Source organism: Oryx dammah, unplaced genomic scaffold, assembly GCF_014754425.2.
Source record: "Oryx dammah isolate SB20612 unplaced genomic scaffold, SCBI_Odam_1.1 HiC_scaffold_29, whole genome shotgun sequence".
NCBI classification, from domain to species: domain Eukaryota; kingdom Metazoa; phylum Chordata; class Mammalia; order Artiodactyla; family Bovidae; genus Oryx; species Oryx dammah.
In genome coordinates this window covers 36,375,337-36,606,304 of record NW_024070213.1, presented here as the reverse complement: position 1 = coordinate 36,606,304, position 230,968 = coordinate 36,375,337, and the positions used below count along the sequence as shown (strand labels likewise).

General features: G+C 40.3%; 2 protein-coding genes and 1 non-coding gene across 12 annotated transcripts; 2 read left to right on the top strand and 1 right to left on the bottom strand.

The window, feature by feature from the left end:
• Window positions 1-298: 298 nt before the first annotated feature.
• Window positions 299-202,035, bottom strand: PPFIBP1 (PPFIA binding protein 1). 10 transcript variants are annotated; one of them, XM_040234603.1, is made up of 32 exons: window positions 201,813-202,001; window positions 195,970-196,033; window positions 133,383-133,479; window positions 72,079-72,173; window positions 67,108-67,313; window positions 52,560-52,646; window positions 50,335-50,448; window positions 48,377-48,508; window positions 43,748-43,840; window positions 42,567-42,659; window positions 41,065-41,179; window positions 39,297-39,329; window positions 37,589-37,650; window positions 34,210-34,294; window positions 30,921-31,075; window positions 23,378-23,493; window positions 22,758-22,805; window positions 19,729-19,789; window positions 19,372-19,401; window positions 16,672-16,843; window positions 16,167-16,199; window positions 13,896-14,046; window positions 13,506-13,634; window positions 11,310-11,460; window positions 10,270-10,381; window positions 10,046-10,134; window positions 6,411-6,533; window positions 5,209-5,334; window positions 4,427-4,615; window positions 3,054-3,233; window positions 2,280-2,345; window positions 879-2,153 (listed from the first exon to the last, which is right to left on the bottom strand). In XM_040234603.1, the coding sequence occupies exons 4-32, from the start codon at window positions 72,140-72,142 to the stop codon at window positions 2,067-2,069; spliced, it is 3,102 nt and encodes a 1,033-aa protein (XP_040090537.1). In that variant the 5' UTR covers window positions 72,143-72,173; window positions 133,383-133,479; window positions 195,970-196,033; window positions 201,813-202,001; the 3' UTR covers window positions 879-2,066. The 10 variants fall into 10 exon arrangements, with proteins under 10 accessions (XP_040090536.1, XP_040090546.1, XP_040090540.1 ...); XM_040234602.1 differs by lacking the exon at window positions 195,970-196,033 and having other exon boundaries at window positions 299-2,153; window positions 201,813-202,035; XM_040234606.1 differs by lacking the exons at window positions 16,167-16,199; window positions 195,970-196,033 and having other exon boundaries at window positions 307-2,153; window positions 201,813-202,035.
• On the top strand, window positions 110,093-114,391 carry CUNH12orf71 (chromosome unknown C12orf71 homolog). Its single transcript, XM_040233907.1, has 4 exons — window positions 110,093-110,147; window positions 111,387-111,488; window positions 112,858-113,522; window positions 114,073-114,391. Exons 1-4 carry the CDS (start codon window positions 110,093-110,095, stop codon window positions 114,370-114,372), a joined length of 1,122 nt encoding a protein of 373 aa, XP_040089841.1. The 3' UTR covers window positions 114,373-114,391.
• Window positions 146,389-146,460, top strand: TRNAS-GGA. Its single transcript has one exon. It is a non-coding gene; the product is annotated as a tRNA-Ser (tRNA).
• Window positions 202,036-230,968: the final 28,933 nt, after the last annotated feature.

The following is a 230,968-nucleotide window of genomic DNA, read 5'->3' as shown; positions in this document are numbered from 1 at the left end:
AGGCTCCTTTGTCCATGGGATTCTCCAGGCAACAGTACTGGAGTGGGGTGCTGTGCCCTCCTCCAGGGGATCTTCCCGACTCAGGGACTGAACCCATCTCTCTTACCTCTCCTGCCTTGCAGGTGGTTCTTTACTGCTGAGCCACCGGGCAAGCCCCGATACAGGTTATAGACCCCCTCAAACAAATTTCTGAGAGTTTGTGAGCTGTAAAGAATTAGTGTTACTATTGTTTGGATCCAAAATAAAGGCGATTTGGTCATTCCCAGAAAAGGAAAACAAAGTAACACACAATAAAAACATGAGGCATTTATCCATTGACTTTATTTCTTTCCATATGGTAATACCAGCAGTGTAAATATCTTGTAAAAAGAATATATACCATCAAAAAAATTTAACCTTATCACATATCATCAGTAAGGTTACACTGTCCTGAATAAGGAATATTTGGCATCTGTAACAGTCTCCTGGTATTTTTAACCAGGATTGAATAACAAATGGTTTTTCAAATGGTGACATACATTCACATTAAAATAGAACACAAATACAGAAAGAGTTCAATACAGTTACCAAATAGTGCATGATAGGGAGCAAAAATATTATCGGCATTAAGTTGTTTTAATTATGAATAAATAGTAATTTAGTATCACAGGGTTCCTTGATAAGAAACTTGGAAACTTGCTAACTTGAAAGGTCATGCCACTGACATTCAAATATAGTTTATTAGGTAAGTCTTCAGACATATATTGAACTGCCCACCCTGCATTAATTTTTGAAAACCTGCCTTTACCATCACTGACTATCATAAGTAATGAGACAGTAGTGAACAAAAAATCAGATATTTTTCTGATACCTCTAGAAAATAATAAACACAATAACAGTTTTTATTGCAGCTTTTAATTTTCTTGATAAAGAATATTTGGGCCCTGTGCTACAGAAAAACATGAACTGCATTTTATCATCACACTATAGCCATTATGAAACTAATTTTGCAGTCTTTGAGTTACTGAAATCTGAGACAAAATGTTCACACAAGTATTCAGCTTTTTAAAAAAAATCCATTTGCTGATAGTCTGAGAAATGTGCAATTAATAACATTAGGCAGACTGTTAGTATTTTGATGCAATGATATGTTTAGCAAAGAGGAAGATAAGCTTAATACTGTAAAGGGTTTTGTTTTGGTTTCTTCAGGAATTATTTCTACAAATTTTGGGGGAGTTTCTTGAATGTACTCAAGTTAATAGCACTTAAAATGTCCCTCAGGTTCTTCCTTATGAGTTAAGAGGATCCAAGACTAAGGCTGAAATTCTAAAAAGCTGTTCAATAATTTTGTGAGGTGTCATCAAAGAAGGGGTATTTCACATATGTTAATTTAGTCTGAATGATCAGCATCATTAGAATTCAGTCTGGGGGAAAGAAAAATCATTGGACCTCTCCAAGAAACAGCTGGTATACAAAAATTTTGATCATTGTATTTTTTTAACGTGATCTTTTTACCATCTTCCTTATGTTACAAAATAAAAGTTCTATTTTCTATGTACTAAGTATATACATATATTTTAGAAAAATATATAAAAATAGGACAATAAGAGGCAAGTGGAGGTGTGGCTGGCATATAGTGGGCACACTGAATGCCTAAGAAATTCTACAATTTGATTTCGAAAGCACGTAACATCCTGCTTCAAGGGCCGCAGTGCTATCACATCGACGTGACAAAAATCATTCACATACTGGTCACTGCTTCCCAAATCCTCCATGCTGTGAATGTGGATGGAAAGACTATGGTAAAATACTCATATTAAATGCAACACTTTAAATATAATATATCACAGATTTTTTTTTTTACATTAAATAGAGGAGAAACAATTATACTCTCATTCACCAGTGTCTCAATTGTCATGGCAACTTTAGAATCAGCACCTAGTCCCTGCTTTCCATCTCCACTTCCACATGAGAAGTGGGAATGATAAACAATACACAGTCTGTGGCTTGCTGCAGATACTGTGAGTGTCTGAGGAATAAAGTGGAACAAAGATGAAGGGCTCCCGGCTCTCATCCAGGTGCTATGGTCAGACGTTCGAGTCTTCATCGGTGATGCTGGCACTGGGGGAACGGGCAGCAAAATCTTTAAACATGTCATCTTCCTTTAACATGTGCTGGAAGACAAGGAGGTGGGAGTCACACACACCAGGCACCTTGAGCTCTCCACTACACAGGCAGTCCCCTTTGGGGTGACTGTCAAGCTTATTTTTAGAACATTTGAAATTCATTTTACGACTTACAGTTAGGTTGTTGATGCCCTCAGAGAATGCACCGATCTGTCTCACTGTCCCTTCTGAGTCTTCCATCTGCAAGGAACACACCACGACATGACAGACTCATTTGCACAATTTCAAGAAAAATGCAGCAAAATGAACACGAGTCTAAGAAGAAACAACGCATGTGGCACTGAATGGGGTGGGAGCAACAGAATACTTCCGAAGCCATCTCCTCCTACGACTGCAACTGGACATTAAAAACGAGAAGAAAAACACTTTGCTGGCACATTGAGCCCAAAGCTCTGATGTTGACAGTGGCACCAAAGAATATTCATTTGAAAGCAATACTCAGATGCATGACCTGATACTGAAAAGGCTAAGGAGTAAGAGGTGTTCATTCCTTACTTGTTTTAGTATGTAGATTTCCTTAATACTGAGATAGGCATAACACAGGTAAATAGTACAAGCTTTGAAGCCAGCCTGGCATCCCAGCAATTCTACCAGCTCTTCTGTCTTAAGTTACTTAACCATTCTGTGCTTCAGTTTCCTTATCTCTCAAATGGGAATAACAATGCTCCCTATGTTTTAGGATACCCTGAACATTAATACATGTAATGTGCTTAGGATAGTACTTGGGATGTAGCTAACAATCTGTAAGTGCTTGCTATTATCTTACTATTATCTTTATTATTAGGTATTTGAGGAAAACATCTTTAGTTAGTAGACAGCACACAAAGTTTTCATTTAGTATTCTAATAGTGAAAGAACTTTGAAACAGGCCTATGGTGGTACGTTTACCTGCTCTAATCGGTCCAGGTCATCCTCATCATACAGGCGTACATCCAAACCAGGCTTAAATCCTTTCTTAGATGTCCCTCCTGATGCCTGTCCCAACTCCATCGGACAAACATATTCCTCCCCATCTTCCTGTTTCTTCTTTCTCAGGTTCCCAAAATTGCTGAAGGTAAGCTTCTTTGGCTTTAAAAGAAAAACAAGAACAACCAGGGACTTGATAAAATTCACACAACAAAGGACCAGTAACACATATAATTTAAGTATTCACACCACCAAGAAATGCAATTTGATGACTGAGTGGGTATAAGAAAAACAAAGATATCTCAAGCATATGATTAACACCCGAATATGATAAATGATCCTCATTATGAATCTCAGAAAATTAAGCTTGTTCTCCCTATTCACATCACTAGCTGGGTAGTCACTGTGAAAAGCCAAGAGCCTTAATTGTGACTGACCTTAATGCAATGAGATTTCTCAGGGCTGAACCCAATTTTGCAAGGTCAAAAAGAAGAAAGAGCCATTACTCTATTTTCTTTTTGAGTGAGGCTATGATTATCCATACCAGTAACTGCTGAAAGAAGCCCTTATTTTCAGGGAGAAATCTTTGAGAGAAGAAAAAATCCATCTCTTCACTGGATAGTACCTGAGACTGTATTTCAAGGAGATGCTGATGTTGAGAATTTATATAGAACAGACTCTTTCAGAGGTTTCAAATCTGACACATTTTTTTAAGGGAGAAAGGGAGCTAAAGAGAAAGTATTGAGTGGGTACAGGGAGTGTTTTTTTCTTTTCTTTTCTTTTAAAAGGGGTTTGTGGAGGAGCCATGTTTATGGAGGAACTGATAAACCCAATCTTCATATTAATTTAATTGATATAACAGACTCAGAAGAGTTCATAGAAGAGTGATTTAAAAAATAAAAAGTGATCTGAACTTGGTATGATCCATGAATCCAGGTAAATCTGAAGATTTCTACTCTGCTGGTCTACCTTGAATCACTGCTTGAGTATCCTTTCCTAACTTGCAAGTCTGGTTATTTACAAGAAAAAAAAAAAATCTTCCTCTTATGGTTGATTTATCCATAGGATAACAGCAATCAATATTGGGCCCAAGACATGGACTTTTTGCATTGGCAAAAAAATCAGTGGTAGATGCCAACATCATATTCTTTATTCCTGTTCACTCTAATAAAATAAACGATTTGAACAAAGATCCCTCCAGAAGGAATCCTTAAAAAATGTATTTTCCTAACGAATCATTTAGCTTCAGCCCATTCACAAAACTTAGGAAACCTAAGAAAATGGGATAGCCAGGAAACAGCCAAGACTGAGTCTTTGCTATAGGCAATTATAAAATGGTAGGAGCTTGAACCAACCTTCACTTTGGCGGTCGCGGTTAGAAGCACATAATCTGGTAACTCCATGGCGTCCCGCTTCTGGTGCTGGGCCTCTGCACCGATCAGAAGGTTGAAGTGAGTGGCCAGGTGTCTTCGCAACAGGGTCTTACTTGGTGGGATGTTCAGTAACTGAGCCATTGTTTCTACGTTAAAACGAGGTTCTAGAACCTACAGGAAAAATTAAGATTGTTGAAGGCACCATGCATCACACATGCCAGGATCGTGCTTTATAGTCTGCAAAGCTCTTTCCTTTAGTTATCTCCAATGGCTCTCTTGACAGCCTGGTGAGGATAGACAAACTGTGGACTTTGATCTTCAATTTAAGGATCTTTTCTTTGTTTTGCCTAAGCTAGTGAGAAGCAGGGCTGGTCCTGACACCCAAGCATTACAAGGTTGGGGCTTCTACCTCTGAAGTGGCACTTTTGCGAACCAACTCCTTATGCAACATCAAGGTGCAGCAATGCAGTATCCCTCCAGGGGTTTTAAAACATGATCGTACGCAAGCCGATGGCCAGATGTTATCCAACATTAGTGAAGACAGTGAAAGAGAAATCAGTTTAAATTCAATCTAGATTATATGATGATATTAATTTTAAAATATGGGGAAGAATACTCTGAAAGTAAAGATTCACTAGAAATGGTGCAGAAAGGTTCAGCTACATGACTTCAGGATTATGACAAGCAACTGATAATCTCCTATTCATTAGACTAATGGAAACAAAATGATAAGGAGCCAATTTTAAATGAAAGCAGAGTTTTACCATGAGCCCACCATGGACACCACTGCCTCTGAGGTTGGGGGCATACTCCGCCAGGTCCACAGAGCGCAGCCACTCCATCACTCGGTGATTGGTCCACTGCTGAACTTCTGATGGGGTGATGCTGTTCTATGGGACAAACAACCACCCAGAGCTTTAGTCACTGACTACGGGGTTCCCAATATTAAACTGCCTGCCAATTCTAAAGAGCCTGCCTCAGGGGAGGAAGTCCCTTTAAGAAAATAGTTTGAACATTTTTTAAAAATTTTCCATCTTATTTCATTTCTGCAACAGCTGATATCTAGCTGTCCTTTTTATAAGAGTGAGAACTTTCTCTGTCGTATCTGATAAATGTTGTCTAGGTTCCATTGCCAACAGTGTGTTTTCCAAAATGCCAATTTAGTTTGTAAAGATGGAACTCCTGGTTTCAAGTATGTATGCCATGTTATGATAGGATATGGTAGTATTGATGGTCAGACAAATGGAAATGGTGGGGAATATAATGTGAAATAAACTCAGTATTTTAATAAAGTAAAAAAAAAAACAGTAAAGAACCTGCCTCATGGAGAGGAGTTTAGCATAAAGGTAAAAAGGTTGTTTGCTAACTTGAACTCTCTTTTAATGAATGCATGTCCCAGAGTTTTAAGTTTTTTACATACTAGTAAAGCAGTGTTCCAGGAAAGGAAGTCTTTACAGTGATACTTAACTTTGTGGCTTAAGGAGGCAGAAGTATAAAATGTACCCAAGAAAGAAGGAAGTACAACTAAAACACAGTTCAGTTACACAGGTAGACCCATTGTGGGGGAAAAGAAGGAATGCGTGTGTGCTCAGCTGTGTCCAACTCTGCGACCCCATGAACTGTAGCCCACCAGGCCCCTCTGTCCATGGAATTCTCTAGGCAAGAATACTGGAGTGGGTTGCCATTTCCTCCTCTAGAGGATCTTCCCAACCCAGGGATTGAACCTGGGTCTCCTGCACTGCAAGAAGATTCTTTACTGACTGAGCCACCAGAGGAGCCCAAAGGAAGGGATACAGAAACACAAAGCCTAAGAAGTAAATGAGGCTGGATCTGAGGCTCTGAGGGAGCCAGAAGTTTCCCTTCTATATAGGTGCTGAGAAGAAAAAAATGGGTCTTAGTTTCTCCACCCAGACTTGTCACACACATGGAAAGGACGCGCTGCGGAAACCTCCGCCTCAGGTGCTACCTCGTCAGAGGGTCGCCTCCGTAGACAGTTTGGCTCAAAGTTATTGATCCTTAGGACCTGGATGGCCCTTTTGATACTGAGATGGTGGAGCACACTCACAACCTTCAAAGACAGTAAGTCATCCTGCAAAACAAAATAAAGAAACTGAGATGGCAGGAGCACCTTCTCAGGAAGATCTCAGAAAACTCATGTAAAAGTAGAAGGGCCCCTCAATAGGCCTCGAGGGCTCATCAGGTTTTTCAAAGTTTTTATTTGGTAACAGAACCCTTTTTCCTGTTCTGAACAAAATTTTCTCCAGGACACCAATATACCAATAGAAGAGAACCAAAATTCACATTGTTTCAACTGAAGCTGACTTCTACCTGTTTATCTCTCTTCTACTGAGGTAAGATGTTAGGCCCAAACAGCTCTGAAACATGCAGTGTGAAAAGCAGTGAAAAGTGACCCGCTTTGACGTGATGTGATAAAGCAGATAACTGAGTCCAAGTGATCTTCACTGATGACTGAGAGCTGGTTCTCTGAGCTGAGGCATATCACAGTTTGCAGGGAAACCAGAAGACTGTTCCTGTTATACCATCCCCCAGCCTCAAGAAATCTCTGGTTCTAGATTACCGTGCTTTATCCAGCAGACAATGTGAACAGTTTGGGAAAAGCTATCTTAATCAATGCAAAGCTTTTGGCAAGAGGTAGAGAGAGAAGAGAAATGAAGACGTTATAAGTACCAACATATATCACCAAGCAATTCCTTTAAGGAATAACTTTCACCAATCTGTGACTATAGGGAACTTCTCAAACACACCAAAACAAAGTATTTTACAAGAAGGTGATGGGGGAGGCAGTGTCAAGGTAAGTACCAGTCTACTTCCAAACATACCCAGAAAATATATAAGGAAAATATCCACTTTAGCATGCCTTACAGAAAACACATTTCTTTTCTTTTTTTTTTTTTTAAAAAAAACTTTTATTTTGTATTGGGGTATAGCTGATAACAATGTTGTGATAGTTTCAGATAGACAGCAAAGGGACTCAGCCATACATATGCATGTACCCATTCTCCCCCGAACTCCTCTCCTATCCCAGCCACAATAACATTGAGCAGAATTCCATGTGCTATATGGTAGGTCTTTGTTGGTTATCCATTTTAAATGTAGAAGTGTGTACATGTCCAACCCAAACTCCCTAACTGTCCCTTCCCCTCATCCTTCCCCCTGGCAACCATAACTTTAAGAACACATTTCCTATATGGGAAAAATTAACCTATTACAGAGATATTTTAAAAATAAAATAAGACAGCTTAAATCCAAGCAAAAATAATTTCCTGAGCTTTTTTTCTAGATTAAGTTCATTTTTTTAATATAACTTTTATTTTATATTGGAGTATAGTTGATTTATATCTTAGTGTTATTAGACTGACTTCTTAAAAGCAGTGCTTGATGGTAAGTTAGAAAGGGCATTTATAATATTTTAATCTAAGATTGAGACACCTATTCAAAACATTTCCACATGGGCTATTCTCAACCAACTGAAGTCTGTCAGATTGAAGAGAAAAATCGAAATGCATAATGTTTACAATGTAAATAAAATGTTAATTATTTTAGTTTAAGGGATTTTAAAAGTAGGGAACATTTTCTTTTAAATAAAACACATGTTTTTGAGGGGAGGATTTTTTTTAAAAATCCTTTATTTTTAAGTGATTTTAGATTTACAGAGAAGTTACCAAAGATAGTACAGAGTCCCATATACCCTTTGCTCAGCTTGCTCTAATGTTAATTCTATATGTCATGCTCTATATAACCATGATAGTCAGCAAAACTAAGAAATTAACACAGACAATAATGAAATTCAATTAAACCCAGGCTTTACTCAGACTTCTCCGGTTTTTCTACTAGTCCCTTTTTCTGATCCAGGATTCAATACAGGACACTACATACAGATGTTTTTATGACTTAGGATTTCTGGGGTCAAATCTTCTAAGGTAATTTTTTCTTTCATAGACATGAAAATTATGTTTGCCTTTTGTGATTTTCAGTCTGAATTTGCTAACATTCTCAGGTGAGCAAATAGGCAGGCCAACAGCCACAAATGCACTTTGACTTTCTACTACTTTCTAACAGTGGCAACATGGTTAAGTTACCTGATTTCTCAGTTTTTTTGTTTCCTCATCTAAAAGCTGGGGATAACAGAGTGCTACCTCAAGTACTGCTGAGACCTGAGCATTAATTATGAGTAAAGAGTTTAAAAGACTGCCTGGCACACGGTAAGTGTGCAACATGCCACCCACTGGTGTTATTTTACCTGTATCTTACATGATGTACCCACCATGGTTCAAACTTTTGTTTCAGTGATGGAGAAGAAAATGAGCTGGACCCCAGCTTTCTTTGCTATTGAAAAATTCCTAAATAAACCAGCTCTTTGAAACTTTCCACTTATTTTAAAAAGACACTTGTCTGAATTGAGAGAATATCATTGATATATATACACTGCAATGTGTAAAATAGAAAGCTAGCAGGAAGCTGCTATATAATACAGGGAGCTCAGCTCAATGCTCTGTGATGACCTAGAGGGGCAGGATGGGGGTGGGAGAGGGAGGTTCAAGACAGAGGGGATACCTGTATACTTACAGCTGATTCACAGTGTTATACAGTAGAAATTTTACAACATTGTAAAGCAATTATATTCCAATAAAAAAATAAAGCTATTATATAAAAATAAAGGAAAGATAATAGGGGTATATGATTCTTATACAAATTAAGAGAAAAATATACTACAAGACTTTCATATTTAATTTTAAAATTTTGTTCAAATGTAATTAGAGCAATTTTTAACAGCTTTCACCAAATAAACAGCAAGGTCCAAGTCAATAAAATTAATTTAACAGTTTCCATTGTCTTAAAAAAAAAGATACTTGTGATAGTTGGATCCGTATCCTAGACCACAAAAAATCCATTTAAAAAAAAGTATCTTAGGCAGGACACTCCTAGTACCATGGAGTCTAGAACAAGTTCTGCAACCCATCTCTCCCTGCTGTTGTAAAGTAGGGAAAAGTTTTTCTATCCACTGAACAGAAGGCTAGAAATACACAAGAGTAAGGAAGGAAGCCGAGTGAAGCCCTACCTTTCCCTGTCTCCTCTTCACTCCAGCAGAACTGGGCTGAAGTGAGAAGGGCTAGGGGGTTTCAGGAAATAGTTCTCAAAAGGGGAAGGGAAAAGACAGTTCCAACGGAACCATCAGAAGGGCAGCCTTTCCAGTGGTCACTACTAATAGAAATGTACCACTTAGAAACTGCCAGGGCTGCAAAACTCTACTTTCAGTTTTAAATCTTTTTATGGGATGTTATTCTACATCATAAAATGCACCCATTCAGAACTGTACACATCAATGTCTACATTGTTGAATATATATAAAGTTTTATGTAGCTTAAGTCGGGGTTTCAAAATTTCCCAAGCCTATTACAAATGCCAAATCCCACAACATCAACTTAGAAAACTCTGCCTGTCCCTCTCCTCAAATTAAAGCAATACTTTCAAAATCTGGTCAAACCATTGTGAAAACACTGTATTTTGCTTACTCGATTTCTGTGTTTTTCAGAGAAAAGCAACTTTAGCCTCCCCAAACCCCAGGAGTGAGTCACTTACAACAGTCATGTAATGAAGCATTCGACCATCTACCCGCCCTTCATCAAACTGGGTCTTGTACTGGGGGAGGCCAATATCATCCAACCATCCTATGGACAGAAATGAGTTCTGTTAAGGAGCCACAGATTCTTGGGATGAAAAAGAAAACAGCTATGTATGTGCGTGTATGTGTGGGTGTGTGTATAATTTTATACACACTCATTCATGAATTGAAAACCTCTTACTAGTGACCCAGTTGAAATCCAGCTTTCCATGATTGGTTTCTTCTTCAGATCCCAGGGCTTGCAGTGCCAGTTGGAGTTTCTTTCGATGAAGGGAATGCTTGATTCCAAGCTCCTGAAATAGCAACAGAAACACTGGCATTACAGCTCTGTCAACATAGGCTGGCGGCCATTGGCAAAGGATGCCAATACCTCCAAAATCAAGCTAGTATTGAAGACTCAATAATTACATTAAATCAGAATACTAACCCCAGCTATAAAATGTTGCTGAATAAAAGGCTCCTGGAAAGCCAAGAACACTGCAGTTGATTTAGTGGTATGTTAGATATTCCCACTAGGTTCCTTCCTTTGCAAGATTGGAACTGTAGGATGCATAACACCAATTCTACTCTTGTTTCGTGCGTGTGTGCTAAGCTGCTTCGGTTGTGTCTGACTCTTTGCGATCCTGTGGACTATAGCCCAGCAGGGTCCTCTGTCCATGGGATTCTCCAGGCAAGAACACTGGAGTGGGTTGCCATGCCCTCCTCCAGGGCATCTTCCCAATCCAGGGATCGAACCCACATCTCTTATATCTAACATGCATTAGCAGATGGGTTCTTTACCACTAATGCCACCTGGGAAGCCCACTCTTATTTTGCACCAGATGTTAAATAATTGGAAAGAAATGTTAAATAACTGGACATAAAATGTAGGGCTTTTCTCCCTTGTGCAAAGTGCAATTGATTTGCACATATTACATTGAGAAGATGGATCAATGATAAAGCTACAGAATGGTTTTGAGAATATGAACTGAAACTTTATGATTATGGCTTTATAATTATTCTTTCATTAAAATGCTCAGTGGCTTAAGTGTTTCAAAGGAATAATTAAGACCAGGTCCTCCCTTTTTAAGTTCATGAGATAAAATAAGCACAAAGCAGGGAACTCAAGCTTTTTGCAGAGTACTTACTAGCCCTACTCACTTCCCTTTCTGGAAAATAAAACAAGCCTATGTTCACATTTTCTCTCTGTCTCAACTGCATAAACAAAATAGAGGCATTCACCTTCTCTAGGTCTTGTTGAGAAGCCTGCAAAAGTGTCTGGCCAGATGCAATCCAGTGCTTGCCAGAATTCAGGTAGGACCCCAAGCCCTGTTCCACCAGCCAACTGCAAACCTGATCCTTGGTCCACTTGGCAAATGGCATATCCAAGTCACTATGGGAAAATGAACAATCGTATGAAAAAACAATTCAAAGCCAATCCTGTAACTTATCATGAAGGTGGAAACAACTGTATGTTTAATAGATACAGAGATTCCCATCTGACTATGAAAAATCTAATTTTTAGAATGTATTTGGTGAAGGAAATGATACTTCCTCACAAGGGAGATGAACGCTCCCTTGTGTCAAACAAAGCCACAAAAGATTCAACATGATTTAAGAAGACCGTGTTCTATGGAAGAAGACTGAGTTAAACGCACAGATCAAGGTATTATACTAGTATCAACCAATGTTGTTTAGAGGTTGAATCTTCAGAGAACACTAGATCAGATTGAAGGAAACTCAGGTCTAACTTGAATTAACTTTAGTAGAACTACAATTTCTCTCCACATGGTATTCAATGAGAAGAGGGCAATATGCCATTCCTGAGTATGAGATAGTGCAATCAAAGTAAATTTTTGCTTTCTTTTGCTATTTTTAAATTAATTTTTAATCTGGAATCTAGTTGATTTACAATATTGTATTAGCTTCTTATGCTATTTTTACAAATAGCATTCTTGTTTGGAAAAGAACAGTGTGGCAATGAACAAGAAAATTTCTTTTTAGAACAGCACAAAGAACTCCTCTGCTGTGTACAAGAGAACATATGGCAAATGGACTGCTCTGTGTTTGAAGAAGGCCAAAGAGTTTCCTCCTTGACAAAACCAGTGCCCAGTGCTCTGCCTGGGTGGGAGGGACCCTGTGTGAAAGGTTTCAAGCCTATTTTCTTTTTAAAGATTTCGTATCAATGACTTGTGCTATATGTTTGCCAACCACACCCTTTGATGTTTAGCAAGTCTGTGGAGCAGTTCCAAACCAGCCCTAAACTGGGATAAAGGTGTAGGAAAAGTTCTTAGAGTCTTAACATTACATTGTCCTGATAAACTGAATTCCGACAGAATGTATGTCTTTTAAGTGCTTCCACATTATCTATTAACTGGTAACGTTTGGTGGTTTAGTTGCTAAGTCATTCCCGACTCTTGTAACCCCATGGACTGTAGCCTGCCAGGCTGCTCTATCCATGGAATTCCCCAGGTAAGAATATTGGAGTGGGTTGTCATTTCCTTCTCCACGGGATCTTCCTGACCCAGGGATCAAACCCAGGTCTCCTGTGCTGCAGGTGGTCTCCTGCATTGCAGGCAGATTCTTTACCGACTAAGCCACCAGGGAAGCCCTGCTAATGTATACTAAACAGTTATTTTTTTGCCAGATACTTAAAAGCGTATCAACTCATTCAATCATCACAATCATCTTTTTGGGCTAAGTACTAATTCATACTATGGAAAAAAGAGGCAGAGAGCATGAAAGTAATTGGTTAAGGTCACTCAGCTTACAAGAAGTGGTGAAATCAGAAATCAGGTCCAAGCAGTCTATCTCTAGAACCCTTTCTCTTTTTTTTTTTTTCCCCCTTAATTATAGTTTAGTTACAATGCTGTGTTAGTTTCTAGTGTGAAGTTAAGTAATTCATATATATATATATATTTCTTTTTCATTTCCATTACATTATAGGCTTTTGAATATGGTTCCCTGTGCTATACCGTACGACCCTGTTGTTTATCTATCATACATATAATAGTTTGCATCCGCTAATCCTAAACTTCCACTCCATCCCTCCCCCATCTCCTCTTCCCTTTGGCAACCACAAGTCTGTAGAACCTATTCTTAACCACTACACTTTCCCATCTTTCCAGAGCTACGCTTTAGAGTTCCTATAATTATTTTTTATGTAAAATTTAAATCCAAGAGCCATTCTAGTACAGATGTTGCTGACATTTCCGCTCAGGTTACTCGCCTAACTCACAGAACCCTTACCTTCTGCATAGTTTCTCATTAGCCACAGCCAAACGGCCCTGCTCTAAAGATGACAGAGGCTTCCATGGGTGCAGCAGTAAGCAATGGATTCAGCTGTCTAACCCAGGGTCAATAATAACACTGCAGATGCTCACAAGACCTTGATGCTTGGGAGGTGATGCAAATGTCCATTCATGTGGCTGCTCCTACCTGTTAGACTGTCCCAAATCACGAGACCAACCCAATCGGGGCCCCGCAGTGGCCCTTGTCCCTCCTCTTTTGAATTCAGACTCAGACATGTCATCTGGGTTGAATGTAGTGGACTGACTTCTCCTAAGTCTGTAAAGAAGACACAGCACATTAGACCTGAAGATGCCTTTGACTTTAATTTGAACATTTTAAACTGATGTTTATGTATGTATGGTTAGAAAAGACATTTGGATTTAAACTTTGAGACTCAATGAGTTAATGAATCCCAAGTCACAGTCTTCCCTCTGTAAAAGGATCACAAAAGCCCTAAAATGTTGTAACCATTTTTAGCCAGTTTGCCAATCATCCCTTACATTTGAGCCACATATAAGACAAAGCTCTGTTACTTACTTTCCGAAGAGTCTCATAATACCCCGGGATTTTTTTTTGGAATCTGGAGATGGTGGAGACATCTGGAAGGGACTACTTCCCTGTGAATTTTTCGGCCGAGAAGATATACCAGCCAGATCTAGGTGCTCCGGTGTCTCCTTCTCCGTTTCAGCTATTCCAAGAACAGAATACACACTTGATGAATTTTAAAATATGGGTGAACATGCCTAGACGTTAACCGCCTTGGTTTAAGCAACTGTTAACAATTCTTCTGTTGATCTATAAACCAGTGACTTAGAGCACCCTGCAAATATTAAAAATGGAACACAAATCTCCATCCTACTCTACCATCTACTTTGTTGTGTATGAAGTTTATTAACTTGGAAATTATACCTTCTTTGAGATCAAAGGTAAAATAGCATTATCATACTCTTTCCTTAACTGATTTGAATCCATAATGAAATCATTCTCGAAATTACTGCAGCACTTGGTACTGTTGACTACTTCCTACAAAGCCATCATCTCCTTTAGCTTCCTGACATAATAAGCTCCTAGATCTGTCATCTGAAAATTTCTTTGCTGTAGTGCTGTTTTCTCTTCCTCTTTCACTCTAAGATTCTCTCCTGGGTTCCTTCTGCAGGATCTTTTGACAGACTCACTCACTCTCTGCTCAGCACGAAATGATGGCTTTGCTCATTTCATGAACAAAGCAACTGGTATCAGAATCTCTGAGCCTAAAAATCTCTCTCCCCAGCTTCAGTATCTGAATGTCAGTGGATATTCCCAATTTGATGTGCCAAGAGTACCTGGGACTGAACAAATCCATCCAATTTTCCTGAGAGTCTTCTTTTACATTTTCTTATTTCATATTTCATTAATAGCAGGTAATTTTCTCCCTGTTATTCCAGTCTAACCTCTTTGTCATTTTCTTTTCATTCCCTTCTCCCCTTTGGCATTTACATCAAATTGGTTACCAAATTATGGGAATTCTTTATTTAAGAAATTTATTCTTAATTATAACCTGTTATGTTCCAGGAACTAAGAAAAGAATGAACTGGATAGTCATAAATTTTTCTTATTAAAATTATTTTTCTTTTGATATGAAACTAGTGCCTGTTAATTTTGCTTTAAAAGAGTAACACCCAAATCTGTTATCCTCAGACTTCCCAGCATCAACTCTCCTCATTTGTTTAGCTGTTGATCTCACACTAGCAAACACAAGAACGCTGATTCCTCGATGTGAGAACACGCACTTTTAGAGCAAAGTAAAAGTTGTACAAAAATCACAAGGACAGTGTTTCAGCAAGATCTAAAAGTTGCAGAGGTTGACTTGTCTATGAAGCAGAGCTGTGATTACAGGTTACAGTAAGCAGCATTGACTGGCCTCTCAGTATCAACAATACATTTCTCCTAAGAAAGATGCAAACACATTTGAGAACAGTTGTCTAGACAGATCATTCTCATTCATCCTGTGTATATGCTGGACATTTAAGGCTATGAAGAGAGAGAAGTCACTTTTGTTGACCCATATTAATATGTGGATACCTATACAAGGTAATAGGACCTACTGGGAAAATCCAAAGGAATCTATCCATTCAAACCCTACAGCCATTATAGAGGTACTGGGGTCTCTGAAAATGCTGCCCAGCTCTCTCCCATTTTAAAAGCATCCTGTTTTTATTTATTTTGAGGATAACCTCCCTACCACTGTATTCTTTAAAAAGGAAAACTGAACTTTCCCTCTCCTAAAATCGCTTCGGGGGTGATTCCTCAGATATTGCTATAACTAATGTCACCTCCCTCTTCAAAGCAATATGTCAGAAGGATGTTCCTCTAAGAGAAGTTAAGTCTAAAATGATGGTTTTCAGTGTTTTCCACAGACCTGTTCAGCTAAAAACATTTCTTTCTGGAGTCTGGAGAAATGTTACCATCGAGGAGGAGCTGCAAGGCCCTGGGAGTTAGTGTGATGTGATGTACTTTAGGGTGAAGGAGCTGGATTTATGACGCCAGGACAACTCCTGCCCTGCACTCTGCCAGCCACTGGGCACATCTAGGTTCTCACAGAGCTGCTTGCAAGGTGCCATTAGCATGGGTTACAGCAGCATTTAGGCTTAGAAGCGGAGGCTCTACAGAGAGTCCTGGTGAGCGGAAGGTGGAAGGAAACCTCTGGAGTAGAGGACTCCATTATTTGATGCTGCCAGCTCGCTGTCTAGTGATCAAGATGCCAAGAGCAGGGATTAGCTCGGTTGGGAGCACAGCGCTGGCAAAGGCAGGCATGCAGGGGTACGGTACCTAAGGTGGGTGCACTGGCACTTCGTTTACGATCTTCAGAAATCCCAACAACGCACACAATCACACGCAGCCCAATGGAGAAAACACAGGGGAATGACAAAATGAAACACAGATCAAACTCCTACTCGCAAAACGCACACAGTGAGGGGGTGCCACACTGTGCTTCTGATGCTACACAGACTCTGTTAGCAGTGTCAATACGGGGTGAATTTATCCGCTTTCAGGGTAGATGGGAAGCTGTTTGTAATGATGTCAGAGAGAGCCACGGGTTTTGGTTTTTCCTCTAAGTTTACACCCAGAACAGGGAGCAGAGTGAGAGAGTCCACACCAAGCTATCTTTACCTCTGAATTAAGCCTGTGGAAGCATTGTTTGTTAACTTTTCCCCCCAAGTCATTCACCTTCAGTTCTGAGAAAAAGAAATGTGCAGATAGATGAATAAGGAAAGAGACTGATCTTTTCCTGACTCTGGAAGAATTAAGGAAATGGCATTTTGGCCACACATACCCAAGTTTGGCGCGCTTGCTGTCCTCTTGTTACTTTTGATTTTAAAAAAACCACGACCAAAGGAAGATCTGGCTTTCCGAGTGCCAAAGGGATTGTCATCCCCGGAAGCATCATGTCCTGGAGCTTTGGGAGGGAGGGTCCCAAAGGGACTGCTCTCTACCGGAGCTTTATCCTGAGAGAGAAGTAGTGATGACTGTGACACAGCATGAACATGCGTAATTACTGGTACATGGCAGTACCACATACGTTACACACGTGACTTTAGTTAAAAAAGGATTTCTGAACTAACACATTCGCTGTGAATGTCAAATGTCCTGTTAGAAATTTAAAAAGTCAATTCTGATTTTTACTTAAGGAACAACAACAAAAACATGGTCATCACCAATCTTAATCCATGTGTTTCGGGCTTTAAGTATATAGGATAGATATAGACATTCTCAAATTTTATTTTAATTTTATTTGCCTCATTCCCACAAAGACACAGAGATAAAACATTACATCACTGGAGTAGTGGTAGATTTCCTACTTTCCTAACAATCATGACAAAGACCTGGTTATGATATAGTTCACAGTCTTTATAATTACAACAATAAAATCCCAATACAATGTAATTATTCTATAAATAATTAGACATTAGTCCTGACCTTCTATACCAGCAGTATAAGAACTTTTCTACTCCAGTTAAATATTTCCTCTCAAAGAATTAATGATAAAATGAAAGCACAATCAGCAACTATTTAAGATATATAATTTTGAAATGGGATTCTGGGTTATATTCATATCTCACCTTCAAGTTACCAAACATGGATTACCAGTTTTCAATGACTGCGATGCATTCAAATATGATTAACCATTAAAACTACATACACTGAAATTAAATTTATCTTGATTGATTCAGAAGCCACTTCAGATCCTCACAATATTTCAAAATCCTTATCAAGAACTTTAACTGTGACTTTAAATACAGGAATACCTCATTTTATTGCACCTCCCTTTATTGTGCCTTGCCGATATTGTGTTTTTAACAAACTGCAAGTGTGTGGCAGCCCTGCATTAGTGCTATTTTTCCAAAAGCATGTGCTCACTTTGTGTCTCCATGACACATTTTGGTAATTCTCACAATCTTTCAAACTTTTCCATTAATATTATATTTGTTAGGGAAATCTGTGATCAGTGACCTTTGATTACTATTGTAAAAAGGTGACAGCTTGCTGAAGGTTCAGATCATGGTTAGCATTTTCCAGCACCTTTTAATGAAGGTATATACATGGTTTTTGTTCATATCATGCTACTGCAGATGTAATAGATTATGGTAGTATAATGTAAATATAGCTTTTACATACACTGGGAAACCAAAACATTTGTGTGACTCACTTTATTGCAATATTTGCTTTATTGTGGTGGCCTGGGCCTGAACCTATAATATCTCTGAGGTCTGCCTGTAACTTAATTTTGAGCTTTCTGGTTATTTAAATTGGTAATTATACTGTTTTAGTATTATCCAAGGATTCTTTTGTCTGCATGTTCTCATTTCGTGAACATCTCTTGTCCTCTCTCTCTTTTCTGCAGAAATAGACAGGACAAGAGAAAGGCAAGAGAGAAGGGCAAACAGAGAGAAACAAGCTTTTAAGGTAGCTATTTTTCTCTACATTTCTACCATTCATAGTAACTAAACATGTACAGATTCCACAATTCAGTGATTCTATTATCTATGTCTCAATGCTCTATATCAAAATCATTTCACATCACTTACTGAATTAGCAAGACAAAAAGAACAATGACTTGAACTGGGACTGGATCTACTTTCTGTGCTTTGTCAGTTACACCTACTCATGACTCAAGGCAGTAAGAGCCAACAGTTGAGAGACTGCATCTGGAGAGAGTGTGCTTACCAGACTGTGACCTGTGCAAGGCTAATGTTTGAAAAACAAGAAAGAAGAGCCAGAACCCATGTTGACGATGCCTTTAAAATACCAGCATGTCTGCTGTGGATAGACACTGGTTATAAACAGCTGGTGATCTTTCTAAGAAGGAATTTTTGTGAAGTGTAAGGAAATCCAGGTTTGGTTGTTACTGTCATCAAGTAGCATAGCCAAGAGTTCAGAGCTTCGCCTTTATTTTGTTCTTATTGATGTGAAAGTCATATAACATAAAAGTAACTATTTTAATTTTTGGCTGCACCACATGGCTTGTGGGATCTTGGTTCCCCAACCAGGGATCAAACCCATGACTCCTGCATTGGAAGTACGGAGTCTCAGTCACTGGGCCAGCGAAGTCAAAAGTAACGATTTTAAAGTGAGCAATGCAGTGGCATTCAGTGCCTTCATAGTGTTGGAACCAACACCTCTACCTAGTTCTAAAACATCTCCATCATTCTAAAGTAAAACCCCTCATTCACTATGCAGTTTCTCCCCATCCTCTCTCCTCCACTCCTGGCAACTGCCAATTTGTGTTCTATCTCTATGGATTTACTTATTCTGGTATTTTACATAAGTGGGATCATATAATATGTGACCTTTTGTGTTGAGCTTTATTCATTTGGCTTGTTTTGCAGGTTCTGAGAATTTTGCTTTATTAGAGACATTTAAGTAGTCTTATGTTTTATATATTAAGCAATCTTACACATTATGTATTAAGAAGTCTGATGCATGTATTAGACTCTCAAACATTTCTACATTGTAATCTGGACATAAAACTTACTTCAGAAGGCTTTGGAATAGACTCCTTTTCCTGTTCAAAACAATAATAGTAGTTAAATATTGTTATAGGAATTAATCGATTTAGAATTTCTCACATATAATTCAACAAATTAAAATAAATTTACATCTATTTCAGGGCTACAAAATCTCATCTTTACTTACTCTCTGCAATACTTTATTAATGTCTCCACATTTGACTTTATTTTCTACTTTCAATCCTTTATACTCATATTCCTTAATATTTATCATTAACTGCAGTATCTAATACTTTTCCATTATTGAAACCACAAATGGGACAAGATGAAGATCCCTAAATATTTCGCCTCAGGGTAACAGACAGAAAAAACACAGGGCCTACCCCGTCTGATGACTCTTTCTTCAGATTGCCCAGGCTGCTAGACTTCTGCAAACTTGAAATTCTAAAAATAACAACAATAATGATTATGATTAATAGTAAGTGGCTCTGGTGCCACTGCTTCTAAGTAGAATGCCTTAGAAAGAAACTAAAATTGCATGTGAATGGAGTCCTGGTAATAAAAGAAAATCTGGATTCAGACAGTCATTTATGTGCTTAACTAAATTATAATGTTTAGTTCTTTTAAAAGCAGGGGTGGTTAACTGTCCCGCCAATAACTCTAACTGTCCCGAGAAACATTAGAATGGCTGGAAAAACACTTAGGACTATCCTGTGATGTCAATATTCGAAAATAAACCAGAGTTTTCCACAGGCTAGTGGTGCCTCCTTTGCATATACACATTTACACCAGGAACTTTTAAAATGGTTGTGTACTTTTTATATTAATCCTTCTAATGAAAATAAAGGATGAAAAAGTATTACTTTTCAGTTCACAAAGGAATGTTTTCTGAGTCTGGCAAAGCACTTTATTTTACAGTCCTACTGAAGCATAATAGAGGAATCCCTGTTGTGATAAAAATTCGTATAAAACCTTAATGAAAGCACAGTGACAGTGTGAACACCTGGCAAAGTCTTGCTCTTCTCATAAGTTGCATTCAATTATATGCAGCTGTTGTTACTCAGAAACTGAAAGCAGGAATACGTGACCAGTTTAAAAACAAGAGAGAATAAATAACTTTGCTCTAAGAGACCTCTTCAAGAAAATTAGAGATACCAAGGGAACATTTCATGCAAAGATGGGCTCGATAAAGGACAGAAATGGTATGGACCCAACAGAAGCAGAAAATATTAACAAGAGGTGGCAAGAATACACAGAACTGTACAAAAAAGATCTTCACAACCAAGATAATCATGATGGTGTGATCACTCACCTAGAGTCAGACATCCTGCAATGTGAAGTCAAGTGGGCCTTAGGAAGCATCACTATGAACAAAGCTAGTGGAGGTGATGGCATTCCAGTAGAGCTATTTCAAATCCTGAAAGATGATGCTGTGAAAGTGCTGCACTCAATTTGCCAGCAAATTTGGAAAACTCAGCAGTGGCCACAGGACTGGAAAAGGTCAGTTTTCATTCCAGTCCCAAAGAAAGGCAATGCCAAAGAATGCTCAAACTGCTGCACAACTGCACTCATCTCACACGCTAGTAAAGTAATGCTCAAAATTCTTCAAGCCAGGCTTCAGCAATATGTGAACCGTGAACTTCCAGATGTTCAAGCTGGCTTTAGAAAAGGCAGAGGAACCAGAGATCAAATTGCCAACATCTGCTGGATCATGGAAAAAGCAAGAGAGTTCCAGAAAAACATCTATTTCTGCTTTATTGACTATGTCAAAGCCTTTGACTGTGTGGATCACGATAAACTGCAAAAAATTTGAAAGAGATGGGAATACCAGACCACCTGACCTGCCTCTTGAGAAACCTATATGCAAGGCAGGAAGCAACAGTTAGAACAGGACATGGAACAACAGACTGGTTCCAAATAGGAAAAGGAGTATGTCAAGGCTGTATATTGTCACCCTGCTTATTTAACTTCTATACGGAGTACATCATGAGAAACGCTGGGCTGGAAGAAACACAAGCTGTAATCAAGATTGCCGGGAGAAATACCAATAACCTCAGATAGGCAGATGATACTCCCCTTATGGCGGAAAGTGAAGAGGAACTAAAAAGCCTCTTGATGAAAGTGAAAGAGGAGAGTGAAAAAGTTGGCTTAAAGCTCAACATTCAGAAAACGAAGATCATGGCATCCGGTCCCATCACTTCATGGGAAATAGATAGGGAAACAGTGGAAACAGTGTCAGACTTTATTTTTTTGGGCTCCAAAATCACTGCAGATGGTGACTGCAGCCATGAAATTAAAAGATGCTTACTCCTTGGAAGAAAAGTTATGACCAACCTAGATAGTATATTGAAAAGCAGAGACATTACTTTGCCGACTAAGGTCTGTCTAGTCAAGGCTATGGTTTTTCCAGTGGTCATGTATGGATGTGAGGGTTGGACTGTGAAGAAAGCTGAGCGCAGAAAAATTGATGCTTTTGAACTGTGGTGTTGGAGAAGACTCTTGAGAGTCCCTTGGACTACAAGGAGATCCAACCAATCCATTCTAAAGGAGATCAGCCCTGGGTGTTCTTTGGAAGGAATGAAGTTGAAGCTGAAACTCCAGTACTTTGGCCACCTCATGCGAAGAGCTGACTCATTGGACAAGACTCTGATGCTGGGAGGGATTGGGGGCAGGAGGAGAAGGGGACGACAGAGGATGAGATAGCTGGATGGCATCACCAACTCGATGGATGTGAGTTTGAGTGAACTCCAGGTAATGGTGATGGACAGGGAGGCCTGGTGTGCTGCGATTCATGGGGTCGCAAAGAATTGGACACGACTGAGCAAATGAACTGAACTGAATTGAAGATACAGAATAATGGAATATACTAACAAACTTTTAAAAGGCATTTGTCATGTATTTATGTGTAAATAAGTTACTAGAAATCTCAACTACTAAATAAAAAAATGATAATGGAGAAAAAAGATCTCATCTTTGAGTATAGTTCTGATAATATTTTCCTAATTTCATCCAGACTTTAACTTGGATAAATGTAGCCATTAGGTCAGCTTATTAAGCTGAAAGTACAAAATACCATAGCAGCCTTACCAGCTGCTGTGATGCTTTTCTGACAGATATACTCAAAATATAGGTCAGTACAAAAATGAAAATTAAAGCACTGAACTTCACATGAAAATTGATGAAGCAAGGCTCAAGATCAGCAGAAAGCTGGCATGAAATAATGGTAAAAGAGCAAGTATTTATTTGTTTCTTCACAACCCCCACCCCCACCCGCTCCAGTCATTACGGCTGCATTCACTTATGCAGGCCTCAGGGTCACCTGCTTCTAATACTAATCATTGTTAGTGTAACAGACACTTTTTGTGTCCCAAGCAGCAATCATATTTTTCATATTTGATAAAACAGAACTTACACAAGACTATCACACAGTTGAGTTTCAGCAGCAGAACCAATTCCATCACTAAAATATTGTAAAAAAAAAAAAATTTGATGAGTTTCATGAAAAAAAAAAAGACTATATATTCCAAGTGAACAAAACTGTCAATGACAAAAAATTGTGCAAAAACAGTTACTTCTCTCTCTTTTGATATTCTACTTAAATTTATTTAGTCTAATTGGAAGATGAGGCAATTAATTTGGGAACACATTTCCCCCACATTCCATTTGCCCAGGAAGAGACTATTGGATCCTTGTCTTGGCTCCCTGACAACATCTTTCAAACAGCCTCAGGAACATGACTGTTGCTATTCTTGCAGCCCTTTGATGACCACCTGGGACCTAGGATATACAAGCCAAGTTCCCTCTCTAACCTGATCCGCATACTTCCCCGGCCGAACCTCCAGTTACTTCCTGCTTCACACGTCTTATTTTAATAATACAGAACTGCTGTGGGCCTCCCTGGCCTGTGTCTTGCTGTTTCTTGCTTCTCTGGGTAAAAGATTACGTCTATAAATAAATGCAGGCCATTCCTGCTTTTGGTGGATCTACTTTTTTGAGTATTCATATTGCAGTGTTAGGTCATAAATGACATACCTCTCCTCAAATAAAGTCTCTGGCTTAGAAGGCAATTTTGCTTTTTCAGAAGTTTCCAAGCCTTTAGATGCTGGCAATAATGAAGGGATTGAAACTTGCAAGATGCTCGTGTGGAACTGTAATGTAATAATAAAAAACCCCAAATCAATCCATTAAACAAACAGAACATAAGCCACAGAGTAACAAAGAGATAAATAAGACAAGTGGTCTATTGCTAAAATTTCATACACCTGTGTTTAGAACTCTATCCTTATATTGATAAAACGGTTTTAGGACATAAACATCCAGACGTGGTAATCAGAGGAAACATTCAGAAGAAGTTAATGTGCATTTGAAGAAGACACCGAATATTGAGAAGAAGACATTAAAAATACCATTAAGAAAGTTAACATAAATCCTAACCACGTTAAGCCCTGACTGACATCTTGGCCCTGACACACTTGACTAAGCGAACTTGACCTTAGGCAAGTCACTTACCTGTGCATTCATTTTCTCCCCTGTAAAATGATAATGTTTATGCCTACCTTACAGGGTTGCAATAATTGTAGATGAAATTTGGTTAAAGAGTTTTGTAAACAAAGCACTATTTTCACTTTAATTTCTACCATTAGTCTAATATGATAGTTAATTATTCTATATGTGCACAGGTTAACTAACTTCAGTTAACAGAACTGATGAAAAGTGTCATTAAAACAAATTATAATAGATTTTGTGGGTACACTACTTAAAACACAAAGCTTAGTAGTAACAATATTATAGCAAAAACAACAAAAAAGCATAATATATTTTCTTCCCCAAATGCTTTGTATAGTCTAAGGATGGATTTTGTGAAAGGCTCTCTAAACACTGGCTTTCAGTGATTTCTGACAACTAGAGAGCAGTTAGATTGTGAGCCACACCATGAAGAAATAAATGAAGCACTTAAAAAAAAATTCCAGTATAAAATGAAAAAAACTTGCTTCAATGAACTCACTTTTGAAAGTCAACCAATCCAAGACGGCTCTTGGCTTCTGGGAGTAAGTTAGTCAGGTAGGGACCCAGGCCAGGAACACACTTCTGAGTGCCAACCAGTCAACAACAGCCTCACCTTCACAACCACACACTACTAATGCCAGCTCACTCCTGCCACTGAAAGCCCAATGTCCTTGACCCACTAACAAACTCACTTACTTAAATAGGCAATAAATAGGCACTGCTACTGAGTGACAGTCCCATTCTGTAATACTAGAAAAAGTTATAAAATGTGAAGTCTGTTAAGGATTGGGCACAAGATGGAGTCACTCATGCTAAGCCCTATATTAGCAAGCCTGGACATAACTACATTTTCTATGCTCAGCTTTCCAAGACAAGGAAGGACTAGGTCAACCAGTCAGCACTTCCTGTTCAGCACAAGTTACCCGGCTGGGACCCAAGACCTCTATTCTATGTAAAGGAATAACCCTGCGTTACACCAATCAGCACAGGCCAAGTAAGACTTCCCTTTTCTGCTCCACTCTGACTATAACAGTTGATGGGATGCTGCTGGATTCATGAATCATTGAATAAAGCCAACAGATCTTTAAAGTTTACCCAGGTGAATTTTGTTACTTAACAAGTCATATTATTATAAAATAGATTACTTCATTATCACTTTTTTCAGTTTGAATCATTATGATTCATTCCAGGCAATTTATTTAACCGCCATACCCATTTTCTGATGTGCACTCATTTCCTTGGGTTCCTTCCTTGGGAAAAATAGCTATACTAGCAAACTGACCCATTTTCTAGATTTCCTTTCAAAATTTAGGGCTTTCACTCCAACCTCAAATTGCCCTCCTGACTTTTCTTTAAAGATGAGGCTGAACATCTTCAGTCATCCTAAAATCATTCTTGTTCCAAACTTCATTTCAGTTCAGTTCAGTTCAGTCGCTCAGTCGTGTCTGACTCTTTGCGACCCCATGAATTGCAGCACACCAGGCCTCCCTGTCCATCACCAACTCCCGGAGTTCACTCAGACTCACGTCCATCGAGTCAGTGATGCCATCCAGCCATCTCATCCTCGGTCGTCCCCTTCTCCTCCTGCCCCCAATCCCTCCCAGCATCAGAGTCTTTTCCAATGAGTCAACTCTTTGCATGAGGTGGCCAAAGTATTGGAGTTTCAGCTTTAGCATCATTCCTTCCAAAGAACATTCAGGGCTGATCTCCTTTAGAATGGACTGGCTGGATCTCCTTGCAGTCCGAGGGACTCTCAAGAGTCTTCTCCAACACCACACTTCAAAAGCATCAATACTTCAGCGCTCAGCTTTCTTCATAGTCCAACTCTCACATCCATACATGACCACTGGAAAAACCATAGCCTTGACTAGACAGACCTTAGTCGGCAAAGTAATGTCTCTGCTTTTCAATATGCTATCTAGGTTGGTCATAACTTTTCTTCCAAGGAGTAAGTGTCTTTCAATTTCATGGCTGCAGTCACCATCTGCAGTGATTTTGGAGCCCCCCAAAATAAAATCTGACACTGTTTCCACTGTTTCCCCATTTATTTGCCATGAAGTGATGGGACCGGATACCATGATCTTCGTTTTCTGAATGTTGAGCTTTAAGCCAACTTTTTCACTCTCCTCTTTCACTTTCATCAAGAGGCTTTTTAGTTCCTCTTCACTTTCCGCCATAAGGGGAGTGTCATCTGCATATCTGAGGTTATTGATATTTCTCCTGGCAATCTTGCTTCCAGCTTGCGCTTCCAAAGAGTATCTGTCATTAACCTGCAATTCACATAGTGAAGACTTTTTTTGGTAAAGATATGAGGTTATCCGGGTATGTCCCATATGGAATAGCAGCTGCTTTCAACAAATGGAGCACATGCCGTGGCCATCATACAGTATTTTTTCTTTTAGTGTAAATATTTAACAACTAGAGAATTTTTCCCTCTAAAATAATTCTTATTCCTTAACTAATTCCTTAGGTTTTTTTCCCTATCAGTTTTATTGAAAAAAATCTATGACAAACCTAGAACAGTGTATTAAAAAGCAGAGATATCACTTCACCAACAAAGGTCTACATAGTCAAAGCTATGGTTTTTCCAGGAGTCACGTACAGATGTGAGAGCTGGACCAGAAAAATTGCTGAGCACCAAAGAATTGATGTTTTCGAATTGTGGTGCTAGAGAAGTCTCTTGAGAGTCCCTTGGATGGCAAGGAGACCAAACCAGTAAATCCTAAATGAAATCATCCCTGAATATTCACTGGAAGGACTGATGCTGAAGCTGATGCTCCAACAGTTTGGCCACCTGATGTGAAGAGCCAACTCACTGGAAAAGACCCTGCTGCTGGGAGAGATTGAGGATGGGAGGAGAGGGCGGCAGCAGAGGATGAGACAGTTGGATGGCATCATCGACTCAATGGACATGAGTTTGAGCAAACTCTGGGAGATAGTGAAGGACAGGGAAGCCTGGCGTGCTGCAAGTCACAGGATTGAAAAGTTTTGGACATGACTTGGCAACTGAACACAACAACTGACATACAGCCACTGTCAAAGTTTTAGGCGTACAGGATAATGACTTGACTTACATACACTTTATGTGATTGCCATAGGTAAGTTTCATTAAATTAGCATTTATTACCTCATATAGATAGGTGAAGAAAAAGAAGTCCTTATGATGAGGACTTCTAGGATATACTCTCTTATCAACTTTCCAATACACAATACAGTGTTAACTGTAGTCATCACGTTGTACATCACATCCTAGTACTTACTAATAGCCTTTGTACCTTTTGACTACCTTCATGCAATGCCCCTTCTCATTAATACCTTTTTAATGACACATTTCAGCTAAGAGAAATGTTGTTTTCTCACTGAACTCTTTCTCATTCAATAGAAATTTTGTATTTTCATTATGTAATTATGAGCAACATATATAAAAAGATGCTATTTGATTCCTTCTCACAATTTCCTATAATAGAATGTTAGAAGAGAGGTGGCCAAAGAAGGATCTGTTAAATATAAAGGAGCCAAGATTTAATTGAAAAATCAAACTGTTTCTCATTCCTAGTTTCCCTAGATGGACCACTACGTATTAAAATTAAGAAATGGTTTCAAGGCAGAGATCAAGCACAGGTGTTGTCAGGAAAACAGCCTTAAGATGAAGCCACAGGTGTGGCTTTGTTAAGAGGGGAAAATTTGAGGTGGTGCTCTCCTTGAACCTTTCAAACAGGTCAAAAAACTCTAAAGATAAAGGGATATCTCATAGTGGCCTCACAGGGAACCTAAGGTTATGAAGGCTTTTTTGTGAAGATATTTGTGGATATGATTTCATCTAATGCAGTGAATTATACATTGATTCATAAGAAATTCTAAATGTTTAAAATATTCTGTTAATTTAGACTGAAAGGAATATAGCTAGTAGAAAATGAGAAGAAATGAAGGAAGGTCTTGTGACCTAAATGGACACTCAACAGAAAACTGCTGCTGCTGCTAAGTCACTTCAGTCATGCCCAACTCTGTGCGACCCCATAGACGGCAGCCCACCAGGCTCCTCGAGGCATCCATGAGATTTTCCAGGCAAGAGTACTGGAGTGGGGTGCCATTGCCTTCTCCACAACAGAAAACTACTCATCTGCAAATACAGGTTTCTTCTTATTAAAAACAAGGATGGCTCAAAAGGAAGCCAAGAGCCTAGAGGACTAGGCTCCATGGAATTGCTATGGACTAGTGACACACGTGTACCTTGTATTTCTCTATTTTTCAATGGGAGTGCCTACAGCAGATACATTATGTCTATCCCACCACTGTGTGCTGGCTGTGTGGGGGACAGACAGCTTGTCCTTTAAGTTCCAGTTTCCTTAAACAGAATGGAATGGTATTCACAAAGCTGTGCCCAAGAAAATGTACCCAAAGAGCTTCATCTATAACTTGACCTGATCTGTATGACAAGATCCAGGGATGCTGATGCCAAATTGGGAAGAGGCTGAGGGGTCTTTGAAGAGGGGATGAATGTTATTTTCCATGGGAGAGGGATATAAATTGTTGGAGCCAGACAGCCAAATATGGTTGCCCCAATATATCCCATCCTATGTATTTTTATGATATTGGCACTTGTTCATCAAGAGATAGAGTCTGTGTTCCCACTCTTTGAGTCTGGATGGACCTGTGACTATTATAGGAGAAGAGATTCTACATGACTTCTGAGATAAGTCACAAAAGGTGGTAAAATCTGCCCAGTTCTCTCCTTGGGATGCTCATCCTTAAGACCCACCACTACACGACACGAAGCTAAGCAATCACATGCGGTTCTTCCAGTCTGAGTCTCAGCTGAAGTCCTAGTCAATAGTCTGCCTCAACCACCAGACACGTGAATAGAGTAGGCTTCAGATGACTCAAACCCCTAGGTTTCTCACCATTTCAGCTGATGTCCAGGGAAGCAAAGACATGATGTTCCTGCCAAGCCCTGCCCAAACTGTAGACTCATCAGCAAAACCAATGTTGTGGTTCAAGCCACAAAGTTTTGGGGGTGGTGTGCAGCAGATAACAATAATAGATTTTGGTGCCACTTTGAAGTGAAAGTAATATAAGTGAGTTTAAGACTGTTCATTTCCCTCGAGCTGCTTTTTTCAAGTTTAACAAATTGAAGGGGAAATTTTCTTCTTTTTTTTAATTTGAAAGTAGTCACTATTTGTTAACTGATCAGATTACAAAAATAATCATGTTAGACACCCTAGTTCAAAAGACTTGTTGATCTGGTCTACTGTATTGCCAGCATCTCCACCTTCTACAAAATATGTGGCCTTTCTCTTCACTCCACCTTGTGAAGATAATTTGCAGGGCCGTAGGAAGGTGTTTGCTGCTTTAAAGCATTTTCCAATACTACAGGTCCCACGAAGCAGATCCTCTATGCAGATGATACCATATTTACCAAGTGATCAAGCAACCAATGTATAATCTGTCAAGGCAATTTGCTTCTTATTGTTTTGCCATAACTAAGCTAGTGGATAATTCATTTGCTAACTTCCAGTTTGGGTACCTCCACGCAATACATGGCTCCACAATACCTAGCTTGTTAACCGAAGTCCATCACCTTTCTGTGTTACCATCACAAGTGACTAAAATTTATATACTCTCACTTTGCCCCCACTTTATTCACTGCCTACTTATTTTTTAGTAAGTAGATTATAATCTCATATTGAAGACCATCTCTATCTCCAAAGGATTCATATGTCTTTCCCGAATTATATAAGTGATTTTGACATTGTCCAAGTCTTTATTTTTTTCCTTTTTAAACTTTTTATTTTGTATTGGGGTATACCCAACTCATGGGGTCGCAAAGAGTCAGACATGACTGAGCGACTAAACTGAACTGATACCCAATAAACAAACAATGTTGATAGTTTCCACTGAACAGCAAAGGGACTCAACCATACATATACATGTATCCATTCTCCCCCAAACTCCCCTCCCATCCAGGCTGCCACATAACACTGAGCAGAGTTCCATGTGCTATACTGTAGGTTTTTGTTGGTTATCCATTTCAAGTATAGCAGTGTGTACATGTCCATTCCAAACTCCCTAATTATCCTTTCCTTGATCTTTTCCCCTGGCAACCATAAGCTTGTTCTCCAAGTCTGTGAGTCTATTTCTGTTTTGTAAGTAAGATCATTTGTATCATTTCTTTTTGGATTCCACATATAAGAGATGTCATGTGATATTTTTCCTTCTCTGTCTGACTTACTTCACTCAGTATGACACTTTCTAGGTCCATCCACGTTGCTGCAAATGGCCCAAACTTTTATTTATTAAAGAGAGGGGGAAAAAAAGATGTTTCAAATAAAGACCCAGAGGTCATAATGACTGCCAAGACAAAGCAAGTCTGTGATCCAACTGAGAAAAGAATCCATGTCTTTGTGGAAGCAACCTAGATGTCCATCAGCAGATGAATGGATAAGAAAGCTGTGGTACATATTCACAATGGAGTATTACTCAGCCATTAAAAAGAATACATTTCAATCAGTTCTAATGAGGTGGATGAAGCTGGAACCTATTATACAGAGTGAAGTAAGCCAGAAAGAAAAACACTAACATAGTATACTAACGCATATATATGGAATTTAGAAAGATGGTAATGACAACCCTGTATGCAAGATAGCAAAAGAGACACAGATGTATAAAACAGTCTTTTGGACTCTGTGGGAGAGGGAGAGGGTGGGATATTTGGGAGAATGGCATTAAAACATGTATAATATCATATATGAAATGAATCGCCAGTCCAGGTTCGATGCATGATACTGGATGCTTGAGGCTGGTGCACTGGGATGACCCAGAGGGATGGTGCGGGAAGAGAGGTGGGAGGGGGGTTCAGGATGGGGAACACATGTACACCCATGGCAGATTCATGTTGATGTATGGCAAAACCAATACAATATTGTAAAGTAATTAACCTCCAATTAAAATAAATTTATATTAAAAAAAAGACAAGAAAAAAAAGAATCCATGTCTTTGATGTTGTCAATAGCACTTTAACTTTCAGTGACAGAGTCTCTTTAATACGAAGAAACAGTAAGTCTGTAAATACCTCTTCTGGAGCACTTGTGTTAAATGGGTCATGACTGGGAGATCCCCTTACTGGCGTCGGCGACAGGTTTTTCTCCAGATCACTAAAGCCCTGTGCGTCCAGCAGGGTGGAGAACGAGCTGGAAGGAAGCAGGTCTTCAAAGTCGCCATCTTGGCCTAGGTAACAACAAAGCACAGAGTGGACAGCAAAAGCTTTTCACTTTTGGAGGAAGATAAGAATCCCAATGATCCTGAACATAAACAGTTTTCTGATCCTTAAAGATCAGAGAGTCAACTTCTGGCATCTCTAAGAACAACAACATGGGCCCTAGGAACATCTTAAACTGGGAGCACCTAAGGCCCAGGAGCTCTTGGGCCACATGAGTACCCAGCACTGGTATTAATAGAGGTGATCAATTAATCAATACATCTGTGGTTTAACAGATGTGACTATGGACTCACAGCATTGGCATTAAAGCTAATTTAGTCTGACAACCCTTCTATAATTTTGTGGCAGCATTTGGGGCTTTAAATATTTCACTTCAGAAATAACCTGTGGAGGAATTCCAGTAGTACAAAAGTGATTCTAAACAGCAACAGAGTCACACACAACTCCATTTCCATCACCACTATGCTCTTGAAAAAAAAATGTGCAAAGCAAAAAGGGAAAAGAGAAAAGATGATGACTCTTGGTCCCTCTTAAGAGGGTTCTTTATGCCATTCATTTCATTTTAAAGCAGAAAGAATAATGACCTAATGGAAAAAAGCAATCACATAACCAGCAAAGTAGCAACTCTGAGAATTTTTTTTTAATGTGTCTAGAAATGAAAAGGATTAAGTGCTGAACAACAGTGCCAGACATTCTTTTTTAAAAAACAGAATGGTCCTTCCAACTAGTCTTTAAATAACAGAGAATGGCAAATCATTTACTTGTTTAAAGATACTAACTAGACATAGCTTTTTAATTTAGGTTTTATTAGATTTTTACTCTAATTTTATTAGAATTGAGGTATTCTTAGAATTGCCTGAGGATTTTCTAAGTAAATATAAATCCTACTAAGAAAGCACTGTTGATGTCCTTCATTAGAACAGGACATAATTTCCAATGGTTTATAAAAATCCTTCTGTACAGGGTTAAAAACTCTCTCTTTTAACTAGACTATTATATGCATAGATTAAAAAGGCAGAAAGAATTACATGAAAATGCCAGTAGCGATCATGCCAGTGCAATTATGAGTGATTTTTACCCCTTTTCTCTATTTTCTAAAAGTTTTACAATGTAGTATAATTGCAGAAATTAATCTGCTTTTCTTTCATTTTGAAATGTTAAATTATAGTATTGAGGTTCTATAAAATACAAATACTATGACTATGCAAAACTACTATGTAAAATATTTACATAATAATTTTATATAAAAATTAATTAGAGAATCTGTAATATTCCTTAAGAGACTTTTGTGAAGGCATAGAAAATGCTGAGTGATGAGAACTGTCATGATAATTATAGGTTTATTTGCTCATTCAGGTACCTATAAAGTCTTAATACATGCCAGGCCTCATGGACAAAAAGATGAAGATCCGTTTTGTTCAAAGATCCTGGTCCAGTGGATTTTCTTTCTTTGTAAACCCATCAAAATTAAAATTTCAAAATCCCAAGTGTTCCACAAGTACCTTCCCAAAGACTTATTTTCACCACTTACCTGTAAAATAAATAGCCCTACCTATGCAGTGAGAATGAACAAGAGAACTTCAAAGCTCTTAACATTTTTGCTTATTTTGTATGACCCCCAAAGCTTTGTTGTATTTGAGGATGGCCAATTGGCCCATTAGCAGATAAAATAATAATAAATACAACAAAATACAGGCTATTTTTACTTAGATGTTTTACAGACTTTTTTAAAAAAGTATTCAAAGCTGAACACAAACCCCTCAAGCCCTGCAATGTTTCTCTTCTAGGTTTCCCCCTCTTGGTAAGTGGAGCCATCCTCTGCTAGTTGCTTTAGCCAGAAATGTTCTTTTTTCCTGCTGCTTTCTTTTCCTTCACTTTGCCAATCTAACTTATCACACTATTAAGTCAAGGGTAATGGAAAAGACTTTGATGCTGGGAGGGATTGGGGGCAGAAGAAGGGGACGACAGAGGATGAGATGGCTGGATGGCATCACCAACTCGATAGACGTGAGTTTGAGTGAACTCCGGGAGTTGGTAATGGACAGGGAGGCCTGGCGTGCTGCGATTCATGGGGTCGCAAAGAGTCGGACATGACTGAGCGACTGAACTGAACTGAACTGAACACCAAAATTGATGCTTTTGAACTGTGATGCTGGAGAAGACTCTTGAGAGTCCGTTGGACTGCAAGGAGATCCAACCAGTCCATTCTAAAGGGACCAGCCCTGGGTGTTTATTGGAAGGACTGATGCTGAGGCTGAAACTCCAATACTTTGGCCACCTCATGCAAAGAGTTGACTCATTGGAAAAGACTGATGCTGGGAGGGTTTGGGAGCAGGAGGAAAAGGGGACGACCGAGGATGAGATGGCTGGATGGCATTACCAACTTGATGCACATGAGTCTGGGTGAATTCTGAGAGTTGGTAATGGACAGGGAGGCCTGGCGTGCTGTGATTCATGGGGTCGCAAAGAGCTGGACACGACTGAGCAACTGAACTGAACTGAACACCAAAATAGATTTCCAATCAGCACTATCAAATCTTCCCACTGTAATACTGCAAGGTTCTCTTGACTGGTCTCCCTTCCTTCCAACACTGCTGGAATAGTCCCAGTGGCCCATAGTCCACGATGCTCCGTTTGTCATGTCACTGACTTGTTAAGAGCCTTCAGTGGATACTCTGGGCTGGACTGAGAGCTGAACTCCTCACCTTGTATGATCTGGCTGTGTCTCTTCTATTATCTCATCTGTCTCACTCTCCCCTCTGCCCACTACCTTTCAGGCACATGTGTCTCCTTTTTTTTAATTGGAGTATAATTGCTTTACAATGTTATGTTAGTTTGCTGTACAATGAAGTGAATCAGCTCTATGTACACACACTGAGGTCCTTCTCCACCGAGGCTCTCGCACATGCTGTGATTCTTTCTCTGGAATGTCCCCCATACATGGGGATGGCTCTGTCTGAACAACCAAACAACACTGTACTCAGCAGCCTACACTTTTTCTGGCAGAGAAGAGATGCCTAAGAACTTTGCTGAATGAATGGATGAGCCACCTAATTTGAAATAATAGCAATTGAGGCCAAATGTAAAAAGTTTACAGCCACGTAAAATCAACTCAAGTAGAAAAGCTCTTAGAACTACATACCTTTTTTACCTGGAGCCAAAACCACCGTTTCTTGCATTTTCTTGTACCTGTTCAGGCACTGTCGAAGATCTTCTATTTTCCGATCCTATTAATAAAATAATAATTTTTAATATTATGATTTTAAAACAATAAAAGTAATTGCGACACAAAGAATGAACAGATGTGAATTATTTACATTATTCAAAAAATAGTTCTAAACTTTAATAAAACCGCTAATGTCTAGAATATTTTTCCTACATACATCAGAGATATAGAAAAAGTACCTCTAAATTTAGAGATCCTATCCTTCAGCTGCCATCTTTAAAAAACAAAAACAAAACAAGGTAATAAGATACAAAAAAAAGCCGAGGAAAAAATAAACTTTAATTACTCTCCTCTCTCACATAAGTCAGAGGTGGAAAGAAAGATCTATACTTGTTATCTTCATCAGCCACCATCAATCTCCATCTGCTTTTTCCCTTCTCGCAACACTCCATCAAAGTTGCTTCGATTAGTCATCAGGGACCTTTCTCTTCGGGGCTTCTCAGGTGGCACAGTGGTAAAGAATTCTCCTGCCGATGCAGGAGCCGGAGGAGACACAGGTTCAGTGCCTGGGTTGGGAAGATTCCCTGGAGTAGGAAATGGCAACCCACTCTAGTATTCTTTCCCGGGAAATCTCATGGACAGAGGAGCCTGACGGGCTACAGTCTATGGGGTTGCAAAGTGTTGGACACACTGAGCACACGCACACGACCTTCTCTTTACTAAAAACAATGGACACTTTTCATCCTTTTCCAATCTGATCTCCAGGTGGCACTTGATTGACCCCCACTTTCCTTCTTTCACTTTCCTTCTTTCACTTTCCTTCTTTCACTTTCCTCTCCACTCTTTCTTTTCTTCTGTCTTGATTTGTTAATCCTTGAGCAAATGAATATTCTACTTCCATTACCCCCCACTCCATCCCATGCTATCATCCTAACCCAGAATATGAAATCTTAGAGCTTCAAGGTTTTCTCCTTTACTCTCTTCTCTTCTCCCAGGCCCTCAGTGTGGTAGATTATAAACATGGGCTCCCTAGCTCCCTCCAACATGGATTCGGGGCATGACCATATGACCTACTTAGGCTAATGATATATAACAAATGTGGTTCAAAGCAAAGGCTTGAAAAGTAGTTGCACACTGGGGCGTTCCCTCTCTTGCTGCCCTAGGAACTCTGAGGCCACTACGTGAAGAAGCGTAGGTTAGCCTAATGGAGGTAGGGAGATCATTTGGAGAAGACACAACCCAGTCTGTCAATCACCAGACATGTGAATTACACCATCTTAAACTATCCAGCCCCATCCCAGTCACCAGCAAATGGTAGAGGATCAGCAAAGTCAGCCCAGACTAGAACAATCTAGCCAATCTACAGAAGTATGAGAATTAACAAATGTGATTTATTATGGAGCAAAAGCAAACTGATACATCAACTATAGTTTTGTCCCCACCAATCTACATAATTCAACTCTATCATTTCCCCTAAAATTGACAGGGTTCACTGCCCACCAACTTATAATCCTACATTAATCCTAAAATGTAGATTTATTTTCCAACTTTCTATGAGAAATCTCCTTTTAATGTCCCACAAACACATCACAAATTGAGTACATCTTAAATGAAGCTCATTATTCACCCCTAGTGCTTGAGTCTCTGCTTGGATTCCCTTAACTCTTTTATGGATACCCTCATTCAACCCACTGCCCAAACCAGAAAATCTTTCCCAAATCCAAAGATTTAGAAATCTTGCTAACCAGTGAATTTCTCTAAAATCCCGTTTCCTTATCACTTCACTGCTACTGCCTTGTTTACACATCTTCATTTCTCACCTATTTTAACGGCCTCTTAATTGTTGTCTTCATTCCCTTTCTTTTATTCTTGCTTCTATTCTGCCACCAGAATTGGCAATTTAATTATGTCACTGTTCCAGCTCTAAAGCTGAGACCCCAAATTGTTAAATCATCAGCTTCACTATAGCACCCCCTCATACACTCATGTCCTCCACCTGTATCTCACGGCTCCAGAACTTTCCCAGTATGCCGTGGCTGTTTCAAGACTTGGTTTTGACTTGTGTTTTTGCTCATGGATCTTTTGCCCAGAATATTTCATTTTCCTGATGAATGACTCTTTCTCTCACTCAGGATTTGCCCAAATATGTCCTCTGTGAGGGCTTCTTGGAACCACCAAGAAGTCAGGTCACTCTTGGTGCTCTTAGAGAAGTCTGAGCATCTAATAAGTCCTCATACAACATTGGGAGTTTTGCTTGTTATTGTTGCTTTTTGAGAGAGAGAAATGAAAACAAAACAAATTTTAGTGTTGTTGTTGTTGTTTTTAAAATTCAATCTATGTGGACAGCTTGCTAATGACTTTTTTATTTGATGTGGGGAGGACTAGCACAAATAAACCTATATATGGCTGGGTAGAATGAGTTTATCTCCATTGAATAAAGAACAAAAAGAATGAAAGGCAATAAACAGAGTTAGGCAAGAAAGAGAAGGAAGCTTATGATGAGAAAAAGATCAAGACAAAGTTCTTTAGCATTGGCTTGGTTTTTATTTCCTCGAAGTTAACTCTTTCTGTGGGAAAATGTCTCCTTGTTCTACTCTTAAGGGACATGGTGGGGGACAGTTCTGGTGACAGGATCTGAACCTGCCTGCTGGTATGTGGTTGGTCAGGGAAGCCGAAGAGACACGTTACTTTATTAAGGCCCTGTGTCCCTGCTCTGAGCAGAATGCAGAGAGAAGAAGCAATGGCTGGAGGAGGAGCCCTCCTGGAGATGTTGGCATTAGGCCAGTGCATCTCAAACAAAGCCTAGTGCCATCTTGATTACGGTGCCTGTGCCTGTTTCCTGGCATCTCACCACGCAGGAGAGCAGAGACAATCCCAGGTGGGAAAGAGGCCAGCAGTGTGAAGGAAGCAACATGTTCATAGAGATTAAAGGCAACATGATGGTGAAGCTAAAACTGCCATGGCTACCTCCTTCAGAGTTCATATGGTGGCCAGAATTTCCAGGGACCACAGAAAGGATGTACTATGGACTATGTCCTTTCTCTCATTTGTCACCTGAATGTAAAAAAGCTGATCTGATAGCTTGAACACTTTCTAAATTCAGGACGGTGGGCTGGAGGGACGGATTCTCAGTAGAGCTAGAGCTGCTGGCTCTACTTGTGCTATCCACATAGCACAAGTATATCACTGACCCACTGAGAGCAGGTCCACTTGGGCAGGAAGGGAGAATGCTTCCCCTTAATGTCAGTTGTTTAGGGGATGTTCTTTCAAACTAGGGTATCTGCTGAAAATGCATGGAATGATCAAAATGATGATGTAACATATCCAAATAAACAGTTAAATTTCACCTACATACCTTTTCTTCATTTGCTGCCATCAAAGACTCCACAGCCTTTTTCATTTTTTGTACTTCAATATCTGAAATATCACAACATCAAATCAGAAATGTGTTTTTTACACATGTTTAATGTGTGAAAATAACAAGAAACTACTGACTCTTCATGTTGAAATGTTTTAAGGTAAAAATGTTAATCATTTATTCTGCTTTTTTTTTTTTTAAGGCACATTTACCATTTATATTATCTTTTAGGGAAAATCTGAAAAATGAACACTTTCTATTATAGCTCACCTTAATAGTCATCATTCTAGGAAAAAAAAACAACTGCCCTCTCTCAAAGCAAGAACAAAATCCTGATAAGAACGCTGAAGATGAAATTTCAGTGCCATAACAATAAAAACATGGAGTTTTAAAAGAAGAAACTTATAATAAAGCAGGTGAAAGTGATGAATGGAATATATATGACAAAAGCAGAGAAAATGTTCAGTTATAACCAAGACAGAGACACAAATGGTAACAGCCTGATGGAATGTGATATTTACATGAGTGTCATGCTAAGAAGCTAGCTGTAGATTCAATACAGAAGGATAATAAGTACGCTGCTTCATCTATAAACTTCATTTCCAATACTATCTTAAGATATAAGGGCGAAAGTAAGTGATTCTCCTTAAAACTTGATATTCAAATAGAAAAGCATGCTACTTTAATCATAAAAACAAATATTTTAAATATGAAAAGTCAATCCAAAATGAGATCACAAATTAAAAAAATTAGAGAAAAAGTTCAGCTAAAATTGTCTGCTTCCAAGAGAAAAAAATACTACTGAAGGTGAATTTTAACACAATGATACATCATCCAGCAGAGATATAACATTTTCAATTATAGTATACTCTGTAGGAACTGCTTTTATAATTATTTTTTAAATGGCAAATTTCCTGAAGAATTTAACATCTGGAGGAAAGCCCACTAAGGGTTTATCTTTATCCTGCATTATATAATCTAGGCTCTGTTAGTCAGCCTGGGTACAATTTCTTTTGTAACACAAGAAGGTATGTTTATAGAACCCCCTAATGTAGATCTCAGTGAAAAAGTGGGCTACAAAACACTGGAAAGCAAAAGCCAGTTCAAAATGATTGTTAACTGTGGTAAATTTTAAAACCAGTAGGTTTTGACTTTCCTGGTGGCCCAGTGGTAAAGAACCCACCTGTCAATGCAGGGGACACAGGTTTGATCCCTGCTGGCAAGACATGCTGAGGGACAACTAACTCTGTGCATAACTACTGAGCCCATGCCTTCAAGCCCACACACTGCAACAGAGAAAGCCTGCATGTAGTAACAAACACCCAGTGCAGTCAAAAATAAATAAATAAATTTATTATTTTTTTAAAGCAGATTTTCACTGGAGTATAAACATTGTTTTCTCCTGTGACCCTGTATCTCAGGCCACAGAGAAAATGCTTCCTCACCTCCACCAGTCTAGGGCCTCTGCTGAATCCTGCAGAGCAAAGGGGCTGACTCAGGTACAATCTGCAAAATGGTCTTTTACTTCTGCTTCTATCATGTTAGTTATCTTCTATTTTGTAAATTCTGAAGAAATGAGGAGCTTATTGATGAAGCAATATTACATGTTTGGTGAGAGAAATGTTTTAAAAACACATGCAAAGAACAGTCCAAGTAGTACTTTGGGTGAATGTGAAGGCTGATGGAAATACACCAAAAACCTTACTTTTGTCTTTGAGCTTCTTTTTAAAATTTTCATCTGTGCAGGAAAACCCATTGAATTGGAAGTTAGCATATATTACAATGATAATATTTTAAAAGCACTATAGTTTGGTCTCTTTTTTCCTAAAATAAAGAGACTTTAATCTCATAAAGACTGAATAAGAAACATTGTTTTATGACTAAGACCAGCACTATAATACCATAATGCTTTCTGTGAGGTTAGAACCTCATGTAATTAATCAGAAGATGTAAATCTGAGTTACTACCTCTGTTACTTCATCTTTCTGAGACTTGATTTTCTTATATTAAAATTGGGCCTTCAATGAACAAGTGCTTCTTAAACACTGTGATGAAAAACCAGCTAATGTTGCATCAGTTGCTTTTTATATTTCCATTACAGTCTGATCTAGGACCCTTCTGAAAATGATGAGGACACTGCTTATGTCATCTCCATCTCACCATTCAAGTTCAACAGCACTGAAATGATCCATCTCCTGTTCAACAAGATGAGTCCACTGATCACAGTTAGATGTTATGTCAGCATCAGATTCCATGAAGTTTCTAAACACTAGCTCTTAATGCCTGTACTTGTCTGGCAGGGTACTGCTAACAAGTGTTTCACAGACCAGTTCAGTTCACTCCATTCATTCAGTCATGTCTGACTCTTTGCAATCCCGCGGACTGCAGCTCGTCAGGCTTCCCTGTCCATCACCAACTCCCTGAGCTTGCTCAAACTACTACTAAGTCGCTTCAGTCGTGTCCGACTCTGTGCAACCCCATAGACGGCAGCCCACCAGGCTCCCCCGTCCCTGGGATCCTCCAGGCAAGAACACTGGAGTGGGTTGCCATTTCCTTCTCCATTGCTCAAACTAATGCCCATCAAGTCGGTGATGCCATCCAACCATCTCAACCTCTGTCTTATCCTAATCACAGACCAGTGCTAATCCTCAGATCTGATTTTGGGTAGCATTACTCTAACGTAGCTCTATGGCTCACAAGTCCTATGAATCCATTTTTCTCTTAAGACTCTTGAAAGCATAACCTGCCTGTGAATGTCCCCAAAGAAAGTACATTCTATATATGTGAAAACAGAGACGAAAGATCCATTTCCCTCAATGTTGGACGAACTGAATTTTCAGATGGATAGGGAGTTGTGATACCTACAGATAAATAAAGTCAGGGCAATCTAGAGCCAAGAAGACTATGAAGGTAATCTCATTCAAGCCCCTCACTGTACAGACAATTGCAATTTGGACAAGAACTCTCTCATGATGAGAATTTACCATATAATAATTAACCATGTGGGCTTCCCTGGTGGTTCAGACAGTAAAGAATCTGCCTGCAGTGCCGGAGACCTGGGTTTGATCCCTGGGTCAGGATGATCCCCTTGAGAAGAGAATGGCTCCTCACTCCAGTATTCTTGCCTGGAAAATCTCACGGACAAAGGAGACTGGTGGGCTACAGTCCAGGGGGTTGCAAAAGAGTTGCCACAACTGGGCAACTAACACTAAGACCAATGATTAGGCTTAATCTAAAATAAACATCCACAAATGTACAGAGGTGCTCTCCTCTAGCTTCTCGAGAGGAAGTTAACAGGTGCCCAAGCAGAGTGAAGCATCTCAGAGAAGTCCCTGGGATCCTGGGCTCAGCTGGCGTCTGCTGCTCCTCTCTCTTTTGAAGCTAAAGTTATATATCGTCTAACATCAACTTCTTTTATAGATTGTGACGGTTTTAACAAAAGAAGAAAACAAATGTTTAATACATATTCTTACCTCGATCAAGAATTTCAATCCCTTCTCCTTTCATCTGGCAAACCAATTTTTCTTGTAGTCTTCTCACTTCAGATTCCTTCTCTTCCAGTTGTTCTTTCAGAGATGTCAGCTCCTCCTACAAATGATAAGTTCATCCAAAAACAGCAGATTATGACTAAAAGGGAATACTCAGAGAGTCTGTTAACTCGAGTCAATAATTAGTTTTCATGAATGAAACAAAAAACTACAAGAATTTAGACGCAAACTTCAAAAATCAGTGGCAATGATAAGCAGGAAGCAAGACAATTAATAAAAGTCCAATTTATAATAACTGTGGTAAAATTATTTCAAGTTTCTTTGTGACCAAATTAAAAATGAATCTTTTAAAGTGTAATTAGGACTAGGGCAGCCCTAAGGTTTAAATCTTATGTTAAGTAAAACATCTGACCAAGTTAATCAAAGAAGATAATCAAATTAGATGCTTAGTGTCATAAAAGCAAAACAAAATACAAATTTGAAAAAATACATTAGACTTGCTTGACATTTATTCAGCATTTCAAGATGGTACTCATGTTCCCTAGACAAGATAGAACTTAATTAGTAGATAAGGCAGCAGGCAATAAACAACTTGAAGTCATGGGACTAAATAATTCCTTCTCATCACTAAGGTAAAAGAATAGAATCTCCTACAACAATGGGAAAAAAGAGATTCTTTAATCTTTAAAAAAAAAAAACTACACAACTATTTAAGACCTTAAATCCAATGTTCTATTTACTGAAGTTTGTTTCAGCTTCATTTTGGTAAAGAATTATAAACTTTAGCAAACTTAAGTTTTGCTGGTTATATTTAACACAGGAAATAAAGCTATGCAATGCTAATAAGTGTGCCTTTATTTTCAATATAACATTTTATTTTCAGTTGGTAAAGATACCTATTATGTTTAGCATTAAGAGAAGATGTAGCTCTCCAAAGTAGCTAAGAAGTTGGCCTATTATAGTTTTACTTATGGTGGGAATCAACACTAAATATAAGGAATTTTCAGTAGCACTGTCAGGAAGTGCTGTCACGAGCTTACTATGTTTCTTTATAGTTCTACTATGCTTACTAAGCAGTATCATCTACTCACTACCATGGCAGCCTTAACTGCTGTACGCATTTACCTTTGAGAAAGTCTTGAAAGAATAAGACCGTTTATTACTGATACCAAAGAGAAGCCTTTCCCAGGTGAACGTTTGCAATTATTTGACCATGCTTGGATCTCATTCTAAGACAATGAGATTTAATTTATAAACAAATACTTTTATTTTACAAGTTTATTACTTTTCACTATTTCATATGCTTCTGAAAACAATATTAGGGATTGCAATGTCCCTTTATTTAGCTTTACACATATTGAAAAAAAAAAAAACAGGGGACACACACAAAAAAATGAATACACACACCACTAAAAACACCATCACAGCAAAACAACACAAGCCAGAAAGCAACAGGCCATGGACCCATTACCCAAGGTCTACTACACCTTCAGTGATTCCCACTTTTGTTCCATCCGCTGCTTTTCATACTGCATCTGACCCACCTTGATTTTCATGCTAGAAAGTTTGGCCATTAAAGACTGGTAGAGAGACAGGAGTGAAAGAAAACTACAGATAGAAAAAGACAAGCTAAGTAACCAAGAACACAGCACCAGTTTATAAAGGAGGTTAGATAACTGAGAGAAATGACAGGTTATGTTCTATCAAATTAGTTAAACCCTGATTCTTGTTCAAAATTGTTGCTGTTCAGTCACTAAGCTGTGTCCAACTCTTTTGGGACCCCATGGACCTGCAGCCTGCCAGGGTCCTCTGTCCATGGAATTTTCTAGGCAAGAATACTGGAGTGGGATGCCACTCCCTTCTCTGCTGCTGCTATTGCTGCTAAGTCGTTTCAGTCGTGTCAGACTCTGTGCGACCGCAAAGATGGCAGACCACCAGGCTCTGCCGTCCCTGGGATTCTCCAGGCAAGAACACTGGAGTGGGTTGCCATTTCCTTCTCCAACGCATGAAAGTGAAAAGTGAAAGTAAAGTCGCACAGTAAGTGTCCAACTCTTCGTGACCCCATGGACTACAGCCTATCAGGCTCCTCTGTCCATGGGATTTTCCAGGCAAGAGTACTAGAGTGGGTTATCATTGCCTTCTCCACTCCCTTCTGTACTTATTCAAAATGTGAAAGTTGCTCAGTTGTGTCCAACTCTTTGCGACTCCATGGACTATACAGTCCATAGAATTCTCCAGGCCAGAATACTGAAGTGGGTAGCCTTTCCCTTCTCCAGGGGATCTTCCCAACCCAGGGATCGAACCCAGGTCTCCCGCACTGCAGGCAGATTCTTCACCAGCTAAGCCACAAAGGAAGCCCGAGAATACTGGAGTGGGTAGCCTATCCCTTCTCCAGTAGATCTTCCTGACCCAGGAATTGTACCAGGGTCTCCTGCATTGCAGACAGATTCTTTACCAACTGAACCACCAGGGAAGCCCTTATTCAGAACAATAGTGTTTAAATTCTAGATGGTCTCCAGCTTGGGGAAAAACTTTGTTCACTTGTAAAATGCCTTAAAATGTCTTCCTTATCACATTCTAAGTAGAAAATGTATTTTATCTATATTATTGATCATGGATAAGTAGTGGAGCCACTTATATAAAATTTTTCGCCATTGTGAAAACTTACCTTGGTAGATTTCAGCTTTTTCTCATACTGAAGTCTTTCATTTTCCATTTCACTGACTCTTAACCTCAAATCATTGATCTCCTGCATTAGCCCCTGTCCAAAAAGAAACAAGGAAATACATTAGGAAAGCAGTCTATTTTACCTACCAAAATAGCAGTTTGTAAATCCTCAGTCAGTGGCTCTTGGGTTATAGCTGGATGAATGAGATTAGACAAATGGGAATGAATGTGTCTCCTTGAGAATCTTTCCATGGATCCACTGAAAGATCTATTGAATTTTTCCATTGAAAACACTGCCTCTGCCCTAAAATGATGGGACTGATTATGGAAATGAAAAGTGATAATAATTTTTAAGAAAGGTAACTGATTACTTGTTATCATTAAGCAAATATTTCTAGATTAAAAAATCACTATGTCAATTCCATTTTTTTTTAATAATCCAGAGAAATTTTCTTTAGGAAAGTCATTTACTTTTAGGGCCTTTTCAGCAATATATGGATATTTATAAAAATATTTTTCTAATGTCTTAATTTGTCTACAAAAGATACATATTGTTCCTCAACCCAATCTGGGAGAAATGAATGAACTTCAAACACTTTAAACCAAGGATTCTAAATTTGAGGGTAGATGAGAGCCCTGTCATTTACAAATATATTCAGCATCATAATATAATTTTATGTTTGGAAAAATGCAAAAGAAAGCAACCCTAATGTTTTCATAATACAAATACAATCATACACCTTTTTTACTTTTATTTTAGAAAATCTAATTTGTTTGTAAACATTGTCTAAATATTCTTAGCAATAGTGACATATTTTTGTCCATATGCCAGAGAGTAGGAAAAAGAAATTAGAATGCAGAACAATACTAAGTCATCCAGAAGAAGGGCTCAAATAGTCTGTGAAGACGCCTCTTCTCTAACAACAAGGTATGAACCTTCCACCAATGGTTAACGTGTTTTTGTTCTTCTCAAGATATTTATTCCTGAGCCACAGATTCACAGGTAACAGAAAAGAATTACACAAGAATGCTATAAAAAACAAACAGAACAATGCTATTAAAGTGTAATGATCCAACTTCACAGAGGCCAGGTAAAGGATGTTCTAGTCAAATATACTTCTCAGAAAACCTACAGGTTTTTAAATTGTAGTTTCTTGTAAAATGGGGCAAATTATTAACTAGTATTACATAATACTTCTAAATATCATAACTGTTAATATAGTGTTTCAATAAGAAGCTATTTTCTGTTTATGAATGACATAAATAACTGTTTGACATCATTTAATAACATTTTAATTGTGATTAAGTTGTGATTTAGTTTATCTGTAAGTTCAAAATTCAAGTAAAAGGAAAAAGTCAGTTTCTCCTGTTCATTTATTAACAGTTTCTCCTGTTTATTTATTAACCACTCTTGCATAATGCGAGTTCTTAGTAATCTTCTTTAATCAATCTGGTCTTCCACAGATATATTTTCCCACTTATTGTTAAAAGTAAATTCTATTTGGAATGGAATTCTATTCGGATTGTTTCAATTCTGTTGTTGAATTGTTGATTGTTGGAATTCCTCAGTTTTGAATTCTATTTGGATTGTTGTATTTTACCACTTCCTTTAGAAATAATGGCAATTTGTAAAGAAGAAACAAATGAAGAAAACAGAATTATAAATTGAGGTCATTTTTCTATTAAAAAAGAACTACCCAGTTATCCCTTCAGGCAATATTGTAAGTATGAACATAAATTTTTAATCTGAAAGAAGCCCTATCTTTCCATGATAACTCAAGCTAGAAAATCTGGACATAGCTCCAAATATGAAACTTTAAAAAATGTAATACAAATTATTTCCAAGTAATTTATTATCAGAAGTTCAGTACTTTTAAAAGTGAAAATCCTTGTTCTATTTCCCTCTTCCTTCGCAGAAAACTAGGGCTCCACAGAAACTCATTTCTGATATCTGTATTCTTACCAGAAGGGGGCACTGTTGAATGATGCTAACCACCTATCAGCAATTCCTGGGACAGGCAAGCCCTGTCTTCCAAGGTTTCAAGACTTCTCTACCCCTAATCTTTTGGGAGTGCCTATACTTCTACTTCTTCCCCACACTCCACTGTTTTCTTTGAAATTAATCTCCAGATAACCTAAAATCTTAAGACAAAGTGAAAGAATTTTAGATTCATGAAACAGGGAAACATTTCAATTAAGGAAAAGGTAGGAAAATGAGCATATTCAATTTTAATTTTTTTAGTTTTAATCTTAAAGACTACTTCAATTATTTTCATATATAAAAGCAGTTTATAATATCCCATAATCATCTCTAAAATGCATGCTACATCTTACCAATAGTGCTGAATGTTTATTAGAAACACACAAAAAAAGGTTTTACAAAAAAATGCAGACAAACTCAAGAGATAGAAATATTGCTCCGGGATCTTATAAAAAAAAAATCATAAAACAGCTAGCTACTTCAACTTAGTCCTAATGGTTGGTTAACATCTTGTATCCAAATTAACCACAGTTGTATGGGTTAAGACTTTCCCTAAACTGTGTATGTATAGTAAGCCCACCACTTAATGCTCCAAAACTGCTACCTTCTTTCCTGACACCAGAGTTAGCTCTACTGCCACCTTATCTACCTGTTGACTGAATTCTAGCACCATTTTATACAGCAGCTGTGGAGTCAGGGAAGGACAAAAAGGGAAAAGAAGAAATATCCAAACAGATTTTTAAAGAAAGCACAAAAGCAAGAATTTTAAAGAAACTAAGTAGTTTCTAAGTTTTAAAAGCTCCAGTCTCAGTTAAATGAAAAACATACTAACATAGGTGACTGATAAAGAGCTTTAAGATTAAAATGTGAGCTAAGTTGGGATTTCCTTTTGCTACTGAGGAAACAACACATATACCAAGACTTTCCAGTATAGTTATATATTTGACAGAAAATTTAACTTTAAAAATAGCAATGGAGATTGTTGTTGTTCAGCCACTAAGTCATGTCTGACTCTTTGCAACTTAAGAGTATAAACCTTATTAAATTCAGATCTATGAAGGACTTTCATACAGTGGAAAACATGTAATATTGCTCATATAAAGATGGCATGCAGTCAGCATAAAATAAATATTTGAAATGAAAACAGACGGGAAGAGTAAGTAAATGATTTCTCTTCTCTCCTTCTTAGTGCCCATTTTGTAGCTAAGTATGACACTTCTCCATACCCAACCAAGCAAACAAAGTAAAGAAAAATGAAGAGATGGCCCTAGGAGAGAAAAAAATTTCTACAGCTCTTGCTCTTTGTATTTCTTTTCTAATGAGTAGATTTCATATGGATATGCTCTGCACTGCACCTCCCGACAAAAAGCAGTTAACAAACTAGAAGACCTCGAGTAACAATAAACTAAGTTGAACAAACAAGAAAGCATGTTTAGCCACGAAAAGGGGTACTTCAAGTTGTAAAATCTACCCTGAATTTCACAGAAGTATAATGAGCTGTATTTATTAACTGGAATGACTTACATGTGGAACAGACCAAAAGCAAAAGTCCAAATTAAATGACCTCTAAAATCTGTGAAATAATGAAAGCATCTTTGCTATACCTATTTAAAAATCTACTTATTATATAGTAAATAATCAATGTGCCTAAATAAGAACTATCCATTATTTCCACAAAGAAGAGAATCAGTATGATGAATAGATGAATGGACAGACAGATTGTTTCCACAAAGAAGAGAATCAGTATGGATGAATAGATGAATGGACAGACAGATGGATACATGAATGGCAGACAGATAGATGTCCAAATGTCCTAAAGTCAAAAGTATTTTTAAAGGCGAGTGAAAGGATTAATATTTCATATCAAAAGTCTCAAAATAAAAGTTACTATTATCATTTAGTGATTAAAAAGTCAATGTAAGCTTATTCTTAAAAAGAAGTATGGATAATGAGGGCATATAGTAATTAACTGCCTCTCCTTCACAACTCCAAGGAATTTCAACTTGTTCTAGAAATAGATGTGTGTGAGATATATAAGTATGCATATATATAAATTAAAATGAAAGTGTTAGTTGCTCAGTCATGTCTGACTCTGTGACTCCATGGACTATAGTCCGCCAGGCTCCTCTTGTCTATGGAATTCTCCAGGCAAGAATACCGGAGTGGGTAGCCATTCGCTTCAGGGGATCTTGTCGACTGAGCGATGGTCTCCTGCTTTGCAGGATATCTCCCTGTGAATTGTAATCCTCCAGGTTTCTCTGTCCATGGGATGTTCCAGGCAAGAATACTAGAATGAGTAGCCATTCCCTTCTCCAGGGATTTTCCCAAGCTGAAAATCAAATTGAATTGAAAAAAACTGAAAAAATTGAATCTGGGTCTCCTGCACTGCAGGCAGATTTTTAAGCTGTCTGAGTCACCAGGGAAGCCCTGTGTCTATATATATATACGTATGTGTACATATATATGTGGTTAAAAACCTGCCTTCAGTCGTGTCCAACCCTTTGCAGCCCCATGGTCTGTAGCCCACCAGGCTCTCTGTCCATGGAATTCTCCAGGCAAGAATACTGGTGTGGGTGGCCATTTCCTTCTCCAGGGGTGTGTGTGTGTATATGTTTATGTATATAAAGCGAGAGAAAGGGCACCACTTACCTCTGTGTCTCTGAATCTATCTTCATAATCCAATCTGTCCTTCTCTACAGCTGTCAGTTTTAACTTTAAGTTAGATATTTCAGCCATCAGGTCCAACTTCTGAGTTTCTAAGGATGTCCTACTCAGAAGCTCCTATTAGAATTGAAGAGATACATGCAAAATTTGCTTTATTATAAACAGTCACATATGGATGTGTCTTTCTTATGACTGTAAAACAGTATTATTAAGTAGAGGATGTGAAGATTAATTCTAAACAGATATATCTGGAAAAATTATTTGCTTTAGTTAACCTTCATTGAGCCAAACTAGTGTTCAATAAGCAGCACATGTCTGCTTTTTCAGGAGACATGTGTTCTATTGACAAACACATATATAAACTTACATATTCTTAAGCCTGTGGTAACACTGATGATGATATTATGTTTGCTATGTGAAAGGTACTGTTCTTATATGTACTAAGTGGTTCAATCCTCAAAACAACCTTATGAGATAGAAACTCATTAGGATAACCCATGAATTATCCTTCTTCAAGGGTTGAGCCTCTTGATGAAAGCCAAAGAGGAAAGTGAAAAAGCTGGCTTAAAACTCAACATTCAAAAACTAAGATCACGGCATCTGGTCCCATCACTTCATGGCAAATAGATGGGGAAACAATGGAAACAGTGAGAGACTTTATTTTGGGGGGCTCCAAAATCACTGCAGATGGTGACTGCAGCCATGAGATCAAAAGACACTTGCTCCTTGGAAGAAAAGCTATGACCAACCTAGACAGCATATTAAAAAGCAGAAACATTACTTTGCCGACTAAGGTCTGTCTAGTAAAAGCTATGGTTTTTCCAGTGGTCATGTATGGATGTGAGAGTTGGACTGTGAAGAAAGCTGAGCGCTGAAGAATTGATGCTTTTGAACTGTGGTATTGAAGGAAGACTCGAGAGTCCCTTGGACAGCAAGGAGATTCAACCAGTCAATCCTAAAGGAAATCAGTCCTGAATATTCATTGGAAGGACTGATGTAGAAGCTGAAACTCCAATACTTTGGCCACCTGATGCAAAGAACTGACTCATTTGAAAAGACCCTGATGTTGGGAAAGATCGAGGGCAGGAGGAGAAGGGGACAACAGATGATGAGATGGTTGGATGGCATCACCGACTCGATGGACATGAGTTTGAGCAAACTCCGGGAGATAGTGAAGGACAGGGAAGCCTGGCATGCTGCAGTCCATGGGTCACAGAGAGTCGGACACAACCAAGCAACTGAACAGGTGAGGAAGCTAAGGAACAGAGAGGTTAAGAACTTGCAGAAAATTATTATAGCAAAGAAGTGGCAAAGCATGGACTCAACCTAAACAGTCCTACTCCAGTGTGTAGTCTTACCCACTGTATTACAGGTCCTCTGGTAACCAAGCATCATACATGTGTGCGTGCCCACATACGTTATACATTTTTTTCACTAAGAGTCATATAAGGTACTTGTGTGTTAGTCACTCAGTTGTGTCGGACTCTTTGGAACCCTATGGACTGTAGTCCCCCAGGTTCTTCTGTCCATGGGATTTTCCAGGCAAGAATACTGGAGTTAGTAGCCTTTCCCTTCTCCAGGGGAATCTTCCCAAGACAGGGATCGAACCTGGGTCTCCTGCAATGCAGGCAGATTCTTTACCATCTGAACCACCAGGGAAGCCCTTTTTCCTAATCCTAAAATATACACTCATGGTTGGAAATGAGGCAACCATATGAAAGCATAAAGAAAAAAACTGAAATTATAATGTTTTATTCCAGACACTAATTGCAATGAACACTTTCTATTGTGTGTATGTGTTTGGAGACCCACAACTCTAGGTTTTTGCTTCAAATAAGCCAGTCTAAGTGAATCATACAATTCACCACTGTATCAGAGCAAACACAACATATAAATGTAGCATCTCAAGCAGTTCAGCAGGGAAGCCCCACCTCTGAACATACCTGCTGCAGCATTTCTTCTGTGGCATTCAACTTCTCTCTGTGCTCTTCAAGGCAAAACTCCAAATCGCGAATCTTCTCTCCCTGAGCCTCTACCTGGTCTGTCAACACACTCACCTGTATACAGAGCAAAATACTGTCATGGATTAGGAAGAATTTGGGTCCCACTGCCAACTTTATTTGTCTACAGAGAATAAAAACTGGGATGATGTTACCAATCATTTGGTTGTAAAAAAAAGAAAGAAAGAAAGAAAGAAATCTAAGAATTAATAAGAAACCAGCCCCTCACAAGCTTATTCATATCAAGTGTATTGGTTTGAGGATTATTCTTCAATTTTTAAGAAAGTTAGGGCTGCATTGGGGATGTGCAACACTTTATAGGATAAAAACATTGCAACTCTTTATGAGAAAGAGCATGTAAACAAATTATCTTTTTTGGAGGGTCCGGTGAGGATGGGAGACAGTATTAGAGCTTAAGAGAGGAAATGGAGTTAATATTAGGAACAGAAGTCCTCAAGGCCTATTTAGTTTTGTTTTTCCCCCCAAACTGGTCCATGGAGGGCTTCCCTGATAGCTCAGTTGGTAAAGAATCCGCCTGCAATGCAGGAGGCCTGGGTTTGATTCTTGGTTTGCAAAGATACCCTGAAGAAGGGAAAAGCTACCCACTCCAGTATTCTGGCCTGGAGAATTCCATGGACATGGGGTTGCAAAGAGTCGGATATGACTAAGCGACTACTGACTGAAAGTGGTCTGAATCATTTATTTACTGAAGTAAAGTATTATAACATTATATTAGTTTTAGGTATTCAATGCAATAATTTGATACTTGTACACACTACAAAGTGATCATAACAAGTCTAGTCACCATCAGCCACCATACAATTAACTCCCTGCACTCATTTCAGCTATCCACTAGTACCTTTCTTCTCTGGTAACCATCGATCTGTTCTCTGTATCTATGAGTTTTTTGTTTTTTTCATTTGTTTTGTCTTTTAGATTCCACATGTTTTAAGTGAAAACAACTGGTATCTGCCTTTCTCTGTCTTGACATTTCATTTAGCATAATACCCTCAAGGTCCATTCACATTGTCACAAATGGGAAGATTTCCTTTTTTTTATGACGGAGTAGTATTCCACTGTAAATATATATACTATATACCACACTCTCCTTTTTCTTTTTTTTAATTTAAACTTTTTGTTTTGTATTGGGGTATAGCATATTAACAATGCTGTGACAGTTTCAGGTGAACAGCAGAGGGACCCAGCCATACATATATTAATACATTTTTACATTCTTCTGCAAACTCCGTTCTCATTCAGGGCTGCCACACAACACGGACTATTCAATTATGATACTTGACAAAGAATTCAGAAAAGAATCCTGGGAATCCAAATTCTGTGAGATCTCTCATGATCCCACTGTCCACAAACATGTTCAAAAGCCAGGATGTAGCTCAAAGGTCCAAGAGGAGCCACTGGGTTGGTCTTTCATCCTCAGTGTTTATTGCAAATGTCTGAGCTTTCCTCCCAAGGATCACCAGCCTAGTAAATATGCTTGTTTGTTTTTTTTTTCCCCCTACCACGCAGCTTGTGGGATCTTAGTTCCCTGACCAGGGATCAAACCCAGCCACAGCAGTGAAAGCATCAAATCCTAACCACTGGACCAGCAAGGGATTCCCTATGCTTTAGTTCTTTTAGCTCAAAATACCAAAGTAAAACTATTTGTCCAGGATTTAAAAGACTGTGAAGGAGAGGAAAACTCTAATTTAACCTACAAACAGGACCCCACTACCCACTTTGTGTTGTTTGGTCCATGGCATCATTTTTCAAATTGAAAAAATTAAATACATATTCAGATTCAGAAATTCTTATTCATATTTATGAAACAGATATATGAATATATAGACACACATATATAGTTACAAAGTCAGAATTTCTGCTACATACATGTATTTTTAAAAAGATCATTTATCAGAAAATCAGATGACGTTGTGCCCATCACCCAGCTGGCCCTTGAAGAGCAGAGGCTAAGGGCTGCTCACTTTAGACTGGGTATGCATGCTCTTGTTCTGTCACAGTCCTTACCGGTCCCTAACGTGGATAGCTGGCCCCGTACTTATTTCTATTAGCAGTCTGGCTCCTGTAAGCAACTGAATTTGCCATCCCAATTTATAATGGTCTCTGCAAGTTAAGTTATGAGGGGAAAAAAGCATTTTAAAATCACTTGCCTGAAGAACGAGGGATTCTTTATCATTTTCTAAACGAGCCAGTCTTTCTTGATACACATCTCCATTCCCAGGGAGGTGTCCATTTGTCTGAAAAAGGAAGTGATACGTGTAAGCCTGACCCTCTTTAACACTGAACTACTGTGGAAAAATTAAAATTGCATGTTTTTTAATCCAAGGAACCTGAATCAAATTCAGCACAGCTGTTACTATTAATATAAAATATTAGAATGCAACATAGTTCATATAAAAACAGCAGCAACAACAAAGCACTTCTCATCAAGCAGAAAATCATGACCCCAAAGGGACAGTGATTACTGAGAGTTACTGACAGTGAGTACCCACCTGAGACATGCACAGCTTTGTGAGTGTGTGCTTGGGCACAAAATCCCTCTTTCTCCTGAATGCCATGATCAGCGGGAATGTACTGAGAGAGCCTTCCAATCCTCCCCTCTCCTCTCACAGTCCCAAACCCAGGGCTGCAAATGCTGGCCTTTAAATGCGAGACTGCAGGCTTCTTCCCGCTACTCCAGTCTCCAAATCACAAAACAAATGTTTCCTTTCTCCCTGAAGCCTTTCTCTGTTTTTCTTTTCAAGACCTTAAGCACTGAGTCCACAGTGTCCTCCACTGACAGCAAGTTCACTGGCGATTTATCATGTTCTGTTCTGAATTCATCAACAACTTCTGTGTTTGCTTGTTCACCTACTTTTACGCTAAGCTTCCAGGCAGTCTGTAAACTCATGTTATCTTGTAACCTCCACAGCTTTCAGCCCAGAGCTCTGCTTACACTAGTGCTCACTCTTTTTTTCTCCTCCCTTCTGCCCACCCCCACTTTTTTAAAAAAAATCAGATTTGGGTATGTTTACAGATGGTACAAATGCCAAAGGAAACACAGATTGGGGGTGGAAGTGTAGATTTTTTTTTTCTCAGCCATCTTATATGTGCAAATGATTAAGGAAACACATTGAAAAGGCTTACAGAGTGCAGACCACATAAAAACATCATTTTGAAACACAGTAGTATATGTGATGTGTCCCTTGGTATCTCATTTAAATAGTTCATAATCACATAATGTGTAATCCCAATAGAATTTTCTGATTATTCATTCAAATACAACAGAAATACAAACCACTGGAGTCCAAAATGGTTAGATGGGGCCAACCAGAGTTCAACTGAAAAAGCAAATAAACCACCCCAGACTTAGAATCAGAGAAAACACACACTGTATATCCTTACTACCCAGGATGTAGCTGATGTGATAGCTATTTTTTTTCCAGAATCAACTGCTTTTATTATTCTACCTTTCCAATTAATGCATTTTCTAGTATAAATTCTGGAAATACGAAAGCTATGTATTGGGAAGGAAACAAAAACAGAGAATTAATGAAAAAGAAAACTGCAGGGTGTTTCTTCTAAAAATATATACATCCCATAAGGGCACAGGAGAATCTGAAACTAGTTAGTAAGCATGCACTATGTGGGAACAATTTTTAACATCAACTGCTTGACCATATACCTGCACAATAATCACAGCATAATCACACCCAGAATTAAATTACCAGTATTAGAAGGAGTCTAATTAGAAGGAGTGGCTAGGATGACTTCCATCCCTGAGGACTACCAGGAAAATGAAATTAACCTTAACCTCTCAAAGATTGTTTTTGGGGAAAGAAGTAGAATGTGTAATGAATGCATGTTCTCAATCTGAGAAAGTCCTGAGACTCACCCTCCATGACTTTAAATCTCTCATTCTGATCATGAACATTAGCAGGCAACTGCTTTTAAAATTACACAAGCAATGTTTTATAAACAGACACGTTTTCCTGGGTAGGGAAAAAAAAAAGCTTTCTCCTTAGTGAGGACAAAAAGGCAAAATCCTCTTTCTCCTGACTGAAGGAGACTATAGCCAAGATCAGAACTGTTTCTAGAGCAAGTTCTAGAAGTGTTTTTTGAAGCTACTGCCTATGATATGGAAATAAGCTGTCCCCAAACCAGTTCTACAAAATGATCCATTTAAAAAATACTAAAAATTGACCACAATGAGCGTGCTCATGTTTCTCAACACTGTATTGATATTTACAAGCAGTCGTAACACTCATGCGTAGTTTATTTTTAAACACTAAAATAATTTTAGGAATAAAAGACAAATGAGCCACTGCTGGAATAGTTATATACTTTTGAAGTATTCTGCTGGTATATTCAAGTAAATAAAGGTCTGTTCTGTTCATACGTTAGTTTCTGCTAATTTTTGTTACCTTTGCCTCAAAAATGCTAGCAACAGGTACATTCCCTTAGGCAAATACCCTACTGTCTCTATTCTTCCTCCATCTCCTGTGCCCTACCTCCCAGATCACTCCATGCCTCCCCAAACCCGGCATGCTCTCTCAAACACTAATGCTATTCCTTCTGCATGTATCTCTAACTCTTTCCCTCCTTGTTCCACCTCATTCCTTAGGATTCACCTCAACTGGGGCTTGGTCTGGAATGTCTTCCATGAGTTGCCTGTTCACTCATATGCTAGTTAACCACACCCAGATGACCCTTTGTTGCAGCAGGCATCACACTGAATGGACTAGGCTAGACTTGACTACATACACAACTCTCTCTACCAATAGACTCTGAAGCCTTTGTACAGTCCTCTTTCAATCTGATGCACAGTGGGTGCTAACCAACTGCTGAATGAAGGAACACTGATAGATGTTCAATAAACATCAGGCAAATAAAAGATGAATGAATGTTTGGTTTTATCCTGGCCTTCTTCCTTCTGAGCAAGACATTTATTCGCATTTCCTCCACTACCTGGTGTGCACACACCATGATCACTAGCTACTTTCCCCTCAAGCCATATCCTCTCTTCCTACAACATTTAAGAAGTGACTTCATAGCCTTTTTTTTTTTTTCCATCCATGCCGCATGGCTTGATCTGTTTCCTGACCAGGGATTGAAGCTGGGCCCTTGGCAGTCAGAGTGCAGAGCCATAATCATTGGCCCTCCAGAGAATTCCCTCCAGGACCTTTTCAATGGTTAGTAATTGAGGCCCTCCTGCACGAACTCCCTCATGTACTTCCTTCTTCAACACACAGTATTACATATCGCCTCCTACATCTTCCCTGTCTTTCTTCCTGCCAGACTCGGGAGAACTGAGTCTTAACTCCTTAAAAGCTTACCATTCTTCTACTTTGGAACCCTGACTTCCTGTTTCCCCTGTGAACTGACCTACACTTATCGCCTCCATCCTTATCTCATCAATTTCTTTCTCTCAATGAACTTTCCTTCTCCTTTCCAAGATCTAACTTTCCATGGCTCTGTGCCCATCTCTGTACCAGCTCCCACTTCTCTCTGCCTATAGAAATCCACCTTTCACAGCTGCTTCCCACATCCTCTTTCTTATACCATGTCATTCTCTTCTCCTCTGCTGAATTCTCCTCCACATCTTGCCTTGAACTTCATGATTAGCTTTTGCTGAAAAGCTAATATTCTGCCAGGGAGGGCTTACAAGTGATTTTATGCATCAGTCATTTATTCTTCCTAATAGTCTTTCAGTGCTAATAGAAACTTTATAACATTTATTTTGATTCTCCCAAAATGCTTATGAAATTCTAAGCCTATAATTAAAAACATATTTGGTATAAACCCTTGTTGGGTGAATTTAACATCCAATGCATTGAAGACCAGCCAGCCCAAATTATTTTACTCAAAATCTCAGAGATACTATCAAAAGAACTCTTTCTAGTACCACTCATGATGCAACATTTTATTGACCACATTCAATCCAGCTGAGAGTTTAGGTCAAAACTGGAATCAACGTGAAGATTTTAACAATGCAATCTTCAACTAACAGGGGGTGTGGAGGGGCTGGACTGGAATACACCAGAGAGGGCAGGGCACAAGAGGCAGCTGGATTGTAGTAGTGATACTTTAATTAAGGAACTTATGGAGTTTGCCAGATTTTCCTGACATAAGGGTGTGGAGCTGCTATTGCTGCTAAGTCACTTCAGTTGTGTCCGACTCTGTGCGACCCCGTAGACAGCAGCCCACCAGGCTCCCCCATCCCTGGAATTCTCTAGGCAAGAACACTGGAGTGGGTTGCCATTTCCTCCTCCAATGCATCAAAGTGAAAAGTCAAAGCGAAGTCGCTCAGTCGTGTCCAACTCTTCGCAACCCCATGGACTGAAGCCTACCAGGCTCCTCCGTCCATGGGATTTTCCAGGCAAGAGTACTGGGTGTGGAGGGATATGTCTAAAAAGCTTTATTCCTCATAGAATTACAGAATCCTAAGGCTAGACAGAAACCACACCCAAGAACGTGAATTGCTGAACTCACATGGCAGGTGCTACACACACCATCTACTTTACCCTTCACCATCTAAATAGAAGCTCTTCTTTTTATATTAATTACCCTGTTATCATCAAATGTAAATACACAATCAAGTGAAAAGATGTTACAAATGTTAGCATTTTGCATTATATGAGTCTCTTCTTTAAAATGTTTCAATACAGAAAGCTTCAAATATATATAAAGATAAAGACTACAATGACGAGATCCTTTGTACTCATCACCCAGTTTCAGCTTCATGACAGGTGGGAGTCTTCTGTTATTTTTGTAGAAAGTACTATGCTGTGTTTTCCTCTGATTTTCTTAGTTTTATTGGTTTGCATTGGCCTACACCTGTCTCTCTTTTCTCCCCAACCTCCAGTTTTGGTTTGGTGTTCTTTCCCGAGCTCTGTTTTCCTCTAAAAAATCAAAAATCAATATACCAGTAGTGATTTGCTATGATTAAACTTATTTATCTTATAATATAGAACTCCTTTTGAATATAGCATTCCCATATCAGAATGGTAACAGAATTAAAACAGGGAAAGGAAAATCAGTCCAATTTTATAGACAACAAATATTTTAAAAGAGCTAGACTATCGCTGGAAGCTTGATAGGGATTGCATTGAATTTGTAAATTGCTTTGGGTAGTATACTCATTTTCACTATATTGATTCTTCTGATCCATGAGCATGGTATATTTCTCCATCTATTAGTGTCCTCTTTGATTTCTTTCATCAGTGTTTTATAGTTTTCTATATATAGGTCTTTAGTTTCTTTAGGTAGATATATTCCTAAGTATTTTATTCTTTTTGTTGCAATGGTGAATGGAATTGTTTCCTTAATTTCTTTTTCTACTTTCTCATTATTAGTGTATAGGAATGCAAGGGATTTCTGTGTGTTGATTTTCTATCCTGCAACTTTACTATATTCATTAATTAGCTCTAGTAATTTTCTGGTAGAGTCTTTAGGGTTTTCTATGTAGAGGATCATGTCATCTGCAAACAGTGAGAGTTTTACTTCTTCTTTTCCAATTTGGATTCCTTTTATTTCTTTTTCTGCTCTGATTGCTGTGGCTAAAACTTCCAGAACTATGTTGAATAGTAGTGGTGAAAGTGGGCACCCTTGTCTTGTTCCTGACTTTAGGGGAAATGCTTTCAATTTTTCACCATTGAGGATAATGTTTGCGGTGGGTTTGTCATATATAGCTTTTATTATGTTGAGGTTAGGCAAAACACTCTCCAACATAAACCACAGCAGGATCCTTTATGATCCACCTCCCAGAATTCTGGAAATAAAAGCAAAAATAAACAAATGGGACCTAATTAAAATTAAAAGCTTCTGCACAACAAAGGAAAATATAAGCAAAGTGAAAAGACAGCCTTCCGAATGGGAGAAAATAATAGCAAATGAAGCAACTGACAAACAACTAATCTCAAAAATATACAAGCAACTCCTGCAGCTCAATTCCAGAAAAATAAACGACCCAATCAAAAAATGGGCCAAAGAACTAAATAGACATTTCTCCAAAGAAGACATACGGATGGCTAACAAACACATGAAAAGATGCTCAACATCACTCATTATTAGAGAAATGCAAATCAAAACCACAATGAGGTACCACTTCACACCAGTCAGAATGTCTGCGATCCAAAAATCTGCAAACAATAAATGCTGGAGAGGGTGTGGAGAGAAGGGAACCCTCCTACACTGTTGGTGGGAATGAAAACTAGTACAGCCACTATGGAGAACAGTGTGGAGATTCCTTTAAAAATTGCAAATAAAACTACCTTATGACCCAGCAATCCCACTACTGGGCATACACACTGAGGAAACCAGAATTGAAAGAGACACATGTACCCCAATGTTCATCGCAGCATTGTTTATAATAAGGACATGGAAACAACCTAGATGTCCATCAGCAGATGAATGGATAAGAAAGCTGTGGTACATATACACAATGGAGTATTACTCAGCCGTTAAAAAGAATACATTTGAATCAGTTCTGATGAGATGGATGAAACTGGAGCCAATTATACAGAGTGAAGTAAGCCAGAAAGAAAAACACCAATACAGTATACTAACACATATATATGGAATTTAGAAAGATGGCAATGATGACCCTGTATGCAGGACAGCAAAAAAGACACAGATGTGTATAACGGACTTTTGGACTCAGTGGGAGAGGGAGAGGGTGAGATGACTTGGGAGAATGGCATTGAAACATGTATAATATCATGTAAGAATCGAATTGCCAGTCTATGTCCGATGCAGGATATGGCACGCTTGGGGCTGGTACGTGGGGATGACCTAGAGAGATGTTATGGGGAGGGAGGGTGGGAGGGGGGTTCAGGTTTGGGAATGCATGTACACCCGTGGTGGATTCATGTCAATGTATGGCAAAACCAATACAGAATTGTAAAGTAAAATAAAAAATAAATAAATTAAAAATAATAATAAAATAAATAAATAAATAAAAGAGCTAGACTAACACCATCTCTGTCTCACACACACACACACATACACACACTCACACTCTTCTCATTCTCGCTCTCCCCCTACCCAATAAATACTAGAGGAAAGACTGAAGTAAGACTGGAATCTTTCAGCCAGAAATATCACAGTCACACTTCATTTGGGTCCAACACACAAGACAGCATCTCACACTGTTTTGTACAAAGAGTCAAAGAACACAACACCAACAATGCTGGAAATCAATCCACCAGGCAGGAGCAGTGCTCTGCTATCTGGTCCTCACACTCGATGTGGTGTGATTAGCATGGAGAGGCCTGCTCCTGGGCTGTAAACAATCGTCTCAGGGCAACAACACTACCATTCGGGGCCACCGGAGCAGCCCCTCCACCTGGCCGTGCCCCTTTGTACTATGGCACCTCTGACTCTAGGTCTATCTTGCAAACACCCCACTTATATTTTCCTCCTAAGTTTCTACTGAAGTTCAAAAGAACAGCCTCTTCAGGAAGCCCTCTGAAGGTGAAGGTGAAGTCACTCAGTCGTGTCCGACTCTTTGCAACCCCGTGGACTGTAGCCTAGCAGGCTCCTCCATCCATGGGATTCTCCAGGCAAGAATACTGGAGTGGGTTGCCATTTCCTTCTCCAGGGGATCTTCCCAACCCAGGGATCGAACCCAGGTCTCCCGCATTGGAGGCAGACGCTTTAACCTCTGAGCCACCAGGGAAGCCCTCTACTTATTCCAAAATCTCATCATTTGCTAAGAAACCCAAAAAGGGAAATAAATCTCACATGCATTTTATCATACCCCCAAAACTCAATCATGACCCTCTCCTAGAAAGATATCAGTTTATTCAATGTTGTCAGAAAGTACATCAAAGACTGAAACTCAGAATGATCCCAAATGTATGCTGTACTTTCCAAGTCAAGATTACTATGGCTTTGGGGTTTTGTTTTTCTGGGTTTTAATTTTCACAGTGTTTGTTTCCCAGAGACAGAAGGCATCTTCTTAACTAAACAGTCAACTGGAGCAAAAACAAGTGCTCTGGAGCAAGACAAACCACAGTAGTGGGTCAGCTTCTAAGACTCACTGCTCCAAAAATGTAACTGTATCTGAAATGCTGGTGAGAACAGCAGATGCCAAGGGCTCTCATCTGCCAATCTTCTTAGAAGTATCATGAGAGCGCTTCCCTCGGAGCATCTGTGCCACGTTAAACTATTCACGGCCGCAAGCAGTGGTTGCCCTGTTACATGGCCAGGGCACACCTGCATCTCCTCATCTGTGCATCCACGTCCAGCACCAGGTGAAGAGACAGTCTGCTTCAGGGTCTCCTAAAGAGTTCTTTTAGATCCTTGAGAAGGGAAGATGCGCTCTACCCCTCCCTCACCTTATTTGCAGGCATATCACAATGCCCCGGAAGCTTCTGTAGCGGGGAGGGGAGTACACACTGAGACTGCAACATTCTCCCAGTCACAGGTGTGCTCCAAAGTTCCCCGAGTTCCAGATGGACGGAAAACAGAAGTCCCTGAAAGCTAAATAAAGCCAGCTCCCACTCTAGGAGTAAAACATATTCATGCATTCACGCATTGTTCATTGCTCTATTCAGTATTTATAAAAATCCAAGACACAGACATCGAGAACAAATATATGGGTGTCAAGGGGTTAAGCGAAGGGGGGATGAATTGGGAGGCTGGAATTAACATATATACACCACTGATACTATGGATAAAACAGATAACTAATGAGAACCTATGCACAGGGAGCTCTGCTTAATGCACTGTGGTGACCTGAAAAAGTCCAAAAGGGAGATAATATGTGTATGTGTACGGCTGATTCATTCTGTTGTATAGCAGAATCTGACACCACTCTGTAAAGCAACTATACTCCAATGAAAGCTTATTTTTTAAAAACCCAGCTAGGTGACTGGCTGCAGAGCTAGCAGAAGAATCTCTTTTACTTTGGGAAGGAGAACTTGAGATCAAGGAAAAATGCTGTGTCTACTTTTCTTGCCACTTCCTCCAGGGATCCCCTGGAGGAAGGGATGGCAACCCACTCCAGTATTCTTGCCTGGAGAATTCTATGGACGGAAGATCCTGGTGGGCTACAGTCCATGGGGTGGAAAGAGTCAGACACAACTGAGGGACCAACACTGTTCTTTTTTAACTTACTTTTGTAAAAGAATAGAGGAATCTTTCTATTCAACCCCAACAACTACCAGCAGCCTGGGATTCCACTGAAAGCACCTCTCTCAGTGTCCACACACTGGCATCTTTTGATGGAGATGGTCCATGTGCTTTCCTGGGAGTTTTCCAGAAGCATAAGGGAAAAACAGGTTTAACTTCAGCTAGGATGTCTCGGTGAGAGATGAGGCACAGCTCGTATAATTGTGACCACATAGGGGATACAACCTTAAGATGTTATCTTGTTTGCCAAGGCTTGGAAAAACATTCCCTGGAGGCACACAGGAAAAGAGAAAGAAGCTGGGCAGAGAACAGCAGGGATTAGAGGGTGGTGGGGCGGGGATGGAGTGTGCGGCTGGGGGTCAAGGACTTGGGGAGAACAGCTAGAAGACCTGGAGAGAACATGCCCTGTGTCTGAACTCTTTAAATAAATTATAAGTATTGTTATTTTTATGAAACATTTAACCCAAGGGACACTTAGGATTAATATTATCTTTTTCAACATAGAGAAAAGATAGAAATGCATTATAATGATTTAACAGGTCAGAAGTCAGTCAAGAGCACTTCATTTCCCCCACTGATATACTACTGGGTTATCATGCCTGATTTGCAGTTTTTACCATGAATATTTTCATTCACTTTGTTTTCTTTTTAAAATTAATTTATTTGCCTGTGTCGGGTCTTAGTTGCGATATGTAGAATCTTGTGCTGTGTGCATGGATTCTCTAGTTGTGGCACGTGGTTTAGTTGCTCCACAGCACATGGGATCTCAGTTCCCCGACCAGGAATCGAACCTGCGTGCCCTGCATTGCAAGGTGGAGTATTAACCACTGGACCACCAGGCAAGTCCCCCAAACTGTCTTTTTCTGTAATTTCTGCTGACTTTGAGATTGTGTCATAATTAAAGCTGCCAGCCAGCCAGACACTTTGGGATTTCAGGATCCACTCAAGGTCATGAACCTTGCCTCCATCTACTGGAGAAAGTATTGTAAGAATGTTTTAGGGCAGTGGATCAAGTTAGATCTAAAGTAAACAAAAACTACTTGCTAGGCTCAAAAAATTAAGACTTTTTTTCTATTTGCCCTCTTAAACTTTCTCTCTTATTTCTCTGTACATAATTCTCTGTTATTAGTATTTGTGTTAACACACATTTCACAATGAAAATGGAGAATTATACCTTAGTAGTTGAACAAATATGTCATATTCAATTGATTTGTTGCTGCTGTTGTTTTACCACAGGAGACAAACTTTCAAGTCTTAAACTTACTCATTCCTACATATTTAGCTACCCAATTAAAACAAATTCATTTTTGTAGATTTAACTTCACTTCACTCTAACAGTCTTTACTATTTTCCATTTTCTTATCCAGCTTCTGATCATCTAAATCAATTAAGAGGGCATCAGAAATTAGTAGTGAAGGAATAACCTGCACCCTACATGAAATCAGGGCATCTTCCTGGCTTGGGTAAAATAATAATTAAAAATGCAAAGGCCCAGTTGCAGTAATGAGAAGCTTAGCATCAGTCACTCTTAAGTAAATGGACTTTCAGGTTGGCCATCATTAAGCATGAATGAAATATTAATTACGTAACTCATATCATTAATAAGTTTTTCTAAAACACTGTGGAAGCTTCTCCATAGTCAGAGAAATGTCTGCACTTTTCTGTCAAAGAAGTAAACTTAACTGCCCCATAACCAGACTCAACCCTTTCTTTCCTTCATTGCAAAAGGTCCTACTAAATGTTTCCCTCTACTCTCTACAATCCACTCTTCACTATGACTTTTTTGACTAATCCTCTGCCAGGCTCACTGACAAGCACTCAACATACATTAGCTAATAGGATCTTCACAATCCTGTGTGGCAGAAACCACCATTCCCATTTTACAGATGAGGAAACTGAGACAAACAGCTTAAGACACAATCGGGAGAATTCTGTGTTCCTTCAATTCTAAGATGCCACCACATTTTATCAAATTACTAATTTAAAAATTTTTGATACGGTAAAATACACATAAAAATTTACCATTTTTATATGTACAGTTCAGTGCCAATAAGTACATTCGCAGGTCTGTGCAATCATCACCATCATCCACCTACAGAACTCTTTCCATATTTCAAAATTCAAGGTCTGTATCTATTAAATACTAACTCCACATCCCACCCTTTCCCCAGCGAACGGCAACCACTATTCTATTTTCTCTCTCTATGAATTTATTTGACTACTCTAGGTATCTGCATGCATGCTCAGTCATGTCCAACTCTTTGCGACTCCTATGGACTATGGCCTGCCAGGAACCTCTGACATGGAATTTCCCAGGGAAGAATACAGGAGTTTGTTGCCATTCCCTTCTCCAGGGAATCTTCCTAACCCAGGGATCAAACTCAAGTATCCTGTACTGCAGGCAGATTCTTTATCATCTGAGCCACCAGGGAAGCCCAAAACATGTACAGATACCACTTTTAAGATCATAAAACACATCACAGCTTCTGAGATATCAAATGCGAGAAGGCTATACTATCAGCAAATCATTAAATTGCAAGCATAAGACCTTCTACCTGTTGGATTCTTAATACTGCCTCAATTCCCTTTGGTTCTAAAATTAAAGTCTATGATAGGCTAAGCTCTGACTATTCATGTCATACCTATGCCTTTTTGTTTAGTGTATTTTTTACTGAAGCACAGTTGAATTACAATGCAGTGTTAATTGCTACAGTATAGCAAGGTGACTCAGTTATACACATATATACACACAAATTCTTTTTTATATTATTTTCCATTATTTTGATAATCACAGGACTGAATATAGTTCCCTGCGTTTATGGTAGCTGGGACTGTTGTTGGTATTCAGTCACTAAGACATGTCCTACTCTGTGATCCCATGGACTGAAGCACACCAGGCTCCTCTGTCTTCTAGTGGGGATTAGCAGATGTAAACTGATATATACAGAAGGATAAACAACAAGGTCGCACACCTACGCCTTCATTATTCCAAACACTCTCTCCCACTCTTCCCTTCTTGCTTTGGGCTTTGCCCTTTGTCATCAATCTTTTTTTTTTTTTTAATTTCATTATTTATGTGCTTGCAAAAATACACATAATTTGGAAGGACTGGATTCCACATGAGGGGACAGATATAAATCAGGTTGTACAAATATAAATAAGTTTAACCCAAGAAAACTTACCTCTGTGGAGTTACCATTTGGTTAGTTTTTAAATTGTCTTTTTTTTTGGATAAAAACTGAATCTTTGTAAGGTGTGTGAAGTATTTGTCCATTTTGTGGATACTTAACTTTAAAATGTTAGATATTAAGACAAAGAGCAACCAAAACCACAAATTAACAAACCATTATCCATCAAATGAATAAATTTAACACAATAAATAAATGTTAAATCCAGTTCATTCAAATGTATATACCATTTTATCATTCATGGAGTAACATTCATCACAAATATAATTACTGACCACCTGTTACATGCCAAGCATTGTTCTAGGGACCATCAATGCAGTGGTTTTGTTTTGATTTGTTTTAAATATAGTCAAAAGTCTCAGTGATACTTCCATTCCAGTTGGAGAGAGAAAAAAATACATATAAATATGGCAAATACACAGTACATAAGAAAGTGGTGCATTCTTAGTAAAAAAATAAAAATAGGGATATGTACTATGAAGAATATCTATGTGAAATTTTAGATCAGTTGGGCAGAAAAGGCCTCATGGAGAGCACAACTTTTAAGTAAATGTGACAAAGCTAGTTATCCAGATAATCTGAGAAAAGAACTTTCTAGGCAGAGTACACAGCCAGGGCAAAGGCCCTGAGGCCCAGTTTCACCAACATGTTTGAGAATCAGTGAGGAATCCCACGTGCCTGAAGTGGAGCAAAAGGGCAATGAGACCTGAGGTCAGAAGGCAACAAGGAGCAAGTACGAAACTAAAGGCCTTGCAGTCCAGCAAGCACTGTGGTTTCTGTCTCTAAGTCACATGTGACTACCACTGTAGGTTTCTTGAAAGGCATGGATGACATGATTTATGTTTCAGGAACCATCATGTCACTTTCAGTCTTTTCCAAAAACACTTTAACAGACTGAGCACCTATTAATGGAGATATTTTGGACACAAGTGAAACACTTAACCACAGAGCCCTCATGTTATGGCAGCATGGCTGCCTCTAAATGCAGGGTGGGAACGGGTTCCTCTAAGTTCCCTTCCCAAAGTGTGCTGAATGGTCAGGAAAACAAGCAGTAAAGAAGGGGCAAGGAAGGAGGTAGAAACAGCCTGAGAAATATGCCAGGAAATCTCTGGTTTCAGAGCATGAAGCAATTCCCCAAAGAAATCAGCAGACCTGGATACTTAAATCTCTAGAGGATAAACTTGCAGAAAAATTAAAGGTGCAATAATTAGGTATGGAAAGTAATATATCTATTATACAAAGTAAAGCATACAAAATAAAATATCTAAAATACTATTATACAAAGTAAACTATCTCAAAGTAAGATATATAAAGTAAAATATTTATGCTTATCAAGGTTGCAGCGATGCGCTAAAAGATGAACTGTACCACCTGCCCTTGAAATGGGGAGGTACACGGGCTGGAACAGGGTGGGAGCGCTGGTGATGGTGTCACATCACATGAAAATGCTTCAGGTGCAGGATGTACTGATACCATCAAGGTGCCCAAAGCAAACAACTGACATTGCCACCATAGACCAAAAATAGACTGTCATTCTTTCACACAATTTTCATTATCTTTTATATGAAAACCATTAACTTAGAAGCTTATTCATGCATTTTCCTGAAAAACTGAATATCCTTTCAATACTTACAAAATAAACCCTTTTTCTAGCTTCTCTTTTGAATATTTTTGTGACATTCTGTGGATTTTCCGTGTTTAACACATACTAAAACAGCATTTAGCATTGTTTTTAGGGAAAGGGCAGATCTGCCATGCAATCAGTTTTCGAGAAGGATGCCTAGAAAGAGGCTCTTTGTTCAGTGACTAAACACCATTCAGAGCCCAATCCACAGATTAACTCATGTACTGGAATCGAAATGACTGTCACAACCACTAGATGGCACTTGATACCACATACTGCTACCAACCTCCCTTGCTATTAGAAGTATCTATTCGCTCATCATGGTGTACTCCATGGGGTCGCAGAGTCAGACACAACTGAGCAACTGAACAACATTCACTGTACTCCCTATTTTGAATCGCTATTGGTCCTTTTCAAATAAACTTCCCAGTATTACCAGTAAAGCATCTATTAAGTGCAAAACTCTTTCCCTCAGAGGACGATTTGTTTTAAGCCACAGCAGATCATTCAAGCACAGTTCAAATGCTAGTCTACCTTTATGGGCAAAATCGGTGACCAGCTGGCACACAGGAAATGTATACTAACAGCAATTATTAAAAAAACGATCTTTAGAGTCAAAAGGAAATCAGAATCTCTTAATGGATAAAGTCGGGGCAAACTTGTCTCCCTGTAACTGTTTTTTCCTGTTCTGATCAGCTACTTTACGTTCTAAGTTTTGGACTAAGCAACGGAAGATTCACGGTGTGGGGCTGGTAACAAGCGGATATCTACCATTTGACTCTGGAGCCACTCAATGAGTGTTTCCGCTGTAGAGTCCGGGATCTGGCACCTCAAGCCTTCCTTCTCGTCCGCTTCCATCATCTCCAACAACCCGCGCAGGTCTTCCACAAGGTGCAGGGCTCGCAAGCTTCCCATGAACGGGGAGGTGGGGGACTGGCAATCGAAAATCCCATTGGAATATTCCAGGGCCTTAGAACCTAGGTTTAAAAAAAAATCATAGAGAGAGCAATGGGATTTATGCTGGATAATATACCAAAGCTGAAGGTGCAAGCAAGTCTAGTCACAGTGAGGAATGGCCAAACAAGGAGTAGGGAAAAGAGAATTCAATCACATAAATCTCTCCAAGGGATAGTCATTTGGTAAAAAAATAAAAAACATAATTGATGAGAGATTGTTGTTGTTTAGTCATTGTGTCCAACTCTTTGCGACCCTGTGCACTACAGCACACCAAGCTCCTCTTGTCAAGGGATTTTCCAGGCAAGAAAACTGGAGTGGGTTGCCATTTCCTAAATATCCCTAACAGGGAGGCCAGCTGTGTGGCATAGTAAGAGTAGGATGGGTCTTGGTATAAGATGTGCTGATCTCAAGAAACACAGGCTAAGAAGACAGCAGATCAGTTTGTGTGGAGCCATGTATTCCCCAAAATAAAAATTTTAGAAAGCATAAAGTTTTTAAATCCTCCTGGAAAGAAGTTGCATATTGAGGTGGAAATTGCATAGCATAACTTCAAAGGTAAGAGAGCCAGCTCTCAGTTAACTGCCTAGAATTTAATGTCTGAAGTTCAATAACTTACACATGTACATTGTATACATAAAGGGAGCATGTGTAGATAAACACTTTCCCCCAAAATTTTGTTTGCAGCCTAGAATCAAATGCTCTTGCGAATGTTAGCTTCAAACATAGTTTTAAAGCCATTTTTGTTTTCTATTACTTTTATGGAACACTCTACTACTTAAATACATACACTGACTCACAGTGCATTCTGAAAGCACCCATAGACACTTCTACATCTCTTTGATTTTTATTTTCTGGTCTATCAAACATACCATCAAATATACATATTAACTTTACACTTAAATTTCAACAACTATGATATTTAGGCCATTATCTCACAAATCCAGGCTTCCCTTGTAGCTCAGCTGGTAAAGAATCTGCCTGCAATGCGGGAGACCTGGGTTCGATCCCTTGGTTGGGAAGATCTTTTGGAGAAGGGAAAGGCTACCCACCAGTATTCTGGCCTGGAGAATTCTATGGACTGTGTAGTCCACGGGGTCACAAAGAGCTGGACATGACTGAGTGACTTTCACTTCATTTCTCACAAGTCCAAAGGTCTTAAGGCTGGATGAGACCTATGAGCCAATATGTAAGTTCTCTCTCCAGTTGGCCACAGGGCTTGATCAGTTCTAACAATGGGGAAAGGAATTCTCTTTCAGCTGTTTCATTCCATTGATATCTCTGATGGTGGACCACAAGATTTGGATCAAACATCTACCAAACTGTGATAATGGTAACCACTGATATGTATAGTGATGAATGCTAATAGAGCCACATAACCATGTAAATCAGCCTCCTCAGGAAACCCTGCACAGTTGAGATGAGAACTCAGGAAAAAAAAAAGAGGTAAGCAAGTCAGGAGGAGGGAAGAACAGAAAAGCAGCAAAACCCAGACATTATAACTTCCTATATTCCAGCAGCTTTAAGTATTAGGATCATACAATGCAATGATTTAAAAAACATGTGAGCCCATGGCAACCCTCTGTTCTGTTCAGTCTTCAACACAAAACAAAGTAGGAAGAGGGGAGAGGTGTGTATTTAGAAAATTCCCAAATGTTTGCTGTCAGTTCTCTTCTCCCTCTTACCTCAGTTGGAGAAATATTGATGGTAATTTGAAAATATGAATCCAGATCCTACCCACAAAGCTCTGAACTGACTTAGTGTGAGGTGAGAGCTGGGGAATCTTGTTGTCTTAATGACTCTAGTATTGCTCCTGAGGCCCTGGTGGGACTGAGGGATCAAGGACACAATCTAGTGGAATGCGTAACATGTGATCCCTCAGAAATATCACTTCCCTGATGAGAGGTAAGGTTGTATATAATCCCTGGGAAGAACCTAAAATTGGTTCTAGTTGTTATATTTTCTGAAACTGTGACAGAGTAAATCTATTCTCTTTCTCATATAACAGTCCTTAAACTATTTAAAAGCATATATCATAGAAAATGGGGCTTCCCTGATGGCTCAGTGGTTAAGAATCTGCCTGCAATGCAGCAGATGCAAGAGATGAGGGTTCAATCCCTGGGTTGGGAAGATCCCCTGGAGAGGGAAATGGCAACCCACTCCAGTATTCTTGCTTGGAAAATGCCATGGATAAGGACACTGATGGGCTACAGTCCCTGGTGCCCCCCAAGAGTTGGACATGACTGAGTGACTCAAACACAAGGACCCACTGTAGAGCACAGGGAACTATATTCAATATCTTATAAAAACCTATAATGGAAATGAATCCGAAAAAGCAAGTATATGTACATGTAACTGAATTACTTCATTGTATACCTGAAACTAACATACCACTGTAAATCAACTATATTTCAATTTTCAAAAAGGCAGTTAAAACAGAAAATTTTTTTTAAGAATTAAAAAAATAAAAGCATGTATCATTCCCCAAGCAAGAATACACTTTCCTGGATTAAACATAAGCAGTTCTTTAGTTTGTTAAACTCTTTACCTTCATGCTTACATTCTCTAGATAAGTTTTAGTTTGCCAACGACACTGTGAAAATAATATTCTAAGAACTGAATACAGTATTCAAAATGTGGTCTGATCTACAAAGGAGGTCAAATTGAAAGAAAGTCTCCAAGACATAGAAGTATAATAAAGAGACCATGCAGGTCGCTTCCTTGAAGAGAAGAACCTTCCGAAGAAGAAAATACCTTTGGTTTCTCCAAACCACCAAAGTCGAGTGGGGTCCAATTTGTGACCAGAAAAGAGAAGCAGTTGGGGCCAGGACAACTATATCCTGACCCTGGTCACTGGTCAAGGCCAACTGTAACAGGACCCTGACCACCAGGTGCACGCAGGCCAACCCATTCAGACATCTCCTCGTTGTAACTGGTTCATTCCCAAATACATGAAAGTCCTCTTCTTGAGACAAGACACAAAATGTTATAGGAGAGCTTGGCTTGGTGGTGGTTTAGTCACTAAGTCATGTCTGACTCTTGCAACCCCACGGATTGTAGCCTGCCAGGCTCCTCTGTCCATGGGATTTTCCAGGCAAGAAAACTGGAGTGGGTTGTCGTTTCCTGCTCCAGAGGATCTTCCCAACCCAGGGATCGAACCTGGATCTCCTGCATTGTAAGCAGAATCTCTACCTACTGAGCTACTAGGGAAGCCCATGGAAGACAGAGGAGCTTAGGTCGCACTCCTCCTGGGGGATCTGCCAGGGGATGAAGGGGCTCATCCACGAGTCAGTCCCTCACCATGGTGAGGACACAAGGAGATAACAGTCTACTTCTTTTGCTCAGCTTCTGTAACAGAGAATTGCTGAAGATTCTTAAAAAGGATGATCATTTATTTTTTAATTTATTTTTAATTGGAGGATAATTACTTTACAATACTGTGCTGGTTTCTGCCATACACCAACATGAATCATAGGTATACATAGGTCCTCTTTCTCTTGAACCTCCTTCCCACCTCCTACCCACCTAGGTTGTCACAGAGCACCAGATTTGAGCTCACCAGATTTGAGCACCAAATTGAATGAATTAGCCATTCAGCAAATTCCCACTGGCTATCTGTTTTACATATGATAATGTATATGTTTCAGGGCTACTCTCTCAATTCATCCCACCCTCGCCTTCCCTCCTTGTGTTCACAAGTCCGTTCTTTATGTCTGCGTCTCCATTGTCAAGACTGGCATTTCACAAAAAAAGATTCTGGTGGTCTGGAAAAAAGGGTGGACTAGAGCAGGAAAGCAAGTGTGCCAAGGACATCAAGTGGGAGGGTTATTTAGATAGAGCAGGGCAATGGTAGCACAGACACAACAGATTTTAGAGAGGAAAACAGGGACTGGGAGAATTTGGTAGGAGGCAGAACTGACAGAATTTGACTAAGTGGGGGAACATAAGGGTCGTGTCTAGAATGACTTAAACTGCTTTATGAAAGTGTATAGAGGGAGGACTATGAGATTAGCCAAGATAAAGACACCATATGTGAAATAGATCGCCAGTCCAGGTTCGATGCATGAGACAGGGTGCTCAGGGCTGGTCCACTGGGATGACCCTTAGGGATGGGATGGGAAGGGAGGTGGGAGGGGGGCTCAGGATGGGGAACACATGTACACCCATGGCTGATTCATGTCAATGTATGGCAAAAACCACTACAATACTGTAAAGTAATTAGCCTCCAATTAAAATAAATAAATTAAAAAAAAAAAACAACTAGAGGGGCTTCTGAGAAAAGATGGTGAGCTCAATGTTTTAAATGATAACACTGATGCGTCTATAATAAGACATTGCAGGGGGTTATCTGGTTGGCTGGTAGAGATAAGGTCCTGAAGCTTAGCAAAGAATTGGAAAAATAGATGTGAGACTCATTGCTGGGAAAGTGAATGTTAAACGAAAAGATGAGAACATTCTTGAATATTGGGTAGAGCACTAATCCCTCCCTCCAAATGGAGTCCACAGACCACCTGGACCAGAGTCACCTTTACTCTGGCTTGGAAGCCCAGGAAGGTACCAGAATTTTTTGACATTTTAAAACAAAATTTAATAATAATTCTGGCAGAAATTGGGGAAGAAGGGCAAAGACTGAAACCATGGGGAACCTAAAGGCACTGGAGAAAGCCAGTGAAAAATGAAAAGCCAATGAAAATATCAAAGTGGAGAGATAATAAAAGAGTTGCAATAAAAAAAGCCAAGAGAGCCAAGTAAATGCCATGACTGCGTCTTTTAGAGGATGCAGATTACCTGCTATAATCCCATCCATCTGCTCCAGCGCTGCAGCCAACATGTCACTTGCATCACTCATCATCTTGTTGTCAAGGGCAAATTCGAACCTAGATCTGAAAAAACAATGATGTTTATCATTACATCCTTCAAATGATATATGCTTCCTGGCGGGTTTGATACTTCAACATTAAACTATAACTCCAGCTGGCAGTGACATACAGAGAATTTGTGAAGTATCAGAGCTGAATTAAATGAATCATTTAATAAACTATGACCAGTCGTTGTGTGCCTACTCTGCCGCTGGATCTCATGCTATGCCTGATCAGTTAATAAAGTAAGTATGATTCAGTTCTTGCACCCACAGTGTTTAAACTCCAGTAGGACGGTTTCCATGCTGTACTCTGGAGAGCTCTAGGTCTCTGTGAGGGCAACAGAGGTGGCTGTGGAACCCTGCTCAAGGCCATGAGGGATGCTAGATAGATGAGACTTGGTTCTATCTGCACTGGCTTCACCCAATTCTGCTCTGTCAATTTTGCCTTTAGTTTTATTTTTTTCCTCAATAAGGAATTACGATGAGATTTGTCTAAGAAAATGATTCAGAAACATACATAACAAGGACACACACACCTACAGGCATTTTGCACTGTGACAATGGCTATCCTGTATTGAGTGCCTCTGAGTGTATATCCTGTATTGAGTCCCAGACATTAATATAAATTACCCATAATCCTTAGTCACGAGAGAAACCCTATTAAATGCATAAATCCCTCTTCATTTCATAATGATCTTTGCCTATACAGACTGCAAGTAAATATAACAAAAACAAGTTTACAAAGACCAGTTTCTGAACTAGGTCTATCTGATTTCCACTGTAATATTAAATTTTTGTTTCTCTAATCCTATCTGAGAAATAGAGTTAGGCTGAAATTGTGTCACAATCTACTCACTCTTTTACCAGCTAAAAAAATAATTTTAAGTTATTCTTCCAAAAAATTTGGTCATTAACAGGAAAAAAGGCAAATTATATGATTTTTAATATTAATTAATGCATTTCAGGTACCAGTTAATCATCCAAATAAATTCTCCCAACACACTCAAATACAGCTCCTGCTACTTAGCAGTTACTGTGGTGGAACAAACACCTGGGAAATAAAGCATATGCTGCTTAACGGAAAACTTTGCCCTCTGTTTCCAAGCAACCTAGGTCTTACCACCTTATTTTTACAAACATATTTACAGCTCTGATAAACAGCTGCTTAGATCAATTCTCTATTATGCGTTCACTCTCATAAAATGCCATTAATCATTGTGAAATCTTACTCTGATTGGATAGTTTTCATATATTTCATCTAAGAATTTCAAAGGTTAAAGTCTCCGGCTATGTGGATCACAACAAACTGGAAAATTCTTAAAGAAAGGGGACTACCAGACCACCTTACTTGTCTCCTGAGAACCCTGTATGTGGATCAAGCAGCAACAGTTAGAACTGGACATGAAACAACTGACTGGTTTAAAACTGGGAAAGTGGTATGACAAGGTTGTATATTGTCACTCTGCTTATTTAACTTCTATACAGAGTACATCATCTGAAATGCTGCGGTGAATCGATCACAACCTGGAATCAAGATTGGTGGAAGAAATATCAACAGCCTCAGATATGCAGACAATACCACTTTAATGGCAGAAATTAAAGAGGAACTCAAGAGCCTCTTTATGAGGGTGAAAAAGGAAAAGAGGAAAAGTAAAAAGCTGACGTGAAACTCAACATTTAAAAAAAACAAAGATCATGACATCCGGTCCCATCACTTCATGACAAATAGAAGGGCAAAAAGTAGAAACAGTGGGAGATTTTGTTCTTTTAGGTTCCAAACTCACTGTGGACAGTTACTGCAGCCTTGAAATTAAAAGATGCTTGCTCCTTGGAAGAAAAGCTATGACAAACCTAGACAGAGTATTAAAAAGCAGAGACATCACCTTGCTGACAAAGTTTCACAGTCAAAGCTATGATTTTTCCAGTAGTCATGTATGGATGTGAGATTTGGACCATAATGACGGCTGAGCACTGAAGAACCGATGCTTTCGAACTGTGTTCCTGGAGAAGACACTTGAGAGTCCCTTGGACAGCAAGAAGATCAAACCAGTCAATCCTAAAGGAAATCAACTCTGAATATTCACTGGAAGGACTGATATTGAAGCTGAAGCTCCAATACTTTGGCCACCTGATGCAAAGAGTTGACACATTGGAAAAGACTCTGAGGTTAGGAAAGATTGAACGCAAAAGGAGAAGAGGGTGGCAGAGGATGAGACGATTAGCTATCATCACCAACTCAATGGACATGAATTTGTGCAAACTCCAGGAGGTAGTGGAGGATAGGGGAGCCTGGTGTGGTACGATCCATGGGGTTGCAAAGAGTTGGACATGACTTGGTGACTGAACAATAACAAAGAATTTCCCAGAATTTACTCCCTTCAGAAGGTATAAAATATCACTATCATTTTATGTATAAATACTACAGCACAAAAACACCCAAGGCATGCATTTACAGTCACCCAGAAATCAAGGGGCTAATAAGTTAGGTTATAAACCTAGGCGTTCTCAAAAATCTACTAGCACATTTAGCTAGTGCACAGTCCAGAGAGTTAGGGCAGAAATTTAATGATCACACTTCAGCCTTAAATACTCAAGAAACATGAAGGATTAAGCCAAAGAGTGTATGGTCCTTGAATATCACATAATTAAGTAGCCTACATTTCCTTTCATTTTATTTTTATTATATATATATATATTTATTTTATTTTATTTTTACTTTATTTTACTTTACAATACTGTATTGGTTTTGCCATACATTGACATGAATCCACCATGGGTGTATACAAGCTCCCAATCCTGAAGTTGAACTTCAAAGAGCTCTAGATAGATGCTATCTATCTATCTGTATTTGTGTGTGTGTGTTTATAAATAAGAGAGACAGACAGATACATGCCAGGCTCAGCTATAAACATGGGGAATATCAATAAAATAAAACTATGCTCACATTAGAAAAGCTCTCATCACCCCACTAAATCTTTGCAGGTAACTGCAATTTGTGTAGAGCAAGAACACTTTTTCAAGAAAGACAGGTAGTTATCTATTTCTTCTCTGTTCCAGTGAACCTTTCAAATGCTAAGACACGGAGGTATGAGAACCTAGGTGATGCTTTTTAAAATGTTGGAGAAGAACCAATTTTTTTTAAAAATTTCTAGTTTATTAGAGACCAAGTCTTTGTTTAATATAATATGATGTAAACATTAAAGTGCTATAGAAGTTTATAGATGCTTACTCTCAATCTCTACACCTATCACATAGCAGCCTACATGTAATAATAAGGAAAAGACAAGATAGTAAACACAATTAATAAATACGTACATAATATGGCAAAGGTGGTAGGTGCTAAGGGAGGACATTTGAGCAGCTATCCTCAGGGAGTCAAGGAGTCAGGAATTTGGAGAGGTCCCTGATGGCTCAGTGGTAAAGGAACCCACCTGCCAATGCAGGAGACACAAGAGATACAGGTTCTGTCCCTGGGTGGGGAAGATCCCGTGGAGGGGGAAATGGCAGCCCACCCCAGTATTCTTGTCTGGAAAACTCCATGGACAAAGGAGCCTGGCAGGCTACAGTCCACGGAGTCTCAAAGAATCCTACATGACTGAACGACTGAGCACACACACACGCACACAAATTAAATCGAGTTGTCAGGGAGAATGACAGATTCAAAGATCAAAGACTTCTTTAAATTTAGTTAAATATAGGTGTTAGTTCAGTGGTTTCCAAGTATAAAATCACTACAAATTGATTTAAAAACAGGAGAGGTAAAGACATGAATAGACATATAACAAAAGGGAAACACTTTCACCAATATAAAATATGAAGAGATGCTTAATGTTATCAATACTCAAAGAATTTAAGATAGCAATGTGGTATCATTTTATATTCAGTCCGTTGGCAAAACAATGGACACTACTAAGTACTGTACAAGGATGTGAATTCACAGACTCTCTAACAGAATGGTAATGGGAATGCAAAATGGGCTAAAATGAAAACAAAAACAGGTAGAAACTATGGGGCATTTAGCTCTTGAGTAAAGGTAACCATACATAATAAGTGAGGTTCACATTCATACATCTTTTCACTTGTGGGCACTCCCCCATCCACATGATGCAAAGTGATTAGGGCTTATGAAGGAAATCACAATCTTACTGGCTCAATGGATAGAAGAGGGTAAAGTTCTTACATTATGCACAAAGATGTTCAATACCAATTCACATCAGGCTGTGATAAGAATATATAATATAACCCATCCAAACTGTACAAAGACAAAGTAAAAAGCCAGCTGAGTTGATGAGGTAGAATGTTAATAAAATCCTCAATTAATCTAAAAGAAGGAAGTAAAGGTGAAATAATGAACTGATGGGAGAAAAAGAAATCAAATGGCAAGTGATAAACTCAATCATATAATTTACCATTACATTAAATGTAAATGGAATAAACTTTTAATAAAAGCCCAAGATTGTCAGACTAGTTAAATGTAAAGACATATAAAATATAAGAATGAAAAATAAGATATTGTACACACAGTAAATAAGCCTGGGGAAGGAGGATTGGCCATATTAATATGTGAAAAGTGACTTTCAATCAAGTATTACTAGAAAGAGAGATATTTTATAATGGTAAGAGTCAATTTATCACAAATGTTTCTGCAACGAATAACAGAGCTTCAAATAACATGAAGCAAAAACTGACACAACTAAGGGAGAATTACACAAATTCAGTCCATTTATATTTAATAGTCAATATAGTTGGATGGGAGAAGGCAATGGCACCCCACTCCAGTACTCTTGCCTGGAAAATCCCATGGATGGAGGAGCCTGGAAGGCTGCAGTCCATGGGGTCGCTAAGAGTTGGACACAACTGAGCGACTTCACTTTCACTTTTCACTTTCCTGCATTGGAGAAGGCGATGTCAACCCACTCCAGTGTTCTTGCCTGGAGAATCCCAGGGACGGGGAGCCTGGTGGGCTGCCATCTATGGGGCCGCAAAGAGTCGGACACGACTGAAGTGACTTAGCAGCATAGTTGGATGTAAATCTACTGTCCTGCCATTTTTTTTTGTTTATCCCACCTTTCATTTGTTCCTCCTTTTCAACCTTCTTTCAGAATGACAGACAAGGTAGGAAAACAAATCAGGTAATAATACAGACTTTAGCGATACTATCACCCACCTTGACCTAAATCGATTTATAAAACAAAACATCCAAATGCAGAACATATTCTTTTCAACCCACACGTTATACACACTAGGCCAGGCCATGCGTGTATGCAAGGCCACAAAATAAGTCTCAATAAATTCCAAACGGAAAGGATTATACAGAGGAGTAAGAACAGCAACCGAAAGTGGTAAAGTACTAATGTTAAGAACAGAGCTTCCATATTTATTAAAAGTCTGACTTGTCCACGCTTGAGCTATTTTAGTGGCCACCTAACTTCATGAGCATCTGTGTTAATAAGGTTATGTCAATTTTTATGCCTGAGTCAAACTATTTTAAAAAATAGAAAACTTAAATAAAAGGCCTCAAAAAATCTCATGCTATATCAAAATTTCCCTATATTCTCAGAAACATTTCTGAGAGGAAGATTCCCCAGAGCATCTTCACATACTTAATACAATGGACTATTTCTCCACAGTGAAAAAGACTAATAAATATAACATTACCTGGAGCAAAAGAAGTCAGACATAAATGACTATGCACTGTGTGATTCCTTTTATGTAAAATTCCAAATAGTTAATCTATGGTAATAGAAAGTAGAACAATAGTTTCTTGCAGGAAGTGGTGAATGATTCAAGGAAATTCTGGGGACTTTCTGTTCAATATCTTGATGGATATATACAAGCTTATACATTTGTCAAAACTCATCAAACTGTACATTTAAGATGTGTTCATTTCACTGTGTGTAAGCTTCACCTCAAATTTTTAAAATTAGGGTTGAAGATGGCTATTAGAAATAAGAAATGAAACAACAATTTTTTTGAAACAATATTTTTAAATGAACCAAATAAATGAATGAATTTAAGTAGGATATGCAGGCCTTATATGATAATATATCATGAATAAAGAATAATGAATAATCCAATTATATGCACTTGAGGTCTAAAATTAAACTCAGAATATCCAGCTTCCTATGTTTGGACTCTTTCCTTACCTAGAAACCTGTTGTCATCTTTTGGACACACAAAACCACTTAGAAAATAAAAACTTTACCATCTAATAATTCCCACACAATACCAAAATTATTTCTGGATTCTAAATAGCTAATATACTCTTATTTGAATGACTTGTTGACGGAAAAGGCACCAGAAAATACAACTACCAACAACAAAGGAGTGTGGTTTGGGTTCAAGGTCATAGTTCAAACTGAAGAAAGCCTTTACTATGGCTGGATGGCATCACTGACTCGATGGATGTTGAGTCTGAATAAACTCCGGGAATTGGTGATGGACAGGGAGGCCTGGTGTGCTGCGATTCACGGGGTCGCAAAGAGTTGGACACGACTGAGTGACTGAACTGAACTGAACTGATGTAAATAGAGATCAGTTCTGCTTTAAGGACACCTCAGTCTAGTGGTTTCCTATTCTAACGGTTTAATGAAAAGAAGTTCAGAAAGTCTTGGAAGAGCAAGCTCCTGGAGGTAACATTCATATTTTACAGTAATGGTAAAGGACTATCAATGAAGAAATATTTTGGGTGTATTTCAAGCTTGGTGAGGACCCATTCAGAGCAGATTTGAGTAAGGTAAAATATCAGGGAAAGTTCCAGCAATGGGTGTGGTGGCTTAAAGGTTGGCAGAAAACCACAACTTTTACAGGGTTGTTGACTGGTGTTTTTGGTCGGAAGAGGTGCCCAGTCTCTCCATGAAGTATGAAAGAAAGACTGTAAGAAAACTACAGAATCTGTTTCTAAACTTTGGTGAGAATGACATTTGTCCTAACTTTCTCAGCTTTCCTTAAGTAAAATGTTTTAAGTTTGAAAGAGAACTATGAATTCCGTGCCCAGAGACAGATACTAAGGACACGTAAAAGAAGAAATTCCTTCAGTGAATGAGAGAATGTTTACACACATTCAACTAGGCTGGTGGAGCACCATGTTATTATATGTGGCCATTATGAAAACAATATAGTTTCATGTAAATTACCCAAGATCTCTCATCAATTTTTTTTCCCCCAAGATGCTCACGAGGGATGTCAATCAATTACAAGATGATTTCCCATGCAGGCAGCGATACAATCTTAGCAAAGAAATGTCTTAAAAACTGGACTAGGAAGGACAGCTGAGTGTTTCTCAAAGTGTGGGGACCGCCCAGCAGTGGCACAGCATCACCCGTGAGCTAGTTCAGATGTAAATCCTTGGCCAAGAGCCACTGAATCCGAATTCTAGGAGCAAGGTTTGTATGAGCTGCCACATGATTCTGATGCCCACTCTGTCACTGTGCTAGAGCACAAGCAGCCCTCTTTCCTCCTGGAACACCAAGCCCCGCCCAGAGGGGTTGGGAACAGGCTACCAAGGTAAACAAGGGCAGAGCTCCTCTCCCTACCTCCTGCTTCTACTTTTGATCTAACAAATAAGAGGCAACTCAGGTTTTAAGCAGTAAAATCTCTCCCTTTAAACTTCAACTACTAAGTTGTTATGCCTACAACTTTTAAGATTCTTATAGAATCCTCGCTTTCTGGTTCTCTGCTATGTATACATTATCACATATTTCCTCCTCCACACAGTATTATTAGTCCAAATTCTTTCACCCCCAGTCTGCTCTAACATCCCTAGAAAATGAATTCAGAATCAACTGAAAAGGGCAGCACAGTAAGAAGTGGGGGTTGAGGGGCAGGAAAAGTGCTGAAAACAGCAGGGATGTTGGCAGTGGGGTTGATGTCGATGTTATAACACACATGTAAAAAGTCTGGTCAAACTGTAAAAATAAGTATAATATTGATGGCAGAACTGGAAATATGAACATCGTGTATTTGGTGATATTAAGGAATTATTTTAGTGTTTATGGCATATTAGGGATGACCAAATATTCATGGATGAAATGATACGACATCTGGAATTTGCTTTAAAATAACGAAGAAGGACACTTCCTTGGTGGTCCAATGATAAGACTGTACTCCCAATGCAGGGGGTATGGGTTTGATCCCTCGTTGGGGAGCTAAGATCCCATATGCTGCACAGCACAACCAAAAAATTAAGATAAAACTAAAATAAATAAATAAAATAAAAAGAAGGGAAGAAAGGGTAGAGATATAGATGACACAAGATTAGTCATGATTTGAAAATTGTTGAAGATGGGTGATAAGTACATAGGGGTAACACTATACTATTTTATCTACATTTTCATATATTTGAGAATTTCCATAATAAAATATTTAAACTTTTTTACCCATGTCTTCAGACAATAGGATTTTCAAACACTCTTATAATTGGCTTAAATATTTTATTTTTCTAGCATAACCTCAAGCATACCAAGAGCTCATCAAATATTTACAAATCAAATAAGAAAGTACATGTTATGTTAACCACCTGCATAAACACAAACACACACTCAGAAAATGGAATAGCCTCTCACAGAGAGATGTAAGGCAAAGCACAAAAGAGGGCATGTTCATGACTGTGTGTTAGAAAAAGATTACTTTCGTGCTCACTAAAATGAAGAGCCATAAAAAATGGTTAAGTATTCAAAAAAACAAAGCAGCATGGAAAACAGGACAAAATAAGAGGAAATGAATGTTTTGGCTCTTTGCTATCAATATTTAGGAACGATAACAAGAAGGCAGATGATTTCAAAAATTCATTACAATAAGCCAAGATCTTTTACTTCTTGCATAAAATGATGTTGCTGCTATTTGAAAGACTAATGTGTATTAGATATCAGTAAACCGGAAGATCTTGTGATAAACTGAAAGAACGCCCTATTTCTCTCTGCTGCTGCTGCTGCTGTTGTTCTGTCACTCAGTCATGTCTGACTCTTTCCACCCTATGGATTGTAACCCACCAGATTCCTCAGTCCTCCACTATCTTTTGGAGTTTGCTCAAATTTGTGTCCATTGAGTTGATGATGCTATCTAACCATCTCATCACTCTACCATTATATGATGACTGCACAAAATTATGGATTTGCCCAATGTCACTCAAGAAGAGAGATTTAAGTCTAAAACCCAAGTATACTTCTCATTCATTTAACAGGTGCTTATCAAATAGCTATTATGCCCTGACTAGGACCACCAGCTTTGATCAGGATCACCAACCTTGACCCCTCATTCGCTTCTGGTCCACATTATATACCACCTGCAGGACACCCACTCCTGCCTGTCTCTCTGCACAACATACCCTGCTCTGGACACACCCTGCTCTCTTAACTCTGTATTGTCACCTATCTCCTTGCACCACTCCTTCTAAACCGTGGGAATCACACTTTCAAGACAGCTCAGGCATCCTTTCCTCCAAGGCCTTCTTGAGCCCACCAGGAACATCCTACCAGGATGACTTCACAAGAGCCCTAATTTTACAGTATCTGTCTCTGTGACTGCACTGTGAGCTCCCTTGATTACAGAGACTGTATTCCTGATCTCTGCAACCCCAGTGTCTCAAGTGATGGACATCAAATGCTTGCAGCACAAATGCTCATGCCCAGGGGCCCCTCAAAAATGCACATTGTCATGTCATAACTAGTCTTGCTCCTATGCTCCCCGGTTTGGGGAATAGCGTGAGCTTCTTCTGAGCGGCATAGGCCAGAAAACTATCTTCTCACTTTAACTTTTAAGATAAATCTTGATAAATTTGATCACTACTAACACCCTTGTTAACTACAATCTCACAAAATAAATGTTCATGCTTTTTAGGAGGTAGATGAACCAAGTTTACTGTGTTACTGTGGAATGATGTTATTCCTTTACGTCTATAACCTTCATTCCCCATATGATGGACTTTGGGGCCTGAGCAGGTTTCAACTTCTAATTTTTTCGCCCACTCTAATCTCTTCATTTTAAGTCTTATAACCTGGTGACTCATCTCTCTCCTATTTTCCCACCCACCTCTTCCAAACTCGCCTCAGCTGGCTCAGAGGAAAGCAGCTCTGGGGTACATGAGACCCAGGCTCATACTCCTGAGGAGGGTAGGGATGGGTAACAGCTACTCAAAGCTCTGAAAGGGAGGGAATGGACAAAGTGCCTATACGTGAGCAGCCTCTGAAGAAGTGTGTTATAAACCCTCAGATTAAAAGGTAGTGAAAAAGTTTAGTCTTATCAACATTTATTTTAATAAAATAGAAGATACCAAAATGTCTCACAAGAAGTAAAAGTATAATTTTGTGAAACTTTTGATTTCATTTTATATATATACCTGCCTGTAACAAATACAAATGTAACAAATGATGGAAGGCCTATCATGTGCATGGCCTAGTAACAGAATAGTGGGAAAGAGAAGCAAAAAGAAAAATTACTCTGCCTTTAGGGAACTGACATTCCAGTGGGGTGTGTGTGTGTGTGTGTGTGTATGTGGACATATGTGTATATGTACTGCATCATAAGACAGTATACCTTACACTGGGTCAAAATCATTTGAAAATTACTTCTTTCTCTTTGCAAGCAGATTCTTTACCTTCCTAGCCACCAGTGAAGCCTTTCTCTTTCTCTTAAGTGGTGCTTTGTAAAACATGGTCTATGAACTGGTGCTAATTCACCAACTGTTACTGGTCTATTATAAGTACAGAAATTCAGAGTAAGTATTCAGAAATTTTATAGCAACGTGATCTTGCTGTGATATCCAATTTCATGATAATTTTGCTGCCCAATTATTTTCAAATTGAATTAAAAAAAAAAAGAATCAATCCATGATGGACTGGAAATAAGGAAAAAAAACACAACAACCTTCATCTTCACCAGAGATGGCTGGAGAAGCACTGCTATGAAGGACACACTGGGTAGGGGTCTGGGGAGCGGGTGTGCACACAGGACTTTACACAAGAACTGTCACCGCCGGGCACAGACAGAAGGAGTGACGCATTGGCAAGAGGACTGCAACAAGTAGGGAGAATAGTTCAGGTTTGTTCTCGTTCCAAACACGTCAAATGGTTAAAATAACTCAGTGCAGAGTAGAAGTGTTGGCACTGACAATGGTGCTATATGGCTAAATTCAGAAGAAGTGAAACAAAAAACAGATTTCTCTTAAAGTAACATCAATGGCAGTCATACACAGGCATGCCTCTTTAATTTGTTTCACTTTTATTGTGCTTCACAGATAGCAACAGGTTTGCGTTTTTTTTTACCAACTGAAGGTGTGTGGCACCTCTGCAAAGAGCAAGTCTATCAGCACCATTTTTCCAACAGCATTTGCTCATTTCATGACTCTGTGTAACATTCTGGTAATTCTAGCAATATTTCAAATCTTCTTGTGGTGACCTGCAACGTTACAATCAGACTTGCTCTGGGGCACCATGAACTGCATCTGTGTAACATGGAAAACTTAATTGACAAATGTTGTGTGTATTCTGACTGCTCCACCGACTGGCCTTTCCCCCATCTCTCTTTCCTCCTCGAGCCTCCCTATTTCTTAAGACACAACAATGGGAATCAGGCCAGTTAATAACTACAGTGCTCTCTCAATGTTCACAAAAAGAAGAGTCGCATGTCTCTCACTTTAAATCAAAGGCAAGAAATGATTAAGCCTCAGTGAGGAAGGCATGTTGAGAGCCACGATAAGCTGGAAGCAAGGCCTCTTGTGACAAACAGCCACGTTGTGAAAGCAAAGGAAAACTTCCTGAAGGAAATTAAAAGTGCTACTTCAGTATACACACGAATGATAAGAAAGTGAAAGAGCCCCATTGCTGACTGATACGGAGGAAGCTGCAGTGGTCTGGATAGAAGATCAAACCAGCCACAACCTTTCCTTAAGCCAAAGCCTGATCCAGAGCAAGGTCCTAACTCTCTTCAGTTCTATGAAGGCTGAGAGAGGCGAGGAAGCTGCAGAATTTCAGTCTGAAGCTAGCGGAAGTTGAAGGAAAGAAGCCCTCGCTGTAATATACCAGTGCAAGGTGAAGCAGCAAGTGCTGATGTAGAAGCCGCCGCAAGTTTTATCCAGAAGATCCAGCTCTGATCATTAAGGAAAGTGACTACATTACACAACACTAATGAAGATGAAACAGCTTTCTGTTAGAAAAAGATGGCATTTAAGATTTTCATAGAGAAAAGCAGCCGACGCCTGGCTTCAGAGCTTCAGAAGAGAGACTTTCTTTCTAGGAGCTAAAGCAGCTGGTGACTGTAAGTGGAAGCTAATAATCGTTTACCATTCTGAAAATCCTAGGGTCCTTCAGAATTATGCTAAATCAGCTCTGCCTGTGCTTTATCAATAGAACAACAAAGTCTAGAGGACAGCACATTTATTTACAGCATGGTGCACCAAATATTCTAAGCCCATTCTTAAGATCCATTCTGTGCTTTATCAATAGAACAATGAAGTCTAGATGACAGCACATTTATTTACAGCATGTTGCACCAAATATTCTAAGCCCATTCTTGAGATCCATTCTTCAGCCCATTCTCGAGAAAAAGATTCCTTTCAAAATATTACTATTCATTGACAGCACATCTGGTCACCCGAGAATTTTGATGGAGATGTACAATGAGATTAATGTTGCTTCCATAACACAGCATCCATTCTGCAGCCCACGCATTAAGGAGTCATTTTGACTTTCAAGTCTTATTATTTAAGAAACACATTTCATAAGGTTAAAGCTGCCACAGACAGTGATTTCTGGGATGGATCTGGGCAAATTAAATTGAAAACCTCTGGAGATATTCACCATTCTAGATGCCATTAAGAATATTCGTAATTCATGGAAAGAGGTCAAAACATCAACATTCAGAAGAGTTTGGAAGAAGCTGATTCCAATCCTCCTGGATGCCTTTGAGGGATTCAAACTTAGTGCAGGAAGTCACTGCAGATGTGGTGGAAAACAGCAAGAGAACTAGAATCAGAAGTGGAACCTGAAGATATGATTAAATTGCTGCAATCTTATGATAAAACACGAAGAGATAAGGAGCTGCTTCTTATAGATGAGCAAATAAGTGGCTTTTTGAGATAGAATCTGCTCCTGGTGAAGATGCTGTGGATATTGTTGAAGTGATAGCAAAGTATTACATATATTACATAAACAGAGTTGATAAAACAGTGGCAGGGTTTGAGAGGATTGACTTCAATTTCAAAAAGGGTTCTACTGAGGTTAACATGCTATCAAACAGCGTTCCATGGTACAGAGAAACCATTTATGGAAGGAAGAGACAACTGATGAGGCAAACTTCACTGTTGTCTTATTTTAAGAAATTGCCACAGCCACCCCAGCCTTTACCATCCACCACCTGATGAGTCAGCACCCACCAACATCTCACTGAGGCAAGACCCTCCACCAGTACAAACATGATGGTTTGCTGGAAGGCTCAGATGACAGCATTGTTAGCAAAAGTGCTTCTTAATGTATGTACATTGGGTTTTTTTTAGACAAAATGCTCTTGCACACTTAAGACTATAATCTACTACACTACAGTATAGTGTAAACATAATTTTCATATGCACTGGGAGTCAAAAAAATATCCCGTGACTCACTTTATTTCGATATTTGCTCTAATGCAGTGGTTTGGAACTGAACTCACAGTATCTCCAATGTATACCTGTAAGGAACCACTTACATGTCTAATTACAAAACATCACAGCCACAAAGAATGTATCCTGATCATCTCTGTTTTAATAAAGCAATAAAAGCTATTATATTTTTCACTAAAATTTCACAGACTGTCATTTCATACAACATGGCTCAAAAAAAATTTTTTTTAACTTTAAAGTGCAAGAATCTTGCCAGCATACCAGGAAGAGTGGTAAAAATTGTGGGCTAGGGAATAGTTTCATACAGAAACTAGACTGTAATAATTTTAAAAACTAAACTGTTTGTCTAATAGGTAATTTCTATTGCTTGTCTATTTCAACTGAGTGGCAGTTACATTCTTAGCTGTATGATAAATAGAATGTCATCATTTTTTTCCTTTATAGCATACACACCTCTAGCCATAATCAGCAGTACAGATATGTCTCCAGCTGTTGTAGGAAAAAAACTAAAAACCAGAGCCCTGGAATTATACAGTTGAAAGTATAAAATATATTCTTAACACTGTTATCACTGTTAAAAGAGATTATCCCAATACAAAATTAAAAGTTTAAAAAAAAATAAGACATATGGAAACTGTGTACAATTAATGAAGGCTGAGCCAAGTAATTGATTGAAGATTGAAGGCACAAGAAGGGGACGACACAGAGGATGAGACGGTTGAATGGCATCACCAACTCAACGGACATGAGTTTGAGCCAGCTCCAGGAGTTGGTGATGGACCAGGAAGCCTGGTGTGCTGCAGTACATGGGGTCACAAAGAGCTGGACATGACTGAGCAACTGAACTGAACTGAGCCACATAATAAGAGGTAATATAATGCTTTTCAAATTACTAATATTTCAGGTTTGTGTTACTAGCACTAATTGCTGCAAGGGAGATTTGATTAAGGGAGGGATGATGAAAATGAGGAAAGCAACACTCCCAATGCAAGGGGCCCAGGTTTGATCTCTGGTCGGGGAACTAAACTCTACATGCCACAAATAAAAATTCCATGTGCTGCAACTAAGACCTAGGGCAGACAGATAGATAACAAATAAATAAATAAAAGCAAAGCCAAAATTTATTTCCCAGCCCACGGGTTAGCAAACTATAGCCCATAAGCCAAATCTGGCCCTCTGCCTGCTTTTGTAAATAAAGTTTCCCTGAACACAGTCACACTCATTCATTTCTGTAATCCTCTAGGCTGCTTTCATGCTACAACAGCAGATTTGAACAGCTATAAACACAAAGCCTGAAATATTTACCATCCAGCCCTTTTATAGGAAAAGTTAGCAGACCTCTGCCCCAGCTCCTTTCCTATTTGCACATTTTCTCATTGACAGAACAATATTTACTGACAATGTATAATACATCAGAGGGCTTTCCAGGTGGCTCAGTGGTAAAGAATCCGCCTGCCAATGCAGGAGACACAGGAGATAAGGGCTTGATTCCTGGGTCGGGAAGATCCCTTGGAGTAGGAAATGGCAACCCACTATACCATTCTTGCCTTGGAGAATCCCATGGACAGAGCAGTCTGGCGGGTTACAGTCCAGGGGTCACAAAGAGTCAGACACGACTGTGCACTCACCCACACATAATATATCAGGCACTATTCTAAGGGAAGAGGGTATAGAAGTAAAGAAAAAGAAAGAAAAAAAGTAAATAAAAGGTTGGTGCTCTGATGAGGCATACATTCTAATGGCAAGAAACCATTAACAAATAAGTGGTTGAACTCTACAGTAACTCAGATGATGATAAAAAATATGGGTAAAACAAAGCAGGTAAGATCACATTAGCTTACAACATACCAGGAACTGTTTTACATGCTTTTAATGTATGGATACATTAATCTTTCACAACCCTTCTGACATGATATCCATCTCTCTTTTTTGTTTGGCTGTGCTGGGTCTTCTCTGCAATATGAGGGCTTTTTGTGGCTGCAGCATATAGGCTTCTCAAGTTGTGGTATGTGGGCTTAGTTGCACCGTGGCATGTGGGATCTTAGTTCCCCGATCAGGGACTGAACCTCCATCCCCTGCACTGAGACGCAGATTCTTAACCTCTGGACAACCAGAGAGGTCCCTCATCTCTATGTTATAGGTGGTAAAACTGAGGCACAGAAAGGGTACCTGAGTCATACAGCTAGAAAACAGATCTGAAACCAGAGCCCATGATTTTAATTGTACATACTTGCTGGCTCTTTGTGCAGAAAGAGACTGAGAGGAAGCTACCATTTTAATATGATAATCAGGGAAGACCCCACTGACAGAATGATATTGAACCAAGCCCTTAAGAGGTGAAAGAGAAATTCATGTGAATATATAGGAAGAACTTCTAGGTTGCAACAACAGCCAGTGTGAAGGCCCTGAGGAAGGAGAGTTTCATGTATTTGGTATTTGAGGCCCAGGTGGGGAGAAGGGAACCGAGAAGGGGAATTTTGTTGCTGTTGTTTAGTCACTAAGTCATGTCCAACTCTTGTGTGACCCCATGGACGGTAGCCCCCTAGGCTCCTCTGTCCATGGCATTTCCAAGACAAGAATACTGGAGGGGGTTGGCATTTCCTTCTCCAGGGAATCTTCCCAACCCAGGGGTCAAACCTGTGTCTCCTTCATTGGCAGGCAGGTTCTTCACCACTGAGCCATTAGGGAAGCCCAAAGGGCAATTTACATAGAGTGAAAGGCACAGGGCTTAACTACATAGTTTGATGAGTTCTAAGGAGTGTACACACCTAGGTAACACACACTCTAACAAGGTAACAACTTTCCTAACATCTTGTGTTTATTTTGATGGAAAAGCTAATAAAATTTGATGAGTGTTTAGGAAAAATAAAGGACCCAAGTTGGTGGCCTAATCCATAGGGAGATGGATGGCCATTTAGTGAGGTGAACCACTTGCTCCCAAACTGAGCATGACAAGTAGTCCTTCCATCTACTAAAGGAAGGAAGCAAGAACCATAAAATGATCATCCATGGAGAGTCAATCCCACCATCCTTTACACTAAAGCCTAATGAAATAGCCAGATCTTGTATATGAAAGCTGTGCATCATGGCAGATTACCCAAGAAAAACCCACACCTCAGCATCAAGCACTCCCATAAAACTCTTTTGTTTTTAAACCTCTACAACCAGGTACCATATGGACCATTGGTTATCTCGACAGACACTGCACTTGGCTAAAAAAAAAAAAAGATGTCTCTGATAGTTGGGCTCACTTGATTAGGTCCATGAAATGCTGTTTCTGCCAGACGGAGTTTTTTAAAAATTAAGGTCCTGGGACTTACTTGGAGGTCCAGGTGTTAAGACTTCATGCTTCTTCTTGCAGGGGACATGGGTCTGATCCCTGACCAGGGAATTAATATCCTGCATGCTGCACAGTATGGCCAATAAATAAATAAAACACTATTTTAAAAAGAATTAATGTCCTCCTCTTAATAATAAGCTTCCATACCAAGCTTAGCTCAGATCATGTATTCAATAAAAGTGAAAGTGAAGTGAGTGAAAGTCACTCAGTTGTGTCTGACTCTTTGCAACCTCATGGACTATACAGTCCATGGAATTCTCCAGGCCAGAATAGTGGAGTGGGTAGCCTTCCCCTTCTCCAGGGGATCTTCCCAACCCAGGGATTAAACCCAGGTCCTGGCACTACAGGCAGATTCTTTACTAGCTGAGCCACAGGGAAGCCCTGTATTCAATAAAGGTTTGATAAATAGATGAACAACCATTCACTATCAAACATCCATCAACACAAAATTATTCATTAATCACCACCAAATGTGCTATAGAGTATTGTATATTAAAGAACAGTACATTAATGGACTTGTTTGACCAACCACTAACAAGGGTGGGACTGTATGATAAACAGCTCAGAGGCTTGCAGCAGCTCCCTATGGCTTTCAGGACAAGCTTAGGGCTTTTAGGATTTGATAAGCTCTTCTTCACTCTGGCTGCCCTGGTGGCTCACTGTAAGGAATTTGCCTGCAATATGTTTTAGATCATCAGCACAGTTTTTTTTAATTTACTTTTAATTGGAGGATAATTGCTTCACAATATTGTGTTGGTTTCTGCCATACAACATGAATCAGCCATGACTATACATATGTCCCCCCTCTCTTGAACCTCCCTTCTACCCACCCCCTACCCATCTCACCCCTTGAGATTATCACAGTCAACCCAGATTTTTGTTTTCATTTTACTGAAAGTTCTGGCAATCCAACAGCTTTTGGGAGAGAGGGAATGGGGAGACAGAGAAGAAAAGTGGAACAAATAAAATATGTTGAACTGTCTCAACGGGAATCTGAAAGCTTGCTTTCAGTATAGCTATAAGTTGAATGCCTAGAGGAGGGCTACCAAATAAGCAATATAATCAAGATTCTCCATACTTTATCTGGTAGAACTACTGCTTCAAAATGACACAGCTAATCCATCCTTTCATTCATACACACATATATACACTTATTCAAAGGATACTGGTCATTCATCCATCATGTACCAGGAATTGTTCTAGGCACTGAGGAACTTTCATTCCAGTGACCATCCCCAACTGCTACCTCTGCTTTCCAATAAAGTCCATCTCACGCACTTGGTTAGGTGAGTCCACCTGCCAGACACATACATTTTCCTTAGCCAACTACAGCCCTGGTCTTATTTTCAAGACGCAATCCCAAACTAGGGCATTCTACTTAACATAGTGATTGAGCTTAAAAAAAACCAAAGGAATAATATACTTTATAAATATAAAATATACTTTTTTACTATGTATTCAACAAAATATACTATTTTTACATAATATAAAATATATAGTGTTTGTATATTTGATTAAGTATTAAACTATTTTTTTAATATGTAAAAATATACTTTTTACATTTTTGCTATTTAAACCATGTTATTGAATGTCTTAATCTCAGGATACCTTCAAGTCCTGCCTTCTGCCAAATAGTGATAGAGCATTAAAAATGTATTTCTCCTTATGAAATGCCCAGCTGTGTCTTGATTTCATTCTACTGATCTGTTAGAGGAAGCTAGGTTGGCTCCACTTCAAATGCCTGCTATCTAATCTCGGCAGGGCACTTAATGTTACTCAATGATCCTTTATTCATCACTATTTCCTGCCCTATCACATTTCTCATAACGGCTGTCTCTCAAAATTCCTACGAAACTCTCCCCTAATCTATTCCTATTCCTCTCTACCCTTAATCTCAGTAGATTCCCTCATATCCTACCTTGCTGAGAATCCCAGGGCACTCTCCTCTATCTAATTTGTCTATATACTCTCGTTTGCTTGTTTCCTTCTGTCATGGGAAGACTCTCCACCATGTTCTCAATGATAGTCCTACCTTTTCACATTCACTCCCTCATTCCCTCATATCTTCAGTCTTCTGCATTCATCTGCTTCCTTCTGCTCAACCAATAAACATTTCAAAACCCTTCTAGACCTAAAAACAGCACTCAAAAAATAACTCTCGAATTCTTCCCTACCCTTCAGAATCTACAGATCTAGCTCTGATTCTTCACCATTGTCCCAGGCCTTTCTCTACTCGGGGATAAGTCAATAGCTCAAGTTTCTGTAAATAAAAAGAAACCAGCCAGATACAGAACTTCTGGGGTAGAAACCTGTTTTTAAAGCAGGGGTCCCAAACCTCCAGGATCTAATGCCTGATGATCTGAACTGGACCTGATGTAATAATAAAAATTGAAATAAAGTGCACAATAAATGTAATGCACTTTAATCATCTTGAAACCATCCCCCACTTCCCCAAGTCCATGGAAAAATTGTCTTCCACAAAACTTGATCTTGGTGCCAAAGAGGTTGGAGACCACTATAAATGAGAGATGAGATGGCTGATATCTTTACATATATATATATATATTTCTTATTTAGTAGAAATTTTATAATATTCTACTTGGGCCTTTCACACAAAGTCAGAAAAGACTGTTGACCCTGGTCTCCTTCCACGTTGCTAGAGATGACGATGATGCCATGCAGTAACTGCGCTTCGCTGTGCTCTGTCACTCAGTTGTGTCTGATTCTTTGTAAGCCCATGGACTGTAGCCATTTTTAGGGACTGGAATTAAAACTGACCTTTTCCAGTCCTGTGGCCACTGCTGAGTTTTCCAAATTTGCTGGCATATTGAGTGCAGTACTTTCACAGCATCATCTTTTAAGATTTGAAATAGCTCAACTGGAATTCCATCACCTCCACTAGCTTTGTTTGTAGTGATGCTTCCTAAGGCCCACTTGACTTCACATTCCAGGATGTCTGGCTCTAGGTAAGTGATCACACCATCGTGATTATCTGGGTCATGAAGATCTTTTTTGTATAGTTCTTCTGTGTATTATTGCCACCTCTTCTTAGTATCTTCTGCTTCTGTTAGGTCCATACCATTTCTATCCTTTATTGAGCCCATCTTTGCATGAAATGTTCCCTTGGTATCTCTAATTTTCTTGAAGAGATCTCTAGTCTTTCCCATTCTATTGTTTTCCTCTATTTCTTCACACTGACCACTGAGGAAGCCTTTCTTATCTCTCCTTGCTATTCTTTGGAACTCTGCATTCAAATGGGAATATCTTTCCTTTTCTCCTTTGCTTTTCGCTTCTCTTCCACACAACCACACTCATCTCACATGCTAGCAAAGTAATGCTCAAAATTCTCCATGCCAGGCTTCAACAATACGTGAACCATGAACTTCCAGATGTTCAAGCTAGATTTAGAAAAGGCAGAGGAACCAGAGATCTAATTGCCAACATCCATTGGATCATCCAAAAAGCAAGAGAGTTCCAGAAAAACATCTATTTCTGCTTTATTGACTATGCCAAAGCCTTTGACTGCATGGATCACCACAAACTGTGGAAAATTCTGAAAGAGATAGGAACACCAGACCACCTGACCTGCCTCTTGAGAAATCTGTATGCAGGTCAGGAAGCAACAGTTAGAACTGGACATGGAACAACAGACTGGTTCCAAATAGAAAAAGGTGTACGTCAGGGCTGTATACTGTCACCATGCTTATTTAACTTCTATGCAGAGTACATCATGAGAAACACTGGGCTGGATGAAGCACAAGCTGGAGTCAAGATTGCCGGGAGAAATCTCAATAACCTCAGATATACAGATGACACTACCCTTATGGCAGAAAGTGAAGAAGAACTAAAGAGTCTCTTGATGAAAGTGAAAGAAGAGGGTGAAAAAGTTGGCTTAAAGCTCAACATTCAGAAAACTAAGATCATGGCATCCGGTCCCATCACTTCATGGCAAATGGATGGGGAAACAGTGTAAACAATGGCTGACTTTATTTTTCTGGGCTCCAAAATCACTGCAGATTCTGACTGCAGCCATGAAATTAAAAGACACTTACTCCTTAGAAGAAAAGTTATCACCAACATAGACAACATATTGAAAAGTAGAGACAATACTTTGCCGTCTAGTCCAAGCTATGGTTTTTCCAGTAGTCATGTATGGATGTGAGAGTTGGACTACAAAGAAAGCTGAGCACCAAAGAATTGATGCTTTTGAACTATGTTGTGGAAAAGACTCTTGAAAGTCCCTTGGACTGCAAGGAGATCCAACCAGTCCATCCTAAAGGAAATCAGTCCTGAATATTCATTGGAAAGACTGATGCTGAAGCTGAAACTCCAATACTTTGGCCACCTGATGCAAAAGAACTGACTCACTGGAAAACACCCTGATGCTGGGAAAGATTGAAGGCGGGAGAAGAAAGGGACAACAGAGGATGAGATGGTTGAATGGCATCACAAACTCAATGGACATAAGTTTGAGTAAACTCTGGGAGTTGGTGATGGACAGGGAGGCCTGGAGTGCTACAGTAAATGGGGTCACAAAGAGTCAGACACGACTGAGCAACTGAACTGAACTAAACTGGAGTGTAGCCCCCCAGACACCTCCGTCCACAGGGATTCTCCAGGCAAGAATACTGGAACAGGTTGCCATGTCCTCCTCTAGGAGATCTTCCCAACCCAGGGATCGAACCCAGGTCTCCTGCATTGCAGGTGGATTCTTTACCATCTGAGCCACCAGGGAAGACCAAGAATACTGGAGTGGGTACCTATCCCTTCTCCAAGGGATCTGCCTGATCCAGGAATCAAACCAGGGTCTCCTGCATTGCAGGCAGATTCTTTCCCAATTGAGCTACCAGGGAAGCCCTAACCAGCTCTAAATTCCACTTCCTGCAGGGATGGGTAGTTTTATTAGCAGACTGCACAATGTATCACAGTGTATCACAATGATCTGCCAGAAACTTCCGCCATAAATTCCTGGAATACACAGTCAGTCCAAAGAACTGGAGAGCTTTGAGTGTCAAAACCACTCAGCTAAACAAGGCCTATGGGGAAAATAAAGGCTATGCATGAGCAGTGTAGCCAAGGCAAGTGTCAGGTAAAAACACACTACAGATCAACATATTATAGGACTTTGAATTTTCCAAATGTGGAATGGGTTAGACAGTTTACAGGTGGTGGACTTGGGTGAAAATGGTATGTCAGAAGTCCCCTCCTAAAAAGCGCTGCTCTCATATTTGTTTTAATTTATCCAACACTTTTTGACCTCATGACTCATGAAATGACTGAGAGAACTGTTAACTGCAGAAGCAAAACCACCAACACTAATTCAGCTAATTTACAGATTTCCTTTGGTGATTTAAAGAAGATTCCAAAGTAAGTATAGCTTGATTTTTGAGGCTCATCTGTATCAAAGCTCAGCTATAATTGGTGGGATGGGTTGAAGTATCTCTACCCCAAATTCCTATGTTGAAGTTCTAGCCCCCAGCACCTTAGCACCTCATTTGGAGAGAAGGTCTTTATGGAGATAATGAAGGTAAATGGGATCATTCAAGTGGGTCCTATTCCATTCTGACTGGCATCTTCATAAAAAGGGGCAATCTGGACAGAGAGACATGCATAATGGCAGGTAATGTGAAAACACAAGTCTGGAACAGATCCTGTGCTCAGAGGACTCCCACCCTGCCCACATTCTCATTTTGGGACTTTCAGCCTGAAGAACTGTGAAAATGAATTTCTATTGCTGAAGCCACCCAGTGTGTTTGGCTTACTGTATAACAGCAGCCTTAACCAACTATCTCAAGTGGTGAGGCCTAGCATGAGATGCTGGACTGTGGCAGTAGTGACTGACCAACGACCAGGGTAAGCAGACACAGGATTACAAAGGTACAGGGCTTCCTAGGAGGCAGAGTTTAGAATGCAGCTGGCATGAAAAATCCAGCTACAGCTCTGTATATGAGTGAGTTTTCTAAGGCCACGAGGTGCTGGCCATGTTCTGCTCTTTTCTGGACAACATTCAACAACAGTCTTTATGACCCAGTAATGAGCATGATACACAAATTCAATTAGATGCAGCATATTCAGCAATTGCAGTATCATAACAAACATTTATAGAGAAATCGCTTGCTCTCAGATTCAAATTCTATTCCTCCTGAGAGACCCAGCAACAATCTGCAGGGAACATCCATAAGTCTTTTGAAATTACAAAAGTATCAGGTATACATGGTTGTTTTTCTTATACTTTCTTATACTCCTCCCCAAGTAAGATTTAGGCATTCCCATAAATCTGAAAAAAAGACACACAACCACCTCCCCTGAATATTCAACACTGACTTTAAATACAAGAAACAAAACTGCCCCCCAAATCAAAGGCAAAATTATGGTAATAATATGTTCTCAGTGTTTGCTCAGGGAGAAGTCTATGCTAGGATCCTGACAGAGGACATGTGGATACATAACACATACATCCAAACAATCTAGGATTGAGGAATAGTTTTGTATCAACAAAGAAACTGCTTAATAAAATCATCAATTTAAAGGTATAATAAGATGACTCATGCCCAGCAAGAATTAGGTCCCCTCCCATCTCTTCTGCTGCCAGCTCTCAATTACTTGAAGTCACTTTCACAAGAGCCAACACGCCATATGAAGGAATGCTGTGCCTCTCCACCAGGTTGGAGGCCTTCCTCCAAATAGGAAAACCACACTAGTCCGGGGGCATCACAGGTTCACTTACAAACTTAGATCCTAGCAGATAGCTACATTCTAGATTGAAAGTCCCTCCTGAGCTTCAACTATGAGACAAGGCTCCAATTAGGCAGCACAGATAGAACCATGTTGGCTTGAAAAGAAACATACATGTCATCCTGATTATGCAAAGAACAATTTCTACAGCATTGTGGTAAAAAGCCTTTTAATATTGAAAATTATTACCAAGTCACTGGGCTATCAGGGATTTCCAGAAGTTGTCCAATTTTCTGCTTCTAAATAGGACAAAGAGACTTATTTTAATTTGGAGATAAACCAACTAACATCTTCAAGTCAGGGTCACCCTTCTGGCTGTGCAGGTTGTGTTCTGAACAGGGTTCTCTGCCCCAGTGAGTGGAGGCTGAACCCCAGCCTGTTCCAGCCCAGGTGCTACATCCTCCTGGAGGACAGCCATTTCCTAACTGCACAAAAGCTCTTTAAGACCAGTGCCACATTCACCTTCTGCATGGGTACCCTTGGGTATAAGTCTAGAATCACTGCAGTGAAAAGCAGTGGTTTTAAACACATTTAGTTCAGGAAGTGACATAGTCGGTGTGCCTGGAATTTAGAGAATAAAAAGCAGTGGCAGGTAGCACTAGTGGTAAAGAACCTGCCTGCCAATGCAGGAGACTCGGGTTCCATCCCTGGGTTGGGAAGATCGCCTGGAGGAGGGCATGGCAACCCACTCTAGTATTCTTGTCCAGAGAATCCCAGGGACAGAGGAGCCTGGCAGGTTATGGTCCACAGAGTTACAAAGAGTCGGACATGACTGAAGCAACTTAGCATGCACACGTGCAAAATGAGGAGGTGTTGGCCTGGGCCATGACCTGCAAGTCATGTGGGCCATTTTGAGAATTTAAAGATTATCTGACATCCAGAGGGATGATACTAAATGGTCTTAAGCATGGGGGTGACCTGATACGATTTGTGTTTCTAAAACAAATCTCCCTTGCTCCACAGGCAGCCAGAGAGGGTTTGGGAAGGTTCAGGTGAGAACTGGTGGATGGATCAAGTGATGACAGAGAACTGGACAAACTATACTGGGAGACTGAATTGACAGGACTTTGGGAATGATTAGATGGAGGCTGAAAGTATGAGAGAAGGAAAAATGTCCTGGATGATGTACAAAAACCTGGGCAGATGATGGATGTCATATATAAAGAACACTGTGAGGAGTAAGTTTGACAGGTTATGGTCATGAGTTCAGTTTTAGAGATTTCCATAAAGCAGTGGGTGAATATGCTAGTAGTCTTCAAGTAAGATACTTACATGTGTTTAAAATAAAATCTGAGAAATACAGTGTCAACCAGGGTTTTGGAAGTATTCTGGGCTGAATATAAGGTTATAGTTCTCAAATTCTTGTCTATGACCACATTCCTGACCCCACCCCAGGGTATTTTTGGTTTGACCACTTGCTCTGAGGGTAAAGAAGTATCTGAAGAAAAAGGGGGAAAGACAGCCCACTTGTAGGCATTCTAGGTCACGTAACATGCTGACGGCCATCCCCTTCTCGGTCTTGCCTCCACAACTTGTCCCAGTTCTCATCTGTGGATTACTGATAAATCAAGACACCAAATTAATGAAGAACAGTGTCTCAGGGTACGGTTCCCAGCCCAGGCAGCATCAGCAAAACTTGGGAACAGAAATGAAAATTCTCAGGCCCCAGCCCTGACCCACGAAATCAGAAACACTGAAGGTGGACCTGAACAATCTATACTTTAATCAGGCCTCCAGGTGATTCCAAAGCACATTCAAGTTTAAGAACCACTGACAAAATCCAATCAGATTTCCCACAACTGTTTGCTTCCTAAATTCCATAATTCTATTTCGTGCTACAATTTCCTCGGTCCTCCAAAATTACAGTCAACGTCTAAGACTCCTTCTCTAGGTGAGGCCATCTCTCTTTTGGGTCCCATACTATCTCCCTCAAGGTGTCCAGACACCCAGTTTTGCCTCCACTAACCTGAACCCTACCTACATCTTCAGGTCCACTGCTGGTGGCGCTGCCCTCCTGCTCTGAGCTGACTTCATTCCAGCTGGACCACTCAGAATGTTCCTTTGTATTACACACTACGTTAGCACCTTCCTACTGGGATCCTGCCTTTTTTTTTAAACTCAGCATAGTGTCTGATATAAAGAGAAAACCTAATCAAATCTAAATGGTTGTTACAGATCAGTGTTTCTCAAGGTGGAGTCTTATTGGCAAGTGTATGTTGGTTGAGAGGACAGGGTCTCAGCCCTATTTCTAGTCTATTAAACTAGCAACTTCTACACACCGGGGTCTGCAACTTCAGTGCACACTGAAACTCCATCGCCCCTGCTGTAGATGAGATTCAACCTGTTAACTACAGGCTTAGAAGAACTGTTTCTTGAGTACAGAACACTTAATGAATCCCTGAACTAAAATGAAACGAAATGACAAGAGCTTATCTTGTTCCTAACCTGTGGTCCACACCGTAAATGTATTCTTCAAACTATAAAGTTTTAAAACAATAATAATCACACTTTATCCTCAACAAATACTGTGGATTAATTTCTTACCAGGGTCTCTTCCCCAGCCTACACTTATGGAACTGACTTTTCAGTCCTAATGAATTTTATTTTTTAATTGTTGGTCCAGATACCAGGGCTTTAAGACCACTTAGAAAATATCTTTTTCATCTATTTCTCTTAGAAGTATTCATTTGTAAATTGTTAATGTAAGCTTCAACAGAATGTAAACATGGAATTTTAAGTGTAAAAAGAAAATACCAAAATAGCAGTCAAAAAGCAAATGACATTATTTATAACTAGTGGCACATCTTCTCACAGCCAAAAATATTTCCTGGCTTCAGTTATGAAAGTTAAATTTAGTTCCCCACAACCAACGGCCCCACCACTCCCTCCTATCAAGTGGGTGCATGAGCTTCACCCTTGATCTCCCCAACACCCCCAAAATGCCTGCAGACTGACAAATCCATGGTCGAAACAGTTGCTATGGAGCACGTTATATAACAGAAGCAGAAGGAAAAGACATGCGATTTTTAATAGCATTGTAAGAGAAGTAGCTATGAAACAGAAAATGACAAGCTCTTCTCTAGAATTAGCTTGGGTCTTTCTTAAAACAATTTGTGTTCATCTTTATTTTGTCAAACACATGCAAATCCTTTGCTTTCAAACTGTACTAATTCAATTTTTACTATCCCTTTCTTAACTGAGGTAGGAAGTGGAAAACAGACACATACACATCTGAAATCTACAAAAATTAATAGCCTTAGGGGTTCTGATTTATGTTAACTTTTATTTTTTAAAAATTGCCAAATTCCATTTCTGAGATGTGTTTTAAAAGAATTTTAACAGCTGTTATGGACAGAACCTATTTTGGGTCATTCTGGCTAGCAGGAAAATGTTTCTTTTTTTAATTGATACACAATTTAAATAAAGTAAAAGTAATCCTTTTTAGGTACACAACTCGGGTTATTTTAAATGTTCATAATCATTAATTTTTTTAATTTTTATTTTATTGAAATATAGTTGACTTACAATGTTTCAGATATACAGCAAAGGGACTGTTATACATATATATGTTTTCTTTTTCAGATTCTTTTCCATTATAGATTATTACAAGATACTGAATATAGTTTCCTGTGCTAAACAGTAGGTCTTCTATGGTTTATTTATTTTATATATAGTAGTGTGTATCTGTTAATCCCGAACTCTTTAATTTATCCCTCCCCCATCCTCTTTCCCCTTTGGTAATGTAAATTGGTTTTCTATGTTGATGAGTCTATTTCTGTTTTGTAAATAAGCTCCTTTGTATCTTTTTTTTAAGATTCCACATATAAGTGACATCATATGATTATTTGTCTTTCTCTGACTTCACTTCATACGATAATCTTTAGGTCTATTCTGTTGCTGCAAATGGAATTTTCATTCTCTTTTACGGTTAGCTAATATTCCATTGCATATATACCACACCTTCTTTAGCCATCCATCCGTCCGTGGACATTTAGGTTGTTTCCATGCCTTGGCTCCTGTACATAACGCTACTATGAACACTGGGGTGCATGAGTCTTTTTGCAATTCAATGAGTTTTGATAAATGCATGCAGTTGTGTAACTACCACCAAAACAGTATGGAGCTGTGTTGCCTGGTAGAGTTGCCACAGGTAGCTAGTGAGTCCTTGAAACATAGCTTGTGCAAAATCAGAGATGTAAAATATAAGACTTCAAAGATTTTTTTAAAAATGCAAATGCATATATCTTATTAATATATGGTGAAATTATAATATTTTTCATATACTGGGTTAAATATAGTACAGTTTAATTCTACCTTTTCCCCCCTTTTTTAATGTACTTATAAGAAAATTAAAAGTTAAAAGTAACTGGCTATCATTTGTGGCTCAAATCACATTTTTATTGGACAATGCTGATACAGTAATAGATTATTTCTGTTCCCCAAAGAATGCCCTCGGTCTCCTTACAACACATACCATTTCCACTTTCCTGGCTCCTAATAATGACTGATTTCCATCCCTAAAGTTTTGCTTTTAAAAACAATGGGTTGGTCAAAAAGTTTATTCATGTTTTTCCCTAATACCTAGTGGAAAAACCAGAATGAACTTTTTGGCCAATGCCAAATTTCCTTTTTGTGTTTCTCCATAATTATCTCATGATGTTTTTAGAGCTTTTTTTTTTAAAAAAAAAACAAACTACTTTTAACATTAAAAGATTTGAAAAAGTCTTACCTGATAATTTCCTATAATTTTCATTAACCAATATCCTTTTCATTAACCAGTTCCAAAGCCAGTAGGCCACCACAAATGCATTCTGGGTAACAGACCGTCTTCCAGAAGGAGATGTGCACAAGTGGTTCATAACTGAATGGAGACCATTGTGCAGACACACAACAGCATCCATTCACAGATGCTGCCGGAGATCTGAACCAGAGGTGAAGAACCTCCCACAGCATAATTGTATTCAGCCTCAGGAAAGTGGAGAGAAAGCCTTAACTGAGCTAAGAAAAGACGGAACAAAAATGTAAGGCACTGAATCATTTAAAGGTGGGAAGAGGAAGGGAGACAGAAGTGGGGGCTACAGGGAGTATCTACCGGTGGGAACTCTGCAGTGGCTGATGATAATGGCCAAAGAGATGTAGAGAGACATCCAGTCCACAACCCACCCCAGACCCCACTGTTCCCATTCTGCTTTTCTTCTGATTCCCTTCAAATTAAACTGAAGTTAATTAGTATTTATAGCAGGCTTTCACACTTCCTGCTCCTATTCACATTCATGGTTCATTCCTTCTTCAGACACTGTACACCATCTTTCTGATTTTGCAGGATATAAGAACAACATTGTAGGTGAGCTCCTATCCATGTTTTCTCCCACTGAGTTACTTAGAGTGCCAGTCTATCTGCCTCTGAACTCTTCGGGTCCTTCTGGATAATCAACCTTAGGCATATCTCCTTAGACTTCTATCCCTGGCTCCCACCTCTACTCCTTTCCTTTGCAATCTTTTAGAGAATGTGAACAAAGGCCTTTGCATGTTGAACATTTCACTGCTAGTCCTTTAAGGAAACGTGGTAAAATGCTAACTAGGTTCTTTGAGCTGAAGTTTCTTTTTTCCCTCTGAGATAATTAAAAGTACCAGTGGAGAATTCCCTGGTGGTCCAGGGGTGAAGACTCTGCTTTCACTGCCATATTGTTGATGTTGTTCAGTTGCTAAGCACTGTAGCCCATCGGGCTCCTCTGCCCATGGAGTTCTCCAGGCAAGAATACTGGATTGGGTTGCCATTTCCTTCCATCCCCAACCCAGGGATTGAACCCAGGTCTTCTGCTTTGCTGGCAGATTCTTTACCAGTGGACCAGGTTCAATACCTGATTGGAGAACTAAGATCCCACAAGCTGTGTGGTGTGGTCAAAAAAATAAATAAGAGCACCTGCAGAGATTATATCTTCCCACCTTTCCCTCATAGATTTCTTGTGGAAATTTCCACCAAAGGGACTCTACCCGTCCAGAGCAGATGACACTCATTTTACCAGTGCTTAGCCCCAAAAGATCCTTCTGCGTATTTCCACCCCAACTGGAAAATGCACTAGAAATGGAAAAGTCTTCAGGGTGGCTCCCATGTTAGTGACTCCCTGGGAAAGGAAGGTTACCCATGACTACCAGAATCCCAGAGGGGTTCACAGATCTGCCACCATGCTGGCAGATGCAGACACTACCCAGAATGACAGACAGGGACCTGCCTTGTTCTCCTGGAGGCTCCGGTTCACTTGGGGGAAGACATTCAGAAAACCAAGTATGACTATTAAATGCACACATGAATGGGCAATGGGTTTATTTTTGAAATTTTAAAATAAAACTGAAACATTTTGCCCACAGGGGCAATGCCAATGAAAGAGGAAGATGTTTCAGGTTCCTCAATTATGGAATGAAAACAACCATCTGCCATGCATCCCATTATATATAATATCTAATCATTATAAAAACTCTGCAAGGAAGATATTATTATCTCTAGTTTATGGATGAAGCAAAGCTGGGTTAAAAATGACTTAGATGCTGCCAGAAGTAGCCTGGAACTTGGTAGGCTCTCAACTGGAAATGTACACAGTTGTTTATTTTCAAAATATTGAAAAATAGGGGGCATATTTTAACAGAGAGGTAGGAAAGGACTATAGGTTCTCTGTATCTGGTGTTACACAAGGCACTATCAGTCTTGGCCCGAAGTAGGTATGAGCCTTGACGTTAAGGAATAAAACAAGAAAAGTTATACATTTATGTTTGGCAATTGTACAAATGATTTGCACTGAGTTCTCACTCAAGAAATAAAAAAGCTGATGCTATCATATAACAGCCTGGCCACAGGACGTTGGGGAATTCAAGCCACAAATGGGGTTAATAACTGCAATGCCTACAAGAAAGGGATGCTGTAAAGACTGAATGAGACAATCTATACTCAAACTGTTCATACTGTCTGCAATGTTTCAAAATACTTCAACGTGAACAAGTTAGCAAAGCTGATAATTATTTTTAACCTGTACTCTAGGGCAGTTGGCATTTGAAGAACTAATCAAAAGCTCATATAGTTGACTGTAAAGTCAACTATAGTTCTCTTTGATGAAAACTACAGGGTTTTTATTTAGCATTAATGGCTGTCACACATGATTTTTCATCAATCAAATGATCTTCATGATGGACTCTAAGTACTGTACAGACATTCCCACTCTTGCATAAACTGAATTTAAGACTCTATGCAAATCAGTTGTCAAAATCTTTCAAAACAGTGCCCTGGATGGGCTTCCCTGGTGGTTCACTGGTAAAGAATCCACCTGCCAATGAGACACCGGTTCAATCCCTGGTCTGGGAAGATCCCACGTCTCAGAGCAACTAAGCCCATGAATCACAAAAACTGAGCCTCTGCTCTAGAACCCAGGAACCACAACTACTGAACACCCTTGCCACAACTACTGAAGGCCAAGTGCCCTAGAGTCCATGTTCCAAAACAAAGAAAGCCACCCCAGTGAGAAGCCCACGCAATGCAACTAGAGAAAAGCCCACACAGCAATTAAGACCCAGCACAGCCTAAATACGTACATTATTAAAAACAAAACAAAACAGTGTGCTCATCTAAAGATGCCCACTAGTTCTGTTTCTAGACACTTTGAAGGAAATTTTGCCCCTCGATCCTAACGAGAAAGTTAACTAAATCCCAACAGATCAGCTGGAGTATTGTTCCATCTGGCTCTAACAAAACTTTCTTTCAGAGTGTTATCCAAATGAACAAGAGGACAGACCACAGGATGTTCCAGAGTAGCTCTGTCCAAAAGAACTTGCTACGATGTCAGAATTTTTTTTTTTTTTTTGCCCAGCATAATAAGGTAGCCCACAAGCTACTAAGATTCATTTCAGTTCAGCCACTCAGTCCTGTCCGACTCTTTGCGACCCCATGGACTACAGCACATCAGGCTTCCCTGTCCTTCACCAACTACCTGAGCTTGCTCAAACTCATGTCCATGGAGTCGGTGATGCCATCCAATCACTTCATCCTCTGTTCTCCCCTTCTCCTCCTGCCTTCAATCTTTCCCAGCATCAGGGTCTTTTCCAATGAGTTAATTATTTGCATCAGATGGCCAAAGTATTGGAGTTTCAGTTTCAGCATCAGCCCTTCCAATGAATATTCAGGACTGATTTCCTTTAATACTGACTGATTTGATCTCCTCGTCCAAAGGACTTTCAACAGTCTTCTCCAACACCACAGCTGAAAAGCATCAGTTCTTTGGTGCTCACCTTTCCTCATGGTCCAACTCTCACATCCATATATGACTACTGGAAAAACCATAGCCTTGATTAGACGGACCTTTGTTGGCAAAGTATTGTCTCTACTTTTCAATATGCTGTCTAGATTGGTCATAGGTTTTCTTCCAAAGGAGCTAGCATCTTTTAATTTCATGGTTGCAGTGACCATCTGCAGTGATTTTGGAGCCCAAGAAAATAGTCTCACTGTGTCCATTGTTTCCCCATCTATTTGCTAGGAAGTGATGGGACCGGATGCCATGATCTTCATTTTCTGTTGAATGTTGAATTTTAAGCCAGCTTTTTCACTCTCCTCTTTAACTGTCATCAAGAGGGTCTTTAGTTCCTCTTCACTTTTTGCCATAAGGGTGGTGTCATCTGCATATCTGAGGTTACTGATATTTCTCCTGGCAATCTTGATTCTGGCTTGTGCTTCATTCAGCCCAGCATTTCACATGATGTACTCTGCATAGAAGTTAAATAAGCAGGGTGACAATATACAGTCTTGACGTACTCCTTTCCCAATTTTGAACCAGTCTGTTGTTCCATGTTGGTTCTAACTGTTGCTTCTTGACCTGCATACAAATTTCTCAGGAGGCAGGTAGGGTGGTCTGGTATTCCCATCTCTTTAAGAATTTTCCACAGTTTGTTTTGATCCACACAGTCTAAGGCTTTAGTATAGTCAATGAAGCAGAAGTAGATGTTTTTTCCTGGAATTCTCTTGCTTTTTCTATGATCCAACAGGATGTTGGCAATTTGATCTCTGGTTCCTCTGCATTTTCTAAATCCAGCCTGAATATCTGAAACTTCTTGGTTCACATACTGTTGAAGCCTCACTTGGAGAATTTTGAACATTGCTTTGCTAGCATGTGAGCCTGCTATAAGGTAGCAATAAGGAGACCTACAGTTCTCATCACTATTGTTAGTTACAGTTAGTCACTGAGCACTTGAAATGTGATGAGAATGACCAAAGAAGCATTTTTATAAGTTTAATTTTAATGGTCGCATGTGGCTACCCTGTTGCACAGCACAGTTCTGGGGCTTATAAAACAAGACGGTATGATGTTTTTGTGCCTGCCATTAAACACTTGTATCTGTGGCAGGAATTCAATCTAAGAGTTGCCTTCATGGCAATATTGGTTGGTGAAGTTGTGGGAGAGGAGACCTATAGTTCTCACCACTGTTACTGTCGACTAACAATCTTCAATATTTATGATGTATAAACAGATTCCCTGAAGTTGGTACCCAGTAGCAGCAGCCTGGCTCTAGGGGGCCTTTGGACTTCGGAGGCAGACCTGGGTAATAAAACTGCAAAAGCGAAGACTGGGGTGAAAATACACAACTCAGAGGACTGTCTTGAAAATTAAATGACCACACCTGTGAAAGCACCACGGAACTTTGCTAACACCAAAATGCTATTTTCACCATCATCCTTCTTTAATTAAGTACATGAGCTTTAATAAGGCTTTACCTGTTTGGGACTGGGCATATAAATAGAACGTAGGAAATTATACCCATCCTCTCCCTAATCCCTCAAGTAATTTCAGCTAAGAATTCGATCTGGAAAAAGGATATCCTTGTCAAAATAGTTCTTATAAACAAAAAAACCATGGGGACTTCCTCTTTTCTAAAAAGCATGGACTGTAGTCCATTTAAGTTATATTTATGTAGTCCAAGTAAATCTATATGTTGGTTTTTATCTCTGAAGGTAAAACAATACATTAATATGTAAAACCACATTATAGCAGCACAAGATAAATAAAACAAATTCAGGACAGTGATCCTGGGAGATGTGAGGAAAGATGAGGATCAGTGACTTAAGTTTCATCTCCAATATTTCATACAAAGAGACTTAAGTTTCATCTCCAATATTTCATTCCTTTTCACAAAAACAATGGGTCAAATATGCCAAAATGTTGACTTGACCAAACTTAGTTGTAAGTATTATAGGTATTAAATCATTGACTATAGTCTTATCTATTATTTTTCAAAAATTTATTTTGACCTAATTTTAGATGTACAGAGAAGCTGCAAATACAGTATCCATGTATCTTCACTGTACCTCCCTTAATGTTAACATCTTATGCATCCATAGTACAATAATCAGACCAGAAATTTAACTTTGGGACAACACCATTAACTAAAATTAAAAACACAGTGAAGTCTCCCCAGGTTTCCCACTCATGTCCTTTTCCCATTCTGATAATTCCATCTAGTTATTTCTCTCGAGTCTTCAGCAGTTTCTCACTTTCCTTGCCTTCTATGGCCTTGACACTGGTTATTTTGTTGAGTGTCTCAAAAATGGAGTGTGTCTGATATTGTCTCATTATTAGGCTGTGATTACACATTATGGGCAAGACTACCACAAAAATGACGCTGTGTCCTTAGTGTACCATATCACAGGTTTGTGATATCTTTTTAGACTGTCAAAATATTTCATAATTTCAAAAGATGAAAACTCAGTAGCTATATTAGTCTTGGTTCTCCAGAGAAACAACCAATAGTACACATATGAATGTGTATGTATATCAACACATACACACACACACACACACATATGAATGACAAAAGAGGCTTATTATAAGGAATTGGCTCATGCAAGTTAGGGAAGTTGAAAAGTCCCAAGGTGTGCCCTCTGCAAGCTGGCAACCCAAAGAGACAAGAGAGCAGTTCAAGTCCAAGTCCAGCGGCCTGAGGATCAGGAGAACTGATGATGTAAGTTCCAGTCTGAGTCCAGAGGTAGGAGAAAACCAATGTCCTGGCTCAAAGACAGTCAGGCAGAGAGAGCAAATTCTCCCCTCCTCAGTTTTCTGTTCTATTCTGGTTTCAAAGGATTGGAGGCCAACCCACACTAGGCAGGGGCCATCTGCCTTACTCAGTCTACTGATCCCAGTGTTAATGTCATCTGGAAGCACCCTCACAGACACACCCAGGATAATGCTGAACCAAATATCTGGGTACCCTGTGGCCAAGTCAACACATAAAATTAACCATAATAGTAGCTTAATTTCTAAGTCAGAAACTTTCCACTTTATATATTTAGGCTCTAAATCCCATCAAGTCAAATGGATTTGAGGAAGCATTCCAATTTTTAAACTTGTCATTATTATTGGCTTCAGTTCTAAAACATTGTAAATTCACCACATACTATCATTTTTAAAACCTCAAGAGCTTTATTATAGATGATTCTGCTTCAAGAGAAAAGGTAATGAGCCAGCTATACTATTTAGATAATATACCTGTGACCCAAGGAAAGCTAGGTCACCAAGTCAAAATAAGGCCCTAGGAAAGAAATGAACATAACTGGTATTGTTAATGAGGACCCCGAATCCTCTGATTTGTTATCAGAAGTAAAAGCTAAGTCACCTTTTAGAATTGATTACACTCCTCAGCATGGCATCCTAAAGATGTGTTATTACTTCAATGATGCCTTAGGAAAAAATATCAGAATAAATTATGTAATACATAGGGGTGCCCTGGTAGCTCAGACAGTAAAGAATTTGCCTGCAATGCAGGAGACCCAGGTTTGATTTCTGGGTCAGGAAGATCCCCTCGAGAAGGGAATGGCTACCCACCCAAGTACTCTGACCTGGAGAATATATAACAAGCAATTAACAGTGATTATCCTTTTTCTGGGGTAGGTAAGAAGGCAAGTTTCAAGGACTTTGTGCAGTATATTAAATATATATGTACACACATGCATTTATAATGAAATCTGTATGTATACATATATATACAAACACATGTATATATATATATATATATACTGAGAGAGAAAGTATACCAAGAAATGGCAGCATGTACAAATATATAAGATTTCAAGTTTTCTCTGATGCTTCCCTTGTGTGAAGCTCTTTTCTCTTCAGGATGATTCTATACTTCTTTAGTAGTTTAGGCTGAGAAATAATTTTTTCCCACTTAAATTTTTATGTTTAGTTCAAAGCATTCCATTTGCACGGGTAATGGTATAGCACACAGCTTCTCCCAGAACTTCACTCCAGCTGCATGGAAAGAAAGGAACTCATGAATCCTTTTCTAGGCTCCCAGTGCCCTAGGAGGCAGTCATAGAGTTTTTATGAAAAGCCAGAGCAGAGGAATCCAGATCTCACCATGCCAAAGAGGAAGCTGAATATTTATTTTAAATCTCATTTTAGCCTGCTCCAAATGTGGATGCCATTGCTTGGGGCCAGTCCTATGGTCTATGTACTTAGAATACACAGTTCCACTCAAAGGAGTTTCTTCCAAGGCACCAGAACACAGGTTTAATTTTGGCCTAAGTCCCAGGTATCTTTCAGGGAGGAGGCAGGTGGTCAGCCTCCCAAGAGACAGGAGTGTGTAGAGGGTTAAGAGTTCGAGCTCTGGAGCCAGACTGCTTATGTCTGAACCCAGGTTCTAGGGTTTATGGTTTGGAGATGTGGGAAGGGTACGTAACTGCTCAGGCCTTGGTTCCTTTGTCTGTGGGTGGTGGTGGTTTAGTTGCCAAGTCATGTCTGACTCTTGGGACCCCATGGACTGAACCCCACCAGGCTCCTCTGTCCATGGGATTTCCCTGGCAAGAACACTGGAGTGGATTGCCATTACCTTTTCCAGGGTACTTTGTAAAACAGGGCAACTAACGACGCTTAACTGATTGGGGAGCTGTGAAGATTAAACAATAAGCACATACAAAGTGCTTAGAATAGGACCTGGCATGCAATAAGTGGCCAATAAATGCTACAGAGGAGGCTGCTCCTGACCCGAGCTCCCCATAATTAACCTAGGACCCCAAACCCTCATGGAATGTGTGGCATCTGTGGTTACTTGCCATGTGCCCTCTGTAGAGTATAGATGGTGTCTGCCCATTTCCAATTCTGCCTATTTTTCACACCAGGACATCATAACTCCTGAAACAGACTGACCGAAAATAATCTAACAAAACCTATAAATTTAACCAGGGGGACTGACCAGGTGGCTCAGTGATAAAGAATCCACCCGGCAATGCAGGAGACCTGGGTTCAATCCTTGGGTCAGAATGATCCCCTGGAGGAGGGCGTGGCTACCCATTCCAGCATTTTTGCCTGGAGAATCCTGTGGACAGAGGAGCCTGTCAGGCTACAGTCTATGGGTCGCAGAGTCGGACAGGATTGAGTGACGAAGCAAGAGCATGAGAAATTAACCAGTACAACAGCAAAAGCATTGTACTGATACTGAGCAAATGTAGCAAACGTTAAATATAATCTTGTTAAATGGAAATAAAGACAGAAAAATGTTTGAAAAAGATCTTTTAGCAACTGATAGAGTCCAATGACCTCGAGTTCTTTAAGTCAGACCAGTGTTTCTTGGCTTTTTCCTTTTCGTGTGTGTGTTGAAACCTATGCTTCTTTTTGGATAAATATAAAAACAGTATGGCTTCTTTGAATGCTGTTTGTAACTTGAAAATTTTTTAAAAAGTGACCAAAAAAGTCATAAGCAATATTAATTTAGGAACATGCTTTTTCAACATTGTAAATCAACTATACTTAAGTGAAAAAAAATTTTTTTAAAAACATAACATGTACTTTTTCCAAGTACATATGCACTCCATTACTTGGAAACTCTGAGTGGAAGCCCTACTCCCTTCCTGAGAATCACTGATTGACCCAGAAATAGTACCCCACAGCCCCACAGTTTAGACCAGGCTGGCAGTTGCTGTAACTACATTTGTTAGGATGATTCTCCTGTTGGAAAGGTTAATTTTTGTTTAGCCTCTGCAACCGACTGACTGCCTTCAATCCTACATGACCCAGTTGTCCTCAGAATTTGCACATTTGGGAAGCAGACAATGAAAGACTTACTGCCTCCACCCATAAAGTGCCCCCAGAGATCTCACCGATCCCCTCATAATTCCATGATGCCATTGGGAAGGGGAGGGCAGACCAGGAAGTGGGAGGACCTAGTGAGGTCAGCAGGGGTGTCAGCAGAGGAGGATGACAAGGAAAAGCAAAGCTCAAAGTCTAGAAAAAAATCAAGGCACCTCATGTTATTGAAGAGACTGTCAAAGGAGAACAAGGACAACAAGGACAGAGGTCCAGGTAACAGAACTGGGGTAAAATAATACAGACAACCTCAGGAATAAGGCCGAAGCCCACCTGGGAAGCTCAAAGAAGAATACAGAGGTCCTCAACAATGCATTTCTCCATACCTGTCCAGATCCACCTTCACGTTTTTTTCTTCTAACACTGAGAAATAACCAAGTACTATTACAATCAAGCCCCCTGCCCATGACACGTATCCCACCCTTACTCTCTGAAAGCAGCAGCCAACCTTTTAAGTTCTGAAACTGTCCCCCAGTACTGACTGTGCCCTCTTCTGTATTTGGGGAGTGGGTGCAGAAACTAAGCTGGCCTCTGCCTCCTCCCTCACTTTCTCACTCAGACACAGATGAAGTAGAGTCTAGGCCCACTGTTACCACCTCGTCTCCCCCCGTCCATTTCTCAACCCAGGGCAAAGCTACTCATTGTATTCTCGTGAAAGCCAACCAATAACATTCATGCTGCACCAAGCGCACTGGGAGTTTTGTTTTGTTTGCTTGTTTTCACCATGTTGAGCATTCACTATACTTTGAGTTAACCAGAAGAATGCCTAATAAATGAAACCACTACCTGAGTATGGGCTCACAGGATAAAAGCCAAGTTCCCTAACAGGGGTGGAAGGCTTTCCATGATCTTAGTGACCCTGTTTACCACTTCATGCTTGATCTCCACCCCATACCTGGCTATTTCTCACCTGGGAGTCCTTGCTCACGTGTCCCGTCTGCTTGTAAGGTCCTCTCCCCCAATCACTTCCTCCTTTTCAGCTAACTTCCGCACCCCACTAAATACTGAGATCAGAGGGAGTCTCCTCTGGGAGGCTTCTCCTGATGCCCCCTCCCAGATCTCCACCCCGGTGGCACAGGTACCTCCTTCCGTTCTCCCACAACATTAGTTTTAAGTTCTGCTGCTGCAGTTACCATTCTGTCCTATAAAAGGCTGTTTATGTCCATTTCACCAAATAGGTTCTAAATTCCCTCAAGACAGGAACCATCCTGGACACCGACATGGAAGGAGCTGTCATGGCATCTGTCCTTCTGCCATCCAAAGGAGTCTTGTCAGCTGAGTTGATGAGGCGATGGGATATTCTGGGAGCAAGGCACTAGCTCCTGTAGCTTTCAACTCCTTTCTTCTCTCTTCCCACACTGCTGACTCTAACTTGGGTCCTTCTGTTACCATGGTAACCAACAGTCCCAGAACACAGACTTCTGGCAGTTGGACTTTGAGCTACTGAGACTCCAGACCTGAAGGATTTTTCATGTCCCCAGTTTATGGCTCAGGAGTTGGCAGCACCCCTCTCACGTGGGCAGCCACCAAGGCCGAACATGACAGAGACTACAACAGGTGCATGCATGTGTGCCTGTGTATTCCTACCCTCTCCCCCGGTTTCTATGGGACATCATAGAAAAAGTGCCATCAGAGGGTGGAAGGACGCACATCTAAATGGCTATAACCTTTCTGGGAAGCAACTTGGTGTCAACTATTAGGAGCCTTTAATACATTTGTGGCCTTTGATCGATTAAACCCACCTATAAAAACATAAAGGGAGACACAAAGATTTATTAACAAGGGGTTTTACTGCAGATGTGTCGATTAAAGACAATAACTAGGTCATTACTAAGAAAGTGGTTAAAATAGACAGAATAGCCATATACACGTTTAATGTAGGTTGTGCCATCAGTTCAGTCAGTTCAGTTGCCCAGTCGTGTCTGACTCTTGGCAACCCCGTGGACTGCAGCACGCCAGGCATCCCTGTCCATCACCAATTCCCAGAGCTTCCTCAAATTCATGTCTATCAAGTCGGTGATGCCATCCAATCATCCCATCCTCTGTCGTCCCCTTCTCCTCCTGCCTTCAATTTTTCCCAGCATCAGGGTGAGTCAGTTTTCCAGTGAGTCAGTTCTTTGCATCATGTGGCCAAAGTATTGGAGCTTCAGCATGAGTCCTTCCAATGAATATTCAGGACTGATTTCCTTTAGGATAGACTGGTTTGATCCACTTGCAGTCCAGTCTGCCTGCAGTGCAGGAGACCTGGGTTCAATCCCTGGGTTGGGAAGATTCCCTGGAAAGGGGAAAGGCTACCCACTCCAGTATTCTGGCCTGGAAAATTCCATGGACTGTACAGTCCTCGGGGTCGCAAAGAGTCGGACAGGACTGAGCTACTTTCACTGTCACTTTCAGGTTGTGCCATAAAATATAATCATCTCAGTTTCAACTGATGTGACTTTCATATCTACATATACACATGATGGTACATATATATATATACATATATATATATTGTTGTATACACATAAGTACATATAAATAAAAAGAAAAGATTATAAGGAAATCCACCAAAGTGTTTTCATGATGATTATCATTATCTTTGGACAGGGGAATCACAAGCATATTTATTTTCATCTTCACACTTTTTTATATTTTTCAAATTTTATAGCATGATCATTTTTCTTTTATGATACAAGTTTTTTCAACTGTAGTAATAGATGATAGGAGGCATCCAGTGAAGATGCTTAGCAGAGAGGGTTGTATAGAGCAGGTTTTTAAAGGGAGAGGGCTGCCTCTTTTATTCTTCATTGGAGATTGTAACACAGATGAACTTCTCTCAGAGTGGGATAGTTCCAAATAGAAAAAAGAACAGATAATGTTATTGGGTAAGTACCATATTACCCTCCTCTTCTCCCCAATCCCACTTAGACTTTCTCTTTTGAAGATCCCTGGGATGAGGGAGACCTGAGATTTGAGCCTTCGAACTCCATGGTGCACTCATTCTCCAGCAGCTCTGAATCAAACCTGAGTCTCTCTGTGGGCTATTTCCCCTGTGAGGACACCCTCTCCTGTGAGCACACCCTCTCCTGCGAAGACTCGTCTTCTGAAGGTCCCTCAGTCCACTTTGTCCCTCCTATCCAAGGGTCATGGGGGACTGAAAACACAGGGAGGCGCCTGGCGAGACGAGGCCAAATACAGGATGGCCCAGAGCAGTTCTGCAAACTCAGCATCACGCTGGCCTGGGATGTTGATGTGGCCTCTAACAATTCAGACTCGACCATTAACTGTGACCTAAGTGGAGATAACAAAGACAAGCACCCCAAAGAGAAGACACAGATGACTCTCAGCAAACTGGATGGTCTTGTGCAAAAGCTTGAGAAATTTCTAGAGAACCAGAAAGATGACAAAGATGATGACTCTGTGTTCCCTGAATCTGCTCAGGAGGAAGACTCCCAGCTGCCTAGCAGCTCCCTTCCAGGTATGGCTCAGGCTAGTCATCAAGAATATGGTAGCTGTCAAGACTTGGCCAAGTTCAACCCACTAGAAAATGAAGATGTCAAGCAGTTTCCAGAGATTCTTCCAAGGCTTCAGAACCAGGAGCTTGCTAAGGTGAGCAGAGAGGTGCCTCACAGGCAAGCACAGGATGGGCCTGGTGGAGGGTCCAGGTGAGAACGCATGGAGCGTTACTCCCCACTATAGAAGGGACAGAGCAGAGGGGAAGGCAAAATACCAAGGAGCCCTGAGACAGAGAAGAGGGTAGCAATGTAAAGACAACAATTATGACCACAATACGAGTGTGTGTGTGTGTGTGTGTGTGTGAATATTAATGAGTACTGAAACTGAGCACATATAGCTGGGTTGTGTGTTAGTCATTCAGTCACGTCTGACTCTTTGTGACCCCCATGGACTGTAGCCTGCCAGGCTCCTCTGTCCATGGGATTTTTCAGGTAAGAATACTGGAGTAGTGGGTAGCCATTCCCTTCAACAGGGGATCTTCCTGACCCAGGAATCAAAGCCAGGTCTCCTGCATTGCAGGCAGATTCTTTACCATCTGATCCACCAGGGAAGCCAGTTAAAGGATCTGAGCTCCCTACATGGACAAATACTGGCCCTACTGTTGTCCAGGTTACACAATATCTAACATTTGTCTTCTTGGCAGATAATAAGCGAGGCAACTGGCAGCCAAGGTACAGATATTGCAGAGATCTCCTCAGTCTTATCAGGTCCACCAGAGAAGGACACTCACTCCAGCACAGCCCTCTCGTGTCTGAAGTTCGGGTGGGTCTTCCGCTGGCTAAGGCCCCAAGTCCGCTCCTCACTTTTGGGGAGAGAGGACCCCAAGGAGGCCACCAAGCACCCCCGTGAACTGGTACAAAAGAGAAGATTCTCTCGCAGAAGCAAGAGAATCCAACCTCAGGAATCCTTCGAATTAGGATGCCCCATACCACCAGATTTTTAAACTTTTTGATAGTCCCTATTCTACAATCCCCACAAGTTGTTTTCCCCAATAAACAAAATATATATTCTTTTAAAGAATTTATTTATTTATTTATTTTTGGCTGCCCTGAGTCTTCATTGCTTTACAAGGGCTTTCTGTAGCTGTGGTGAGTGGGGGCTTTTCACTGTAGTGGCTTCTCTTGTTTCAGAACATGGGCTCTAGGGAACACAGGCTTCAGTAACTGCTGCGTGTAGGCTCAATAGTTGTGGTTCATGGAGTCTAAGGGCACAGTCTCAATAGCTTAGTTGCCCAGCAGTATGTGGGATCTTCCCAGGCCAGGGATCGAACCAATGTCCCTTGTATTGCAAGTGGATTCTTAACCACTAGGCTACCAAGGAAGCCTCCAGCTGACTTATTATTTAAGAAATAAAGCCATGTAAACACATGACTATAAAGGGTTATGGCAAGTAAGAGTATGCACATGGTCCATTCAGTTCAGTTCAGTGGCTCAGTCGTGTCCGACTCTTTGCGACCCCATGAATTGCAGCACGCCAGGCCTCCCTGTCCATCACCAACTCCCAGAGTTCACTCAGACTCGTGTCCATCGACTCAGTGATGCCATCCAGCCATCTCATTCTCGGTCATCCCCTTCTCCTCCTGCCCCCAATCCCTCCCAGCATCAGAGTCTTTTCCAATGAGTCAACTCTTCGCATGAGGTGGCCAAAGTACTGGAGTTTCAGCTTCAGCATCATTCCTTCCAAAGAAATCCCAGGGTGGATCTCCTTCAGAATGGACTGGTTGGATCTTGCAGTCCAAGGGACTCTCAAGAGTCTTCTCCACCACCACAGTTCAAAAGCATCAATTCTTCGGCGCTCAGCCTTCTTCACAGTCCAACTCTCACATCCATACATGACCACAGGAAAAACCATAGCCTTGACTAGACGGACCTTTGTTGGCAAAGTAATGTCTCTGCTTTTGAATATGCTATCTAGGTTGGTCATAACTTTTCTCCCAAGGAGTAAGCGTCTTTTAATTTCATGGCTGCAGTAGGGCACTGACAATGACTGCCCTTTTCTTTTCCCAGATCTTTTAATCTACACTCTCCAAATTCCCCAATAGAATAACAGTGTTCCTTCTCTCACAAGAGCCAACACACAAACACAGAATTACTTCTCCACTTTCTGGAGAATTCCTGCAATGCCTTCTCAAGTCCCCCATTGCCTGAGGCACTCATCTTTAAAGACACTGCTCCAGGGTTGCTAGGAGGCCAAAAGTGATTCTTCCGGTTGACATCGTCAGCTTTACTTAAGCTGTCCCCCAGTCCCCACCTTCACACCATGGCTTGTATGTTTCAGCTCTCTTGATATGACTATTTTACCTATAGACTCTGACCTCTTGAAGACAAGCACCAGGCTTTGGTTTTTACTGCAAGATCTTAACAGAGTCTGCTATAGAGTGCTCTATCTCTATATAATCATTTTAAGATTTGAATGTATTCTATTTCTCTTTTTTTCCTACATAATTTTTTTTAAAAAATGAAACACAATAGCTTAGACTTGCTATTCCTTAAGTCAAAAAAGTTACTGGTCAGCAGGGTTAAGAGTAGGAAAAGAGGGTTGGGAGAGATAGGAAGAAGAGGAAATGGCAATCTGCAGAAGGTCAGAGGACGTGGTGACCTAAAGACTGTAAAAACTAAGGCCAGAATAATTTAGCAACTATCATGAATTTGATGGAGAAGGCAATAGCAACCAACTCCAGTACTCTTGCCTGGAACATCCTATGGATGGAGGAGCCTGGTAGGCTGCAGTTTATGGGGTCGCTAAGTCAGACACAACTGAGTGACTTCACTTTCACTTTTCACTTTCATGCATTGGAAATGGAAATGGCAACCCACTCCAGTGTTCTTGCCTAGAGGATCCCAGGGACGGGAGAGCCTGGTGGGCTGCCATCTATGGGGTCCCACAGAGTCAGACAGACTGAAGTGACTTAGCAACATTAATTTGAAAATTTAATTCAACAAATATATATGGAGCCTTACTGTTGCTTTAGATGAGACACTAGAATACACCTAAAAGAAAGATGACAACTCCTACCATCATGGAACTTGTAACCAGTCTTACTGTCTGTTCAATTCTTTATTAAATGAGTCAACCTCTGAGAAAAACTCACCGCAAGTGAACTACTATAAGATTGCCCACATTAAAAAGAAGCCCTGTTCATTCGTAAGATTTCTAACATATTAGTGTTTATTTCCAACATATTAGTGTTTATTCTAATAATTAGTGTTGTATAAACCTGTTTGACAAGTATGAACTCACCTCTATGACTCAATGTACTTTACAAGCCTTTATAATAAATATTCTTCATAAAAACTGTAATTCCAAATATTCTTTGAGATTGTTCTGCTACATCTTAGAAAGTGAGTCAAAGTGTTTAAAAACAAGAAATATTTCAGTACCTCTTCATTTATTATAGTGTCAAATATGCTACGAAGCTCTTAGTTGCATGCCAAACCAGGACCAGGTTCTCTGCTCTGTGTTGTATCCAAGGGACTGGGGCTGGAGGAGACTACCACAAGGCAAGAGAACTGAGAGCAAATTTGGCATGGTCATGGAGCGACTCCAGCTCTGCAGAAACCTCAAGACTCTAGGAGAATGACTGTGCTTGCCAGGCAATGTGCTAATCTAATTTCTTCAAGTGAACTTCTCAGTCTTGTGATAAAGCTCAGATGCTTGAATTAGCAAGGTTTTGCCTTATTCATATTCTAAACTCTGTAACACACAGTAATACAATCCAGCATGCAGGGTAAGAAATTATCAAACAAATGTAAGGAGTATTCAGCTGTCTCCAAACACAGAATTAGGATTGGTTAAAGTAAATTTCACAGACCACCTCATGCCACATCAATTTCTCACTCAGCAAGATCTCAACAAGAGAAAAAAGTATGTGATCATACCATACCAGCAAAATAGGGGCAAATCACTTTTCCAAACTTCAAGAACATAACATGAAAATGCTCAAAGGGAGCAAGGGGTCCAAGGTCTACCTGATCACAACAATAATGTACAAAATCCTCTTACGAAACAATGAAAAGGAAAACAAAGCAAATTATAAATGAATTCATAGAGTTCTGGTAATGACCCCAGTATTCAAGAATAGTTTTGTCTAGGCAGGAGGGATAGTTAACAAGCTTCAAAAATAGGTCTCTTCATCATGAACTGCAAACAAGAGAACTGATACTGCATTCAGGGTACTTGCTAATCTCAAGATGGACGGGGCAGCGGGGGGAGCGGGGGTTTCAATTGCAATGTCCAGAGTCAATCTTTTCCTGCCTCCTCTTACTACCTCAACAAAGAGAACAACACTTTGCTTTCAAAAGTGAAATGAGATCCTCATCAGATAACACCAAGTCACTGAGTGAGCTGGTCATGAGCAGGGGAGGTATAAAGCTTTAGGATAATTCTTGAAAGAATTCTAAGTCTAGATCAAGGAATTCCCCCTCCTAAACAATTTCTGTTTACTATCTACCTTTCACAGGAATTTCATGGTTGAGATGCCCATTCGATTTCAACTAACGTGCCTTTAAAGAACTATTTATAAAGAATATTTTCAGATAGGAAGGCAGACATGAAATATCTTTTCAGATTGTGGCTGTTGAATGAAAATTCACCTCATTATTAACTGAATGCTCTCAGTCTAGAAGGAAATCAGAAAGGTGATTTGTTTTGCTGTTCTTCATCTGCACCAACAAAGATTTATTACTTTAAGGGCAAATCCCCCAAACTAAAAGACACACCCCTCTCTCTCTCTCTTTTCTAGAACTTGCTTCCTATACATCTACTCACAAAATAAAACACTTCTGACACTGAAAGTAATAATATATGTTTGGATAGTTGTTTCTGAGTTTCACTTTTGTCAGCTTCTCTGCCATCTGTCTTTGGGGTCTAGACTTTTTCCAAACAGGGATGGGGGTAAAAAGGAGAAATTTTCTTTAGTAAACTAACTTTCAAAAATTCAGTTAGTGGGCTTCCCTGGTGGCTCAGAGGTTAAAGCGTCTGCCTCCAATGTGGGAGACCCAGGTTCGATCCCTGGGTTGGGAAGATCCCCTGGAGAAGGAAATGGCAACCCACTCTAGTATTCTTGCCTGGAGAATCCCATGGACTGAGGACCCTGGTGGGCTGCAGTCCACAGGGTCACAAAGAGTCGGACACGACTGAGTGACTTTACTTACTTACTTACTTACCGTATTGCAACCACCAACCTGGTCACTGATTCACATAAAGATTCAAGATGAATGTTAAAAACCCTGGATGAATGACTGAGTGTCAGGGAACAAGATATACACATGGTCCTGAAGAATTACCTGATAGATAACTTATTAAGGGGATTAGGTACCTGTACAATGAGAGGTTCAGTGAACACCAACTTAATCCAATGATTAAATCTAACCTAATGACTATCACATACTTTCTAAAGAGAAGCGGTGTATTCTTCCTAGCACTGTTGAATCTGAATCTAGTCATTAGGAAACCAACAATCAGATGAACCCATATTGAAAGACATACTTTGAGACAAATGTTTTAGACTTTTCAAACATGTTAACGTCATGAAATACAAAACAAGAAAAAACAAAAAAGGGAGGGAGACAAGACAATTCAAAAAAGACAAAAAGAGATCTGACAACCAATGGCTATTTACCATCCTTATTGAATCCTCCAAATCTACAAAACTATGATAAAAGATTTTTTAATGATTGGAGAAATCTGAATGGGGGCTGTATATTAAACACTTTCAAGCAGTTCAGGAAAAAAAAAAATAGATGTTAAAACAAAGGTGGGAAAAAAACATTAAAAAAAAAAAAAAAAAAACTCCAGTAAGTAGGGAATCCAGATCTCTGTTACTAAAGTATCATATTTGCTGTGCCTGTGTGATGTGTTAGTTGCTCAGTCATGTCTGATTCTTTGCAACCCCATGGATTATAGACCACCAGGCTCCTCTGTCCATGGGATTCTCCAGGCAAGAATACTGGAGTGGGTTTCCATTTCCTTCTCCAGAGGATCTTCTTGACTCAGGGATTGAATCCCAGGTCTCCTGCATTACAGGCAGATTCTTTACCATCTGAGTTATCAGTGATAGTAACATCTTCAGTTCAGTTCAGTTCAGTTCAGTCGCTCAGTCGTGTCCGACTCTTTGCGACCCCATGAATTGCAGCACGCCAGGCCTCCCTGTCCATCACCAACTCCCAGGGTTCACTCAGACTCATGTCCATCGAGTCAGTGATGCCATCCAGCCATCTCATCCTCCATTGTCCCCTTCTCCTCCTGCCCCCAATCCCTCCCAGCATCAGAGTCTTTTCCAATGAGTCAACTCTTCACATGAGGTGTCCAAAATACTGGAGTTTCAGCTTTAGCATCATTCCTTCCAAAGAAATCCCAGGGCTGATCTCCTTCAGAATGGACTGGTTGGATCTCCTTGCAGTCCAAGGGACTCTCAAGAGTTCTCCAACACCACAGTTCAAAAGCATCAATTCTTCGGCGCTCAGCTTTCTTCACAGTCCAACTCTCACATCCATACATGACCACAGGAAAAACCATAGCCTTGACTAGACGGACCTTAGTCGGCAAAGTAATGTCTCTGCTTTTGAATATACTATCTAGGTTGGTCATAACTTTTCTCCCAAGGAGTAAGAGTCTTTTAATTTCATGGCTGCAGTCACCATCTGCAGTGATTTTGGAACCCAAAAAAATAAAGTCTGACACTGTTTCCACTATTTCCCCATCTATTTCCCATGAAGTGATGGGACCGGATGCCATGATCTTCGTTTTCTGAATGTTGAGCTTTAAGCCAACTTTTTCACTCTCCTCTTTCACTTTCATCAAGAGGCTTTTTAGTTCCTCTTCACTTTCTGCCATAAGGGTGGTGTCATCTGCATATCTGAGGTGATTGATATTTCTCCCAGCAATCTTGATTCAAGCTTGTGCTTCTTCCAGCCCAGCGTTTCTCATGATGTACTCTGCATAGAAGTTAAATAAGCAGGGTGACAATATACAGCCTTGACATATTCCTTTTCCTATTTGGAACCAGTCTGTTGTTCCATGTCCAGTTCTAACTGTTGCTTCCTGACCTGCATATAGGTTTCTCAAGAGACAGGTCAGGTGGCCTGGTATTCCCATCTCTTGAAGAATTTTCCACAGTTCATTGTGATCCACACAGTTAAAGGCTTTGGCATAGTCAATAAAGCAGAAATAGATGTTTTTCTGGAACTCTCTTGCTTTTTCGATGATCCAGGAGATGTTGACAATTTGATCTCTGGTTCCTCTGCCTTTTCTAAAACCAGCTTGAACATCTTAAAGATGTACATATTTAAATCATTAGTATTTTTCACTCTAAACAAAACTTAGGTAGTAGTCTGATTTCTCAAGTGATATAAACTGGGCAATTCTTTAATGTGGATTCATTCATCTGGACACCTGCCTTTGAATTCACTACTGGCCGCAAGGAATTTACAGTCTCATAGGTTAATAAATATTCATCCCCTAAGTCCCTCTAACTGTAAAAAGACAAACTGGAACAGTTGAAGAAGATTAGCATCTAGGCATTTTTCAAAAACATTTCAAATTTCAGGAGTTTATTTAGCTTTTGTAAGAATGATGTTTGTCTAATGGAGACCCAGGCTTTCTGCCTTCAAATTATCACAAATTTTGGACTTCTCTGGCAGTCCAGTGGTTAAGACTTCACCTTCCAAAGCTGGGGGTGTGCGTTCTATCCCTGGTTGACGAGCTAAGATCCCACATGCCTCATGGCCAAAAGACCAACATAAAGCAGAAGCAATATTTTAAGAAATTCAATGAAGATTTTAAGAAATGGTCCACATCAAAAAACTCTTTAAAAAAATTATCATAAGTTTTAAGATCTGGATAGCTCATGTTTACTCTTCAAAGAACTTCTTGAGCATTTTTTCATGTTTCTCACAGATCAAGAAGAGCTTGCCACTTATAATATTATAATAACAATTCTTACAAATTGCTGTGACATTTCATTTTGAGTGGTGCTATATTCTTCTGCTTCTTCCAATGTAAGAAGCAACATAAGCCTAAAGTCACCATATAATGCATTGAACATCCTGAGAGCAAAAGAGAGGGCTACCGTAGTCTCTCTTAATTAAACTTTTATGGAACATACTTTTCATATGATTAAAGCTTTAGATGTTCTCTTAAATAAATGCACACATTCATATATACTAAATACTTTGCAAACAACTGAGAATGTTCAGAGACTCCCTAAACCCTACACATTCAGGTTCACAACCAAGTTCTTAAATAAAACTTGCAGGCTTCAAGTCCCAGGTCCACCACTTATTTGTGGTAGATCCTGGGAAAGTTACTTAAATTCTCTGGGCTTTCCATTTGATCTATAAAATGTGATACTAACAGTACTCATCTCAAAGTGCTACAGTAAGGATTAAGTAAAAGTGCCTGACACCTAGTAAATGTTGACAAATTTTAGCAGCTGCTCTTGCTGTCTTATATTTCCTTTGTTTTAAAACTGTGCATGGCTCCTAATGACTACAGCATTAAGTCCCAGCAAACTGCCATTACGTTTCTTTCCACCAGATTGATGTGCTTTCCCAGTCTTGGTTAACAATGCTTCTCCCTCACCTCTACACTCCCTGCACTACTTGTCCCTGTACTTATCCCTGCTGTTGCTCCCTGTACTTTCCTGCCTCGGTGCCTTTGTTCACATGGTTCCCTCCCCTTGGAACCGCTCTAACCATGCTCTTCCTTCAGTCTACCCTGCTACCTACCTACTCCCAAATGTACCCTTTAAGGCTCACATTAAATCCAAGCTCTTCTATGGAACTAAGCAGGTTGAAAATAAGTCTCACCTTCTTTTGTGCTACCATCACTACCTGCAGTAAGTGTACAATTTATCCTGTTTTACAGAAATGTGCTTCTACATTTTTCATCCCACTAGACAAAAGTCCCTGCATTTTACTTATCTTTTTCATGCGTCAAAGCCCCTGGCCAAGTTTCTAATATATAGTAGCTCACGATAAATATTTGGAATATTTGAAATGGCTAATCTGCAGGAAATAATTGAAACAGATAATATCTGAAATTGAATGTAATTTCTGCACACATAAAATTTCACTTGCTTCTACTTTAATCAAGTCTAGTCCCTGGATGTTTATATTGGGGGCTGTGGAGTGTGGCCAAGTGTAGGTGTTTCCTGAGTGGAAAAGCTCAGTTCTGTACAACAGACAAAGCTACTTAATAAAAAGGCAGCCACAGCTTTTTGCTTGCCTTAGTAGAAACTGAGGTCTAGCCTCTCCTTTTTACTTTAAAGACACTTCAAAGCTTCCTATTTTCTCTAGATCAGGAGTTCTCAACCTCTAGCCTGAGGACTCGTACCTCTCTTCAGATCAGCAGAAGCATTAGATTAGAAATAAAGTGCACAATAAAAGTAATACACTTGAATCATCCTCAAACCACCCCTCACCCCAACCCCTGGTCCCCGGAAAAGTTCTCTTTCACCAAATCAGTCCCTGGTTCGAGAAAGTTGGGGACCACTGTTCTATATAATATTTAGATGCACTGACTCATTCAATTATGTTTACTGAACATTAACATGTGAGTCTACTTAGGGAGAGATTGGTATCTTGCCAGACATAGCACAGGGGCTGTAATTTGAGCTAGGGCTGAAAGGAAGAGCTGGGTGAAGGAGCAGACAATACTATGCAACGACTGTAAATCCTAAAAGGCATGGCTGGGTTCCAGTGATGGGTCCAGTTTAGCTTGAGCATGGATGCAATGGTTAAGAGTCTGAAGTCTGAGGGAGAGGGATGGAGCCAGGTTACTAAGGAGCTTTGAATTGGTTTTTAGGGGAGAATGGAGTTCTTGAAGCAAGAGACTGACATGATCAAATCCATGACCTAGGGACAGGTTTCTAATAACAGCAGTGTGGGAGTGAGGTTAAAGTGGAGAGAAGTTGGTATCAGGAATATTAGAGAAAAAAATGCTGCCAGCCTAGCTCCATGGTGAGATGGAAGAAGTCCAATGCAGTTCCAGCTCTTTTTAGTAGTTTTCTCAAAATGGTTGGTGGTACTCCTGTTCCATCCTCAGGCCCTGCTATGATGCCCTCCATGATACACCAGATCCAAGACACTACTCTCTCTGATGGTTAATAAGCATTTACATGAGTTAATGGACAGGAAATTATCTAAGATAAAATGATGCATTAGATTCCTATTGTGCCCTCAGGCACCCAGGCACCATGGAACAGATTTCTCCTGGCTCTTTCATTTGTTTATTATTCATTCACTTACTGAGGTCCCACTATGTGTTGGCATTACCCTTCATGCCAGGAACAGGAGGATACACAAGATGTTGTTCCTATTCTACAGGATATTCAAAGTGCATCAGAAGAGTGAACTGTCGTTTATATTCAACAAAAGGAGTTACTAATTAGCCTTCATTTTACTTAAAGCTGGGATGACCTGGTGGGTCAGATGGTAAAGAATTTGCCGGCAATGCAAGAGACCTAGGTTTGACCCTTGAGTCGGGAACATCCCCTGGAGAAGGAAATGGCAACCCACTCCAGTATTCTTGCCTGGAGATTTCCATGGACAGAGGAGCATGGTGAGCACGGCCCATGGGGTAGGCAGAGTTGGACATGACTGAGCGACTAACACTTTCACTTTTTCACTTTTACATGACGCTATTTAAAAAATGTGTTCTGGATATTGGTTATAGCACCAACTTGAAATACATTTTTACCTTGAATGACTGGCTTTCTACATGAGCTATAAAGCTGAGCTGAAGGAGATTCCTGCTACAATATCTGGGATTATTTTGCTTATATTATACAGTAGATGTTCACGAATTTTCCCACTAGCTAAAATTTATTTGTAACCCCAAAACCATTATCAATGGTGCTTCTGCTGTTGTTCATGGCCATACACAGAGCAGCAAAAAATTTAAGTGCCCATGTGCACAGGCCCAGCTGAGGCTGAACAAGGCAAGAAGGCTCTGCCTTCTTGTTTCAGCTCAGCTCTCCCACTACAAATAAGTGTCCCAGGGACTTCCCTGGCAGTTCAGTGGTTGAGACGCCAAGCTTCCACTGATGGGGACACAGGTTTGATCCCTGGTTAGGGCACTAGGGTCCCACATACCACATGGTGGGGCCAAAAAAAATTAAGTAAGTGTTCCATGATCTATCACATGTCATGTTTCACACTCACATGCTTTTGGTTGGTGATTTCAGTGTTTAAGATGGTTCCCAAGCACTTCAGTATTTCTAAATGCAAGAAAAGCTGTGATGAGCCTGGGAAAGAAAATGCATGTGTCAGATAAGCTTAGTTCAAGCATGAGTTACAGTGCTGTTCATCATGAGTTCAATGTTAATGTATCAACAACATGAAATAAGGTCCCTTGCAACAGAAACAAGGTTATGCATTGGTCAGTTGGGAAAACACTGTGACAGAAGCTCACAGGAACCTAAGCCTGTGTATCCGCTAGGAGCAATGGTTCAGTAAGCACTAATTCAGAGTTCTGGCAACTTTACAGACAGTAACTACTACAAATAACAAGAATCAGCTGGATTTTCAGTGCAAAGAACCAGCCATAACACACTGATTTTTCTTTTCCAGCTCTACCTCCTGAGGATTCAGTAAGACCACAAAGTGAGGAAGCAGAAATCATTTTCTACTGAGTGAAAAAAGTCAAATATCACATAATCTCACTTATATGTTGAACCTAAAAAACAAACAAACAAAATGAAAACAGATTCAGAGATAAAGAGAATGAATGACTGGCTGTCAGAGCAAGGAGGATGTGGAGGTGGGTGAAATAGGTGAAGGGGATTGAGAGGTACAAACCTCCAGTTATATAACAAGTAAGTCATGGGGATGTAACACACAGCATAAGGAATTATGGTCAATGGTGTTATAACAACCTTGGGGACAGATGGTTCCCAGACTTATCATGGTGAGCATTTCACTGTTGCTGCTGTTGTTCAACTGCTCAGTTGTGTCTGATTCTTTGCAACCCCATGGACTGCAGCACACCAGGCTTCCCCATCCTTCACTATCTTCTGGAGTTTGCCCAAGTTCATGTCCATTGATCATTTCACAATGTATGCACATGTCAAACCATCTTGTAAGTATATCTAAAACTAACATTATTGTATGTCAACTGTATTTCAATTTTTTTTTTAAAAAATGACAAAAAAGAAAAAAGAAACCACCTTCTGGGTATTGTAACACTTCAGTAGAATTAGTTGGTTTTTTCTGTCCCTGAAGAGTCACTCAGACACAGTCTCTCAAAGAAGGTCAAAGTAAATGGGTACTGGAGGCATTACCGTTTTCCCCTGGGAGATGTCTTATGCTTAATGGCCTGATACTCCTTGAAGACCATTTATTTTCTGCTTTATACAATACTTGCTTTTTTGAGAACCCCAATAATCTTAGTGAAAGCTCCCTGAAAGGAGCAGTCTGTGCCAGACCTCAGCTAAGATCAATTTAGACCCTGAAGAACCAAAAAGCCCACTTTTTTAGTCAAATTATCATTCTTTAATTTATAAACAGTAAGACACTTTAAGTCCCACCAAATTATGCAAAACTTTTGAGAATGCCCCAGAATCCCACATTTCCCTTGTAAAAGCTAATCTCAAAGCATGAAACAATTTCCCGACATGAGTATACTATACTAAGAGGCCAGACTCTCTGCTCCAGGGATTTCATGCCTTAGATCCAGCAGCATTAATGGAGAGTTCCATCCTGTCATCTTGACTCTCTCCCAAGGTTGAGGTAGTGTTTATCTGTTAAACAAAACAGTCATCCAAACAGATCTCTTGAAACGCTTCCAGGCAAGATGAGAGGCCAAGGCAAGGAAGAGGAACAGCTAATCAAAAACCAAGGGCAAGAAAAGCTGGGCCCAAAATAAATATAGTACAAAATGCCCAGAATAGCCCAGAAAGACAGCTGATGACCTTTTCTTTTAAAATCTTTTAATATCACAGTATCAAATGGCACAAGTATCCAAAGCCAAGCATAATTACTACTACGAAGGTAAGAGAATAAAGACGAACATACAAACAAGAAAAGATGATGGTACAACAACATGTATTTTGAAATACAAACTTAAAACACAGACAACAAACACAATTATTGTACCAAACTTGGGAGTCAGTTATCAGCAAGGCATTACACCTCGGTTCAAGGTAACGGCCACAGGAAACTGTCAAGGCTATTTCAAACTCTGACTGCAACGTAATATTTAAAAGGAGATAGAACACTTTCTTTTTGCCTAAAGACTAAATGGCTCCTGCAACAATGGCTGTGAACTACCACACCCTTAATTTAAGTGGCCTCTTGGTTGGGGCATCTCTGGGAGAGGCCAGCATTATAGTACGTAAGGAACACTGAACACATCCTGAGGATCCAACTTCAGTTCTGTGATTCGGATGCACAAAGTCCTGTGTTTGTTGTTGTTCAGTCCCAAAGTCATGCCTGACTCTCTGCAACCCCAGGGACTGCAGCATGCCAGACTTCCCAGTCCTTCACTAGCTCCCAGAGCTTGCTCAAACTCATCCACTGAGTCAGTGATGCTGTCCAACCGTCTCATTCTCTGCCGCACTCTTCTCCTTTTGCTTCAGTCTTTCCGAGAATCAGGGTCTTTTCCAACGAGTCGGCTCGCCACATCAGGTGGCCAAAGTATTGGAGCTTTAACTTTAGCACAAAGCCCTGAGCTACTACTAAGTAATGGATTTAAGAATGACTGAAAATACTTATCTCACTTCTTCACTCTCAAAGAAATGCAGATCCTGGCTAACTGAAATTCTGGTGCCAGAACCCCGGTTTCCCCAAAACATCACAATTTTATTTTTATTTTGTATTGGGGTACAGCTCACTAGCAATGTTGTGATAGTTTCAGGTGAACAGCAAAGGGACTCAGCCATAAGATACATAAACTTGTATCTATTTTCCTCCAAATTCCACTTCCATCCAGACTGCCACATCAAATTAAGCAGAGTTCCATGGTCCTTGTTGGTTATCCATTTTAAATATATCAGTGAAAATATCATAATTTTATGCCATAGATCCACTAAAATAAGAGTTAGAACTCCCACCAACCTAATTCCTCCTTAAAACACTGATGAAAATACACACCTGAGTGCCATTATAGATGCTAGGGCCTCCTCATTAGCTGTGGATATGCATGGCGACTTAAGAGAAACAGATACCACCTTGCAGTTACAGAGCCTGTGCATGCACAAGCCTGCACACATGCCCCCTACATACCAGTTATTTAAATATGTAAACATTTCCTTCTGTCAACAGTTACCCTCTTGCACGTCTGGATTAAGGAGAGAGAAAGTCAAAGGCAGTGACCACCAGTTTCCCAAAAGGTGAGGGGAAAAGGAACAACCAAGAATAAGTAGATGACTATGACTTCAGCCAGTTGAGACAAGAACTTCGAGCAGCCCTTGAACTCCATCTATTCACGCTCACACTCAGGGATGCTTAAGGGATTCTAACAGCCCAGCTAAATCTCCATTTGATTGCAAAGGTGATCTTAGATACTTCATGAGATAGGGAGAGATTACTAGAGGGAAGAAAAATGGAAAGGAAAAGCTTTCGTAAATTTAATGAACAAATTTACTTATGTATTATCTCAGGCTATGAGGAATCAAAGAAGCGCAAGACAAAACCACATATGTGACACATGACTCCGAACAAGATAGCCATCTCCAAGCAGTATTTTCAGAATGTTTCGTACAAATTGTCTAGAATAAGGAATATCTGGTCCAAAATATGTAGTCAGGAGTTAGAGAACTTCAAATCCCCCGTAATAATTAAAGTGATAGGGACCTTCCCTGGTGGTCCAGAGGTTAAGAGTTCACCTGCCAATGCAGGGGACACAGATTTGATCCCTGGTCCAGGAGGATTCGACATGCCTCGGGGTAACTAAGCCCATGCACCACAACTACTGAAGCCTCCATGCCGAGAGCCTGTGTTCCACAACAAGATAAGCCACTACAGTGAGAAGCCTGTACACCGCAATGCACGGTAGCCCCTACTTGCCACAAGCAATGAAGACCCAGCACAGGCAAAAGAAAAATAAATAAAATGATAGAGACTGGAAGGAGGGTACAGACAGAGAGCACAAAAGGGGAAGTTCTCTGGGAAAGGACCCTGCCTCAGTGGCTGCAAATCGCCTCTTAGAAACCACTGCACGAGCAGGTAGAATGATCCTATGGGAAGCCTGAGGAATGACCTGCACATTCCCAGAGCCTTCCTCCACCTGATGAAGAGGCTTTGATGAGCCCCCACCCCATTCCTGTACTTGGTCTATTCAGCCTCAAGGCTAGTATAACCAGAGAGCTTTCACCACCATCACTCGCAATTACATCAGAGAGACCAGGGTGTTGCCTGCACACTAGGCAAATGGTATTTCTTTTGTTTGCCAGTTGCCAGAACAACTAAATGGGTCAAAGCACAAATACTCCAAAGTTCTCAGTTTACTTTAAATATTTCCTATATGTCCTCCAGCATCAGCTATTAGCATACGCCTGGGTGTACGGATGTGAGAGTTGGACCATAAAGAAGGTTGAGTTCCCAAAAATCCATGCTTTCAAATTGTGGTGCTGGAGAACTCTTGAGAGCCGCTTGGGCTACAAGGAGATCAAACCAGTTAATCCTATAGGAAATCAACCCTGAATATTCACTGGAAGGACGGATGCTGAAGCGGAAGCCCCAATACTTGGCCACCTGATGCGAAGAGCTGACTCATTAGAAAAGACCCTGATGCTAGGAAAGATTGAAGGCAGGAAGAGAAGGTGGTGACAGAGGATGAGATGGTTGGATGACATCACAAACTCAATGGATATGAGTTTGAGTAAACACCAGGAGATAGTGAAGGATAGGGAAGCCTCACATGCTGCAGTCCCTGGGGTCGCAAAGAATCAGACACGACTTAGGGACTGAACAATAAGAACCCTTGGGTATAAGAACATAGAGCTCAAAACCTAAAAGCAATTATTTTGAGTATTACTTAAAAGTAATAGTGATAACACTATTTAGGATTCTTATTAATTCAATTGAATCAAGTGTTTCATTTTCAAATATAATTTTTAACATATAATTTCTTCAATATGTGGAACAACAAAACAAACTCAAATTTGTGACACACCCAACTGTGGGACTATAATGTGAGAACTGAGAATTTACATATATACATGAGATAAAGCCAACACAGTTTCCATAATCCAGTTATGCCATATACAATGTCTTGAATATTTATTTATGTTGTTTAACATAAACATCCTTTAATGAATAAAGCAAGTGTATGAAAGCTGGTTAAAGTAAATGTGAGTGTGAAAGTGAATTTATATATACTCACATAACTTTACGTCAATCACAACAGTCAGGTTATTTGTTTTTTATCTGCAGTGGACATTAACTGTTTCATGAACTTAGGTCATATCTTAAAACTGTTCCTTCCTCTACTATCGTTAAGTGCCAAAATCTGCTGTCATAAGACCTTCTGACTTGGGAAAACCCATGAAAGAATACAGCTTTTAGAAAAATAAAACTACACCCCAAACTAGATACTATTAAATTTAGAGATTCACAGAATCTTCCTTTGCCTCAAAGTCTAACTTTCTAATTTTACAGATGAGAAAACTGAGACCCAGGATTAATGCTATACCTGAAGTCCCACAGATCATTTGTAGAGAAGTCAGAACTAGAATTTCAGAGTTTTGGGTCAAATGTTGTCTTAGACTAAACTCACTCTAAAAGTTTCCTTCGTAGAACAAATATTCATTTGTGAGATCATAATCTTACCGAGGGCAAAATTACGCTTCATCTACAACAGACGCCCCAAAAGTTAGTTCAGAATTTACCAACAGGTGGAAAGATGTCACTAGCCACAGACAGTTGGAATGGACACCCTATACCAGCTGCGGTCTGTAGTGAATCACCCACAGAGCCTCTCACTAAAGCTCCCTGCTACATACATACACTTACTTGCAAAATGCCTGATACGAGTTGACAGTGAAATAAATAAAATCATGATTTTCCTTTGTGCAAAATGACCCAGCTCTCTTGTGAATCTTAGCTCGTCTGGTTTCTTCTTGAAACAACCAAGTAAAGCAGTTGCTACAACCAGAAGTGTCTTTACTGACTCATGCTGGGGAGGGACCTGCCAAGGACACACAGACAATGTTTCCCTTCAGCTTTCCTCTGAGTTTCAGTTTAAGGCGAGGCAAGTCGGAAAATATTTTTGTTAGTGTTCTCCACACTTAAAAAAAAAAACTATGTTAATCTCATACTTTAAAAAAATAATCTGAAAGCTTCTACCAAGTATCCGATGCAGTCAAACACGTAATATCACAGTAAAACTCAGACAAATAAGAATAATGGCTATCATTTTTAGTGCCAGTGCAATGCACCCAGCACACTCCTGGCACTATGGAAGTACCCTGTCACAGGAAATCTACAAGGTGGGTGTGTCAATATCCCCGTTTTACAGATCAGGAAGCTGGTGGGAAAGATTACAGGGAAAGAAAGTGAAGCTGTGATCTGACATAGAACAGTCTCCTGGCAAAGCCCACACACTCGCATCCTGTATTTACTTGAAAAATACATTTGTTCTTAGTTTGGTAATTTCATTAAGTTCATTCTTGACTCAAGATTCATATTTTAGGGACTGGTTTTTCAAAGCTTCCTTAAAACAGGAGTTAGAGTTAACAAGGGCTTCCCTTGTGGCTCAGACAGTAAAGAATCTGCCTGCAATGCAGGAGACCCAGGTTCAATCCCTGGGTCAGGAAGATTCCCTGGAGAAAGGGGTGGCCACTCACTTCAGTATTCTTGCCTGGAGAATCTCGTGAACAGAGGAGCCTGGTGGACTACAGTCCATGGGGTTGCAAAGAGTTGGACATAATTGGGAGACCAACAGTTTCATCAGACTTAATAAATTTGTCTAAAAATGCTTTGAGAGCTCCCGCCTGCCTGCTGAAATCAATTTTTATTTCTCTGTTCATTTCCTAGACTCTTCAGGTCTCGTAAGCTGGTTCTTCCCCCGGGTTATCACTTTTCCAGATTCTTGACCTGGCGGGTGACATATCCTAACCATTTCTAGAGTAGCCCAGACACATTTGTCTTCTGGATCTGACTTCTCTGCTCTATCGTACCTTCCTGAAACCAATCAAAGCCCTCCACTGCCAGGAGAGCAAACCTTACATCATCACACACTTATCATAGAGGGTTTCTGCCCAGCCACACCCTCAAGAGGATTCCAAATTCCTGACCAGCAACATTCAGAACATCATGCTGAAGCAGACCCATCACCTGCTTTCCTAAAATCCACTTGTCTGCTTTCAAAGACGCTTACCTCAACATCACTCCACAGGGCTGCTGAATTCAAATTGCTTGAATTTAGTCCTTGACCAAAATAAAATCATCACCAAAAGATGTGCACAAAAACATTCCCTGGAGAGCACTATTTGTAATACATTCCAACTGGAAACTACTGAAATAGCAGCAACTATAAAATACAGGTACAACTGAATACCATGAGAGTTAAGGAGAATGAAATAAATTAACTATATACAGTATCATACAGGAATTTCACAAACATAATAAGCACAATAAGCCAGACAAAAAAGAATATAAACTATATGATTCTATTTATATAAATGATAAAAATAGGCAAAATTGTATCAGTGGCATTAGAAATCAAGAAATTGGTTACTCATGGGCGCATTAGGGGAGCAGAGTTGGAGGGGCTGGTAATTTTCTGTTTTCTTGCACTGGTTACACAGATGTGTGCACTTTGTAACAATCATTCCATCAAGCCAAACACTTACAATTTGTGTACTTTGTTCTGTGTATAAGATACTTCAATAAAAAGCCTACTGAAAGAGACCCTGGAGAACATCTGGTCTGCTCTCCTTAATAGGCATAATAGTAACTGTTTCCCGAGGATGTTAAGTAACCCAAAGACACACAGAAATTCAGGGAAAGGTCAGTCTAGACATTAGATCTCTTAACTCCCCCTCCAGATACCAAAAGTACCTCTCAAACTTGGGAAGATGTTTCTCTAACTTCCTTTCTTGTTGTGACTATAGCCAAGGTTTAGAAGAATCAGGACCACATTCCTATTAAGAACACAACCCAGAAGGTTCCAGTCTGAACCTGGAATTCAACTCAACAACAACTGAGCCAGGATGAGAATTTCAACATTATTTAGAAAATGGCAAATGAGAAAAGTCAGACAGCATGGTGTTCACTCTAGGTTCCTCCCCTTCCTAGCTGTGTGATCATCTGTAGCTTCCTTACCTCTCTCTGAACCTCACTATACTCACCTGGATCACCATCACTAAAATACGGGCTCCTACTCTGCAAGGCTGCCCCAAGTGTAGCACAAGGTGATGGTGTCAGAGCCGTGCCTGGCACATGACAAGCGCTCGGAAAATGCATTTGCTGAATGAACATTGAATTGCATCAGTTGAGTGCTTGTCTTTGAATAGAAGTTCAATACATAGCTAAGTATCACTATTACAGAGCAATAGAAACAAGGAGGAAAAGATAAATAAGCTTATATTGGAAACACCTCACTTCTCAAAGTCTATGGCTTCATTAACAGGTTGACCAACAATTCTCACTGGCTTACATGGTGCACTAAAAGAACCTGTATGGTAAGGAACAACAGAGGACTTGCAAAAAGGGCGGTGCTTTCTATGTGCTGCCAGGTCTATTTTCCCTCTTGACGCCAAAGAAAGATTTACTCACTCACTGTCACAACATGACTAAGCTCTACAACCACCTGTGTTAGTCATATTACTTTTAGAATCTAAAAAATTTTAAGGAGAGGAATGGGTCATAAATTATCACAGACTTTATGAGCAGACCATGCAGACGAGCAGCTTTACCACTGGGAAAAAAATTTACACACTGAGTACAGAAAGGTCACTGCAGGCTATGAAGATGACACAAATGAACAACAGTGAGCAGAGAGTTTACTTACATTTTAAAACACAAGTTTAACAGTGAATGTTTTTTCTTCAGCTCTTCAAATCTTCCATGTACTTGTTAGCAATCTGATCCATGAAGTTCTTTTTATACTGAAAAGAAATAAATACAAAGGAGATAAATTAAAACCAACTTCAAACTATGACACATCATAAAAAGACCCTATAGATGGTGAAATATTATATAAGCAAAGAACATCAAACTAGATAACATGTGTGCAATTAAAAAAAAAAAACAAGAAAATGTGGGACTTCCCTGGTGGTCCAGTGGCTAAGACTCTGTGTTCCCAATACAGGGGATCTGGGTTTGATCCCTGATCAGAGAACTAGATTCCACAGGCTGCAAACAAGAGTTCTCATGCTACAACTGAAGATCCTGCACGCCACTATGGAGATCAAAGAATCCGTGTGCTATGACTAAGACCCAGTGCAGTCAAATAGATACATTTTTAATTAAATAAAAATTTAAAATGAATGAAACAATAAAATGTGTTAAGGACCAATAGATTTAACTAATTTCCTTCCACCTATCCTTCCGCTGTTCCTTCCTCTCCCTTCCTTTTCTTCCTTCCCCCCTTCCAGCATTCATTCTTCCTTACTTCCTCAGTTACTGGCCACAGCTTCATATATTCCTTGAAACCTGAATTTCAGCAGAAAAACTACCATCATTAATTTTTATATCACAAAGTATCTGGAATAGGTTAGGTGCTTTATGTTTCCAGAGTAAATGAATTAATCATAGTTCCTAATGCTTAGTTGTTAAGGTTTAAGAAAAGGAAGAAACTTATTATTTTCTTATCCAACAAGAATAATACATAAACAGTATGTAGAAACATACTGTTCTTTAGACTTGTGATTCTGATTCCCATATTTCTTTTAAATAGCATATACTTACAAAAAAATTCCCGGGACTATATATTTGGGCATGAATATCCTTGCCATTACAGTAGTATAATATATTCTGGTCAGGAAGGAATACCGAGGAATAGTAAATGTCCCAGTATCTCGTAACTACTTCCATCCAAATGAGAAAGTTGAGTGTCTCCATGTCAAATGCTAGAGGCATGATCTCACATGTGCTTTTCAAATGTACTGATCAGGACCAGTTCTAGACAAAATTATGAAGTAGGAGTTTAGCTGTGTCCTTCTCTCTGTCCTTTTGAGGAGCCAGTGACCTCACATGCTTAATTAAACACAGAAGCAATAGGATCAGCTCAAAGATTCCAGAACTTAATGGATATGGATCTTGATAACATTTTCATTAAACAAACAAAGAGCTTCAGAAGAGGCAGGAGCTAAACACTGAAATAAAATGCAATGGAATTTAGGCATGAATGGTGGATAGAGGCTGTCTTTAAGGAATTTCTCAGCTCAGGTAAGCTTCTGTCCATTCAACCTCCTCAAAAGCTGATTTCATATATGACCCACACATACACACCAATCCAGGTAAATTTTAAGCAATTAATGATGCATACATAAGCAAACCTGATTTTAAGACTACTGTGTGCTCCAAAAGTAAACAGGAATCTTCATCAGCAGTTTTTAAAGTGAGTGTCTGGGAACCCTACCCAATAGGTGTTTCTAAGGACAGAGGCAGAGATGAATAGATGTGTGGTAGCGGGCAGACTAATTGCACTTTTAACTGTTTTATACTTTGATCCAAGATTTAAGTTGGAGAATTGGTTTCTTGAGCTGCTTACAGAAGGGTTCAAACTAAACAGGGATTGCATTAAAAGCTAGGGCAGACATCCCAATGAGCTCATAACACTGCTCATCTAGAAGCATAATCACACCAAATCCCAACCACCATCTCTAACAGAGCCCCTTTATGGGAAAACGTGGGTTCCAGCCTGGGTCCCAGACTACAGGTCAGCCTGTGTCTGAGCCGACCAGAGCCAGGCCTGCCCTTCCTTCCCACCCAGTGCCCTGAACAAAGAGCAGAATGAGGGCCCCCTCCACTGCTATGAGGACTGATTCACAGTGAGGGCACGAAGCTAGGCTAGGGAAGACTCATGGATATTGCAGAGGTGGGGAGACCTGCAGTGGGGGGTGGTCTTTGTTAGAAATTACATGTACAAGGTTTATATGCTTTACATGTCAAGACTACCTGAACAGGAATAAAGAAGGAGAAAAAAGAGTGAAACAATTTAAGGAGAAGAAGAAGACCTAGCTATGTTCTATAAGACTCACCTCAAAGTCACATGTTAAATTAGAAAACGATTTTTCACAAGAGTATTATATAAGAAAGTGCTGCCTGAACTTGCTCCAGAGGAATTCATGTTAACTATTAATAAGAAGCACTGGGCACATTCAAGCCTTCCCTCAGCACAGAACTCTGATTATTGGCCCAACCAGGACTGAATACATAATAACATTTATAAACATGAACTATGAGATTTTTTGAGTTTCCATCATGAGCCTTGTTTAAGTAAGTCAAAGATACCCTTTGTGATGCAGTTTTGACCAAATTCAAGAGATTTTAGTCATTTCCTCAGAAACAGAGTAACTATAAATACAAACTAACCAACACAGTCAGCTGCTCACAAAGAGGCTGACTGACAAGTTTAATTTAAAAACAAGAACACATTATTAAACTGAAAAGTTAAGCCATCAAAAAATCAAAACCCATGCAAACTACATTCCTAGCAGAAAAACCCTTACTGTAATGACAAGGATAATTACAAACAATTTTTTATATGACTCACAAACCTTTCCTTTTCAGAGATTACAAAAAAAAAAAAAAAAGGAAGCAAAACCCAGTATATTTGCATCCATTTAATAACATGAACCCTTAACATCCTGCCCAAATCTCAGATTTCAAATACCAAGAAAATTCTCCAAACCACTAAATAAATGACTTCCGTATATCCCTTTGAGATGGAAAACACATTTATTACTACTGCTTATCTTCTAAATCCCTTTGATGTTGTAAAGCATGACCATCATAATGGAAAGTAACATGTCAGACTAATATTCATTAGGAAGGGAAGTGAAAGTGTGAAATTCACTCAGTCATGTCCAACTCTTTGTGACCCCATGGACTGTACGGTCCATGGAATTCTCTAGGAGTTAGGAAGGGAAGTTACTGCCTATTATAATAATGCCATGTTTCATACTTTAAATGGAATTTGAAGCTCTATTCATGTTAGACAAGCATCTAAAGCAGGAGTCTGTATGCAGAGCAATGTGGTCTGCCACCTGTTTTTATAAAATTTTATTGGAACACAGTCAAGCCCATTAGTTTACATATTGTCTATGGCTGCTTTTGCAGAACACAATGACAGTGCTGAGAAGATGCAACAGCGACAGTAAGGTCTACAGAGTATAAAATATTTGCTATCTGATCTGGCCCTTTGAGAAAAAGTTTCCCAACCTTTGGTCTAGGAAACAGCTATTTCTGTGGACTAAATCCTGAAATGAGAAACACTAATCCTAGAGTGGGGCTTCCCAGCTGGTTCAGATGGTAACGAGTCTGCCTGCAATATAGGAGACCAGGGTTCAATCACTGGGTCAAACTCCAACACAGAGGAGCCTGGCAGGCTACAGTCCATGGGGTTGCAAAGAGCTGGACACAACTGAGTGACTAAACAACAACAATCTCGTGTAGTAATCTTATTGGGTAACTACCTGAGTCACTTCACCTTTAGCTGCTTTCCCTCATTTACAACACAATAAGAAGTCATATGTATTGATAAGTTGTATACCAGATACTATTCTAACAATTTTCCTTTTAGTAAATGAACAATAAATTCATTCATTTAATTCTGGCAAAGACAGAGAAAAGCAAATTATTATCCCCATCAAACAGATGAGGAAATTGAGGGAGAGGGGTTAAATAACTTACAAAAGATTATATTGCTGTTAAGTGGAGAAACTGGCATCACAACTCAGGCAACATGGGTCCTGAACTGGTATAATTAATCTCTGTGCTCTATTGATAATAATTTAATTTCATCAAAGTCATAGATAATAAAAGGAAATCTCAAATTGTTTGTTAGTTAGAAATATTAGGCGAGTACAATGAAGTATACCCTGTATGGTTTAGGATAAGATACCTAAAATACAACATACATGCACAGCCATAGACACTTAAGAGACCTTTCTGATTTGCTAACCTTGGCATATTGGGAATATAAAAGTTACAATACTCTTTATTATTTACCATGAGTAATGAAGGAATCAAATGAACTGACCAACGTCTATCTTTCCTTTGGTAAACAAGGCCTCTCCAGGTAGCTTAGGCCCTTTAGAAAGCCTTCAGGATAGACTTACCAAAGGGATCCTAGGGCTTCCCTGGAGGCTCAAATGGTAAAGAATCTGCCTGCCAATGCAGGAGACCCGGTTTGAACCCCTGGGTCCTGGCAAAAGAAATGGCAACCCACTGCAGTATTCTTGCCTGGAAAATTCCAAGGACAGAGGAGCCTGGTGGGTTACAGTCCATGGGGTTGCAAAGAGCTGGACAGGACCGAGCAGCTAACACTTTCACTTTCAGAGGGCATCCTAAATCTTCCAAATTTGTTCCCATCCCATCTTATCCTCCACCTCTCTTCCATTTGGGAAAAGGCTGAGGGAGCATTAGCAGGAACTTTGGTATGACTACTTTTCACACTGGCAGCAAGACAGCGCTATCCAGATATCCACCATCACATGACTCAGGAAGACGTTCCCTTCATGAGTTATCTACCACTTTCAGGAAATCTCCAGGAAATCTAGGGAAATGTGTCACCTGAAATATGACCCAGTGCTCTTTTGTACTGATTGATAGGTTGACATGATCCAAATAAAATAAGGGGAAAATATCCTGCTAAATTACTCAACATCAATTTCACACTTAGAGATGGTCTTAGTCATCTTCTTAATCAAGCTAGTTTTTCATTGGTTCCCACATCTGCAGAGTAAAGTCCAAATCCTCATTTTATCCCTCACCTACTTTTCCAGTCTCACTGTTTTTGGTCTTTCATGTAACCTGGATGGTCTTTTCTCTTTCATGTCAACTCCTGCTTCATCCTACCTACTCCTGCTTCTAAGGCAATACTCACTTCATACTACCTTTTTTTCTCTTCTACTGCCAACTCTCACATCCAAGGTACAGGCCAAATCTCTGTACTGAATATTATGGGATATAATTTGTATTTCCCATGAAGGTTGGATCTTCACAATCCAGGAGGGGAAACGAGTACAAAAAAGACTAAACTAAAGCTGTATATTAAAGGTTCAAAGTGGTGCAGGACCCAGATCAGGTGAACTAAAAAGACTTTAGGGAAAGGCCATCACTGTGTGGACCTTGGAGGTGGCGTTGTTATTGTTCAGTTGCTCAGTCGTGTCCTACTCTGCACCTCATGGACTACAGCATGTCAGTCTTCTCTGTTCTGCAGTATCTCCTGGAGTTTGCTCAAACTCATGTCCATTGGGTTGACGATGCCATCCAACCACCTTCATCCTCTGTCTCCCCCTTCTCCTCCTGCCTTCAATCTTTCCCAACATCAAGGTCTTTTCCTGATGTAGGAAAAGTAGGCTCTTTCCATCATGTGGCCAAAGTATTGGAGCTTCAGCTTTAGTCCTTCATTATAGACTGGTTGAGTATAAAAAGCTGTAGGAGTCACCATATAGGATAAAGGTTTATATCATAAACTTTAAAGTCAGAGAGCCCTGGGTCCAAAATCCTGGCTCCCTTTGACCAGAAATAGGGTGTGTAAGAATTACAATCAAATAAATCAGGTGGATGCCTAACCATGCTCAAAATCGTATTTGTAGCCAGTCCTCATGTCTTATTCAAATAATAAAGGCTTTCATATTATGCCCCCACATCATCTTCCCATCTCTCACTGCCATTTCATGTTTCAACCCATGCATTCATTTGGGCATCTAATGATACATTGATTTCCACTGTTTAAATATCCCTGAAGTATGTTTTGCCTCCTCAGTAAGACTTTGTTGTCAAAGAATAGATTATTTCAAAGGGACCCTTGGCATTTTTAAATTTTAGGTGCAAGGTCCCTGATGAGTAAGGCTAGTTGAGCTGAGAAGCAAATGTAAATTACAAGCTTGGGCTGTTTGGCTAGTTATGGGGCCCAGCCAACCATAAACATCTGTATTCCAACATGGTTTTGTTTCCAGTCTATCCAGTAACTCAGATGAACAGACTGAAAACATTTCTTTGTGGGATGGTCAAAAAGCTCATGGCTTAGGGCTACTAATAGAAGTAAAGATCAAGTGAAGCAGTACAACAAAGTGATGACTCTTGGCCAAAAAATAAACAGATATTAAAGAGTTGAAGAAATTACATGTTACAGTTGATTCACAAATATGAAGTTGGACAAAAAGCTTCAAACTAATCTTTTCAGTGTTAAAAAGATTAAGTGTACAATTTTTTGTGTCTTCTCACAGTACTAAGCACTATGCTCTAAATACCAGGCGAATGAATAATCTGATAATCTCTGATGTCCCAAAGTCCTCAATGAACTCACTTTCTCCATTCCAATATCAAATTTAATATAGTCAAATTTCCCTTGAGGTTCTAAAACTGTAGTAGTCACAATGTCTACTGACATGTTACATCAAATAAGGGCCACATGTTTTTAAATTAACATGTTGGCTTCACAATCATATTTGTAGTGTTTAGTAATGGCTTGCTGTTTATCTCATTCTAAAGTTTTATGCCCAGCTTTTCCAATATTGGCAAATACTTTTTACTTCCCACAGAAAGAGTCTAATTCAAAAATTCTAAGCAATTTCGGAATTCAAAAGTTGTTATTCTTTGAACACTTTTACTGAACTGATCGAAGTGATGAAAGTCCACCATGAAGTTTCATATAAAAATAAATCTATATACAATTGCATGTGTTATGCAATTGTATAAGGCAGGGGGTGGGGATGAGAGAATGAACACAGCTCAGCTTCCAAACACACCAATTTTCCTTTGTGACAAATATTTAAACTTTATTTTTTTAATAAATATCATGGACCACAGTGAAAATCTTATATATTAAAAACATTATGAGCTATAATGTAAAATGTACCTAATACATTTAAACAGTGGGTTCCATTTCAATTGGGGGCAAGAATTTTAGAGTAGATGTTCCAATTATTTGCACAATTCTTTTATTTTTAAATTAATTAATTTATTCTAATTGGAGGCTAATTATTGACAATATTGTGCTGCTTTTTGCCATATGTCAACATGAATCAGCCATGGGTGTACATGTGTCCCCCCATCCTGAACCCCCCTCCCACCTCCCTCCTCACCCCATTCCCCTGGGTTGTCCCAGAGCACCAGCTTTGAGCACCCTGCTTCATGCATCGAACTTGCACTGGTCATCTGTTTTACATATGGTGATACACATGTTTCAATGCTATTCTCTCACATCATCTCACCCTTGCCTTCCCCACAGTCCAAAAGTCTGTTCTCTACATCTATGTCTCTTTTTCTGTCTTGCATATAGGGTCGTCATTACCATCTTTCTAAATTCCATATATATGCATTAATATACTATATTGGTGTTTCTCTTTCTGACTTACTTCACTCTGTATAATAGGCTCCAGGTTCATCCACCTCATTAGAATTGACTCAAAAGCGTTTTTTTTTAATAGCTGAATAATATTCCATTGTGTATACGTACCACAATTTCCTTATCCATTTGTCTGCTGATGGACATCTAGGATGCTTCCATGTCCTAAGTATTGTAAACAGTGCTATAATGAACATTGGGGTACATGTGTCTCTTTCAATTCTGGTTTCCTCGGTGAGTATGCCCAGCAGTGGGATTGCTGGGTCATATGGCAGTTCTATTTCCAGTTTTTAAAAAAATCTCCACACTGTTCTCCATAGTGGCTATGCTAGTTTGCATTCCCACCAACAGTATAAGAGGGTTCCCTTTACTCCACACCCTCTCCAGCATTTATTGTTTGTAGACTTTTTGATGGCAGCCATTCTGACCAGTGTGAGATGGTACCTCATGATTCTGATATGCATTTCTCTGATAATGAGTGATGCTGAGCATCTTTTCCTGTGTTTGTTAGCCATCTGAAGGCTTCTTTGGAGAAATGTCTGTTTAGTTCTTTGGCCCACTTTTTGATTGGGTTGTTTATTTTTCTGGCATTGAACTACATGAGCTTCTTGTATATTTTAGAGATTAATTCTTTGTCAGTTGTTTCATTTGCTATTATTTCCTCCCATTCTGAAGGCTGTCTTTTCACTTTGCTTTTAGTTTGTTTCATTGTATTTGCACACTTCTTGAAGCAGAGGGGTAGTCTGGTAGAAATCAGACTGCTGACTATAGTCAGTCATGTCTTCAGAGGGAAAATATTATATAAATATTCTGAAATATGTTCTTTTGCAAAAATGTAGGAAAAACAACTATACTACCCCTACAACTCTATCCTCCATACCCAAGAAATCCTGTAGAATCAAATCCTTCCACATCTATCTTTATTTAATGTGCTACTGCAAATATCACTCAAAAAATATAAAGTCAAACCACTTCGATCCCATCACATTCTGAAAGAATATCCTGAACTAGTGTTAAATGTGTATAGTGATTGTTTAAATAAAAACAATAACCAGCTCAGTGGTATATAACACTTTATCATGCCAGTAGAACTCTGTGAACCAACATACCCCAGTGAGGTAATTATAGCTCTAAAAAGTGGGTTGGCCCATTATGAACTCTATCATTGCTGACCCAGCAGTAGGGGCTCTTCCCATTAAACTGCCCCACAAGGAACAGATGTGTTTGCTTTCCCAGACTAGGACCATGATCTCTGCATCATCTGTGTTTAGAAAGAAATGGATTGGTGACTTCACTGACCTACTCCCTGAGAATTACGTTCCTGAAACATAAGTTACTGAATATATATATTTCTCCAATTTCTCCATCTCTTTTTTTGGCTTGTTCTTTCTCAAGCCTTTATCAAGTAGAGAAAAGCTTTGTCTACATAAATATATATAAATATGCATAACATATATTTTAGAAATCTTATGAATTTTTGCCTAAGAAAATTATGACATTTGATTCCATTTGCTTGATTTAGTATAAATAGAATGCTAGATTTCTAATTAAAACCAGATATGCAACAAGCAATAAAAATTTACTGTATAGCACAGGGAAATATAGGCAATATTTTGTAATAACCTATGATGGAAAATAATTTCAGAAATAATATATGTGTATTTGTATAACTGAATCACCTTGCTGTGCACCTGAAACACTGTAAATCAACTATACTTCAATAAAATATATATATTAATAATTTAAAAATTCAAGATTGATAGAGAAATCAAAAGCTTTTCAGACACACAGAAGTTTGGAGCATTCAGCACCACTAGACCAGCTTTACAACAAATGTTAAAGGAGCTTATATAGTCAGGAAATACAAGAGAAGAAAAAGATCTACAAAAACAAACCCCAAACAATGAAGAAAATGGCAATAGGAACATATATATCAATAATTACTATAAACATAAGTGGATTAAATGCTCCAACCAAAAGACACAGACTGGCTGAATGGATACAAAAACAAAACCCATATATATGCTGTCTAAAAGAAACCCACTTCAGACCTAAAAACTGAAAGTGAGAGGATGGAAAAATATATTCCACACAAATGGGAAGCAAAAGAAAGCTGGAGTAGTAATCCTCGTATCAGACAAAGTAGACCTTAAAATAAAGAATATTACAAGAGATAAGGAACACTACGTAATGATCAAGGGATCAATCCAAGAGGAAGACAACAATTGTACATATCTATGCACCCAACATAGAAGCACCTCCATACATAAGATAAACACTAACAGACATAAAATGAGAAATTGACAGTAACACAGTAATAGTAGGAGATGTTAACACCCCAATCACACCAATGGACAGATTATCAAGACAGAAAATTAATAAGGAAACACAAGCCTTAAATGATACATTAGACAAGATGTATCTCACTGATATCTTCAGGACATTCCATCCAAATGCAGACGAATACACCTTCTTCTCAAGTGTACATGGAACATTCTCTAGGATAGACCACATCTTGGGTCACAAATCAAACCTCAGTAAATTTAAGAAAACTGAAATTGTATCAAACATCTTTTCTGACCACAACACTATGAGACTAGATATCAATTACAAGAAAAAAACTGTAAAAAAACACAAACACATGGAGATTCAGTTATACATTTCTAAATAATGAACAGGTTATTGAAGAAATCAAAAGGGAAATAAAAAAATTCCTAGAAACAAATGACAATGAAAACATGACAACTCAAAACCTATGAGATGCAGCAAACGCAGTTCTAAGAGGGAAGTTTATAGCGATAACAATCCTACCTCAAGAAACAACAACAAAAAATATCAAATAGACAACCTAACTTTACACCTAAAACAACTGGAAAAAGAACAAAAAACCCCCAAAATTAGCAGAAGGAAGGAAATCATAAAGATCTGAGCAGAAATAAATGAAAAAGAAATAGAAGAGAAACAACAATAAAGATTAATAAAACAAAAAGCTGGTTCTTTGAGAAGACAGACAAATTTGACAAACCTTTAGCCAGACACATCAAGAAAAAGAGAAGAATCAAATCAACAAAATTAGAAATGAAAGAGGAGAGGTTACAACAGACAATGCAACAGACAAGGATTATAAGAGACTATTATGAAGAACTATATGGCAATAAAACAGATAACCTGGAAGAAAAGGATAGATTCTTAAAAAGTTCAACCTTCTAAGACTGAACCAGGAAGAAATAGAAATTAATGAACATCCCAATTACAAGCACTGAAATCAAAGCTGTGATCAAAAATCTCCCAAAAAACAAAAGCCCAGGACCAGAAGTCTTCACAGGAGAATTCTATTAAACATTTAAAGAGCTAATGCCTATCCTTCCAAAACTCTTCCAAAAAACTGCAGAGGAAGGAACACTTCCAAACTCATTCTCTGAGGCCACCACCACCCTGATACCAAAAGCAGACAAAGACAACACAAGAAAAGAAAAGTACAGGCCAATATCACTGATGAACATAGATGCAAAAATCCTCAACAAAATTTTACCAAACAGAATTCAACAACACATCAAAAAGCTCATACACCATGATCAAGTTGGGTTTATTCCAGGGATGCAAGGATTCTTCAATATATGCAAACCAACCAATGTGATACACCATATTAACAGAGCAAAGGGTAAAAACCATAGGATAACAGATGCAAAAAAAGCCTTTGACAAAATTCAGCACCCATTTATGATTAAAGCTCTTCAAAAAATGGGCATAGAAGGAACCTACCTCAACATAGTAAAGGCCATATATGATCGGCCCACGAAAACATTATTCTCAATGGTGAAAAACTTTTAGTTTTTTTACCATTCTCCCTAAGATCAGGAACAAGACAAGGGCATCCACTTTCACTGGTATTATTCAACATAGTTCTGGAAGCCCTGGTTACAGCAATCAGAGAAAAAAAGAAATAAAAGGAATCGAGATCAGAATGAAGACGTAAAGCTCTCAGTTTGTAGATGACATGAAATTGTACATTGAAAACCCTAAAGATAGTATCAGAAAATTACTAGAGCTAATCATTTTAGCAAAGTTGCAGTACACTAAATCAATACACAGAAATCACTTGCATTCCTATATACTAACAATGAAAAATCAGAAAGAGAAATTAAGGAATCAATCCCATTCACCACTGCAACAAGAAGAATTAAATATCTAGGAATAAACTTACCTAAAGAGACAAAAGAACTCTATACAGAAAATTATAAGACACTGATGAAAGAAATCAAAGATGACATAAACAGATGGAGAGATATTCCATGTTCCTGATTAGGGAAAATCAATATTGTGAAAATGACTATAATACCAAATGCAATTTACAGATTCAATGCAATCCCTATCAAATTACCAATAGCATTTTTTTACAGAATTAGAACAAAAAATTTCACAATTCATATGGAAACACAAAAGACCCTGAGTAGCCAAAGCAGTACTGAGAAAGAAGAATGGAGCTGGATGAATCAACCTTCCTGACTTCAGATTACACTACAAAGCTATAGTCATCAAGATAGTATGGTAATGGCACAAAAACAGAAATATAGGCCAATGGAACAAGATAGAAAGCCCAGAAATAAACTCATGCACCTATGGGTACCTTATTTTTGACAAAGCAGGCAAGAATATACGATGGGGCAAAGACAGCCTCTTCAGTAAGTGGCACTGGGAAAACTGAACAGCTACATGTTAAAAAAATGAAATTAGAACACTTCCTAACACCATACCCAAAGATAAATTCAAAATGGATTAAAGACCTAAATGTAAGACCAGAAACTATAAAACTCTTAGAAGAAAACATAGGCAGTACACTCAATGACATAAATCAAAGCAAGATCCTCTATGACCTACCTCTTAGAGTAATGGAAATAAAAACAAAAGTAAACAAGTGGGACCTGATTAAACTTAAAAGCTTTTTCATGGCAAAGAAAACTATAAGCAAGGTGAAAAGACAACCCTGAGAATGGGAGAAAATAGCAAATGAAACAACTGACAAAGGATTAATTTCCAAAATATGCAAAGCAGCTCATACAACTCAGTATCAGAAAAAGGGAATGCTTTTACACTGCTGGTGGGCATGTAAGTTGATTCAGCCACTATGGAAGATGGTATGGAGATTCCTTAAAAAACTAGGAATAAAACCACCATATGACCCAGAAATCCCACTCTTAGGCATATACCCTCAGGAAAACAAAATTGAAAGAGACACATGTATTCATTATTCATTGCAGCACTATTTACAACAGCTAGAACATGGAGGCAACCTAGATGTCCATTGACAGATTAATGGATAAAGAAGTTGTGGTACATATACACAGTGGAATATTACTCAGCCATAAAAAGAAAACCGTCTGAGTCAGTTCTAATGAGGTGGATGAACCTATAGACTATTACACAGAGTGAACTAAGTCAGAAAGAGAAAGATAAATATCGTATAATAACACACATATATATGGAATTGGTGATTTCCCTGGTGGCTCAGAGGTTAAAGCGTCTGCCTGGAATGCAGGAGACCTGGGTTCAATCCCTGGGTTGGGAAGATCCCCTGGAGAAGGAAATAGCAACCCACTCCAGTACTCTTGCCTGGAATATCCAATGGAGGGAGGAGCCTGGTAGGCTACACCTCATGGAGTTGCCAAGAGTCGGACATGACTGAGCCCCTGGAGAAGGAAATGGCAACCCACTCCAGTACTCTTGCCTGGATAATCCCATGGAGGGAGGAGCCTGGTAGGCTACACCCCATGGGGTCACAAAGAGTCAGACACGACTGAGCGACTTCACACACATATATGGAATCTAGAAAGATAGTACTGAAGAAGTTACTTGCAGATCAGCAATGGAGAAACAAACATAGAGAACAGACTTATGGACATGGGGAAAGGGGAAGAGAGGGTGAGATGTACGGAAAGAGTAACATGGAAACTTATATTACCATATGTAAAATAGACAGTCAACAGGAATTTGCTGTACGGCTCAGACAACTCAAACAGGGGCTCTATATCAACCTAGAGGGATGGGATGAGGAGGGAGATGGGAGGGAGGTTCAAGAGGGAGGGAATACATGTATACCTATGGCTGATTCATATTGAGGTTTGATAGAAAACAACAAAATTCTGTAAAGCAATTATCCTTCAATTAAAAGTGTCCAAGTATATCCAAAGCCAAGGGTTTTTTACCTAAGATAAGTCCAACTCTGCTACCTCCTGTTAAAACTCCTGTCAACCAAGATAACACCTTGGAGCTTAGTATTATTTTAGAAAAACACCAGTTAAAATACCTAGTTGATTTTCAGCTTCCATAATCAGAAAGACACAATGACCTATAAATTTTCTAAATCTCAAGAGAGTCCAGAGCAATTCTAAAAAAGGACATAGGAGAAAACATTTAGTGCTCCAGTCCTCACGTACCCCTAACATTCAATAAAAAAGAAAACAAATACAAGGGACAATATGCAATTCACCTTTATCACGAGAGGTTCCAGTCCACAAAAAGGCAGCCCACTTCTTTCAAATCACACCATCCAAGGCTGACACCCTGACTTTTCCATCTTCTTCATGCCATTAAAATATTGTTCCCTTTCTTTTCCTATCCTTTCCTCTTTCTCATTTTAATGGGAGCCAAACTGGGAGATGGGTTTTCCTAGGGAATATTGGCAACTGGCAGTGGTTATCATAAGCCTTAAAAATGTAATAGTCTTTGATCCAGCACTCCATAGTAACTAAGCTAAACTAAATGTTTCAACAAGTGAGCAAAAATTTTTGTATCTAATTTTCACAATATTATTTATAATCTTAATAAGAAAAATAGCAACACTTTAACTGTGTCTAGCAACAGCTACACTGAAGTATATCCATTAGACAGAACACTAAGCAAGCCAAGGTGAGAGGGCTATGGTTACCAAGGGTTAAGGACACCAAGGACCTTCATGAGACATTAATTGATTTTTGTAAATACACAGGTACACAGGGTAAACAATCAGGAAGGATAATCATCTATGGTTTTCAATACTTTGTTCTTCCTCTTCATCACTGACCCTGCAGAAGTCTACTACCAGTCACGTATCTTTCACTAGAGAAATGGGAAGGAGGGTATAGTGCCAAGGGCTTCCCAGGTAGTACAGTGGTAAAGAATCTGCCTGCCAACGTAGGAGATGCAAGTTTGACCCCTGGGTAGAAAAGATTGCCTGGAGGAGGAAAACTGCACGCATATGCGCATGCACACATGTACACACACAGTGGCAAATGAAGGGACAGGTGTTCACATGTTTTTTTATGGGATCTTGCTGGTGGTTCAGTGGCTAAGACTTCAAGCTTCCAATGCAGGGAACCCGGGTTTGATCCTTGGTCAGGAAACTAGATCCCACATGCCGCAACAAAGCGTTTGCATGCCACAACTGAAGATCCCGCATGCCACAACTAACACCTGACACAGCTGAATAAAAAACAAATAACTATTTCTTTTAAAAAACCCTCTCCTAGGGTCCTTCGTCGCTCCTTCTTTCAGAGTCGCACGGAGACACACACACACACACAAGAAAAAAACCCTCTCCTACTCCCAGAGTCTGTCTGTGATAGGTCTTCTCTCTTCCTCTGCGATACGCTATCACAGCCTAACATGCTGACAGTGGTGGAATATCAGATGAATATAGTTTTAGTTTCCTTTTTGATTATCTATATAATTTTACAATGAAGATCATATATTATTTCTGTCAAAGGGAGCAGAGCATGATGACTGAAAGTGTAGACTTTGGAACAGATCAGCCTGGGTTTTAATATTTCATATCCATAACTTTTCATCTATATGATTTTGGTCAAGTCACTTAACCCAAGTAAGCCTCAAGTTTCCTCATCCATCAAATGGGAAGAATAACATTATAGGCATCCTCTTATTACAGATGCTAATAGAAATGCCATATTGGATAAAAGAAATGACTACTATAGATGATATAAAATACAACTTTATTTAAGTGTTTATACTTCTAAGAAAAAACATTTTAAGCCCCAATCTCATACGAGAAAAATATAAATTAAAACATGGGGAAATTTTCATTCAAAATGGTAACCAAAAATGTATATTAAGGAGCCCTGAGTTACCATTTTACACATATCAAAAGAAACAATCTGTCTAATCTTGTCTTAAAGTACAAAATTAAGAGTTTTACTTTTTAAAGCCCTATTAAAAGTAAGAAACTGTGGCATATTCCCATTCTTTTTTAAAATAATTCATTAACATTAAAGAAGAAAATAATAGCTACCACTTACTGATGGCTTACTGTTTATGGATCAGGCATCAGTGCTTGATGCGTGTTAATCACTCAATCTGTCCATGAGGGAGAGACTATTATTTCCTCATTTCACAGATAGAAAAACTAAGACACAGATTAAGCAAAGTACCTAATTTAGTAAACAGCCAAGTCAGGATTCTAGTCTTAATCCCTCAGAATACTACACTAGACTGCAACTGACTGGCTGATTTCAACCAAACATTTCTGGAGCTGATGGATTAAAAATGAACAAGTAGTAGTCACTGCATGTCTCCCATTTGGATCTATATGTCTTCTAAATTAACTTTTTCAATAATGACAACTTAAAAATTTATAATTATATAAATAAACTGAACTTTGAAACAGACATTAAAATTACTGTACAACAAAGTAGAAATAGATTTTTTTTAATAAGCATTATTCTCACTAAAATTATTATTGATTGAGAGGGAGAAAAAACAGCCAACAATTTAAAAAACAGAGTATTTATTTTAAAACATTATATCCTATTAATTCCTACCACTATGTGTTTATAATATCTAATATCCATGCAATAATGTATATATTAATTATAATAAATAAACACAGACTGAAAGAGGTGCTCACAAATTTAGTGACAGCAGTTTCCTAACAAAGTTTTAGAGACAACTGCAGAAGGCATTAAAGCAGGAGAAAAACATAATCAAATTTCATTTTTAAAAGATCACTCTGGAAACAATATCAAATTTGGAAGCAAGGATGCAACAACTGGCTTCCAAAGGCGTGAACTAGCAGAGAAAATGGAAGGGAGAGGGAGGGTGAGAAAAGCTTTAGGAGACTTATCAAGGGATGAAGGCCGGGGGTCAAGCTCTATGGCTTCTGATGTCTGGTGACAGAACGCAGAAGAGAATGGAAAACAAAGTGCGTGCATGTGTGTGTATCATATAGGGGGTGACAATTAAATGTTGATCATACTGCAACTGCAATGCCCATCGAGCCACAGGGTAAATACATACAATGGAGTTGGGAGAACAGGTGTGGAGTTCAAGAAAGAAGCCTGGGTTCATTTGTGGTTGGGCTCCATCAGTCTGAAAGTGGTCACTGACAAGATGGCTTTTGCGAAGTGCCAAGGAGAATACCTAAAGACAAAAGGGTGCCAGAGCTGAAAAAACCAGTCATGATAACAAAGCCACTGAAGAATTTTATTTGCAAACGAAAATACAGACACAGACAGTAGAAAACAATATGTATGGATACTAAGGTGGAAAGGAGGGACAGAATAAATTGGGAGATTGGGATTAACATATATACACTATTAATACTATGCATAAAATAGATAACTAAAGAGAACCAACTTCATAGCTCAGGGAACCCTACTCAGTGCTCTGTGAGGATTAAATAGGAAGGATATTCAAAAAAGAGGGGTTAGTTGGTAAAGAATCCGCCTCCAAGCAGGAGACCTGGGTTTGATCCCTGCGTTAAGAAGATCCCCTGGAGGAGGGCATGGCAACCGACTCGAGTATTCTTGCCTGAGATAATCCCATGGACAGAGGAGCCTGGCAGGCCACAGTCCACGAGGTCTCAAAGAGTCAGATATGACATAGCAGCTAGACTACCACCACCATATGTAAACATACAGCTGATTTACTTTGCTGTACAACAGAAACACAACACTGTAAAGCAACTATACTTTAAAAAAGACCGTAGGAAGGAAGGAAGGGCCTGGGAGAAGGAAGGAGTCCTGGAGAGGAAGGCATGAGAATGAGAGACCAGGAACCAAAGGATGCTGAAGGCTGCTGGGAAAAGGCTATGTGGCCGTCTGACCCACTACACTCACACACCATCAGTGAGCAGAGAACATCCTGGCATCACACCTGCTTCCAAAGCGAACTAAGGCCCCTCGGCCACCACTCCTCACCCTAAACATCTTTAGAAAGTTGAACCAGACGAGCTCAGTAAAGAAAGGCAGGATGCTGGCAACTTGATATTCTACAGAAATGAGTGAGGAAGCATAATTCACAATCAGAATCAACCTGTCGGAAACCACTTTGAGCAATATCTCATTATTAGAAAAAGAACGTTTTCCTTAAAAACCTTGATTTTTAACAGTCAGCAATAAAAAATATAGAAATGCTTTCTAAGAGAAAGAATGAAACTTGCCAAGACCCAGAAAGTGAAAGTCACTCAGTGGTGTTTCACTCTTTGTGACCCCACGGACTGTAAAGTCCATGGAATCCTGCAGGCCAGAATACTGCAGTGGGTAGCCTTTCCCTTTTCCAGGGGATCTTCCCAACCCAGGGATCGAACCCAGGTCTCCCACATTGCAGGCGGATTCTTTACCAGCTGAGCCACAAGGGAAGCCCAAGAATACTAGAGTGGATAGCCTATCCCTTCTCCAGCGGGATCTTCCCGATCCAGGAATCGAACCAGGGTCTCCTGCACTGCAGGCGGATTCTTTACCAACTGAGCTATGCTGCTGCTGCTGTTCCTGCTGCTGCTGCTGCTGCTGCTGCTAAGTCGCTTCAGTCGTGTCCGACTCTGTGCGGCCCCATCGACGGCAGCCCACCAAGCTCCCCTATCCCTGGGATTCTCCAGGTGAGAACACTGCAGTGGGTTGCCATTTCCTTCTCCAATGCATGAAAGTGAAGTCGCTCAGTCATGTCCGACTCTTAGCAACCCCGTGGACTGCAGTCCACCAGGCCCCTCCGTCCATAGGATTTTCCAGGCAAGAGTACTGGAGTGGGGTGCCATTGCCTTCTGAGCTATGAGGGAAGCCCAGAGATCCAGAAAACATGAAGAAAAAAAAGAAAAACACTTCTGATCCTACTCTGTTACACATGCTCAGCTGTCTGACCAGCCGTAACTGATTCCTCTTTCCCATCAGACCCTAACAACTCTCCTTCATGATGTGAGGATAGGCTTTGGCTTTTGGAAGCAACCGTGAGTTTGTTCAGTGTCCTCTCTTAAGATAGAAGCCAGATTGAGGGCAAATTTTACTATTTTTCCAATGCCCTTAATTTTTCTTTTTTTAATTTGGAGTCTCTCCATAATGATCAAGAGATACAAACCTTATCTTGGGTTTGAATCAGTGTCTAATTCTACTTGGTCTGAATACTGAGTCAGGATAAAACCTGAAGAAGGCTAAACAACTCCTTGGACTTAGAAATAGCACCATAAGTTGAATTTACCTGCTCCCTTCCCCAACTTTTATTATGGAAATTTTCAAAGATATAAAAACATAAGCAGATTAATCCAATGAGTGCAGGGGCCCATTATCAGCTTCAACAATCACGACCCACAGCCAATCCCATTCTATCTACACTCTCTTCCACCCATAATCTCATATTCAGTTCAGTTCAGTTCAGTTGCTCAGTCGTGTCTGACTCTTTGCGACCCCATGAGTCACAGCACACCAGGCCTCCCTGTCCATCACCAACTCCCGGAGTTCCCTCAAACTCACGTCCATCGAACTGGTGATGCCATCCAGCCATCTCATCCTCTGCTGTCCCCTTCTCCTCCTGCCCCCAATCCCTCCCAGCATCAGAGTCTTTTCCAATGAGTCAACTCTTCACATGAGGTGGCCAAAGTACTGGAGTTTCAGCTTTAGCATCATTCCTTCCAAAGAACATCCAGGACTGATCTCTTTTAGAATCGACTGGTTGGATCTCCTTGCAGTCCAAGGGACTCTCAAGAGTCTTCTCCAACACCACACTTCAAAAGCATCAATTCTTCGGCGCTCAGCTTTCTTCACAGTCCAACTCTCACATCCATACATGACCACTGGAAAAACCATAGCCTTGACTAGACGGACCTTTGTTGGCAAAGTAATGTCTCTGCTTTTCAATACGTTATCTAGGTTGGTCATAACTTTTCTTCCAAGGAGTAAGCGTCTTTTAATTTCATGGCTGCAATCACCATCTGCACTGATTTTGGAGCCCCCAAAAATAAAGTCTGATAATGTTTCCACTATTTCCCCATCTATTTGCCATGAAGTGATGGGACCAGATGCCATGATCTTCATTTTCTGAATGTTGAGCTTTAAGCCAACTTTTTCACTTGCCTCTTTCACGTTCATCAAGAGGCTTTTTAGTTCCTCTTCACTTTCTGCCATAAGGGTGGTGTCATCTGCATATCTGAGGTTATTGAGATTTCTCCCTGCAATCTTGATTCCAGCTTGTGCTTCTTCCAGCCCAGCATTTCTCATGATGTACTCTGCATAGAAGTTAAATAAGCAGGGTGACAATATACAGTCTTGACGTACTCCTTTTCCTATTTGGAACCAGTCTGTTGTTCCATGTCCTATTTGAAACCAGTCTGTTGTTCCATGTCCAGTTCTAACTGTTGCTTCCTGACCTGCATATAGGTTTCTCAAGAGGCAGGTCAGGTGGTCTGGTATTCCCATCTCTTGAAGAATTTTCCACAGTTCACTGTGATCCACACAGTCAAAGGCTTTGGCATAGTCAAGAAAGCAGAAATAGATGTTTTTTCTGGAACTCTCTTGCTTTTTCGATGATCCAGCAGATGTTGGCAATTTGATCTGCCTTTTCTAAAATCAGCTTGAACATCTGCAAGTTCATAGTTTCATATTACCTTGAAGCAAATCCCAGAAATTCTAACATTTCGTCCATGGATATTATTGCATCTCTAAAAGATAATATAACTATAAAACTATTATCATATCCCCCCAAATTAGTAATACTTTTTATTGTTAGGAAGAGGAATTTCTATTTCAATACCACCACATTTCCAGTTAATCATATTTCCAACTGTCTCAAAGAAGTTATATTTTAAAAGACTATTTCTTTGTTTGCATTAGGAACTCCTCAGAGTTCACCATGGTGGTTGGTTGATAGGTTTGTTAAGAATTTGGGGAGTCATGCATTTTTTTTAAAGACTACTTTTTAAGAGCCATTGTAGGTTTTATAATAAAATTGAGGGAAGGTGTGTACAGACATTTCCTATGAAGCTTTCCTAAGAACTTTTAATCTATAGGTTTCCTCCTTCATCTCTATTCTTTCTCCTAACAAGTTATTTATTGAAGAAACTGGGTTATTTGTCCTGTAGAGTGTCCCACAGTCTCATTGCATTCCCAAGTTCAATTTTAACATGATCCAGTTCACTTTAAATATTCAAGTTGGTTAATTTTTTCCTGCCCTTTGTTGATAATTAGGTAGATACAGGTATCACATGGTACAGTGAAGAAAACCAGCATGAAGTGGACAGGGGCTGGGGTTGAACGGCTCTAGAACAGGCCGTTGCGCTGAATCCCAGCTCCACCACTCTCCAGCTGTGTGGCCTTTAACCAGCTTACTTCTCTGTGCTTCAGGGTCCTATCTGTGAAATGGAGATAATGCTTTACAACTGGGCTTCCCAGGTGGCTCAGTAGTAAAGAATCTGCCTGCCGACATGGGACATGCAGGTTTGATCCCTGGGAGGGAAAGATCTCCTGGAGGAGAAAATGGCAATGCACTCCAGTATCCTTGCCTGGAAAAATGCCATCGACAGAGGAGGCTAGTGGGCTGCAGGCCATGGGGTCACTAAAGAGTCAAAAATGACTGAGCATGCATGCATGCACAACTTCACAACTACTGTGGGAGACTCTCTGAGTTCATTGAGAAAAAGAAGCCAGCACACAGTAAGCTCTCAAACAAACAAAGCTGTCATTATTATCCTTTTAAAATGATTACCTCTAATTAAAGTGAAAGTCTCCTCCTCAAAATTAAAGCTCAACCTTAAAGTGTCCCCTCTTTTCTTTCCCAACTAAGTGACTACTCTAAATTGTTGAGTTCTTGCCAATTTCTGTTTAAACAGCACTTCTGAACAAAAACTACCCCTGCTGTGTGATAAAAGTATCTTCCATATTTTGCAAACAGTAGGCAGAATCAACTGTCCTTGAACAGCCACAGAACTAATCTACTTGCCCGTCTAGGAAGCATTCAAGTGAGGCGCAGCAACTTCTGTTTACTTTCACAAAGAGCCTATCATGTGTCAAGCATGATGTTTATTTAGCACAGACACTTCATGAATTATTTGCTGAATTTCAGTGGGGTGGGGGGCATTCAATGGTCTATGTTTTAATTAGTAATAACCCCAAAGTTCTCATTTAAAATATATATTCAGTACCTACCACTGGGCTACGTGCTGCAGGGAGTGAAACCTTAAAAGCACAGTCTTTAAAAGAAGTTTATAATCCATCAGGAGGGATGCGGAAAAGGCAATGGCACCCCACTCCATCGTTGCCTGGAAAACCCCATGGATGGAGGAGCAGTAGGCTGCAGTCCATGGGGTCACTAAGAGTCGGACACAACTGAACTGACTTAGCAGCAGGAGCAGGAGGGAAGAGAGGTATACTAATTATCCATAATGTAATATAACATGAGAGGAGCAGATAAAATGGTTGGGAAAAAAATTAGGTGGGGCAAGTAACTTAGAGTTAAGGGTAGTTATGGGGGGCGCTTTTTAAAAAAGAGATGATGGGTAGGATGAAAGTTTACACAATGTGTAGAAGTTTAATAGACCACAGAAAGGAGTAGAAAAAACAAAGAGACAGAATTTCAGAGAAAACAAGAGCCTGGCGGGGGTCACAGAATGGCAGTGTTCCGATCGGATGGAGTAAAAGGGCAGTGAGAGAGGTGGCTAGATTCTAAAAGCCTTTGACAAGTGGTACTCAAAAGACTGGACTAGATTTGGCAAAAAAACAGAGGTTTCCTCAGCCAGTGAGTGGCATGGTCAGAGTTTCATTTTATATAAATTAACATGGATGTGCCAAGGCAGGAGAAGACCACCTCTATCCTAATTTAGTCAAGTAAAAGGAAAGAAGACACAAACATCAGTTATATTATGTATGGAGAAAATATTAATATAACATGAGAGAAGAGATGGAGGAGAACTCAAACATAGCAGCAAAGTTTTGAACCTAAATGTCTGGGGAAAATAGTGGTGCCATTAATACTGATAGAAATCAGTTCAAAGAGCTGGAGGTGGGAGAGAAGTGATATAGTAAATCCTACACGAATGTGTTGAATCTGATGGACTGGCACATTACAAACTGTGGGCTACCAGTACCAACAGGAGAAGTGTCGAGAGTGGGCCAGTGAGAAAACCTCAGAGAGGTAATATGTTTAGGTGGGCTAGTGAAAACAGATGAAGAAGTATTGTTTAGAGAAGAATACTCAGGTTACTACAGATGGTTGAATTCAAAGAATGAAAGAGCTTCAGAGGAGTTGTGAAGACAACGGACAGATGGGAGAGGTTAAAGGAGTAAGTGAGAAGGTAAAAGCGATGAATGTTACCACTTATTCAACAAACTCAAAAAGAAGAAAGAAAAGATGAGATAGAGACAAGAACATTGAAGAATTATTTGTTCTTCTGGAAGAGGGACCTTCTGAAGGTCCCTATGCAGATCAGAGGTGATATGGAGTTATACGTGGAAACAAAAAAGAAATGACACAAATGTACAGACGAAACAAAAACAGACTCAGACCTGGAGAGTGAACTTATGGCTGCCAGGGGGAAGGGCGGGGGAAAGGCAGAGTCAGGGAGTTGGGGATGATCATGTGCACACAGCTATCTTTAAAACAGATAACCAACAAAGACAGACTGTACAGCACGTGGAATTCTGCTCAATGTATGTGCCAGCCTGGATGGGAGGGGAGCTTGGGGGAGAATGGATACATGTATATATATGGCCGAGTCCCTTTGGATGTCCACCTGAAACTATCACAACATTGTTAATCGGCTATATTCTAATATAATATAAAAAGCTTTTATTTCTTGAAAAAAAAAAAAGGTGATGATGAGGAAACAACTGAATACTCAAGAAAAAAAACAAGTGACCCTGGGGACAAAAAAAAAAAGAGAGAGAGGCAAATGAAAAGAAAGAAATATGTTAAGGCAGAGAAAGAAAATGAAGCTTGAAAGTAAAGATGACCAGCTGTCAGATGTGCTTTGTCATCCTCCAAAGAGTTTCAAAAAACTATGACTTAAATTGTAGAGATTTCACCTAGAAAACCAGACTCTTGACTTTTCTAGAAAAAAGAGAAAGATGGGCAACACCAGGCCAGGCTTCCACAGGACAACTAATGTGGCTGTAACCTGCCCATCTCCTCCTTCATTTCAGTAATTCAGAAGGCCTCTCTGGGCAGTTGAGTCTGTGATCCCTGACCTACATCCTTTCATTTAAAAAAAGGAGATGATGTCATCCTTAGAGAGCGAGGATGCTAGACTGAGACTTGAAAACTGTGAAAAGCCATTGTAATAGTCATCGAAGGAAATGGGTTAGGAAGTCAAACAGGAGATGAATAACCAAAGAGTTGTTGTCTATTGGTCCGCTGAAGAGAGCAGGGATTCATCATGTTGCCTGGCAGTGCCCTACAGCCTGAAAGCAGAGACCTCAGGACAGCTGTGGCAGAAGACAGGAGGACAAAGGGTCCTGGGGTGATGGGGGACCTCAGTGAGAAGACCTGCCCTTGACGGCGAGTCCAAAGTGGTTGGTGTCCTCGGACAGTGAAGAGGAGACATTGTGGGAACAGAGTGGATGAGGAGGAGGGAGGGGGGATGGAGGAGACCTGGAAGGCAAGATAAAAAGAGTCTTCCTGGAATTTTTTCTGGCAGGAACTTGAAAGTTATCATCTGTATAAAAATATTAGAGGACAGACCACACATCAAAGGTTAAGTGGAAGAACTGGGAGACTTCGGGAGGAAAGTAAAAACTAGTATGATTAGTACAAAAGGGAAAAGTTAGTTCTGCAAAAATTTATTAGTACATCTTCTCCCTGATATTCAACTCCTAGAAAAAGTGAAAATATAACCAAGCTTGCTAACCAATGATAAATGAAGTTCAAAGTATTATATTTTTGTGAAATGAGCCACGTGAATGTCAAAGGCTTTTCAACTACACACTTGACTTCCTTTCAAATATGATTTTGGAGATAAAAATACACTCATTCTTTGTTCTTATATGCAGAGGACTGTATACATTATCTCAAGTTTTCAAGAAGAAGATCAAAAGTTTGAAGTTCAGGAAGTTCTCGGTGTCCCCCACAGCACATGCACGTATAGAGGGAAGGGACCCAGTGCTCACAGCTGCTGGCTGGGTGCCTCAGCCTGTGGAGTCTACATATTCCCTAAGTAACTTTATGTTGAAAAGAAACACACACAAAACAAAATGACATATTCAATGCAGAGACTAATCCTACAAAGTTACACCCCAACTGGCAGCCTAGCAGCTCTGCCGGGAACAGCAAGCATGGCAGCACCAAGAAGGGGCAGGGATGGGCGATTAAGGCTTTATCTCCAATGTTTGGGTTATTTACTCTTATGGTGAGAATGTATTCCTTACTTAAAACAATTTTAATTAAAATTCAGTAAAATGAAACTAAATCAACCTTTCTAATCATCAAAGAAATATACATTTAAATGAAATCTTTTATTTCAAATATTACTAAAGAGACTGGTGAGGCAGAATACCTGTAAAGTGTGGGACCAGAGGAAATGCAACGGTGTGGCCACTGCTGTTTTTCTCTGAAGAGATAATGCATGCCCAAAGCACATTTAAAAGGTACAAAAGAACCTGTTCTAAAAATTAAGTCTCAGGACTTCCCTGGTGACCAATGGTTAAGAATCTACCTGCCAATATAGAGGACGTGAGTTCAGTTCCTGGTTGGTGAACTAAGATCCCACACCCTGTGGAGCAACTAAGCCTGTGTGCTGCAACTAAGACCCAACACAGCCAAAAATAAATAAAACTTTTTTTAAAAAATTAAGTTTTCATCCCTCTCCTATACCCTAGACACCAGTTCCTCCTCTTAAAATCTACTACTACCAAGTTTCTTAGGTGTCCTTCAAAGAGTCTACTAAATCATGGGTAGGAGTGTAAATCAATACACCTTATTGAAAGAAAGCTTAGCAGTATCTATCAACACTTTAAATACACATACCTTACTAGCTTTCAACTCCAACCATAAGACTCTACAAAAAAAAATGATCTATGTATCTAAATGCCCATGGCAACACTTCAGGGGTAATGAATAATTAGAAACCACATAAATATAAAAAATACAGCATATATGCCCAATAGCTGAAGAATCCCATGGACAGAGAAGCCTGGCAGGCTACAGTCCATGGGGTCGCAAAGAGTCGGACATGACTGAGCGACTCACACACACACACACACACACACACACACACACACACACACAGAGCCAATAAAACACTGTGTGCATGTGCACACACACGTGTGCACACTCAATTATGTCTGAGTCTGCAACCCCACATTCTGTAGCCCACAAGGCTCCTCTGTCCCTGGGATTCCCCAGGGAGGAATACTGGAGTGGGCTGCCATTTCCTTCTCCAATAGGACACTGTACAGTCATTATCAGACCTGAGAGAACTCTATATACAGTTGACTCTTGAGCAACATGGAGGTGGGAAGGTTAGGGGTACCAATTTTCCCTGCGCATTAAAAAATCTGCATATAACTCACATTCAGCCCTTGGGATCTGTGGTTCTGCATCCAAGGATTCTGTCAACAGGGGATCATGTAAACAGTGTGGTACATATTTAGTGAAAAAAGTTCCTGTGCTTCCTGTGTAAGTGGACCTGTGCAGTTCAAACCCATGTTGTTCAACAGTCGACTGTATATAAGCATGGAAAGATGTTTCATGACACAGTGGAGAAGGAAAAAAGGGAGCTTCCAAGAAAACCAACAGTATGACAGTGTTTCTGTAAGTTAATAAAAAATTCTGGATTTGCACGATCTGTGTGTATGAATGTTGCATATGTCTAGGAGGCTATTCAAACAATCTTTAATTGTGTTAATTACAGAGGATTTGGAAGAGTGGAAAAAAGAATAGGGAACGGTTTCAATTTTTTAATACTATGATATTATTTGCATTACAATGAGCATATAATACTTTTGTAACTTAAGAGTTTTAAGAATTAAGGTAAAAAAATAAAGCTGACAGAAATCAGTATTACATGGATGAAAATAATCATCTGTAAAAATATTTTTGCATGCATGTTATGAAAAAGACTAAGATACGACACGTAAGGATTTAACTGCCAAGAGCTGCCCCTAAGGCCCAGGCATGAACTAACAAATGATTATACTGAAGGATGAATAAGAATCATGCATTCTAAGGGCTGCCAGACACAGAGTCCCAAAGCTGCGGAGCGAAGTTAGAAGGGCCCAGTCATCCACAAAATGCAAGTTCTTTTCTCTTCTTACAGACCCAAACTCAATAACTTTCAAAGAGTGATTGAAAATATTGAGGGTGGACAAAGAAAGGTAATGGACATGGAAAAAAGGAGAGCTAAGTAAATAAAGGTATTACAAAATCCAGGAATTTCAGATGATCTCCAGGAATAATCCTAAGGTCCATTTTCTAAATTTCAGCCAGAAGCCAAAACTTTCTTTCTGAAAAGGTGGGCATCAACTGTAGAATTTAAACTTCAATCCAAGAACACACAGTACACTGGTCATGAGAAAGTAACACGATGAAAAAGCTGACAAAAAAAGGACAGATGATTAGAACGCATGGCGTGTCCTTCTATCTTCAGCATTGATCATGAGGAAAAGATGCACTCACTGATTCCATGAAGGTTCCCAGGCTTTCCAGCAGATAAACCTCTGGAAGGAGAAAACGCTGAGGCAATGTTCATTCAGAAATGCTACAGCTAAAGATTATAGCAGCTGTGGCCAAACCTCCTTCCAATATTGGCCTTATTTCTCAAACTCACAATGCTAATTTTCTACTGCTGCCACAGCAAATGACCACAAATTCAGCAGCCTGAAACACCACCTATCTGTCATCTCACAGTTTCTGTGGATCAGAAGTCGGGGCACAGCGTGGCTCAGCTGGGTGTCTACCCCAGGGTTCACAGGCAGAATCATGATAGCGGCAAGGCTGTGCTCCTCTCTGGAATCTCTGTGGATGAGCTCATTCAGAGTGTGGGTAGAATTCATTCTGTGGTTGTAGGAGTGAGATCCCCATTTCCTTCCTGGCTATGGGCCAGGGATTGTTCTCAACTTCTAGAGACCACTTGGCTCGGTGCCTCATACAAAGTCAGCAATGGCGGGTCAAGTCCCTCTCAGCTGCCTTCCTGCCTCGCCTCTTCTGCTGCCTCCCCATCTCTCTGCCACTGCTGCTAAGTCGCTTCAGTCGTGTCTGACTCCGTGCGACCCCATAGACGGCAGCCCACCAGGCTTCCCCGTCCCTGGGATTCTCCAGGCAAGAACACTGGAGTGGGTTGCCATGGCCTTCTCCAATGCATGAAAGTGAAAAGGGAAAGTGAAGTCGCTCAGTCGTGTCCGACTCTTAGCGACCCCGTGGACTGCAGCCTACCAGGCTCCCCCATCCATAGGATTTTCCAGGCAAGAGTACTGGAGTGGGGTGCCACTGCCTTCTCCCATCTCTCTGAGTCTTCTGTTTTTAAAGGCTTAAGTAATTACTTAAAGTTTGCCCACCTGGAATATAAACTGCTGTAACTACTATGTAGAACAGTATGAAGATTTCATAAAAAACTAAAAACAGAGCTACCATATGATCCAGCAATCCCACTCCTGAGTATATATTCAGAAAAGACAAAAACTCTAATTCAAAAAGATACATACACCCCATGTTCACAGCTGCACTAGTTACAAGTCAAGACATGGAAGCAACATAAATGTCCACTGACAGATGATGGATAAAGAAGACATGGGACATATACAAATGGAATACTACTGAGCCATAAAAAAGAATGAAATAATGTTATTTGCAACATGTATGGACCTAGAGATTACCACACTAAGTGAAGTAAGTCAGAGAAAGATAAACTATCATGTGATAGCACTTGTAAGTGGAATCTTTAAAAAATGAAACAGAAGAACTTCTTTACAAAAAGAAATAGCAGAGGTAACTACATTCAATATATTATAATAACCAATTATGGAAAAGAATCTGAAGAAGAATATATATTAACATATGTATAACTGCATCACTTTGCTATATACCTGAAACTAACACAACATTGTAAAATAAATATACTTCAACAAAAAAATTATTTAATGCTGAATTCCGCCACCTAGACAACTGAGGCTTCTCTCCCTACCTTAGAGCATGCTATTCCTTCACAGCTGTACTTGGATTAGTGCTGACTGAACAACCAAATGACAGAAGTCCTGGAAGGACATCTTTAGGATTAGCCTACCATACTCATTTATATTCTGAGGTTAAAAAAAGATGACACAGGTAATCCAATCTACCTGGATTTATCAGTGTATAATAATAAACTGGCATTGCTCTTGAGTTATTTCAATTAAACCTGAAAATAACTCTACTAAATTATTATCATAACCATCTCCATAATCAACAAAACTATGCAAGCCAGAATCAAGACTGCCAACAGAATTATCAACAACCTCAGATATGCAGATGACACCACCCTTATGACAGCAAGTGAAGAAGAACTAAAGAGCCTCTTGATGAAAGTGAAAGAAGAGAGTGAAAAAGTTGGCTTAAAGCTCAACATTCAGAAAACTAAGATCTTGGCATCTGGTCCCATCACTTCATGGGAAATAGATGAGGAAACAGTGGAAACAGTGGCTGACTTTATTTTTTTGGGCTCCAAAATCACTGCAGATGGTGATTGCAGCCCTGAAATTAAAAGACACCTACTCCTTGGAAGGAAAGTTATGACCAACTTAGCGTATTAAAAAGCAGAGACATTACTTTGTCAACAAAGGTCTGTCTAGTCAAGGCTATGGTTTTTCCAGTGGTCAGGTATGGATGTGAGAGTTGGACTATAAAGAAAGCTGAGTGCCAAAGAATCGATGCTTTTGACCTGTGGTGTTGGAGAAGACTCTTGAGAGTCCCTTGGACTGCAAGGAGATCCAACCAATCCATCCTAAAGGAGATCAGTCCTGGGTGTTCATTGGTAGGACTGATGTTGAGAAATACTGAAACTCCAATACTTTGGCCACCTCATGCAAAGAGTTGACTCATTTGAAAAGACCCTGATGCTAGGAAAGATTGAGGGCAGAAGGAGAAGGGGACGGCAGAGGATGAGATGGTTGGATGGCATCACCGACTCAATGGACATGGGTTTGGGTGACTCCGGGAGTTGGTGATGGACAGGGAGGCCTGGTGTGCTGCAGTTCATGGGGTTGCAAAGAGTCAGACACGACTGAGCGACTGAACTGAACTGATGCCTCAGTGAGAACTGCAAGTTAGACAAATCGGAATTAAGCCCAATGCTAGCATCTAAAGAGCCCATTTCCTCTAAAATTTCTGAAAACACGGCATAATTATGAGTTCAAACAAAAGAATGGCTAATTTAATAGTAATGAGAATAAGGAATAGTGATGTTTAAAATGGAGAGGGAGGGAGGAAATCCAATAGGAGTTAGCAACTAATCAGTTCTGTGAATTAAAAGTGAAGGAAAAAATAAAATAAAATCCAACTACTATCTGAAGGACAAACTGAGGTTAACAAATCATTTAAGTCCAAAGAAACTTGAATAATTTCTACCCAGAGGATGTGGGAGACATTCACATTACCAAAAGTCCTAATAATTTTGAAAATTACAAAATAGTCATACAATGGAATACTAGCCCTAACATACTAAGGAGGCTACAAAACACCATGCTTAAGACTGTGCACATATGTGTACGTACACACATGTGAGCACAGTCACACCCTTTCCATTTATCTTATTCAATAAATATTTATGGAGCATCACTTGTGTGCTAAACATGTGTCTAGTTGCTATGGATATAGCAATAAACAAAACAAAGTCCCTGTCTAGAAACAGCAAATATACAAATAAACAAGTGAAAATATAAGAGACAGTGATAATACCATGGAGAGAAAAAAGCAGTGTAAGGAAACAGGGAACTCACAAAGGAGGGCTGTTATGCTGTGTGAGCTGGTCAGGGAAGGTGACTCTGCTATAGTGACATCAGAACACAGCTCTGAAGGAAATGAGTGAGCCATGTGGTTCTCTGTGGGTAAGCTTGCAGTAAGCTGAGGGAACAGCAAGTCCAAGTGTCCTGGGGCAGAAGAACTAAAGCAGCAGAGAGGAAGCAATTGTGGCTGCAACCAAGTAAACCAGGAGGGAAGGAGAAGGGGGAGAGGTCAGAGAAGGTCAGGACTTCTGTGCCATTTTAAAGACTTTGGAAATGAGAAGGCATCAGAGGATTCTGCATACAAGAAAAAAGATATAGTTTATCCATAAATAAAGAACTGAAGGGACTCCCCTGGTGGTTCAGTGGCAAGACTCCGTGTTCCCAACGCAGGGGACCCAGGTTCAATCCCTGATCAGGGAACTAGATCCCACATGTAGCAACTAAGAGGTTGCATGCTGAAACTAAAGATCCAGCATGCCACAACTAAGACTTGGTACAGCCAAATAAATAAAATATATAAATGGCATTTAAAAAGAGCTGAAATTCAAAAATACTAAGTGTGAAAGTGTTAGCCACTCAGTCATATCTGTTTTGCCCAGAGTCCGAGTCCCCAAAACTGAGAGAATAAGACATCCACAGCAATGCAAAAGCATAAAGGGGTTTATTGCTAGCTCGAGCCAGGGCTCCTGTCACATCCAACACAGTGGAGTAGAACAAGAGCCCCGAGCCCAGATTTTCAGCAGTATTTATAAGTTTAGAACAAAGACAGGGAGTTGGCAAGGGTTGACTGGCTGCAGGGGTTTTCTGGTATTTACTGATTGGCCACTTATCATCCCTCTGATTAGCCAGAGTTATCATCTCTCTGAAGCCTCAGAAGCATGACTCAGGATTATTTTTGGCCTAGTGCGCCTCTCTGAGCCTGTCATGGCTCTGGTGAGGTTGTAACAATATCCTACTCTTTGTGACACCATGGACTATATAATATAGCTCACCAGGCTCCCCTGTCCATAGGATTTCCTAGGCAAGAATACTGGAGTGGGTAGCCATTCCCTGTCCAGGGGATCTTGCCAACCCAGTGATCAAACCCAGGTCTTCTGTACCTTCTGAGCCACCAGGGACGCCTCAGTCTAGAAATAATTACGTCTTCATAATGGGATGATAACTTAGGAACTTTTGTTTTCCCGTTTTACTTATTATTCAAAAGAAAAGGTTTGGTATGTAGAATGTCAAGTTAGTTTTCCAGTGGACAGAAGTGAACGACCAGCACTGCTTTGGGGACAGTGGTTAGGCTCCCGGGTTCTGGACCAGGAGAGCTAAATTTGGTTTCCTTACTTCGAGTCCATTCGATTTACCCAATGTGCATTAAATCTTAGTCCACTTAGCTTAAATTTTAAGTAATAATACCCACTTCTTCTGGCTGTTCTGATGGAAGGAAAGCACTCGCACAGTACTGAGCACACAGTAAGAGTCCCTGGGGCCCTATATCTGTTAGTATCACTGCCCAGCACAGATTCAGCCAGGTCTGTTTTATGTATGGAACAGCTAAAATGTGCCTGTCATCTGTAGCATGCGTGGGATACAGGCGATATGTCAACCTAACCTGGGCTTCCTCCCTGCGTCTCCCTCTGAACAGCAGTGCAATCCAAGAGATAACACAAGTCCAGCTCAACTTAATTTCCAAAACCCAAACTGAGAGAATCCATGAGGCTCTGCGGCAAAGGAGGCCAAATCTAAACCACAGAAACAAATGAACTTATTTCACATTTAATTCATTCCTGAGGTTTGGTAAACTCAGCTCTCAGGCAAATCTGTAATCCTTTATTCCTTTAGTCTTTATTTTTCGGTCAAGATCTGAGACAGCCAATAATTCATATTTACATTTAAAATTTATATTTAAAATGCAGGATTACTGACTGCAACTTGAGAAGAAAAGAAAAAGCTTTAATTTTCAAATAATAAAATGCAATAATATATTTTACAAGAGGACAAATTTCTGGGTGCAAAGTTTGAAAACATTCAGATGTGTCAAGTTTCTCATGTGTAATTTTTAGCTGTCAACACAAATTCTCTCCACAGATGAAGAACATTATTACAAAGACTTTATCATTAAGAAAAGTCTCAGCTACTTGCATTCAACATTCTAGTTTAAATGACAATTCTAGTGTTTTGTTTTCTGAGGGGGAGGAATAAACAACTTTACCATCTCCTAGTCTGTGTGTCCTCTCTAAATGTCAACTTGGCCCAATTACATTTATTTTTCATGTAGGGAAATAGCAGGGTTTGTTTCACATGGGTGCTGGGTATGTGCACAGAAATTTCACCATTTAATTTTCGTGTCTGGAAGGAAAGGAGCTTATAATTACACCATGAGGTATAACTATAATTAGGTTCTCAAATACCATAGGTATCCCTATGATCCAATTGTGAAATAACAGAGAGTTCTGGTACTGTGTTACTGGCTTGGCTTTTTTTCCCCCTTGAACCATCACATTCCTCTAACCTCAGGAAGAATGAGAAAATCTTATGGTTGAAAAGGTTTTTTTTTTTTTTCTTTAAAGATAAAAAAAATAATAAGCTAATACAAAGCCATTACTATTACTCAGCACTGATGAGACTTTCATATATGCTTGTGGTGCTTAAAAAATCATTATGGTGGCTATGAGTTATATTCTGCAAAACAAGTTAATGGCAAGTTTAGGTAAGATAAGTACCTTTAACCTTGTTACCTCTAGTGATGCTAATAAGACTTGGCAATAACGTAACTTCCTAGTTGACATAGTACAGTGCCCTCTACACATGGTCCTTTATGATTATTTTGAGAAGAGACACACATACAATTTAAAGGTCGTACTCAAGCTTAAGCACCATGTTTGTGTTTATGTGTAGGTGGTTTTTGTGTGTGGAGGTGAGAGGCAGGAGGAGCAGTATATACTGAAACTATTTTCCCCAAATGCCCTCAAGAAATGAGTAAGACATTAGGTTGATGAAAAAGTAATTGTAGTTCATATCATGAATTTTAAATCATTATAACTAGGCTCAGTTCAGTTCAATCGCTCAGTCATGTCTGACTCTTTGTGACCCCATGGACTGCAGCATGCCAGGCCTCCCTGTCCATCACCAACTTCCGGAGCCTACTCAAACTCACGTCCATTGAGTCAGTGATGCCATCCAACCATCTCATCCTCTGTAGTCCCCTTCTCCTCCCACCTTCAATCTTTCCCAGCATCAGGGTCTTTTCAAATGAGTCAGTTCTTCGCATCAGGTGGCCAAAAAGTATTGGAGTTTCAGCTTCAGCATCAGTCCTTCCAATGAATATTCAGGACTGATTTCCTTTAGGATGGACTGGTTGGCTCAAACACATCTTTATTAGCCAAAATAGGGACCATTACAATAAACACATTTTTGCCAATGAGAAATAAGTTTGCTTATTCCTGTAGTGTAAAAACCCATGCTTTAGGATTCGATGAACACTTGGAAAGCATTTTCTGTCTCCTGCTGGTTGTAGAAGCACTTTCCCTGCAAAAAGTCAATATGCTTGAAGAAGTGTCGGTTGTCGAGAGGTTAGGTGAATGTGGCGGATAAGGCAAAACTTCGTAGCCCAATTCATTCAACTTTTGAAGTGTTGGTTGTGTGACGTGGTCAGGCGTTGTGGAGAAGAATTGGGTCTTTTCTGTTGATCAATGCCAGCTGCTGGAGATGGTTTTCAGTGCATCTCATTGATTTGCTGAGCATACTTCTCAGATGTAATGGTTTCACTGGGATTCCGAAACCTACAGTGGATCAGACAGGCAGCAGACCACTAAACAATGACATGACTTTTTTTTTTTAGTGCAAGTTTGGGTTTGGGAAGTGCTCTGGAGCTTCTTCTTGATCCAATGACCGAGCTGGTTGTCGCTGATTGTCCCTATTGTATAAAATCCATGTTTCATCTCAGGTCACAACACAATCAAGAAATGGTTCATGGTTGCACAGCATAAAAGACAACACTTCGAAATGACAATTATTTTTTTATTTTCAGTCAGCTCATGAGGCACCTACTTATGGAGATTTTTCACCTTTCCAACCAGCTTCAAATGCTGAATGACCATAGAACGGCCACCACTGAGCTCTTAGGCAACTTCTCGTGCAGTTTTAAGATCAGCTTCAGTGATGGCTCTCGATTGGTCACTGTCAACTTCCAATGGTCAGCCACCAGGCTCCCCATCTTTAAGGCTCATCTCCTTTGCAAAACTCCTTGACCCACCACTGCACTGTACATTCATTAGCAGTTCCTGGGCCAAATGTGTCGTTGATGTTGCGAGTTATCTCTGCTGCTTTACGACCCATTTGAACTCAAGTAAAAAAATCATTCGAATTTGCTTTTTGTCTAACATCAGAATTTCTATAGTCTAAAATAAATTCATTACCAAAAAAACATAAAGCAAGAAATGTGCATTAAAATGATGTATAACATAACCACATTTAAGAATGTATTACAATATCAAATAGCAAAGTTCAACAATGCAAAACTACAATTACTTTTGCACCAACCTAACATTTCTTGTGGAGAAGGCAATGGCAACCCACTCCAGTACTCTTGCCTGGAAAACCCCATGGATGGAGGAGCCTGGTAGGATGCAGTTCATGGGGTCGCTAGGAGTCAGATACAACTGAGCAACTTCACTTCCACTTTTCACTTTCATGCATTGGAGAAGGAAATGGCAACCCACTCCAGTGTTCTTGCCTGGAGAATCCCAGGCACTGGGGAGCCTGGTGGGCTGCCATCTCTGGGGTCGCACAGAGTCAGACACGACTGAAGCAACTTAGCAGCAGCAGCAGCAGCAGCATTTCTTGACTCTCATAGGATAGTGTGTGTGATATACAATATAAAATATCTTATATAATTATACATATTCCTACTTTTCTGTACTGCTTCCATTCTAGAAAGATAAAACAAAAAATAAGCACTCTCAATTCTTGGGTGGATGATCTTATTTCTGGAAGTAGCCCTTTTCATTTAAAATCAATTACAGCCTCTAAACACCAAATAACCTTGGAAAGATTGAGAAATTCTTTAGGGAAAGGGCAAAAGTATGAGAAACAGCATATGTGAACATGCTAATAAAGCATTTGTAAAATATAAAATGCCTAACAATTTTATCCCCAAATATTTTGAGAGCCAACTTCCACTCAAACATACTCACTCATTATTACTGTATGAAGTGTAGACAACTACTCAAAGTCACATGGAGAATGGTGGGGCTTTGTTGAAGCAACAAAATGACTCCAAGAAATAAAGAAATAGAACTTCAAATGAAGATGAGATCCTTTAAAGAACTGAGTGATTCTTAGCATCCAGAATTACCAGAAAACAGATTAATTTAGAGAAACTATTTAGAAATCTATAACTTCTCTGAATACTTGAAAATATAAGAAAGCAGGTCACATCCTAGTAGTTTCAGGTTTGTCCCCAGTAAATCTACATCACTCATTTCACATATAAAACTATTATGGGGGTATTTAGCACTTAGACAAAACATATCTACAGTGTCGGAAATTTTTTATGAACTGACCAATCTGTAAAAATAATATGAGTATAGAAACTGATATGGAAAAGACAGAGCTCTTGTAGGTGGTAAATGTAGCCATGTAAACGTCGATATGGATTATCATTCTACAGACTTTTTAGGTACTTGATAAACATCTACACATTTCAGTTTTTTCAGATTATTCCCTTTTCTTATGGAAAAGTAAGTATTATCACCACGATGTTACTTCTAAAAACTTTATTTTGATACAAAAAGTTCAGCAGGAGAAAATTTTTTTCCTTTATTAATTTAAAAATAACTCAAGCTATTAAGAGACTATAAAGCAGACTCCTTCTTTTTTTCCCCCCAAGAAATATATATGCAGCCCAAAGCAGGGAATTATCAAATGAGAGAACTTAATGCAATTTTAGATTTTGAAATTAAAATCTAAGGTCACCTGGACAAGTCAGTAAGCCTTGTCTCAAAGTGGTTTTTTTGGTTGTTGTTGCTCAGGGGGACTCATAAAAGGGAGGTCTTTGAAATTTTGAGATTCTTAATCCCTTTCCCCCTTCCTCCAAATATTATGCCTGAGCAAATGTAAAATAATCTTAGAACTGCAGACCTATGTAGATTAATTTATTAGCCTCCAATAATTCCAAGTGAGAAGTTTTATGAGCAATTATGAGCAATTCTGCGAGCCATTCTTTCAATGTGCCCTCTCCTGGTCAGTGGTGGATGTCAGGGCTGAGTTTGCCTGAAAGCAGCCTACAAGAAGAAAACTCTTCTGAATCAAGACAAATCCAGACTGCCAACAGCAAAGCACAACAGACATTTCCTGTTTCTTCAGTAAATGACAACAGTCCTATTGCGGACAACATTCCAGATTCTCAGGAGAAAGAAACAATAAACATGAGATTCCATTTTGCATTCCTACCTCCTGTAAGAGAAATGAAGTCGCTCAGTCATGTCCAACTCTTTGAGACCCCATGGACTGTAGCCCACCGGGCTCCTCTGTCCATGGAATTCTCTAGGCAAGAATACTGGAGTGGGTTGCCATTTCCTTCTCCAGGGGATCTTCCCAACCTCCTGTAAACTTAACCTCAAATCAAAGCTTTCACAAATCTGTATAACTAGTAATGTAAGCTAAGCCCACAGCACCTAGCCTTTTATCAATTAAGGGTATTAACTATGACAGCTTCTGTGCGAGGATATCCCCAAACAGGGTTTTCATTCTGTGATAATGTTATCACTGGTAAAGAATGGAAAACTTCATAAAGACTCAAGTCTCTTTCTTTCAATATCTTTTTCATTTAAATACAGAAATGAATGTTAATGGCCATGCTGCTCCTGCTGCTAAGTCGCTTCAGTTATGTCTGACTCTGTGCGACCCCACAGACGGCAGCCCACCAGGCTCCTCCGTCCCTGGGATTCTCCAGGCAAGAACATTGGAGTGGGTTGCCATTTCCTTCTCCAATGCATGAAAGTAAAAAGTGAAAGTGAAGTCACCTGTATGTCAGAATTCTTACATTTAGGGATGTAGAAAACCAAAAACCTACATCAAACTTTTAATTTCTCCAAGCAGATCTTGGAACCAGCATATCAACCACAACAAGATGACTCAAAACTGGTATGTTATTATACCAAAATATACTCCAAAAGCAACAGATGTACTCAGGAAGTAGTTTTATTTCAGTAGGATAGTTGTTAATTTCAAAATATTCTGTATTCATTTCTCATAATTCAAATTGTCTCACAATTTAAGTTTTAAACAGTGAATGAAAGAGTAACATTGACAAATGAATAATTGGAATTTCTTTCCAATGTATAGCCTCTTTCAACCATAAGACCATGATTTAAGTTATTCATAATATTATGTAAAATGGTACCCAGCATGCTTAAAAAAGTAAATATATTTGATAAAAGAATCAGGACCATTAACATAAAAAAGGGGCTTTTTTCCCCCGAAACAATATTCCTTAAAAGGATTTGAGCCAATGAAAATACAAGGTTGGTAATAGGTAAAAGGCTTTAATGTTTTAATTCTGTTTTGTACTGCTGTATCATAGCCAAGTGACTGTCACTCCTTAGAGAAAGGGGGAAAGTTGGGTTAAATTTTTTTTTTTTTTTTTTGCCTTCAACCCTGATTTATGATTTCCTCTAAAGAAAAGCACAATTTTCTGCCAAAAAGAGGAAAACAAGGCTTAGCTTTCACATCAGGAAGGAAAACAAACAAACCGGTAGCAACCTTTTTTGCATATAATAATCACTATTATTTAGCCCATTCAAGTGAAACATAAAACCAAAGAAAGGAATAAGGAACATATAGTCTTAACAGGATCTGCAGAAAAAAAAAAAAAAAAACAAGAAAAGTCATGTTTAGAGAAATTTCCAGAGCTTTTTCAGCTCTCATCAGAAACAAGCAGTTGTACTTTCCATAACCGGTGCCACAGGAAAGCGATGCCTTTCTTCCACCATGCCTTTCTTCCACCATGCTAGCTCTCCAAATAAAATAATTTTGGAAAAGAACCAGGAGTTGGCCATTTTACAAAAATCATAGAACCTTACTGTTGAGGGGACCTGAGCCAACATCTACATTCAGGCTCCCACTCAAAGCCTGAATGTTTTCTATTACATCTGGATGAATCCTACCACCTCCTCTAAAAGGCTAGATTTACTCAGTTACTGGAAGGGCCTGCCTTCCCTGAGTCAGTCTGCCTGCCCCACCCAGCCTCATTGACAGTTTAGGACTGTCCTTGGGGATCAAACAATACAAGCCTATTCCCTCTCCTGTTTGGCAAGCAGACAAGTTTTATAATAGCAGCCCTGTCTCCCTTAACTTCCTAGGACATTAAGTCCCAGTTCTCCAAACCACTCCTAACAGAACATGATTTCCAGACCCCTGGTCACACTGTCTCTATATCCCACCACAGCAAACCTTCCGATTTGGCAACATTCCTCTTAAAATGGGATGTATGGAGTCCAGCACCAGGATCTCTGACCTGGAGCACAAAAGGACCACTGTCTCCAAGAAACTGGACATGAAACCTGCTGAACCTGAGGTCCCCTTCCTTTAACTTTCTGTTAGCATAGCATCACCATCTTTGCACTTGAAAACAACCCCCAAGAAGCTTGTCAAACCAAGTTACACCACTTTTAACTTTTTAAGATGTAAAATCACAACATGACATATAACCCTGTTAATTAAAATATTACCAGCTCAAAAAATAAAATCTTACCAGCTTCACCTTACCATGTCATGTACAGTTTATCTTCTGGATTCTGACTGTCGTCAATTGTCTCTCCCAGCTATGTTTCAACCACAATTCCCAACACTGATGAAAATGCTGAATAAGAACACTGTGGTGAGCTAACCTCCAAGTCATTTCCTCCTAATGCACATCTTTTTTTTTAACCAAAGAAAATACAAATTTTCATTAAGCAATCATTTTAAATAGAACAATCAGCTTCACGAGGCTGAAGAACTGGTGAATGGCAACATGTAAGGAATAGTTGATTAAAAACAATTTTGTTGGTCCCAGTGTGGAGCTCTCTCACCAGCACCAGCACTGACTTTTTTTAAAAAAAATGTTGCATTGGGTCTTAGCTGTGGAACTTGGGATCTCTGTTGTATCATGTAGGAAGTGTTTGTTGCGGCACAAGGACTCCCTAGTTGTGGTATAGGGGTTCAGTAGCTGAGGTATAAGGGCTTTGTGGCTCCAAGGCACATGGGATCTTAGTTTCCCTGAACAGGGATCAAACCTGAGGCCCCTGCATTAGCAGACAGATTCCTAACCACTGGACCACCAGGGAAGTCCCTGGTGTTGTCTTCCCTTGGCTACGCATTATCTCCAGAGCTCAACTGGAGCCTCCATAGGACGGCCAGCTAATGTCTACAGTTCAGTTCAGTCGCTCAGTCGTGTCTGACTCTTTGCGACCCCATGAATCGCAGCACGCCAGGCCTCCCTGTCCATCACCAACTCCAATGCATTTACCATAACACGCATCTAAGTACTCAGAGTTAACCAGATGGGGATTGTTCAGCAGCCCTGGTAGCAGGTTAAACTTTGCTGAAACACTGGCATTTCCCACAGTGGCCTTTTTGTGTCCTCCATCATTTGTAAGACAGCAGGTTTATCCAGTGCACCTAGCAAGGCACTTAGAAACTGCCTCTCCAGTTATTTAAATAATGCATATAATTCAGAAAGCATCCTAGCTATTCAGTTTGGGAGACCTGGAGGAGAGAAAAACATTAGGAACTGAAGCAGGAGATAGAAGGGCCCCAGGCTAAACTGTTTCCTGTGGACAGAAACCCCGTAACATCAGAAACTCCATAAAAGTAGGATGATGGAGGCGGCTGGGCACTGCCCAAAGAAGAGACAGAGATCGCATACTTCTCATTCTTGAAGTTATAGAGATCTTTCTGACTACACATGCACAGAAAGGCTCCCTGGAGGTCAAAAGGGAGGGGGTGTTACTTCATAGTGAGTGATGTCAACCTACCCATAGATCTCTTGGCTAGAGTCCATCTTGGCTAAGAGCTATGTGCACACATGGGAGGACCCTGAGCTATACCAAATACGGACTTAGAACCGGGTGAAGCAAGATGACTGGCCAAAGGAAACCCAGAAGAAACGTCCCCTAAAAGTGATTCAAACCATGAGGGCACGACTCTATGAGTCTGCCTGTGTCTATCCACACCTACTGTACTCATTTTCCTCCTAATAAACGCTTTACTTGTTTCACTACAATCTGTCTCTAGGTGGAAATTCATTTCTATACAGTGATGGGCCAGGGCCTTGTTACTGACCACTGGTCCCTGATGGTCTAGTGGTTAGATTCAGCGCTCTCACTGCCTCAGCCCGACCTCATTCTCTGGGTGGGAACTGAAACCCTGCTTCAAACAGCTGCAGGACGAGGCCACCAGAGATCAGAACGATTTGATGTTGGCTTCCCAGGTAGTGCAGAGGGAAAGAATCCGCCTGCCAATGCAGGAGATGCAAGAGATGCGGGTTTGATCCCTGGGTCCGGAAGATCCCCTGGAGGAGGGCATGGGAACCCGCTCCAGTATTCTTGCCCGAAAATTTCCACGGACAGAGGAACCTGGTGGCTACAGTTCGTGGGGTTGCAAAGAGTCGGAAACAACCGAGTGACTGAGCATGCACAGCCAGTTCCATCTCCCTGTTTTAACAGAGGACACTCGAAAATGGTCTCAAAAGTACGCAGAATTACTAAGGAAATTGGATGAATGACATAAGTGATGTGAATGGCTCCCCCAGTGCATGCTGAGTCCCTGAGTATAAGGCCCAAAGTGGTCAAGGAGCATTCTTAAGGATCTTGTCTTTTATCATATCATTGCAGATAAACTCTGCAGACAAGAATTGTTTTCTATTCAATTCACAGATCACCAATCGATAGGTAATCATGACCCCTAGAGAGTTAGCCACATAATACGTAAGGCTGCTGACAGAATTCACCAAGCACAGGGACTTCCCCATCACACATCGTGCAACATGCCCCGTAATATGCCGGGTGCTTTGGCTTCTGCACGGCAACTTATGAAGTCTGCTTGTACATGGCAGATGGGCTGGTTATCCAGCAGGGGAGCCAAAGGCCTCCAGCCTCTGGACAGCTAAGAGAGCAGTAGGGGCATGCTATCTGTAAGCCAGAAAGGGCACAGGAAAACGCAACATAGCAGGGCACAAAACAGCATTCACACAGTGCCCTGGTGAGCACAATCCCCAACCCAGCTGGGCTAAGCCATGACAGAGGCAGCATTGTTGAGGGCCCGCAGAAGCCATCACACTTGTCAGTCACCAATGTGAAGAAGCATCGTCTGAGTTCATCTCTATTTTCAGTTGCCCCCTGCCCTGCCCCCACCCAGGGCAGTGACCAGGGTCATGCCACAGTATGTTAGCTCAGTGTCACCAAACAGCCTTGAACCGGAGGAAAGGAGAAGAACCTTTCCCCGGTGAGACATGGACTTGGAATCACACTCTGGTCCAGTGAGCTGAATATGAATGCATTTTCCTCTCCCATCCTCAGCACCATCCTCCTGACTTCCAGGTGCCACTGCCCAGCTGGACCTCAGGCAAAGCTACCCTAACAGTTGTTCTCCATTCCTGCCCCTCCTTGAAGCTGACCCACAGCATCAGTGTTCCTGACCGCAGTTTAAGGCAGCCCAGCGAGACACTGGCTCTGGGGGCAACTGTCAGGGATTACTGCAGCAAAGGAGCATCTTGACCGCCCCCCAAACCTACTGCAGCTCAATTCTCTTCATTAACAATGAGTCGCTCTATTCAAAAGATGTGGAAGAAAAATGTCCACAACATTTTCCCTTTGAAAGGCAGTCTACAGGTGATCAGAATTTAAAACATAGTATATCCATTTCAATTCACTGACAATACAATTCACAAAGGAACAAATTCAACATTGGCTTTAGGCAGGCACGCTGGTGAATCAAAACAAAAGCCATGTTAGAACTTATTAGAAATGTTTGAACCAAAAGGTTTTAGAGCCTGAGAAGTTTGGGGATGTCTAACGTACCTCCTTTGTTTTAAAGATAAGGAAACTAGGGGTCCGCGGTTCCTGAGGAGAAAAAACAAACCTGGAATACAGTTTGCTAATCAGAATTCAGGACTCCATGTTCTACAGGCACTTTCAATGTCTTTAAATATCTGTCTACTTATGCACTGGAATCTGTCAAAATTTATTTTTAAATGACAGAAAAATCTATCCATTTAAATATATTCTGCTTTATTTCTAGATGGCAGCTTGGCACACAATCTTCACATTCTTTAGCAACACATCAACTTGAGATAAAAACCACTAATTCCATAAAAGAAATAGGAGAAAAATGAAAAGTCAAGTACTAGTTGAGTTGCTACAGAGACTTTGGTCAGTTGGTGGTGGGTAAGCACAGACAGGGTTCTCCCGGGGCCTGAAAAGGCAGGACTCAACATGAAAGCTATCAAATGATGACTTGGCCGGCCATCTGCAGGTAACTTAAATTACACAATGTCATCAAATGTTTTGGTTTTATTTTCCTATTTGGGGAACTCCAAGAACTTCCATGCAGCCAGTCTTCTAGTTTGCAAACAACTTCCTAATTTACAGTGTTCCTTTTAAACTACGTCACTTGCTCTTTGGACATGGAGAGGATATAAATTATAAAGTCAGTTCCTTCTAGTCCATGCCAGGTTTGGAAAGACGGGACTGGCTGAGGTCTGTAACCTAGGGGAACCATGATTATTTTTGGCATCACTGTGGCAGCAAATGGAGAGATAGACATTCCCATCCTGGCTGAGGTGCCACACCCTTGAGAATTCTTCCTGACCCAGGGCTGGGGGTAGGTGTTCCCAGAGGATAATGAGCACTCCTCTGTCAGATCACACTCTTCTGGAACCTTAGTCAGATTTGTCATGATTGTAAATAAATCTGAACTTTTAACAACCACGTTACAGAATTCACCTTTAGTATGAGGTATGTGACCTCAGGAAGTTTTCTGGGTCAGTTTTCTCATGTGAAAATGGGGATGAGAGTACTTATCTCAGTTTCCTTGTTTATAAAAAAGAATGCAACAGTATCCACCTCAAAGTGATTGTAAAGATTAAAGTGCTCTTGTGAATTACAGCACAGAAAAGCATTGCAACATCCTAAGTAGTCAATAAACACCAATTCTCACCATACTGCTGCCCTTATAAGTCCTAACTAACACATTAGTTGTCTTCTCTGTGCTTCTTTAAATCTTTACCAGTCAGATAAGATAAGCTCTTACCTGTGATGGGGAAAAAAAAATCCACAAGATTTGAAATCAGACAGGAATGGGGTAGCATCCAGACTCTGCTATTTACTACATTTCATTAATTAAAAACATATACTTTTTCCCATTTTAACCTCACTGAAACTGAAATGTGTCTTACATGCAGTGAAAGCGGGCATTATCTCCAATCTTAAGCAAGTTATTTAATCTCTGTAAAACTACTGATATTACCTTTCTCTCTTAGGGTTGCAGTAAGGCACAAATAACATAATCATGCAACCTCCTAACATACAACAGGCAGCCCTGACATACATTTTGCTCTGCACCTTTATGGGTTCAGTGCCCTGTACATAGGAAATGTTCAGGAGGTGAATCAATATTTACATATATTTAATGGAACAACCCATTATCCATGGAAATTTAAAAATAGGACCCAGACCCATTCCAAACTAATGTGTTTGGATGTCCCTGCCGGAACTGCCTAGAGAAAAGGTCAGGGGCTTTAAGAACAAGAGCCCTCAGGAGGGGCCATGGATAGACACCCAGAACCCTGTGCAAGGACATGGAGAAGCTTTCAACAACCTGCCCAGGGCCTTGGATTACTGTCCAGCTCCACACAGGGCCTCTGCTAGTGTTTAAATCCCTGCAGATGCCAAGGTCAGGTTCAAAGTTCGTATGGTAGGGACAGAGATTTCAGGAAGGTGCTTTTTCCAAATCCAGTTATAATTCTTTCATAACAGTTACACAGTGTGGAGCACTTACTTTATTAAGCTCCACTAAACTCTTCACAATACTCTATGGAACATAACTGACTTCATCAGCATTCCTGCTTTCTGAGGCCCAGTGTTTAAGTCACAACTTAATAAGGGGCAGAAATCCACCTGGTCCCCAAGCCTGTGTCCTTAACCACCACGCCTTCTCTGGAGGAGGTTATGAACATCGCTGGAGAAGGAGGCAAGACTCTCCCAAAGGTCTCACTTCAAAACAGCCCGAGAGTATCCTTCCCAGGAACATGTCAGACCTCCTGCTCCAGCTGGATGGAGGCAGATGGGGTAGATGGGTGGGGCAGTTCTGTGTGGAATGAGTTTCAGTGGGTTTCCAAGCCCAGTGGTGCTGCCTCTGCCCTGGACTCTAGCCAGCCCTAACAGGCAATGTTTTACATTTGACTTTTTCCATTTCACTTGTTTGAGATTTATTTCCCATAGCTCCAAGCAGCACCCTGTAGCTCACCTCTGGTCCTTCCTTTCTTCAGTAGGCTTCCTCTATCTTTCTCTTCTCTCTCTCTTGTTAAGCTTTATTTATTATTATTTTTGGTTGCACTGGGTCTTTGTTGCTACACGTGGGCTTTCTCCGGTTGTGGCGAGCAGGGGCTACTCTCCATTGTGGAGTGCAGGCTTCTCACTGCGGTGGCTTCTCTTGTTGCAGAGCACAGGCTCTAGGTACAAGGGCTTCAGTCTTTATGGCACGTGGGCCCGAGTCTGGGCTTAGCAGTTGTGGCGCACAGGCTTAGTTGCTCCTCGGTAAGTGGAATTCTCCCGGACCAGGGATCAAACCTGTGTCCCTGCACTGACAGGCAGATTCTTATCCACTGTGCCACCGGGGAAGTCCTCTTTTCTGTTTTTTTTTTTTTTTTTTTTTTAATTTCTGGTTCTTTGAGAGTTTCTCTCCAAACAGCAATTATTTCTCTCTCAGCAGGACTGCACTTCTTGGTCAAGAAACTCTTCTTTATTCATCCTTTGCAGATGTGAGTCACAATGAAAAGTCACAGCTGGAGATTCCTCTTCTGAACTTTCCAGAAAGTTGATGATAAATGCACATGTGCAGGCATGTTTAGAAAAATGGAGAAGCCAGAGGAAGACATATAACTTTCTTTGGACCCAAGGAGGATGTCTGCTCCTTGCACTATCAAATCTCCACACCAAGGATCATAGGGAGAAACATCACTCCAAGAGGAGGTTTCAGGAAGATACACCTCGAGAGCCCGTGTTCCACAATCTCTCCTTCAGCCCTTCCTCTACAGCGATCACTGTGTGTGTGCTCAGTCGCTAAGTCGTGTCCAACTGTGTGTGACGCTATGGACCAAAGCGCACCAGGTTCCTCTGCCCATGAAATTCTCCAGGCAAGAATCCTGGAGTGGGTTGCCATTTCCTCCTCCAGGGGCTCTTTCCAACCCAGGGATCAAACCTCCATCTCCTGCCTGCATCTCCTTCACTGGCAGGTGGATTCTTTTACCACTTGAGCCACCTGGAAAGCTATGCTGCATTAATTTCCTTCTCAGCTGAGGAAACCCGGAGAGCTTTTTATTTCATGTTGTCTACCATTTCTACGCAATAAAGTTAGCCAGATGGTAAATCACGCAGCCATTGAATCACTGCCTTCCTCCAAGAGGTTCAGAGATGGGTGTTTTTAATACAGAAGCTAAGGCCAAGGCAGCCGAATTGCTCAGTTTCTGAATAAGGGACACTGACCTATTTCTTTCTCCACTCCATCCATAATGGAGACAGGTTGGTAACATTTCCCATGATTAGGCATTACAGAGTTCCCAGGTGATAATATTGAGCCTCCCAGGTGGCAACAGTGGTAAAGAACCCGCCTGCCAATGCAGGAGACCTAAGAGACATGGGTTCGATCCCTGGGTCAGGAAGATCCCTGGAGGAGAGCATGGCAACCCACTCCAGTCTTCTTGCCTGGAGAACCCCATGGACAAAGAAGCATGGCAGGCTACAGTCCACAGGGTTGCACAGAGTCAGACATGACTGAAGTGACTTAGCACAGCACAGGTAATAATGCAGATTGAAGTAAAGAATACAAGGGCTACTCCAGAACTGAGAGGATTCACTGGAAGTAAGGTCCATGGGTCAGGATACACAAACTCTACCGCTTCTGCTGGTGCCAGGCCCAGATCATCCACACACACCCAAGCTACCGAGATGATGAGTGGGCAGAACCCAGCACCGCCTTCACTTACTAAAAGAAAACGCAGTGTTCAGTTTTGCAGATGATTTGATCTGCAGTTGGAAAGACATTATGACTGGCTGACTCTGGCCTTGTTTACTCATCCCACTCACACCACAAGCCATGCCAGACAGTCCCAGACGCTTGCTGAGCACAACTGGCTTTTGGAAATGCCAGAAAACTGATTCATTTTTTCAAAGCACATTAACTTATCCTTTGGCAACGTGACTCCTAAATCATTATCCTCAGCCACAACTAAAGTGCTGTATCAGGTAATTTCAACAGAAGCTCTCCCATGTCTACCCTCCATCCCAAGGGTCCCCTGGAATGTTCTGAGTTTCACAGTCTGTGTGCCTTACCTGCTTTTTGTGGTGGTGACCCACCGATCCTATAAATTCACCATGAATTAAAGATCCCAGAAACAACTGCAATTAATATTCCAAATAGGCAAAATAATTCACACTTGGGAAAAATCACTCAATCAGCCATTTCACAAGTACAGAAGCTGGCCCTGGCACTGTAACCAGGTATAAACATTATCCAAATGTCTCAGACTTCAGAGAGGCTAGAGATCTGTTTAATTTATCAGTAACAAAGGGGTATGACCTCTTCCTTCAGTTTCGCTAAGGGATCAAACTTTCTAACGTTGCAGATAAAAGGATTTACCATACCACTGGAAATTTGGTGCTACGTATTTTGTTCATTTCTCTCTTAAGGGGTTGGTTAGATTCTTTGGGACAGGGTAGTGGTCACTACTGTGCTCCAGCCAGATTTCACTTTTAGGGCAAGTGTACCCATCCCTGGCTGCTGCTGGCTCACAGAGAAGGTCCTCAGGTAATGCCCCTGGAAGGGGCAGCCAGCTGCCAACCATTGGCTAACTCAAGAATACACAGGTCCAGCCCTTCGCCTCAACTGAAGACAACTGGGCAGGCCCCCCTGGGGCCAGAGCTCCCCATAAGGGCGCTCAGGGCTTCAGTCATTCCCACATTGCCAGTCAGCTTGTCCTCTGCCCAATCCTGCCACCTGCTTTTCCTGGCCCCTAAATTCCTTCAGCACCCGCCTTCTGGTGTGCTTCCAGCCAATCCAGCCAAAGACAAGCTGCTTTCTAAGTGTAGAAAGTCATTTCTTAAATCATGCCAAGGAAGTTACAGGTCCCAGAGAGACATTTTCTATCAGAGGTCCTGTGAAGGCTGAACAGTCTCTGAAAACTACCTGTGACTCTGTTCAAAAATTACACATTTTTCATAACCAGCTCAGGCCACTTTCTGAACACCAGCCCAATGTGGTCAACAGGGACAGGAGTTTGAATAGCTCAGGAGCATCACAGCTTCACAAGTCAGGGAGGCGAAACATCACCAGGTGAGTGATCTGTGTATCACAACATCATGTGACCCTGGACACTGACACTAAAGCACGGGATGCCGAGCTGCAGTCGTCACCCTTGACCATTGGAGTGAACCCCTCCCCACATGTCAGATGTGACATCCTCACATCCGAGGAAATCTTTAAAGCTACCTGAAAGGGCCTACATGTAAGAATGACAGTGAGACCTGAACACTTTATCCCCAGAACTCCAAACTTTTAGGAACAAGAAACAATTCCTAGAGCTGACTGATTACTGATGACTTTGTACTCTTTACTATAACCCCAAGAAAACAGATGGCAGACAGGCCTGAGCAGGCAGCAAGAGCTACTGCTACCGTGTTGCCAAGGGGACATAGCACCATCTCCCAGAAAACCTCAAGGAACCACCTTGTCGTTATCCAGGCTCTAATGCAGCTTAGGGTCCGGGGATGAGATTAGAGATATCTCAGGAGTAGAAGTCAGAGGAAAAGCAGGTGCCTGCACAGTGTATTTTATCACCAGAGGGTGCGTTCAGAATGTTAACAATGTAGATAATGTACTCCCTATGAAACACTCAGCTTAAAACTACTGCAGGGACTTCCCTGGTGGTCCAGTAGTTAAGACTCCACGTTCCTAATGCAGGGGATAGGGGTTCGATCCCTGGTCGGGAAACTAAGATCTGGCATGCCACACAGTTCAGCCAAAAAAAAAAAAAAATTTAAACCATACTACTGCTTCATGGTTTATAGCCTGTTAGCACTGTCTCATCTGACCCTCACAACTCTTCCTATAAGGGCTGGGCTGTTACTATAATCTCAACATTATATCTGGTTAAGTGACTTATGCGTGGCTTCCCTGGTCACTCAGGGAAGTCAGTAAAGCATCTGCCTGCAATGCATGAGACGCGGGTTCAATGCCTGGGTCAGGAAGATTCTGCGGTGAGGGGATGGCAAACCACCCCAGTATTCTTGCCTGAGAAATCCCATGGACAGAGGAGCATGGCAGGCTACCGTCCATGGGGTTGCAAAAGAGTCAGACACGACTCAGCGACTAAACCACCACCACCACAGGTGACTTGCCCGGGATGACACTGCTGATCAATGTTGGGATCCGACTGGCAGATTCTTGGTCCCAGGGTCCTTTCATATAAAACTCTGCCAATTTGCAGCATGACTACATATTTCTCCAGGCTTATGTACAAAGCCCCCTCCTCCTGTCTTTACAGCCTCCACCCTCATATACACATCTCTATTTCATGGGAACAAAAGCTACCGATGACATGAGTCCAGAACAGGGTCACAAATCACCATCAAAGCTCTCTTTCTCAGTGACTCCAAACACTCCAATCTCTTTGATACAGACCACAGCCTCTGCAGTATGGCTGACAAGAGGATAAGGGATCAAGTTATAAGATGACCAGTATTCAGGGTCTCTGACTATCCGGGTTCATGTCAGTTACATACACAAGAGGAGGGAAGAGAAGAAAAAGCTTTAAACAGTTCACTAATTTCTTGGACGCGGTAATTCTTCCTAGGAAACCCTTCCTATCCTGGTCGATAAGTTTTGCAACCGCTATTTGAAGCACTTGGTGGATTCTACTCTTGCCAAGTCAGCATTCTGTTTCTGCAGTAGAAAAGTGCCGGGGCTGAAGAGGTCAGGTGGGGATAGCTATGGTTTCAGGACCAGAGGCAAGCATCTCTGTGCTGCAGGTGGATGCATTACAGAGGCAGGCATGCTAATGAGCACTTATTACTCTTCCTACTCCACAAGCCAAGCAGCAGCAACAAGAAACGCCTGGTAAAACTCGCTGGGTTCTCAGGCTTTGATCAAAGGGCTGGTGCCACAGAGATTTGGCTGAAGTGACTGACACAGGGCTAAACTGGATTGTTATCTCAAGATCACAAAGCCCCGTCTTAAGTTCTCTGTATCCTGTAAATCAGTAGTCAGGTCAGCACCAATTTTATTCTTCCAGACTTAACCTACTCTCTTCACCAGTAATACCGCTAACCCCTCTGCCTCCAAATGTCCACTTTCACTGATTATTAAGAAATCAAACAATGGACCTGGAATTTTAGGAAAACAAATGCCTACTGACCATTAAAATGGGGTGTGACGTTCTACAATGTACTGCACTCAGTTTGCAACAGTCAAAAGACTGGGCCAACAGTGCACTCACTTTGATCTTTAACTCGAGACATAAAAGGGGACTGAGAAATCATGTAAATTTCACTTAATCACTGATACTTAACTTTAACCATGTTTCCTGTAAAGCATATATATATGGTATTAATTATATAAAAGTACAATTCTAATTTATGAATTTATATAAATTAAATTTTTAAAACGCTTTCCCATCCTTGTCTCTCCACTGCTACCAAAGCAAGGGCAGGGAATGGGAAAATTACCTGGCTGCAGATCTAAATTTCTCAGAGAAGGAACAAGAGCATCAGCTATTAATCCAATAAAGCCCCATTCTCATTCACTTTTCCCTATTCCAATACTAGGTTGATGTATTGTTGAAAATGCAACCATGGCTTCAGGGACAGAAAAACATAAGAAGACCCAAGGCATATTCTAAAGAAGATTCCTGAAGAGTGTTATCTTTAACTCCACAGAGACAAAACTGTGTTGGGTTATAATTCTACAATAACAACTCTTGTAATTACTTGACTCAATTTATTAAAATGGAAAAGTCAGAATAAACATACAATAGAAGTCAAATGGCAAGACAACTCTCATGTTGAAATTCTTTAGGCAGAAGTAACAATAATATTAGCAAAATTTTTTCCTTTTTTAAGTGGTTCACAAGGTCTAGCATAAGGATGAGATCTAACCCAACTTTTATATGGTATGAAAAAAATAAAGATTTATTTAACAACTTTTCTCCTGATTTATTTAATAACTTTGTCTTTTCTTATGATTTTCTGTAACTTTTTTTAAGGCTGCTCTGTTACCTGAATGTTTAACAATTCATGGACAAGTAACAACTCCATGAATAATGCCAAAATTCTCAACTATGTGTAAAGGAATGCCTGGGTTATTGCTCCTCTAAAGAACTGTCTGTGCTTTTTACATAAACACATAGACAAAGTATGTTTTATTTTGGCTGCGAGTATAGTTCTAAACTGGGGGATCATCACAAAATTCTCCAAGCAAAAGGATTTCAGAGAAGTAAGTGACTTAGCCACACCAGAAGAGAAAATCTACTGAACAGGAAAATAAGTAGGGCAGATAAAGAAATGTTTCTTGCATTTAAATATAAATAATATTTACTAAAATTTCACAAGTCTGAGCAAACTTACCAGCTATTCTGAAATTTTTAAACAAAAAAAGAGCATTTTCAGCTTTGAGACTAGGAAACAATATTACATCTGAGCTCCCACAATAAAAAGGCCTGGTGCTGTGCTGGATGGCTTGCATGTACTATCTCCACTTAATCTAACATTCCTACAGGGCAGACACTGTTGTTTCCACTTTAGAGATGAGAAAACCAAGTCACAGTGTTATGACATGACTCTTGGTATTCCATCCAACACGTCTGACTCAAAGATCTAAAACAGTTGCTGCTACCCTCTGTGCAATGGCATCGCCGAGAAATTACACCCATTGTTTCATAATCAGAGGATCGGCTCTGCAGTCAGAAGCTCCAGATTTTAATTATGCTTCCATTGAGTGGTGGTTTCCTCCAAGTTAATGGAGATGAAAATAGTGTTTAACCTCATAAAGTTGAGGTGAGAAGCACATTAAAAAGCCGGAGTAAAAGGGCTTTGCAGAAAGAACAACCAAATGAGCACTGGCTGTTATCACTACCTCCCTCTTCAGGCTTCGGCTAATACAGCTGGTGACCTGCAGATGAGCAGGGCTGTGGGCTCATATGAGTCCATCCACAGGGAAGGGAGCCACTTCCACAAGGCCGAGCGGCATACAGCCTGGAGCCTGAGAGAGTGGAACATGATGGTGAGGTGTGGAGGGGCCCGTCTCTGCTCAGTCCACCTTCTTCTGCACTAAATAAACAAATTGTTGTGGGCCAACTCTGTGCCCAGGTACAAACACTGTTTGCTCAGCTGCTGGTCCCTGGCACTCAGCCATTTGGGAACTTCTAGGAGCCCCCCCCTGCCGGCAACAAGATCACTCCCATCCTGAGGGAAATGAAATTTAAAACAAAACCAAATGAGCAGGGGCCTAACAAGAGCCTCATCCTTTCTCATCAATTTTCCTTATTCTCTCCCTCTCCACCCACCTCTCTCTCACACACACATGCTGGTGAGAAGGGTTTTCCATGGTACACAATGGGTGTCCATATTAGATTCAGCACTTTTATCCTCATTAGGAAACTCAATAGCAATCTACTTTGGGATAGAATTTTAAACACTGATGGCTCAGCATGGTGACTTTCAGAGCAGAAAGGGTTCATCTGAGTAGAGGTGAAGGAAGGTTGAAGACAATAATCAATAGATTTGACTACACAAAATTTTTAAACTTTTACATCACTAAAAACAAAAAATTTTTATCATAAAAATTAGGGTAAAAAACTAGGTGAAAATATTTGCAATAACTATCAGAAAGGGTAAAGTAAGTAAGTAAGTAAAGTCACTCAGTCGTGTCCGACTCTTTGTGACCCCGTGGACTGCAGCCAACCAGGCTCCTCGGTCCATGGGATCCTCCAGGCAAGAATACTGGAGTGGGTTGCCATTTCCTTCTCCAGGGGATCTTCCCGACCCAGGGATCGAACCCAGGTCTCCTGCATTGGAGGCAGATGCTTTAACCTCTGAGCCACCAAGTGAAATACATAGAATTCATGACAAATAAGAATACTACTACTTCCCAATAGATAAAATGGGGAAAGTATATGAACAGTTAAACCAGAAATACAGCCAACAGTCATATACATGGTTGACTTCATAAATATCAAATAAATGAAAAAGAAAATATCTTTTCTCCTAGAAAGTTAACAAACACTATTAAAATGAGAATACCACTCCGCTATTATTTGGTAATTGATATCAACATGGACCAAGACATCCATGCACAGTGACCCACACCCTTTGATGCTGGTTCTTGTCATCTCTTGTAAAGATGGGAAGGATCTGAAATGCAGAAAATGCTGACTGCCGAAAGATGCTCAGCAAACACTGAAAACAGGCTGTGTGTGCTGTGATAGGGTTAAATAAACCATGAAACACCCAGAGATGGAAGATATTACAGTCCTTAGAAATAATATTTAGAGGTACTGTAGTCGAGTGAGGACATGCAAATAAAACAACATTAAGAGGAATCCCTTGGCGGTCCAGTGATTAGGACTCGGTGCTTTCACTGCCGTGGGCTCAGTGTTCATTTCCTGGTCAGGGAACTAAGAACCCATAAGCTGAGCAGTACAATGGAAAAAAATTTTTTAATAAAATTAAATAAACAAATAAAACAATGTAAGTAAAAACAGGACGCAAAAATACACATTCAGAATACTTCAAATATGAAAAAATATATATGAATGGAGAAAAAGGAAGGAAACGCAGCAACAGTAGGTGCATTTTTGTGTGGCAGAATACTGAGGACTATTTTTTTTAACTGTATCTTCTTTATGTTTTTTTCCATATCATTCAAATCTTCTAGAAGGTGCATATATTATTTTTGTAACTATAAAATATTAAATAATAGTCTCAACTTCAAATTTAAAAAGAAAGAAACAATAGATAGAAATCCAACAGTTCTTCAAGCCACTCCTACAAACGCCAAAACTGTGCAGCAAGCAGGTAAGGCAGCAAACAGGGGAAAAGCGGCTTCATTTTAAACTTAGGGTTATGAAAACAATAGGCTTCTTGATGTAAAAATAAAAACTTCTCATGTCCCACTTATCAAAACATAGTTTAGAAATTCACTAATCAAAACATTTTCCATCAGAGAGAATTTAAACTCATACACCAAAATCATCTCTAGTTAAGCAAGCAGGAAGTTTACCAGGAACACCCTAAAAATTAATAATTGTTTTTACAGCCTTGATAAATCCATGCCAGCTCATGTTAGTACACAGTGTAACACACACAATCTCCAGTGAGTCTGTCACTTCTAAACAAGAAAGCGTGAAATCCTTAGCATAAGGCAAGAATCACAGATGTTCTGAAGTGAGGTGTTTTAGGGTTTGCCCCCACCCACAAAAGCTGGTTTCTCAGTCTTTGAGATGGTTTTCTTAGAGTTACAGTTAACTATGCCAAACTCATCGCATTCATTATCTTGTTTCATCTTTGGGAACCTACAAGGAACGGTCTCTCATCCTCGGCCCTACTGACATTTGGGGCCGGGTATTTGTTGCTGATGGGGGGTGAAGCACCCGTGCATTGCAGGGATGTTTAGCATCATCTCTGGATTTTACTTACTAAAAGCCAATCTTGCCTCCACCCCCAGCTGTAATACAAGAAGTGTTTTCTGACATTGCCAAATGACTTCTACAGGTCCAAATCACCCCAGTTTAAAACCACTGCTACAAAATACTATTATTGACCCCATTTTACAAATGAAGAAACTGAGACACAGACATAGGTCCATCTAAATCCACAGCCCAAGATCAAAACCCTATCCTGTCTTTGTGCACAGTAGGAGGTCTATCTTAGAGTATAAGATACTACTCAAGTCTCCTGGGCATTCCCATGGAGGCTTGTCTAGGCCTCAACGCACACTAGCCAAAAAAATCATTACTCTCATCACTAAAACATTTACTGATTCCTGATTGGGTAGCAGGGCCTGGCAACAAAGGCAGAGTCATGGCCTTCAACAAGTATATAATCTATTTGAAGAAATAAGATATAACTAGAGATCAGCCATTTGGAGCACCAGTTTTGGAGGAAACTCTGTTTCCTCATCAGTAAGAGGAAGATAATGCTAGTGCCACACTCATAATTTAAGTGAGATGACATAAGCAAAGTTCCTATCACAAAGCACAAGTTCAAAAAACAACTAGATAACCCAACGCATAGTAACATACAGGCACAAGCACTGGAAGAATTATGGCTTCTCAAAATCACTGGGCTGGGAGGAACCTTCACAAACAACTTGAACTCACTGTCCACTTAGTGCTAAGTCACTTCAGCTGTGTCTGACTCTTTGTGACCCTATGGACTGTAGTCCACCAGCTCCTCTGTCCATGGGTTTCTCCAGGCAAGAATACTGGAGTGGGTTGCCATTACCTTTACCATTTAAAATTCTAAAGACTTTATTACCTGCTTCCAGCAAGAGTTTGCAGGCTGAGCTCAGACTGAGGCTCTCAGCAAGGGTCTCCTGATGAACTGCTTTAACGGGGCCTAGAGGAGAGATGAGGGTTTAAGCAGGGACAAACAGCAGGAAAAGTAGAAGAGCTGAGCAGACTTAAAGCATGCCAAGGGAGCAGAGCCTGGGTTTGAGCACAGGAGAGAAGCTTAGAGAAAAAATCGAGATCAGATGAGGTCACAAGTGACACAGTGACACAGTGGTGACACTGATCAGGTGAGACCTAGGGAAGTATTTCTCCTAAAAAAGCAATCAAGAGCTAAAATACAAAACAAAACAAAAAAGGAAACAAGGGCTGCTACAAAGCATACACCCAACTTACACTACGAGGTTGGAGAACTTAATTTCTCAAGTTAAAAAATCAGCATTCTAATTCCTTCACAGCATTCCTTGAGAACAGGCAAATGCATGCTCTGCTGCTGCTGCTAAGTCGCTTCAGTCGTGTCCGACTCTGTGCGACCCCATAGATGGAAGCCCACCAGGCTCCCCCATCCCCAGGATTCTCCAGGCAAGAACACTGGAGTGGGTTGCCATTTCCTTCTCCAATGCATGAAAGTGAAAAGTGAAAGTGAAGTCGCTCAGTCACATCCAACTCTTAGCGACCCCATGGACCACAGCCCACCAGGCTTCTCCATCCATGGGATTTTCCAGGCAAGAGTCCTGGAGTGGGGTGCCATTGCCTTCCCCAATGCATGCTCTAGATCCATGAAAGTGAAGGCTTTGCCAGAATAAAGAGACAATCTTGGGACTTCCCCGGTGATCCGGTGGTTAAGAATCCTCCTTGCAATGCAGGGATGTGGGTTCAGTCCTTGGTTGTGATACTAAGATCCCCATACATCATAGGGTAACTAAGCCTGTGCAGCATAACTACAGGACCTGCCCCCTCTGGAGCCCGCGCCCCACGACTAGAGAGTCCATGAGCTACAATGAAGGTCCCACGTGCCACAACTGAGACCCAATGCAGCCAAATAAATATATACATATTTTTTAAGTCAATCTTCTTCCTCAAGTCCACAAGTGGTCCTCCTGTTTGAAAACTGGAGCCCAGAGCAAACAGATCATCTCTTTGTTAAATGTAAATTTCCACTGGTGAAGTTACCAAAAAAATTAAGTACTGGCACAAATTTCTTAAAATATTGTGTATTTCAAACCATACCTGTCTGTAGCAGTCTCCAAACCAGACCAATGAGTCTGAGAATTCTGCTGTAAGGCTGAGCCCACAGGAGATCAGAGAAAGGACCAGGCAGGCCTTGTACCAAAGGTTTATTTGGAAGATCTGTCTAGCCACAAGGTGCAGAATATAGGCAAGAGACTAACTGCATAGTCTGTATCAGAGATGATGAGGATGTAAACTAAGGCACAGGTAGAAGGAAAAGTCATTCAGAAAACACTTGAAAGGCAAAAATGACAGGGCTGATGGCCAGGAGAAGGGTCTCTAGGACACTCCACACAAACCTGACCCATTGTAAACTTTGATAATGAAGCTGAGACTTCAAGATCAGAGGGTAGCTCAAGCTTAAAAGTGAGTTCTTTAACTTCCCAAAGTGAAAGTGAAGTCACTCAGTCGTGTCCAACTCTTTGTGACCCCATGGACTGTAGCTTACCAAGCTCCTCCCTCCATGGGATTCTCCTCATGAACTTGTAACCTGTATTCACATACAGAACCCATGCTCAGAAAGACCCCATATCTGGTTTAACACTCTGCTGTCATCATCAAGATTCCTAATAATTTAAACTTTGAATTCTTTTCATAAATGAGGTCGAAATTCCTCATAATTTAAATTTATGTTCTATAAACAAGGTCAGATGGCACAATGGAGTGTGCATGTAAGCACAGAAGATCTGTTTAATAAGAGTGGCCACCATTCCTTGCCACCCTATTCATACACAATGTTTGCAAGGCCCCATAAGCACAGAACTTTGGCAGGCTCACAATGCATCGAGTTCAGCAGGACTCAAAGCGAGTTCAAGGTAAATGTGCTACAAACAACTGAGTGAGCAGGTGGGTGGGTGCTGACAGCCACAAGAGGCCATGCTTTCCTTTCCATCCAGATTCCGCTGTACATGCAGAAACAAGGCAGCGTGTTTCTAAGAAACAAAAACAACCAAACACTCCTTTCATATCCTCGCTTACTCCTGCCACTCCCCTGCATTAACCAACCACTTGAGCTGACAATGACAGCACAGGAGAAGGAAAGACAGAGCAACTCCATGGTTCTTTTTCCTTTCAGTCTTTCCTTCCATAAGCCAAGACTAATAGACTGTGCAGATTGAGATGTGAAATAATGGTAGCCAGGTTTGTGCAGGGTTTCCTCTGTTCTGATAAAAATATACAAATGCAGTTACAAGCCACGAAACACTACGAAACGTGATTTCAGTAATTCTGTGTAGTTGTTAAATGCTCTTACATTTGCATTTCACACTGGCATTGCATAATAGAAAGATGAACAATAAAATTCACGCTGATGATTTTTATTTTCACTTCACTCAGAATAACATTAAAGCACATAAACACCATGACAAGTAAAGAGAGACTACGGAAGAAAAAGAAAAGCTTTTCCTGTTAGTACCTTTTACAGCACTTTTTCCTGCTTTTTGAACAAGAGGGTCACACATTTTCATCATACACTGGGCTCCACAAAGTATGTAGCTGGCCCCACTAAGAATCACTGAACTCAAGAACATTATGCCCAGATCTAAATATGCTGCCCACACTTGGATACGTTTATGCTGACATCAGTTAAAGCAACCCCCAAAGAACCCACCTATGAGCTGATGGGAGTGGTGGTGAGTTTTAGTCCCATACTCTTAAGATTGCTTTAGACCTTTTCTCATACCACTCACATCACTGCAACAACAAATCTGCTGAAACACTGCAACCCAATGTCTTTCAGCCAAAGATCTTTCTGAGTTCCTCTCATGACCTCTTGCATTCGGTTTACACGTTAGTTACATTCTAAAGGCAATCAACGTTCTGCTGCTGCTGCTGCTAAATCGCTTCAGTCGTGTCCGACTCTGTGCAACCCCAGAGACGGCAGCCCACCAGGCTCCCCCGTCCCTGGGATTCTCCAGGCAAGAACACTGGAGTGGGTTGCCATTTCCTTCTCCAATGTATGAAAGTGAAAAGTGAAAGGGAAGTCGCTCAGTCGTGTCCGACTCCCAGTGACCCCATGGACTGCAGCCCACCAGGCTCCTCCGCCCATGGGATTCTCCAGACAAGAGTACTGGAGTGGGGTGCCACATCAACGTTCTAAAGGCAATCAACATTGACATCCTCATCTTTCCTATGTCATCTCTAACTTCAACACTCTGGGGAAGGGTCCCGGGATGGGTGGGCTGGGCAGACCCCTCTCTCCCCCTATCGAAGATGCACAGAGCCAGTTAAACCGGAGCATGTAATGATGCGGAGGTCTCTCTGCTGGACACCTGCCTCTTTCAGAGTACTCCATGGTGCTCTGTGGCTCAGTGTTAACCAAACCCAGCCTGTGGTCCCAGACCCAGGCTGCCTCCCCGTCACTCAGAGCTCTCAGATTTCCCCTGGGAAGTTGTTCTGCGAACCATTCAGTCTGGTGTCTAAAAATTCCTTCTTCACATACAGTCAGGTATCCCTCTGTCTCATTTCATTCCCCTCTTCTTTTTTTGTACCACCACTTTCCACTTCAATAAATTAATTTCCTGCCTGGAGATACATCCTGGCAAATGTGTCAGCTTGCATTGTTTAGATGAGAGACTTCTGTCATTCTTTCAAATGTTTCCTCTGTCTCAATAATCCTGAGAGCTCTGCGGAGCCTGAGTTACTTGTCTATGAATTTCCTCTCACTGCCTCCTATTAGACTGGGGGAAAAAAAAAGGCAGACTGCCTGGGGTGAACTCACTCAGCTCTTATCTCTTCCAATCACATTTCTTTCCTCAATTTCCCGCATCCTTTCTTTCATTCTATCTGAAGAAGCATTTTCACAGATTTCAAAGCTAACCCACATTCTCCACGTAATTTCAATCTATCCCTTTCCTTCCCCCTTCTTGTTTGCTGCTTTCATATTACCCTTTCTGCCTGGACCATCATCAAACCCACACTGTCAGAGCACGTCTCTCCCTGTTCAATTCCTTGAAAGGCTGGGCTAACAAGACAGCCTTGGGTTCATCACCTCCCATGTCTTCCTCAATCTTCTGTACTCTGGATTCCGTGGCTACTGTGCCGAAACTGCTCTCCTAGCCCACAGATGAGGGCAGCTGCACTCGGGGCCATTTCTCAGACTTGTCCTATAAGAGGTCTGCAGCACTGGATGGAGGGGATGGTCCACTTGTGCTGGGCGTGCTTCATTCCCTTGCCACCAGCAACCTCTTCCCTTCCAACCTCCCTGGTTATTCTTGCTCAATCACCTTTAATAACTTCTTTTCTTTGGCCTGACCATGTCTACATGTCAAGAGTTCCCTGTGGGTTGTGTACTTTCTTCTCTTTTTATTCTACATTCTCTTCTTCAGCAAGTTCACCCACTCTTACTCTTTAGGTAACAACCCTACAGAGATGGTCTATCACTCAAGGGTTTTGCCTACACTCCAAACCTAAATGTCTAAATTCGTGCTTAACATCATGATGTGAATAGAATGAATAACTAACAATTCTAAGCAGCTTTTAACATGTCAAGTACAGAACTAAGCCAGAGGCAGTAATATGAAGTGGTTGAGGTTACTGACCCTGGAGACTGTATCTACCTGCATTTAAATCCCTGTCCAACACACAATATGTGTGACCTTGGGAAATTCACTTAGCCTCTCTGTGCCTCAGATTTCTCATTGGTAAGAATAGGAACAGTACCTTTTCTTAGGGATGATATAGGGATTAAATCTAAGTTGAAATATGTCAGACAGTTAGAACAATGCTTAGTACACACCTAGTAGGCATTAGCTATTATTAATACTGTTGTTGTTGTTCTCCTAAAAACCTAATGACACAGGTTCTATGATTTAACCCATTTAGACAATGAGAAAATGAAGGTAAGTTATCCTGGGTCATGATGAATTGCAAACTCTAGATGTTTAAATCTTCTTTTTCAGATGCTTAAATCTGAATTCATCATATTTCCTATTTAAATTCAACTTTAGCTGTGTGCCTTTCTTGATTAAAGTTGTTCTATCTGTCCTCACTCCATTTGCCACATATACCCCTCCTAACATTCAACATATTATTTCAAGAGTCATTTTTATAAAATAATAATAGTTCTTAGATCCCTCCCTACCTTACCAAAAACCCCACAACTCATTTTAAAGCATAGTCTTGTCACTCTTTTTTAAATCCCTCTAAGATCTGGCTTTAGAATATCTTACCTCTATTAACAATACTGATCTTCCTATCTTTCTCTACAATTATATTCTACATTTTGTTCCAAACCCAAGGATGTTCATGTCCCCCCAGTGTCTCAACATTTCCTACTCATCCCATTCAAATCCCACCTTCTCTAGCAGGACCCCTCTAAACCCAATCCTTTACTATTTCATAGCGCCATCTTCTACCACTTACCTCCAAGAAGCCCCACAAACTGATTCTTTAAACTTTAATACTCTTTATATTTCAAGAGTAATTCATGAGGCTGTAAAACAGACATAAAAAAATTAAAGGCCCCTCATCTTTCCCATCATCTTCATCCTATCCCCCACAAATCACTCCATTTTAGAAACTTTTTCCTGCACTGACAAATATAACTTTTTATATGCATGCTTGGTGACTTTTTTCCTTAAAATACATATAATAACCATTTGTTTAAATCTGTATATTTTCCCCCAACTTTCTAACAGCTAAGTAGCTTTCTAAATCTGTTTTTCATTATGGTTATGTGTAAGGAAGATCATTCCATTTCTTCCCCTATCTTCTCTATATGAATATACTTAAGGGTAAAGACCATGTTTTATTTGCCCTTATATTTCCAAGAGGACCTTGTACCAAGGCCAAGAACTGTTTAACAAAATAGTAACAATATCTGTCATTAATCCAGTGTTCACTGTATGCCAGGAAAACCAGTTAATGCTTCACATATATTATCATATGTAATTCTCATAACCCACCCAATTATTCCCATTTCACAGAAGACAAAAATCACATAGTTAAGGACAGAAGAGTCTAATTTACATTTGTCTGACTCTGGAGCACATCCGCTTCATCTCTTTGCTTATAGGTAATAAAACTGTCATAAGAACATCTTTTGCTTTTTCAACCAAAGTTGGGAGAACATAAGAGTTTGGAGTATTCCAGTGTAGGTAGATGGGGCTGAAGATAAACAGATGGGCCTTGGAATGAATGCTAAGTAGATGGAGGCAAGTGGCTGCAGCCACAAAGCTAACCCACCATTCAGTTGTTCAAACCATGTTTACTGAGAACCTACTAAAAGTTAAATTACTTACCTCCCCTTCTTCAGTCTCCTCATTACGGTATTCTTTAGTAATAGCTGCCATCATTTATTAAAAATCTATGTGCCAAATGTGTCATTATTATTTCTATTAACATTTTCTAATACTGACAAACTTCCCTGGTGGCTCAGACAGTAAAGCGTCTGCCTCCAAGGCAGGAGACCCCCTGGGTCGGGAAGATCCTCTGGAGGAGGAAATGGCAACCCACTCCAGTACCCTTGCCTGGAAAATCCCATGAACGGAGAAGCCTGTTGGGCTACAGTCCATGGGGTCGCAAAGAGTCAGACACGACTGAGCAACTTCACTTCACTTCAATACTGACAAAAATTCCGTAAGACAAACACCAGTACCACCATTTACAGATAGGAAAACGGAGACCCCAAAACATTAAATTTCTTGTCAAGATTAGTCTGTGATGAATAGCAAAGCCAAGATTCAAATTGAGGGTATGCAGGGTTCCAAAGTCCGACCCTTTTTTTAATCATCCAGGATGGTGCCTTTCAATTCTGAGCGAAAAGAACTATGACTTCTTTAAAAATTAAACTCAGTCAGGATCCCATCTGGCTTCAAGTATCAGACCCAACTTCTGTGGTTGAATCAAATGAAGATTTATTTTTCTCAAAATAAATCAAGAGGTGGGCAGACCAAGTCTGGTAAAGCGTTCCAGAAGGCCATCAGCTTCCCAGCCCACTTACCCCTCAAGCTTCTTGAATTTGGTCACAAGACGGCTTCTGCGGTTAGAAAGCAGCATCCATTATCCTGGAAGAGAGAACGAGAAGCACAAAGAGCAACAGCCTAACAGGCAAGAGAGTCTGTGGAGAACCCCTCCCAGCTACCTGCATCTTATTGGCCAGGACGATGTCACTTAGACACCGCCCAGCTGCAAGGGATTCTGGGAAATCAAGTTTTGGTGTGGGGGGCGGTGTGTGTATGTGTGATTCTGGGAAATCAAGTTTTGGTGTGTGTGTGTGAAGTTTTGATGTGTGTGTGTTTTGTTTTGTTTTGTTTTTACCTGACCACCAGTAAAAAGTGGGAAGGATGGAAATGATTGCGCACCTAGCTATGTCTGCTCCACAGGGTAATGCAGAGTGCAAGCCATCCTAGAGAATCAAGGTACCTTGAGAAGAAAGCAATAAAAGAACTTTAAGTCTATGTTTAAAAGCCCTCTTGGTTGGGCAAAGTCACCCACTGATGGGAGTGGAGGTCGGAAGAATGTAAAAGTTTTACAGATGCATCCAAGCAGCTGATCCAGAGGAAAAACACTGAGACCCAGGTGACTTCACACAAACTGTCCTGGCCGACTCACAGGTTCAATCACTGTTTCCTGTGAGTCGTCACTGTTTCCCTTCCTCCCACTCACTCGCTGTCCAGAGTTACTTGAGACGAGAGCTTACAGGCTCCTCCGACTCTTCCATCATTCATAATAAAAAGTAGAGTGTGTTCAAATTTCAGTTCAAGCAAAATAAAATCCTCGACCATGTGTTATTATGAGAAGCATTATCTTTACAAAAAGATAATGGTTCCAGGGATATTATGTATGCAACCACAGCCACACTCTCAAGTCACTGTATTAAGAAAGTAGGACATAGAGCTTTAGGCTGTTTACATTTTCTTTCAAAGTTCAAACTTTTCTTATAGAAACCTCATACAATTCTGCGATGAGAAGATTATATTTGTGAAAAGATATATATAGAGAGAAGGGTGACACAAAGCCAGCAAAAGGACTTCTGTGAGCTATATCCTAGGCTCACAGGAAATACAAGATGACATGAAATAACATTCAGTTATACAGTTCAGAGTAACATGCATGCAAAGGAAGCAGTAAGAATTCCCAATGGGCCTACCTACTTCTTTCCAGAACTACCTTGTGTGCCTAAAGAATTTGGCCACTTACTTATGAATGGACTTGTCACTGAAAACAGCATCTTCAGTCTTTCTCTCTCATCAGGTAAAATTAAGTTTTCCTTTGCTATCCCACACGCAACACTAGGAATCAGCATATTGGCTCTCGAACTTGCATTTGTTTTTCTGTCAAATGCTTAATTTCTCTAAGTTAAAGGGGAGGTGAAAAGACCTAGCCTTACTCTGGAGTTCAAAGGATGTCCACAAAATCTACAGCCAGTCCCCAAAGTAATGGTATTTGATCTTCTTCCTTCATGGTCCATATCAGTGAAACAAGTCTTTACCAGAATGACTGATATTCAGTGCAATCTGAGTTCGCACAATTCCTTCGGTCATGGGCATTTTGGGGTGCACCACCACACAGAAACCACCACCTGATGTTTCTATTCTGAACTCATTACGTTTGCCAAGAAAAACAAGGATGTGAATGTGGGCCAGTCAAACTGTGAGTCATATCAAGTTCCAGGGAGACACGCAACCAAAGTTCAGTCACAAACTAAGACAACACACCCACCTGGATCCCTCAGAGTCCAACCCCACATTTCAGAAATAGAAGCTCTCCAAAGAGAAGTGGTAGAGGTTTCACTCAAACCCTCCTCTTCTTCAAAAGCTGCCTAATGAGTGTGTAAACTTAAAACTCCTGAAGGGCCCACTTTTTCATCTAAAATCCAGTTGTTTGGTGTCTTAGATCCTTAAATATGGGGCAAAGTATTGATGTAAAAGAAACCCTCACCACTTGGCTTTTTGAAACATCAACCAATGCCAAACTGGCATCAATAATTACTGTTTAAATAAAGAGTGTAAAAAAAATAGAAAAGTGTTTGTATTTTCTAGGGTGGGTTAGTTCAGCTTTCTTTTTTTAATCCATTAGCTCCATTTAATGAAGCATCAGTCTTTATGGTAGTGATATATGCGACAAAAGTTATAGGCTTTGGGCTAGGAAAATCATTCTAACATGTATGGCAATGAATGTGAGAAAGTGATGACATAATACACTACAGATTCAAGGAACTACATTAGCCCAGAGCAGTTATTGGATAGTGTCAACATGGGGGCAGCTGGATGACTGATTTAATTGTGAAATTACCAACTTTTAGTTGAAGGGAAATGCTGGCCAGAGGACAGACACTTTGTTTCCTTTGTCCTAAAACAACACCCAGTGTCAGTAACCTTAACAGCTTTGGATCGCATACTTAAACCCATCTGTTCCACCATGGTTAAAAAACAACAATAATATCATGGTTTCCTGAAAGATTTCACAATCGGATGCTCAACTGGGATTTTTTTCTTACTTTCAAAACTAATATGACTTTCTAAGGAAATCTTTGGGAATAAAAAAAATGTCATAATTATGTATTGGGTTGGCCAAACAGTTTGTTTAGGTTTTTTTCCATGTTACAGAAAAACTCAAACTTTTTGGCCAACCTAATACTATCTCTTGCCTATGTGTGCACCTTAAAGGAACATTTCTCTAGTATAAAGAATCAAGACACAGACCCAAATGTGAATGGATATTCATACATTCATTCACTCATTCATTCACTGTTTTGAAAAGGTAATTCAAATCAGATCAGAAACATGTAATAATATCTCTGAAAAGACAAGAGTGATGAATGAGGTCTTTTAGTTAACAGTTTGAAAGATGTGCTTTTGAGGATATAGGTATTTTTTAAAATGGGAGATGAGAACCTCAAAAAGTTACTTTTAATGTGACAAATTACCAACATAATCTAAATTAACTACAAAAGTACAAATAGTTCATGAATATGAAAGGTTTTAAAAAGAAGTCAGCTAGTAAGTAACTGGGCGGGGGTGGGGGGAGGCGGAGAATTGACCTTGTTCAAATTTATCTCCTGCAAGCACAGTGAGCAACAAAAAGACTACCTCAACAGTTAATGAAAGCTCTCTCACTGAACTTGTTTCCAAAAAATGACTAGAATGCCCCTGAAATTAGGCACTTGACTTTTCTATTTTTTTTACACTCTTTATTTAAACAGTGTGCCCTGAATTTCAAGTCAACATCTGTCCACAAAGGCCAGATTATCCCATTTTTTAAAGGAGCTATCTTAGCTGGTCAAAGAATTCAACCAAAACCTGATTCTACCTTTCTCAATAACTCAAACATCTTTGAAGTTTTGTCCTTTGAACATACAGTGTTTTAGTATACCACATCTGCCTCCTACACACAGATGGAGAAAGAGAAATGTTGGTTAAAAGTAAGTATGTAAACTTAAAGGTTGCTACTCAAACTGCGAATGCAATTTAAATCTTTGTTATATTTAAGTCAGTAAGCAAGGACCCATTTCTTGGAAAGAATTATAAAGCTGAATTTGGAAAACAAGGTAACATCCTAAAGACGCTACTTGACTGGATTTTGCAGCTTTCTTTCCGTATTACAAACAGCAGTCTGCATACTCCATCAGTCAAGGCTTCAGAGAGCTCTCACCAGCCCACAGGAATTCCACCTCACCTCCCAGACTTTCCTGCTGAAAAAGTGCATTGGAAAATACAGTGTGTTTTATGAACTTCTACTCATGGTAAAGAATCTGTCTGTAATGCAGGAGACCTGGGTTTGATCCCTGGGTCGGGAAGATTCCCTGGAGAAGGGAATGGCTACCCACTCCAGTATTCTTGCCTGGAGAATCCCATGGACACAGGAGTCTGGCGGGCTACAGTCCATGGGGTCGCCAAGGGTCAGACTGGACGGAACAAATAACTCTTTCACTTTCACAGAATATAAATAGCAAAGACTCGGTCACCATTATTTCAGTGACATTAGCCAATTTCTGTTTCTCAGTCCAAAACACAGACCAAAATTAAAATACATAGGCTTTTTCAGTGAAGCACACCTCCTCTTTGCAAAAAAAATCTACTCTTAATCCATCCTGTGCAAATTAAAAATTTTAAGAACAATACAGATCCAGGTGTCTCATGCATGCATGCATGAGTGTGTGCTCAACCACTTCAGTCATGTCCAACCCTTTTGCAACCCTTTGGACTGTAACCCGCCAGGCTTCTCTGTCCATGGGACTTCCCAGGCAAGAATACTGGATCGGTTTGCCATTTCCTCCTCACGGGGATCTTCCCCACCCAGGGATTGAACCCATGTCTCTGGTGGTTCCTGCACTGCAGGTGGATTCTTTACCACTGAACCACCAGGGAAGCCCTTAGGTGTTTTATAAACAACAGCAAACAAAACACCTCTTTTTTGCCCTGCAACCTAACTGGTATCTGGCTAGAAAGACGAGAACCCCATCAACAAAGTCCCAGGTCTCCACACTTCCCGACCTGGGTTTATTAGATGCGATATTGTGGCTTCTTTCTTTCCTCCTCTCCCGGAAATGCCCTGACGTACAGGCACCTGGGATGCAGCTTTTGATTCACAAAGAAGTCCACGCCCGTTTCCTCCCGACCTGGCAACAGAAGGATCCTCACTGCTGAGGCACTCTGGTGAAAGAAAGGGAAACTTGACTCGAGAGTCCCAGCCCAAATACTTTCTTTGCTTCCCCAAAAGAAAGAGCCTTCAGCACTGATAAGTGAGGGTTCTCAGTCAGTGTATGAGGTCAAGTTTTTCCCCAGAAAGTCAATCATACCCAGTTAGTGACCTGGGCACACAAAATCACCAAGCAAGAAACAGCTAAAGGGTTTGAGACTGGAAATAAAAAAACAGAATTCTGTACTTCTGCTGATCTAAATATCCTTTTGCTCCCAACAGGCAGTTCCTTTCCCTACATACCAAACTGGGACATGAGATCAAGTTCTTCTTCTATTGCTCCCTGCAATTCTTATTGAAAGGAAGGATCTGTTTTGACCCCACATGTTGAAAAATTCATGTTCCTATAATTAAAGAGTTTGTTTGCCACGCCTTCAGCCACATTTCCCAGTTAAAACTCCCTTCTCTAAAAATGATCCATGAAAACAACTACCAGCTCTCGTCTTTCTCTGAAACAGCCACAGAAAACAGATATGAAGGTTCTCAACAGCCTTTCTAACCTTTCCAGATCACAACGTTGGCAACCAAAGGGATCCTCCGTTAAGATGTGAGAGAAAAAGAACCGGCGTTGAAGCATGCCCCCAAGAGACCGGTTTTCCCACAAGCTCATAATTAATACACTCCAAGTGAATTTCTCACGTTCTGACGGAACTATAAAAAAGGATTTCTTATATTATGATATAAAAAATATGAATAACAATGACAGACTTTCATTTAAATGTAATAGACCACAGGGGAGCCAATAAAACACAAAAACTTTTGTTCTCTCTCATCATAATTTTTGAGTCGATATTTCCTAAACTTTTTGTGACGTTTTAAAATAACACACACACACACACACACACACAGACACCACACTTCTCTGATTGGGGTTCTCAAGTATTATTAGGAGACTGGGGAGGGAGCGGTGCTTAAGGACACGGACAAGATCTCACACGTCCAATCCTGGAGGTATTTTTCACCTAAAAGCTAGTTGGGAGCCCCAGGAGTTAAGCCCTACCCCACCCACCAAAAAGTGCCTGCTCCCACTGGGAAACTGCAGTGAGCTGGAAAAGGAAATCGAGCGGTGAAAAGGAGGAGCAGCTGCAACCACACAACGGTGCCACTACACTCCGGTCCCCGAGAGGAGCCAAGCGCCCTTACCTGGGGGGAGGAGAGCCGCCAGCACGAGTTGCAAAAGTTGTGCTTCACCTTCGCCCGGAGTTCAAAGCGCCGGCACTCCGGCCCCGCCGCAGCCTGGCTGCCCCGAGTCCTCTCTCGCCCCGCTCCCGCCTTCCCCACCCTCTCGGCCCTACACCATGTCAGGAATCCGGGCAGGCACCGAGCTGGGAGCTGACATCACTCCCAGTCCCAGGTACCTCCCCTCCCTCGCGCCCTCCCACCTCCCTCCCCGCGGGAAAGAGCCAAAGAGAGCGCGCGGGAGGGGTGTCGGCGCGCCGCGGTTCGCGCTGATTGGGCCCTCGGACTGTCACTCAGAGGAGCCCACTAATTTTACACATTCCTCTCTGAGCCCGGCGCTGGGCTGGAAGTGGGTGTTGATGGAAAAAAATGCTGCCTTTCCTGCTATCTGTAAGGGAAGGAGAATCATGGTACGAGGAAGATCCTTGCAGGTGGTGTTTTAAACTTTTCTTGGCGCATTTCCCAATCCCCCAGGTCAGAAACGAAACTAACCTATCCAAGCCCCCCTTTGAAGGAAAAACTGTCGCTTGTGTGTCACGGGCAAGTCCGAGTCCGGCGGCGCGTGCAGCAGAAAATGGCTAGCTTGAAGTCAGACAAATAAAGGAAACCGCCAGCTCTCTCAGCTCCCCTTTTATCTTGGGGTTGCTGGGCGTTCCCTTAGAACGGGAAATTTAGAACTTCAAAAGCTCTTCGAGAAGATAGCGAGGACAATCCTAGAAACTGCGACCCAGCTCTAGATTGTTAACCCTGGGGCGTTATCGACCATGCGGTTTGCTTTTGCTTTTAGTGACGAAAATCACAGCACACGAGCTTCCAGGCAAATAAAATTGAACCTCTGAAGTAAGAAAAATTACTGTTTACCTTTTTTTAAAGACCTAAGGGCTGCTATTTTTATACACAACTGAAAAGGGGTGGAAATCTCACAATTGAGTTCAGCAAGCCACAGGAGAATAATTATTGTTGAATGGAATCAATTGCAGTGGCTGAGCTATCAATTAAGAATTAACTAACATTTACCCTGGCAGCTATCAGGCTATACCCTGGCTAACAGAACAGAGAGATTCTCAGGAAATGGGTCTTTCAGTTTGCCTAATAACTGCCCCAAGGCAGGACTGAATTGTGAAACGTGGCCGTCTTTGTATGAGATAAAGATAGATTATCCGTCATCTTCTGGAATTACAATGCACTGATTACTGACTTTCTCTTCATTTTTATTGTTTGTTTTTTTTTTTTGATGGATGAGGACGTGTTTATTTTGCCATTCTGCCACAAATTGTAGAAGGGATGCACAGAGTCCACCAATGTGTCTGAGTTAATTCCCACAACCATCCTGTAAAGTGAGTGTCATTAGCCCGTTTCAACATAAAGGAATGAAAGGCTCAGCAAGGTTACATAAGTAAATTGCTCCAGAACTGCAGTTGAAACCAAGGGTTATTGGATTCTGAAGCTATTTTTTCTCTCTAGAGCAGTGATTGCCCACAATCTACACACATATAATGCCAAAAAAAAAAAAAAAAATCCACCAACCCCAGCAACTGCTCTCACAGACCAATTTCTATATTATCAACATTATGCTGTTTGTCAAACCTACACTGCTCCAAGCTCCTAACTTTACTGAATCCATTTTCCCCCAGCCCTAAGTCCTTCTATGCACTATTTCCCAATGAGTTTGCTAAAACCCTGTTTGGTTTTGCTGTCAGCATCTTTCCCTTCCAAATCAGGTCCCTCTTGCCATGCAGTTCTTTGCTGGCCATTTAAAACTCTCTGATCTGGGCTCTCTGCACCTTTCCCACCTTGTCGCCCCCTTCACTCCTGGGAAACATTTCATTGCAAACTGGTCTGCTCCCAGATTCTTGATTGCATCTCACCTACTGGCCTACCTGGAATCCCCACTCTTCTGTTTGGGAGAGCTTTGTGAAGTGTTTTGTTTTGGTTTTGAGAGTTTTTAAGATATGTTCTCTTAGTAACTTTCAAAGATGTAATACTGTATTATTAACTAGTTGCCATGTTGTACATTACATCCCTATGGCTTACTTATTTTGTAAGTGGAAATTTTTACCTTTTGATCCCCTTCTGTGTGCTAAGTCCTACCCTTCTCTCAAAGCCTTAAGTCCTTGTCCTTGCTGTGCCCTACAGTAGACAGAAAAGGGGGTCCATTGTCTAGTTCTGCACTTGCTTGCTGTGTAACTTTGTGGTGTGCTGTGCTAGGTTGCTTCAGTCATGTTCAACTCTTTGCAACCCCATGGACTGTAGCTCTCCAGGCTCCTCTGTCCTTGGGATTCTCCAGGCAAGAATATTGGAGTGGGTTGCCATTTCCTCCTCCAGGAGATCTTCCTGACCCAGAAATGGAAACTGCATCTTTCACATCTCGGGCATAGGCAGGCAAGTTCTTTAACACTAGCGCCACCTGGGAAGACCTGGTCATTAAAATATCCATCAGAAACCTAATCACCTCTTTTATAAAATGGGACTAATAATACTCACATCAAAGGTTATTACAATCCTTACTGAAGTTGTATAGATGTGTTAACGTATGGTTATCTATGTCTTGCTTCCTTGCTAAGTCACTTCAGTCATGTCCCACTCTGTGCGACCCCATAGATGGCAGCCTACCAGGCTCTGCCATCCCTGGGATTCTCCAGGCAAGAACACTGGAGTGTGTTGCCATTTCCTTCTCCAATGCATAAAAGTGAAAAGTGAAAGTGAAGTCACCCAGTCATGTCTGACTCTTAGCAACCCCATGGACTAGTTATATTCATTTCCTATCTTCCCAGACTCTGAGGAGGCTGCCCATGCCTAATACCTCTGTATTCCTTACCCCCAATTCAAGAAGAACATTCAATAAAAATATAGGATGGAAAATGGATTAGCAGATCACCTCTAACCCTGCTCCCTTCCTTAAATGCACCCAACCCCAAACAATCTCATAGCTAGAAACCATAACTACTTAACTGTGCTGTACTTAGTCATGTCCTACTCTTTGCAACTCTATGGACAGTAGCCTGCCAGGCTCCTCTGTCCATGGGGATTCCCCAGGAAAGAATACTGGAGTGGGTTGCCATGCCCTCCTCCAGGGGATCTTCCCAACCCAGGAGCTGAACCCAGGTCTCCTGCATTACAGGGCAATTCTTTACCGTCTGAGCCACCAGGGAAGCCCAAGAATACTTGAGTGGGTAGCCTATCCCTTCTCCAGGGGATCTTCCTGACTCAGGAATCAAACAGGACTCTCCTGCATTCCAGGTGGATTCTTTACCAGCTGAGCTACCTTAACTATCTCTCCCCATTTCCCTCTCTCAATCTTAATGTCCTGGCAACAATCCCCTCTTCTTACTCTCCCATTATTCATGCAACCCTTCACGGCCTCAGGCATTTTCTGCACCAACCACTTAACCTGCCTCTTAGCCACCCATTCCTCCTTGCCCCTCAGTCAGGGACACACTTGTCTGGAGCCTGCTCTGCCTTGCTCTCCCAGATGCTCTCCAACAGCGGCTGGATGGCTACCAATCATTCTTCCAGCCCCAGTCATAAGAAGCCTGCCTGGCTCACATTCTACAGCCAGCAGCAGGAGATGGGGGAGGGACTGTCCCACCCCCACAGGGATGGCAGGATAGAATAACAGGAAGTTGCCTCCCATCCCCTCTGCAGCTGGAGTGATAACAGCTGTCATCTGTGTCCAGAAAACAGAAGACTCAAGAGGAAAACAGCAAACAGGCTGGGGCTGGAGCAGTAGTGTTCCGACCAGGGGTTCTAGAGTGAGAAGGGAACCCAGTGGGTGAGATTTCAGCCTCCTCCCCACCGCTCCTTCCCCTCCCCCTTAATTAGAGTTATGCTCATAGCTATTCTATCAATACATTTGCAAGCATGCAAAGTCACTTCAGTCTTGTCTGACTCCTTGAGACCCTATATGGATTGTAACCCACCAGGCTCCTCTGTCCATGGGATGGGATTCTCCAGACAAGAATACTGGAGTGGATTGCCATGCCCTCCTCCAGGGAATCTTCCTGACCCAGGAGGGGAACCTGCGTTTCTTATGTCTCCTGCATTGGCAGGAAAGTTCTTTACCACTAGTGCCACCTGGGAAGCACATCCATTCATTTAGGCTTCACTCTAGTGCTTCATTTTGCAAAGAGATCTAACTCTTCAATAAACAGATTGAAACTACTGGCCTCTGGGTATCTTGAGGAAGCCCCCCAAAATCAGGACATTGTGGGGAGCAAAATAGGATGCCCGATAAGCAAGTACCCAGGGTCTACCCATTATCCTGGATCTTAACTTATTTAATGGAAAAGTTCATTTACAGCTCCTGTGGTTTCAACACCAATTAACTCTGAGGGTCTAGATATGTATTTTCTGTCAAATTATTCCTATGATCAGCCTGACCTATAGTACCTATGAGTTTTGTCAGATAATAATGACTGTGGGGTTGGGAAGGGGACACTGTGAAAGCAGGGGGGGAAAGCCTGCAGAGAATAACAACACTAGAACTTGAAATGGACCCTAAAGGTCATCTGATATAACCACCTATTGGATGCCAGATCCCTTTCTACTGTGGTCCTGACAAGTGGCCTTCTGAATTTTTCTGGCAACAAGGGGCACACAAGCTGAGAGAATATACCACCACTGAAATTCTTTCTCCTGGAAACCCATATCCTGCTTTTCTGACTATTTTCCCAAAGACTTCTGTCTTGTGTCTCTTTTAGTCCTCACAACCATCCTATAAGGTAAGTGTCATTAGCCCCATTTTAACATAAGGAATCAAAGGTTCAGCATGGTTATGTAAGTAAATTGCTCTAGGACATCCAGAACTGGGATGAAAACCAAGGTCTCCTTGACTGCAAGCCATCTTTTCTTTATCTCTCCAAAGCACTGATTGTCCACAATCTGCTCTCTTTCAGCTCTGTGCCCTGGAGTAGCAGAGAGCAGCCTGGCTTTTTCTGTTCTTCCCACCCCCAAGCCTGTACAGGCCCAAAGTTTATTTAGAAACAGACACCAGTAGAGGCTGATCCCACTCATAAAGGTTATGTCCTTCGCTGACTGGTCTTTATAGGCTTCCATCTTCGGGTCTCCAAAGCACAGTCATGACCACTCTTGGTACTTTCAGAACAAGTGAACATCACCCAAACCCCTCTCTGTCATTCAGAGATCCTTACATCGTGGCCACCAACCTACCTTTCTGAATGTATTGTCTTCTCTGCTTCATACTCACACACTCTGCAAATGCAAGACTTTGTACCCATATTCTCTAAGAATCTTTCCTCAGTTAAGAAAGATCCTTGTCCATTTCTACTAAAGTCCACCTCCCAGGGTGGTTGTGATGATCTGATGTCATATGCAAGATAACAGAACACGTTGCCTGACACATAATGAGTCATTAGTAAACATCTTCCTTTATCTTAGGACAGAAAACAATTGTACTATCACTTTTATATATGGCTTATGGCTCTCACTGACTGTAAGTGCCTTACAGTTCTTAAGGGCAAGATGCCAATTTGCTTCATCTTTATGTTCTTTATAGAATTTAGAACTATTCATCGTCCTATGGACATTCAATAAAAATTCACCAAATGAATGAATGAAGCTGCCTTTTGATTAAGATTTCTAACCTACTATAGGCTGTATCTTTAGAAGTTCAAGAAAAACCCCCACTAGTATGATCCTAGAGGACCTGGGTACCTCAAATTGTTCTCATCCTAGTCACATTGCCAAACACAGAGGGGGTTGAACACATGGTATAAATCATGAACCCAAATTCAGATGAAACAAGCTTAGCTTTAGAATTCCTTCTTAGAGGAAATTGCCCCTTATTCTGTCTGATTCTATGCACGGTGTTGGTGATAACCCAGATACCATTTTAATATCCTTCAGCTGAATACTGAGTTACTGCTCAGCTGTCACCATTGGCATTTATGAGTCCAGTTCTCCTCCCCATTCCCTGCCTGCCCACAGAGGACAGGTTAGAAATAGGCCCAACATCTCATTCCAAGCAGAGTCTTATTTTATTTTAAACATTTTTATGTGGACCATTGTTTAAGTCTTTATTGAGTTTGTTACAAGATTGTTTCTATTTTATATTTTGCTTTTTGGCCATGAGTCATGTGGGAGCTTAGCTCCCCGACAAGAGATTGAAGCCACAGCCTCTGCATTGAAAGGCCAAGTCTTAACCACTGGATGGCCAGGAAGTCCCAGCAGTCTTATTTTAATCACTCTTTCCTTGCAATCCAGGTTGTGGTGGTTTCTTTGATTACCCACCAGAGAAATCTAAATACCTAGTTACATTCAACATCCCCATTTTATTATTCTATTTATAAAAGGAAAATTTTAAACTAAAAATAGAAACTATTTCTTCTCATGGTATTTGATTAATGTTCAATTAATGGTTCAGTTGAACAAATTAAAACTCCTTTAAACAATCCATCTCATTTATAAATACAGTTAATTCAGTTTCATAAAAGTGTGTCTGATTCCTCTGTTCAAAGAGAGGTCAACAGGATGGAGAGTTGGACCATTCAGTATATAATAGTAATTCTTATTTTCCATTCCAGGCAGATGGTCTGCATAGCATTCTTCCCAAGCAAGTCAAGCCTTTTTGCAGGCTGTCAGGTCTTTCCTGGGGTGACAGGTCACTGCCATTTCTTCCTACCAACATGCACTGTGCACAGACCTCTTTAGAGGTCCTGGGAACATGCTCGATCAACAATAGGGCATTACTCATAACCAGTAACTCCCACCTAGATTTTTCACCTGCTACAATATAACTAAGGCTCATTTTTCAAATAATATATCATAGCTCACTACTAACCAAATGTGTCTAGTTTGACGTAGTGGTGTGCCCCATTCTCTGGACCGTGCCTCCAAGCAAAAGTGAAAGTTGCTCAGTTGTGTCTGACTCTTTGCGACCCCAGGGACTATACAGTCCGTGGAATTCTCTAGGCTGGAATACTGGAGTGGGTAGCCTTTCCCCCCTCCAGGGGATCTTCCCAACCCAAGGATCGAACCCAGGTCTCCTGCAATGCAGGAGGATTTTTTTACTAGCTGAGCCACAAGGGAAGCCCAGGCCTCCAACTGACCCATTAATTTCTCCTCACTCACCTTTTCACCTGGATCATCATTAAGTTACTGTTGCTTTATTCAGTCTCTCCTAATCTTTAACTAGAATTCTTCTACATAACTAGAATTTATATTTTAAAATGGCATGTCAGACTTCAATCCAGAAGCCTCTGTCTACAAGGATTAAGAGGAATGAGTTTTAGCTAAAACAGATATAAGATGAGGATGGGACAACTGGTTTAGACAAATGTTTTCATTAAAGGAACTTTCTTGCAAATTGAAACAAGTTGCTGATAAACTAATCTTCAGGCTGGAGCATCTTATCACTCAAATCCTATAAAAAATATGTTTCTCTGCTACTTTCCCTTGCTCTTCCAGATTCTATCTCCAGAAGAGCCTTTCCACTGATGAATGCTGATTGTGTAACATCTGAATTGCCAGATAATTAGTACTGTGGTTTGTTAAACTAGTTAAGGTATGAAAGAAGCAAAGAGAAATTATGACGGCTATCACTTCTGTGTGTTTAAAATACTTTAAATCTCTTCCCTCTTATTTTACCTTATATAATCTCCATGTGACCCTACATTGTTTAAATTTTGAATTAGATATAACAGAATAGCCATAGAAAAACTACCTTTTACATTACAAGATGCCATCTCTGAAAAAGATCATCACCCATTCTTGAATAAAGGAAGTGTAAAAAATAGCACCTCTTATTTGGCAAAATTAAATAAAGCACTTCATGTACACTGAGTTATAAGACCTAGGCCCACTTGACATTTTTGAGTTTCAGTTTTTCGTCTATAAATGGGATAGCAATAATTCTAAAGAAAAAAAATGCATTCAGAGTGGTGCCATGACACTCTGAATGAGACTACCCTTCTTCTGCTGCTAAGTAGCTTCAGTCATGTCCGACTCTGTGCAACCCCATAGACGGCAGCCCACCAGGTCTACCGTTCCTGGGATTCTCCAAGCAAGAACACTGGAGTGGGTTGCCATTTCCTTCTCCATACCCTTCTTCTGGAGGAGTCTAAAATGTTTCCCTACACACGGGATTCTCAGTTAATATCCTGAGACCCTCACCACCGTGAACAGTACAGGTTGGACCATAGACGCCCACTCAAATCAAAACAATCCAGTATAATCTTGGCAGCAGCCTGGGACAAACAAGCATAGGACTCTTCTGCAGAGCTCTGTACTGAATAATTTCCTAGGGGGCCCTATCAAATTCTCTCTCAAGACATTGCATGCGAGACACATAGAAAACCAGATGATAGGGGCTTTCCTGGTGGTCCAGTGGTTAGGGATCTGCCTGCCAATGCAGGGTACACGGGTTTGATCAAGGGAATGTCAGTCCACCCCAATATTCTTGCCTGGAGAATTCCATGGACAGAGGAGCCTGCCAGGCTACAGTCCATGGGGTCACAAAGAGTCAGAGATGACTGAGCGACTTTCACTTCACTTCTGGGAAGATCTCACATGCTCCAGGGCAACTAAGCTGTGTGCCACAACTACTGAGCCAGACCACCCTAGAGCCCATGCTCCGCAACAAGAGAAGCCACCACAACGAGAAGCCCACTCCACCCAACAAAGAGTGGTTCCCACTCACCCTGGCAACTAGAGAAAGCCCACATGCAACAACAAAGATCCAGTGCAGCCAAAAATAAAATAAGTAAATACATCTTTAAAAGGAAAACAAAACCAGATGATAGAGTAGAGCAGAAAAAGAGCAAAGGGGCCTGCAGAATGAAGGCAATAAACAGAAGCATGAATAACTAGAAACATGATGTAAAGAAAATGAGGTCAGAAGAAAGTCACTCAAGTAAAACATAAAGCAGAAAGGGATGGATGCTGAGAGTCTCACAAAAAAGTGGGTAAAAGAGTCTCACACAGAAAAGGTAGTAATCAGATGAAGCGGTAGACACTGTGAGGGCAGTGGACAGTAGTTGCAGATGTAATAAAAAATATAACAACAATACTAAAAATGATAATGATAATAGGAAATTCCAATTTCTGTGTGCCTGGTACTATTTTTAATGCTTCAAATATATTAACTTCAACCCTGTGAAGTCTGTTTCCATTTCACAGGTGTGGAAACTAAGCCAGAGAGTTTAAATAGCTTTTCCAAGGTCACAGGCTTCCCAGGTGGCATTGGTGATGAAGAACCTGCCTGCCAATGCAAGAGATGCAGGAGACTCGGGTTCCATCTCCTGGGTTGGGAAAATCCCTGGAGCAGGGCATGGCACCCCACTCTGTTATTCTTGCCTGGATAATCCCATGGACAGGGGAGCCCGTCAGGCTGCGGTCCACAGGGTCGCAAAGAGTTGGACATGACTGAAGTCCAACCGAGCATGACCTGGCATGCATGCACACCAGAGGTCACATAGTAGGAAGTAATATGACTCAACCCAGTTTGGCATTAGAGTCTATGCTGAGAGACAGGCAGAGTTACAAGGATGATAGACACGTAGAGATCCTGTTGAATCCTTAACCATGGGCAGGCTTGGTGGTCCAATGATTCCCTGGCTTTTCCTTCATTCCCCAGGAACTCACGCTAAAACTCTGTCACCCGAGATAAACTGAACATGCTCTAATGCCTTCCCACTTGAAAGAGGCTAACTAATACCATGACTTCAAATGAGATAATAAATGAGAGCATTTTACCTTCCCTGAAATAAATGGGACAAGTGAAGTGTTTTTATTCTGAAATGAGATAAAAGTTCTGAAGAAGTGGTCTAGTGATCAAGACTGATCACTGTTTGTCTCTAAATCCTGTTCCTTTTTGATACCATGGTGGGCCAGCCTCTGTCTTAGAGGTATATTTTGCCACATGCTGTGGGAATTTCAGAACGTATTTGTTTTCAACATGTAATTATCATTACATATTAATTAAATATGATTATATTAATTACATGACCCTGTTCTACCTCATTCCTTCTCTAAGCAACTAGAATGAAGAGCCTGTGATTACAGGGACAATGAACAAAGGCCAAAGGAAAAGGAGCTTAAATATTGCTTTATCTTTCTACCACCTCTCATAGCAGCAGCCAGCTCACTTAGGGCCTTAAAGGAGTTTTAGATGTATCCTAATTACAATGAGAACAAAGTCAGGATATATCTTACTACCATCTTCTTGTTTCCTTAAAAAAAAAGCCTTCTCTCAATCAACCCCAATTTGCTTTCATTGAGTATCTTTGTGAGAGTGACCACTTGTCCAAGGACAGACTCAGTTTTCTAGTAGGATTCATCTGAAAGGGTCTAAGGTTTGCTACCAAAAGGGCAATCAATGCATATTATGAAGCAGTGATTCCAGCATCATGTTAAGAAGAAAAAGTATTGGAACCTAGATTTGACCCTGCTTTAAGAAAGATTATTTTACCAAAAATTGAAATCTACTGAAATACTTCAGAAGATTAAGAATTTTATGTCTTGTACCAGAAATTATTTCTATATGATATTATTGCTTGAAAAAATATTAGTGTTGAGCATTTTATTCTAATCCATTCAAACCAGCTGGCTTTCAAAAGGTAATAAATATGTCAAAGAAATTATCTGCCCCTTTCCAAAGTGCCACTCAGAATCCCATGATTTCTTTACCTCCTAATGAGTATTAAATTCATGAGGATCAGCTTTATTTGTCTTGCCCTATTTTAGGCATTAGGGTTGTGTTCAGTTGCCTTCTAAAGCTTTATTTATTTATAGAGTAAAAGAGTCATATGTGTGGAAATAATAACACTTTTGTCAGAAAGTCAGGCAGCAATACAGAAGCTCTGGGGATCCAAATGCCACTTTCAGTGGAGCATAGTTCCTCGGGAGCAGGAAGAGAGAGAGGGGAGGAGAAAGAAATTTCATGCCCTGCAGCAGAGATCCTAAGACCATAAATAAGCAAATTATCAGACAGTCTGCAAGGTTCACCCTAGCAGAGTCTCTCAGCTCTGAGATACCCCTGTCCCTTCCCCCTTCCACTGTCCCCACCCCAACACACACATACACACTCTCTGCTCCTCCTGACTGATGGTTCCTTGGCCATAAATAAAGAAAACAAACTATTCTTTTGATCCTGGAGCTCATCTCAGGCAAGACATTTAATGTTAAACTTTGAACACCTTTCTTGATCACCATTCATGTTCACTGAGAGCTTTAGTCCTAGAATTCTCACAATTCTGGAGGCTAGAAGTCTAAAATCCAGGTATCGACAGCACTGGTTTCTTCTGAAGCATTTCTTTTTGTTTTGTAGATGGCTGCCTTCTGTATCATCAACTGGTCTTGGGATTAAAGTGAAGTCACTCAGTCTTGTCCGACTCTTTGCGACCCCATGGACTGTAGCCTACCAGGCTCCTCTGTCCATGGGATTTTCCAAGCAATAGTACTGGAGTGGATTGCCATTTCCTTCTCCAGCGGATCTTCCTGACCCAGGGATAGAACCCAGGTCTCCCGCATTGTAGACAGACGCTTTATGGCCTGAGCCACCAGGGAAGTCCGGTCTTGGGATTAAGGCCCACCCTAATGATCTCATTTTGGGCTTCCTTGGTGGCTCAGATAGTAAAGAATCTTTCTACAATGGAGGAGACCCAGGTTCTATTCATGGATGGGGAAGATCCCCTGGAGGAGGGAATGACAATCCACTCCAGTATTTTTGCCTGGAGTATCCCATGGACAGAGGAGCCTGGTGGACTACAGTCCATGGAGTCACAAAGAGTTGGACACAACTGAGTGACACACACACACACAATGACCTCATTTTAACTTAATTATCTCTCTAAATACTCTATCTGCAAATTTCCTCATATTCTGAGGGATGATTAGGACTGCTGCATCTGAATTGCAGAAGGGTATACAATTCGCTTCATTCACTCTGCTCTACTTGTCTTCACAAATACCTGTATAAATGTGTGTGTGTGTGTGTGTGTATACGTGCACGCCTGCGCTCAATCACTCAGTCATGCCTGACTCTTTGAGACCTCATGGACTGTAGCCCACCAGGTTCTTCCGTCCATGGGATTTTCCAGGCAATAATACTGGAGTGGATTGCCGTGCCTTTCTCCAGGGGATCTTTCAGTTCAGGGGTTGAACCGGATTCTCCTACATTGAAGGCAGATTCTTTACTGCCTGAGCCACCAGTGAAGGCCCCATATAAATATTTATGTCCGTATGAATCTGTAAGATTGATTCTTCTTACCACCAGGAGGAAAATCAGAGGTACTGAAAGGTCAGTACTTGCTCTGGCCGAACAACATGGCCATACAGGAGCTATATTAGTATAATGATAGCGCTGGGTCCAAACCTCAGCTCTCCTGGCACTGAATCTACTGCTGGGCCCCTCCTGCCTTTTACAACCTGCACACCCAGACACCACTGCCAGAAAAGACAGTCCCTATCTACAATTATAGGTTCTTGGACGGTCTCTGCCTTTGGTAGGTTTCAAAATAGCACAGTTAACTCTGATTCTAGCCAGGAAAAAAAAAATCATTACTCTTCTACTCACACAAAGGCACCTCTTTGGAGTGCAAACAGCATACCAGGGTGTAGCCTCTTTATCTCATTCTTTTACCAGCTCCAAGCTGTAAGCAGTAAGCAGTGAGAAGTTTGCTGAGATAACTGGCGAGTAAGGTAACTCATTTAAATGATAGAACAGGAAATCCATTTCTAGTTTGGACATGGATAGTGTTTTAATGTGAACAGATCTGGAGTCTGGGTGGAAGACCTGGGAGTATTATAGCACAGAGTGGCAAGGAGGGGAGCCACCAGATTTCTTCTTTCCAAGGAAAGGTTCTTTGGTGACAGGTGGGCCAGGAAAGCTTTTGTTGTGCTTTGTTTCCAGGTATAGTGGGATGGAAGGGTGGCAGACCTCAGACAAGAGTATGCTCTGGTCTTAGAGACTAACATTGGGCAAGTTACTTTACTTCCTCACACCTTAGTCTCTTCTCTGCAACTTGATGCTTTAAAGCCCCATTCTATTTCTCAAACTCAGTGATCATTGATAGGGTATACTGAATGTTCTTTGTACAACCAAGAGCATGACATATTATTTTTATTAAATTATGAAAATGTGAAGAAATTCTTATATCTATGGGTAAACCAGACAACATCTTAACCAACTGATTAAAATTATCATCACCAATGAGGACCAGTTGGACTTGATATGCTTAACGATAAGATACACTGAGGACACATTATCACTTAGGTAATATCCTGGCCTCCAATGCATAAATCTGAATCTAATCATGAGGAAGCATTAAACAAACCTAAACTGAGGACATAATGCAAAATAATTTGCCTACTCTTAAAAAATGCCCGTGGCATGGAAAACAAAGAAACCTGAGAAAGCCATCCAGATGAACAAATAAGACAAGTTATATATGACCCTGAACTAGATCCTGCTAGAGAAGAATTTCTATAAAGGACAGCTGACAGGATTAGAATATGGATAGTAGATTAAAGTAATGCATTGATGTTAGATTTCCTAAATTTTATAACCATACTGTTGCTCTGGAACAGAGCATTTTTGTTTTTAGGATATATGTATTCAATTATTATAGAGTAGAAAGAATGATATGGGAAGGCTTTCAAATGGTTCAGAAAATTTATTGAGAAAGAAATTAATGAAAAAGAAAAAAGAAAAAAAAAGAAATTAATAAAGCAAATAGTGGCAAAATGTTAAATATTGGTGAATTGGGTAAATGATATATAGGATTACTCATTTAGCAAATTTTAAATAAGTTTAAAATTATTTTAAGATGAAATCTTTTTTAAAAGTAATACATGTTCACTGCATAAAATCTTCTGAAGAAGGAAAATCACTTGCAATCCCTCTAGCCAGAGATTAACATTAACCTTTTGTATATCTGGAGTTTCTTTGGAGGAAATTCACTGGTGACAGCTGCACGGGATGAATATTTGTTGTGCTCACAAGCACAGGGGAGTGTGGAGGGTGGTGGATCAGGACCAGTAATTGGTTTGTTGGAGCCTGTGATCTAGTCTGGCCAAGGGTTCCCAAGAGGAAGTCTGCTGGGAATTTCTGGGAAAGATGTTTTTTCCTCTGTTGTTTTCTTCTGTTCCGCATTGTATCCTGGGGACATGTTTGATGTAGCCACCTTGAGACCAAAAGGGGAAAGTCAAGAAAATGTAAGATAAGGTGATTCAAAACACTGATATTATTGAGCTGCTTAATTAATCACCTTAGCTGCAGATAATTCATCACACGAGGTAATAAATGTCCTGATTGGACTTCCCTAGTGGCTCAGTGGTGAAGAATCTGTCTGCCAGTGCAGGAGAAACCGGTTCAATCCCTGGTTGAGGAAGATTCCACATGCTGCAGAGCAATTAAACCAGTGCACCACAACTACTGAGACTGTGCTCTAGAGCCCAGGAACTGCAACCACTGAAGCCCAAATGCCCTAGAGCCTGTGCTACACAATAAGAGAAGCCACCAAAATGAGAAGCCCTCCCACCACAACTAGAGAACAGCCTGCACAGCAACAAAGACCTTGAAAGTCAATAAATAAAATTATAAAAAATAAATATCTTTATTCTTTAAGCCAATATTCTCTAGGTATACTATTGCCTCCCACCTGTTAAAACTCTACTATTAAATAAGACAGTCAACCATTTGCTTTGCTCGTCTATCAATCACATTTAGCAAAAGCTCTTCCAAAGGAAAATAAGTCGTGGGACCAAATCTGAATTTTGAGCATGCGGCCAGTTCACCAGCTAGAAGCTAAAGAGAACACAGGTTTCCAGATTAAGACAGAAACTGTGTGGCTTCATGCCCAGAAAGTGAGAAAGGAAGGTCCAATCTTACTCTCTGGTGCAGAGAGGCCCTAAGTACTAGACAAAGTCACTGGACTTGCTTTGGCTTCCTGAAGAAGATTCAGTGTGGGCAGTAGACAGTGAAGGAAGCAGAAAAGTTTGTAGTCCCTGGAGTGTCTCAGTATCTGTGGCCAACAGACAGGCTGGGTGAAGAGTGGACCACTGGCCATTCCAAGACTATGGCAATGCATCGACATGACTCCTGGGAGTAGTGATCAATGGTGGATATGATGCTGGAGAGTGGGAACACGGCAGGTGGTATGTGGAAGCTTCAGTACTGGTGGAAGCTGTGCTTGACACAACAAATGTTAATTCATTGATTCATTAAGCTCTCACAGAGCTTACAATCTAGTTTTGAGGGGCTGTGTGTCACATGAAGAGGATTATTGTAGCCAGAGAGATCTAGATTCGAATCCTGCCTCTACCATTTATCATGGGACTGTGATCACACTACTTATCCTCTCTGTGCCTCAGTTACCTCCTGTATAAAATTGAGGATGATAACAATACCTGGCTACAAAATACTTGTAAGGATTAAATAATAAAATGTATGTGAAGTGTTTAACACAGTACATGGATCATAGGAACCATTTCCTAAACAACATGACTCTTGTTCTTACTGTCATTTTTTTAACGTGTTGTTATATTATTGTTGTTGTTGTTCAGTTGCTAAGTCATGTCTGACTCTGTGACCCCATGGATTGCAGCACGCCAGGCTTCCCTGTCCTTTACTATCTCCTGGAGTTTGCTCAAATTTATGTCCAAGGAGTCAGTGATGCTAACTAAGCATCTCATGCTATATTATTAATTAATAACAATAATTGTTACTGTTGTTATTCATATTATAATTATTCACGTTTGTGCTCTTGTATTAAAGAGGATGTGCTTCCCTGGTGGCTCAGTGGTAAAGAATCTGCCTGCCATTGCCGGAGAAGCCAAGTTTGATCCCTGGGTTGGGAAGATCCCCTGGAGAAGTAAATGGCAAACCACTCCAGTATTCTTGCCTGGGAAAGCCCATAGACAGAGGAACCTGGTGGGCTACAGTCCATGTGATTGGAAGAGTTGGACACAACTTAGCAACTAAACCATCACCGCCACCACCACTACAGAGGATAGAATTTTGCTGAAATTAATCTACCCTAAAACTGAATGTAGCCATTTCTGCAAGACCACCAAAGGAGGTTGGGTTGAGTTCATGTGCTCCTAATGCTGGAGTCAAAAAGCATTCATTGCTCTCTTCCTCAACACCTTTCACATAAGCACCTGAAAGCTTGAGTATCACAGGCTGTGAAGGTCTCAGGAGTCACATGAGTATTCTCCCTCCAATCAGCCATAATCTCTCCTGGAAAGATTACCTCAACCTGAGAAGTAACAATGCACTTTTCCAAATGCACAGAAAACACCACTCACTTTGGAAGCAATTTGTATCATTAAAACTACCCCCAAGCCAGAGGTCTTTCAGAAAAGACTTTTCTCTTTCCCCTTAGTGCCTCACAGACTATATCTCAAGGAAGAAATTATGAAAATAAGAAACAAATTATTTCTGTATCCACACAAAGGAACTTTTACTGTGTAGTATGGTCAGAATATCACATTTGGCATTGTTTTGAAAATGCCTGGATCTCATCAAGTGCCATCAGTAGGATATTTGGCCTTGTATGGTGCTGCTTATTAGTCAAATGCTCTTCATTTAGTAAACTCAAATGTCACCATAGACACTACTGCTTGTTTTTATTCTGGAAAACAAAACAACCACACAGACAACACAGGCATTTGGTAAAGTAGTAGTTCAATCACTGGGGGAAGCTAATGGCAACCCACACCAGTACTCTTGCCTGGAAAATCCCATGGATGGTGGAGCCTCGTAGGCTGCAGTTCATGGGGTCGCTAAGAGTTGGACACAACTGAGCGACTTCACTTTCACTTTTCACTTTCATGCATTGGAGAAGGAAATGGCAACCCACTCCAGTATTCTTGCCTGGAGAATCTCAAAGATGGGAGAGCCTGGTGGGCTGCCATCTATGTGTTCGCACAGAGTCGGACACGACTGAAGCAACTTAGCAGCAATCACTAAAAGAACTCCCTTAACTCAAGTACCCTTAGTTTCATCCTTTACCTAGGCCCAAATTTCACTTACACACAGTGACACCTAAAATAATAACAACAAAAGAAACCACACTTTTCTTCCTTCAGGCTTCCCAGGTGGTGCTAGTTGTAAAGAACCCACCTGCCAATGCAGGAGATGTAAGACAGTGGGTTCGTCCCTCCAGGGAAGATCCTCTGGAGGAGAGCACAGCAACCCACTCCAGTATTCTTGCCTGGAGAATCCCATGGACAAAGGAGTGTGCTGGGCTACATTTCATAGGGTCACAAAGAGTCTGACATGATGAAGTGACTTAGCACCTTTTTCTAAGGTAAAGAAAACTTTTGCTCAGAAACATTCCTTCCCTCTGTAAATAAGTCCTCAAATCTCATTGGTCAGAATTGAATTACATGTTTACATCTAAACCAATCACTGGCAAGGGGATTGGGGCCACTATGATTGCCTTGGTCAATCAGGATCTAATCCAGAGTCAAATCAAACAAGGGTAAATACCTGAGCAATAAGAGGAGGAAGTGGGAAACAGTGACTGGAGAGGTTCTGCTAGAGTATTTTGTGCTTTGCCCTGTTTGTTAAGCAACATCACTCAGAAATTAGTTAGTTAGTTAGTTCACTCGCTCAGTCGTGTCCGACTCTCTTGCGACCCCATGAATCGCAGCACACCAGGCCTCCCTGTCCATCACCAACTCCCGGAGTTCACTCAAACTCACATCCATCGAGTTGGTGATGCCATCCAGCCATCTCATCCTCTGTCGTCCCCTTTTCCTCCTGCCCCCAATCTCTCCTGGCATCAGAGTCTTTTCCAATGAGTTAACTCTTAGCATGAGGTGGCCAAAGTATTGGAGTTTCAGCTTTAGCATCAGTCTTTCCAAAGAACACCTAGGGCTGATCTCCTTTAGAATGGACTGGTTGGATCTCCTTGCAGTCAAGAGTCTTCTCCAACACCACAGTTCAAAAGCATCAATTCTTCAGCGCCCAGCTTTCTTCACAGTCCAACTTTCACATCCATACATGACCACAGGAAAAACCGTAGCCTTGACTAGACTGACCTTTGTTGGCAAAGTAATCAGAAATTAGTCTGTATCAATAAAATCAGTCAGGAATTCCGTGGCGGCCCAGTAGTTAGGACTCTGTGGTCTCACTGCCAAGGGCTGGGTTCAGTCCTTGTTCAGGGAACTAAGATCCCACAAGCTATGTGACATGGCCAAAAATAAAATAATAAAATATCAGTTACAAATTAAAAGAAATAAAGAAAAAACCATCATCCTAAGTGGTCAAATTGAGACAAAAACCATGTAACACTTGGTTAGTAACTATTCTGTGACACTGAATATTAACCAATCTCCTAAAAACCATGATTGATAGAAAAAGAGGTCCAAAAACTGAAATTAAAAAAGAAAACACATAAAAACCAAAAACTTAATTGATTTACGCTTCATGAAGTTATATGAAAATTGAAACTAATCTCCTAGGTGACTAACAGGTCCACCCTCACACACACCATCCCCCATTTCAAAGTAAGTGTCCTGTGGGCAATTTCTAACTTTCTCCAGTTCTGCTTGGCCATAATCCTGGGAACCCTTGATTTGAAGATACTGTCTCATTCAGCCCTAAACCAAGGTGAGCAGTACAATGTTAGGTGAAATTTCGCTGGCCAATTAATTTAATTTTGCTTCCTTGGGACCCAGTAAGAACTGGACATCTTACTACTTTTGTTGGCTCAATCTGTTCTCTCCTCTCTAGCCTAGGATGGTTTCAGGCTCTGTAAGAATGACTTTAGCTAGCATAACTGGGAAACTCACCTGCCATGCACAGAACATGTTTTCCTCTTTTCCCTTTTATCTTTTATTCAGGTGCAAACCTCTCACAGATCTTTTTCCTCCCTCATTTTGCCCTACCCCTTATTTTAAACTTTGACTATCTCGCCCTTGTTGTTGCTGTTGTTCAGTTACTCAGTCCTGTCCGACTCTTTGCGACCCCATGGACTACAGCACGCCAAGTTTCCCTGTCCTTCATCAACTCCTGGAACTTGCTTAAACTCATGTCTGTTGAATCAGTGATGCCATCCAACCATCTCCTCCTCTGTCACCCCTTCCTTGCCCTCAGTCTTTCTCAGTATCAGGGTCATTCCAATGAGTCAGCTCTTCGCATCAGGTGGCCAAAGTATTGGAGCTTCAGCATCAGTCCTTCCAGTGAATTTTCAGGGTTGATTTCCTTTATGATTGACTGGTTTGTTCTCCTTGCTGTCCAGGGAATTCTCAAGAGTCTTCTCCAGCACAGATTTCTCACACAGATATCCATAGCTTATTACCCTTCAGCTTTTAAATATTCTGAAGCAACAGTTATAACCAAATATGGAACAACAGACTGATTCCAAATTGGGAAAGGAGTACGTTAAGGCTGTATATTGTTACCCTGCCTATTTAACTTATATGCAGAGTACATCATGCAAAATGCTGGGCTGGATGAAGCACAAGCTGGAATCAAGATTGCCAGGAGAAATAACAATAACCTCAGATACTCAGATGACACCACCCTTATGGCAAAAAGCGAAGAAGAACCAAAGAGCCTCTTGATGAAAGTGAAAGAAGAGAGTGAAAAAGCTGGCTTAAAGCTCAACATTCAGAAAACTAAGATCGTGGCATCTGGTCCCATCACTTCATGGCAAATAAATGGGGAAACAATGGAAACAGTGATAGACTTTATTTTCTTGGGCTCCAAAATCACTGCAGATCATGACTGCAGCCATGAAATTCAAAGATGCTTGCTCCTTGGAAGAAAAGGTATGGTCAACCTAGACAGCATATTAAAAAACAGAGACATTACTTTGCCGACAAAGGTCCATCTAGTCAAAGCTATGGTTTTTCCAGTAGTCATGTATGGATGTAAGAGTTGGACCATAAAGAAAGTTGAGAACCGAAGAATTGATGCTTTTGAACTGTGATGCTGAAGAAGACCATTGGACTGCAAGGAGATCAAACCAGTCAATCCTAAAGGAAATCAGACCTGAATATGCATTAGAAGGACAGATGCTGAAAATGAAGCTCTAACACTCTGGCCACCTGATGCAAACAGCCAACTCATTAGAAAAGACCTGATGCTGGGAAAAACTGAAGGCAGGAGGAGAAGGGGACGACAGAGGATGAGATGGTTGGATGGCATCACCAACTCAATGGACATGAGTTTGAGCAAGCTCTGGGAGTTGACGGATGGGGAAGCCTGGCGTGCTGCAGTCCATGGGTTCCCAAACAGTTGAACATGACTGAGCAACTGAACTGAACTGAATCATTCTGAGGAAATATTTCTTAGTGATTACACTGCTAGTATTGCCATGGTCATATGGGCAAATAATTTCTGTTATTATACATATAGATAATGTGGTGTCTAGTAGTCCCAGTTTAGATTCTTGCTTTTGTGGAAGTTACATTTCTGTGGGGAAAAATAGATAAACAATAAACCTGATACATGAGTAAATTATATATTATGTTAGAAGTCGTGGCAAAAAATAGAACAGAGGAGAACAATTGGGAGGGACAGGAGGGAATGAGAGGACTGCAATTTTAAACATGACAGTCCTAAGAGGTCTCATTAAGAAAATGACATTTTTAAAAAATGAGATATAATTCATATAACATAAAATCCACCATGTTAAAGTGTAAAATTCAGTGATTATTTAATAGATTCACAAGATTGTGCAACTATCATCATTGTCAACTTCCAAAGCATTTCTTTACTCTAGAAGAAATCCTGTGTTCATTAGCAGTCACTCCTCAACCTCAGCAATTCATCTACCTTGTCTCTATGAATCTGCCTGTTCCGGACATTTGACATCAGTGGAATTGTACAATAGGTGACCTTTTGTGTCTGATTTCTTCTGCTTAGCATAATTTTTAAAGAGTCATCCATGTTATAATGTGTATCACTACTTCAATATTTTCATAGTTGAATAGTACTCCATTGTACAGATACATTAAAAGTTGGTTAAAAAGCAATTGAGGTTTCAGACTGTAAATTTTAAATCATTATAACTAGGTTCAAACACATGTTTATTAATTAGAATAAGAACTATTACAATCAACACATTTTTGCCAATGAGAAATAAGTTTGTTTATTCCTTTAACATAAAAATCCATATTTCAGGATTCAGTGAACTCTTGGAAAGCATTTTCTGCATTCTGCCTGCTGTGGAAGCATTTCCCCTGCAAAAAGTTGTCAAGGTGGTTCAGAAAGTGGTAGTCAGTTGGTGAGCGATCAGGTGAATATGGCAGATGAGGCAAAGCTTCATAGCCCAATTCATTCAACTTTTGAAGCGTTGGCTGTACAGCACGTGGTCAGGTGTTGTCGTGGAGAATAGTTTGGCCCCTTCTGTTGACCAATGCCGGCTGCAGGGGCTGCAGCTTTTGGTGCATCTCATCAATTTGCTGAGCATACTTCCCAGATGCAATGGTTTCACCAGGATTCAGAAAACTGTAGTGGGTCAGACTGGCAGCAGACCACCAAGTTACCTTTTTTTAGTGCAAGTTTGGCTTTGGAAAGTGCTTTGGAGCTTCTCGGTCCAACCTCTGAGCTGGTCATCACTGGTCAACAATCCACTTTTTGTTGCACCTCACAATCCGATTGAGAAATGGTTCATTGTTGTGTAGAATAAGAGAAGACACTTCAGAATGACAATTTTTTCAATTTTGGGTCAGCTCATGATGCACCCACTTATTGAGCTTTCTCACCTTTACAATTTGCCTCAAATGCTGAATAACCATAGAATGGTTGATGGTGAGTTCTGGGGCAACTTTTCACATAATCAGCTTCGATGATGGCTCTCAGTTAGTCATTGTCACCGTCTAATGGCCAGCCACTGTGCTCCTCACCTTCAAGGCTCTCATCTCCTTTGCAAAACTCCTTGAAACACCACTGCATTGTACATTTGTTAGCAGTTTCTAGGCCAAATGTGTTGTTGATGTTTCAAGTTGTCTCTGCTGCTTTACCACCCATTTTGAACTTGAAAAAGAAAATTGCTTGAATTTGCTTTTTGTCTAACATCATTTCCCTAGTTTAAAATAAATATAAAATAAAGAGCAAGTAATAAGTCATTAGCAAAAAAACATAAAGTGAGAAATGTACATTTAAAAATGATGTATAACCACATTTATTTAAGAATGTATTCTAATATCAAACGTCAAATTTCAAATATGTAAAACTGCAATTTTTTTGCACCAACCTAAATATCACATTTTGCTTACCTGTTCATCAGTTGATGGGTGTTTGAATTGTTTCTGTTTTTCAGTTGTTCTTAAATTCTACTATGAACATTCACATACAGGTTTTTATGTGTATATAAATTTTCAATTCTTTTGCGTTATAGGCCATTGAAGGCCATTGTAAAGATTTGGGCTTTTATTCTGAAAGAAATGGGAAGTCTTTTCATACTGTTCATGGGGTTCTCAAGGCAAGAATAATGAAGTGGTTTGAAAAAGACCGGATGCTGGGAAAGACTGAACACAGGAAGAGAAGGGGACGACAGGGGATGAGATGGTTGGATTGTGTCACCGACTTGATGGACATGAGTTTAAGCAAGCTCTGGGAGTTGGTGATGGACAGGGAAGCCTGGTTTGCTGCAGTCAATGGGGTAGCAAAGAGTTGGACACAACTGAACAACTGACCTGAACTGAAATGGGAAGCCACTGAAGATCTTTGAAGCAGAGGGGTGATGCAATTTGACCTACCATATCACTCTGACTGCTAAATTATATGTGGGCAAGGGTGGAATCACAGAGAATCAAACAGAGAATTGGTGGATATTTGCAGTAATGGCAGCTTGCAAGGCAGTTGGTATCAGGGAGGTGGCAAGAAGTGGCTGAACTCTGCATATGTCTTTAAGATACAATCAACAAGATTTTCTGCCAGACTGTGAGCAAAATATGAAACAAAAATCAAAATGTGTGGTTCATTCATTTTTACTGCAGGAAATAGTACGTCAAAATCATTTCTTCTTTTTTAGTTCAGGCCCCAAATTCTTAATTAGATAATATAACATGTTTTAAAATATTGTCCATGATAATAACAACAATAACAATAACACCCTACAACTTATTAAACACCAGATCCTTTAATCCAACTGTCTTATGAGGCAGATATTATTTTCCTAAATTAATTAATGTGTAAACAAAGATGTGGTTAACATCTTCTGTAATTTTTGTTCCCCTTTTAAACTTCAGACCAACCAGAAAAAGTCAAACATGTACCCGCCAACCACTACATAGGAAGCCCTGCTTCTGGTTAGTCCACCAACAGCTTCCCCAGGCCAATAATCTTCAATTAGGGCATAATCAAAGCCTTCCTCTTTTTTCCCTATAAAGCTTTCCCACTCCTCTGCCTTCTTGAGTCTCTGCTGAAACACATGTAATGGTGATTGACTCCCTTGCTTTAGCAAGCCGCAAATAAATAAGCCTTTGTTTGCTCTCATTTGGTTAGTATTCCTTTCCACAGGTGTCTTGAGTCAAGTTTCCTGAAGTGGAGCTTGAAATGAAGGCCTCAGTTTAGATTTGAAAATGAAAGTGAAAGTCATTCAGTCGTGTCTGACTCTTTGCGGTCCCATGGACTATACAGTTTTTTTGAATTCTCCAGGCCAGAATACTGGAATGGGTAGCCTTTCCCTTCTCCAGGGGACCTTCCCAACCCAGGGATCAAACCCAGGCTTCCCACATTGCAGGCAGATTCTTTACCAGCTGAGCCACAACAGAAGCCCCAGTTTATGTTTATAAGAGAATATTCTCAAGATCATCACATTTAGAGAGTGGTGGGAACGGGACTGAAAAGAGGGAGAAGTTGGACTGCCATACATTTGTATTAGAGACCTTAAGAGAGCCCATGGGAACTCTGAGTCTGGAATGGCCCTTCAGAAATGTACCCTGGCCTGGATCAGTCATTGGATATAAGAAAGGTAGAGGAAACTTAGGTGTGAAACAGGTCTCTCTGACCAAAGGCAAATCCCCGGGAAGATGCTAGCTGTGAGCTCTTAGCAGCCAACATTCTGAGCAGCTGAGGAACAGTCCTTGGGTTCTATTTGAGTGAGGATGTAGGGGTGGGGGACAGGTGGAGATTGGCATACAGTTGGCAGCAGATCATTACTTAAACTCAACTTGGAATCCAAGTTTAAAGCTCCTTTTGCTCCAGCATAGCTGTGTTCACTCAAAAAAAAAAAAAAAAAAACCATGACAAATGGAGAGTCTGAGACCACTCATTTTCTTTTCTCCTAATCCCAAACCAAGGCCATATTTGTAAAGTGATTCCAACATTTTTTGTAAGTGACCTTGAGCATAGCAGTTGACTCAGTTGAATATGACATTTTAAAGATCTGAAATAAAACACAGAATTACCACACGGAGACATTTATATCACCTTAATATTACATTGCTCTACAAAATGTTTCCCTCTCTCAGTAGAGAACACTGTGATATCCAACTTTCCAGCTTGGGATGCTGACAAATGGGAGTAAATTGATGTGAAATAGCACCATTTCTACTTTCAGGATCTTCATCCCACAGGGAAAATGATTCCATCTTATTGAAAATCCTAATAAAACATATCTTGGAAGTTAGTAAAATATTTTATTCTTTAAAAGAATCTAGTTCCTCTACCTTACTTCTTTATTTGTGTTATATACTTATTGCAATAAGTAGCTTTATTTGAGCTAAACTCGATGCTTCTATTTTGGTATTAGAAATAAATCAGCTGATACTATTCCCAGCAGTGAGAGTTTACCTGAAGCTTATAAACAACACACTCCAAGTTCTGTCTGCAAATTGGCCTGAATAGTCTTTTTATCTATAAACAAGTCTGTGACTGTTTTTTCATTCTGTCAGCATATTCTCACTATCACAAGACCTTTTGAATACATTACTCATTGTTCCCAGAGCTTTTAGCTCTTTCCCTTTCTGTATGTCCTGGAAATTCCCTCATTCATCCCCCTGACTCCTAGCCTGCCCCATAAATTTACTCACCTCTTGTTTAACCTCGTATGAGATCTCAGTCAAATTAAAATTCCAGGTAACTATTGCCCGTAGCATAGCATGGTAGTTCTTAAACTCTGAGCCCCAAGAATCACTAGGGGAAATGATTAACATAGAAACTATTAGAGATTCACACTAGACCTAAAGATTCAGAACTTCTGGAAGTGATGCTCTGTGTGTGCTTAGTTGCTCATTCATGTCCTACTCTTCACAACACAACTGTAGCCTGCCAGGCTCCTCTGTCCATGGGATTCTCCAGGCAAGAATACTGGAGTTGGTTGCCATGCCCTTCTCCAAGGGATCTCCCCAATCCAGGGATCAAACCCACGTTTCCCACATTGCAGGCAGATTCTTCACTGTCTCAGCGAACAGGGAAGCCCAAGAATACTGGAGTGGGTAGCCTTTCCCTTCTCCAGGGGATCTTCTCTACCCAGGAATCAAATGGGGGCCTCCTGCATTGCAGCCGGATTCTTTACCAGCTGAGCTACCTGGTAAGCCCCAGATAAATGTGCAATTAAAAGTCTCTTTGTGGAATCCTATTAAACATCACAGCCTGAGAACTACTCTAGCGAATTTCACATTTCCAGCTACTGATACATGCATCACAATGTAGATAGAAGCATTATTTACACTGGATATGATATGGAAGCAACCTAAACTGTCCATCAACAGATGAAAAGACAAAGAAGATGTGATACACGCACACACACACACACACACACACACACACAGAGTGGAACACTACTCAGCCATAAAAAAGAATGAAAATTTGCCATTTGCAACAACGTGGATGAACTGTGAAGGCATTATGCTAAGTGAAGTAAGTCAGACAGAGGTAGACAATATGCTGTATGATATCATGTATATGTAGAATCTTAAAAATATGACAAAAAGAAGCAGACTCACAAATAGAGAGAACAAACTAGCGGTTACCAGTGGCAAGACGAGAGTAATATGGTAGGAAAATGTGAGGCACAAACTATAGGGTATCAGATAGTCTCAAGGATGTATTGTACAGCACAGGGAATGCCACCAATATTTTGTAGTAACTGTAAATGAAAGTAACTTTCAAAAATGATATCTTAAAACATTCTTTAATTAAAGGAAAAAACAACACACAAGCATACAAAGTCTGTTCCTGACTCTGCCTTCCACTTATGGCTCCTAAGTTTTACTCATAATGTTTTTTTCTCTGAAATATATTTTCCTCATCTTTGTCATGAAAATAGTATCCAGCCTTCAAGATGGATAATGTGAAGAGAACTGGGCTGCATTCCATATCTCCCTGTCACCACTCTTCCCACCCCACATCTGTTACCCAAACAAATATCATAAAACCCACCCTTATGTATCTACCTCACCCGTCGTCTCCTTTTCACCCCCATTCTCACCTCTTTAGCTCAGCTGAACCACTGAATAACCTTTTAACAAATCTCTCACACTCCATCTGCCCACATACTCCAATTTATTCTTCATGGTTCTATTAATCTTGCACAATTCATTATAGCTATTTTTCATACAGCAAATAATGTTCACTTTTTCAACATTACCTACAAAACTTGGGATAAAAATGTCCCAGTCTGGCTTTCAAAACTATTCTATCAAATTGTTGTTGCCGTTCAGTCACTAAGTTGTGTCCGATTCTTTGTAATCCCATGGACTGCGCCATGCCAGGGTTTTCTGTCCTCCACTATCTCCCAGAGTTTGATTAAATTTATGTCCATTGGGTTGGTGATACTATCCAACCATCTCATCCTCTGCTGGCCACTTCCCCTTTCATCCTCAATCTTTCCCAGCATCAGGGTCTTTTCCAGTGAGTCATCTCTTCACATCGGATGACCAAAGTATTGGAGCTTCAGCTTCAGCATCAATCCTTCCAATGCATATTCAGAATTGATTTCCTTTAAGATTGACTGGTTTGATATCATTGCTGTCCAAGGGACTCTCAAGAGTCCTATCCAGCACCACAATTCAAAAACATCAATTCTTCAGTGCTCAGCCTTCTGTATGGTCCAACTTCACATCCCGTACATGACTAATGGAAAAATCATAGCTTTGACTAGACAGACCTTTGTTGGTAAAGTGTTATCTCTGTTTTTGAATATGCTGTCTAGGCTTGTCATAGCTTTCCTTCTAAGGAGCAAGCGTCTTTTAATTTCCTGGCTGCAGTCACCATCTGCAGTGATTTTGGAGCCCAAGAAAAGAGAATCTGCTTTTATTTTAGTGCTTCTACTTCTCCCCATCTATTTGCCATGAAATAATGGGACCAGATGCCTGATCTTCATTTTTTGAATGTTCAGTTTTAAGCCAGCTTTTTCAATCTCCTTTTTCACTTCCATCAAGAGGCTCTTTAGTTCTTTGTTTTCTGCCATAAGGGTGGTGTCATCTTCATATCTGAGGTTATTGATATTTCTCCTGCCTATCTTGATTTTAATTTGTGCTTCATCCAGCCTGACATTTCACATAATTATGGCTCAGTTGGTAAAGAAGCTGCCTGCAATGCAGGAGACCTGGGTTCAATCCCTGGTTTGGGAAGATCCCCTGGAGAAGGAAAAGGCTACCCACTTCAGTATTCTGGCCTGGAGAATTCCATGGACTATAGCCCATGGGGTAGCAAAGAGTCAGATACAACTGAGTGACTTTCACTTTCACTTTTCACTTTCACTCTGCAAAAAAGTTAGATAAGCAGGGTGACAATGTACTCTTTTCCCAATTTGGAAGCAGTCCTTTGTTGTACTCCTTTCCCAATTTGGAACCAGTCCGTTGTTCCATGTCTGTTCTAATTGCTGCTTCTTGATCTGAATACAGATTTTTCAGGAGGCAGGTAAAGTGGTCTGGTATTCCCATCTATTTAAGAATTTTCCACAGTTTGTTACAATCCACACAGTCAAAGGCTTTGACACAGTCAATAAAGCAGAAGTAGGTAGATGTTTTTCTGGAACTCTCTTGCTTTTTCGATGATCCAGCGGATGTTGACAATTTGATCTCTGGTTCCTCTGCCTTTTCTAAATCCAACTTGAAACATCTGGAAATTCTCGGTTCATGTACTATTGAAGCCTAGCTTGGAAACTTGAGCATAACTTTGCTAGCGTTTGAGATGAGTATAATTGTGTGGTAATTTGAACATTCTTTGGCATTGCCTTTATTTGGGATTGGAATGAAAACTGATCTTTTCCAGTCCTGTGGCCACTGCTGAGTTTTCCAAATTTGCTGGCATATTGAGTGCAGCACTTTCACAGCATCATCTTTTAGGATTTGAACTAACTCGACTGGAATTCCATCACCTCCCCTAGCTTTGTTTGTAGCGATGTTTCCTAAGGCCCACTTAACTTTGCATTTCAGGATGTATGGCTCTAGGTGAGTGACCACACCATTGTGATTATCTGGGTCATGAAGATCTTTTTTGTATAGTTCTCCTGTGTATTCTTGCCACCTCTTCTTAGTATCTTCTGCTTCTATTAGGTTCATACCATTTGTCGGTTATTGCGCCCATCTTTACATGAAATTTTCCCTTCGTATCTCTAATTTTCTTGAAGATATTTTAGTCTTTCCCATTCTGTTGTTTTCCTCTATTTCTTTGCATTGATCACTGAGGAAGGCTTTCTTATCTCTCCTGACTATTCTTTGGCACTCTGCATTCAAATGGTATATCTTTCCTTTTCTCCTTTGCTTTTAGCTTCTATTCTTTTCTCAACTATTTATAAGCCCTCCCTAGACAACCATTGTTAAGGCCCCAATTCAACTGAAGTAAAACTGGAGAGAATTCTGTTCTTTCCTTTCTGAGATATCAGAGGTCAAAATGGGGGAAACAACCACCCATGAAAGTAATACTTAGTAGTCTCAATGTCCACACGGTTGGGGGAGAAGAGAGGCTAGTAGTTTGAAAGGAACGTTTTTAAAAATGTGTGCAAAGATTCATTGTGAGTCATGAGGGTAAAAATAACTGCTTTCATTTTTTTCTATCTTTTATCAGCCAATCTCTGCATAACTATAATGTCCTTCACAAAACATGCTCTAGTGTTTTGTTTCTTAATTTTATTTTTAATTGGAAGATAATTACTCTACAACATTGTGATGGTTTCTGCCATACATTAGCATGAATCAGCCATGGATATATGTATGTCCCCTCTCTCTTAAACCTCCTTCCTCTCTCCTCC

Coding starts and splice junctions, on each gene's coding strand:
- CUNH12orf71 (XM_040233907.1), top strand. CDS start 110,093: ATGTTATTGAAGAGACTGTCAAAGGAGAACAAGGACAACAAGGACAGA. Junction 110,148..111,386: donor CAACAAGGACAGAGGTCCAG/GTAACAGAACTG, acceptor CTGAGACTCCAG/ACCTGAAGGATTTTTCATGT. Junction 111,489..112,857: donor CATGACAGAGACTACAACAG/GTGCATGCATGT, acceptor TCTCTTTTGAAG/ATCCCTGGGATGAGGGAGAC.
- PPFIBP1 (XM_040234602.1), bottom strand. CDS start 72,142: ATGATGAGTGATGCAAGTGACATGTTGGCTGCAGCGCTGGAGCAGATG. Junction 22,806..23,377: donor GAGACTTTATTTGAGGAGAG/GTATGTCATTTA, acceptor ACAATATTTTAG/TGATGGAATTGGTTCTGCTG. Junction 13,635..13,895: donor ATTATGAGACTCTTCGGAAA/GTAAGTAACAGA, acceptor TCTTCTTTACAG/ACTTAGGAGAAGTCAGTCCA.